The 288,358-nt window shown below is 43.7% G+C and overlaps 3 protein-coding genes and 1 long non-coding RNA gene across 25 annotated transcripts in view; 3 read left to right on the forward strand and 1 right to left on the reverse strand.

Annotated features, from left to right (window-relative positions):
- PTH (parathyroid hormone) overlaps window positions 1–1,783 on the forward strand; it is a 2,981-nt gene extending 1,198 nt beyond the window's left edge. Inside the window, exons 2-3 of one of the 2 annotated variants that reach the window (XM_019456391.2) lie at window positions 1,005–1,095; window positions 1,214–1,781. In XM_019456391.2, coding sequence (XP_019311936.1) covers window positions 1,010–1,095; window positions 1,214–1,475 — 348 coding nt within the window. In that variant the 5' untranslated portion in view covers window positions 1,005–1,009 and the 3' untranslated portion in view covers window positions 1,476–1,781. Of the gene's footprint in view, window positions 1–1,004; window positions 1,096–1,213 lie in introns of those variants that run through there. The other variant, XM_053899970.1, reaches the window with a different exon arrangement.
- Window positions 1,784–12,326: 10,543 nt separating this feature from the next.
- On the forward strand, window positions 12,327–98,292 carry BTBD10 (BTB domain containing 10). 4 transcript variants are annotated; one of them, XM_019456388.2, is made up of 9 exons: window positions 12,740–12,922; window positions 38,466–38,621; window positions 73,653–73,849; window positions 76,196–76,481; window positions 79,792–79,894; window positions 81,522–81,642; window positions 91,503–91,700; window positions 94,111–94,221; window positions 97,188–98,292. In XM_019456388.2, exons 2-9 carry the CDS (start codon window positions 38,521–38,523, stop codon window positions 97,496–97,498), a joined length of 1,428 nt encoding a protein of 475 aa, XP_019311933.1. In that variant the 5' UTR covers window positions 12,740–12,922; window positions 38,466–38,520; the 3' UTR covers window positions 97,499–98,292. The 4 variants fall into 4 exon arrangements, with proteins under 4 accessions (XP_019311935.1, XP_019311933.1, XP_019311934.1 ...); XM_019456390.2 differs by lacking the exons at window positions 12,740–12,922; window positions 38,466–38,621 and adding an exon at window positions 12,327–12,347; XM_019456389.2 differs by lacking the exon at window positions 38,466–38,621.
- A 707-nt stretch (window positions 98,293–98,999) lies between these two features.
- Window positions 99,000–205,931, reverse strand: BMAL1 (basic helix-loop-helix ARNT like 1). 18 transcript variants are annotated; one of them, XM_053899966.1, is made up of 24 exons: window positions 205,821–205,931; window positions 199,092–199,302; window positions 168,584–168,656; window positions 149,602–149,709; window positions 148,461–148,532; window positions 133,340–133,468; window positions 130,320–130,441; window positions 129,499–129,651; window positions 128,917–128,937; window positions 127,200–127,238; window positions 126,838–126,879; window positions 125,149–125,306; window positions 123,460–123,539; window positions 119,008–119,100; window positions 117,749–117,866; window positions 115,376–115,525; window positions 112,505–112,751; window positions 110,889–110,995; window positions 109,413–109,563; window positions 108,460–108,548; window positions 106,826–106,949; window positions 104,091–104,184; window positions 100,365–100,467; window positions 99,000–99,670 (listed from the first exon to the last, which is right to left on the reverse strand). In XM_053899966.1, exons 8-24 carry the CDS (start codon window positions 129,636–129,638, stop codon window positions 99,510–99,512), a joined length of 1,917 nt encoding a protein of 638 aa, XP_053755941.1. In that variant the 5' UTR covers window positions 129,639–129,651; window positions 130,320–130,441; window positions 133,340–133,468; window positions 148,461–148,532; window positions 149,602–149,709; window positions 168,584–168,656; window positions 199,092–199,302; window positions 205,821–205,931; the 3' UTR covers window positions 99,000–99,509. The 18 variants fall into 18 exon arrangements, with proteins under 18 accessions (XP_053755941.1, XP_019311914.1, XP_053755939.1 ...); XM_019456369.2 differs by lacking the exons at window positions 199,092–199,302; window positions 205,821–205,931 and adding an exon at window positions 198,295–198,396; XM_053899964.1 differs by lacking the exons at window positions 148,461–148,532; window positions 149,602–149,709.
- Window positions 149,671–167,102, forward strand: LOC109271164 (uncharacterized). Its single transcript, XR_002081849.2, has 3 exons — window positions 149,671–149,763; window positions 158,349–158,484; window positions 166,860–167,102. It is a non-coding gene; the product is annotated as an uncharacterized LOC109271164 (long non-coding RNA).
- Window positions 205,932–288,358: the final 82,427 nt, after the last annotated feature.

The following is a 288,358-nucleotide window of genomic DNA, read 5'->3' on the forward strand; positions in this document are numbered from 1 at the left end:
GCCGTAGCTACAGTGCCTGTTTCTAACATAAACCAACACTGAAGAATATTCATTTGTTGCTCCATCAGTAGTCTTATATTGCAGAGTAAAAATAAATGTGGATTATAATCTTTCTTATGCTACTTCTAAATGATGCCGTTTCCCTTTAAAAATATGAGCACATAGCCATTCTGTGTATGTTAAAATGGAGAACATTAAGCGTTAAGAAAAAGCACTTCTGTAATAATAGGCTTTGCAATTATTGAAATGCAGATTAAGGTAAGACTGTTCTATTTTGAGATGAAAAGCTTTATGGGCAAAAGAGGAAAGTGCTAAAAATTATACTCAAACAAGAGTGTTAATAAAATAAGTCAAATAAGATAGACAAGCATTCCATATGGAGCCAAGGCTCTAACTCCATAAATAATTAATGATTAGATGAATGATTAGATGATTTTAAAATACTTTGGCACATTCTTTTTAATGATAGAAGTGTGCATTAATTCATTAAAAATCTCTCAATCAGAGCCTATTCGTTTGATATTTATGACTATTATTGTAGTGCCTGAAATGAAGTTGACTTATGAGAAAAGAAACTTGCTTAGTAAATAGTGTTAGCAAGTTACCTAATTAAGAGAATTAGCCATTTTCAAGCAAATTATAAGCACTTAATCATAAGCAACATAAAACGTGGGAGGAAATTCTAAAAAGTAAGCCTTTTCAGTTCTCATGTGGCTTAAATTAATATATTAAAAATTGTACAAAACTCTTAAAAGATACTTAAGAAAGGAGAACTAATCTGACTAATTTCAGAGTCAAATTTTGTGTGTATACAATATGTACTAACGTATCTATAAAATAAAAGAGGCTGATTGTCAAAGTCTTTCATGAAAACCAATTCAATTACTTGGGATTGCTGTAACACTTTGTGCACTTGTATGGCTGTAAAGGCAACTACTACAAATTTGTACAGTTTGACACATTAAAAATATTTTTAAACGCTTCCATTTTCCTTTTCCTTTTAGTGAAGATGATGTCTGCAAAAGACATGGTTAAGGTCATGGTTGTCATGTTTGCAATTTGCTTTCTTGCAAAATCGGATGGGAAACCTGTTAAGTAAGTATTGTAAGCTGTTCTGCGTGGTGAGGGCATGGGAGCTGGATTTTTAACGTTGGCTTTATGATTGGGAAGGGGGAGCTAATGGAGTGGTCCTTCCCATTGCTGTTCCCTTCAGGAAGAGGTCTGTGAGTGAAATACAGTTTATGCATAACCTGGGCAAGCATCTGAGCTCCGTGGAGAGGGTAGAATGGCTGCGGAGGAAACTACAGGATGTACACAACTTTGTTGCCCTCGGAGCTCCAATAGCTCACAGAGATGGTGGTTCCCAGAGGCCCCGAAAAAAGGAAGACAATGTCCCGGCTGAGAACCACCAAAAAAGTCTTGGAGAAGCAGACAAAGCTGATGTGGATGTGTTAATCAAAGCTAAATCCCAGTGAAGACAGAGCAGAGCACTGCTATATACAGGATAGGGCAACAAAATTACATGCTGCTAACATTCTCAAGCTTTGAAGATCACCAAATGCCAATATTTACGTCTAATCCATGGCTAGCCACGATAGCTGAAATTCTAATTGATTGTTTTGATTCTACTTTTATTCATGTAAGACCTCTTTTAATTATTCCATTTCTGTTGTTTATTCTTTTTAAAGTATGTTATTGCATAATTTATAAAAGAATAAAATTGCACTTTGTAACCTCTCTCCCATCGTACACTGCAAAATAAAAATTTAATGATCATAATTTTAAATAAATGAAGTTAAATAGTTCTCATTTGTTATAAGAACGTTTTCAGGGCACCTGAAAGCTCAGTCGGTTAAACGTCTGACCATGGCTCAGGTCATGATCTCACAGTTCGTGGGTTCAAGCTCCGCGTTGGGCTCTGTGCTGACAGCTTAGAGCCTGGAGCCTGCTTTGGATTTGTGTGTCTCTCTCTGTCTCTCCTCTGCTCACGCTATCTGTCTCTTTCTCTCAAAATAAATAAATAAACATTAAAAAAATTTTAAGAACACTTTCTGGGGTTATGACTAATACCAAAGTGTTTAAATTGGTCATGAGTAGGAAGAATAATGCAAAATGTTTTTTTAATTATGTGTCTTACAGTCCCATATTTTGGACATCATCTTTTTAATATTACCAAAATACTAGGTCCTGGAATCCTTACTAGCTAGATACTATTGCTCTCTTCATTTCAGGAAATTAAATGCCTTGCAAGGAAAGGCAAAAAAGTGGTCTGAAACTTGAGAAAACATTTGTCTACACACAAACCCACTGATCATATTTCTAGACTGGACCCCAAATTGTAAAGAACAGAACTTTTGGGGGTACCTGACTGGCTCAATCAGTTAAGTGTCTGACTTTGGCTCAGGTCATGATCTCATGGTTTGTTGGTTCAAGCCCCACATCAGGCTCTGTGCTGACAGCCCAGAGCCTAGAGCCTGCTTCGATTCTGTGTCTCCCTCTCTCTCTGCCCCTACCCCACTCGTGCTCTGTCTCTCTGTGTCTCTCAAAAATAAATAATAAACATTAAAAAAATTTAAAAATAACGAATAGAATGTATTTATTAGGACATGATTTCATTCATTTGTCATTTAACAAATATCAATTTAGTATCCTTTATTTGTCATGTACTAGATTAGACACTGGGCATAAACTGGCAAACAAAATGGACACAGTTTCTATCTTAATGAGGCCTACAATTTAGTATGCAAGACAGATATTAATTCACTATTAATTTTGATAAACACTATGAAAGAAAAATACAAGACACTCCAGAAGTGTAAAATACAGACCCTGGTTCTACTTAGATCAATGCTGTGCAACGGAACTTTCTGTGATGATGGAAATGTTCTATATTCTGTCTTGTCCAATACAGTGTCTACATGTGCACTTAAAATGTGCCTTGTGGGGGTGCCTGGCTGGCTCAGTCAATAGAACACACTACTCTTGATCTTGGGGTTGTGAGTTCAAGCCCGATGCTAGGTGTAGATATTACTAATAAAAATAAATAAATAATTAAAAAATAAAATATGCTTTATATCCCTGAGGACTAAGGTCCCATACTGGCCTCAAACAGTTTGTGTTCTAAAGAAAACAGAGATGTAAGCAAGTAATTATAGTGTTATAGGTGAAATGCAAAACACAATGATACACAGAGAAGGGAACAGATCTTCTTGATGTAGGGAAAAATTGAGATGGCTGAAATGGCAAGTAAATTTTGCAAGATGTACAAGAATATTAACAAATGTCTGGCATCCTGGTGGAATCAATCAGGCTTTGGTTGAAATGCAGAGAAGAGAAGCTACTTCCGTTAGTTTATAGAAAGGGATTCATTACAAAATCATTGAGAATGCTGATGAAAACAGACTCTATGTTAAACTTGGAGGAAAAACTCACAAAGTCACCAAGAGAGTTGTTCTGTCTTCTCATCTCAGCAACTGACTGATATTATCCTGAGACTGCCCTGATCAGGAGGCAGCTCTGCTTCCTATTGCTGTTCCAGAAACAAACTGTACCTGCCATGACCAACCACAGCAAAAAAAGATGGCAAGCCCTTTGCTTCTTGACATCTATTGTGCCTTGTTGCTAGAATCTGGTAATACTAACACAATAAAATCAACCCCTTCCACAACAGGGCTTGCCAGCAGAAAGGGAAAAGTGACGGAATCACCTTACTTATGCCTGCCCCTTCTCCCAGGAGTGCATATGATTGGCTGAACCTAAACCTCTTCTAGAACCTTAGCAGCAGAGGTGTCTGGAGAATGCAGTTTTTCAATTTCCAGTTTACTATCTAATACAAGAATAAGCAGTAGAAGGTGGTGTGGATGGTGCCTCCAGCTCCCTGGTAGCGTCCAGCCTCAACGAGTATTCTTAAATATGTCTCCTGATGGAACTGTGTGAGAATTTCCCTGGATGTTTACTCAGGGGTAGAATCCTGATACATAAACAAACTTTGCAAGACCCTGAATCACATGTACAGTTTCTATTCCCACCAGGAGAACTAGGCATTTCTGTCTATTTCCACCTACAATTGGAAATATGCACATTTATGAGAAGTTGTGTCACATTGATGGTAAGTGGTAGCCCATTGTTTTAATTCACCTATCTCTGAATACTAGTGAGATTGAACTTCTCTCTACGAACTGACCACTTGGTCTTCCGAGTCCATGAGCTGTTTTTTTTTTTTTTTTCCTTAATATCCTTTGCCAGTTTTTAATTGATTTTCTGGCCCTGTTAATTCTGAGTTCTTTGCATATTCTAATATGAATTCCTTATTGGTTTTATTTTTGTTTTTTATTTTTTAGATGGGGGAGGGGCAGAGGGAGAGGGAGAGAGAATCCCAAAGCGGGCTTCCACGCTGAGCATGGAACCCGACGTGGGGCTCAATCTCATGACTGTGAGATCATGACCTGAGCCTAAATCAAGAGTCAGATGCTTAACCTACTGAACCACCCAGGTGCTTCTGTGTTTGGAGAGTCTTACTGAAGAAGTCTTTCCCCAACCCTAGGTCACAAATTATCTCTTATAACTACTTTAGTGTTTTACCTTTCACTTTTAAGTATTTCTTGTTTTGGAGTCTAATTTTGTGTAGGACAAAATATTATATTGGAACTTTATTATTTTTTATATGGACAGTTAGTGTTCTAAATACCATCTATCAGTGTGCCTGCGTGGCTCAGTCAGTTGAACATCCAACTCTTGATTTCGACTCACGTCATGATCCCAGGGTCGTGGGATTCTTTCTCTCCCTCTGCCCCTCTTCCCCACTCATGCTCTCTCTCTCTCTCTCTCTCTCTCTCTCTGTAAAAACAAACAAGCAAACAAACAAAACAAACAACAAACACCATCTATTAAACAATTATTTTCCCATAGCTTTGTAGATAATTTTAAAAATCACATTTTAAGTTCTCATGTAAGCATAGGTTTATTTATTTATTTATTTATTTATTTATTTATTTATTATTTCTGAGTAGTGAAAAAATGTTTTATCGCGTTCTTTGAATCAACTTTCAGTCCCTGAAAGGTCAGTATCAGATGGGGTCCCACAAGTCCCTCTCCTCTGACTTCCTCTCACTGCTTAACTTAATCCTTGGATAATGTGTGTCTCTAAATATCTTTACCCCTATCATTCTCCTCTCCATATGGCCCATACACCACAAACCTTCCTTCCCAAGTCTTCAGGGATTGGGCCTGTAAATATCCAACCTAGTCTGTGCAGAACTGGATAGAAACAAGTTCTTGGTTCCATTTGGAACCCATGGACCCAGGGAAGTGGAAGTGGACCCAGGACGTGTTGGAGAAGAAACAACCTGCCCCTAAACAGTGGATCTGTTTTGTCTAGTTCAACTTCATCCCAAGCAAAGCCCAGCATTTAGAATAGTCAGGTTTTAAAATCAGTGATTTACTTTTGCAGTTCTTATCCTAAAGCTTCCTTTTCAGCAAAACAAACATATAAACTCCTGGTACTATTAGAAAAGCTCAGGAGCATATGATCTAACAGTTTCTGTCTGTTCTTCTTTTTGGACAGAGATCACATCTCCTTGAGAGGACGATGGCCAAATTGCAACGTCTGTAGCTCCTTGGCACAGATCTTCATGGGTTCTATGTTCTCACCCTCTCTTAGGATCCCAGGACAGAAAAGTGGATAAAGAGGTTCTGAGGTAGATATATTTATGGAGGTGCATGCATGGAAACCATGGATGGCATTGAAAAATGAAATGGCTTTCAGGTTACAAGCAGGAAAATTCCCACCTCTGCAAGTTTGGGTTCATGTGGATCCAAAGAATTAATTGAGGTATCCGATCCATAGGATTAAAGTCCTTTTCCCCCCTTTTTACAGCTTTATTGAGGTATAACTTACATAAAATTCACCTTCTGAAAGCAGTGTTATTTAGTATTTATAGAATCGTGCAACTATCATCCATATACCGTTTTAGAAGATTACCATCACTCCAGTAAATTTCCTTGAGCCCACTTGCAGTCAATCCTTGCTCCCACTCGAAACTCCCACAACCATGGATCAGCTTTGTGTCTTTCTAAGTTTGCCTTTTCTGGACATTTCATCTAAATGACTTACACAATTTGTAGTCTTTTGCATCTGACTTCTTTTCACTCGGCCTACAGGTTTCGAGATTTATCTATGTTGTAGTACATATCAGTAAGCCGTTCCTTTTTATTGCCGAAGAGCGCTCCATTGTATGAATGTACCACATTTATCTATTCACCAGTTGATTATTTTTAGTTTTTGGCTACTGAGGATAATGTTGCTATGAGCAGCACACGTAGGTTTTTGTGTGGATATATATTTTTTTGTTTCTTTTGGGTAGATTCCTGGTGATGAGGGAGCGTGAGGCAGGCTGAGGGCAAAACACAAGCTAGCACTCTCCCCCCAGGTGGGACATGTGTGATATTCCTTGGACACTCCCGGCTACCCCAAAACAAGAAAGGGCAAAAAACAAATGGTTAAACTGATAGGAGTCTCCACCAGTTTAGCAGAAAAAGGCAATCCCGTCAACAGCCTAAAGTCCAGGAACACCCTACTGTTTCAATGTTAATGCTTTGCTAATGGGAAAACAATCTTAGCTTGACAATAGTCGGCCTCCAGTAAGTCTTTAGCATGTGAAAGTCTTTTTGGAAACTCCCTCTTGACTTTATCTCCCCTGACTCCATAAAACGGTCACCCCTCACACAGCACAGCAATTCCTGCCCATGGATCCTGTTCCCATGCATTAATAAAGTCATCTTTTTGCACCAAAGATATCTTCAAGAACTTTTTCTTGGCTGTCAGCTCTGGACCCCACGAACCTCCCATCACCCCGAAACTTCATCACTAGGAGTTGCTGGATAGTATGGTAAATTTATATCTAACTTTAAAAAGCTACTGTTGGGGCGCCTGGGTGGCTCAGTTGGTTAAGCGGCCGACTTCGGCTCAGGTCATGATCTCGCGGTCTGTGAGTTCAAGCCCCGCGTCTGGCTCTGTGCTGACAGCTCAGAGCCTAGAGGCTGTTTCGGATTCTGTGTCTCCCTCTTGCTGACCCTCCCCTGTTCGTGCTCTGTCTCTCTCTGTCTCAAAAATAAATAAAAATGTTAAATAAATAAATAAATAAAATTAAAAAAAAAATAAAAAGCTACTGTTTTCCAAAATGATTGTGATTTATGCTCACATCAGCAATCTATGATGGTTCAAGTTTATCCCTATCTTCACACACTGTCATTGTCTGATTTTTCATTATAGCCATTCGAGTGAGTGTGCAGTTGTAATTTATCTCATTGTAGTTTTAATTTACATTTACTAAATGACTAATGGCACTGAGCATCTTTTCCTGTGTGTATTAACTATTTGTATATCATCATAGACAGGTCTGTGTAAGTCCTTCGCTATTTTTTAATTGGATTGTCTTATTAAGTTATAAGAGTTCTTTATGTACTATGGATACACCTCCTTATTATGATTTCAAACATTTCCTTTCAGTCTGTGGTTTGTCTTTTCACTCTTTTAATGGTGTCTTTTGAAGCTCAATAATTTTCAATTTTATTGATTAAACTTATTACTTTAAACGTAATAATTAAATTTGTCAATTTTTTTTAAATGACTTGTCTTTTGCTATCATGTCTAGGACTCCTTTGTCTAACCCAACACCATGCAGATTTTCTCCTTTGATTTCTTTTATCAAATTTATAGTTTTTAAAAAAGTTTATTTATTTATTTTGAGAGAGAGTGAGAGAGAAAGCATGTGAGCATGGGGGGCGGGGGGTGGTCAGAGAAAGAGGGAGGGAGAGAGAATCCCAAGCAGGCTCCAAACCACCAGCGCAGAGCCCTATGTAGGGCTTGAACTCATGAACCATGAGATCATGACTGAGATGAAATCAAGAGTCAGATGCTCTGCTGACTGAGTCACCCAGGTGCCCCTATCAAATTTAGTTTTAGTTTTTATATTTAGGCCTATGATCCATTTAAGATTAATATTTTTGTGTATGATGTGAGGTAAGGACCTAAGGGTCTTTTGTTTGCTTGTTTGTTTTTTTGAAAAGACTATCCTTTCCACATTGAATTATCTTGGTGCATTTGCTAGAAATCAACTGACCATAAATGTAAAGGCTTATTTCTGGATTCACAACTTATTCCATTAAGCAATGTGCTTAGCTCTGTGCCAACACCACACCATCTTGATTCCTGTAGTATTGTAATAAGTTTTGAAATCTTGACGTGTAAGTTCTCCCACTTTGTTCTCTCTCTCTCTCTCTCTTTTTTTATGTTTATTCATTTTTGAGAGACAGAGCATGAGCAGGGGAGGGACAGAAGGAGAGGGAGACACAGAACTCTAAGTAGGCTCCAGGCTCCTCTCGGTCAGCACAGAGTCTGACTTGGGACTCGAACTCATGAACTGTGTGAAATTATGACCTGAGCCGAAGTTGGACACTAATCGACTGCGCAACCCAGGCGCCCCTGTTCTCTTTTTTTTTTTTAATTCGTGTTCTAGGACTTTTGCATTTCTATGTAAATTTTTAGATTACTATGTCAATCTTTACAAAACAAAGCCTAATAGGAATTGTCAAAAGCTGTGAAAGGTCTGAGATTTTACCCTTATTGCAAGCTAACAAGTTACAGAAAGTTTGCAGACCTCTACTTTAACCCAACATTCCAGGCCATTATCATGTCTCCATTCCATTTTACTTTTCTCACATTGCGTCCTATTCATTTCTTAAATGGGTCATTATTGCCCCTAAAGGATACATAGCTTAGCCATTAATATGCCTTTGTTGATCTCTCCATAAGAATGTCCTTTCCTGGGACACCTGGCTGGCTCAGTTGGTAGAGCATGTGATCCGATCACTGGGTTGTGAGTTCAAGCCCCATGTTGGGCATAGAGTTTATGTAAAACAAAAACAAAAACAAAACAAAAAAAAAACAGCTGTTTTTTCCTATTATCTTTTCATGCATGGATCCTATCTATTCTTCAAGGCCCCAAATCAAACATCCATCTTGCCCCTTTCCTGCACTTTCTTCATCTCTTCAATCAGAAGTAATCTTTCCTATCTCTGATTTCTTACAGCACATTATCTCCTTACCACCCGGCTTGCTTTCCTTTTATTTGTTACTTACACATCTCATTTAAGTCAGTAGAAATGTTTTGCGAGGTTTTTTTTTTTTTTTTTTTTTAACCTCAATACCTGGGATTCATTGTCTCGCTGCATTGAAGGATGAAGACGTGGACACAAAATAAAATGAGCAGCAGGCAAAAGTTTATTAGAGCATAAGATCAGAAAGAAAGAATTGTATGAATGCTCTCTTCATTCAAAAGTGAATGCCATGTATGGAAACCAATTTGACAATAAATTTCATATATTAAAAAAAAAAAAAGTGAATGCCAGAAACTGTAGGCAAACTTATAAAACTCTGTTCTATAAGGTTTTGATCAGCCCCTCTCCTTCCCCCTTGTCCCTTCTCAGGTTTCACCCTTATTGGCTAGATAACTCTAAATGCCTAGTCATTCCTTTTTGATTGGCTCGTTTCCGTTGTATGGGGGTGTTCTACGGCCAAACTGTTCCTTTTGGGTCATATCTTTTATGGTCTACTACTTATTTTTAGTTAGGTCTTTTGTCAAATTCCTGAGGGAAACCTGAGGGGGGCGGGTAGGTGGTGTTTGTTACATTCTTAAGAGGAACGTTGCGCCCTCAGGCGTTTGCTAGTGGTCAGACGCTCCCCAGCATTGTTTTAAAATATGTGTTTTCCCCACCCAGGACCTTCAAGCCTTAGCCTCTCCCTTTCTGCTTACTGAATCTTATCTTTTCCCATCCTAGAACCTGTATATTCACAAGGCCTGTACTTCCCCTAGTATTCTTATACAGGGTCTTAATCTATAAATATGTTTGCTGAATAGAGTTCTTTTGGTGTTAGTGTGATTTTCCTGTTCCTGCTGTTAGGTGACAGTGCTCAAACCTTCTAGTAACAAGAAATCCCAGGCTTTAAAGTTAAACAGGATTCTGGTTCTGTGGCTTATTAATTTGCTGAGCAAGTATTTAACTAGAAGTCTTTTTTTTTTTTTTTTTTTAAGTTTACTTATTGGAGACTGTGCGAATGGAGGAGGGGCAGAGTGACCCTGGGAAAGAAAGACTCCCAAGCAGGCTCCATGCTGATGGGGGGGGGGGGGGGAGGTGGGGGGGTTGGGGGGGCTAGAACTCACTAACCACGAATCATGACGTGAGCTGAAATCAAGAGTTAGATGCTTAACCGACTGAGCCCTCCAGGCGCTAACTATCTTATCCTCTGCTGTGAAACAATCTTGTCTTACCATATTAGGAGGTGCAACAATACAACCAAAGGAACTTATTCGTTGCTTCTGTATAAAACTCTTTATTTGTATTGATCTTTTTGGTGCGTATTGTGATTGATATTGTAGAAGATTTACATTAGGGGTTAGCTAGCATTTACAAATGATGGTGTAGGCCGTTTGTGATGATTTGAATCAATGGCGTTACCTACTAGACATATAGATGCTACCAATGCTCCCCAAATTAATATTTGATAGGTTAATTTTTTTAAGCAAATGATGGTGATAGTTTTATTAGATTTTCAGACTTCCTTGCTTCTCCCTCCCTCCCTCCTTCCTTCCTTGGAATAACAGAATAAGATGGACTATAGGTCCCTCAAAGTAAGGTAAAATGTTTTGGCCTGATTCCAGTATGGAACAAAGTTTCCATATTTTATCTAAAATCTTTGCTGACATAATTCCTCCAATGTTTCCTGGAGAATTTCTAGAACTTGGACTAGAACTTGTGAATTATGCCAAGGAGGACACCTGATCGGCCCACAGCAGGGTTAGAACTACTTTTTGTTTGTTTTCCTATTAAGTATTGGGCTTATTTGTAGGGAGGATAGAGTGAGCCAAATGACACTATTGTATATATAAATATATATATTAAAAATGAAGATGTTTTTTGAAGGAAGATTGGTGGAAACTCTATAGAATATCAGAGACTTTCTGTAGGAAATTATAGCTTCTATTTTGATACAGGGAAAGGATTCCTGTTTGACAGACCTCTCTAAACCTAACATGGACTACAGAATCACCTCCCTTGATCTTAACTTACAGCAGAACATTTAAAAACAATTTTTTTTTTTTTTTTTTTTACCATTTATTCATTTTTGAAAGGCAGAGACAGAGCGTGGACGGGGGAGGGGTAGAGAGAGAGACACACACAGAAACAGAAGCAGGCTCCAGGCTCTGAGCCATCAGCACAGAGCCCCAAGCGGGGCTCGAACTCACGGACCGCGAGATCACGACCTGAGCCGGTCGGCCGCTTAACCGTCTGAGCCACCCAGGCGCCCCCGAACATTTTGATAAATCAAGATTGGTGAGGTTTTTGTTGTGTTGTTGCCTGAGGATGTTTCTGAAGTTTCTCCATGAGATTCCCTGTATTGCAACATTTGTTAAATCGCTCTACTTAGCAGTCCTCAAAGAGTACTGGGAATTTCCAATTTAACAGAATGTTGGCAGTAACAATTGGGCACACTAGGACAATAACCTGTTTCCCTTTAGGTCTCTGATGTGTGAGTGTACCTAGATGAGGAAGAGGATATTCACTTTCCGGTACTGTGCAGCACAATTCATCTCCTTAGCATAAACCTTGGTTTGGACAACACTTTGGTTATCACGCATGGGGGCTGGGAGTTTTTTCTCTTCCGAACTAAACAATGATTACAAGTTTTTCAACAAAGTTCTTTCCGCAAGATCCGTTTTCATTCCAAATTACACAAACCAGGTCCTCTTCCTCTTTGCTTTCTCTGCTTGCAACGCCCCTCCCACTCTTCTCAAAACCGGGGAAGAACTCGTACTCATCCTTCAAGATTCAGCTCAAATGTCTCTCCCTGGTGGAGGCTTCCTCAACATGCCAGGCAGAGCCGGTTACTGTCTGCTGCTCCCGTAGCTCATTGCGAGCAACCCGGCTTTTAACACAGCACAGTGGGTTTCCATTTATCGGGCGGGTCTTGCCCCCGCGGTCTGAGCTTCCAGCGCCGAGACCGCGTCTTTTAGTCACTCCTCCCCCCAACCCCCGTGAGGATCGTCCACCGTTTGGCACATGGTAGGCTCAGAGAAGTTGGATGACTGAAACTCTTATTAACTGGCGACCTTCTGGCCACAGGAGCAACAAGCGACCCAGGTTCCTCCCGACGTGTGATAGGCGGCTCAAGTGAAGGAGGAGTTTCAGCTGGCACCCGGTTCCCGCCAAGCCAGCTTTTAAAAACAAACAGCTGCAGATACCGAGGCATAGAGGGTGGGCCTCACGACGACCGCCTTTCGTGAACCCAGGTGGGTGAATAGCCGCCAGGTGAGCTCGCTAAGGCCATTTCGGAGTTTGCTCAATTAAGGGAAACGTCTTAGAGCACTCGGGGTCCCAGAGCTATTTCTCTAACTCTGGGCAGGAGACGCTGTCCGTTTTTTTCTAACGGTAACAGGAAGTCGAAGGAAAAACGTGGGATTCAGAGGTTTGGGCCTCTCAGACACGAGGATCGCCGAGGATCCGGGTCTGACGTCTGTGAGGGCCGGTGCCCAGCACTCCGCCACCCCAGCCCCTAGGCAGAACGCCCACCGCAAGCGGCCGCTCCCTCTTTCACCCTCACCCTCGGCGCCCCGCCCACTCCCGGGCGCTGAGCCGCCATCCTCGCGAGAACACCGCTAGCCTCGCCTCTTCGGACTCCAGGCTCTCGCGAGAAGAGGCTTAGGAGCCGGCCTGTAACCTGCCCCGGCGGCTCTGCTGGCCGCAGCCGCCTGAGTGGCCGCTGCCACAGACACCTCCAGAGGGACCCAGTTGAGGAGGAAGCGGAGGTGTCGCTGGCCCCCCGCCTTCGCCTAGGTCCTCCCTGGACACTCAAGAGGGACTGCAGGTTCGAGGGTGACTGGACTCACCTGGGGAACTCGGTGGGGGCGGCGCCGGAGGCTGGGCTGGGCTGGGCGAAAGAGGAAGGGGGCGGAGGGCGAATCTGGGCTTGAGCGCCGGGCTGCCGTGGCGGTGGTCTGGGTGTCTCAGACCCTGCTGGGAGACCGTGGGTGGGGTTCTGGGCTCCGGCAGCTGGCCCCTGATTCGGAGAGGCAAGGAAGGGATTTGGATTTTCGGCGGTGCTGTTTTTGGGTTGGGAGTCCCGAGGCCTTCCCCAAGGGATGAAGGCGATACCCTCATCCCTCCTTCCCTGGGCAGAGTAACCCCGTGCCCCGCCCCTTTTTCTGTCACCACTGGGCTAACGCAGCGACATCCTTAGGAGGGCGCATCACAATAGAGGATAGAGTGGCAAGGCAGTCTCCCTTTGGGTGAAGAGGAGTGAGACTCCAAAAATGTGCTGCGTGGTTTTCTGCTGTAACAGTATCACGTATGGTGAAGCTTTGTTTTCCCAAAACCTAAAGAAAAAGCTGCCTATTTTTTCCTTCTTCAGATGCAAGTCCCGTAACACCCTTTCTCCTCCTTAATGGGGTGCTGGGGCACGAGACATAATTTGGTAATTTGTTAGTGTGGGGGTAGTGTGACCATCCCTAGAGCCCGTGGATTTGGTACAGTAGTTGTCAGTACTTAGAGTCCATGTTAAAAAGTCGCTAGTCCACACTTGCTAAAGATAGAGCGTCACTTGCTTGGCTCTTTGTGCACTTAGCATATAAAGATTATTTAACTTTTTTTGGTCTTTTAGAGTCGTCATGCTTTTAATTTAAATGAATCTCAATGAAACAGCGCAGTATATTGGTTTTATTTGGTTAGACACCCCCACCCCCACTCCCCCCGCACACAAGGCTTTGATCAAGGCCTTTTAGAGAGGGAATTAGGGATAAATTTTGAATGAAATAGACCATAGAGATTGGAATAAGAAGTCTAATGAGGAATGCAACCATAAGGGCCAAAAAAAGTTTCTGTGCTAGAGAGCCCATCCAGGACTGAAGTCCAAGCCTTGAAAATGAGGACTGCAGTTGTCATTTGAATGTAAATTGAAAAGCGGTAGAAAATACTTGGGAAAGGACTTGATGGTTGTTAAGACTGTTTAAAAGAGTGTGAGAATTACTTTTGAAGGTGTAAAGTGTTTTATAAATTTCCCTAACATTTCTCAGAGTTTATGATCTATTTGCTATTGTTATACATAAAGAGGAAGTAAGGGGGATTCTGAAGCATGGAGTGTGGTAATAAACCATGGAATTAACACAGTGTTCAATCAGGAAAGCTTTCAGTAACTCAACAATGTTTTTGAGCTCTTTCACCTTTTTTCTCCCAAAAAAGCTTTCAGATGGGCTTTTTACTTCTATGTCACCCTTCCACCAGTCAGAATATTTTCTTTCTTACACTTTTTTTAAAGCCTAATGAAAAAATATTTTAAAATATTTTTTTAAATGTTTATTTTTGAGAGGAGAGAGAGAGAGCTCGAGTGAGAGCAGGGGAGGGGCAGAGGGAGAGGGAGACACAGAATCTGAAGCAGTCTCCAGGCTCTGAGCTGTCAGCACAGAGCCCGACGCGGGGCTCGAACTCACAAACTGTGCGATCGTGACCTGAGCCAAAATTTTTTTTGTTATTAACTATTAAATTGCAAGCCAGCAAGATCTGCTTTGTGTTTTTTTTTTACATTTAGGTGACTTGGTAAAGTGTGAGAGTGATCTGGAAAATATGCACCTTTCATAGGAGTACATTATGAATAGCAAACTCCTACGCCTTCAGGTACCAGGCAGATGAAAGTAACTGCACTAGAGGGTTTATGCTTCATCTTAGAGGGAATCTAGTTCTCAGGTCCACTTGTTTGGTGCCATACATGAATATGGGCCCAGTTTTCAGCCTTCTTAATAGAACACAGTATCTTTTGATTTTTGCTTGAACCCAAACCTGTCAGTAGTTGTAGCCTGCTTTCCAGTTTGGGACCTCTGTTATAGGTCAGAATGAGTAAATTTTACAACTGAAAAATAAAAAAGATTTAAAGCAAGTATCCCAATTAGTTTGGAATTTCAGACCTACGAAGATTTGGGGAAAATGTCAGGTCTAATTGAAAACAGGTAAGTTTAATAGCCAAACTTAATAACTTTTAAGTACAGTAGGGCAAATGGAACTGGTACTTATTAACATTTTAACTATGGAAACAACTGAAGAAGAAACTTCTCAGTATTTATGGTTTAATGACTCAGGGTTCTTTTTTCTTTTTAAATATAATTTATTGTCCAGTTAGCTCACATACAGTGTATACAGTGTGCTGTTGGCTTGGGGAGTAGATTCCCGTGATTCATCGCTTACATACAACACCCTGTGCTCGTCCCAACAAGTGCCTTCCTCAATGCCCATCACCCATTTTCCCCCCTCCCCCCCATCAACCCTCCGTTTTTTCTCTGTATTTAAAACTCTCTTAGGCTTTGCCTCCCTTTCTATTTGAAACTATTTTTTTCACCTTCTCTTCCCCCATGGTCTTCTGTTAAGTTTCCCCAATTCTACATATGAGTGAAAACATACGATATCTGTCTTCTCTGACTGACTTATTTCACTTAGCATTAATACCCTCCAGTTCCATCCACGTTGTTGCAAATGGCAAGATTTCATTCTTTCTCATTGCCAGCTAGTATTCCATTGTATATATAAACCACATCTTCTTTATTCATCAGTTGATGGACATTTGGGCTCTTTCCGTAATTCAGCTGTTGTCAGCACTACTATAAACATTGGAGTACATGTGCCCATGTGAATCAGCACTCCTGTATCCTTTGGATAAATTCCTAGTAGTGCTACTTCTGGGTCGTAGGGGAATTCTATCTTTAATTTTTTGAGGAACCTCCACACTTTTTCAGAGCAGCTGCACCAGTTTGCATTCCCACCAGTAGTGCAAGAGGGTTCCCGTTTCTCTGCATCCTCGCCAACATCTGTAGTTTCCTGAATTGTTATTTAACCACTCTGGCCGGCGTGAGGTGGTATCTCAGTGTGGTTTTGATATGTATGTCCCTGATGATGAGTGATGGTGAGCATCTTTTCCTGTTTCTGTTAGCCATCTGGATGTCTTCTTTGGAAAAATGTCTATTCATGTTTTCTGCCCATTTCTATACTGGATTGTTTTTCAGGTGTTGACTTTGTTAAGTTTTTTATACTTTGGATACTAACCCTTTATTTGATATGTCATTGGCAAATATCTTCTCCCATTCTGTCAGTTGCCTTTTAGTTTTGTTGATTGTTTCCTTTGCTCTGCAGAAGTTTTTTATCTTGGCGAGGTCCCAATAGTTCATTTTTGCTTTTATTTCCCTTGCCTTCAGAGATGTGTCGAGTAAAAAGTTGCTGTGGTTAAGGTCAAAGAGGTTGTTGCCTGTTTTCTCCTCTAGGGTTTTGATGGTTTCTTGTCTCACATTTAGGTCTTTCATCCATTTTGAGTTTATTTTTGTATATGGTGTAAGAGAGTGGTCCAGTTTCATTCTTCTGTATGAGAGAGACTGTCTTTTTTCCATTTGGATATTTTTTCCTTCTTTGTCAGAGATTAGTTGGCCATACATTTGTGGGTCCAGTTCTGGGTTCTGTATTCTATTCATTGTTTTATATGTCTGTTTTTGTGCCAGTACCATAGTGTCTTGATGATTACAGCTTGGTAGTACAGGCTAAAGTCTGGGATGGTGATGCCTCCTGCTTTGGTTTTCTTTTTCAACATTACTTTGGCTATTCGGGGTCTTCTGTGGTTCCATACAAATTTTAGGATTGTTTGTTCTAGCTCTGAGAAGAATGCTGGTGCAATTTTGATTGGGATTGCATTGAATGTGTAGATTGCTTTGGGTAGTGTTGACATTTTAACAGTATTTGTTCTTCCAGTCCATGAGCATGGAATGTTTTTCCTTTTCTTTGTGTCTTTCATAAGTTTTCTATAGTTTTCATAAGTGTCTTTCATAAGTTTTCTATAGTTTTCAGCATACAGATCTTTTTACATCTTTGATTAGGTTTATTCCTAGGTATTTTATGGTTCTTGGTGCAATTGTAAATGGGGCCGATTTCTTGATTTCTCTTTTTGTCGCTTCATTATTGGTGTATAGAAATGCAACCAATTTTATACATTGATATAATCCTGTACGTTGATTTCATATCCTGTGACTTTGCTGAATTCATGTATCAGTTCTAGCTGCTTTTTGGTGGAGTCTTTCGGGTTTTCCATGTAAAGTATCATGTAATGACTCACACTCTGAGCAAAGCTGATTTATAGGTATCTTGTAAGGAAATTGGTTTATTGAGAGGCCCTTTATTGTACTTGTAATTAATATGTGAAGTTAAATTCAGAGGACCCTCTGTAACTCATCTATGGTTTTGAATGTTTATTGGTTGCTCTGCCATCTCACATTGTCTTCTCAGTCATTGACTTTTACTGGAAGCAGTATTGGTTCCTTGGATTCTGTTCCTGGCAGATGGGGTGAGGAGAAGGTGCATAGTGATAGAAATGGGATGGGGAGAGTGTGATGTGAAGCAGGCATTCATGTTCCTCTTCTTTACGTTGTACATTAAAAAACTGATTTAACTAGTTTTTCTTGTAAGAATAGGTACTTTGACAAAACACAGTGCATTATACATTGTAGAGCTTGGTGATATTTGTAGGATTGAACCCCGTGGATTAAAGCACATTTACCCATTAGTATGAAATACTTTAATCACATAATCTGATTCATATTTAGTTGGGCTGAAGGGAATGGAAGTTTAGAGGTCAGACCAAGAAGAAAAGTGGACCTTAGGCACATTGAAGGCAAGGTGGAGGGTCTTTGATGGCTGTAAGGGTGAGAGAGGAGGCTAGGTAAGGGAGAGAATTTTGAAAAGGAAGATAAAATGGTGAAGTACCCTTTTGTCTACTGTGTAGTTTTACAAAGTTTTACTAAATTTACCATAACGCCTACAAAGACTACAGAGAATATTGTTTTTTTTATGAGAACTACTTTGGTAGTTTGAAGACTTGATTTTCTACCTTTTAGCTCAGTCTTCTCAAATCAGACTAGTCTACTATCTCTTCATCAGTCCCTCCTCCTCTCTCTAGTATAGGAAGTGAAACAGGCACTGTGTAATTATGTTTGTTTGTGAGGTGTTGCTGTTTGAGAGTTTTAAAAACATTCTGAAGTGGGGCGCCTGGGTGGCGCAGTCGGTTAAGCGTCCGACTTCAGCCAGGTCACGATCTCACGGTCCGAGTTCGAGCCCCGCGTCAGGCTCTGGGCTGATGGCTCGGAGCCTGGAGCCTGTTTCCGATTCTGTGTCTCCCTCTCTCTCTGCCCCTCCCCCATTCATGCTCCGTCTCTCTCTGTCCCAAAAATAAATAAAAAAATAAAAAAAAAACGTTGAAAAAAAATAAAAACATTCTGAAGAATCTGTTGTGTATTTGTGGAGATTATGTTTGAAGGGGGAAACATTTTCTGCTTCCTGTGTTTCTGCCATGACTTGTAAAGTAGGAAGTTCTCTTTTGGAAGTAGCTTTCCTCCTTTTTTCTATCTCCTGAGCTGTCTTCCCAAGAAAGCATTAGGTGAAGCTAGAAGGGATTGAGTATGTTTTTGCTCAGTGCCTTTTGGTTCTGTTTTTGGAGCTCCCAATTCTTAGGATGTACATTTTCTGCTTGTGTGTATGGTAGATTTATCTGAGCAGGCTGGGGCCTGAGGAGGGAAAAAGAACTGGAAAGCTACAGATCTAAGTAAGTTTAATTTATGTTTGAAGTAATAGGAAGCTTTTTTGGCAACTGGTTTTAGCTGTATTTTTATCTTTGACTCCTGTATTTTGTTTCTTTGTTGGTTATGAACCCACAGTAAGGGGGGAAGAGGTAGTTATTGGTGTTCATTAAGGGAGGAAGAACTGTTTAATAATTTTTTATCCTTTTGGATAGAGTGTTTATTAGGGTTCAAGTTAACATTGCATTTCTTCTACTATGGCTTGCTCTGGTTTACTTTGGCATCCTTGAAACACACTTCCTTGCTAAGCAGGTAGCAATCTAAAGCACAGAGATGGAAGACAAGCAATCAGAATTCAGAGATCCTCCCTGAGAGAGGATCAAGAGGTTAGTAAATGTTAGTGGTAGATGATGGGAATACAGTGAACTCTGAGTACTTGAAACAGCCCAAACTTGAACATAAACGAATAAAGATTTTATGTAGAATATGTGATCTTATGTCACAGTAGATTGCTGAAGATCAGTAAGATGTTAAGAGATATCTTTGCCATTCAAAGCATCTTTCATTGCCCTTAATTAATAGTTTATATTTTTCTGATTGAAAATGTAAAATATCTGGGACTTGGTGCTTACTTTTATCTTTAATTAGTTGAAATGAGTTATCTATTAATATTTTTGGTCACAAATTGAAATTAACATTTAGTATTTGGCTGAGGATGACAGTCTCATAGTGAATCACTGATTGAAGTACTTTATTAGAAACTATGCATAGGGGCGCCTGGGTGGCTTGGTCGGTTAAGCGTCCGACTTCAGCTCAGGTCATGATCTCACGGTCCGTGAGTTCAAGCCCCGCGTCGGGCTCTGTGCTGACAGCTCAGAGCCTGGAGCCTGTTTCAGATTCTGTGTCTCCCTCTCTCTCTGCCCCTCCCCTGTTCATGCTCTCTTTCTCTGTCTCAAAAATAAATAAACGTTAAAATTTAAAAAAAAAAAAAAAAAAAAGAAACTATGCATAACACTTTTCTGAGGCCATTTTAATTATAATCCTACTTTTCTGCTTGTACTACCCTACTTGGGATCATTTAGATCTGAGTTTAAACAGAGATGTTAGCTCTGTGAGGTTACTTAACCTCTATGAGCCTTTGTTTCCTCACATGAAAAGTGGAACTAGAACACAATTGTCATGAGTTTAAGAATGAAATAAAAAAAACTTATGTAAAAGTGCCACGTAAATAGTAAAGTGACTATCACTTGTTAGTACGTTTTTCTGTGCTTATGCTTCAAAAATAGCACACATCCATCAGGGTAAATTTACATCTAGCTATCTCTCTTGGATAGAAACAAGTTCAAATGGCTGTTTACAGCTTCGCTATATGGCTCTTCCACTAGAAATTATAAAGGTGTTTTTTTTGTTGTTTTTTATTCTAGTCAGCACTGAACAATAGGAAGTTCTTTTTCTTGCTTTTCATGTAGGCATCCATTGACTGATGTCTGGAATTCTATGTAATTTGAATGCCAGATGGAATAGTAGCATATAGTAGAGTGAGATGGTTTGGCAATTTAAAAATCATTTATTTGGAATGTCTGGGTGGCTTAGTCAGTCAAGCATCTGTCTCTTGATTTCGGCTCAGGTCATGATCTCAGGGTCAAGAGATCTAGCCCCACATCTGGCTCCGTGCTGGGTGTGGAGTCTGCTTAAGTTTCTCTCCCTCTGTCTCTCGGCCCGTGTCCCATTTGTGCTCTTTCACTCTCTCAAAAAAAAAAAAAAAATTAAAAAAATAATCTGTTAGGATACTGTTATCTACTTCTAAAAAAATAAAATCATTTTTACCAATTTGGATTGTTTCCCTTTTGTTTCTTTGATGGTCACTGCTATAGCAGGTAAGTAGAAAATTATTCTACATTTTCTATTTGTAGACTACATTAAGTTTCACCTTAAAAATAAGTTTTAGGGGCGCCTGGGTGGCTCAGTCGGTTAAGCGTCCGACTTCAGCTCGGGTCATGATCTCACGGTCCGTGAGTTCGAGCCCCGCGTTCGGCTCTGGGCTGATGGCTCAGAGCCTGGAGCCTGCTTCCCATTCTGTGTCTCCCTCTCTCTCTGCCTGTCTCCTGTTCGTGCTCTCTCTCTCTCTCAAAAATAAATAAACATTTAAAAAAATTAAAAAAAATAAGTTTTAAAGCTCAGAAACCTCAGAATCTCAATCTGAGATCTCAGATACAAAATTGTACAAGAAAGTATTTTGATAATTTTCTTATTCTTGAATGATCATACAAATAGTGAATTATTTTAAAGCTAATTATTTCATTCAGGGCAGCGTGCTTTATACAATGCAGGATTGAATTTGATTTTTCTCACATTTGAAGAGCAAACAACACACTCTGCTCAGCCCTTTTGGTTCCTCATTTGTTAATTGAGACTTTTCTTCAAGACGTTCCTGTAAGATGGTAATTGTGGGGCACTGTTGTTTCCTTCTTATTGAGTAGTCCACATTGTCTGAGTTTCTCTTTTAAAAGTTAATGCTGAGTTATTAGTGGTGGAATTATAAAACCATAATGCTGAAAATACTTGAAATCATTAATACTCTGATTTTTGGAAGAATAAATTGAAGTGCAGAATAAATCCTCTTACTTGATTTTGATAAAAGTTATTGGCTGGTAGTGGGAAAGCTGAGACTAGAATACAGATCTGCAAGTCTCCTGTTTCTGAGTGATTTATTTCAGTTATCTCCCTAGTGGGTTGCATGTACTTCTGGAAGTGTATGAAAAACTTGTTTGTTGTGCCATTTGAAAGAAAAAATAGAACTTCCATTTATATATACTTTACTCAGTCCCTTTTTTTTATTTCCATTTTGTGTTTATGTAGTGTATTTATAATACTAGAAAGCAGTATATATGCATTATTTATATACATGTATGCATATGTTGTTGTTAAATTAGTTGAACTCAACATTAAGAAAGGGGTAAAAGTGTCATTTTAGAAGAAAAGTGGTGTGACATCTTTCATTGCTTTCATTTGTCATTCATTAGTGACTGATAAATTTAACAGTAGTCTTGAACACTTGTTGGTTTTGAAATTGTTTTACAATGAGCACTTTGAAAAATTACTTATAAAAGTATATTTTTGGAAGTAATTTCTTTTCGACCAAAAAAGTATAATGCAGTGCATGCAATTTGGGACATTTAGCAAAGAGCAAGGAAGAAAATAGCACTGAAATCCCATGACCCAAAGATTATGGCTTCCAGAATCTGTCGGTCAGTCTGTCTGCCTCTGTCTTTTTACACACACACACACACACACACACATTTATTCTCTATGTAACGACTTAAAAATTTTAAGAAATTAAAAGAAAATTTGAATAATATAACAGATATGTAATTAGATTTAAAAATTAACATTTCTTCCCTCCTCTTTCCTTTCCCCTTCCTCTTATCATAAATGCTTTGATAAACAATATTTGTAGGATAAAATTTTAAAAGGGTTCTTGTGTCAAAGTGTATGATATCCTACAAGTTTTACAATTTATATTCCCACAAGCTTGAGTAGCCATCTTCTCTCTACTTAAGCCATCACTGTTTGTCATTAAACCAACCAGCAAACCTTTGGCGATTTGATGGGTTAAACATCTCAGATTTAACTTGGGTTTCTTATATTACTAGTGAGGTCGAATAGTTCTTCTTTTCCCCTTTTTGGCCACTCATATTCTTTTTGTAAATTGCTAGTTCGTGAACTTTGCCCATTTTTCCATCATAGTATTCAGGTACTTTAATATGGATATATAAATATTCTCTATATATTTAAGATTTTAATTTTTTATTTTGTATGTAAAATCTTTTATAGTTTTCTTTGAGTTTTATGTAGTCTAACCAATCCTTCTTGAAGCCTGTGTGCCATCCTAAATCTGATCCCTGATGAAGTTTTTACTAGTTTTTGTTGAGAATATTAGCTTAAATTGGCTGGCAGCACATTCCTGTTTCTCATACTAGCAGTCTTTGGCTTGATGGTTTTGTTTTGTTTTTTTTCTGAGACTTGGAAAGGCTTAGATACCCCTTCTTTATTCTGAGTCAGATAATTATTCACTTATATTTTCTCCTTGATTTTGTTGTGATTTTATGTTGTACTTTGAAATTTTTAATGTGAAATTTGGAAAGGATCTTCTGCTCAAATAGGTAAGCAGTTAATTTTTTTTAGAACCTGTATCTAACCTTGAATCTGTCTGTAATCCAGCTATCTAACTCTTACTGATTTGAAATGCTACCACTAGCACTTTTTATTTTCTGGGAATAGCATTTTAATTGGTTGTGTATTAAGTTTGAGAGACAGTGTATATATATAGTATGTTGGAAAAAACACTGAATTTGACTATAGCGGTATGTATCTGTGTCCTAGCTTATTTATTAGCTATATGACATTAGGCAAATAACATAATCCCTTTAAGCCTAAGCCAGTTTCTCAATTTTTTAGAAAGGCATCAGTAGAAGACCTCTCTTGTGTCTTATAGGATTGATATGTGGATTAGCATAGATAATATATGTGAAAATCCAACCTGTTATCCAAGGTTTCCTGAATTAGATGCATCTAGCCCCTGTACCTCCGTCCTACTTGAAAAATCTCAGTAAATATTTTGCTGTAGTTCACTTAATGCTGAAACATATTTAACCTACCACTAGTCTGGTAAACTTCCCAAATGAGGATAGCTTCACCTTTTTCTTCAAGAACCCATTTTGATAATGTCTTGGTCATTGCTTACTATTCTAGATGGAGGTATTTAATAGGACTGGAATGCATTTGAGTGACATGGCAGTCCTTTTCATTGCTACTAAATCTGCACTTACATTTATAATGTGCATCTACTGTTTATTTAAACAAAACCAAAGAAACTGAGTGTTGCAGTTTAGAACATGCTAATAGTAGGCCTTTTATTTACTTAGAGTATATAAATTAACACAGTGTTCAAATATCAAAACTATATTAAAAGAATACTCAAAAACCTTCCTTACATCTGTATTGCTTTCACCCCATTTCCATCTGTCCCTGTAGGTAACCATTTCTATTAGTGTCTTGTTTATCTTTCTAGAGTTCTTTTTGCAAAAATAAATAGATGTATATTTGTGTTTATGTATAGATATATGTATATAATTTGTTCAGAAAAAAAAACAAACCGTATCCTACTTGTTCTTCACTTGCCCCCCCCATCTAATAATATATCTTGGATATGATCGATAATTGTACATGGGGATCTCCCTTATTCTTTTTTATAGATGCATAGTAGTTCATTCTGTCGATGTACCAGTTTATTCATTTAGCCTCTTTTGACGCACATTCAGATTGCTTTCAGTTTCGTGCCATTACAAATAATGCCACAGTGAATATATTTTGAATATTTTGTTTAGTATTTGTGGATTTGTATCTTCAGGCTAGATTTTTGCAAGTGGGACTGGTAAACATTTGTATAATTTAGATATTATAAAATTTTTCTCCATGGGGGTTATATTGTTTGTTTTTCATTAGCAGTGTATGAGAATGTAGAGAATATCTGTTTCTCCTCAGTCTTACCAACACAGTTTATGGTCAGAATTGGAGATATTATTTTGCATTTCTCTTATGAGTTAGGTTGAACATACTTTAATAGATTGAAGGCCATTTACCTTTATTTTTCTGATAATTTCCCATGTCTTTTGAACATTCTCTATTTCTTGTGGGGGAGAGCTGTGGGGTTTTTTCTCTTTTTAAAGAGCTTTTTATATAGTGAAAAGTATTTTTTAAGTTTTGTTATTTCTGCTGCTTTTTGTAGTACAATGGTGTTTATTTTTATGTAGACAAATAAGAAAGGCTTTACCTTCTTCCAGATTATAAAGGAAATCACCTATTTTTTTTCTAGTATATGTATGATTTCAGTTTTTATAATAGCTGATCCATTCGGAGTTTATCCTAGTATTTGTGAGGTACGTGTTCAATTTTAAGTTTTCCCAAATGTTATTTATCCATTTGTCCCAATACCACTTATTAGTGTCTGTCTTTTCCTCAAGTGATTTGAGAAACCACTTCTTTATCATATATAAAATTTCATCATGTTTTAGGGATCTATTTCTGGACCTTTTATTCTGTTCTGTTGTTTTGTCTGTCTATTCATATACCAGTGTCACAGACTTTTAGTTTTTGTAATAAGGCTCAATGATCTCTGAATATAAGTAATTTTATTATTTGTTAAATTTTTTTTTAACGTTTATTTTTGAGAGAGGAAGAGAGAGCTCAAGCCAGGGAGGGGCAGGGGGGGCGGGGACTGAGGATCGGAAGCAGTCTCTGCTGTCAGCTCGGAGCCTAACATGGGGCTTGAACTCACAAACAGCAAGATCATAACCCAAAGTCAGATATTTAACCGACTGAGCCACCCAGGCGCCCCGAAAATAATTTTTATTTTATTTATAAGTGGAACATTACCTGTAATATTAAGATACAAAGATATGTATAGTGTGTGTGTGCAAGTAATTTGTCTCAAGGCAAATTTTAGATTCCTTAAAATGAAACATTTAGAGGACAAAACTATTTTGGTGGGGGAGGCTCTGATATTCTGCCTCTAATTGTGCTGGCATATATGATAGTTACTAGCCACATATCGCTTTTTAAATTTAGATTAATTAAAATGGAAAATTAAAAATTTCCTCAGTTGTACATTCTAAGTGCTTAATAGCCACATATGGCTAGTTGCTACTTTTTGTACAGTGTAGACATAAGCCATTTTCATTAAAACACGAAGTTTTGTTGGGTAGCACAACAGTCCAGAACTTGAATATACTTATGGCCTTTTCTGGCCTGTTGAGTTGATGGCAGATAAACAAGCAAAAATCTGAAAGGAATAGAGGGTAGCAGGGATAATGAACAGGGCAAAGTGGAACAGTATAATAAAGGTTATATGAAGGAAATATATAACTTATTTAAAAAGTCTCAGAAGAAAAAAAATATTTTTTAAAGGGTCATGGAGGAAAAAAGAAAACAATTAAGAGTCTTTGTTTAAAGGGTGCTTGTTCTTAGGAGTTGAATGTAATCTCCTTTGATTTAGGCACTTCATCAGCTTATTGGAGATTTGCCTATATTAAATTTTATGTCAAGGTGATTTGTTCAATTAAGATGTTTCCAGTTTTGAATGCAATACTATTTGGTCATACAAGAAAAGAAAAAATAGGGACATATGAACAGAAAACAAAACTTAAAATTTTTTTAGAATATTAAAAAAATCATAGGTCTTTTGTGAGTTTTAAGAATTTAGCACTATAAACAGCATCTAGTTCTTTACAAATGCTATCCATGTAATGCAGGTACTTAGAAAATGCTTAAGATGTGGAAAGATTTTCAAACATTCATTGATCTGTTTAAGATGGGATAAAACAAACATTTCTTGAAGTGTTAGTGCCTTGACTAAGAAGTCAGCAAAATTTGAATAGAAATTCTATGGGGCGCCTGGGTGGCTCAGTTGGTTGAGCGTCCGGCTTCGGCTCGGGTTTTTTGGTTTTTTGGTTTTTCAGGTTTTCGGCTCACAGTTTTTGAGTTCAAGCCCCGCATTGGGCTCTGTGCTGACATCTCAGAGCCTGGAGCCTGTTTCAGATTCTGTCTGTCTGTCTGTCTGTCTGTCTCTCTCTCTCTCTCTCTCTCTGCTCCTCCCCTGCTCACATTCTATCTCTCTCTCTCTCAAAAATAAATATTAAAAAAAAGAAATTCTCCATTTTTAAGAGTCTCTTATGCTTTGATGGGGGGTGGGAGGGAGGGGAGGGTGGGTGATGGGTATTGAGGAGGGCACCTTTTGGGATGAGCACTGGGTGTTGTATGGAAACAAATTTGACAATAAATTTCATATATTGAAAAAAAAATTCTATAGAAGTTGTAAAATCAATTACCTCAAAGATTTTATCTCCAAGTAGCCTCTGGAAGATCAGGGGCTGAATGTGAGTTGGCATTGGAAGTTTTACATTTTGGTGGATTAAATAAGGAGGCCTTTTAAATAGCCAAAGAACTTTACTTTTAATGGAAATTCCATGCAATTTTATTAAATCTGTGACTATCTCTAGCGGTTAGCAAAACATCTGAAGAAATGTTAAGTACCTAATGAATACATTTTGAACGAAAGCATAAATCATTTAAATTTGATATCATGGAACTAGTTACACAAAATTTAGTCAGACATAATCTAGTATAAAAATAACCTGAATAAACTTCTTAACTTTATTCACTTGCCTTACTTTAACTGTATCCAATCAGAGAAGGACAAGCCTTGACAATTGAAAGGGCTTCCTTCTGTGAAATTGACCCACAGCTTTAAGGAATATTTTGGGGAAACTTAAGGGTTATTTGATAATATTATTTAAAATGTTTTCAGGGCTATTTCCTATACTTTCCCTCCTTTAACCCCACTTTCTTAGTGTATATCTCCTGAGAGCAAGTATTGACAATAAAAATTGAATTGTTATAATTTTTGCTCATTTGAGGGTAGGATTCACATGATTGGTGCTCTTTACCATAACTAAAACATGGGTATAATTATATGGTACTATTCTTTTTTAATACAAGCAACTAAGTTTAAGACTGTCCAAAAATCTTCATAATTTATATTTCCCCTTTACTAATAGATTGTGTTAAATGAAATTTCTTTCATCTTAATGTTAAAACATTTTGTAAAAGCTTATATATCAGTTGTACTAAACTGTGGGGACACATTTGAATCATACTTTCTTCTTGTCCTTAAGGATCTTACAGTTTAATATAAGACACGTGGCAGAAACATTCTACCAGTGCATAATGATGGGGCTTAGCACATGCTACCCCAAAATGTGGTACCTTGGCATATCGATTACTTTAAGCTGAGGGAATGTGAGAAATGGCATGTGTAGGATGGACTTTCTGACCTGTCCCTAAAGCAAGTCAAAAAACCCTCATGAGAGGTATCTTCCTTTATCCAGAGGAAAGGATTATTCTCTCTGAAGATGAAGAGATACAGAGAAGAATCTGAGGAACAGGCAGTTTGCTACACTTAGCTCATACTCTGTCCTGTTACATCTTTCCACAACTTTCCACTCTTCATCACATAAGAACTAAATAAGAACCCTCAGATTAATGATTTCTTCAGGTTTTAATTTCTTTATGAACGCTCCAGTGTCATGTAAAATTTATATTAAACAAATCTGTATGCTTTTCTTCTGTTAATCTGTCTTTTGTTACAGGGGTTTCAGTTGAGAACTTCCAAGGGTAGAGGAAAAAGATATTTTCCTCTTCTATAATATGTATTGACATATTGTAGAAGCAGTCAGAAACAAACAAACAAAAACTACACTTAAGCAAGTAAAATTAAACAGGGAAGATAATTTCTGTAACAGAGCCACCTCCAAGTACTTTATTGTAGATAATGCTGTATTATGCAAACAGCATGTGTTATACTCAAATACTATAAGGAATATAGTGAAAAGTCTCATTCCAGCCTTTCGGCAGAGGCAACTTTGTCATAAGTTTTATGTGATATTTATAATGATTTTAAAAACATATGCATGCACGGGTATATATATTTTATTTATTTTTAAAGTAAGCCCTATGCCCAACAAGGGCCTTGAACTCACAACCCGAAGATCAAGAGTCACATGCGCTGCTGACTGAGCCAGCTAGGCACATCGTGTTTGGTTTGCATATGTATTTTTATTTTTAAATTTAATTAAATTTTTTATTTTTTTAAGTTTATTTTTATTTATTTTGAAAGAGAGAGAGCAAGTGGGGGAGGGCAGAGAGAAGGAGAATCCCAAGCCCCATTGTGGGGCTCAAACTCACAAACTGTGAGATCATGACTTGAGCTGAAGTCAAGAGGCAGATGCTTAACCAACTGAGCCACTCAGGTACCCCTGCATATGAATTTTTAAAACATACTGAGGTACATAATGCACATCTGTACCTTGCTTTTTAATGTAGCAATGTATCTTGGAATATTTTCCTTATTAGTATACATATTATCTATCTCATTTTTACTGATTGCATGATATTATGCAGAGTTTTAACCAGTTTGTTTTTGATGAACATTTAGATTGGTTTCAGGTTTTTGCTGTGACAAATGTGTGAAGTCAAGGAGAGAAAATAGATGTATGCTTTTTGTGTGTATGTGTATGTTAGTATAGTGGTATGTATAATTAGAACAAGGGCTGAGCAGAATCTTAAGCTTTTAGTGTAATACATAGATAGAATATATTGGATAATATGGCAGACAGACTCTGAGGTAGTTCTCTGATCCCTGCTTGCTGGTGTTCATGCCCTTTAGTGTGAGCAGAATATGTGATTTCCTTTTAGCCAGAAGAATATGCTAAGGGTAATGAGATGTTCCCTAATTATAAAACTCCATTTTGCCAGCATGTTTGCTATCTCTCCATCATTAGTTTTGAATCCTACTACTATGAGGAAATGAACTGTTACAATCACAGTAAGCTTGGAAGTGGATCCTTCTCTAGTTGAGCCTCCAAATAAGGATCTGGTCATGGTTGACACCTTCATTGTGGCCTTGCAGAGGACCCAGCTAAACTCCGCCAGATTCCTGACCAGCAGAAACTGAGAAAATAATATGTGTGCTGTAAACCATTGGGTGGGTTTATGGTAATTTGTTATGTCGCAGGGGACTTTTATCTCCAAAAGAGAGAATTTTAAAATTTTAAGCTTCTGGGATATAGCAGGAATGCTATGATAAAAATAACTGAAGGAGTTTTTGCTGAGGTTAGAAACGAGGATGGTTGGTTTGTTCTTCCATGCATTAAAATTTATGGGTAAGCTAACAGTGAAATAATTGTTTTCATCTAAGTATTATAGGAATGACATAAGGTTTTGATTTAGATGCTAAAAGTGTTATCAGCAGTTTTGTCTAAAGTGCGTGGTTTTTTGATGACCCTGAAAAGTCTAAGGTATTTTTGATGTTAAGTAGAACAGGGAGGGTCAGTTCCCTGGAGAAATAAAGATAATTGAAAGTGAGTAGAAATCCTATCCCTCCCTAATCATTCATCCCCTGCTCCTGTGTTGTGATTATTTTAGCGTTTTTTTTTGTGTGTTTTTTTTTGAACCGGGACATGGATGATACCCGTTTCATCTTTTTATTCCAACCATCTAGCACATTATAGGTGCTCATTAATTGTTGAGCAACTTCCTAGGAATTCTCATTTTCTGTGATCTCAAAAGGCAACTAGAAAGTCACGAATGAGCTAATGAGATATACAAAATTCGCATTCAGTAGTCTATTAGAGAAAGTCAGCAATGTGCCCAGCACTGTGTTACTATCTAAGGTTTCCTGACTCATATTTTTTTAAAGCTTATCTATTTATTTTGAGAGAGAGAGCAAGCGCATGTGCTTGAGCAGGGGATGGGCAGAGAGGGAGAGAGAATGCCAAGCAGGCTCCTTGCTGTCAGCGCAGAGCCTGACTCAGGGCTCAGACTCATGAACTGTGAGATCATGACCTGAGGCAAAATCAGGAGTCAGAGGCTTAGCTGACTGAGCCACCCAGGTGCTCCCTGACTCATCTATTTTTTATAACAATTTGATTGGAAGTTATAGGTAATAGAGAAAATAATGGTAATGAGAATTATGTTATTTTTTCACATTTAAGGAAATTGAGGACTTGGAGGTTAAGAAGCTTCTACAAAGTCATACGACTAGTTTTTCTGATTCCAAAATCTTTTTGTCTTAGTCACTTAGTATTGTGGCAGAAGTAGAAAGGTTCCCACCAGTTTTCATTATCAAAAGTTATGTGTGTCATTATGGCAGTGAGCAGTGGGAAGATAGCTAGAAGTATCCTTGATGGTAATGGGGACAATATGATTTAGGTTTTTTGATTAAAACTTGATTTAAATATGTCATGCTAATATGTTTGATAATTATAAGTATTAAACATCTCTGCTAATTTTTTCACTTTCTTTTTGAATTTCTTTGTAAATTTACATCCAATAAAATTCTCTTTCTGGTGTACAGGTCTTATGAATTTTGACAAAGGCATACAGTTGCATAACTACCACCACCGCAATCCAGATATAGAATAGTTCCATCACCCCCCCCCCCCCCCCAAAATTAACTTGTGCTGTCCCCGTGTAGTTCCCCAAGCCCTAGGCCCTGGCTGTTCTGTTCTATATCCCTGTCTTCTCAAGAATGTTATAGAAATGGAATCGTCTGGTATGGAACCTTTGAGTCTGGTTTCTTTAGCTTACCATAACACTTTTGAGATTCCATTTTGTTGAGTGTATCAGTAGTAACTCTAATTACTTACATGTTGTATTGTTAGATGCTTTCCCACCTGTGTTTACAGATAACATCCAGTCTTTGTTTCTCTGTAGTCTATGGATTGGGTAATTTCTACTGATCTGTTTTCAAGTTCCCTTATTTTTTTCCTCATCTTGTGTGCTGTTTTGCCCATCTAATGAAATTTTCGTTTTAGTTATTCTTTCTAGCTACAGCTGAAGTTTTCATTTTTTGATAATTTTCATTTATTGAGAATCCCTTTCTGCCATTCATCAAGACCACCTTCTTATTGTAGTTCTTTGAATATATTCCTTTAATTGTTTAAATATGTGGTTTGAAGTCATTCACTAAATCCTATATCTGGGCCTACCTGGAGTCACTTTCTATTGATTGCTGTTTTACTTTCTTATTTCTTTGCATCGCATAATTTTTGGCAGAAACCAGGGTATTGATTATAATGTTCTTATGAGTATTGTTGTTTTGTTCTAGTGGACCATTAAGTTGCCTGGACTCAATCGCAAACATTGTTTCCCAAGCAGTGTATACCATCTGATATCTGTGCTTAGTTCTTACTTCTTCCAGCTACTTGGTTTTTAGTATGGTCTCCTGGGAGTGAGTGGAGGAAAGTGCTCCCGCCACCTGTGTAATTTGGTGATCAGCCAAAAATTTGGGCCTAGATTACATTCACATTTTGGAGCTCACCCTCCCTGTACTTCCTCTACTTTTGGATATTCCCTTTTAATTTCTAGCTTCTCTGGCTCTGGTGGTTTCTGTCCTCTGACACTCTTAAGCCAATAAAGGTTTCAGCTTTCTTCTGCTTGGGCTGTGTATGGTTGGGCCTGCACTCGGTTTAAAAAGCATCAAACTCCTAGATCTTATGCCATGCAGCTTTCAAGGGTAAATTCCTCTGTAGTCTACCACAGAGGGCCTGGAGTCTCTCCTCCATGCATGTGTAATTTAGCCTAGTAGAATTTATGTTTAGATTTTGGGCCATACCTCTGTGTGGTTCTTTCACTTCCACTATGTCTGACTTAAATTTCCAGCTGCACTTCTAGTTCTGAATTGTTTTCTCTACTACTTTGAGCTGTATGGCTGGCTGGTTTCCTTCACCATATTTCTAGGGGATTGGGAAGGGCACTCAGCATAAGAACTTCATCTGAACACAAAATTCTGTTACCTTTCAGAATATGCTCTTCTTTCACTACTTTATGCTTTGGGATATTTGCCAGTGCTTTTAAACAGTAGTTTTAAAAATATTTTATCCAGGTTTACAGGGGGCCTGGGTGGCTCAATTGGTTAGGTGTCTGAATTCGGCTCATGTCACCATCTCACGGTTTGTGGGTTTGAGCCCCACGTCGGGCTCTGTGCTGACAGCTCAGAGCCTGGAGCCTGCTTCGGATTCTGTGTCTCCCTTTCTCTCTGCCCCTTCCCTGCTTGAACTCTCTCTCTCTCTCTCTCTCTCAAAAATAAACATTAAAAAAGTATTTTCTCAAGGCTTAAATCATTGTTATCTGTAGGAGGCTCACATGCTTGCTTAACTTGGCTGCCTGTACAGGTTTCTTTTCACCCCTCTGGTTTACTTTTCTTTTAAAAGTTGCTTCTAGGGGCATCTGGATGGCTCAGTCAGTTAAGTGTTGACTCTTGATCTCAGCTCAGGTCATGATCTCAGGGTTCCTGAGATTGAGCCCCATGTTGGGCTCTGTGCTGACAACGCAGAGCCGGCTTGGGATTCTCTCTCTCCCTCTCTTTGCCCCTCCCCGCCTCTCAAAATAAATAAACTTTTAAAAAGTTGCTCTCACCTTTGTTTTTATTATTTTTTAAGTTTATTTATTTTGAGAAAGAGCAGAAGGGACAGGGAGAGGGAGAGAGAGAATCCCATCAGGCTCCACACTGTCAGTGCTGAGCCCGACAGGGGGCTCAAACTCACAAAATGTGAGACCATGACCTGAGCTGAAATCAAGAGTCTGAGGCTTAACGGACTGAGCCAGCCAGGCAACCCCCTCCTCCCAGCCTGTTCTTTTTCTTTCACAATTATCTGTAGCAGTATTCATTCTCTCCAGCCTTTCCAATTATTGATGTAGTTAAAATATCCTCTGGATACTTGCCTTTCTTTGCAGCCAAAGGCAGTCTTGTCTTGGCTCTTCAGGCTGGTATCACTGTGTGATTTTATTCTTTTCATTGTTTTTCCACTTACTTATCAGGTCTTTCTCTCCAGTAACCACCACACTTGAATTACTTTGTTTGCAAAGTTTGAGAGATAAAAACAATTTCCCGTTAATAGAAAAGTTCTCATATAATGACACTATTCAGAATGAGATCCCAGTAGGATGAACAAAGCCACAAGATGGCTGAAGTTTAAAAAAAGACATCTGCTGGCTGTAGGGAACAAATGTTATGAATTTCTGTATACCTAGCTTAGTATGTTAGAAAGAACATGGGCTTGGGACACCTGAGTAGCCCAGTTGATTACGCATGGACTCTTGATTTTGACTCAGGTCATGATCTGGTTGGTGAGTTTGAGCCCGCGTTGGGCTCTGCACTGACAGAAGCCTGCTTGAGATGCTCTCTCCCTCTCTCTCTGCCCCTGCCCTTCTTGTGCATGTGCCCGCCCTCCATCTCTCTCTCTCTCAAAAAAAAATAAATTAAAATAAACGAAAAAAAAGAACATGGGCTTTCTGTTAGACTGGGATTCTAATGTTAGCTCTAAGATCTTTTCATCTATAAAACATGATTATAATACTAGCTTGTTTTGAGCTTTAAATAGGAGAAAATTAAACTTCCTAGCCCACTGATACATAACATAGGACAGAATAAAGTCTCCATGTACTATCCTTTTTTCAAAAAAAAAAAACAACAAAACTTTTCTATGAATCATTGCCATTAATTAATACTACCTGGAAATAGTATCCTAAAGACCACTTATTTATGTTATTATAGTCTTGAAGATTCTGTTCCCCCACACCCCCTTTTTAATAGTAATATCCAAGAGAAGAGAAGTAATTGAATTGCCTTTTTCCTAGTTGACTTTTGACAGTCTCCTGAATGCATGTCTCTAGCCAATTGGCCTAGTTGTTCCTCCCTCTGCACAGATTATATCTAAATTATTTAGAATTTAGATTATTTCTTGTCATAGGCTCTGGGTCTGGAGTTTTCTCTTGTCCAGCAAGAGAGTGGACGCAAAATTGAAATGCAAGAGAGGCTAATGTCTGGGAGGAGACAGGAGCCCCTAGTAAGGGTCCTTGCTCTGACCCTTGCTCCATTTTGATTAGGATCAGAATGGGCGTGCACAAGGATACAGTGAAACCGTGGACATTAACTCATGGGCGTGGGAAAAAGAGGTTTTGAAGATATGCAGTGTTAGGGGTTTGGGTCAGTACAAAACAAAATTCTGGTGCTTGCTGGGAGGTTGTATACAGCAGACAGGAGGCGCCACCTCTGTTTACCTAAACTGGCCAAGAGGACAAGAAAGACGAAACATGCTACCTCAGGGTCAACAAGGCACCTTTCTTTTGCTAATTAGTTCCACTCAGGGCAACTTCTGCTGGCTGTTTTCCATAGTCCTGTTTACCTGTTTACCTATTTTGGTCCTTCCTTCCTGTGAAAGCAGCTTTCTGCTATTTTACTAAGTTGGGTGGCATTTCAGCCCTGAACACCTAATCTTGTTTACCTCATTTTTGATGCTTTCATCCTTAGGCTTTTCTATTCCTATATCTTTGTCCTGTACTGGGAGCCTATGCCCTGTTTACCTAATCTTGTTTACCCAAACTTGGGTGTGTTCATCCTGTGGCTTTCTAATTCTTTATGCCTTGTTAACCCATCAGTGCAGTCTCAGGCAATTCCTAAGTTTATTCCCCACAATTTCTGTCATGCCTAAAAAAGCAATGAACTGTGACGTGTTTTCTAAGAACTTTGTTTCTAGTAGTCCAGTAATTATGTTTTTGATGATTACAAGATCCATACAATAATAAACTTTAGTTTGCCTTGTATGAAGTATACACTGAGGAGCCAAAAGTCCTCTATTTTAAAGGATCTTTTTATGGTAAGGAGTTTAGATCAGGACATGGAGAGTCATTAAAAGTTCTTAGATAATTTTGATTACAGTGCAGCTAGTATAGACTGAATGGTGATAAAGAGGTCAACCAAAATCCTTACTGATACATGTTAAGGATTCAGTTGAAGGCAGCAGCCTTACGAATGAAAAGGGAGAGGAGTCAAAATTTTGAAGTAGACTCGATGTTGGGAAATGAGAAGTCAAGGATGACTTCGGAGTTCTTGAGTTAGTGAATAGAGATGACATTAGCTGATGTGGGAGGCCAAGATAGAGCCTGGCATTGTTGAATTTGGGGTGCTTATTGAAGAATTCAGAGATAATGAAAACAGTGTATGTAGTATGTAAAACCTGGTGTTCTCAAGGGTTTGATCCTCATGGTTTTTTTGTCCGCTGTCTCCCTGGACCCAGCAAATGAAGATGGAATCCTAAAGAACACCCAAGTTTTAATGGAGATGAAGAATTGGGTAATGGTGTAAGAACTATGCAGGTAGGAGAGAGACACAGGAGTAAGTGGTATGTGGAGTCATCAACTGAGGCTTTTTTCCTTTACTAGGGTGAGATTTGGAGCACAGGAACAATGCCCAACTTGATTTAGCATCTTATAAATAGCTTGGCGTATCATATTTGGTGTTCAGTAAGTCCTTGAATGAATGAATGAATGAATGAATGAATGAAATGAAATAAAATATAATGTCACTATGATGCAGAGATTGATTAAAATAGAAGAAATTATTACACATTTCAAACTAGTATATGTGTGTCATTTACCTTTTATCTATTTGTAGTCTTGTTTATAGCTTATTGATAACATTTGAAAGTATGCCAGCACATGTAGGCAAATACAGGCATATTTTTTCCAGATACCGCAGTTTGAATTTCCCTTGTTTTTAGCCTGTTCGTAGTCTTGACTATTGGGAGTAAGGATTGGGAAGAAATCTTTCACATGGTGATACCCAAGTTTTATTGACAAATGTAAATATGATTTTTCAGTTGACCTTTTTGATAACTTTCATCTGAAATTCTTTACTTTCTTGTGTCTGGCTGTAAAATACATGCTTATTAATTTTCATAGATTGATTAGTAAGACCTACTGGTATTTCCCATCTGCTACCTACATGCTACCCACTGTAAAACGTTGGAAAATGTAGATCTGAATTTGCCTTATATATTCTTTGAGGTTCTGTTTTTTAGTCACTTTCTCTATCATTCTTCCCCCAGTGGACATCTTTGGGTATCCAGAGGGGTGTGTCTTATAGTTAAATGTCAGGAGGAGATAAAACGCTCTTGTAAAGAAATGTTAATGCCTGAAATAGCTTATTGGAAGACCTCCAAAGTAAGGAAAAAATTCTAAATCTCATTCTACACAACCTACTAAGCCTCTCTACGTCTTTATTTTTCCTTTTTATTTTTCTCGATACTTGTTACCACCTTTTTCTGACTTTTTCCTTTGTCTGATTTGTTCTTTCTTACCCTTCTCTTCTGCCTCATCTCTCCTGTACAGATAAGTAGATACAATATTAAATTGAAGTTTAAAGAGTTTCTTTTTTAGTAAATACATTTTTATAATTAAAAACTGAAGTGAGATTGCAATTTTTTTTTCAAAATAATTTTATAGTTTTTATGTTCCTCTGATATCTGATTGATTTTTAATTATTCACTGATCCTTAAAGAAACAGGTTTCCTTTTCCAGGAGCATTCAGCATATAAACTGTGTGGCATTTACTTAGCAATTTGAATTAGCCATTGTACAATTCTCTGACTTTGCGTTTTCTATTATTTTTTTAAGTTTATTTAAGTAATCTCTACACCCAGTGTGGGGCTTGAACTCACAACCCTGAGATCAAGAGTTCTGACTGAGCCAGCCAGGTGCCCTCCTTTTCTGTTATTTTAATTTCACTCCTTGATCTACCTACTTGTTTACATATTTATTATATTAAAGTGTCCACTTATTGTAAGATTTCAATTGTTTTTGAAAAGAAAGTATTAATTAACTATGAAGAAAAAATTATCAAATAGCGAAAGCAATTTCTGTAAAGTGGAAATCTATATTTTTTAACCTTTTATTTTTTATGGAAGTAATTCTTTTTTATGAGCTCTGAGGTAGATTCAAAATTTGAATGAATTTACCTTCAGCATTTTTTATGAGACTGTACTGGAATTTTTAAAAAATTTTTTTCTTTTTTAATCTTTATTTTTGAGAGAGAGAGAGGGAGGGAGGGGTGGACAGAGAGAGACACACACACAGAATCTGAAGCAGGCTCCAGGCTCTGAGCTGTCAGCACAGAGCCTGATGCGGGGCTTGAACTCACAAACTGCGAGATCATGACCTGAGCTGAAGTCGGACGCTTAACCGACTGAGTCAACCAAGCCACCCCTATTGTATTGGAATTTTTTATAAAAGTAAGGTATAGTATTTTTCCAAATCTGGATTCCTTTTGATGTTTATGTACAATTCCCCTCACTTCCCTCTATCAAATCCATCTTGGAAAAGTGCATAGGAAGCATGTAGGAGTGGGTGTCAGGAAACCTCTGTTCTGGTCCAAATTCTATAACTTTGTTCTGGATTGTCTAACCTCATTTAGTTGTGTGTGTGTGGTTTGTTTGTTTGTTTGTTTTTGATGTTTGGAGACTCTGAAAGTCAAATTTGATTATATCCAAACAAAATACTCCTGCTTGAACATTTATCAAGATCAAGACTTCATTCCATATAATAAATTCTCATTATTCTGTATAATCCTGCCATTTACCGACATTGTGATCTTGGCAAAGTTACTAAACTACTGAGACCATTTTGTATTCTGTTTATGATAATAATGCCCACCTTGTAAGGTAAAGGTTAAATTGGATAGTGAATATACTTTAAAGTACTTAGCTCAGGTGTTCTGTAAAGCTATTGTTAATTTTCTTATAATTTAATGACTTTAGTAGAAAAAACAGTCACAAGTCTCGCATGTGAAAAGGCATGAAATGTATGAATCACATCAATACTGTATTTTTGTGGTAATTACAATGTAAGGAAACATCACGGTGTTTACATACTTTTATTTTAGAGCCCACACTAAATTTCTACAGGGGCTCTTAAAGAAATAACAGCTTTGTTATTTGGTTTTACTAGATGCTTTGTTAAGCATCTTAAAACTTTTAGTAATTAAGAAATGTATTCCAGGTGAAATTTTGTCCAAAAGAATCATTTTGTGGAATTGCTTTGCTTTTTTTGGTTCTATATTAATGTTTGGAAACTTGAGGTACCCAGAGGGCAGTTAAGTGTATTTGCTAAGTATAAATAACACACTGTTAAACTGTTGCATAGGGGTAAGCAGATTTGATAGACGAATCAGATGAAAAGTACCTAAAAAGACTTATGGTGTTTGTTTTAATCCCATTTGTGGCAGTTTGTATGTCTGATATTTTATAATCCTGTTCATCACTTTAAAAATCTGTCACAATAGTGTCAGAAAGCATGTAAAATTGTTGACTATTTTATTCTGCGTGGACCAGATTTAAAGGTCAACACTACTCTTTCACGTAGGTTATGGGTGCTACATATGCTTTCAGAGCAGTAGTGTGAGGAAGCTTGAAGTGGGATGGCAGGACGGCCTCATCCTTATGACAGTAACTCCAGTGATCCAGAGAATTGGGATCGGAAATTGCATAGTAGACCTCGTAAACTTTATAAACATTCAAGGTAGGTAGAAAATATGTATTTCACATATCAAAGCTCTGATAAAATTGACCTTTATAAAGAACCAAACTGCATTTGGTTGTGGCAAGTCCTGCAGGGGTTGGGGGCTGGTTTACAAAGAATTATGTTTGTATTCCTCCTTTAAAAACTTGTACAGAAGCATTTCTTTCCTTTTAATTTTCTTATATTTGTATTTATAATTTTCTTATATTTGTATTTATTTGAATTTTTGTTTCTAAGTAATGTTAAAATCTCCTTAGTGATCCTGTGAATAAATGCTATAATTAATTTAACTGTGAACCCTGGCAAGACAGGTTAGCTCTTTGTATTTAAAACTCTCTAGTTGAAATTTATTTTGTGTTCTAAGTATATTGTCTGTGTAGATTATATATAATAATTTACAGGCTATGTCATATTTTGTTGTCATCTCGATACTAATGGGAAAATCAGTCTTTCTGCAATGACTCTACAGGTTCATTTAAAGTTTGATGCATTGAATGAAATTCATTTCAAAAATTTCAGCCCATTTATATATTATATGTAAGGCTTTTTGTGCTGTGCAGCTTAATGAGGAATACTTCATTTAGAACACTTCATTATCTGATAATTTACTGTGTTAATTGGCAGCTCATAAACCTCACATATTGCAGGTATGTAAGCATGTTTTCCTATAGAGTATTGTGCTTTGTGAATATTTACTTAGGGAATATTAACAGGCATTTAACTTACTTGAATGTAAAGTTCTAATCTGATAACTGTTAGTAGTTTTCGTGAAAATGCCATGATATTGAAATCCTGTTTGTAATTTTTTTTTTGAAATCCGTTTTGTAATTTTAAAGAAATAATCCAGGTACTTTTAAACCATATGCTGTAGCTAGAAAATATGAGAAATTGGTACTTTTTAAAAAAGTCTCCTGACGAGATGTCTGTCTTTATTGTGGACTTTTAATGTGGTGAGGTCTTGAGTGAAAAAGTTAAGTTGACTTATTAATTTATAAGTGCACAACAATGGTATGAGTGTTTTTTGGTTTGTTTTTTTGGGTGTGTGTGTGTTTGGGTGCGTGTGTGTATGTGTGTGTGCTTCAACCAGTGCTCTAGTACTTTTTCTTTATCCTGCTTATATGGATAATTATTTTGTCTTTGAGATTAAAGAGAAATTAGTTTTATCTCATTAAGTGTGGGCTATTTATATCTGCTATGTTGTATACATTTTCCAGGTGAATTCTATGTTATCCTTTCTAGTTCTTAATATTTTTTTGCTAACGTACAGTACTACATTATATGTAAAATGGTGACTTCATATATAGGTAAAAATAAGCTATTGTTTATTTTATAAAAGGTGCATGCATACAATGAGGAAAATTTATAAAAACTAACAGTATTTTTTTTTCATTCCTGTATTTCAGTGATAAATATCATAGCTCTTCTTGATAGCTATAGCATCAGTAACTTTTTGATGCTTTTTTTCACGTAGACTGCATCAATATTGGTTGTTTCAGTGAAAAATATTAAAGAGAAATAGAAAAAAAATACCAATACATTATTTGTTTTAAATGAAAAGACCGTGAACTCCTTTGGGCTTATTTTAACCACATTTATGGAAATTCTGCCCAAGGGAAAATAGCTTACTTTTAGAGACCTCTTGATCTTATACACTTAGGAACATATGACTTAGGATACTTTAAAAATGTATACAATTTGACTTTTTAAAAATGGCATTTTTTTGGAATCGATATTAAATTAATTGGGAGATTTTACAAACTAACAATCAGCAAATATTGTTAAGAACTTGTACTCATTGCAGGAGAGATTCAGAAGTTTGTCAGGGTTCAGCTTGCCTGGGTGGCTCAGTTGGTTAAGCAACTGACTTGATTTCTGCTCAGGTCCTGAGTTCGCGGTTTGTGAGATCAAACCCCGTGTTGGGCTCTGTGCTGATAGCACAGAGCCTGTTTGGGATTCTCTTTCTCCCTCTCTCTGCCCCTCCTCCACATGCATGTGTGTGCATGCACTCTCTCTCAAAATAAATAAAATGAACTTAAAAAAAAAAACTTTGTCAGGGTACCAGCATGGAATGCTTTAATATCCACACGTGGAACAATTAGAGGACAACAGGGCACCGAACTGTGGTAGTGAGTTGTAGTAAAATAAGAGTTCAGAGAAGGATTCAGTATCAACTTGAGTGGGTAAAAATGAGACTTGAACTAATCTTTGGATGATTAGGTAGATGGAGGACATTCCTGCCAGGGACTTTCTGTAGGTAACTGTGACTAGATTGGAAGGTGGAGCTCTATGAATAGGAAGTATTACCGTCCCCATTTGACAGATGAAAAAAAAAATGATGTTGATAAACTTGCCCAAGACCATCCAAATTCTAAATTGCAAAGTTAAAATTTATAACCAAATTTCTCATTCTTTTTATTTTTAAAAATGTTTATAACTTATTATGGTACATTTTAAATATATGCAAAGTAGAGAAAACGGGTATAATAAACTCCTCTGTACATATTTCTCAACTTCAGGTTATATCAACTCATGACCAGTTGGGTTTCATTTATGCTTCTACCTACTCTCATCCTTTTTTTTTTTTTTTTTTTTTTTTTTAATGTTTTGTATTTTATTTAGGGATATTTAAGTGAAAGAAAGCCAGACTAAACACGGTTAAAGTTAGAGGTTTGTTTTTCTTTTATGTAAGTTCACAAGTAGGCAATACTTGATGTGGATTTAGTGGCTTAAGTATATTAGGATCAAAAATCTCTGATATTCTTTGTTTTTTCTCATGATTGCAAGATGGCTCCAGCCATCATGTCTACCTTCCAGACAAGAATGAGGGAGAAGGGGGCAATGGGAAAGGGGTTTCATTTGTATTAGGAAATTAAAATTTTCAGAAATTTCTAGCAGGCAGGCATCTACTTATAAATTGTTGGCTAGAACTATGTCATATGGTCATCTCTGGATCATAGAGGCTAAGAAATATAGATGGTCATGTTGCCACCTGAAACTGAGTTGGGGATTTAAATTTATAAAAAGTAAATGTCTTAGTCTGTTCATGCTGCTATAAGAGAATATTGTAGATCAAGTGACTTATAAACAACAAATTTATTTCATATGGTTCTGCAGGCTAGGAAGTCCAAGATTAGGGTGCTGGCACATTTGATATCTAATAAGGGCTCCCTTCCTGGTTCAGACAACTCTCTTTTTGCTGTGTCCTCACATGGTAGAAGGGGCTAGGAATCCTCTGGGGTCTTTTTTATAAAGTACGAATCCAATTCATGAGGGCTTTGTCCTCAACCTAATTACCTCCTTACCTCCAAATACTATCACATTGGGGGAATACATTTCAATACATGAATTCGGCGGGGGGGACACAAACCTTCAGTCTTTAGCAGCAAAGAAATGAGCATTCCTTATTTCTTAGTGATTCAGTTTTTACACATAATTTAAAAAGTTGTCTTGTTTAAACTTATATTTTGTTCTGTTCCCATTTTGGAATTGCATGCATTTTTCAGTCTTTTTTTCTCCCCCACCTTTACTGGCAAGTGTAAAAATAAATTTCTTGAATTCTAAAAGTAATAACAATAGTTACTATATAGGTATGCTTACCAGTGAGGTTTGAGGGTTTAGTGGGCATTGCCTTGTGGTTTCATTTCCATCTAATAAACTTTAAGGTACTTTCTTCTCTGAATTTTCTTTTGAATGTAGATTTGGTATGTATAGCATTGTGATATAAAAGACAAGACAAGGAAGCTAATCTCAACACGGATGTACTTCAGGGTGTCTCTTCCCTCTGGCTTAAGCAAGTGCATACAAATAAATGGGTTAATAAATTACTGAACTTTGTTTCTTTTTGAATAGTTGTGTAGTTAATACTTGTGTAGAGGCCCTTGTAGCTTGCTGAAAGATCCATTTCAGCTGAAGTGTATTTGGCCTGAATTGCAGCAGCTTTCTTTATAAATTACAATAGTTTTTGTATTTAAAAAGGAAAAAGAACACCTTTTCTGTACAACTAGCATTAAAATGGCTAGATTGACAATATGCTTATTAAAAGCTCTTGAATATTTGAATTGGGTTAAATACAACTATTTAAAACTCAGAGCTGCAGTCTGCTCAGGTTACTAAAGATAAACGTATCATACACATTCAATATCAGACTTTGCTGCAAGGTTTCATTCCCACATACAAGTACGCATGCTCATTTCTTCTGAGACTGCGTGAAGATTGAGCTTTACAGTTTCCTTTTTAAGCCACTTTGTAGTCTCAGTTTAGAAATAGAAAAGTTTGGTTACTTTAAAGAATAGTTCTTGAGTGGATTCTTAAAGTACACAGAATATTTTTCCTTTGTTTTTTAAAGAGAAGCTTTACTGCCCAGAATGAGTACACAATAAGATATTGAAAGGAAAAGAAGAAAGTTAGCTGCATCCTAGTTTTCTAAAACCTGGCAAGCTGGCAGAGCTAGAATTAGCATTACAGATGGCATTTGGCAACATAGCTACATATCACTAAGCCCTCATCTCCTGAGTTTTCTTCAGCCTGTCTATCAATTACAATATCCAATCACTGCACAGAGATGGAGAAATGGGATGATCACAGCTCACACGATGCTGTTTGGTTAGAAACGTCAGTGCTGCACAACCCACGGCTGAGTCAGTGTCTGTGAGAAAATGAACTGAATTAATATGTAGAGGGGGTTGTAGCTCTGAACATTTGCAGCCTAAATAACCGCAATAGCATTATTACATAGTAGAGGGAGGAAAGCTAGAGGAAGTCTGTGGACAGGTGAGGTAGGGGGAGACTGCATATTTTCTGATGTTCAGAAGAATCTTGAAGATGATGGAAATATCAGATGTGCTAAAGTTTCCTAGTAATGCCCAAGGATGCTGACCTGGCTTTCAGTGCTGCATTGTTTGAAAAAGCAGAGTCCCTTTATACTCTGATTTCAGAATTTTTTTCTTGTTTTTGTGTGTCTACCTTGGCATATACTAAAGTAAGGTGTGTATTCATTTATTACATGATATCACTGGGTTATAATTCTATACATCTATGAATATGAGAGAGATTGAGAAAGATGTTTGGCCTTTATTTCATTATGATCATTTACTTTTCTGGATGAAAAGATCATATGTCTTGATTGTCAGCTTAATGGCAAGTTATTTAAAATAAATGGAGTGTGTTTTTACTGTTTTCATGGGTTTGATGTTTTGTTTTTTATTTCGTTTAAAGTGTTAGTAGAATCTTCATGTAACTTGAGAATGCATTATGTTTGGTATTGTTTTTTATGACTATCATAAAAAATTTAAGGAAAGGCTAATTTAAAATAGTATTTTTAATATGTTTGAAAATGAAATTCAAGATATACAAATAAAATCGTTGAAATAATTTCCTAAAGAAGGGGGTAAATGCATTTTTACTTTTGGATGAATTAATCATTAGTTGAACCACTTACATGTAGTAGTATTTTACAAAACTGAATACATTTGAATGATGACTTTTAATTGGTTAAAATGACTTTTTTTCTAGTCTTTTAGAACGTAGACTCTGAATAAGATGCTGCCATTGAAATAGAGAGTAAATCAGATAAGTTTTTGGATTATTGCAAATTTATTTTCAACCACACAGAATTTATAAGTAAAGATAATTGTTCTTGTTATGAGATTTTCAATCTTAACAGGTGACATTGCTTACTTTATTTATATTTGGAAATTTTAGCTCAGTATTAAACAATTTGACTAATTTTTTTTCTTTTGTCTTCATTATCCCTAGCCTACTGACCCTTCATTTTGTGGGGGTTGGGGTGGGGGGGAGAATATACATTTTAACATTTTTTTTTTTGTTTTTAATGGTTTTAAATGGTTCATAACAGACTTTCCTTGAAATGACGGGAAATGCTTGTGATTTCCCCCCATTTAATTTTTAAAAGTTTGAATGGTCATCTTAATGGTTGTCACGACTTATTTATATATTTAGGCTAACTGGTATCTTGTGTTGGCTTTTTTTGTGGTTTGGTGACCAGAAATGTTTTTCTAAGCTTGTTTTAGAAATAGAGTTATAAAAGCAGAAATCTCAAGCTAGACCTTTTTGTCTAATACTTTATAGAATATTTTCTTTGGTTTTGTTGGTTCTCTTAAAATAATAATGCCTGTGTTATTGTAAAAGTGATACATATTCATTACATGAATTTATAAATATAGAAAGCACATAGAAGAAAACAAAAATGTTATGCTGTGATCAAAAGAAATATACTTTAAATATTTTTGCATCTAACCTTTTATTGTGTATATAAAAATATAAAATCACACATATCTTTAAAAGTGGTTTTGAATTATTACTACTGTATATACTGTTATATAACCCTTTTTTTAAACAATCATGAACATCCCCTTTGTCACGAAATAGTCTTTTATAGCATAATTCTTAAGAACTGCATAGTGTTTTGTGTGTATATATTTTTTAACTTGCCAATTTGAGTTTTCCCAACTTTTGATTAGAGAAAAGATATCATGATTCTATAGGATAAATTTCTCTTAAAAAGGAATAATGTCTTAGGGAGTTAAGTACAAATGTAATTTTGATATTTTTTGGACAGAAAAAGATCCTTAGTGTGATTACACAATAAACTCTTTAAAGATATGCACTACTTTTAAAACAGAGCAAATAGCTAAGGTTGCCATAATAAAGTTTATAAAAAATAAATCTTTATGAAAATTAGGAAAGCAGGAGCTCAAATGAGCTAAGATGTTTAAAAAATGCAAAGACCAACCAAAGGGTTTCTTATAATACATTTAAAAAGGTAATCAAGGAAAGTGTAATAATAATGCCTAGCAATGAAGGAAGAGAAAAAATCCCTTAGCTCTTAGGAAGCTTCTCTTTTAAAGAGGAAGAACAAACCACCACTACCACCAATAATACATAATAACAAAGCAAACATTGCTATGAAGGACATAAAAGACAACATGGGGATAGAGATAAAGAATACATCTAGTTAAATGGATTACCTTCTCAGCTAGTTGAAACATCTTAACCTTTACAAAAGGAAATGCCTATAAAATTTTAAGGTTATTGGTATTTGTGGTTTCTAAAGGTTTTAGAATACAAGAAGTACTAAAAGATAGGGGAATCTAGGTCTGATTTTGAGAAGTAGAAGATTTTAGAACAAAAAATGAAAGGGTAGTTTTATGACTAACTTGAAGAGAAATAGGTTAAAAATGATCCAGAATGGGTTTGCTAAAAACAGATGGTCAGAGCAACTTTGATTTTTTTTTCTGATGCAGTTGTTTGACTAGTAGCAATATAATGTATTTGGACTTAAGCTTAGTTTTTGGTAAAGTCTTTTTTTATATCCTTGGGTGTATGGTGAAGGAAAAATGAGTTAGCTACAAGTTGATTATGTTAACATGATTTCAATTTTGAATGACCCTACCCAAGATTAATGATCTTGGAAGGTGGCTTTGTTCTTTGCTTTGTCTCGTTGTACATCTGGAAAAGGCAAATTAACAAATTTATAGGTGACCATGAACAAAGAAGGACAGTGCATGATCAATTAAATGATCCAGTATGATCTCTGAGTTGGTATTGTTGGACTAAATTAAAATGAATTTTTTTTTGGAAATCTACGTAAGACCTGAAAAACACTAACATACATTAAGTTAGCATGGCTTTAAAACACTGCACATGGAAAAGACCTGGGGGTGGTTTTTGGCAGTAAACTTGATACAAAAGTACAATATAACTGCCATCATCCCATTTTCTCCCCCACCCTCCCCACTAAAAAACCATCATAATTAATGGAAAAGAAGGCTAGAGCCACTCTGCTGTACACCAAAGTATTGTCTTTAGTTCTATGTATATTCAGAGGAAGGATGTGAAGAAGTTAGAAACCTTCTAAGTTTAAGGAACTGATTAGAGGTCTTGGGGGCAACCCTGATTGATATTAAGGAATCTCGTTATAAGAGGCATCTTCAGATATGTGAAGATTTGCCCTTTGGAAATGACATTAGACTTGGTTTGAGTCAGACTTGTTTGAGATTGAAGGCATGAGCTCTAAAATTGAACTGCTTCGTTCCCATCTCAGACCTGCCACTTAATTTGCTATCTAATTTTAGGTGAATTCCTTAGCTTCTAAAGCTTCCATTTTCTTGGGGAGCCTGGGTGGCTCAGTTGGTTGGGCATCTGACTTCGGCTCAGGTCATGATCTCACTGTTTGTGGGTTCGAGCCCCGTGTTGGGCTCTGTGCTGACAGCTCGGAGCCTGGAGCCTGCTTGGGATTCTGGGTCTTCCTCTCTCTCTGCCTCTCCCCCACTCATGCTCGGTCTCTCTCTGTCTCTCAAAAATAAAGCTTCCATTTTCTCAACTGGGGATGGTTTTGAGGATTAAATGAAAATATATGTAAGGTGCTCAGAATTGTGCTTGGCATGTATTAACTGCTTAGATCTTAGTGTTGTTGTTACTGTTATTCGGTCCTAGTAGATAGGGCTAGGACAGTGGTTTTCAACTAGAGGCATGATTTTGCTCCTCATTTGGCTGTGGCAATGTCTGAAAGACATTTTTGGTTGTTAACAACTGGGAAGAGGGAGTGCTACTCATACCTAGTGGGTGGAGGCCAGGGTTGCTACTAAACATCCTACAAGGCACAGGACAGTTCCCCCACAACAAAGAATTAACTGGCCCAAAGCCCTGAACTAGGGTCGGATGACAAGGTTTAATTAAGCTTTAATGTTAAGAAAAACCATCTAAGTCAGCTTTCCAAAGGTGGAACAAAACTGTTTAAAAAAAAAACAAGTTACCCTTCCCTGTCATTAACAGCAATAGGTCAGCCAATTCATGAGAACTTGGTAGATGAGATTCAGAAACGAGATAGGTGTTTAGATTACATTTCTAAAAGGGTTTTCCTGAACTCAGATTCTGTGTTTCTCTAGTTATTTCTCATGATAATACTTAGGCATATTGAATGCCCGGTGTCAAAAGGCCTCTGATGTAAATTCTCTCATTCTTTAATTTTATCAATCTAGTTTAGTTTAGCAGGGTAGTTTAGATTTTTAATTTAATTTAATTTTTATTTATTTTTTTAAGGTGGTTTTATTGAAGCATGGAGACAGGACCCATGGGCAGAAAGAGCTGCCTAGATTTTTAATTTTAATTCTTTTACTGCTTAAAATTTTAGCATGAGGCATAGAGAAGGGAATTTAATGGAATAAGTCTGTTTTCAAAAGGACATTTGGAAATATGAGTGATTGTGGAGTTGCTATAATTTCTCTCTAGAAAGGTGTTTTGTGAAACTAATTAGTTAAAATATTCACAATTTGATATATATTTCTAAAATGAAATCTTGTATTTGTATTTCATACCTTTCTTCCCACTGTTTTATTTCCCCCCTTTAGTAATAAGTAGGATAGGTGCTCCAAAAGGTTTTTAAAAATAGTAATTTTTGAAGCACCTTTAACAGTATGTGATTATGTATGCATTATAATATTACTCTCAGTCATGAATAGCCTGGCATAAAGTACTCAGTATATATTTGTTGAATGAATGACTAATCAATAGATACAAAATATATCTGACCATTAATTTAGATCTGTGGAGTTTTTAATAGTGGTTAGCTATATTTTAAAGCTACTTTATAATTTTCTATGGTAGGGAGCTGCTTGAGAATGTCAAGTATTTGGAGATTCCAATTCTTAAATTTTTATCTCTAACCCAGACCTCTCCCCGGAACTTTAGACTTATGTGTCTAACTCGTTATTTGATGTCTGCATTGGATGTTGAATAAACATCTCATTCTTTAACATGTCTAAGATATATGTATCCTTTTCAAACCTAAGCTTCCCATTGTCATTCTCATCCAGGAAATGGAACTTCCATTCTTTCAGCTGCTCAGACCAAAATCATAAAGTCCTCCTTGACTCCTCTGTCTCATATCCTACATTTGATTTCTGAAATTTCAAAGTCTTTTTTTAAATGTTATTTTTGAGAGAGAGAGAGAGAGCATGAGCAGGGGAGGGGCAAAGATGGGGGCGGGGGAAACCGAGGATCCAAAGTGTCAGTGCATAGCCCAGTTCAGGGCTCGATCCCACGAACTGTGAGATCATGACCCTAGCCGAAGTTGGACACTTAACCGACTGAGCCACCTAGGCACCACTGAAATTTCAGAGTCTTATTCTTCAAAATATCTAGGCTAGTCCACTCTGCCATGTTTGCTGCTACAACTCTGGTCCCAGTCGCTTTTAGCTCTCACCTGGATTATTTGCAGTAGCCTCTGAATTGGTCACTTGATTCTACCTTTGCATCCTTTCTTGCATTGTCCACTTGATCTGACATAAGTTAGATTATGTAATTTAAAGTTAACTGGTATCAACAGCAAAAGCCCTTTATTTATTTATTTATTTATTTATTTATTTATTTATTCATTCATTCATTCATTCATTCATTCAAATTCAAGTTAGTTAACATACAGTGTAGTATTGGTTTGAGTAGAACCCAGTGATTCATCACTTATATATAACACCCAGTGCTCATGCCAACAATTGCCCTCCTTAATGCCCATCGACCATTTAACACACCCCCCGACTCACCTTCCCTTTAGTAACCCCCAAGTTTGTTCTCCATATTTAAGAGTCTCTTATGGTTTGCCTCCCTCTCTGTTTTCATCTTATTTTTCCTTCCCTTCCTCTATGTTCATCTGTTGTGTTTCTTAAATTTCACATATGAGTGAAATCATATATTTGATTTCCTCTGACTTATTTCACTTAGCATAATACACTTTAGTTCCATCCACATTGTGACAAATGGCAAGATTTCATTCTTTTTGATGGCTGAGTAACAGTCCCTTGAATGTATGTATGTAGGTATACACCATGGATATATACCACATCTTCTTTATCCATCAGTGAACACTTGGGTTGATTCCCTATCTTGGCTATTGTAAATAACCAGTAAACTTGGGGTGCATATATCTTTGTGAATTAGTGTTTTCATTTTCTTTGGATAAATACACAGCAGTGGAATTGTTGGATTCCACCTTGTTGGATCGATCATAGAATAATTGTGTTTTTAATTTTTGGAGGAATCTTCATACCTTCATTTTTTGTGGAACCCTTTCCACTATGGCTGCACCAATTTACATTCCCACCAACAGTGTACAAGGGTACTTTTTTCTGTTGAACTTTCTTGCTGCTTGTTGTTCCCTGGAGCTGCCTTACTAGACTTGTTGACAATCTAACAATGGGATTTTTTAGGAAGAGAAAGATGTTAGGATTTAGGACTCATATTAAAACTACTCTTGGGCTGTATTTCTTGCTAAAGTTGTTTTTAGTGGGGAAATCTGGGATTTAAGTAACATTTAAAATATTTCTATGGGAAAAATGGATTAAACAACAGACTTACAGATGACCTTTGAGACCATAGCTCAGTCCCCAGTTGAGAGCTTCCCTTTTCAGTAATTAGCCTTTGTTCCTTGGGAAACTGACAATATACTAAGCAGAAAAAAAGCTTATAGAAAGGCTAATTGACAAAAGGGGGTGGGGCGGAAGATGAGAGAAATTTGCATTAAATTTGTTGAAAATAGACTTAGAAATTTGATAGCATTTCTTATATCATCACAGTTACTGACACTCAATGTAGAAATGGGAAACATTTTCTGTAAAGGGGTGAATAGTAAATATTTTTGACTCTGTGGACTACACAGTATCCATTATAAATCACTCAGTTTTGCCATTATAGAGTGAAAACAGTCATAAAAATGTATAAACGAATGGGCATAGTTGTGTTTTAATAAAACTTTATTTACAAAATCAAGTAATGGGTTGCAAGTGGTCCATGAGTCATGGTTTTGAATCTCTTAACACCTTAAAAACTATAAACAGCTTACACAGATTAAGTGCTTAAAAATATATTAATATGAAATCATTTAAAAGGCTTAGTTAAAAAAACTAAAACATAAAATATACTTGTTATAGTAATAAAAACTTAGTTTTCCCCAAAATAAAAATAGGCTTTAAAATACTGCTTTTTTAAGGACAGGCTAATGGATAGGAACATCTAATGCAAAATTTACAAGGATGCTAACCTCACTTTTAAGAAACGGTATATGTTAAAAGCTTGATTAAGTGTTTAAAACACCTTATAAACTGTAAAGCTTTGTATCCCTGTACACACACACACACACACACACACACAGAGCAAAGAATAAGCAACCAGTGAAGGGAAATGCTTAGATATTATATGTACCCTGAAACTTCAGCTAAGTTCAACAAACATTAATAAGATGCACCAGGTTATGATGTTAGTTGCTGCAAGTGTTTAAATATAGGCAATATAATTGCTCAAACTAGGAAAGTGCTTTCACATAAGGTTGTAATATGTGTGTACTATATAAGGGTGCCACACAGAAATGAGTATCATTCACTTTATAGATATTTTACTTTTTGTGTATTTATTACAACTAGTTTCTCTTGGATACCAGCAGCAGTGCTTAGTAATATCAGTTACTTCCACTGCTTAGTAATATCAGTTACTTCTGAAGATTTTTTATGTATCATTTCCCTCCATTTTCTCTCTTCTCTCTGAACATATATTATTTGAATGTTGACCTCATTGATTAATTCTCTAATTTTCTCATCCTTTCTCTCTTTATTTTCTATATTTGTCTTTCATTCCCAATATTATCTTTCAGTTCTTCTAGTAATCCTTTAAAGCTTCTGCTGTTGTGTTTTGAATTTCTAAGACTGCTCATTCTCTATTTTTTTTAAAAACAATATCCCTCTCCTTGTTTTATGGTTATAATATTTTTTTCAAATCAGAGTTTATTAATTATTGTTTTGCTCTTTTTCTCTCTACATTGTCTGTTTTCTTTTTGTTATGTTTACTAAACTTTTTATTATGAAACAGTTTTAGATTTATAAGAAATCACAAAAATTGTGTAGAGTTCCTGGGTACTCTTCACCCAGCTTTCTTTAATGATAACATCTTACATAAGTGTAGTATATTAGCAAACCAGGAAATGAACATTGGTACAATACTATTAACTGTAGGCAGCAGTTTTTAGATAAACTTTTTTTTCTAGTATATATCCTGTGATATTTTATCAAATACATAGATTCATGTAACTATATCCACAATTAGGAAACAGAACTGTTGCATCACCACAAGCAAACTCCTCCCTCCTGCTATCTCGTTAGCATCTGGCAACCCCTGATGTGTTCTCCATCATCATAATTTTGAGAATATTATATAAATGGAATCAGAGAGTATGTAAACTTTTGGGTTTGGGGTTTTTCATTGAGTATAATGCCTTTGGGTCCATTCACATTGTACATATCAGTAGTTCTTTTTTTTATTTCTGAGTACTACTCCATTGTATGGATATACCACAGTTTATCCCTTCAGAGATTGCAATACTGTTGGATTTTTCAAACTCTATACATACTACTTTACTATTTTCCCCCCCTGTAAGAGTTTTTTTAGTTTTACTGAACAAAATAAAAAAGACCCTTAAATTGCTCTTCAGTCCTTAGGAACTTCCCTGCCATTGGAATCTGTTGCCGAAATTGGAATTTTGAAACAAATTAGGTGGCAAGGTCATAAGCAGAGGTTCATACAAAATGAACATTCTGAAGCTTGATATAAATAGATACTTCCTTCTGAGAGTGACCATCTTAGTAAGATTTAATTTTGGCAGGAGGAGACTTACTGCCTGTTGATTTATCTTTTGCTTCAAAGCATGATTTTGAAGTTAAGTGAATAGTTGGTATAAAATAAGTCGGAAGCATAATTAGCTTATAAAGTTGCAAGATTTAAAAATGGAAGTATTTTCTTTTGGCAATAGGATTTGTGTTTAAGGTTGGTTTATTAGCGAGGTGCTGTGAGTGATATTATTGATGAAAATTGTGATCTTAGGGAATTCATGATTATGAATTCTGATTTGGGTTTCTTGTAGTAATTGTTGGGTAATAAATGCTGATCTGTGAGGTTTTCAAGCGGTGATCAGTTGGAGATGGTAATTGTTTTTAATCTTATTGTCTAAATGTTTATGGTTTCATGAGAACAAGAACCATGTTATGAGAGGAAATCCAAGAATCTATGTTGGTTAGTAAAAGAGAGTTTAGAATTTATTAGGAGAAAGGCATGACTTTTATTACTTAAGTGTAATTGAAATGACAAGTAGAAACTTCTGGGAGGATAGCCTTAAGCAAGCCATGTTTTAGCCAAGAGGCCAATTCTGGTGTAGAGTTTGATAAGTTTTGATATAGGTATGTACTTATGAAACATCACTGCAACCAATAAATGAACATATCCATCACACCCAAAAGTTTCCTTGAGGTCTTTTTTTTTTTTTTTTAAATATTGAAGTATAATTAACATACAATGCTGTATTAATTTCAGGCATGTAACATTGATTCAACAGTTCTTTACATTTCTCAGTGCTCACCACGATAAGTGTAGTCACCATCTGTTACCATACAACATTATTACTGCAATATTATTATTACTTTTTAAATTTTATTTATTTTGAAAGTGAGAGAAAGAAAGAAAGGATGAGCAGGGGAGGGGCAGAGGGAAAGGGAAAGAGAATCCCAAGCAGGCTCCATGCTCCACGCTGAGCCTGATGGAGGGCTTGCTCTCTGAATGACAAAATCACGACCTGAGCCAACTTAGTCACCCAGGTGCTCCTTCAATGTTGTTGACTATATTCTTTATGACGCACTTTCCATCTCTGTGATTTACAATTGTAAGTTTGGACCTTATGGGGTGCCTGGGTGGCACAGTCAGTTGGGCCTCCGACTTTGGCTCAGGTCATGATCTTGCGGTATGGTCTGTGAGTTTGAGCCCTGTGTTGGGCTCTGTGCTGATAGCTTAGAGTCTGGGGCCTGCCTTAGATTCTGTGTCTCCCTCTCTCTGCCCCTCCTCCATTTGCTCTCTTGTGTTCTCTCTCTCTCTAAAAAATAAGTCAAAACATAAAAACGTTTTTTAAAAATTAAAAAGATTGTAAGCTAGTACCTCTTGATCCCCATTATCTATTTCTCTCATTCCCTCTACCTACCTCCCTTCTGGCAACCACCAGTTCTCTGTGTTTCAGAATCTGCCTTTTGGTTTTTGTTTTTGTTTTTTAGATTCTACATATAAGTGGAATCATAAAATATTTGTCTTTCTCTTTCTGACTTACTTCACTTAGCACTATACCCTCTAGGTTCATTCATGTTGTTTCAAATGGCAAGATCTCATTCTTTTTATAGCCGAGTAGTATTCCATTATAGTATATACACTGCATTTTCTTTACCCATTCATCTATTGATGGATACTTGGGTCGCTTCCATGTCTTGGCTGTTGTAAGTAATGCTGTGATAAACATAGGGATGCGTGTGTCTTTTCTTCTTCCCTCCCTTCCTTCCTTCCTTCCTTCCTTCCTTCCCCTCCCTCCCTCTTTCTTTCTGATTTTATTATTTTATTTTATTTTATTTTATTTAATGTTTATTTATTTTTTTTTTTAATTTTTTTTTTTTCAACGTTTTTTATTTATTTTTGGGACAGAGAGAGACAGAGCATGAACGGGGGAGGGGCAGAGAGAGAGGGAGACACAGAATCAGAAACAGGCTCCAGGCTCCGAGCCATCAGCCCAGAGCCTGACGCGGGGCTCGAACTCACAGACCGCGAGATCGTGACCTGGCTGAAGTCGGACACTTAACCGACTGCGCCACCCAGGCGCCCCTTTTTTCAACGTTTTTTTTTTTTTTTTTTATTTATTTTTGGGACAGAGAGAGACAGAGCATGAACGGGGGAGGGGCAGAGAGAGAGGGAGACACAGAATCGGAAACAGGCTCCAGGCTCCGAGCCATCAGCCCAGAGCCTGACGCGGGGCTCGAACTCACGGACCGCGAGATCGTGACCTGGCTGGAGTCGGACGCTTAACCGACTGCGCCACCCAGGCGCCCCAATGTTTATTTATTTTTGAGAGAGACAGAGACAGAGTGTGAGTGGGGCAGGGGCAAAGAGAAAGAGAGACAGAATCTGGAGCAGGCTCCAGGCTCTCAGCAAGCTGTCAGCACAGAGCCTGACGCGGGCCTCGAACCCACAAATCGTGAGATCGTGACCTGAGCCGAAGTCGGACGCTTAACCAACTGAGCCACCCAGGTGCCCCATCTTTCTGATTATATTTTTAACTAATCTCTACAGCAGTGTGGGGCTCAGACTTACAACCCTGAAATCAAGAGCTGCATCTACTGACTGAGCCAGCCAGGAGTCCCACAGATGGATATATCTTTTCAGTTCTGTTATTGTTTTCTTTGGGTAGTGGAATTGCTGGATCATATAGTATTTCTATTTTTAATTTTTGAGGAACTTCCACCACTGGTGTCCACAGTGCCTGTACCAACTTACATTCTCATCAACAGTCCATGAGGGTTCTTTTCTCTCCACATTTGTTAATTCTTTCTGGTTTTAGCCATTCTGATTGGTGTAAGGCGATACCTCATTGTGGTTTTAACTTGCATTTCCCTGATGATTAGCAATGCTGAACATCTTTTCATGTGCCTGTTGCCCATCTGTATGTATTCTTTGGAAAAATGTCTATTCAAGTCCTCTGCCTGTTTTTTAATCTGGTTATTTGTTGTGTTTTTTTTTTTGTTTTTTTTGTTTTGTTTTGTTTTGTTTTTTTTTTGGGGGGGGGTGTTGTAGAACTTCTTCATATGTTTTAGATATTAATCTCTTATTGGATATATCATTTGCCAGTATCTTTTCTTATTCAGTAGGTTATCTTTTGTTTTGTTGATGGTTTCCTTTGCTGTATGAAAGCTCTTCATTTTGGTACAGTTCCAATAGTTTAATTCTGTTTTTGTTTCCCTTACCTGGAGAGACATATCCATAAATGTGTTTGCTAAGGTTGATGTCCAAGAGATTACTGCCTGTGATTTCTTTTAGGAGTTTTGTCCACCTCACATTTAGGTCTTTAATCCATTTTGAGGTTATTTTTGTGTATGGGGTAAGAAAGTGGTTCAGTTTTATTCATTCGCATGTAGCTGTCCCGTTTTCCTAGCACCATGTATTGAAGAGACTTGTCTTTTCCCCATTGTATACTCTTGCCTCCTTTGTTGTAGATTAATTGAATATATAAGCATGGGTTTATTTCGGGGCTCTCAGTTCTGTTTCATTGGTCTGTGTGTCTTTGTGCTAGTACTATATACTGTTTTGATTACTGCAGCTGTGTAATGTATCTTGGAATCTGGGATTATGATACCTCCAGCTTTGTTGTTATTTTTCAAGATTGCTTTGGCTATTCAGGGTCTTTTGTGGTCCCATACAAATTTTAGTATTATTTGTTCTGGTTTTATGAAAAATGCTGTTGGTATTTTGATAGGGATTGCATTGAGTCTGTAGATTGTTTTTGGCAGTATGGACATTTTAATGATATTAATTCTTCCAACCTGTGAGCATGGAATAGATTTCTATTTGTGTTTGTCACTTTCACTTTCTCATTAGTGTTTTATAGTTTTCAAAGTACAGGTCTTTCACCTCCTTGGTTAAGTTTATTCTAGGTATTTTATTCTTTTTGGTAAAGTTGTAAATGGGATTGTTTTAATTTCTCTTTCTGCTACTTTGTAGAAATGGAACAGATTTCTGTATATTGATTGTGTGTCTTGCAACTTTACTGTTAATATATCAGTTCTAATAGTTTTTTGGTGGAGTCTAGGGTTTTCTATATATAGTATCATGTCATCTACAAATAATGAGTTACTCTTCTTTACCAGTGGATGCCTTTTGTATCATTTTCTTGTCTGATTGCTGCAGCTAGGACTTGTACTATGTTGAATAAAAGTGCTAGGGTGGATATCTTCGTCTTGTTCCTAATCTGAAGACAGGCTCTCAGTTTTTTACCATTGAATATGATGTTAGCTGTGGGTTTTCCACATAAAGCTTTTATTATGTTGAAATACGTTCCACCTAAACCTGCTTTGTTGAGAATTTGTATCATGAACGGGTGTTGTATTTTGTCAAATGCTTTTTCTGAGATGATCATATGGTTTTTATCCTTTCTTTTGTTAATGTGATGTCACATTGATTTGCGAATATTGAACCACCCTTCCATACCTAAACTTTACTTGATTGTGGTGAATTGCTTTTTTAATGTTTTGTTGAATTCAGTTTGTTAATATTTTGTTGAGGATTTTTGCATCCATCTTTGTCAGAGATCATGGCCTGTAGTTGTCTTTTTCTGCAGTGTCTTTGCCTGGTTTTGGTATCAGGGTAATAATGCTGGCCTTGTAGAATGAATTTAAAAGTTTTTCTTTCTCTGCTATTTTTTTGGAATAGCTTGAGATGAATAAGTATTAGCTCTTCATGTTTGCTAGAACTTGCCTTTGAAAGTGTCTAGTCTTGTACTGTTGTTTGTTGGGAGTCTTTTGATTACTGATTCACTTTCTTTACTAGTAATTGGTCTGTTCAGGTTTTCTATTTCTTCCTGATTTTGGAAGATAATATGTTTCTAAGAATTTATCAATTTCTCCTAGATTGTCCAATTTATTGGCATGCTTCTTTGTATTTCTGTGGTGTAAGTTGTTATTTCTCCTTTATTTCTGAAATATTTATTTGAGCCTTTATCTTTTTTTCTTGATGAGTCTGGCTAAAGGCTTATCAATGTTTATCTTTTCAAGGAATCAGCTCCTGGTTTCATTGATCTTTTACTTTTTAATCCTCTATTTCTGCTTTAATCTTTTCTCTTTTTTCTGTTTTAATCTTTACTGTTTCCTTCCTTCTGCTAGCTTAGGGCTTTGGTTGTTCTTTTTTCTAGCTCCTAATTTTAGTTGTAAGGTTGAATTCTTTGTAAGGTTGAATTGTTTTGAGATTTTTCTTATTTCTTGATGTAGACCTGTGTTGCTGTAAATTTCTCCCTTAGAATTGCTTTACCTGTGTCCCAAAGGTTGTGGACCACTGTGTTTTCATTTTCATTTGTCTTTGTGTATTTTTTTATTTCTTCTTTGGTTTCTTGGTTGACCCATTCATTGCTTAGTAGCATGTTGTTTAGCCTCCATGTATGTGTGTTCTTTCCAGATTCCTTCTTGTGATTGCTTAAAAAAAATTTTTTTTAATGTTTGTTTATTTTTGAGAGAGAGAGAGCACAAGCCAGGTAGGGGCAGAGAGAGAGGGAGACACAGAATCCAAAGCAGACTGCAGACTCTAAGCTGTCAGCACAGAGCCCGACCCGGGGCTTGAACTCTCAAACCACGAGGTCATGACCTGAGCCAATGTTGGTCACTTAACCAACTGAGCCACCCAGGTGCTCCCCTAGAAAAATTGTTTTTAATGTGTATTTATTTTTGAGAGAGAGAGAGAGAGAGAGAGAGAAAAAAAACAAAACACAAGTGGGGGAGGGGCAGAAAGAGACACATACAGAATGTGAAGCAGTCTCCAGATTCTGAGCTGTCAGCACAGAGTCCAACACAGGGTTTGAACTCACGAACTGTGAGATCATAACCTGAGCTGAGGTCAGATGCTTAGCCAACTGAACCACCTAGGCACCCTTTGTGATTGATTTCTAGTTTCATGCTGTTGTGGTTGGACAAGATGCTTAATATGATATCAGTCTTCTTAAATTTATTGACTTGTTTTATAGCCTAACATGATCTGTCTTGTAGAATGTTCCATGTGGACTTGAAAAGAATGTATATGTTGCTGGTTTTGGTTGGAATGTCCGTAAATATCTGTTATGTCCATCTTGCCTAATATGTCTTTCAATCACTGTTTCCTTGATTCTCTGTCTGGCTGATCTATATATTGATGTAAGTGGGGTGCCAAAGTTCCCTACTATTACTGTATTACTGTCAGTTTCTCTTTTTATGTCTTTTGATAATTGCTTTATGCATTTAGGTGCTACTCTGTTGGGTGTATAGATATTTACAATTGTTATATCCTCTTGTATTGTTCTCTTTATCATTACGTAGTGCCCTTCTTTTTCTCTTGCTACAGTCTGTTTTATTTTTTATTTTATTTCTATTTTTTGATATAGTCTGTTTTGAAGTCTCTTTTGTTTGTTATAAGGCACCTGGGCTTTTTTTTTTTTTTTTTTTTCACTCCCATTTGCATGGTATATGTTTTTCCAGCCCTTCTTCACTTTCAGTCTGTACATGGGTTTAGGTCTGAAGTGAGTCTCTTGTAGGCAGCATATAATGGGTATTGTTTTTCTTATCCATTCAGTCATATAGTGTCTTTTGATTGGAATTTTTTTTTCCATTTATATTTAAAGTAATTATTGATAGGTATGTACTTATTTGCTTTCCGGTTGTTTTTACAGTTTTTCTCTGTTCCTTGCTTTTTCTCTTGTTCTATTCCTTCCTGGTATGATGGTTTTCTTTAGTGTTATGCTTGGATTCCATTCTCTTTATTTTTTTGTGTATCTATTATAGGTTTGGGTTTGTGGTTACCATTATGTTCATATATAACATCTTACACATATAGCAGTTTATATTGAGTTAATGGTCACTTAAATTCAAACACATTCTAAAAGCATTAAATTTTTATTCCTCCTTCCACTTTTTAGGTATGTGATGTCATATTTACATCTTTTATTTTGTGTATGCCTTGACTGATTTTTGTGGATGTAATTTGTGGATGTAATTGTGTTTCAACCTCTGTGCTGCTTTTATAAATGATTAATCTACTACCTTTGTTACATGTTTGCTTTATCTATGGAATTTTCTCCTTTCATAATTTTCTTCTGGTTGTTGCCTTTTCTTTCTAATCAAAGAGTTCTGCTTGGGATCCCTTGTAACTCTTCCTTCTGCCTCTTTCAACACCCATATTCCATGCCCGTACAAGTACCACTTTATTTTCTGACACTGTACTTTAGTTTGTGTTTCCTAGAGTTTGATATAAATGTTCCCTTTTTTTGGATGGTGTAGTGATCTAGCTTCCTTCGCTCAGTATAATTTTGAACTTGACCCATGTTGTAATTTGTATTAATAATTTGTTTCTCCTTTTTGTTGAGTAGTATTCCATTGTATGCATACACCAAAATTGTTTATCCAGTTACCTGTTTATAGGCATTTAGGTTGTTTCCAATTTGGGGCTGTTACAAGTAAAGCAACTAACAATGTTTGTATCTTTTTATTGACATATACTTTTATTTCTTTTGGGTAAATAGGTAAGATGGAATGGCTGGGAGAATATATTTAACTTCTTAAGAAACTTTCATACTGTTTTCCAAAAACGGTTTTCAAAGTGGTGGTACCATTCTACATTATCATCAGGAATATGTGAGAGTTTGATTTTTACACAAATTCATCGACACTTGATATGGCCATTCCTTTTATTTAGCCATTCAAATAGATGTGAAATGGTGTTACATTGTGGTTTTAATTTGCATTTCTTTAAGAGTGATGATGTTCAGCATCTTTTCATGTCCTTAATTTTTTTTTCATCTGTATATCTCAAGTTTTTTTTTGCACATTACTTTGGGAGTTCTTCATATTCTAAATATGTGTTCTTTATCAGATACGTGATTTCATTCTCTTTTTTTGGGGGGGGTTATCATCATTAGATTTATTTTTTTTTTCTTTATTTTTTAATTTACATCCAAGCTAGTTAGCATATAGTGCAACAATGACTTCAGGAGTAGATTCTAATGCCCCTTACCCGTTTAGCCCATCTCCCCTCCCACAGCCCCTCCAGTAACCCTCTGTTTGTTCTCCCTGTTTAAGAGTCTCTTATGTTTTGTCCCCCTCCCTGTTTTTATATTATTTTTGCTTCCCTTCCCTTATGTTCATCTGCTCTGTATCTTAAAGTCCTCATATGAGTGAAGTTATATATTTGTCTTTCTCTGACTAATTTCGTTTAGCATAATACCCTCTAATTCCATCCACATAGTTGCAAATGGCAAGATTTCATTCTTTTTGATTGCCGAGTAATACTCCATCGTGTATATATATGACATCTTCTTTGTCCATTCATCCATCGATGGACATTTGGGCTCTTTCCATACTTTGGCTGTTGTTGATAGTGCTGCTGTAAACATTGTGGTATGTATGCCCCTTTGAAACAGCATACCTGTACCCCTTGGATAAATACCTAATAGTGCAATTGTTGGGTTGTAGGGTAGTTCTATTTTTAATTTTTTGAGGAACCTCCATACTGTTTTCCAGGGTGGCTGCACCAGTTTGCATTTCCACCAGCAGTGCAAATGAAATCCTTTCTTCCACATCCTTGCCAACATCTGTTGTTGCCTGAGTTAGTGTTAGCTATTCTGACAGGTGTGAGGTATCTCATTGTGGTTTTGATTTGTATTTCCCTGATGATGAGTATATTGAGCATTTTTTCATGTGTTTTTTGGCCATCGGGATGTTTTCTTTGGAGAAGTGTCTATTAATGTCTTTTGCCGATGTCTTCACTGGATTATTTGTTTTTTGGGTGTTGGGTTTGATAAGTTCTTTATAGATTTTGGATACTAACCCTTTATCTGATAGGTCATTTGCAAATGTCTTCTCCCATTTTGTCAGTTGCCTGTTAGTTTTGCTGATTGTTTCCTTCCGCTGTGCAGAAGCTTTTTATTTTGATGAGGTCCCAATAGTTCATTTTTGCTTTTGTTTCCCTTGCCTCCGGAGACGTGTTGAGTAAGAAGTTGCTGCGGCCAAGTTATAGAGGTTTTTGCCGGCTTTCTCCTCGAGGATTTTGATGGCTTCCTGTCTTAGGTTTAGGTCTTTCATCCATTTTGAGTTTATTTTTGTGTATGGTGTAAGAAAGTGGTTTAGGTTCATTTTTCTGCATGTTGCTGTCCAGTTTTCCCAGCACCACTTGATGAAGAGATTGTCTTTATTCCATTGGATATTCTTTCCTGCTTTGTCAAAGATTAGTTGGCCACAGGTCGGTGGGTCCATTTCTGGGTTCTCTATTCTGTTCCATTGATTTGAGTGTTTTTGTGCCAATACCATACTGTCTTGATGATTACAGCCTTGTAATACAGCTTGAAGTCCGGGATTGTGATGCCTCCTGCTTTGGTTTTCTTTTTCAAGATTGCTTTGGCTATTCGGAGTCTTTTCTGGTTCCATACAAATTTTAGGATTGTTTCTTCTAGCTCTCTGAAGAATGCTGGTGTTATTTTGATAGGGATTGCATTGAATATGTAGATTGCTTTGGGTGGTATTGACATTTTAACAATATTTGTTTTTCCTATCCAGGAGCATGGAATATTTTTCCATTTTTTTTTGTGTGTCTTTTTCAACTTCTTTCATAAGCTTTCTATAGTTTTCGGTGTATAGATTTTTCACCTCTTTGGTTAGAGTTATTCCTGGGTATTCTGTGGTTTTTGGTGCAATTGTAAATGGGATCAATGCCTTGATTTCTCTTTCCGTTGCCACATTATTGGTGTATAGGAATGCAACTGATTTCTGTGCATTGATTTTATATCCTGCAACATTGCTGAATTCATGGATTAGTTCTAGCAGTTTTTGGGTGGAATCTTTTAGGTTTTCCATATAGAATATCATGTCATCTGCGAAGAGTGAAAATTTGACCTCCTCCTGGCTGATTTGGATGCCTTTCATTTCTTTGTGTTGTCTGATTGCTGAGGCTAGGACTTCCAATACTATGTTGAAAAACAGTGGTGAGACTGGACATCCCTGTCTTGTTCATGACCTTAGGGGGAAAGCTCTCAGTTTTTCCCCATTGAGGATGATATTAGCATTGGCTCGTTCATATATGGCTTATATAATCTCAAGGTATGATCCTTCTATCCCTACTTTCTTGAGGGTTTTTTATCTAGAAAGGATACTGTATTTTGTCAGATGCTTTCTCTGCATCTATTGAGAGGATCATGTGGTTCTTGTCTTTTCTTTTATTGATATGATGTATCACATTGATTGTTTTGCGGATATTGAACCAGCCCTGCATCTTAGGTATAAATCCCACTTAGTCGTGGTGAATAATTTTTTTAAATGTATTGTTGGATCTGGTTGGCTAGTATCTTGTTGAGGATTTTTGCATCATCAAGGAAATTGGTCTATAGTTCTCCTTTTTAGTGGGGTCTTTGGTTTTGGAATCAAGGTAATGCTGGCTTCATAGAATGAGTTTGGAAGTTTTCCTTCCATTTTTATTTTTTGGAACAATGGAATTCCTCTGGAAAGCCATCTGGCCCTGGACTCTTGTTTTTTAGGAGATTTTTCATTACTAATTCTATATCTTTACTGGTTATGGGTCTGTTCAAATTTTCTCTTTCTTCTTGTTTCAATTTTGGTAGTTTATATGTTTCTAGAAATTTGTCCATTTCTTCCAGATTTCCCATTTTATTGGTGTAAAATTGCTTGTAATATTCTTATTATTGGTATTTCTGCTGTGTTGGTTGTGATCTTTCCTCTTTCATTCTTGATTTTATTTGGGTCCTTTCCTTTATCTTTTTGATCAGACTGGCTGGGGTTTTATCAGTTTTGTTAATTCTTTCAAAAAACCAGCTTCTGGTTTCATTCTGGTTTTTTTTGTTTGTTTTTTTTGTTTTTTTTTTTGGTTTTGATAGCATTGATTTCTGCTCTGATCTTTATTATTTCCTGTGTTCTGGTTTTGGGTTTTATTTGCTGTTACTTTTCCAGCTCTTTAAGGTCGTGATTTCATTCTCTTAAGTGAGAATGAAATTTTGCTCTTTGGAAGAGTGAAAGTTTTTAATTTTGATGTAATCCCAGTCCATCAATTTATTAATGAACTGTGCTTTTTTTCCCCCATCAGAGTTTTATAATTTTAGGTTTTGGATTTAGGGTTGTGATCCATTTTGACTTCACATTTTGTATATGATGCAAACTTTAGATCAGAGTTCTCCCTTTCCTGCAACTCCCCCCCCCACCCCCCTTTCTAGGTGCTGGCAGTGGAATATACATTTATATTCATTCGTTTCAGCACTATGTGATCAAAAGACTCTTGAATTAACTTTGAACCCTTATTGAAAATGTGTTGTCTATGTATGTATGTGGGCCCTTGCCTGATTTATTGATCTAGTTATCTGTCATCATGCCAGTAGCATCCTGTGTTCATTCCTATAGCTTTATAATAAGCCTTGAAATTAGGTTGTGTTATTGTTCCATATCTGTTCTTTTAAAAAGTTACATAGACTATTGTAGTTCCTTTGTTTGTCTGTATGAATTTTTAAAATCAATTTGTCACTTTCGAGTAAGAAACCTCAGTTTTTTATTAGAATCACAGTGTATCTGGAAGCTTGAAATCAACCACAGGAAAAAGTCTGGAAAACCTCCAAAAGCATGGAGGTTAAAGAACACCCTACTAAAGAATGAATGGGTCAGCCAGGCAATTAGAGAAGAAATGAAAAAATACATGGAAACAAATGAAAATGAAAATACAACAATCCAAACGCTTTGGGATGCAGCGAAGGCAGTCCTGAGAGGAAAATACATTGCAATCCAGGCCTATCTCAAGAAACAAGAAAAATCCCAAATACAAAATCTAACAGCACACCTAAAGGAAATAGAAGCAGAACAGGAAAGACAGCCTAAATCCAGCAGAAGAAGAGAAATAATAAAGATCAGAGCAGAAATAAACAATATAGAATCTAAAAAAACTGTAGAGCAGATCAATGAAACCAAGAGTTGGTTTTTTGAAAAAATAAACAAAATTGATAAACCTCTAGCCAGGCTTCTCAAAAAGAAAAGGGAGATGACCCAAATAGATAAAATCATGAATGAACATGGAATTATTACAACCAATCCCTCAGAGATACAAGCAATTATCAGGGAATCCTATGAAAAATTATATGCCAACAAACTGGACAACCTGGAAGAAATGGACAAATTCCTAAGCACCCACAAACTTCCAAAACTCAATCAGGAGGAAATAGGAAGCTTGAACAGACCCATAGCCAGTGAAGAAATTGAATCAGTCATCAAAAATCTCCCAACAAATAAGAGTCCAGGACCAGATGGCTTCCCAGGGGAATTCTACCAGACATTTAAAGCAGAGATAATACCTGTCCTTCTCAAGCTTTCCAAAAAATAGAAAGGGAAGGAAAACTTCTAGACTCATTCTATGAAGCCAGCATTACTTTGATTCCTAAACCAGACAGAGACCCAGTAAAAAAAGAGAACTATAGGCCAATATCCCTGAAGAATATGGATGCAGAAATTCTCAATAAGATACTAACAAATCAAATTCAACAGCATATAAAAAGAATTATTCACCATGATCAAGTGGGATTCATTCCTGGGCTGCAGGGCTGGTTCAGCATTCGCAAATCAATCAATGTGATACATCACATTAATAAAAGAAAAGATAAGAACCATATGATCCTGTCAATCGATGCAGAAAAGGCCTTTGACAAAATTCAGCAACCTTTCTTAATAAAAACCCTCGAGAAAGTCGGGATAGAAGGAACATATTTAAGATCATAAAAGCCATTTATGAAAATCCCACAGCTAACATCATCCTCAATGGGGAAAAACTGAGAGCTTTTCCCCTGAGATCAGGAACATGACAGGGATGTCCACTCTCACCGCTGTTGTTTAACATAGTGTTGGAAGTGCTAGCATCAGCAATCAGACAACAAAAGGAAATCAAAGGCATCAAAATTGGCAAAGATGAAGTTAAGCTTTCACTTTTTGCAGATGACATGGTATTTTACATGGAAAATCCGACAGACTCCACCAGAAGTCTGCTAGAACTGATACATGAATTTAGCAAAGTTGCAGGATACAAAATCAATGTCCAGAAATCAGTTTCATTCTTATACACTAATAATGAAGCAACAGAAAGAAAGAAAATAAAGAAAACAGAAAGAAAAATAAAGAAACTGATTCCATTCACAATTGCATCAAGAAGCATAAAATACCTAGGAATAAATCTAACCAAAGATGTAAAAGATCTGTATGCTGAAAACTATAGAAAGCTTATGAAGGAAATTGAAGAAGATATAAAGAAATGGAAAAACATTCCGTGCTCATGGATTGGAAGAATAAATATTGTCAAAATGTCAATACTACCCAAAGCTATCTATACATTCAATGCAATCCCAATCAAAATTGCACCAGCATTCTTCTCGAAGCTAGAACAAGCAATCCTAAAATTTGTATGGAACCACAAAAGACCCCGAATAGCCAAAGTAATTTTGAAGAAGAAGACCAAAGCAGGAGGCATCACAATCCCAGACTTTAGCCTCTACTACAAAGCTGTAATCATCAAGACAGCATGGTATTGGCACAAAAACAGACACATAGATCAATGGAATAGAATAGAAACCTCAGAATTAGACCCACAAAAGTATGGCCAACTAATCTTTGACAAATAGATCTTGGAAAGATCTTTGACAAATATTCTTGGAAAGAATGGAAAAAAGACAGTCTCTTTAACAAATGGTGCTGGGAGAACTGGACAGCAACATGCAGAAGGATGAAACTAGACCACTTTCTTACACCATTCACAAAAATGAACTCAAAATGGATAAAGGACCTGAATGTGAGACAGGAAACCATCAAAACCCTAGAGGAGAAAGCAGGAAAAGACCTCTCTCACCTCAGCCGTAGCAATTTCTTACTTGACACATCCCCAAAGGCAAGGGAATTAAAAGCAAAAATGAACTACTGGGACCTTATGAAGATAAAAAGCTTCTGCACAGCAAACAACCAACAAAACTAAAAGGCAACCAACGGAATGGGAAAAGATATTTGCAAATGACATATCAGACAAAGGGCTAGTATCCAAAATCTATAAAGAGCTCACCAAACTCCATACCCGAAAAACAAATAACCCAGTGAAGAAATGGGCAGAAAACACGAATAGACACTTCTCTAAAGAAGACATCCAGATGGCCAACAGGCACATGAAAAGATGCTCAACATCGCTCCTCATCAGGGAAATACAAATCAAAACCACACTCAGATATCACCTCACGCCAGTCAGAGTGGCCAAAATGAACAAATCAGGAGACTATAGATGCTGGAGAGGATGTGGAGAAACGGGAACCCTCTTGCACTGTTGGTGGGAATGCAAATTGGTGCAGCCACTCTGGAAAGCAGTGTGGAGGTTCCTCAGAAAATTAAAAATAGACCTACCCTATGACCCAGCAATAGCACTGCTAGGAATTTACCCAAGGGATACAGGAGTACTGATGCATAGGGGCACTTGTACCCCAATGTTTATAGCAGCACTCTCAACAGTAGCCAAATTATGGAAAGAGCCTAAATGTCCATCAACTGATGAATGGATAAAGAAATTGTGGTTTATATACACAATGGAGTACTACGTGGCAATGTGAAAGAATGAAATATGGCCCTTTGTAGCAACATGGATGGAACTGGAGAGTGTTATGCTAAGTGAAATAAGCCATACAGAGAAAGACAGATACCATATGGTTTCATTCTTATGTGGATCCTGAGAAACTTAACAGAAACCCATGGGGGAGGGGCAGGAAAAAAAAAAAAAAAAAGAGGTTTGAGTGGGAGAGAGCCAAAGCATAAGAGACTCTTAAAAACTGAGAACAAACTGAGGGTTGATGGGGGGTGGGAGGGAGGGGAGGGTGGGTGAGGGGTATTGAGGAGGGCACCTTATGGGATGAGCACTGGGTGTTGTATGGAAACCAATTTGACAATAAACTTCATATATTGAAAAAAAAAAGATCTGTAGATCAACTTGTGGGGAGAATTGCTATCTTAACAATATTGAATTATTTGACTTGTGACCATGGTAAATTTTTCCATTTATTTAGGTCTTTTTAAATTACTCCCAGCAATGTTTTTGTAGTTTTTGGCATCTTTGGTCAGATTTATCCTTATATATTTCAAGTTTTTAATTCTATTGTAAATAGTGTTGTTTTAAAATTTCAATTTCTGGTTATTTTGTTGCTAGTATAGAGACCGTTGAACAACATGGATCTAAACTGTGTGGGACTACTTACACGTGGATTTTTGTTTTTCTCAATAAGTATACATACAGTGCTGTAAATGTATTTCCTGTTCCTTATGATTTTCTTAACGTTTTCTTTAGCTTACTTTATTATAATATACATATAACATACAAAATATGTTTTAATCAACTGTTTATAGGTAAGGCTTTTGGTGAACAGTAGGCTATTAAATTTTGGGGGAGTCAGAAGTTGTACGCAGATTTTCATTTGTGCATGGGTTGGTTCCCTGTGTAACCTTGTTAATAAACTCATTAGTTCTAGTAACTTTTTGTACTAGACTCTACAATCGATGATTATATTGTCTGCATATAAGGTTGGCTTTACTTCTTTTCCAATCTGTGTGCCTTCAATGTCTTTTTCTTGGCATATTTCTCTGGCTAGACTCTTTCGTACATTGGTGAATAAAAGTGGTGAGAGTGGACATCTTTGTATAAGTATGATGTTGGTTGTAGGTTTTCCATAAATATCTTTTGTCCAGTTCATGAAATTCTGTTGTATTCCTACTTTTGCTGAGAGGTGGGTTTTTCTTTTTCTTTCCCTAATCAGGAATGGGTTTTGTATTTTGCCAAATGTATTTTGTATGTTTAGTGAGATACAGATTTTTCTTCATTAATTTGTTAATATGGTGAATTATATTGATTGAGGAAAGAGTCTTTTATTGAAGTATAATTGACATAGTAATTGATTTTGAGTATTCAAACAATCATGCATTTTTAGGATGAATCTCATTAGATCATGATGTGACATTTGTATATATTGCTCTATTTGGCTTATTAAAATTTTGTTGAAAATATGCATATTCTGAGGGATGTCAGTTTTTAGTTTTCTTGTAAGGCTTTGTCTGGTTTTGGTACCTAGGTAATGCTGACCTCATAGAATGAATTAGGACATAATGTTTTCTTCAGTTTTCTGGAGGAGTTTATGTAGGTATTAGTGTTATATCTCTCAAGTGCTTGGCGAAGTTCGTCAGTGAAGCCATCTGGGCCTGGAGTTTTCTTAGAGGGAAAGTTCTTAACTGCAAATTCAATTTCTGTAATAGAAATAGAGCTATGCACCTTATCTGTTTCTTCTGGAGTGAGTTTTGGTAGTTTGGAATTTGAGCAGTTTTTCAAAGTTGATGAATTTATTTGCATAAAGTTATTTATAATATTCTTCTATTACTCTTTAAATATAGATGACCTTTGTAGAATGTCAATTTTCTCATTTCTGATACTCGAAATTTGTATCTTATTTTTTTCCCAGTCTGGCTAAAGGTTTATAAATTTGTTCCCCCCCAAAGAAATTAGGTTTTGTTTTCATTGATTTTACCTATTCTTTTTCTGTGTTCTATTAATTCTGCTTTGTACTCTGAGCTTTATTACTGATTTTTATACTTTGGGTTTGATTTAGTCTTTGTTTAGTTTCTTTTTCTTGTTTTAAATGTTTGTTTATTTACTATTTTTGAGGGGTAGGGGTGGAGCACAAACAGAGGTGGGTCAGAGAGAGAGAGGGAGACACAGAATCTGAAGCAGGTCCAGGTCTGGGCTGTCAGCACAGAGCCTGACAGGGGGTTCGAAACCACAGACCATGAAATCATGACCTGAGCCGTAACTGGATGCTTAACCAACTGAGCCACCCAGGCACCCCTAGTTTTGTTGAGTTTCTTAAGGTGAAACTGAGGTGGGTTTTTTTTTTTTTTTAGAACTTTCTTTTTTTTTTTCTAATGTAGACGTGTAATGCTATAATTTGCTCCCTAACCACTGCTATAATGTCGTGCCATTCTACAAATTTTGATTATGTTGGGGTTTTTTTACTTGAACATTTTCCATTTTCCCTTTTGCTTCTTTGCCCCATGGGTTATTTAAAAGATGTTATGTAATTTCCAAATATTTGGGAAATTTCCATATATCGTTCTGTTACTAAATTTTAATCTAATTCCATTGTAATCAGAGGACATATTGTATGTGTTTAAATTCTTTTAAATTTATCGAGACTTGTTTTGGTGCCCAGAATATAGTCTGTCTTGGTAAATGTTTTGTGTGGATGTGAAACACATGAAGTTTTTGCTCTTACTGGGTTAAATGTTCTATAAATGTCAATTAGGTCAAGGCAGTTATTAGTGTTCAAATTGTATTCATCTTTCTGATTTTCTGCCTACTTGCTCCATTAAGTATTAGAAGGAGAGTATTGAAATCTCTGGTCATAATTGTGGAGTTCTTGTAATTTTATATTTGTAGTTTTTGCTTCATGTATCTTGAAGCTCTGTTATGAGGCAGAAGGACTTTTGGGACATGCTTTTATTTGTTTTATTTTTTATTTAATTTTTTGAGAGAGCATGAGTGGGGGAGAGGGGCAGAGGGAAAGAGAGAATCCCAAGCAGCCTGTATGACCAGCATGGAGTCCAATGCAGAGGAGCTTGATCCCATAGACCTGGGATCATGACCTGAGCTGAAATCAAGATTTGGAAGCTCAACTAACTGAGCCACTCAGGCACCCCTGGGATGTGCTTTTAATGAATATGTTCCTTTATTCTTATGAAATGCCTTGGTCATGTTCTTTGTTCTGTGGTCTGCTTTGTCTGATATTAACATAGCTACTTTTGCTTACTCTTGATTAGTGTTTACAATGTTTTATCTTTCATTATCCATTAATATTGTACCTCTTTGTAGCTTTATATTTAAAGTGTGTTTCATGTAGGCAGCATATAGATGGGTCTGACTTATGTATCCAGTGTAATGATAATCTTTTGTGGGTTGGGCCACTTACATTTAATGTAATGATAGATATGATTTAGGTTAAGTCTGTCATCTTGCTGTTTATTTTCTATTTGTCCCATTTGTTCTTGTGTCCCCATCCTCCCCCTTTTTCCTTTGCCCTGTTTTAGATTAATTGTATTTTTTTTTTTTTTTACAGTTTTGTTTCCTCTTTTGTTGGCTTATTAGCTGTAATTCTTTATTTCTCTACTTTAGTGGTTGCTTTAGGGCTTATAATACACATCTTTATTAGCCTATCTTCAAATGATATTACAGAACACAAGAAATGGTTTAAGAGCCACAGTAGTGTACTTCTGTGTCTCTCCTCCCAAACTATGCTATTATAGTTATATGTGTATGCTATAAACCACATGCTGTATTACAATTATTGTTTAATCCTTTAAAGAGATTTAAACAATTAAAAAAGCCTATATCTTCCCAGGCAGTTATTATTTCCAGTGTTCTTCATTCCTTTGTGTAGATTCATATTTTCATCTAGCATTACTTTTTCTTCTAACAGGCTTCCTATAACTCTTCTTAATAATGCAGGTCTGCTCATGATGAATTCATTCATCTTTGTGTGTTTGCCTGAAAATTCATTCCCCCCCTTTATTTTTTATTCATTTATTTACTTATTAAAGTGTATTTATTTTGAGAGAAACAGAGACTGTGTTAACAGGGAAGGGGCAGAGAGAGGCAGGGAGAATCCCAAGCAGTCTCTGTACTGTCAGAGTGAGCCCAATGTGGGGCTCGATTTCATGAACCTTGAGGTCATGCCTTGAGCCGAAATCAAGAGTCAGATGCTTAACCAACTGAGCCACCCAGGTGCCCCTGGAAACTCGAAGACCGTAATTTGGAGCAGTTATCTCCTTTGTTTTTGATCTTTCAGGGATCACTCTTTCTTTGCTGATATGCTGTGTCTTGCGAACCATTGTTTTATATATTTTATCCATTTCGGTTATTTTTCCAGATAGGAAAGTAAATGCAGTCCTTGTTATTTTGTCTTGACTGGAAATAGATGTCAGTCACATATCTCCAACTCTTTTAAATGCAGCATGAAGCAGACTTATCCCCTCTGAACTTGCTTGTCCTCATTTTCTTTTACACATGTTAATTATTTTTGCCCTTGGAGTGCTTTTCTGATCTAAAATTATTTAATTAAATAAAGTAGGCCATCATTAGTCTTCCATGACATCTGGTTTTGAAGATCTGATTCAGAGTACATTCCGCTTGGGAATGAAAAGAAAGAATGGAAGTGTATTATGACAACTTTTGTATTTATTTAAAATCTATACAGTTTAGAAGCAAAGCCAGTATTTTAGCAGAATGCTTAGTAGTATTTAATGTTTCAGTTACAGGGATGTCTGGTGGAAACGTTTTTTCAATTAATCAGTCTGCTTGGCCCTTGCTCAAACTGAAATTTGTCCTGCATTTGCCTTAGTTGTAGTTGTTGTATATACCATATCCATTAGATTATCAGTTAGATTCATATTTTGAAAATGTGCTTCTTGACACATTTAAAACTTAACTGCTAGAATAATTTGAGGAGTTAATTTTTTCAATATATAATCCTTCCGTTATTGTAGATTGCTTTCTTTTTCCTACTTTAGGACATAAACCAGAAAGTCCATTGTTTCTACTCTAAGGTTTTTACCATGAATGCAGTAGAATATTTTCTATTCGAAGAAAAAATACGTTTCAAAGATGCAATCCTACTCTGATCTCTTTCACTGAAAGAAGGTGGTAGTACAATTTTTTATTTTTTCTATAGGTTTATGAAAGACAACTGACAAAGGGTGATAGGTTGTCTTTATTTTCCTACAAGTAACTCTTAGGGTAAATGCAAAAATTGGCCTTATCTTTTATCTTTGTAGTCTGTTACAATGAGGTGATGACTGATTTTTATAATGAAAGAAACCACTAAAATAACAAAGAATTATAGGTAATAGGCCAACAGAGGAGATGACCCTGAAGCACTATGGAATTTAAAATGAAATCAAGAAGATTAAATTTTAATTAGTGTGGTTTCAGTGATGGAGTGCAGGGTAATATTATGGAGGGGGCCCTGGAATGAATCAAAAGGCTTGAGTTACAGTGTTACTAGCATATCTACTAAATATCTCGTGACTGAGCAGTCTCATAAGTGAACTTTAATATCTTCATCGGTCCTAACTAAACTAGTATTTAATGTGTGATTCTTTTGTGCAGGTACATTGCTGGTAGCTTGCTTATACTTCTTTTAATCCTTATGTTAAGCCTACAGAGTAAATCGAACCTGTATTTTACACATGAGGAAGCTAAGGTTTCAAAATGTTAAGTAATATTCAACAACGTTGAGCAATTAAGTATTCAAGTACAAATCGATTCTAAGTCTGTATTTCTCTAAAGCTGTGAAGTTTCTTCTATTTTTGTTTATAACAAACTGTAGTATTTTTAAACCATGAACCATGATATATGCTAAGATGGTAAATTTCCAGTATATTAATTAGGTCTGGCTCTGTTCTGTCAGTTTTCCTACCTGCAATGTATTTTGATTATTAAAATTTTATTTGCCAGCACCTTGGTTCACCAGTGTTTAACTTTATAGTGATGTCTTATTCTTCTGAGATCTTAAAGCATTTATTATCTGTAACTTGTTTATTAAATATTTGAGATATATTTAGCCATTTTACATGTGAAATTTGAGATAACTCTTGTTTAAATTTCTACATGTTCATGTATAACTGCTACACTTAAATCATAAGTTCCTTGAGGGTGCTTCTTTATAGCATTGTGCACATAGTACATACAAGTTTATAAATAATTTTGTTACTGAATTCTGTCAACCACATTAATCATCATTCTCAGTTATTCACTTCTCATGAGCAGATTTACCTAAGATGTTTTAAAATTTTCAATTCTGTGACTTTACACAGCATAGTAAAGTTTTTAGAGAAATGATTTTGAAAAATTATGAAGAGTTAGTCAAAATCAAAATTAGCTGATTAAAGTTAGCATGTAGACGTATTTTATTTGGCTAGGAAACCAATTACTTTGTCCCATACCTCATTTTTTTAAGAGTTCCAGAAGCTGGTGTTCTTGCTCCACCTCCCCATCCCCCAAATCAAAGAGAGCAAAGTATTTGAACAATATTTAGGAGATGTCGGTGGTGTCGACTACTATTACTACTATACTAACTCAAAAGTTAATGAACATTTCTGGGGCTTTAGTTTTGTCATTCTTAAAAAAACTGAATTGGATTATATGATCTTTAAAGATACAATGTTTCAGAATTTATAAAACCTACAAGTTTAAGGTAAATTGCATTTCAGAATTGTAAAGTAGCATTTGATTCTTACACTTCAAAATAGTAGTAGTTTTATGTTAATTGCTTTTTTCTTTAAAAGCATTTGTAATCTTACGTTCTACTTTTATGGTTAATTTTGTTTTCTGACTTATTAGTACTCCCGCACGTGTTGCTAAAGGAGTTGTTGACCACACCAAAATGAGTCTACATGGTGCTAGTGGGGGACATGAACGATCAAGAGATAGAAGAAGGTCAAGTGACAGATCGCGAGATTCATCTCATGAAAGAACGGAATCTCAGCTCACTCCTTGCATTAGAAATGTTACTTCTCCAACACGACAGCACCATGTTGGTATGTAAAATTCACTAACCTTCCTGACGTTTTTATAAGCATGCAGTTACCTTGTTAAAGCAGTAATGACAGTGAATTGTGCGTAGTACTTCAAGGTAAAATTAACTTCTATTCAGTTGCTTCTATTTAAACTTAGCTTCTTGCTATGAAAAGATCAGTTTATTAAATGAGACTTAAAAATGAATTTTTTTTAAAGAATCTAGGACAGTCTTCTAAAAGAAGTGATTTTAAAAAGGCTTTAAAACTGTGATAAGTAGATTTTTTAAATCTTTCAAATTGATTTTTATCTTATGAGATACATGGCAGTGGTTTATTTTTTAAAATTGTAGTAAACTATTGATAGTAATTCTTGGTTAATCATGCTAGAAAAGGAAGTAAAAGCTAGAATAACCATCATGTAATTTATTTTGAATTTTGACAGAATTTTTAATTCAAAAAACAAGATGAAAAAGAAGGTGTGAAGTGTTTTGTTTTCTTGACAAGTAGCTCAGGTCTTTTTCTTCCTACTTATTACTATAAATGAACATTATTATACTTGAGGTAAATACATTGTGTGACTATAATGCATGCCCCAGTCTGAAGCAGAGGTGCGTAAGCAGTCTGAGCATGCTGATTTTCTTATTTTTTTTTTATTTAAAAAATTTTTTTTTTCTTAAGTTTATTTATTTTTGAGACAGAGAGAGACAGAGCATGAACGGGGGAGGGTCAGAGAGAGCGGGAGACACAGAATCGGAAGCAGGCTGCAGGCTCTGAGCCATCAGCCCAGAGCCCGACGCGGGGCTCGAACCCACGGACCGCGAGATGGTGACCTGAGCCGAAGTCGGACGCTTAACCGACTGAGCCACCCAGGCGCCCCAAGCATGCTGATTTTCATTTGCCTCTGGGGAAGGGGCACATTTAATACCTTGACTTAATATTTGAGGTTGTTTTTGATTGTTCCAAAATTTTTTTTTAATGCTTATTCATTTTTGAGAGAGACAGTGCGAGCAGGGGAGTGGCAAAGAGAGAGGGAGAGACAGAATCCAAATCAGGCTCTAGGCTCTAGGCTCTGAGCTGTCAGCGGGGCCCTGAACTCACTAATTGTGAGATAATGACCTGAGCTGAAGTCAGATGCTTAACCAACTGAGCCAACCACCCCTGTTTTTGATTGTTATAAATCAAAATCGTTCATCTTAGGGCCTAATTATACAGAGAAGTTATCATATCAATATCAAAGTAGGTCCTTAAAGTCAAACTAGCACTGATAAGCCAGAAATCAACACAAGTATAAATAAGTTGTTGTATGCTAAGTTCATTACCTGGGAAGAGAATAGGAGGGTGTAATAAATGATTTTATTCAGCAAATTTTGCTTTTGGGATGCTACCAGCATTCTGGAAACAGGCAATAAAATGGAGGTGTCAGAATATCTCTGGAGATATAGCCAACCTAATTATATAATCAGTAAAGCTGTACAGAGTGTTCTAAGTAGCCTGAGTCATGGAGGAATTTGGCAGAAGCTGATGAATCTGATGAGATGGAGGTACATTTTTAGGTCACCTTTAAAGTTTAGTTATCTAGCCTCTAAAGGGAATTTACCACAGAATCTAATCTTAGTTTTAATTTTCCCTTTGTAGAATATTAGAACAGCTAAAGAGTATCTTCTGAATTTTAACACTATTTCCTACCTAATTAAAATTATAGATAGTAATCATATGGTCCTATAAAATTTGTGGCAGTACTTTTATTCAAGCAAAAGTTATAGCATCAGCTGTTGAAGCCATTTTATTTGGGAGACATTAAAAGTCATTTGAAAAATACAAATACTTTCTGTGTCCTTAGTGACTTTTTTTCTTCCTTTGGGACCTTGCTTTTGTGAGATAAATTACTAGTTTGGTAATGCTCTCATTAACATAGTGAGAGTCCTAAGTTTGTACTTTGTGTTCTCAGAATAGTACTAATACTTTTAGAATTTAGGACAGTTAAAATTGGTATTTTTATTAATCATTTACTAGCTTTCATTGCTTAGTTATTTGAGTTGGAAGACTATTCTGTTCTTGGGTTTCTGTATATTTACAATAATATCATAAAATTTCCCTTAATTTTGATTGGTCTGGGTCAGCATTAGCCATCAGTACATCTTTAAAAAAAATCTACAACAATTAACTTAGAAAACATTTTGATGTTTTAGGTTTTATTTCTGGGAAATAATATTTATGGTGTTCTGTGGAAATATTACTTGAAATCAAAAAGGAGAAATAGTGTGATTTAAAACAACTTTTCTACATCAGGATTTTTAGAAGCTATATGTGGATTTTGAATTTTTTAGAGGACAATTTGCATAGCTTTTTTAAACATCTTTCTTTCAGAACGAGAAAAAGACCACAGTTCCTCTCGTCCAAGCAGTCCTCGTCCTCAGAAGGCATCTCCAAATGGTTCTAGTAGCAGTGCCGGGAACAGCAGCAGAAACAGTAGTCAGTCAAGTTCAGATGGTAGCTGTAAGACATCTGGGGAGATGGTGTTTGTATATGAAAATGCAAAAGAAGGAGCTCGGAATGTAAGAACGTCGGAACGAGTAACACTGATAGTGGATAACACTAGATTTGTTGTAGACCCATCCATTTTTACTGCACAGCCAAATACAATGTTGGGCAGGTTTGTATTATTGCCGTTCTTTGTAGTATTATAAAGCAGTTTCACATTATTTTATTTACTTATGTTTTATAGTAATTCTTTCTTGGAATGTAACATTGCTGTTGGTACAGATGAACTGAGCTTTGGAGGTTAAATAAAGTGTTCAAGTTAATACAACTAGAAAGTGGTAGAGCCAGATCTTAAACTTAAGTTTTTTTTTTTTAGTTCATTTTTATTTTTTATTTATTTTGAGAGGGAGTGTGAGTGGGGAGGGGCAGAGAGAGAATCCCAAACAGGCAGAAGCGAAGCCCGACGCGGGGCTTGATCCCACAAATGATGAGATCATGACCTGAGCTGAAACCAAGAGTCAGATGCTTAACCGACTGAGCCACCCAGGCACCTCTTGAGCTTAGTTTTATTTCTAACCATCTTTGCTGTATCAGCAGGAAAAACAAATGCATATATTAGTTAATGAAGATAGGGTCCCAAACGATCTGCACAGCCGAAAACCTTAAAGTGTATGTGACAAGGTAAATTTAACAGAAATAATGTGCTTTCTTCACCTGGGGGCTCCCAAATTCAACCACCAAATATAGCAGGCATCAGCATTGTTTAAAGAAAAAAACCCACCAGGTTGGTTATCTGAAAAGTCAGCATAAATTGTCAGTTTGATGTAGATACTTAAAAAAAAGAAACATTATTAACAAGTAGTTAGTAGAATGAAGGAGAGGTACTAGCCATCCTCAAATCTTTGCTGGTTCAGAGTAAAGATTAACGTAGTTTGTAGTTGTGGGAACTGCAGTCTTAAGAATGATACAGTCAATATACACTTGATTTTTCAACGTGTCCTAAACTAGGATCAAATACCTTTTCATTGTAAAATTAGTATCTTTTTCTATTCACTCAAGTATAAAAAGAAAGAGGATATAAATGGAATAGAAGTTAACATGTAGAAAAAACTTGTTTTTTTTTTCTAGGTCGCATATGAGGAACCAACTATTTAGAATGTGTCTGTGTGTATGTGTATGTGTGATTTCTTAGTATCTCTGCGTATAGAATAAAAGCTAACGTATGACACTACATTTTCAAATAAATGCTCCTTTTAACATTGGCAATTAGACTTTATATCTCTCAGGAAAAAAATAATTATGGCTTTTATGTATTTTTAGCAGCACAAAGGGGTATTATTTTTTTTTTTTAAACTTTTTTTTTTAATGTTTTATTTATTTTTGAGACAGGGAGAGACAGAGCATGAACAGGGGAGGGTCAGAGAGAGGGAGACACAGAATCTAAAACAGGCGCCAGGGGTGCCTGGGTGGCTCAGTCGGTTGGGTGGCCGACTTCGGCTCAGGTCATGATCTCGCGGTCCGTGAGTTCGAGCCCCGCGTCGGGCACTGTGCTGACAGCTCAGAGCCTGGAGCCTGTTTCGGATTCTGTGTCTCCCTCTCTCTGACCCTCCCCCGTTCATGCTCTGTCTCTCTCTGTCTTAAAAATAAATAAACATTAAAAAAAAAAAAATTTAAAACAGCCGCCAGGCTCTGAGCTGTCAGCACAGAGCCCGACGCGGGGCTCAAACTCACGGACCGTGAGATCATGACCTGAGCCGAAGTTGGCCGCTTAACCGACTGAGCCACCCAGGCACCCCACAAAGGGATATTATTGATGGGAGGTGTCAAGAGGATGACTTGACACTATTAATACTTTTTATTTTTACCTAAACTTTAAAGAAACACACTTAAAAAGTAGATATTTGAAATTTTGCTTCATTTGTTATGCTACATTTTTTAAAAAAAGAAAAAACAAAGCCCAACAACATATGTGTGTGTGTGCATATGTGTGTGTGTGTGTATCCAGATTGATCTGTGTTCTGCTTTTGTAAAAAAAATTCAAGTATTTAAGGGACACCTGGCTGGCTTAGGCTATAGAGCATGGGATCTCGGTGTTATAAGTTCAAGCCCCACATTGGGTGTAGAGATTACTTAAAAATTAAGTTTATTTTTATTTCAAGTCTTTGAGAAAATTACATGACATTTGATTCCTGAAAGACTGTTGTCTTTTTTTTTTTTTTTTTAGATCAGTGAAGTCATCTTTTCCAATGTCAGTTGAGTAATTAATGAAAATTAATATTCATGGGAACTATAAAAAGCAGTTGGCATTCTTTTGGAAACTTTGAAATGAAAAAGCTTTGTTTTTCATAGATTTCTGTGTTATAATAAAAGAGGAAACCATTTAAATTGGGAAATTGTTGAGTGGAATACTCAGCCATGTTTACTTTAGGAACAATGGTATCATGGAATTCTGAGGTTCAACTTCCTTTAATCACAATTTTTAAATTGGGAAAATTTCAAAGAACATATTCTGCAAGTTGCCTCTTGTCAAAATAGTTACTGTTAAAGGGCCAAGAGTATTACTTGAAAAAATAGAAATTGGTATTTTCTTATGTAAAAATTAATATTAAGAGCTTTTTACTCATTTGTTTAAACTTTTCATTCATCTCTTAACTTCTTCCTTCCTCTCTACCTGAGCATTTGATTGCTGTTTTTTTCAGTTCTAAGATGCAAGTGTAAGAATTCCGAGTGATATTTCTTAGATTTATAGTGAAAATTATGAAAAGTGAAACAGCCTCATCTTCCTTTTTCCTGTATGTGCTGCACTACAGCATTAACTTTGCAGTGAAGAAGGCAGCAGTCTTAAGGAGAAGGCATAGATAACATGGTTTCCTTTTTCTTTTTCTTTCTGGTAAGATTATTATAAAAATCATCTTTCCCCCTAGACTGATTGATTGATTGATGGATTTTTTTTTTCCCCCTGAGAAGCAGGAGCTGGAAACTTCTTTAGCTTCAGAATTTTATCATTTGATTTTGTTTGCTTATAGGGAATCTATACTCTTGTTCCCTCCCATCAGAAAGGAAGTACTTTTACTATTTCTTCATTTGTTACATTTGCCAGAATAAATTGCTGATAAGAATTTTTGAGGTAGGGGCACCTCTACCTCAATGGCTCAGTTGGTTAAGTGTCCGACTCTTTGTTTCAGCTCAGGTCATGATCTTACAGTTTGTGGGATCAAGCCCCGCATCAGGGCTCTGTGTTGACAGCATGGAGTCTGCTTGGGATTCTCTTTCTCTCTCTCTCTCTCTCTCTCTCTCTCTCTCTCTCTGCCCCTTCCCTGCTTGTGTGCATGCTTTCTCTTTCTCTGTCAAAAATAAAAATAAAGAATGTTTTGAACTAATCTGATAAATTTTAATTCCTTTTTACTTATGTACATGAAATAAATTTTCCCTCTGAAGGAAGTATCGTGTTTGTTACATTTCTCAATTATTTATCATCATAGGATGTTTGGATCTGGCAGAGAACATAATTTTACACGTCCCAATGAGAAGGGAGAGTATGAAGTGGCAGAGGGAATTGGCTCCACTGTGTTTCGAGCTATTCTGGTGAGTGCTTGTTTCTTACGTGTATTTGCTAAATCACATAACCTCTTTTTGGTAGGTACTTGGACTGGAAGCAGAGTTCGATTTGTATATCTGTATGCAGAATATTGTTTTAAAAAAATACCATTTCATTTATTTTTATTTTAGTACATAAAGGTAATACGACACAAATAAATGAATTTTATGACTTTTGCACAGATAGGACAGGGGATGATTTACCTCTTAGGTATAAATAGGCAGTTCTTTCAAGGGTTTAGTGATAATACTTCTGGAGTCATATTACTCCTCCCTTCCTAATTCTCTTAAATACAGTAAGTTGATCATTTTTTGCTACCTGAGAATGAATGAGACTATATGAATTTTAATATTTTATTGCACATAGCTGGCACTGTGGACAGTTATGAACATGTAAAAGTCATCTCCAAAATGTAGTTGTTAGCATCTTCATTTTAAACCTTGTTTTGATATTTTCACCTTTTATTTTGATGAATATTTGAATTAGTATTAGAGTCCCTTCTTATAATTTCAAATTAGTGATAAAGATTTGATTTATAGTGTGTGACAGTTTATGCCACAGTCTGAAAATACGGTTTCCTGAAATAATTTTAGGGAAAGTAGGCAGGGGGATCCTGAGGTACAAGATAGGAAAAGAAATTGATCTTGATTGGGTTGTTAGTACTTGGACAAGTACCAGAAGACATCTTGCTTCCACTGGTGTAGCAGCTTTATTAAGTGCGTTATTGTGGCTCAGAACCCCAAGGAAGCTTGATGGAGGGGGGGGGAAGATCTTGATTTGGGGGATAAGTGCTTACAATTCCACTTGACCCTCCAAGTAGAGGTGACAAGAAGTTTGGGGGCTAACCCTTAACAACTTTTCAAGTAGATTTTAGAAATGAGGGCTAGTGATTGTTCATCATAAAATTGGACACACCAAAGAATAGTATTTGGAAGAATATCTAACTGTGCATTCTGTTTATATATTTTAATATTTGGATATGACTTTTAAGTTCTTTATTAACCGTAAATTTTGCTCAATTTTCTAGGTAATATTGAAGGTAACTTAAAATCTGTCACTTAACTTTTTTTTTTTTTCAGTTTATTTATTTTGGGAAAGAGGGAGAGGGGAGGGAGACAGAGAGAGAATCTGCACTGATAGTGCAGAGTCTGATGCAGAGCTTGAACTCACAAACCAAGAGATCATCACCTGAGCTGAAGTCAGATACTTAACCAACTGAGCCACCCAGGTGCCCCTTACCTTTCTTTTTTAAAAAAAGTTTAAAAATTTGATGATAGTTACATAGAAAAATAACTTGCAGAGGGGAAAATACATGTGAATTGGCATGATACAGTAGAGAGAAGAAATGCATCATTAATGGGGAGACCTGGGTTCTAATCTTTCCTTTGCTATTAAATAATCGTATGACTGGGTGAGTCAGTGAACCCAAGTTTTCATATTGGTAAAATGAAGAAGTGGTTAGATGAACTGAGGTCCCATCTAACTTTAAAATTCCACAGTTCAGAAATCTCAGAGATCCACTGTTTTTGAAAATGCTGCCAGCTTAATTTTAATAAAAAGGTTTTGGACACCTTGTGCTCTAGATGTTTTATGCATTCTTTACTTTTTTTGTAGGATTACTACAAAACAGGAATAATCCGTTGTCCTGATGGCATATCTATTCCTGAACTGAGAGAAGCATGCGACTATCTTTGTATTTCTTTTGAATATAGTACTATTAAATGTAGAGATCTCAGTAAGTATGATGTTTTTTGTGTAAGTGGTTTGCAGAGTTACAGTATTGGAATGAAAAGCCTGAAATAGTGCTATTTACCTAGGCATCAAATATTTAATTGGATTATAAAGCATTCTAATACCATCAAGATGATTTGTGGAAGTCTACAGAGATCTTTACAAGATCTTGTGCAATTTTCCAAAACTTTTTAGAAATTTTATGTATATATTTATGTATGCATGTATTTATTATTTGATAGACTCTCCCAGATTTCCTCCTTGATCCCTGTCTCTGTCTTTTGTTGCAACTCTTTATCTTCCAGCTTGGGAACCCTGGCTTTGGTCAAGTACGGTATTTGGCTTCACTCTTCAGATCACATCAACCAAAAATTTAATTATATTTGTACTTTGCATGTGAAATAATATCTTAAGCCCCTGTGGAAGATAAAAATAATTCTCAAAAACAGTATTTGTCATTACATATCTTAAACTGGATACTTAACCCTCAGTTCATACAAAGGGCTAAGTCACTTTGAGAACATCAAACAGCCTCAGAGCAGTCTAGAACTTTGGAAATCCTAACTTTTTGATTGATATTTTCCCCTCACTACCTCCACAACATCCCTCCCTCTCATTGTTATGCCATGCCTGGGGTGGGGTGAGGAAGGGTGATAATACACAGAAAGGTTAAAATAGAATAGGAGAATTTTCAGATGTTGACTTGGATGTTAAGTGGTTGAAGAAGTTCAGGAGAGGTTATTGTGGGCTAGAAGGATTGAGAAAGAGTTCAGAAGAAGCAGGTAGTAAAGAATAAATAGGAATAACTTAGAAAGAGTAGAGTAGGGAGGTGACTCTAATGTTGAAATTTTTGGAATAAAGATGCAAAAGATATATTTTGAAAACAACTAGTTGGAGCAGAGACTTTGTATCAGTACCAGAAGGAGATGGGAATAAATAAATGGACCACATTATGGAAAGTCTTTAAATCCAAACTCATGTTCTTATATTTTTATCCTATATACGGTGGAAAGCCATTTAAAAAGTTTCCTATGCATGGTTATAACCTTGTTAATCTCAGCCTTATGGTTATCTTTACCTGATTAACCTAAACTCAACACTAGCTTGGCATACCTTCTCAAAAGTTTAGTGTGTTAGAAACTGGGAATGGAAATATTATTTAGAAATTTAAGGCACCTACTGTATGCTTTAATATAGCTATTTTTTTTTTCATACTTAGTTAAGCTCTCATTGAAAATATGTGGCCTTATTAAGTTTTTCCCTAAGTACCACTTTATTATTGCCAAAAATTCTATAAAAAGTCTCCATAAAAATATCAGTAGCTTGAGACAAAGTGGCTGGTCCACGTCTGAGTCCATTTCTCTATAAATGATATTTAAAAGTTTAAAGTCAGATAGTTGGACAGGTAGAGCATACACGTGTAAACACAACCAAAGTTTGTTTTTTCACATCTTGAAAAATGTTTTTACTAAACCATGAGCATTATTTTTTTTTTTTTTTTTTTTTTTTAATTTTTTTTTCAACGTTTTTTATTTATTTTTGGGACAGAGAGAGACAGAGCATGAACGGGGGAGGGGCAGAGAGAGAGGGAGACACAGAATCGGAAACAGGCTCCAGGCTCCGAGCCATCAGCCCAGAGCCTGACGCGGGGCTCGAACTCACAGACCGCGAGATCGTGACCTGGCTGAAGTCGGACTCTTAACCGACTGCGCCACCCAGGCGCCCCACCATGAGCATTATTATAATTACAGATTTTTTAGTTCACGTCCTGTGGTTTTTATTCATGGGAACATTTTTAATTTCATTTCATATAATTAGATGTTGAATTTTGGTGACTGTCAGATAAAAAATTGATGTGGATTTGGTTTTGTAATCCTTTGGACATAGACCTTGTCATCACTGTTAAGTCTCATTTATTTGTTATGGAATTAAAGGTAAGAGTCTTTATGTAAAATACATGCCAAATGGTTTTTCTAGACTTTTGGCTTTTAAATAATTATTTGTAACTGTTTCTAGAGTATTTGTAATACACGTTTTTTAAAATGTAGAGATTCTCTTAGACTTTATTAAAACTATACAGAATTTGAAGAGACAAAATGGCCTTTTAAAAACATAAAAGGATAGTGTAGGTGTAGGCTTGAGTCGAAACTGCATTTTTTCCTGCTAAGATGTGTCTTAACTGTATACTGGAATGGCACTTTACACTAAGATGTCTGTCTCTCTTAACTTAAAACCATACAAGTACTAAATGTTTATTGAATAGAGAGTCCTGGGTTTTTTGGACAAATTATTTAAAACTTTGTTTCTTAGTTCCCTCATCTTTAAAATGGAGACAATAATATTACTTATTTCACAGGGTTGTTGTGAAGATGAAATGAATAGTGCTTGACACATAGTATTATAAAGGTTTCCTTTTAAAAAAGATAGCAAAATTAGGAAATAAAAGTAAATTTAAAAAATATTGTATCATATTGTACATGCTATTTTGTAGTATTTTTACATGGAAGTATATTGTGAATAATTATATTAGCAAATATGTTTTAATAACAACTTATTTAATGGCTTATCAGTCATTTTCTGCATTTTTATTGAACACATAGTTTATACCAAATATTAGGTATATGAAAGGCAACAAAAAAAAGACAGAGTCCCTGCTTTCATGATGCTTGTAGTATTGTGGGGAAGACAGAGAAGTAAATTATATTATGGTGTTAGAGAAATAATAGAGTACTAAATGAGAATATAGGAGCCGTACCTAACTCAGGAGTGGAGGCTTAAGGAAACTTTCTGGAGGAAGGGGAAAAGAAAGTATGTTCCAGACAGAAGGAATTGTATGTTCAGATTAGTACAGGAAGGAACTGACTTCTTAATCTTCTGTCATAGAACTTACCATATAGTGAAGGAACTCTATGGCAAATAGTAGCTCCCCAACTATGCTGTAAATTTCTTCAGTGTCCATCTTCTCAGGCAAACACTGTAATCCACATAAGGGTTTGAAAACCACAGCTGAACTCAGGAATGAAAGCCCAGGGCTAAAAGAAATGAAAATATAGTATCCGTGGGTAAAAGTGGTATGGAAAATGAAATTTAAAGTTTGAATAAAGCACCAGTTCGGAGGGCCCAAGAAGAAAGACACTGTAGGTAGGACACAATGGGACTGCAACCAAAGGCTAAAAAACTAAAGTTATATCAAAGCTATTGAGAAAGGGAGATCAGAGGTAGAGCCTAGTTATGGAGTCATGGAAACAGAGAGACACCTAAATGACAAGAGTGACTGTGTTCTTTCTCTCTCTCTGTCTTGCTCTATTTTTTTTAGTTTGTAGCATTAAACCAGTTTGAACTTGAGGGTGGGGACTGTACCTTTCCAGCTTGTGTCCATAATGCCTAACACATGGTAAGGAAGGACTCAATAAACATTTGCCAAATAAGTAAATTATTTTATCCCTCATGCATTTTTTAGGACCCTATTCCAATTCTTGTCATCTTCTCTAGTACCATTAGTCTTTTCCTCTCTATGTAATCTTCAGCCTCAGACTCAAATCTGACCTATGTCTGTTGTAGATATTAAAAAACAATTATTTAAAATATTTTAAGTGAAGGGGCGCCTGGGTGGCTCAGTCATTTAAGCGTCCAACTTCGGCTCAGGTCACCATCTTGCAGCATCAGGCTCTGTGCTGACAGCTCAGAGCCTGGAGCCTGCTTCGGATTCTGTGTTCCCCCTTCTGTCTTTGCCCCTCCTCTGCTTGCACTCTGTCTCAAAAATAAACATTAAAAACAATCAAAAAATAAAATATTTTAAGTTTTTCATTGGAATTATTTGAAGTTAATGTTTTAGAAGATAACATATTTACTGTACCGTCTCCTCCAACTGCTATTTACTAAGTTTTATTTTTATTTCTTTAAAAAAATTTTTTTTTACATTTTACTTAATTTTGAGAGACAGCGAGCTCACGCGTGAGTACAAGCGGGGGAGGGGCAGAGAGGGAAACACAGAATCCGAAGCAGGCTCCAGGCTGTGAGCTGTCAGCACAGAGCCTGACCCAGGCTTGAACCCACAAACCGCGAGATCATGACCTGAGCTGAAGTCAGACACTTAACTGACTGAGCCACCCAGGGGCCTCAAGTTTTATTTTTATTTCTGCTCTTTATTTTTTGATATTTTGTATTTTTGTTGTGTGTAAAATATGTTTAAATTTTCTAACTGCTAACATATGAGAAAACTACTGAATTTTGTACATTTGTATTTAGCCGTCTAACAGGATTCTCTTTATTTCTAATAGTTTTTCAGTTGGTTCTTATATATTCTTGGTGGATAATTGACTCTGTTGTAAATAACACTTTATTTTTTTTTTTATTCTTGTTTAAATATGTATTTATTTTGAGAAAGAATGAGTGTCAGGGAGGGGCAGAGAGAGGTAGTGCAGAGCTCAATGTGGGGCTCAAGCTCACAAACCATGAGATCATGACCTGAGTCAAAATCAAGAGTTGGATGCTTAACCAACTGAGTCACCTAAGTACCCCTAAATAACACTCATTCTTTCTCCCTCCCTCCCTCCCTCCCTCTCTAGATAGATAGATATCTTATTTAATTGTCTAGAATATTTTGAACGTTGTTTCAAAATGTAGTGATAATTCTGGCTGGTATCCCTGTCTTTAAAGGCATTTCCTTTAGGTTTCACTGTTAAGTCACTCCTTTCTTCTAGACTCTTTCTTCCTTTGGCTCTTTGACATCCTTCTTTCAAGTCTTCTGTTTATTATTCTCTCACTTGCTCCCTGTTCCTATATCTCTTGAATGTAGTAATTCTCAAGCATTCTGTCTTAAGCTACCTTCTTTCTCACAGAATCTGTACATTTATTCTAAGTGATGCCATTCATCATTATGACTTCAGACATTTCCTATGCAGTGTGGATTTCCAATTCTTTAATTCTTTTTTTAAAAAGTTTTTTTTTAACGTTTACTTGTTTTTGAGACAGAGAGAGACAGAGCATGAACAGGGGAGGGGCAGAGAGAGAGGTAGACACAGAATCTGAAACAGGCTTCAGGCTCTGAGCTGTCAGTACAGAGCCCGACGCGGGGCTCGAACTCACGGACCGTGAGATCATGACCTGAGCCGAAGTCGGACGCTTAACCGATCGAGCCACCCAGGCGCCCCTCCAATTCTTTAATTCTTAAGTATCAGCTATGCGTTTCTAGTTTACTGCTTAACTTATAATCCCCTCCCTTCTTAATCAAGCTTTCTAGGAGTTCCATGTATGTAGTATGAGTGAGAATAAATATGAATGAGTATAAATATAAATACGAAGTGATGGATAAGACATTGTCCCTGCCTTTATGGCATTTACAGTCTAGTGGGGAAGACAGGCATTCGACAAGTAATAAAAAGCTGTGAAAAATGCAGTGAAGAAATGAGATGCTATGAGAAGTGTGTGGTAAAGGGACTATGGCAGATCATCTCCTTGACATTAAAGCTAACACCTAAAGGGGTGGTGAAGAGGATAAGATGCTGACTGTTGCAGGCAGCAGAAAAGGTGTTTGCAGGGGCTGTCAGGTTGGAAGGAATATGACACACCTAACGAACTGAAAGAAGGGAAGTGTGGCGAGAGTGGAGGGATGGAGTGTGAGAGGTGAGAAATAAGGCCAGAGGAGTAGGGAGAAAACAAAATTTATTAACTGGACAACTATCTGATGACTGTTCATTCTGTACCATTCTCTTCTGAGTTCTGGGGATACAGCATGAACAAACCAGGCAAAACTTCCTGTTCTAATGGAACTTAATACTTTTTGGGGGAAGATACACAATAAACCAGGTAAACAAGTAACATATGGTATGTTAGTGATAGGTGCTGAGGAGGGGGAAGAAGTAAGGAAGGGACATAGAAAAGCCAGAGAAGCCTTACTTGGAAAGGAAAATTTAATTTCAGGCAGAGGTTAACAATGAGTGCAACCGTTGAGGCAGCTTGCCTGGCATATTTGAGAGCAGCAAAGAGTTGGAGTAAAGGAAGTTAGAGTGTTCGTAGTAGGAGATGAGGTTAGGTGGGGACCTAGGTCATGTAGGGCCTTTATCTTTTGGCTTTTATTCTGAGTGAGATGGGAAGCCATTGGAGGGTTTTGAACAGAGGAGTGATATGATCTGTGAGGTTGCCGTGTTGTACCTTTTCACGGGGCACTGGTCACACAGAATTTCATGTAGAGTTGTGTGGTGCTGTAGTCCTGATCTGACTGTGGCTTAAAAGGATTACTCTTTGCTGGTGTGTTGGAAATGGACTGCAAGGAGAAATAAGGTAAAAGCAAAGAGATAATTAGGACGCTGTTGCCATAATTCAAGTAAGAGATAGTGGTGGCTTAAATCAGGGTGGAAGCAGTGGGAGGTGATCTAATTCTGGACATGTTAGATGGTAGAGTTGTGGGATTTGCTAGCTAACGGAATATGGGATGGGGAATAGAGAAGAGAACTTTTTTTTCTTTTTTTGAGAGAGAGACAGAGGATGTGAGCAGGGGAGGGGCAGGGAGAGAGTAGGGGGGAAAGGAGAGAGAGAGAATCCAAGCAGGCTCCATACTGCCAGCACAGAGCCTGATGTGGGGCTTGAATTCACGAACCATGAGATCATGACCGGAGTCAAAGTCAAGAGCCAGACGCTTAACCAACTGAGCCACCCAGGCGCCCCAGAAGAGAACTTTAACTTGAAATGTGGAGTTGCCATTAAGTGAGATGGGGGAGACGTCATAGGGAGCAGAAATTTAGAAGCTTGATTTGGGACATGTTAAATTTGAAACCCTTACTAGACATCCAAGTGGAAATGCTTAGTGGGGCATTGGGTATACATGTTTACAGTTCAGGAGAGAAATACGGGCTAGACTAAATTTATATGTAGGGGTTTATATATATATATATATATATATATATATATATATATATGATGTATATATACATATGTAAGACTTATGTGGGCTATATGTAGTGTTTAAAGAAAATATTTTTTTAAAGGACAGTACACATTGATGTGTGATCTCCTTTTTCATGTAACAGACCTTTATGGACCAAGTTGGGGATCTGGGACTTTTATTTTAAGGATAGTATAAGCCGTGACAGATTCAAACTAGAGGAGATGCATAATTTGGCTGCTGAGGGGAAGATGAATTACACAGGGGCCGAAGCAAACGTTGGGGGAATGTGATTAGGTTTTATAGTAGTTTGGTGAGAGTTAAGGATGACTTGGACTTGGGGGTGGGCATTGGGGATGGAGTGTGTTCGGGTTAATTATTGTTCTGCAACAGACCATTCCAGACATAGCATAAAGTACAATCATTTTTATTCTGTGGGTCAAGAACTCAGACCAAGTAGAGGTGGCTTTTGTCTGCTTCACGATGTCTGAGTCCTCATCTTATGAATAATTGAAGGGCTGAGGTGACGTAGAAGGCTGCAGGCTTCTTCACTCACATGTCTGCTGCCTGCACTCGGATGACTCAAAGACTGAGTTCAGCTAGGACTGTCAAACAGGGTACCTACACGTGGCCTCTTCATGCATCTTGGACTTCTCCAAACCTGCACACTAGGTTAGGTTGGGAAGTATTTGGAAAGTGAGCATTCCCCAAGACCGAAGCAAAACCACAAGTCCTACACTGTCACCTCTGCAATGCTCCCCTGGTTAAAGCAAGTCAGTATAACCAGCCTACATTAAAGGGGAGGGTTAGACTCCACCTCCTGGGAAGAGATGTCAAGGTCCCACTGCAAAAAAGCATGAGGCATAAGAGATGTTGCACTTATCTTTAGTTAGCGTATTCCAGAGAAGGAAATGACACCATTCAAGGTGTATTTAAGAGGTAGACTTGATAAGCCTTGGGGAATAATTGAGTTAGGATATGAAAGAGGAATCAGGGATTCACTTATTTATTCTACAAATATTTAAGTTCCTATTATATGCCCGGCACTCTTCTGAGATGATTCTGAGAAATGAATGGGATGATGTGGCCAGTTTAAGAAAACAGTGCAGGGAGAAGCAGATATGATTAAATTCGCTTTTGAATATATTGAGTTTGAGGTACTTGTGAGGTGGCATCCCAGTAAAGATTTTCAGAAGGCAGTTGAATATAATGCATCTAGAATATAGAAGATGAGAATTAGTAGAATAAATTTGGGAATTATCAGCATAAGGTAGGAGAAGAAAAGACAGTTGTCCTGAGAAACATCAGTATTTAATGAACAGCTAGAGGAGAAAGAGCTGGTAAAGATGATCGAAGAACATCCAGAGGAGAAAGAAAAACAGGGATAGTGGCTTCGGAGAGTCTTAGGAAAGAGAGTGTTTTAAGAAGAAGAGGGTGATGGTCCTCATAAGAGATTCAACTGAGAATTCAAATAAAAACATGATCTAAAGATGTTCATTATTTTTACCAATCTACAGGTCATTTGGAATCTATATTGAGAGCAGTTTTGAGGAGTACTGAGTGTAGAAGCCAGATTGGAATTGGTTCAGAAGTTAAAGGAAAATCAATATGTTGATATATCTAGGAGTTTGACGATAAAGGGAATTAAAAAGAAATGATAATGGGAAGTAGCCTTCCTATATATCTAGCAGTTTGGTGATAGAATTCAAAAAAAAAAAAAAAAATCATAATGGGAAGTAGCCAGCCTAGAGAGAGGCATGGCTAAATAATAACATTTTATTTAATCATTTGTTATATCATTATATGTTATTAATAACTATTACATAATTAGCAACATGGTTTAGGGGGGAAAAAGCCCTCCCTCCGGAGACTATAGATTAGATTGAGTTCTAATTCCTTCTCTAAGCCTCTCAGTAGTTCTGAATTAGTAGTGCCTTAAATAGGAGATAGGACATTGTCATTGACATAGAAAAACAAAAAAGATTAGGTCAATGCAGGTGAGTTTGTGGCTGTGTATTTGGGAAATTGAAGTTACTCGTTACGTCTGTACTTAGCCTTTTGCTTTCCTTATCCCAAAATCAATTCACTTCTTTGCCTACACTGAAATATTAATGTTTGTGAATAATTTTCTGAGAAAGAAAACATGGGAGATGGAATGTGGGAGCTATTTTAGTTCATATGGACAATCTGAAAAGATCCTTAAGATATACCCTAAGATACAATTGGATATATTGATAGAAGACAACATGATATAGTAAAAACTACCCTGGGCTAGGGAGGGGTTGGGGGATTTAATTCTGATTTTGCAAATTAGTTTTATAACCTTGGGCAGATCACTTATGAAGTATAAAATGGAGCTTGTGTTAGATACTTTTAATTGGCCCTTCTTGCTGTAAGATCCTACAGTTAGTTCCATAACATCTCTTCCTAGGATTTTTTTTTTTTAATATTTATTTTTGAGAGAAAGACAGAGTGTGACTAGGGGAGGGGCAGAGAGAGAGGGGGGACACAGAATCCGAAGCTGTCAGCACAGAGCCCAATGTGGAGCTCAAACTCACGAACTGTGAGATCATAACCTGAGCCCAAGTCGGACGCTTAACCGACTGAGCCACTCAAGCGCCCCCCAAGTTTTTTTTTAATGTTTGTTTATTTTTGAGAGCGAGAGAGAGGCAGAGCACAAGCAGGGGAGGGGCAGAGAGAGAGGGACACACTGAATCCAAAGCAGGCTGCAGTCCCTGAGCTATCAGCACAGAGCCCGGTGCAGGGCTTTAACCCACAAACTGTGAGATCCTGACCTGAGCTGAAGTCGGATACTTAACCAAATGAGCCACCCAGAGGGCCCCTAGGAAAAGTTTTGACAAAATAATAACCACTATTATTTTGTCTGTAGGGTTGGATGTTGTGTGTGTGTATTCCTCCTGCTCTTCTTTTACTCGTCAGTCATCAAAAAAATCAAGGTATTTTTGTGGGTTTCGTTTCAGGTGCCCTAATGCATGAGTTATCAAATGATGGTGCTCGTAGACAGTTTGAATTTTATCTGGAAGAAATGATCCTGCCTCTCATGGTAGCTAGTGCCCAGAGTGGGGAGCGAGAATGCCACATAGTAGTGCTTACAGATGATGATGTGGTTGATTGGGATGAAGAGTATCCACCACAGATGGGAGAAGAGTATTCACAAAGTAAGTGTTGTGGCATGTTTTCTCTCTCTTGAGTCATCATAGATTCTCTCTGTATCTTATAATACTGACCAAAGGACAGTTTTTATAAAGAAAGTACATTGAATTCTTACCTACACCAGGTCATCAAACCATGGGCTGTGGGCCAAAATCCAGCCTATTGCCTGTTTTTATGAATAGTTTTATGTATTGTCTTTTGCTGCTTTTGCGCTACAGTGGCAGAGTTGAGTAGTTGCAACAGAGACGGCATGGCTCACAAAGCCCAAAGTATTTACTCTGTGGCCCTTTAGAAAATGCCTGTCATGCACAGAAATGGTTTGCTCTTTATTGAGTATCTGGATCTTGATGGATTTTTTTTCTTTGCATTTAGAAAGAAGCCTTCTACAGAAGTAGATCTTGGAGTTAGTAGATTATAAAAAAATCAGCTGATTTTTTTAGATTAATTTTTATTCATATATAAAATGAGAAGCTTCAACTCATTGATTTCTAGGGTGATTTTAAGTTCTAAGATATTCCCTTTTTAGTATCATATATGTGTTCTGGAGGATATAATGATCCTTCAGAAAGCTTTGTGGAACTATAGTTAGGTATTTCTGACCAAAACAGCTTATCTTGAGCATTAACAATGACTTTTTCCTTAATAGACTTTTAAACTTTCTCTGATATGAGCCTTTTGATTTTTTTGTTGTTAGAAAATTTATATTACTTTTCTTGATGAACCCAATATAATATTTTTGAGCAGTTTTATAGGTTTGAGAAGATAGAGCTAAAAGAATGATTTGAGGAACTAGATACAAGAACCCAGCACCTTGTTCTGTACTCCAGTCTATGTTGACTTGGTAAAGATTAGGGTTTAAGTGAAAATACAGGAATATAGAAACTTACAGAATGCCTTAGTCTCTGATTTTTTCGTTTTACTTATCCTTGTCTAAAAACAAAACAGTCCCCAAGTGGTATTCTTTTTGAAGATATTCAAAAGATTATTTTAACATAAGTTATAGAAGCTCTTTTCAGAGTTTACATTGAGATGCTCCCTTTGTATGATACACTTAGTGTTGTGATTCTTCTCTGGACAGTTGTAGTAACAGCAATTTCTGTTGTGTTTCCTCATTCCTAGCTTGTTTTCTGACAGTTTTCTGTAATGTGGAATAACAAGTTGAGCAAAACACAGGAAAAATGAAAGGCTAACAAAGATTAAAAGAGATATACTAGAAAGTATAGAGCCAGCTATAGAACATAGAAATGACATGATAGTGATAGAAGAACTATGGTTGACCTGGCTTTTCCCTCTGAGTTGTTGAACTTTCCATGTCCGTGTTCTTTGGTTTGTTTTCATGTTTTTCATCTTCAGCTTGGAAACTTAAAGAGGACTGAAAACATTTTTACTTAATTTGCTTAAATACATTTCATTTTGTGCTAAGATGTTCCAAACTAAAGAAGATTGATTTGAGGAAACACAGCCTCTTCAGCGTGATTTTCCTAAATGTGACATACACCATTCATTCTGAGATGTCAGCAAATTTTTGTTTTAAAATGCCAGTAATCTTAAGGATGTAAATCACAAATTTACCCCATGAGTAGCATCTATATACGTATTTTCCTTTTATTGGCTCTTAAACCAGCATGTTTGGTTTGTGAGTGTGTTTTTCTTTTTTTGAAAAAACCTTTGCAGTTCACCTTTTAAGGGAGATAACTCCACCTGAAAGAGAGAAGGCGAGGAAGGTCCATCACTCTAACTCCCTGAAGTTCCCAGCACATTTGGAAGACTCAACATGTTGTCAGTGGAATGTCTGTCCTTTGCAAAGCCAGTTTGCTCTAAACAGACTAACCTAGGCAGAACATGCTCGAATCTGCCATTTTTTAACATCAGTAGTAAATGGGGCTGTTCGCCTGAATTGGAAACAGTTTGTGGGGAGGGTCTTTGCCTTTTTGGGGAATTATTAATAGTTGCTCAATCCGTGAAATATAAGATGTATCCATTTTATAGTTTCTGACGAGGCAGTTTTTCCCCTTCCAGACAAGGCCTTATAGGCATTACAGCAAAGTCCTTGAGTTGGGCTGCTTGATAATGATGTGATATTGCTATCTTTTGGTTCTCTTATTTGAAGAAATTGGGGCAGATCCCATTCTAGTAAGTTTGTATATGATAAATCTTTCAGAAGGAGATTCTTCCTATGGATTGGGTTACCTGATTGGTTATTAAAGCTTTTCTGGTTTCAACTTAAGTAGACATTTGCTTATTCATTAACTGTACTGAATTGTCCTGTCATGTTGGCTAGTCACCCTTCCGCATCACTGCATCCATGATTTGGGCTTATAGGGTTGTCAGGCCCCTTTGAAGATGGAGATAATTTTATCTCCAAGTACTTTGATTTTTATTAAGAAAATATTTCGGTGTTTTTTGTGTTTTCAGTTATTTATAGCACAAAATTATATAGATTTTTCAAGTACATTGAAAACAGAGATGTGGCCAAATCAGTTTTGAAGGAAAGAGGTCTTAAGAAGATTAGATTGGGAATAGAAGGTAAGACATTTTCATTATTTTCTATTAATTTTCTTTAAAAAAAAAAAAAGGGCTAAAAATTGAATCCCATTTGGAGTATAGTTTGAGAAATACATACTTTGAGAAGAACTCAAGTGATTACTAGATGAATGCTCATGCAGTAGACCTATAAATAACAAATGTTAGCTTCCTTTATCTGAGAAGATAGAAAGCCATTAGAAATTATTTATTCCGTAAGATCCCCTAACAATATAGAGAGATGAATTTATCTTTTCTGCCATAGGTCACCTTGATGATTTTTGAGCCCATATAGTATGTTTGGGCACACATGTACATGTTCCCATAAGATTGGCAGAGCTCTTTGCCCAGTCGTGATCATTGGAGCTCCTCAAAGCCGAACAGAACTAAAAACCACTTTCTGAAAATGGATGTAAAAGCATATTAGTAACTTACTGGTTCTTAAGGTATAATAATAGTTAACTTATTTTCACATTAAATACAAATTTCAAACTTATTTCATCTTCTTAAATGCGTACATTTTTAGATGCTTTTACTTTGTGATTTAAATAGATTTTTCCAGATGTCACGTCAGATACTTTTAAGTGCCCTTACTAAGAACAAAGTATTTCCCTTGGCATAATATGGCAAAGTGTAAAGATTAAAGGTTCTAGAGCCACACTGCTTGTGTGTTTAAATCCTATGACTTAATAGTTGTATGACCTTGGCCAGGGTGCTTAACTTCTCTTTGCCTCAGCTTCTTCATCTAAAATGAGAGCATTAATGAGTACTTTATAGGGCTATTATGAGGATAGAGTGAACCAATACAGGAAAACCACTTAAAACAGGGCCTTGCACATAGTACTCTCTCAGTATATTTGTGATGCTGATAGTGGTGTTGATCAGTGACCAGTTGAGCTGTTGGAGATGACAGTAATGGGCTGCTGAGACATATGGGAAAGAACAACCAAAAATAGGGTGTTTGCAGGAAGGGGAGGAGACTTTGGGCTTAAAAACAGTGGAATTGCTCACACATTTGCTTCACCAGTGTGTGTTGTTCTCTGTCATTTTGTAAATAGTGGAATTTAGCTGTTTGATTTCAAAGCTAGAAAGAAGGCACCTGGAAGCTACTGTAGATTAGGAGGTTGAGGAAGGCCTCCCTAAGGCAGACATACTTGAGCTGAAGCCTGATGACAAGTAGTTGTAAAAAAGCCTTACATACTATGCTAAGGACTATGGACTTTCCCTTGAAGCATGAGGAAACCATTGGTAGGGTTATTTTAACATTTATTTATTTTTGAGAGAGCATGAGTGGGGGAGAGGCATAGAGAGAGCGAGACACAGAATCCGAAGCAGGCTGCAGGCTCTGAGCAAGCTGTCAGCACAGAGCCTGATGCGGGGCTCGAACCCATGAACCGTGAGATCATGACCTGAGCCGAAGTTGGATGCTCAACTGACTGAGCCACCCAGGCGCCCCAACCATTGGTAGTTTTTAAGCAAGGCTGTAATATTACACTTGTGTCAGTGTGGTGACTGTGTGGAGGACAGATTGAAATATGGTGAGATAGGAATTTAAAAGACTTTCTAATAGTCCAAGAGGAATCAAGGACAAAGGAATAGATCTGGAGACCTTTCTGAACTCTAGAGCTGCCCTTCAAATGGTAATTGATTGGGAGTGTGAAACGACATCCTGCAGAAGGTCTTGAAAACGTTTTTAGCCCTGCTTGCCCCTGAGCTACATACGTGCACATTCCATACATGGCTAAATATACTAGCTACCAATGATGCCTACATACATCCTTTATGCAATAATTATAGAGACCCTACTGTATGAGGTTTTTCTAGTTTTTTCTGATGTAAAAAATTATTTATTTAGCTAAAGAGAGAGCGAGCATGAGCAGGGGAAGGGCAGAGAGAGAGAGGGAGACGAGAATCACAAGCAGGTCCCGCACTATCAGCACGGACCCCGATTGGGGCTCAAACTCTTGAACCATGAGGTCATGACCTGGGCTGAAGTCAAGAGTTGGATGCTTAATCGACTGAGCTACCCAGGTTCTCCCTAGTTTTTCCTGATTCTGATATGGTCTGTGGCCCATGAGCTTAATCTTGCCCATTGCCTGTTGTTTTTCCTTCCATTGTCTGTTCTTTATAAAGTTTTTTATTGGAACATAGGCATGCTCATTCGTTTACATATTTCTGTGGCTGATTTCACTTTATAGTGGCATAGATGAGTAGTTGAAATCCAAGCTAAAATGAGCCTGAAATATTTACTGTCCGGCCCTTTACAGAAAATGTTTGCCAGTCCCTGGTCTAAACTAGCAATTCTTGCTAGTAGGAGAGAAGGAGGAGACTTATAATAGCTTCTAAGAAGTGTTATGTTTTTGGAAAAATTACCTTCCTGGTAAATGACTGAAACTTTTCCCAAACTAGAAGTGTCTTTGCTGACCTATGTGCAGAAGTGTACTTAGAACCAGTGAAGCTGGAGAGCTCTATGGCTCTTTATCTTTTAACAACAACATCAACAACAAAAAACTCAAAGCAATATAAAGAGGAGATTTAGGTTTAAGGAAATTAGAAGGCTAATGTGGCAATAAATTGGAGGCCTTGAGGCAAGATAATCCTGTGAAGGGAAAGGTTCAGCAATGTTAAGGACACACAGGTAGAGCCCAAAATGCCCTCCATTACATGCCATTGTATTTGGGACCTATCCCCTCCATGCTTTTACTTTATGAATGTTTTTCTGGTGGTTGGTGTATTGAGTGGAGAGGATGGGAGAAACCTGTATGAATTGTATCTGTAGGGTTTCAGTTTCTGGCTGTTGAACTGATGACTAAGGAGATAGAATATTGGTTTCCCTTCTTTAATTTCTGTTTGTTCAGGAACTACGGCAGAAAAGCCCTCTGTAGGCTAACTTTCGCGAGAAGTGTACAGGGGTGTGTGTGTGTGTGTGTGTGTGTATCCTCAGTTTTTAAAATTGTTGTCTCCTCCAGGTTATCCTACCTACAAAGAAAAAGTAAAGAAAAGGCCTGGGGGCCGCCCAGAAGTGATTTACAACTATGTCCAAAGACCCTTTATTCGAATGTCTTGGGAGAAGGAAGAAGGAAAGAGTCGGCATGTAGACTTTCAGTGTGTAAAGAGCAAATCTATCACCAACCTTGCAGCAGCTGCCGCAGACATTCCCCAGGACCAGCTGGTAGTCATGCACCCGACTCCACAAGTAGACGAGCTGGATATTCTCCCGATGCACCCTCCTTCTGGCAACAATGACCTCGATCCTGATGCACAGAATCCAATGCTGTGATGCTGATGTTCCTTGAAACCATCGCATGCTACCCTTCACGGTGACGTCGCGCTCTCCTCATTCTGCACTACAAGGCCACGCTCTTCATCGTGAGATGCACATAACAATGTTTAGGATATTGCAGTGGAGGCTTTTTTAAAGACCAAAGGTAGCTGAATGGTTTTTTAAATGAGTACAACTCTAGCATCCTGAGGTTCCAGTTACATAAATGTATTTGTTTACCAGTAGGTTTGTGAAATTGGTTCTTTGTATGGGGGACTGTCCTTTTTCACACATCTAGATATTTTCAGAAGTGGTGAAAATTGGCAGCTGGGGTCTTTTCAGCTTAGATTGATACTCATCACACCCCAGGTAAAATGTAGAATATTACATAGTTGCACTTTATAAATGGTGGTTAAATGGAACTGTTCAAGCCATTTTTATAGTTGTGATGCACAATATAACTGAAATAAGTGCTTCTATCAAAGTATTCCTTCAGTAAAATGTGTATAGTTTGCTGCCCATGATGAGCAAAAAAAAAAATGAGTATTTATCATTGGGCTTATTTGAATGATTAGGATGAGATTCAATGCCCCTATCTATCTTCTCTCCAGTGCTGTTCTTGCCCTTTTACAGTGAGTCACATGCAGGAAGTGTGAACATCCAGTCTGCCTTACCCTTTATCTGTTCAGATATTTATTTACTAATTTTTTTTTCTTAAGAGTTATGGGATAGGAAAATGAAGTGTTTGCTCTTCATTTACTAAATGATTGTAAACTCGAGTTTTTCATCAAAATAAAATTCCATTGTTTTAATGTTTCTCAAGTTTATAACCATCTTGACCAGATCCCTTAGTCTCATAGATTTCCTGTCTTAGTGGTAGCTCATGGACCTCCAGTTTGGTTGATGTGCGATGAAGCACTTAGATTCCCTATTAAATCCGAAGCAGTGTTTGAGCTAAAAAAAAAAAAAAAAGAACATTTTCTAGTCAAATCTAACATCAAGAGTGATGGCTTTACTCAAGAGTGATGGCTTTACTAGGTTATAGAACCTTAGGTTTCGGAGACAATTTCTGACACTGGTTTGGTGCTTTGTCCGTTATACTGTGCTGTTCCTCTTAGCAAACTATTTGTGCAAATTCTTTTGAAAAAAATACTCTGTGGCCCAATTCACGAAGGAAGCAAAAATGCTTTGGGTCAGGGGTTACTTACTGTGTGAAGCTATACAACCATGAGCAGAGAGGAGTTGTAGGAAATAAGCCCATTTGCTACACCTACTCTTGAATCTGTAATTTCATAGGATTTGAAATATGTGTTTAAGCAGTAACATTGTACTCACATAAAACTGCCAACTATTTGGGGAGGAATTATTTTAACAGTATAGCTAAGCTATTAACACAGGGAAATTCTGTAAGTCCTACGTTTGTTACGAAGGCCAGAAAGGCACTGTAAATGTTATGGGTGTGGCTTGTCCTTAAACACCCACTGTAGAAAGTTGATCCAGCCCTGTAGCACAAACAGTATTTATAGAACAAGGGAAACATTTATTAAAAATATTTAACTGTCTAATACATTATACTTTAACCCATATTTATAGTAAAGGATTCTTACAAGGAAGAATAAACGGCTTTATGATACAATTAGTATAAGAAATATCCACATGGGGGACTTCTTTGTAGTGTAAAAACACCATACATCTGAAATGACCATTTGCATATAAAAGCTACCAATGATGCTTCTGTGCACGATGATTAAAAAATTCAACACAAACAGAATCCAAAATATACAATTAATGCAAGCTATCCACAGCTAGCCCAATAATCAATGATGAGAAAACACTGGAGCAGGCTTAGTTCCACTTTGTCTGAAGTTACACATAGTAAGATTGACTTGTATCAATGGCTCTGAGGTGGCTTTTATGAGGACAGTACATAAAAGCTGTTCTCTCCTTATCCAGTAAGCTTCACAGACTGTAAAACTCCACCAGTAATGCACTTTGATACTGTAGCTGTTGCCAAAGCAACATGTAGTGTTTACAGCGGCCATGGCAAGTCACTGAAGTCAACAGGACCTCCCAGCCCAGCATCTGCTTCCAAGAGACTCATTATGACGGCCATTGCTGCTTCATCATTGCTGGGACTGCTTGAGCCTTGGTCGTTTTCTATCATGTCTATGCCTATGTGAGGGTTCTCACCTGTGGGAGAAGAGGAAGACTGGTCAGTCATAATCCCAAAGCATGTTTAATATTAGTAGTACATAACAGTAAGGGGAGAATGGTGAGAAAGACTGCGTTGGGGCTGCATTGCCTTTTTTTTTTTTTTTTTTTTTTTAAACTTTGCTGTGTCTCAGAATAACCAACTTTTTAGAAACAAAGTGCTGAAAATGCAATAAAGATAAAAAGCATTGGAGTTGACCTCATTTTAATATTCTGACATAACCAGTTACAAGGAGGGAGATACAGAAGGAAAGACAAATAGGAAGGTAGGGATTTAGGAAAAAAAAGATATGGAAAGACAAATGGAGAAAAAGATGGGTGAGATGGGAGAAACAAACTCTTTATCACTTCATGACTTTTAATACCCTCTGAAATGCTTATTGATCATCCTTCCAGGCTTTATCTCTGAACCTTCAGCAGCTCTCCCACTGAAGATTTCTGGCCCACATGGGAAAATGGCTGTCTCTAGGCTGCTGGAGTCTCCTTTTGACTTCCAGGGACAAACCTGGAATCTCCACCTGAACTCAACCACTAAACTGAACTTTGAAGTAAAGATTTAAACAAATTTTAAACTAGTTTAGAACTAGTGTGTTTTATTCATTTCTTAAAATTGACTTCATGCCAGATGTTGTGCAAGCTTCTGACAGTGGAAACGAGTAATAATGCTACTTACCAAGAATAGAAGAACTATCAGAATATGGATAACCTGGGTTTTCCTGAGCCTGCCCTGGTAGTAGGCCACTGGAAGGAATGTCTGGAGTCCCTCCATTTAAAATCTACGAACAAAAAGTGAAGTTTTTGTATCACTAACAGTTTTAATCAGTACTGGACTCAAGATCATCAAGAAAACGAAGCATGTTGAAAAGAGAAAGGTAGGGGGGGAAATGTTCAGTTTCCTATTCGAGGATTTCAAACAGGAAGGTATTAGGAATGGTCACAGTAAGATAAACCTCTCCCCCAAATTATTTTCTCTGGATGATTCAGCCCACACAGGCAATTTAAAGACCGAGTAAAATCCCTAGAGCATTTGTTTACCTTGGATCACACTATTCACATGATTCTTGAAGGCCAAGGACTAAAACCTCAGCAGCTGATTAGATTTCCAAGGAGGCAGTGATTGCGAGTCTTGCCAGTAGGTGGCATTACAAATTGAAAACTCCAAAGACCATATGTTTATGTATGCTGTATTTATCAATATTTCCTATATGCGAAGTTACAACTAAAAATTTTTAAAATTAATAAACCTATTATATGTTAACCTGAATAGCATTTTAATGAAAAATAGCTTTTTTAAAACAACAAAAGTTCAGAAATGTCCTTTTTTTTTTTTTAAATCAAATGTCTGGCTTAACTGGATTTAACTGGATTCTCATTTTCTTCTCCTGTTTAGATGTTGTTTGGTGGAAAAGGGAGGTATATTTGAATAGTCTTTTCAAATAACTTTGGTATTCTGATGATTCTATATCAAGACTCAAGTGGAAGTTTCTTAAAGATTAGGTACAACGTGGAATCTGAAACCTTATCGGTGAAATTCTTGTAGTCTAGTATATAAAAATGCATCGGTGTACCTTTGGATAATTTTGCGTTGGTCATTTGGAAAATACTGGCTGAGTCAGGCAGATCTAAATATTGACACATTTCACCATACATCAAAACATCACCATCCTTAATATTACCTCTATCAGCAGAAATACCTTTTAAATTCCGGGAAACTGGTGAGCTCAAAGTAGCAGATACAAGTTTTCCAAAAACTCTAATCTTTGCTTGAAAGCTAAAATTTTCTCACTGGCAACAAACACTGTCAGTTGTTTTCCTTGCACTCACGTACATTTTCAAGAAAATGTCTCTAAATACTCAAGTCTGAATAACCGCAGTTTGCAGTAGTAAAAATGGCATATGCTATGACAAAAACAATTTGTTTAGCTCATAACTTGGTCATGCAAGTGCTTTCCTTTGAGGCAACCAGGGCAGTACATAGTTCATGCACATTCCCCAGTTGTATCAGTATGAAAACATTGACTCAAGGATTTTATGCGGTATTTTTACTGCTTATTAAGAACATTCTAAAACCGGCTTGAAAATTTATTTTTTTGTGAGTTGATGGTGGTGAAGAATACAATGACTACTAGTACAGTTTGGTGCCACTGCCGTGATTTTTGCAAAAGCACCAGTTTTACCCGACACTGCTTTTGCGCTGTCAGTTCCTGTATTAACAGTGGGAGAAAAAAAAGTTTTACATTATGAAAATAGTTTTGGCCTTGGGAGACCCCTGAAAAGGTCCTTCCCCCCTCAACACCCCTCCCCTGCCCTCCAAAAAAAAAAAAAAAAAAGACTGCAGATGATATTTAGGGGAGCTGTCACTTTATCTGAACCTACCTTATGCCTCTGGATGTCCAGACTCTCCCTGGACCTAGGAGGTTCACTTAGAGCCTCACTTTTTAAGCTTGACTCTGAATGAACTAGTTGTCAAACTGAATGGCTCATTTTTGGACCTGCCCAATTTGAAAGTGGGAAGGGCTGGAAGCCTGGGGCCACCTTTCCTCTCATGGCTTTGGCACAATGCTGCTGTCATTTCTAACTCCATCTTGTTTAAGCTGCTCTTATAAGTCCTGTTCCTGAGGACTCCTATTCAGAATTTCTTCCCATTTTTATAAGCCCCCTCCCGCCCCCCCGCCCCCCCGCCCCCCAAAAAAATTCCGTAAATGCCTCAAAAATACTTGGGGCATTGTGATGTAGAGTACACTTCTGGATCTCTGCAGTTGTTGGTGTGAAAAGAATCAACAGTCGAGACCTGAATTTAAGTTTTGGCCTATACTTGTTAAATGATTAGCCCAGCATTTAATATTTGGGAACTTAGATTTTGTCACCTGTACGGTTGTTAGACTAAGATGAGAAAATGTGTAAGTTCCCTGAGTAATATGTAAGCACTCTACTGGAGTGATAACCTTTCAAAACAGAGTAGCGGGATTCTTGGTAATACCAGGAAGTCAAAGGCCTAAAAGTTGAAGTGAGAAGCAGAGAAGGGGAGCCCACCCTAAGGAGATGCTGGACCCAATATGGATGGAGGATCTTGGGATAGAACAGACCTAAGAGCAAAACCTGCAAGCAGGGATTGAGGATGTGCCAAGCCTAGGCTTTATCCACTGGTGCTATTTTCTGAGTCTAACAAAGGCCAGGAATTTTCACATATATTACCTTATAACAGGGCTTAATGTGCAAAGATGCCGGCTGTCCTGACCTATAGTAGCCTCGTTATAAAACAATAAAAAACAAGAACTAGGACTAAATAATTATACAAGGGCACATAGCTAGCACATGGCAAAGCCAGGCTTCAAACTCAGGTTTTTCATTGACCACTCTTACCCACTGACTGACTTTCAAACCTTTATCGGGTTTGGAAACTTATTTTCAAATAGAAGTTTTTACAGAAGATTCATGTATAAAATAAAGCTGCCCTGGTAGAAGCAAGAGTCCCGACCTTACCCTTACCCTCTCCATTCCCCCAACTGCCCTTGCCCCATCCCACCTGCCAGCACCACAGCTCCTGGTAACCTGAGCCTCTGAGGAATGCAGTTTTGAAAACCCATGTCCTGCGCTTGACACAATTTGTGTTCTAGGAGTCCTGTCTGTGTAAATTACTAATATTCTTTCTCTCTGTATGTTTTGGGAGATAGGAGAAGGATGATCTATGTCCAAAGATGCTGGCCCTTGGATTATCCTAATCTATGTTGACATCAGGCACTGTAAATGCATGTATGATTTACAGTTAAGATGGCCCCTACACTTGTAAATTATCTGGCAAAGATGGAAACAAAAGAGTGGTTTCTAAGCCTATTTATAGTGCAGTCTTCTAGCCAACTCTTCATGAGGGCTGGTGACATAAAATTCTTGTGCTGTCACATCACAGGAAACCCAGGTAGCAGATCCCCCAGGTATTCTGCAGCTGCAAAGGCATGGTTTGGCTTCCACAGCACCAAAGTTGCTTCTGGTAGTATTCCTATTTCCAGTGCCTGCACTGGACACTGAGGATATTTTTCTCCCTTGACAGTTCTTGGTAAAGAACTAGATAGTTTTCGGTGCAAGGCACTCACTGATGCTTTCTTCATGGGAGCTCTTGAAATACTCCCTCAGTGTGGTGGCCTCCCCATTCCTTAGAACATCCTTTCTGCCTTCCTGCATTCACATGAAATAAATCCTCTAAGGATGTCAGCAAGCCTCCCTAACTCCACCGGTATGCATTCTACCTCAACTCCTATAGATGCATTTACTTAAAAGGAAAAGAGCGTCCACGTTGTTTCAGCAACCATCACTAATTATTTACTCCCACCCCCAGTATTTCAACTTGGGAAGAGGCTCTCCAGATCAAGAAGGGCCTTAGTCTGAGAGTCATCAGCCTTACCTTTTTGCCTCCTGGAGAAGAGGCATCAGGGGGAGGTGTACTTGTGATATTTAATGGGCTGGAGCCACAACTGGAAGGCGATGACCCTCTTATTCTGTCAGAGAAAAGAGGAGTTAGTTATTTCGTCTTTCATTTTCTTCAGTGGTGTGTGAGGGGTGGGGGTAAGGAGAAGGATGAAGACCCAGAATAGGGATTGGCAAACTTTTCCTATAAAGGATCAAACTAACTATTCTAGGCTCTGTAGGACATATGGTCTTGGTCACAATTATCCACTTCTGCCATTGTAGCTTGAAAGCAACCATAGACCATATGGAAATGAGTGAGTGTAGCTGTGTTCCAATAAAATTCTATTTAGGGCGCCTGGGTGGCTCAGTCGGTTAAGCGTCTGGCTCTTGATTTCGACTCAGGTCATGATCTCATGGTTGTGAGCTGGAGCCCCACGTGCCAACAGTGTGCAGCCTGCTTAGGATTCTCTCTCTCATTCTCTCTCTGCTCCTCCCCCACTTGTGGGCGCACCCACAAGCTCTCTCTCGCAAAGAAGCAAACATGTAAAACATGATATATACAAAAACAGGCGAGAAGCTGCATTTATCCCACAGGCCCTGATCTAGAATGCAGACCCTGGAGCCTAGCATCTCCCTGACAAAGCCCTCGGATTAGAGTTTGCATTTCAGGTGGTTGAGTTTCAGGTGAGTGGCCAGTTTCATTTCTTACAGTATCCAGATCTCAGAGTTGGAGGGGGCCTTAGAAGTTCCCCCTGTAGCTTTTTGCATACCATGGACTAGAACCCACAGCAAGTGACTTATCCTCTTCCCTACAAACACTTTTTATCTAGTGAATATTCTAAGGAAATGGAATGTGCCAGGGTGGTTCAGCCACACCTAGAAAGTAGCCTTGCAGTAGTGGTAGCGGCAGCAGCAGCTGTCCCCACCGCCTTCTAAAGCAACAGGTGATGAAAAAGGGGTCCGAGTCCTCTCAGCTAGTATGTTTCTCAGTATAGTAGATTAACAGAGAGAAGAAGTCTTAGAACTGTAAATCCACATATATGCTTGCCAGGCTCAAGGACCTCAGGAAAGGAAGCCATGGCCTAGCGGTGAAGCTCAAGTATGGTGGCTGCTGTGTGACCACCAGGCCTTTAGCTTCTACGTGAATGAATGCAACTTGCGGGTTACCCAAGTACCCCTCCCTCCACTGCCTAGTAGCCTTCTGGCCATTGGCCTGTATTGCCCCGTTCTGTAGAGCTGGGAGTGAATAAGCTTTCTCTCTCCTGGATCATAAGCTCCTCAAAGGTAGGTTACAGCTATATACCATGCACCCTTAAAACACACAGATGGGTACTAATTGCTTACTGAAAACTTAGTAAGCTTACCAAACTTACTAATGCTCACCTTCGTCTCTTCCTATTCCAGTCTAACTTTCCATAATAATTAGCACAACACTTTGGACATCTGCTCAGCCTCCTACAATGAATGGGCTCTTACAATTTTTTTTTTTCCCTGTCTAAACTTCTTAGCATTATTTATTAGGATTCTTAGCAATCTCCCTTCCCTGCTTCAGCTCATGCACTCTCCCTTTTTTGTGTGATCATAAAGAAAACAGACTTCTCAAAGATTATAAGATCCTTGACGTCAAGGACTGTTTTCTACTGTTCTTGGGTGGTTTCAAGCATCATTATCAGTGGTTGGTAAGATTCTGATTATCACTGCACACTGCCCCACATCTTGAAGTAGACTCAAGGGGCCATACCCATCATTCACAGAGGGTTGGAACAGAACTATTCTACCCACTGGGATAAGAGCCTCCTCTATGGCTAATGAGAAAGCAAGACCAGCTTTCAGTTCTCCTGAGAGAAAATCCATGGCAGGAGAGAATAATTTTTCCCTTCTCCTACTATGTTCCATTAAGTGTGCATTCCTAAGGACCTGGTTACTACCCTCTTGATTCCCCAAATTCAGATGAATTTATAACTGCTTCCCTCTCAATCACTACTCTTAAAGACTTAGATGTAATTAACAGTGTTTGAGCACACACTATTGTCAGTTTCTGTTGTAGGAACTTCCCGGAGATCTCTCACACTCCTAGGGCAATCCTTGAGAGATACAGTTATTGCCCCCTTTTATGGTTTAGCTCAACAGACACCAAAAAGTTAAGTGAATCTCTTAAGCACAGCTAAGTAGAGGCCCAGAACTCAAACCCAGGTAAATTGCTTCTGCTGTCTTTCATATGGAAAAGAAGCCCCCTCAAGAGAGCTTCTATTACTAACTGAAATGCTTGGTCTCTATTACTAAAGCCAGGCAGCTTTTTGACTAGAAGCAGCGAATGTCTTGTTAAGGCCCAGGTCACCGGCTGTCATCGCTCTCCTGTAGTCCTGTAATGTCCATGTTCATCTGTCCTTGTTAGCTCCTTAGTAGTAAGAAAATTTCCTTTAACTCTGGCCTGTTTGGGTTTTGCTTCTTTAAGGCAAGATTTTTCGTTCTCGACACTACTGACATTTTGGACGGAAAATTCTTCGTTGGGGGTGGGGGGAGTTTGGGGGGGAGGCAGTCCCATGTCCTGCAGGATGTTGAGCAAGCTGCATCCCTGGTGTCTATCCATTGCATGTTTAGCAGCAACATTACCCAGTTATGGCAACCAAAAGTGTCTCCAGCCATTACAAAACATCCCTTGAGGGGGAGGCAAAAGGCCCTGGATTGAGAACCACTGGTTTAAGGGAGCGACTAGAAGATATTACTTGCCTGTGGATCTCCATGATTTCTTCAGCAATCATTCGACCTATTTTGCCTGCCCCAGCCCTGGTTCCCCCTGGAATCCCTGGAACAGTGGGGTGGGTCCTCTTTGGGCCACCTACAACAAAGGAATCTGAGAGTGGGAAAGGGGAACCGAGGAAGAAATGCTATTATCAGTTAAAACCAGTTCATCTCGTGATCCACTTGAAGTTCAACCTTAGGGTTATGCCCTAGAGGACAGCAGGGCCATAGCTTGTCAGGAAAAGGCATTCCAGCAGAAAGCTCAAGTTTGCTTCCAGGATCAGAAGCCAAGGCAAAGCATTTAATTCCCCTCAGGCACTCAACATCTGTTTCCTGAACACCACTGTACTGCCGGCCAGCCTCACAAGTCAGCATCTCTGCCCTCAAGGAGCTCACTGTCTAACAGGGAGACAGACAAGAACAATGGCTGAAACAAGGTGTGGTAAGTTTGGCAGGGAAGCGCAAGGCACCCCCACTCATCCAGGGCCAAGTGCAGCTTCCTGGAAAAGTTGAACTCTGAGCTGAGTCTTGAGAGAGGAGTATAAATTAGCTTGGCAGAGAGGTAAGGAGGGGAAGGCATTCCACGCACAGCAACTGATCTATGCAAGACCACTGAAGCAGGACAAAACTGGGGAGATGACTTCAAGAAACTCATCATGAAGATGATAAAGGAGTGATAGATGAGACTGAAGACAGGTACCAATCAGATCAGGAAAGGCCTGGGATGCCATGTAGCATTTGGACAGTATCCACGGACGATAAGGAGTGCCAAAGGACTTGACACAGAAAGGGCGCTCAGATTGGGTTATTGGAAAGTCCACTGCATGGAGAATGATCTATAGTGGAAGAAGGGGATTGGTGGCGGGCGGGTAGTGAGACTAGGGTTAGAAAGTTATCTGCAATAATCCAGATGACAGATGGGAGGGCAATGGAAGTCTAAGTCCCTAAGTAGAAGGGACAGGATTTCGTGTTCAGATACAATGGGCGAGAAGGAGTTGTCAAGGTTTCTGGCTTAACCAACCAGATGAGGGAGTGCAGAGAATCGGTTTGGAGATGCCGAATTTCAGGTGCCTTTGAGACTCCTGGTGGCTCTGTCCAGGAGGCAGTTGGAGAGACAGACCTAGAGCTCCGGAGACAGACCGGATGTAGGAGTCACTGATGGAGAGGTAGGGGATGAAGACAGCCAAGCAAGCAGAGGTGGTCCCGTGAAAGGATAAGTCAAGCGCAGAACCCAGGGGCTGGAGCCAAGCCAGGGAAGGAGCCCCACTGGGTGTGGCACATACCCCAGTGCTGACACCACCCTCCTCCCACCCCAGGAGCCAGTCACAGTCAACAAAAAGCACTTCACGCAACACAGAGGAAAAGCGCAAGAGGAGAAAGGACTTTGCTGTTTCAAGGGCTTCCAGAGTGCAGGCAGCCTCAAGAAAGGCAAAATAAGCTCCGGATTTTCCAGGCTCAGCAGAGAAGATGAGATGACCACGTCATTAGCGCTCATCCCCTTGAGGCCTCCCTCGTTCCATAAAATATGGTAGCTGGGGACACCAAATACTTGGGGGGATGGTATGCTGGCCACAAGCAGCTACTCATGGGCAAGCCCAGATGCCCCTGCGGGACATAGTTACCTTCTCCAGAGGGCAGCATGCTGTCCATGCTGTGGGGGGACGCTGTGAGCTGTGGGAAGGTTGGGTCCCCGCCTTCCAGGACGTTGGCTCTGTGAACATCCCAGCAATAAGGAAACATGAGTCAGGCCTGCTCACGACCGTGCAGCTCGCACCTCGGCCAAGGTGTCCAGGGTCCACTGTGGACCTGGACGGGCCAGAAAACGAAGGGTCTGAGTGGCTCAGCAGGTCTCCTGTCTCAGCAGTGGCTCAGCTGTCTGAGAACACAAGGGACATCATCCCGGCCTTTGGCCTCACTGCCTGCCTGGGCCTTCCTAGTTTGTGTGGGACACGGTCCAGCAGAGATGGTGACTGTGGCAGCCCGCCGCCATAGCTACAAGGCCTCCTCTCCTGCCAGTCTGCAAGGCACCCCGCCCCAGCCCCTCACTCAGCTCTAGCCACAGGGGGGGCTTTGGACACCACGGGGAAAGAGAGGTGTGGTGCAGTCCTTGCCAAGGAAGAGGTCCTTCCCTTCTCACCTAGCAGGCCTTTGAGGCAACGCTCCAGCTGCCAGTGCTCAGGCTACTGGCCTGGTGGGCAGGGATACCCGCCCATCCTCAGCCAAGGCTACTGTGAGCTGGCACCTGTTTGTCACCCCTTCTCCGCATGGCAGTACCCGTGGATGTCCTGTGTGCAGGGCCTTCAGAATTCAAAAGCTAACTGCTTTATTGGGAAGGAAATGTTGCTGTTTCTTGGAGCAATTCCACAAGCCAGGGGCCTGCATGCTATGCGTACTGAAGCATGTCGTTAACAGAGAAATTTTGGCTTCTGCCCATCCTGAGGCTTCACGGGATATGAACAAGGTAGCAGTAAAGGATGTGATGCCGGCTGTCGCCTGTACCCCCCTTGCCCAGGTAAGGAGCCCAACGCATTGATCTCTGAAGCAAGGGAGCCTCTGATAGAGGAAAAACACTTACAAAACAACAGTGTTGGTTGAGACGATGTATTCTACTTCCTTGGTCCAAGGGTTCATGAAACTGAACCATCGACTCCGCAGCGTGATGAAAGAACCATCTTTGATTTTAAACTTATAGCAATTAGTCGTAATCTTTTCTCTTGTCTGTAAAACTGAAAATGAAAAAATTAAGAAACCATGAATGTTGTTTCCTCAGACCCATGTATTAAAGTAACCAAATCCTAAGCGCACTCAGGCTCCATGGCATCACTCTTTAATAAGCCAAGGGAGCTGGCACTCGGAGAACAGGCTGTTTCTGAGGGTTTGATTCAGAGCCTCTCGACGGCATTTATGAATTTCTTGCTAGTTTTCAGTGTACAAAATGGAGGCTCTGGGGAATAACTGACTGCATTATAGACCTCTGACCGGAATCGGCTACGAAGTGAACCACTAATGAGAAAAAGCCCTGTCCAAAGGGCCCGTGTTCTTTCCCCATCATCAAGCCAGAGGGCAGTACAGCATTTTTAGGACAGCAGAATCCAGGGAGGTCACTCACCTATTCACATTTTACTCTTTTATGTAACTAACAAGCATCTTTCGTGTGCCAGGCACCGGAGATAGAAGAGGAGACGGGATGGGACCCCCACCCTCAGGACAGGAATGAGACGCAGCTATGCAGAAGAAGAGGTCAGAGCCTCGAGGGAGGAAGAATCCAGCAGTGCCTGAGGAGTGGCAGGGAATGAGGAGATGTCTGTCTGCAGGCAGGGGTGAGGCGTGAAGCTGAGGAGGTGGGGCAGGGCCAGGAGGGGGAGGGTCTTGAGTGCCTGTCAAGGGTATTTGGCCTTGAGTCTAAAGGCAGGAGGTTTAAGCAAGGATGTGACGGTATGGAGCTCAATCGACTGGGGCATAAATGGGCTAACTATGAAAGATGGAAGGTGACTGGGGGCAGAAGGGAACACAGAGGCCTGCTGGATGTCTATCACAGTGGTCAGCTGGGCACAAGGGCTGAGCTCGGGCTGTGGCAGTGGAGGTGCAAAATGGGGCCTCTTTGGAAATGCATGTCTGAGGTGAATGGACAGGATCTGGTGGACAGTGAAGGAACGGGTCAATACTGGTTCCTCTCTCAGGAGGCTAACATGGGCAGTGCCCTAAGTCAAGAGGAAAATACAGGAGGCATTGCAGGATTTTATGGAAAAGAGAATCAGATCTGTTGGAGCCATACTAAATCTTTACAGGGTCCGTGTAAATTCTCTGGGCAAGAGATGCTTTCTAGAAATTGAACTGTCCTATGTACACAAAAGTGCTAGGCTGTCAGTGGGTTCTCTGTAAGGAGACAAACAGGGCCTGGGAACATCGGCTTCTCCTCTTCGGAGATGTTCTGGCCTGGAGATTCCTAGGCTGGCTGACATCACTGGGGGCAGATTTCTCTGGAACACTTATGTGGACTAGTGTCGAAGAAGAGGGACGCCTTAAACTTAAGGCCTTTTGTACAGCTTACCTTGCCTATGACATTCTGCGAGATGTCCTATGTCATCTTGGTGAAAATATTCATAACATGATGTGCCTAGAAGTTCTTGCGGTAAATATGCCAAAATAGCTGTTGCCCTAGAATTTTTTTTTAGAGAAAAAGTTAATTCAGACAATTAGCCTCTCTGCAGTGGATGAACCCCACTACCACCAGTGAGAACAAGGGTCAAAGCTGGCTGGATTTTCAGAAGGCTTACTACATGGGTGTATTTTTGTTGGTGCACCCGAATCTAACCAACGCTATACAAACAGAGGGAAAGAAAGTAGCCTTTCAAAGGGGTCATCATCCCAAGAAAGGAGGCTTAGAAATGATAACTAGTCAGATAAAAATGTGGTAGGCAATCTAAACCCCAGTGCAAATTTCCATTTTACTACCCCCCTCTTTTTTTTTTTTTTTTTAAATCAGGATGACCAAACATTGGAAGTTATGGCGGCAGGGGCCATAAGGACCTTGAAAAGTGGTGGTGTCCTTTTCCAACACACAGTGACTATTTCTGATAGCCAGAAAAATGATCTGCCTGTGAATATTCTCAAGGAGGCAGCAGAGAGCAGTGGAAAACACGTCTGGGTTCTTAGCTCAGGTCCATTACCACTAAGCTGTGAATTGGAGGTAGCCAGTCTTCAGGCTGGGCTCCAGTTCCTCAGCCGTAAAAAATAAGATTGGACCAGATCAGTGCGGCCAACAGAGCTTTCTGCGATGGAAATGTTCTAGATCTGTGCCATTAGCCTCATGTAGCTATTGAATACCTGAAATATGGCTACTGAGCCTGAGGAATTTTTCTTTACTCTTTTTTTTTTTTTTTGTAACTTAAATGCAAGTTCGTTAACATACAGGGTAATATTAGTTTCTGGAGTAGAATTCAGTGATTTATCACTTACCTATAACCCCTAGCACCCATCCCAAAAGTGCCCTCCCTAATGCCCATCACCCATTTAGCCCATCCCCCCACCCAACACCCCTTCGGCACCCCTCAGTTTGTTCTCTGTATTTAAGAGTCTCTTATGGTTTGCCTCCCTCTCTGCTTTTATCTTCTTTTTTTCCTTCCCTTCCCCTATGCTCATCTGTCTTGTTTCTTAAATTTCACATGAGTGAAATCATAGGTATCTGTCTTTCCCTGACCTATTTCGTTTAGCATAACACACTCTAGTGCCATCAAGCCTGAGGAATTTTTAACTTCATTTTGATGAAATTAAACCTTGAACAGCCATATGAGATCACCACAGCCAAGGACTACTCCATCAGACAGCTCAGGACTAGATCATCTTCTCCAAGCCCTACATTCCAGAATTCCAGTCACTGTAGTGGCCCAGGAACAGTCCATACATTCAGATAGCATATATCATGGCTACTATTTCTCTTCTGGCCATGGACAAACCACTCTACTTCACCATCTCTGCATACCAAGGACATTAAAGGGAAACATCTCTGTATTTATGATGATATTCCGAGAGGTCTCAGTTTTTAGCAGAGATCCCCATCACTTCCTTCTCTCTTAGAAAGCCAGCTGATGGCCCAGTCTTCTCTGCTTCACTCAGAGCTGAAAATCTTGTACCATTCTTGTTCAAGGGTAATACACAGACTCTTACCTCTGGTCTACAAAAACAAACTTCCCGTCTATCGCGTGCCGAGACACATATTCCATAGACTTCACCCTGATTTCCCCGTTCACCGGCTGTGGAACCACGTGAGAATGTAGTCGTCCGATTGCGACAAGGCAGCTGAGATTACAGCCCTCGTTGTCTGGTTCACTGTCTTCATCCAGCCCCATCTTTGTGGGCGGCCAGCTCTTCAGATACCCTGTGCTGTGGATGGTGCAGAAGCTCTTTCGATCTGCTAGAAAGCAAAATCCGTGGTCAGTGTCAGCACAGCGCTGTGTGCGCGGACACGGGCAGCCTTGGGCGGGCTGGGATGCCAGAAGGGAGTCAGAAAAATAAACAGAGCTTTACTCTCCGGAAGTGAGACTCTAGTGAGAGAGGATGACACAGAAATAGACAACTATCATCTGGTGTCATATATGCCGAGCAGGGCCGGTTATGCCAAGGCCGTCCCATATACTAAGGAAGAGGTATCTAAGTCTACCTGGAGAGAGGAGGCTGCCCAGGAAAACAACATAGGAGGTGGATGGATCAAGAAGGATGAGCACTGGCCAAGGGACTAGAATGTGCGGAGGCTGAGAATGTTCAAGGCACAGAGGTGCGCCCTGTACAAGAGACAACAGAGAGCTCTGGGTGGTTCAAAGGGAAAGGGCAAAGCTGAAGCCTGTCTCCAGCTGAAGACACAACACAGACTGAGGGGCAAATTGGGGCAGATTACTAGGGTCTTAGACTATTTGCTAACAAATGTGTTTATGAGATGGGCAGTGGAGAGCTTCTAAAAGTATGCAAGTGGGGAAACAGCAAAAGCAAATCGTGCTTTGGACACCCGAGAAGCAGAACGATAGGTAAACTGGAAGAGACTAAGAACCAGGAGGAAGACAAGCATGCACCAACCAAGAGGTGATGACCACTGGACTCTGGTTCCACAGTGAGGATGAGGCAGGGAAGGATGTGGGAGAAGTTTCTGAGAACTGCTGAGATTTGGTATGAATATCAAAACACTTGGTATGAAAGAGAATGAAGAGAACGCCAACAGTTTTGGATTGAATTAGCTGCTGGTGCTATTCGCGGAGACAGGGAAGAGAGAATACACAGTATGCTTTAGAGAAGAGGGAGAAAGGTTTCACTTTGGGACACACGGAAGACGGGACACCTGTGAATTTCATCAACAAATCCTTATGGAGTGTTTCCCAAGCATCAGGTCTGTAATAGTTACTGGGAAACTGGGAAACCAATCAGACGTGCCATCATGGAGTTTCTAGTCCAGTGGGGGAGACAGATTTCAAATAAACAACTATACCAATAAGGGCACAAGTGCAACTGCAAGAACATGCTAGAAAGAAAATCTGTAGGGTGTGACAGGAAGACGTAAGGCGGCCTGAGGGAATGAGTGGCAGACACTGATGCACATCCCTAAAGGACCAGCTGAGCTATTGGGCTGAAAGAAAGCTGGGGGGGGGGGGGGGTGGCATTCCAATCAGAGGGGTCAGTGCGGAGAGACCCTGGATAGAAAAGGGGGGTTGGCATCGAAAGGGAGTCGGCAGAGCTGAACACAGGAGTGCTGGTAGGAGTGGAAGGTGTATGGTTGTGTTCAGGACTCTCAAATTTTCTTCAAGAGCAGCAGGCAACCCTGCACAGTTTGGAGCAGGAAACTGATGGAAAGACTCGCTTTACAAAGATCATTTTGGGGGCGCCTGAGTGGCTCAGTCGGTTGAGCATCTGACTCTGGCTCAGGTCATGATCTCACGATTCGGGAGTTCAAGCCCTGCTCCAGACTCTGTGCTGACAGCTCAGGGCCTAGAGCCTGCTTTGGATCCTCTGTCTCCCTGCCCCTTCCTTGCTCACGCTCTCTCAAAAATAAAAACTTAAAATAAAAAAAAAAAAAAGGTCATTTGGGGTACTGTGTGGAGAGATGGAAAGTGTAAGGAGCCTACTTCGCTGGACGTGGGGAGAGCAGAGAGTGGCCCGGGTCTGAGTGGCACGGTAAACAGGGAGGTAGATAAACATACTTCAGAGAACTTCTGCAGAAGGAATTCATTGTGGCAGGATTTTGTAACTGACCGGATGAAGGGAGGGAGTAAACCCAGCTGAGGGTGCCTCCCCAGCTTCCACTACGTGATGGTGAGGCCATTTACGTCAGGGGAAGCTCACACGGTCACTTTTACACAGATCAGGTTTGACATGCCCTTGAGCTATCGGAGCAGGTAGATTTCAGAAGTTAATTTGTGGGTCTGGAGCTCAAACTAAAAACCTGGGCTAGAAATACAAACTTGGAGGTCACTGGCATCTAAGTGGCGCTGTGGGCTAAAGCATTAGAGGACATTACCTATGGATCAAGTGCAGATACAAGGGTGGCTCAGGACAGAAGAGGAGCCAGTGCAGGACCTAGGAGGAGGGCCTAGAATGGCAGAGGATGGGGGAGACGGGAAGAAAGGGTTCGTGGAATCCTAGGGAAGACGACACTTCAAGATGGAAGAAGAATGAAGCATCCATTGTGTTTCGCAACATGAAGGTCGCTGGCGAATTTAGCCAGAGTGTTATGGTGGATTGGGAGGATGCTCATAAAGCGGCTGGGATTGTGGCTCAGAGAGTTTTTTCTCAACCACATTAGAACAAACAGAGTTTAAACCAAGGAAGCTCTCCCACGAACCTCTGTCATCGTGACACCCACCAGGGCTTTCCAATCTCCTCTGCTCCCCAACGGCCCTACACCCACAGTGGGGGGGGCGGGGGGGGGGGATTGTGGCACGCTGGCCGCCGTCCTGGGATCTGCAAGGCACTGAACCAACGCCCCGCTGAGCACTCTAGAGCAGAAAGCCAGCCTGAGCTGTATTGGGATTTTAAAGCGGTGGAATTGGTTACCTTTTTTCTTTGAGCAGGTAGAGGGGAAATCCTTGTCTTCAACCTTTACCGAAGGCCTGTTACACTTCATCCTACAGAAGAAAGAACGTCGTGCTCCAGAACATAATCGAGACGGCCCAGGGGTTATATCTGTCTTAACTGGAAGTCCAGCTGCAAATCAATACACAAAATGTGATAAACCGAGAGTAGTATTGTCTGTCAGGAGGGGGAGTGTGACCTGGAAGAAAGCCTCTTCTTTCCTGCCTGTTTTAGGTGACGGGAGAGTAACATTCCTCAGGACAGTTCAGGCCTTACGAGACGCGTGGGTAAGTGCGGGTCAACTGAAGTGTTTCCAGATCCCCCAGAATGCAGCCACTGGACAAGTGGAGTTGCGCTGGGGACGAAAAGAAATCTAGCATGGGGCTCCCGTCTGGCAGGAGCTTCCAACTGAGAAGGGAAATGCAAGTTCCCCACGGAAAGAGGAATCATGCCAGGTGATGTAGGATTAGTGCCAAATCAATGGCAGAGACGGTATGTGTTTTCCAGAGAGGGAGCTTGGGCTGGCACTGGAAGGATGGGGAAGATGTGGACACTGGAGTGGGAAAGAGGACGCAGAAGGGCCTCAAATTCTCAAGCCTGGCTATATGCCAGAGGCCCCTGGGGGGTTAATCAACATAGGTTCCGGGACCCCGGTCTAGATCTGGCTACTGAACACGCGCAATGTGGCTATTCTTTAAGTGTGAATATACACAGGCGTTCAAAGACTATACAAAATAAAGCCTCATTTTGAGTTACTGGGTTAAATTTTAAATCACACGTGTGGCTTATACGTGTGGTTTGCTCATGTCTCCACTGGCCTATGCTGTTGTGCACCAACTGAACTGGTCTCTGGAAGGGGGAACAGGACTACGATCCTGCCATGACCGCCGGCTACTTGTCCCCAGAACGCATCTGGGGAAAACGAGCAACCGCTAGAAGAGGGGCCGCCAGGGCTCCCCCTGGGTCTGCCCCCTCCCCCCGCACCTCCCACAGGGCCGCCCTGCCCTGCGATCTCCACCCGAACGCACACAGCCTGGCCCGCCCCCGCCCCTGCTCGTTTCGCTCCACAGCGGGAGCTACACCTCTGTATCCATCCAGAAACGTTTGCCCTGCTCTGTTCCTCTCTTCACCTGGCACACAGTAATTCATCCTTTCAAACCCACCTCAGTCGTCACCTACTCGGGGCTGCCTGTCCTCACGCCCACACGGGAATGAATCATCTGTTCTCCAGGCCTGCTACTCCTTCCACGGCGGTACCTGTGCTGCAGGCTGCCGTCTACCTTCTCCTCTCCCTGACTCTATGGTAGGAGCCTTAAAGGCAAGGATCAAACATCATCATCTTTTTCTCCTCACGTCACTAAAAAAATTTGCCAGGCCAGACAGGTAGCAGGGGCTGCGCCGAACTCTTAGGAAGACGACCGCCTTAGTGTCAAGGATGGTTTAAAGATTCCTCTGGAGGTGTCACCCTCCGGGAACGGAAGTGGAGAGTGTGGAAGCAGGAAAGTAGTCGGGCCTGACTGTGCCGACCCACGACATCGCAACACTGACACTGGGCCTGCTACCTGCCAGGAACTGCCCCACAGGCTTTACGCACGTTCGTGTATTTAATCCTCACAACATCCCGACGAAACAGGTACTATTTTGTAGATCAGGACGCTGAGGCACAGAGAGGTGAAGTAACTTGCTCATGGTCACACAGCTTGGGAAATGGTGGAGCCAGGAAGTGAGCCTAGCACTGTGATTCCAGACTCCATCCTCTTAACTGCTAGAGTCTGCGGCCTCCCACGAGACTGAGACTGACGGGAGGAGAGCTACCGGGCAGGCCTCACACCGGAGGCCCAGGAGGGCTGCGGGAGGGGGAAGCTAGGGTTGGATCGGAGCGGTGGTTCCACTGCTGCAAGAAGGAAGCCGGGGCGGGGCAGGCAACTGATGAGGAACAACCACTTTGGTCAAAGAATCTTCGATTTAAATGTCAAATTTTATCTTAAGAGGCTGCAGATGCGTAACTCAGGTAAACAGAGGCGATGTTTCCAAGGGGAACAAATCGCACTGGTGTGAGCCCTTTAAACTCAGAAGCATGCAGTTGCGAACTTCTAGATTCTTGGGGGGGAAAACGACTGAAAATCAGAAAGAATCAAAGTAGCTGTTGTTCCTCTCGGTGAATTTGGACGCTGAGTTGTTTCTCTTTTATGTACGTGCAACAAGACCAAAACAAACACGAAGGAATGTAGATAAGTGCATTTAGCCAGAGACCCAGATAAAGGGCAGAGGAGGGGGGCCAGAGGCCGAGACCATGGGGCACATGCTGCGGTCTGAGTGGCCCCAGGAAGCAGCCTCAGCCTCTCCTGTACTCACTTTTTGCATCTATGAGCCGCTCCCGGGGCGCCGTGTCCGAGGAGGAGAGCTGCTCCTTCACTTTGGCGATATCTTTAGGGTGCAGGTAGTCAAACAAACTCTGGCCAATCAGATCGTTCTGCGGGGAGGAAGCATTAAACCGGCAAGTCAACAGCACGTGGTGTAGAACTTCCCCAACCAGTGCCGTGCCTTTATTTTGTATTTCTAAGCGTGAGAGTTTCAAGCATTGCAAATGTGAGCACGTACACGTGTCCAATCGCTTTGCCTAGATATAGACACAGGGAATGAGGCACCGGGAGTTTGGTTGTGATAACGCAGGAGCAGAGAAGGGCTTACTTATATTTGTAATTATATAAATAGCTCATGCTCCTCCAAGGCAGGAATCTTTCAGCGGAACGCGTTCCCCGTGATTTATTTCTGATGCCCACGAATGCCCGTGCAGGAACACAGGGCGTGGGTGCTAATTCTAAGCCTTTCCGTTCTGAAACAAGCTGTGTCAGACTATGTGCCGCGACAGCCTCATTCTTTGCGGAGAGGATAAAAACTTCCTTCGTCACTATTCTCTGAGACCAAAAAGAGCAAGACACTCTGGGGGACCTGAAACATTAATTTCTAATTTATGTGTTATTTTGATTCTTCAGTTACCAGCTTTCCACGCAAACACCAGCATGTGAATGAGTGAGTGGGTGAACAGACGAATGGGTGGGGGAATAAGAACTCCAGGGACAGAAGAGGTGAAAAGCGCTGCTCTAGAAACTTTCATAAATGTTTATCTTATCTGATCCGAAGAACAAATCATAAAAGGTAGGGGTTATTACAATCATTTTCTCTTAGGGGAAGCCAGGGTTAAGCAGAACTAAAAAAGGGACACCTCATCACACACACAGTGTGGGTGGATTCCCATTTTTTTTATCCTCTGCTATTAGATTATCTGCCTTTCCTTGCTGGGCAGCCCCTCCCCCACTCCCTGCCCCCTTTAGTTGCGGGATATTCATTTCATCGCAATAAAGCATAAAGCTGCTGGGGAGATCAGCGTCAAACCCGTCAGTGAGGGAAGCACGGAAGTCCTAAAAGCTTTTTCTACATTTAAATTCATTCCTCTTTGAAGAAATTAAGAACTTTCTGGAAGAAGCCTTGGGCATGGGGGTTACAATACAAGCATTTTACATGACTTGTATATTCTAATTATTCTGGAAAGGGAAGGTGACCTCTCTGGCGGCTGTGAGGCTGCCCGCCACCTATAGACCCCGGAGCAGTACCTGGCTGTAGTTGAGGATCTTGAAGACAGACTCTGAGACAAAGAGTATCTTCCCTCGGTCACATCCTACGACAAACAAAAATCCATCTGCTGCCTAATCAGGAGAAATGGATAATCAATTTATCACACTTTAGGAAACACGATCTGTAATCACTCTGATCGCAAATAAGGATTTCTTTGGTACGTATCCAAAGCACGGAACTGCGCTCATCAACCGTAAAATTCTCTCCACGGCAGACATATCTCATCTAATGACTACAAGGGGACAGTCCAGCTGAAGTCATTTCTTCAACGAATTCACTTTAAGAATTCTCCTTGGAGAATATGAAGGTTCGGCAAAGTCCTATTTTATTGCTTTAATTGTAACGGTCTATGCAGAATCACAGACTCTAGGATTGGAAGGAAACTTTAAGATCAAAATCCCCTCTCCAACATCCTGACCACCATCTGTCCTCAACTTGGACACTTCCACTTACAGAGCGCTGTCTCAACATTTGGGGCGGTGTGTGGTTTGTTTGTGGTTTTTATGCTGCGGGTCTGGGGAGGCGCTGGGTAACTAGCATTGTTTTTACCCCCACCCCCAAAGGATTCCAACGTACACAGGGTTGAGAACTGCTGCTCTCAAATATCATTCCTCCATCCAGGGCCGGGCTGCTTATATCCCGAGAGAGACAAAAAAGCAAAGCCAAAACTTCTCCCCTACATTCTTTTTACCTCTTCTTTACTTTAAATACAGGTAAAAATCTGAAGTCCCAGTGAAGGCAGGTATGGAGACAAGATGCTGTTTATTGGACTGAAGTGGATAAATACCAAAGTGTCCGAGAGCTCAGGCTCCATGGTGTACACGTGTGTGAATCCTACCCACGAGTCTGCAGCTGGACAACTACCCAGCTCCCACAGGGCTCCCCCCCACCCCCCGGGCTGGGGAGGTCACATACCCGCTCCTGTGCCCGCCCCTACAGTTCTGATTCAACATCTTGCTTCGTTCACTAGTCCTTGGTCTGTTCTTTGGCCAACCCTAGAGAAAGTCCCTGTTCCACAGAAGGGCCTTTGGGGATGTAACTGAGTTCAAAGAACTCAGAAATGAATTCATGTGCCAGAGGCCCAATAATGGCGCATGCACCTGAGCGGAGACGCAAGCAGGAGGGGCTGAATCGCTGCGGCTGAGAATGAGGGAGGCCGCTCAGCCGGACGGGAGCTGCGGGTGGGCTTTTCCCGAGCTGGCCCTCGGTGCTGGCAGGGGACAACATCGGGGCAAGGGACGACAGTGGAGAGGAAGAGCCTGTCCCAGCCCCATCTGCTGGAAGCCCCATTCTGTCAGAAAATAAGGTATTAATAACTTTGCCTTCCCTGGCAGCCCATCTCACACCTAGCAAGAGGAGTGCTTTGGGGCTTTTTGTTGATGAAGTGAGGTGCCACAAAAGGGGCCTGTGACATCCTGGAGGGAATGCTGGGCCTGAAGCCCTGACCTGAGCAAAGTGGGTTCCAGCACCTCCAGGGAGAGAGTGGGCTGCGGAGGCCAGCGTAGGGGAGGCTCAAAACGTTCAGGCTTTCACTTCGCCACCAGGGGAAGGAGCCAGGGCCCAGGGAACAGCAGACGAGCAGAGACTAGGAGGAGGCCACCACCAGGGCCGGGCCACAGGAGGACGAGGGCCGGCTCACTCTCGGGGGAGGACAGGGTCAGTTATAGGTGACACAGAAGTCCTGGGGGGTCTGCCTCGTTTTCAAAACATGGGGGGGGGGAAGGGTGGAAGATCGGACGTTACAAACTAATCCGGCTGACCACTCCCTGACGCTCTCTTCGCTGAAGACATCCTGAAAGTTCTTAATAAAGAAAGCAGTCGGCCGGATGTGCACTGGTAAGCAAGAGCAGAAGTCCACCTTCTGCCGCCAAATGTTTCAAACCCCATCTGAGCGGACCCTGCCTTCTGCTGAAGCAAATTCCTGGGACCTGGGCAGGAATTCCTGGAAGGGGCAGGCGTTCTGTGGTACGTCATAGCCATGGACACGTGCCAGGGAGGGGAGCAAGGTTCCAGCGGGGAAGACAGATCAACGCTGATGCCTTTGGGCACAGAGGCACAGGAAAGGCAAGGCCAACACGGAGCATTTAGCTTAAGCAGCACTGAAATCCTTGTCTCACACCCTGATGACACGGGCATCGGATACGAAATTTAGAGAAGTTATTAAGCATTCATCATTACAAAAGGAGCCAATTCATATATATTATATACATAAATACGGAAAAATATATAGATGTGTTATATAGAATATGAACTTCACGTGTTTTATATATAGGTGTTCAAAACAAAACACATTTGTACATGTACCTGTACATGTAATTTTTTTTCCTTAAAAACAGCAAATTAGGAGTATGGCAATCAGGGCCAGCCACGTTAATTCGTGGGGCCCAGTACAGACTGGAAACGCAAGGGCGCTTGTTCAAAAACGAGGGCCTTCCAGATGCCAACAGCAGAGCGCTAAGCCAAGCCCCAGGCCACATGCGGCCGCGTAGGTTATGCACCCGTGAAGCCAGCCCCGGTGGTCTCTCCAGAGATGCTGCAGACATGGTTTACATCTTCATTCAGCAAGGCTCCCCTGAGAACAAGGACATCTTCATGAAGAAGGATGGACAGAGGCGGGCAGATCTGTGTCTGAGTAACCGTGCCCTGAGGGTGGTGGCCAAAGGGCCACTCCGAACTTGTGGGGACGCCCTGGCCCCCGTCTAAGGTGTTTACTGTTGACTTGGATTTACCTGGAATGGTGCCATGCACATAAAGCAAAGCTTCAACAGGATCTGTTGTGTTAGTGCATGAAAGACACAGAAGGCAGGCCTAGCAGATCTATTAAGTCACAAGAGGCTCCAAAGGATCACGGACAATAAACTGCAATGTAGGACCATCCGATAAATAGATTTTGACAGAAATAAAAGAGAAGTTCAAAAGAACTCAGTGCACCTATACGGGATGGAGAACACCTGGCCGAACAAGAATCTACACACGAGACGGGGAGGGACAGTAGTACAGCTTCCCAGAGCGTGGCACTCATATGATGGCTCTTTGGCAAAGAACGCACCAGAACCATTCCACCCCAGGCCAACCAGGCCACAGCTGAAGTTCTGTGCCACCTCTATATGAAAATCTAGCCAACGGATGTGGCTCTGCAAAGTGTGTGTGGCAAATGCTGACGGCGGGCCAATTCCTAACCCCCTTCTCTCTTGCTGGCCTCTGCCACGGAGACTGGACAAATCTAAATCCTTGGCCTGAAGCTAGGGGTGATCAGGTAACATCTCCTGGAGAAGCTGACATCTACTATGAAGCTTTCAGGAAGGCGTATCCTTTCTCGATAGGAGGGACAGCTGGCCTGGACCCTCCCATGCCCCTGGTTTCTGGCTAGCAGCCGTGCTGAGGAAACAAGCTGTACGCTGGGTCAGCAGGGCTGTCCGAGAAGACAGAAAGAGCCTGATCCGTCTGCCCTCGTTGAGCCACTGCGCAAACTCCTTGTGGCCCCACCGCGGGACCAGCTACGTTTGAGAAACGCAACCCTGTTTGTTCATTAGGTCATCTGTTCCTTGCAGCGGAAAGCTTTCCGATTCAGACAACCTATCAGGAGGGGACGGATAGAGAACGCTGGAGTGAACACACAGACCAGATGCACAGAGGACCGGAAGGCAAAGTAGAGCCGGAAATGATGGTGACGACGGAGTAGCCTGTATCCTAAGGCTTGGCAAACGCCTGCTCAAAGAAACGGGCCCAGATGCCGTCAGGCCTTAGCAAGCAAGGCCCACCCTGGCTGTGGGGGGTTGGAGGCTGCTATCGCTCCCAGTGAGATTTTTCTAGTTTCCTTTTTACAGTTTGCAAGAGGACGTGTTTCTGAATCCATTTGTTTCTCTTTAGTTTCCAAGTGGATCTCACTCTCGCCAGAGGCAGACCTAATGCTGCACAGCGCCACCTCAATGGCCTCTCTGCAGAGACGAGCAAGATGAAGCAAGTGCTTCAGTCAAGAGGGGAAAGCCTCACCTCCCCCATTTCTTCTTCTCCTCGGGCAGAGGAGTCTCTGGAAGCCCTGTTGCTTTGATGGGATGCTGGTGTAAAGATGTACGCGGAGGCTTTGTGCGAGCGGTTAAGTGAGGAGAAGGGAAATTCTCCATTGTTATCAGTCTCCGCCCCTTTCTAAAACCTTCACTCAGGAATGGGATGCTTAACCACCCATTTTTAACAAAACCCTGCCTCCTCTGAGGCACAGGTAGCCCGGGCCTTCAAGCTTTGTCTAAGCAACGGTGGAAGGGGAGGAGAAAGACCCCAGGGAAGGAATGTGAAGACCGTCCAGACAGACAGACGGAGGCGGAGACGAAGTGGGCCTCAAAAGGTGTTCAGACATCAAATTCCCACACGTGGGCACCTCACTCAGAAATGTGTCAAAGCGTGGACAAAACCATCACCTGATTGCAACATACCCTGAGAATGAGGTGTTTCAATTCATCATCTGACAGAAAAGTTGGTTTGTAGTTCGCTTCTGTGTATGGATTGGTGGCACCTGAGGGAGGGAAAAAAAAAAAAAGAAAGAAAGAGTTGGTACCCTTTCTACTCAGGTAATGTCTCGTTCCACGTCACTGCCTCCAACCTTCCGGATGTGGCCAAGTCCCTACCACCCGGGACTGCAATCTTATCTTCTTTCTCCTCAACAGACACAGGGGGCTAGAGGGGGCTTCAGACAGAACCCACCGTTGCCCACGGGGGACCTGACGAGTTTGCTCTGGTCACTGTACGGGAGCCAAGAGGTAACAGACCGAAGTAAAAATCTGTTTCCACGAGAGAAGGCAGCTCTGGAAACCAACCCACAGAGGCTCCCGGAAGGGTCCCCTCCTCCCAGGATCTACATTAAATGGGTTGTCTAGCAGTCCCTCAAATCCACGCTCCCAGCCTGCCTGGGAAATCATCCAGTCTGCCAGGCCCTGAGTAAGTGAATACATTGTAGAAGGCATCTAGTGGGAGTTCTTCATCAGGGTGAGGCAACAGAGCTTGGCACTCCTTCCGTGAGCCACGCTGGCTCCTCTAGCACGGAAAGGGGACATTTAAAAGGCCGTCAGTCTGGCATCTTACAGAACAAGGCCAGCAGCGAAGGACCTGGAATCTGCAGAATGGTTAGAACAGCGAAGCAATAAAATGGAAAAGATCCGTAACCATTCCAAGTACCGTAGTGAAGGAGGGAGACAGGATGGGTCTGGGATTTTCAGATCAACCAACAAGGCACATACGGAGCCGCATCCCTGTTCTTTACGGTAACTCGACGTTTGTCACTCGTTTCCTTCCACTTTAATAAGACTTAGCTTCTAGTAATCGAATCTCTATCATCTTCACTAATAGGAAGCTTTAGATGCTATTCTCACAGCACAGGACATAACATGGCCATGTCTGAATAACACTCAGAAGTCAGACAAAACCGACCACTTCTTATTTCTGGTGGCTTTGTGGAAACATAAAGACTCAAGTCTTTTACCGCGCAGGTCACAGGTCTGACTAAGCACCCGCTTTCAAATTTCCTCGGACGGTCCAAGACTGGCTATGGAAAATGCCAGGAACAGCATTCGCTGAAGTTGCCCGATACACCGCAGATTCCTCCTGTGGTTTGGGTAAGTCACTTCCACATTTCTGCCTGTTTTCTCACCCACCCCACATTCAGAGAAGAAGGAAAATTCTGCCTCCCTCACAAAGAGTCTATCTGGCTTGGGAAAATTCCAGGAACATGAAAATATCATCAGTGTTCATCCCTGACAGTAAAACGCAGCAAGAACCATCAACCAGTGACTCACTCTTTAGAGGAGCCATGAATTCTCCTCTTCAAAACGGAAACAGACTTTTCTGTGTCACACTGTATGGGTGGGGTCCAGGCACACACATATGCCAAATGGACATCAGCAGTGTCCTCTTTGGCGTGCGTGTAGCCTGATTATCATGTACACATGCAGACACGTGCACAGAGCACAGCCTCTACCCGTCACGTCTATTGCTGGAAATTACACGCCTGTTACTCAAGGCTACACATTGGCCAACGACTGACAGTGCCTTGGGGACTCGGGAACATCCTAGGCCAGGGTGCTAAAGTTTCTGGGCAAAGGCATGAAGAATAAAGCCCCAGGTCTCACCTCGTAATGTTTTCATGTGCTGAACAGCCATCCTTAGCACAGTGAGCTTATCTAATTTCCTGGACATGGCATTGCACGTAGGTACCAAAGACGCCAATTCGTCAATAAAACTGTTCATTTTGTCCCGACGCCTCTTTTCAATCTGGCTGTGAGCTTCCCTGAACAACAACAGGAAAAATGATTTCTATAAAACGAAAACGAGCCTCATGGAAGCGATGACAAAAATAAGTTAGAACTGCTTTCGACATTCGCCGGACTGGAGCATCTTTAGAATTTGTACAGTGTTTTGAACTAGACTTTTCTACTGAAGTCACCAGAAAAGTGGCTTCACTGCCAGGTCAGTATTACTATTTTTTATGCTTAGCTCATATTCAGAGACATAAAGAAATGTCTTCTCAGAGTTAACTCTACTGCTCATTTCTCATTTCTTTTCCTCTTAGCCTCTGTCAAGTTGGATTTTAAGACGGGTGTAGAAGGAAAGCGAAGGGAGGTGGGGGGTGCAAAGAGCAAAGCCTCCAGCACAGCCACTGGGGGGATCCTGTGGTCCCTCGGTGATCTCTGGGGTCTGTGAAGACCCCACTGTGTGGCCTGTCAAAGACTCACTGACCGAGTCACCAGGTAACAGACGCTGCCATCTTTGGACTGACGATGACCCCACCAAGATACAGCAGATGCCACATCTGTCCCAGGAGCTTCCTCTGAAGGCTGTCACACTCCCACCTCCTGGGAGTTGCTGCCTGCCGAGGCAGGAGGGCGCATTCACGGGCACACACGCTTTCCCTGACTGGCTTACCCCTGCCGTTTGGGACTGTCCCCCGTGGCGGCACGTCAGCAGTGGAAGTGGAGTTCGCTGCCAGAGCAACAGGGCCACCAAGCAGGACCTCCCACCAAGGCTGGGCTGAGAGGGGAAAGCTACCAGTCTCGAGTGAGTGCAATTCCGCAGCTCCGATTCTGTGTCATGACACAGCCTCGGATGGCCCCGGGGCTACTGCAGGAGAGCGGAGGGCCCACATGGATGGGGTCAGCGAGCATGGCTAATGGCACAAAGGACAGAATTAGAGAACCTCCTCGAGGGAGCAGGCAGCCCCCACGCCTGGCCTTGCGGCGCAACACGGGCTGCTTCGCGGGGCAAGGCCCAAGAGCAGAGTCACTGGGCCCGGTCTCTTTGGGAGGGCCCTCCGGTCAGCAAGGGGCAACCCGCTGAAGACGGTGGAGGAAAAGTTTCAGCCTTAATGGACTTCCTGCTACTTCCCAAGTCCCCTTCACGTGAAACGCGCTTCGAGAGCCACGAGTGAAGTATGGAGAGGGCGAGGGGCAGGCAGTCACATCAAGCCAAGGCCCCCACCCACTTCCGCATCTCCTAAAGGATGCTTAGATGGACAGGGACCAGACAGAGCCGCCTCAGCGGTCCTCAGAGGGCCCAGAACCAGGACAGTTTACAGGGAGAAAGAGGGTCCATGCTTACCTTGTTTTGGGTTTTGTTTTTAAATACTTTTTGGTTTTTAAGTTTATTTTTATTGATTTTGAGAGAGAGATAGCAAGCAGGGGAGGGGCAGAGAGAGGAGGAGACAAAATCCCAAGGAGGCTCTGCACTGATATGGGGCTTGAACCCACAAACCAGGAGATCGTGACCTGAGCTGAAATCAGGAGCCAGATGCTTAACCGACTGAACCACCCAGGTGCCCCTACCTTGCATTTTTGATCCTTCCTTGGTGCTCTGTATATTCTAACCTGGAGGGGGGCGGGGGGAAGAAAAAACAAAAGATAAAACACAATCCCTGGGAGACTAATGGCAAAGTTATACAGCTCTGTTTTCTTCCCAGTTGAATTCATTTCCCTGCTTAATCCTGCTCATCTCTCTCAACACACGAGGGCTCTTGGCTGTTAGCCACTCTGGGGGCTGGGGAGACCATCTTGAGCTCCCAGGCTCAGAGGCTCCTAGCTTATCCCCAATCGAGGACATGGGTGAAACCCACACCAACTAACACAACATGTAATTATATAAAGAAAATGGCTATAAAGGATGAAGTTCATGACTAGGTTCATGGTACCTTCCGTGAGGGTCATCTTTGTCCGTGTCCATGCTTTCTCTGAAAAAATGAGAGAACATAACTATTTGTTAACAAAGACATACAAAACTGTTTCTTACAATATAGAAGGCTCTCATTTATCCAGAAACTAAGTAATCAGAAAGCTTAAATAGCCAGTGTTGACTATCGACTTAGAGTCCAACAAAGACAACTTGAACCTCCTACACAAGGACCGCTTCTCCAGAGTATCAAGCAAAAGCTAGGTGTCGTCTCCGAAGAGTTTGCACGTTAACATCTTTTACAACATATTTTGAACATCGGGAATACACAGCATTATGGAAATTCTTAATCAGAGTATCCAAATAACTATACTACCTCATTCCCCTCATTGTTCTGGATAAATGAGATCCATTCATTTGCAAAACATACCAAGCCTCAAATATACGTGTGCATACATATATATTTGGGGGTGGTGGTGAGGTGAAGAGGGGGAAACCAAAGTACCCACAAAGAAGCACTGAGCAGAGCCCTCAGGCAGCTTTTCAAAGGCACTGCTACCCAATGTTCTGGTTCTCAGCAAGGTAGGGAACCCCCAGGTCCGAGGAGCTGGGATATAGGGCAGGAGAGGGGCTGAGGGTCCTGGGTCACCAGCAGGGATCTACCTCCCTTTCAGAGACTCCAGAGATCCAAGTTTCAGGGCACCTTGTGGTTCGGTAGAAAACAGATGGAAATCCTCCAAGGAAGGAGTTCCAAATCCTCCTGGGGTGAGCTCACACCCTTCTCCAGCCCCTAAGTTTACCAGGAGGGCACTGACGAACACCTGAGCTTCTCTTTTTCTTGTATCCTATTAAGAACAGAGGGATGTGGCCCTTCAAACAATGTAGTCTCAAGGGCAAAAACAACTTTCCCAGGGGCACTGAATCACACTGTGGGCATTCTAGAACAGTGGTCCAACCAGGAGCCCTTGATTTCCTCATGGGCAGGGAGTTTCTGTAGCTAGTCCTAAAGCTCAGAAGCAATCATTCAGGCCACGGAGGAAAACGAAAACTCCCCCTCCCTTTTTGTCTAGACTCATGTGTGGTCATGGAGGCCCAGATGATCATCCCAGGTGAAGAGAGCTCCGCCTGACCGATCAGACTTTAGCACATTCAAATTACAGGGAAAGGGATCATGGGTGCCTAATGGGGTCTCCATGAATCACAGAAGATTTGCAAACAGGGTGCATGAGGGAAACCTGGAGGTCTCGGGTGGGGACAAGGTTGGAAACCACAGGTTGAGAGAGCAGAAGTCTTAGAAGGCACCAGTGACTCTATCAGCACTTGCCTAAGACAAGTGGTCCCTGGAGAGCGTCTCCTGGCCTCCCTGCTGGGAGTGACTACACCCTCTCCGTACTCACACCCACTCTCCATCCCCTGGGCGGTTGCTTGCTCAATCATCTGGGGTCACTTACATATTAATCATAGCACCTCCTAGTGGGCATCTGACCTTCAGCCACTGTGCTCCCCAAATTCGACCTGTGAACTTCAGCAGAAAGGACATCTGCTGTAGGGGAGACACCTCCTTGGAGATTTTCCCTCATTAAACAAAAGAAAACCTCTTAAGTGGACATTTGGATGAGATTCCACGCAGTTGCCTCAACAAAACAAAACGTGCCTTTGAGTGTTCTACGCAGCACCCTACTGCCTGGGGGTTTGTACAGATACAGAAGAGTTGACTGGAAGTGTGCAAATTTACTTACTCAAAAGAAAAGTCATCAAGTCTAAAAAGAAACAAAAGTACTATTTAATATAACAGGTACATACTAATTTAAATAATGTTTCAGGACAGTATCAGTGTTCCTACAGTGTTTTGGGAGAGGACCTGTACTTATTTCTTCTACAAACACAATGAAGCGGCTGAGGTCTTCCTCCAAGAGAGGCCCTCCGGCAAAGTTCTCTTTGAAATCGCCGAGATTACATCCATAGGCTTAGCCAGCTTGCTCAAAGGAGCCAAGGATGACGAAGGAAGGGGTGAAAGACCTAACTCGGCTTTAAGGTTCTTCCTTTTTCCTTGACGTGGAACAGTGTGGGGACAGAAGGGGGTTCGTAAGTGCCTCAGCAGTGCTGGAGGCTGCCTCCTGCTGACAATCCACGGGGAAGAGAAAGAAAGAAGAAAAAAAAAAAAAAAGCCAATCGTGTGGCCACCTAGACTTGGATCTTTCATTTCCATCCCTTTGCACCAAGAGGACCCCTTCTTCCGGGAGGAATGGTAGATGGCCCCTCGATGTTCCGGGAACGGACACCAGGTTTGGCCAGAGGAACATGAACCCTGAAGGGCTTACTGGTAGTCGGTGGAGCTGCCTTTCCGCTTGCGGTTGCAATCCGTGCCGCCGGGGCCCAGGGGGCTGGAGAGGAGGTCGGTGGTGCCCGGGGACATGAAGTCACTGATTGTTGAAGAAATGTCCATTCTCTGGTCGGCCATTGGAGGTCGGGACCTAGCACAAGGAGGCACAAAGGCGCATTTGTTGCCACGTGCTCTTCTCACATGGTGGCGGGCCAGGGTGGTCTGGTGGAGGGCTGGGTACTTGTGTATTGCACTAACACTGCTCCCACCCAGCCAGCTGGAACAGGGACGTGGCAGAAAGGAAAGAGCGTCGTTCAGACTTCACGAGTTATGGCCGAGCATTTAGGTTCACCTGCTCACTGTTCTGGTGAAGACACAAAGCTCAGAGAAACCGGGTGGCTTCTCCCGTGCTACGGCAGAACCCAACACGCTAGGAGTTCTCGCCCAGAGCTCCTACCTCGGAGGGGACCTGCTATTCCCTGACGGTTCGATTTTCTTCCAATCCATAAAGCAAACAGGATTCCCTAGTTATCTTTGTATTTTTGTTACAACTTTTGAAAAAGTGAGGGGAAAGCAGAAAATATCCTTTCTCAGACTTGAAGTCTCTCTTGGGAGCCAGGAAAATATGGTCCCTCCCTATCACCGGGCCAGGCAAAAATCTGTCCCATCTTTCCCGGCTGTCCGTGGTACCCCACATCCCCTGCAAGGAAAAGCTGCATGAGGATATAGAGACCTTGTAGAAAACTTTGCAAAACACCTTGAGAATTCACATTTCAAAAGCGTGGAGTCAGCCGGCCCAAAAGAGAGGCTGACAAGTACCTTGCAAGGGACTGCAAATCCAAGCCGAGTTGAGAGGGCCGCGCACTGCCCGAGGACGGGCCGAGCTCCACACCACGTGACCCGGGCGCTCACTCCCTCTCCCTGGGCTCAGGTTGCTTCATCTGCAAAGCAAGAGGGGAGACTGTGAGGCCGTTTCCAAGACGATGGTCACGGCCACAGATTAGTGCACCAGGGTTAGGAGTGGGCCGTCTTTTCACTTGCGGAGCCACTGCTGGAGGGAACATCTTTGTGCTCTATCCCCAGGCAGCTGAGCTATGATTTCTTAGGACAAATCTAAAAGCATGACAGAAGGGACCGCACATAGTATGTCTGGGTACATTCTGGAACACCGTGCTTCAGCAGAGCTCCAATAATTTATATCCCCAACAAGAGTGCCTGTCAATCTGAAGAAAAAAAACAAATCCCCATTGGTTTTTACTTGCATTTTTAAATGATTACGGATGGTGTCCCTATGTTTATAGGCATTTCTCTGGTTTCCTTTGTGCCCACTCATGTCCTGCTTTTCTACCGTATTTTCTTCAGTACGGACGGGCCTCCTAACTCATGTTCACCTGGACACCTGAACCTGCTGGAAGGAAAGCACACAATGAACTAACTGCCCTCACTTTCAATCCACGACCTCTCACCACTGATGCCAGTGCTGCCGGTGGCCCTGGAATCCCCTTCTCCGCTCCTGGGAACATCACACCTGCTCTTTTGTCCCCATCCGTACTCTCAGCTGATACTTTCTGCTCTACTTCACTGAGAAAAGTGAGCACATCTACGGCCCACCTATAAGCTGCTGCTTAGGACCCTCTGCCCCCGAGGGGTGGGGACTCTATCCTCTCCCACTACTGAAGACCAGCACTCCCGAAGTCTCCCCCTGCCTCCGACCCTGCACCATCCACTTTCCCCCCTCTACTGGATCACTCTCCTTTGGATAAAAACACACAACAACTCTCCTCTTGAGGAAAAAACAAACGCTTTGTTGAACTCCACGCCCTTCTAGTCCCTACCTCATTTCTCAGTTTCCAATTCCTTTCCTTTTACTTGCTATAAACCAACTCAAATTGGGCTTTTGTACCCATCATTCCAATAAGACAGCCCCCGTTAGGTTCCCCAGTGACCTCCTCGTTGCTAAATCCAGTGGCTGGTCCTACATTCCCTCCCTAAGTGCCCCATCCCAACACCTGCTGGAGCTGATCTGTCCCTCCTCATTGGCTCTCGGCTTTGGGGAGGCCACCTTCTCATTGTCCTCTTCCGCTTCACTGGGGCACCTGTCCCCTGATGGGGTCTTTTGTTGGTCCGTCCTCCTCTCTCACCCCTACATTGGGGTCCTGCGAATGTCATCACACTTCCTGTGTTTATACCCACTTCCTAAGAGGTCTGTGTACTTTCATTGCTTTAAATATGATCCACGCTAGGAGAACTCCCAAATATATACCTCCAAGCCTGGACATCTCCTCAATTCCAAAGTTATGACTGTTTCCCGGATGTCTCCCTTTGAATAGACAACAGAGACCTCAAACTCAAGTATCCAAACCAAACCCCTGGTCCTCCCCAAGCCAGGCCCCCTCGTGATGCTCACATCAATGGTACTTCCATCCTTCTCAATGCTCAGGCCCCAAACCTAGAAATCATCCCAACTCCTTGCTTCCTTTCACAGCCTGCACCAGATCCATTAGACAATCCCATCAGCTAACCTTTTTAAAAAAAATCCAAATTCAACCACTTTTCCCCCATTCTCTTTTCTATTTCTGCTCAAATGTCACTTTGGCAGCGAAGCTTCCCTGAATGTCCACAGCAGCACCAATCCCCTCTAACCGCCCCACCCTGCTTCATCTTTACCCACAATCCTTATCAATAATCTATTTACTAGCTTCCTTTCCATTAGACTAGAAGCATCAGAAGGGCAGGGATTTGGTTTAATTCACAGCTTACACCCTAGTAGCCTAGAACACTCTCTAGCATAAAACTCAATAAATAGGGGCGCCTGGGTGGCTCAGTCGGTTAAGCGTCCGACTTCAGCTCGGGTCATGATCTCATGGTTGGTGGGTTTGAGCCCGGAGTCAGGCTCCGTGCTGACAGCTCGGGGCCTGGAGCCTGCTTCCGATTCTGTGTCTCCCTCTATCTCTCTCTGTCCCACCCCCAATTGAGCTCTCTCTCTCTCAAAAATAAACAAAATTTAAAAAAAATTAAAAAAAACAATAGATGTTGAATGAATAAGTTTGTATGTTAGGAATATTCATTCTTGTATGTCATAGATGTCATAAATATCAGCCCCCTTTTGGCCTTCTAATTTTGCTTACAGTATTTGTAGGCACAGTTAAAAGTAACATTAAAAAAAAGCCTTTTCTCAGCCCCAAAATACAAATGCCCTCTTTACTAATATTTTTGTAACTTTATTTAGCTCTTTATCCATTTGGAAATTATTTTTGATACACTACTTACGGTTGGAAACTTATTTCCGTCCAATGGATAGATAACTGTGCCAACACCATTTACCAGACCTTCTGTTACCCGTCATTTGAAAGGCCACCTTTATTGGTTTATTGTCCTATTCCGTTCCTTTGACCTAGTTACTTCCAGTCCAGTCCTATGCTATTGTGGCTTTATAATACATTTTAATATTGGGTAGAACAAAATCTTCTCCCTCTTACTACTTTTCATCTTCAGAATTCCCCGGTTATTCCAATGTATTCCTTGAGAAGCAGGTTATAATCGTTTAATCAGATCAACGGTGGCTGCCATGATAATCCTCATTATTACTGACAGTAGGAGAAGGAGACCAAGGAGGAGTAGAGTCCTACCCTCGGGGTCTCGGCGACCCTCTGGGCTGCGGGTCAGTTGCAGGGTGCCACGTATAGCCCCCACTGTCTCTTTGTGAACAGCCAGACGACAGCCTGAGGTGGACTATTCCAAGTTCCAGGGCTCCCGGGAGAAAGCACCCTTCCCAAAAAGAACTCCCATGGGAACTGCCAATGACAGCAGGTGGGGGGGTTGGGGAGGTGATTTATTACCTGAAGTCAGAGTTCTTAAAGCTCAGATCCACTGCGAGAGAAGCAAGGGGCCACGGGGCTTATCGGTCACCTCAAAGCGATTTTCATGTTTTGTAGTTTCCTTTCGGGCAGTCAACTTCTTCCAGAAACCTACAGTGGGGCCCACAAGAAAAGAACACCCAGCCAGGTCACTTGGGGGAAGATAAACTGAACGATCTCCTGTTGGCTAAGGGACACGGGGGAGCTAGCTCCCGACTCCTGGTCAGAGGCTCACAATCCCAGCCTCCAGCTGCCTATTAAACCCAACTGCGGACACATGAAGGAAGCTGGCAGGCGAGATTTTTCTACAAAAAACAATCCTTTTTAAGTGATTAAACATGGATTCCTGGACGTGCCTTTAAGAGAAAGAAGATTAGCTGTACTTTTCATTTCTCCTACTGGCTCTGTGTTGGGCACTGTTCTCACCGCATCACGTAGATTAATTTATTTACACCCCAAAACAACCACGAGGTAGACGCTACTATTTTCTTCACTGTACCGATGAGAAGGCTGAGGCAGAGAGAGACGTGAAGACACTAGCCCAGGTCACACAGCCGCGGGGCCCCATCGCCGCTGAGGACAGCCTCCGCTCTCTCCCAGGTGAAGAGCCGTCCGAGCGCAGACAACAAGGAACAACGGAAAACAGGCCTTCAGGAAACACTAAGCCAAAGCACGTGCGCACAGGGCCAATATCTGAGACTGCTAGAGGCAAGGTAAGAGGTTTATAGGAAATGCCCGTGAAGCTCATGTACAGAGTCTGGGCACCTAGAGCTAAGGGGAAAGGCAATTCGGAGAAGGTGCTTGTGTTATCAAATGGCCTGCCGCCCTGCCCTTCTCCTACTGGCGGGAGACGGGTCTCCTCTCGGGCCTGTGGTCCCCGCGTCTAGAAGGAACTGGCTCTAAAGGAAGAGGGCCACACCTGCCCTCCCATTCCCTTTCTGGAGACGTCAACATCAGGTCTTGAGTGGGCCTTTCCTGACCTTTCTGAAGCAAAAATTCTGGAGTTTCACAGTCTGCTGGCTACTTCTTGCAGCCTTTGGAATACCTTGGTCTTGAACGTCCAGAAATAGGGCTGCTTTTGTCCTCTTGACTTAAGCTTCTGTGCGGTCTGATTCAGACACCCTCACTGACCAGGGTAGCCACAGTCTGGACACGTGCAAACAACAGGACAGGATTTTGGGGTTCTAGTCCCTAAGCCTCAGCTGAACAGCCCATGGACACCAAGTCCCCAGGGCAGTGCTGCCCAAGCACTTACCCTCCAAGAGTGTCTTCACCACGCGTGACTCGGAGGGCGGCACCAGGGCTCATCCGGAGCCCCCCCACCTTTGCAAGGACCCCTCTCACAGTTACCTGTTGTCTCTTGGAGCTCCCTCCCTGGGTTCGGTCTGATTCCCCACATGGGTCCCACGCTCTCCTCCAGCCCCCAGATGAGGACCCACCCTGGGCACCCCCTCCTTCCCTCACCCCACTTGCCCTCTGACAGATGGGCCACTGCCTCCCTCCATGCCGTTCTCCTCCCCAACCTGGGCCCTCCATACTGTGGTCACAGATAGGATCCCCCCCTTATTTAAAACACTTCAGTAGCTCCTCCGCTGCTCTGCCCCAAGCCTTCCAGAAACTCCCTACCAGGAAACATCAAACCTCCACAACAGGTTGGTTGGTTGGTTGGTTGGTTGGTTGGTTGCTTGCTTGTTTGCTTGTTTGCTTGCTTGCTTGCTTGCATTTCCTGCCCCGCCCAGCCCTCCCCATCTGATGCCTAAAAGCTCTAGGCACTTAAGTTCTCTAGAGCACGTGACCTCCACTGGCCCACGCTGCTTTGCCCTTTACTAATTGGTCACCTGGTGAACGGCTCTCCTTTCAAGTGCCTTCAGGTTGAAGGCATTTCTGGCTCCCCCGAGAGGCCTTCTGGCTCTGCCCATGCTGTTCTGACCCTTCTCTTCACACCTGTGGCCCCTCCACTCTCTGCCCCGCCTCCGTGATCTCACTATTTGGGAGTCCCCTGGTACCGCACCTCACTCTCTTTCCCTCACTTCTCCAAAACTTAGATGAAGGCTCTCAGTACCAAAGCCCATATGAAATTTCTTATCTGGATCAGTTGTTCCAATACTCAAATTTCCTTTATAGAAATAATGAATGCTCCCACAAATGCTGGCACTATATTTTGCAAAACAAAAATCAGAAAGGCCTTTCCCGTATGCTTGGACAAAGTAAGGAAGCTTGAATCAGCTGTGACAAGTATTTCTGGAAAGCTGTCTTCTCTCCAAGAAGGTGTTCTTAGATGTAAGACAATGAATGAAACAACAAAAGAAAACCCCTCTTTCTGTGATTTCTTCCGATAGAGAACTGAGCCCAGGGAGGGAGCTCCAAGAGACAACAGGTAACTGTGAGAGGGGTCCTTGCTAAGGGGAGCTCCGGGCCAGTCCTGGTGCTGCCATCGAAGTCACACATGGCAAAGACACTCTTGGGGGAGCCTGGCCTGGAATCGGGGACCCCATGTGTGTCCACTTCTGAGCTGGAGACTTCCAAAGGAGGGGGAGGCTCACCGGATGTCAGAGGAAGCAAGGCACAAAGAGACTTGTGCAGTGTGCTTGGGGAGAGCTTGATGGTACCCTCAGTAACCCCTCAATCCCCTCGTGCTCTTTGGAGCTCAGGAAGAAGAATCTCAGGGGCTCCATACAAAGGAGCACGGGGCTGGAAGGGGAGTCCCAGCCTCGGCTAGCCTCTGCAGAGCACCTTGGCAGCTGAGAAGGGTGAGGGTGAGCCGAAAGCTGGAGAAACCCACAGGGGTCATCGACGAGAGGATGAGAAACCCACCCATGTCATCTACAGGAGGATGACCACATTGAAGACCACCGATGGCAGACCAGGCGTCTCTCTCTGCTTTCCCTCCTCCTTGACCCAGTACCCCAACATGCTACAAGAAGGGGAGGGGGCGTGTAGTTTGCATTATGGTTCCAACTGTTAGCCTCCCCTCCCTGCGAGGACAGTGTGCAGGACGCCCCAGTGTTGGCCCTGCCACGTGATTCTCCTTGATGGATGAATGCCAGCGGAAGGGACGGCCTCAGCTTTCTAAAAGAATCTTTACCACGTGTTCCTTTGTGCCGAGAGCGGGAATTTCCCGGAGTGAGGCTCCTCCTTTCGCGGAGGTCCCGGATGGATAGAGGCACGAGGAAGAAATAAAGCTTTGCTACTGGGAGCCACTGAGAGGCTGAGGCTGGGTGTCACTAGGGAGACCAACTCTTCTGTTTGCCTCAGACCTTCGCACTTTAGCACCGCAAGTCCTGCCTCCCAGAAAACCCGTGTCCCCCACAAACCAGGACAGTCGGTCACCTAGTTCCTACCGCTGCATCTCTCACCCATCCGAAGCAGACCGACACAGGCAGGACGAAGGAAGCACAGACGGGATCCTGGAGCCACTGACGGATCCCCTGATCTGGGAGGAGGGAAGGGACAGGGATGTTCACACTGGCCTAGTTTCATCTTCACAATAACCCATCCGTTAATTGTGGTCATTATCCCCATTTTCCAGGTGAGGATGGAGGAGGCAAAGCTAACTTGCTTAAGATAACGCAGCTGGCAGGTGGGGACGGAAGCCCAAGTGTGCCCGGCTCCATGCTGGGTCTTCTGACTACCACACCACTGCCAGTCCCATCCCCAAAACCACCCCCAGCCCCAATCCAAGCATTCCTGGAGCAGGCATGAGGGGAAGTAAGAAAAGGCAATCCTAGTTCAAGACAGCTACAGAACCTGAACCAATAGGTTTGTCTCTGGGCTTCCTGGCAGCCAGGGCAGAGAAGGAAACATCCAGCCCTCACACTGGCTGGGAAGTGTATCCTCCGGACAGACCGACCAGGGAGGGGTATCTGTCAGGGAGGTTTATGGGACCTGAGCAATGCCGGGCCTACGGGCTCTGAGGCAACAAGCTTTGTGAAAGAAGAGAGTGCTTCCCCCTTTTAAAATGGGACCTCAGTGAACACCTGCCCCGGCCTGCCCCTACCCTCAGGTGTGACAGCTGATGGTGCTCTGTTAAGCCACGTTGTGAAGCCCCAGTATGTCACTAGGGTGGCAGTGTTTGATGGCGTGGCTTAATAAGAGGGCGTGGCTTAGGAAAATATGGACGCTAGGGAATCGGCATCCTCGATTACCCTACTAGCTGTATGCTTACTGATTTGCTTCCTCAAAACCCCAAGCCTTCCAGTAAGGGCCCCTGCATGGCCATCTCTGTATCCCACAACCTTCAGGGGCCTGCCCTGGGCACAGAGGTGTTCCAGAAGTACTTTCCCTCCCTGCCTACCTCGCCCCCCCCCCCCGCCCCCGACCAACCCCAGAGGGCCATGGCAGGTGGCCCTTGGTCCCATCCTCCACGTTCTCCACGATGTGGTGCTGGGGCCTGGCTCCAAGTTTACTGAGGGAATGAATGAGGAGCTGCTCTAGTCCGTTCAGGTGGTGGTGGTCTCTGAGCAGAGGCAAGAGGCTGGAGGGGCTCTGTCTCCTCTGCAAGTCCCTGGGCCCTCCATGGTCTCTATGACAGCCTGTGGGGAGTTCAGTTGCCTTGCTTTGCAACAGATGCATTTAGAGAATGTTCGCCCAGTAAGGCCAGGTGCTTTAAGCCTAAGGTAACAGGTGTTTGCATCGGGGTCATTCAGCGAGGATTTGTCTAGCCCCTAGGGCACTGGGGACACAGGGAGGAATCAGCAGTCCTAATGTTCAAGAACCCCTCAATCGAGTTGGAGAGACAGGATCTAAATAAAGACATGACCGCATGCTCGCTGCAAGGGGCGGAGCCAGGCTTACACTTGCACAAACAGCACAAGTCCGGGATGTGCCTCTGCCGTGGTAAGTGGCAGAGATCTGCGGAGCCGTTATGACAAACTTCCAGCAGGTGGCAGTCAAGTGTCTTGAGGAAGGAGGGCCTTTCTTCCCTAGCTGTGAGGCAAACGTAAGGGACAGGAGCAGAATGGAGGAGGAAAGACTTAGCTTAGGGGCTGGTGTGTGTGTGTGTGGTGTCGGTGAGGGAAGGAGAAGGAACCAGGGTGGCGGTGAGACTTGAATTAGGGGCTGCAGATGCTTGCCTGGTGGACTGGGCTGTTGGAAGTCTGTTCTGAGCTGGGGAAAAAAGCACTGACCGTGGCTGTCAGGGGCCAGGGGATCCCTGTCTGTGGCACCTGTGGACAATCCTGCTGGTAGCTCTAGATGCTTGGGAATCCCGGAATCAAGCACAAATCAAGGAGGCAGCGTTTGGAAGCACAGGGCTTGGAGGGCCAGTTGAGAGGGTCTCACGGGGGCAGGATTTGTAAGTCCTGGGGAATTCTGTGAATGAACACAAGGCTGGTTCTTGTGGAAGAAGTCTTCAACACGATCAATGGAACAGGACCTACAACCCCAGTCTCCAGGGGCTACTGGGGGCCCTTAGTGGGATTCAGAGATCTCATGAAGAGTCACGAGACAGAGCACGCACCTCGCCCAGCACAAGCGCTTAGTAAATGTTTGCTGAATGAATGATAAAAGAGATGCCTTCTTAGACCTTTGCCAAGTCTATTACTGAAGTCTAGGAAGAAGAACCTTTCTTCTTCTTTTTTTTTACTGTATAGAATAAGAGAGCCTGGCCCTAAAGACTCAGAGGGAAGAACACTATTTCCACCAGAAAACTTACTGCCTGAAGTTGAAGAAAGTTCTGGAAAACTTCCGCATCTTGTTCTAAAGGAAACCAAAGGATGCAGTGCTGTTATCTCGTGGTAGAATCAAGACACTGGTGTGAGGGAGAGCAGACGGGGAGGCCTGGGAGGCGCTCTGAGTTCCAGGTCAGGGCTGTGGATGGAGGCAGGCTGGCCCAGCCAGCAGGGGTGGACCCAAGGAGGGTTGAGACTCTGAGGAGAAAAGAGATATGCCTTCTCTGAGGATGTGGGCAAGGTGAGAGAAAAGGGGAAGAATACTGAGAAGGTGTTTCTCCAGAGCCGGTGGATCAGGCATGTGACGTCCTTGGCACTTTCACAAGCAGGGGCTGGGGAAGAGCTGAGACTCTCCCCCTGGCAAGGGGCAGGTGGGGCGAGATCATGGGCACATGAGGAGGGAGGGCAGGGCAGCGGTCAGTGCAGGGCCTCTGGAGCCAGACGGCTGGGTTCAAATCCCAGCTCTGCCACCTACGAGGTGTGCGTCCTGGGCCAGTTCCGTGACCTCTGGGAGCTGTACTTTCTCCCCCGTAAAATGAGAAGGATGCAGTCACAGACTGAATGAGCTCAGAATCGGAAAAGCACTTAGAACGCTCATCAGATTAACTGTGCTTATTGAAATGGAGGGCCTTACGCTGCTGAGGAAAGGAGGGGTAGGAGGCTGTGGAAAGGTAAGCTGTGATGTCAAAGAAATCAAACTCAGACGGGACACTCTGGAATGAAGGAGCTCAGAAATGGTAAGAGCAGAGTGTGTGTGCCTGCCAGTGGACATAAAGAACTTAACAGGGGGCTCTGGGGACCACGAGGGAGTCAGTGAGGGGGGCTGGGGAATGGGTAGAGGAACCTGGGCATGGGGTGGGGGCCGGAGGAGAGGGCAGTATTTTGTAGCAGGGAGGACTCATGACAACTGGAAAGCTGAGTGGTATTTCGGGAGTCCAGCCCCTTCATTTTACTTCAATGAAACCAACATACAGGGAAAGAGCTCCTCCTACAGAAAGCTGGGAACAGGATCATGAGAAACTTAAGTCAATGGCTGATAGTAACAGAACTGCCTGGGAAGGTGAGGTGGAGAAAGCAGGGACAGTGATTTCCCTACAGAGACGGGCACCACAGCGGACAGCTGGCTGCCCAGGGCTGGGGGACTCCCAGCTGAGGGGTGTTGGGGGACAGGAAGTAGATGTCCCTGTTATGGCTCACCTACCATAGGTTTTGGCTGACAGGTAAGGAGGCCTCAGATGGTTACCAGGCGCCCAAGGCCCTCAAGCAATCCCCTCAACGCACTCTACTGAGCACCCATATCCACCAGGTAATTTGTACGGTGAAAAGAGTCAGGGAGTTGAATAAGTTTCCACCACAAACTGCATGTGGCAGTCAAATTTCAATCGAGGACAATGTCATAATCATGAAGACACCGTTAGCGTGCGGGTCCACAGTCACTCATTCGTTCATCTTTCAGCAAATATTTGCTGAGGGCATCCACGTGCCAGGCACCGTTCTCCACAGCAGGACTGCGGGTGAAGACACAAACATCCTTGTCCTCACCTGGTACGCATTCTGGGGAGGAGGGCAAGCAGAGACGAGTAAGTAAGTGATGCTGGCAGGTGGGGAGCGCTGGGGCGAGAACTCAGAGTTGGGGCGGGAGGAGCTCTGGAGACGTGGCAGCGGGGAGGTGAGGAGGTGAGACGTGGAGGGAGGAGCACTCCAGGCCGGGAGGAGCCTGCACAAAGGCAGAGAGGGAGCCGAGGCTGTCAGGGGACCAGCCCTGGAGCAGGGTGGGCACAGACCACGTGGTGCCTGGCGGGCCCCCGTGAGGGCCTTGGTTTTGCCTCTGAGTGAAGTGGGGGGATGATGGGCCCCCACCTGGGGCTAAGCCTGGCTGCAGGGTTGAGAAGAGATGATGGGGAGGGGGGACCTGTGTGTGCAGGTGCATGTGGCGGTAGCGGGACTGGGTGGGTGGGTGCACCTGCTTGTGCGTGAGCGTGCCTGTGCCTGCGTGTGTGCGCACGGGTGAGCGTGATGCATGTGCGTGTGTGGGAGTGAGTGTGCACATGCTTGCATGAGTGCGTTGGGGAGGCCCGCGAGGAGAGGGCTACGATGGCCTGGGGAAGGTGACACAGCTCGGTCCCCGCCCAAGAGTGCGGGCAGTGAGGAGGGCATGACAGGGCTCGGGGCTGTGTGGCCAGGTGAGGTGATGAGTTGCGGTCACTTCCTGGTATACTCTGGAAGAACAGCTGACCGGACTTTCTGATTTTTTTCTGGCATGAGGGGTGACAGCCACTCTGTGAACTGCACAAAGGCCCCCAGGTATGGGGGTGCCTGGGGGTGAAAGTCGCAACGTGAGCTCTACTTGCCAGGCTGCATGCCCTGTGTGACGGCTGGAGGAAGAGGGATCTCTTGTCATCCAGCCAGAGGCCAGCAGCCATTGGTCGGGGAACTGTTAAGTGAGAGGCACGACGAGACATCGAAGTTGCAGGACGGAGTGCACAGCTGCGCACTGCACTCCTGCTGCCCCTCCCCTCCCATCTGGAGCAGAGACTGCCTCCTGGTTACTGAGCATCACCCCTGCTGGGGACGGTGCTGACCCAGATGTGGCTCATTTGGTGGGCATAACAACCTTTTGGGAAAGGCATCATCATCAACATAGTGTAGAAGATGGCAATGAGGCTCAGAGAGGTATGGCCACTTGTCTGAGATCACACAGCCAGCAGGGGGAACGGACACCCAGCCCCGATGTGCCCAACTGGAGAGCTGGGCCCCACATGGTTTGTGTCTTCAGTGACTCAGCAGAGAAAAGCGAAAGTAGGAGATGTAGGGCAGGGCCAGCTGAAGCCCATCCCACCTCCTTCCTATGAGGCAAGGATGTCAGAACACAGTAAGGACGTGCCCCGACCAGGGTATTGGGGGGGTGGCCGGTGTGTGTCTAACAGATGGTCCTCTCCGTTTTCACTCGCAACAACTGGAAACCTTTCTGAAATGTTCTTGTCCACCTGCCCGTCCCGTGAGCACAACTTGAGGAAGACAATTTGATCTTGGGATGGATCTCAAGGCCTTCCCCCAGTGCCCCAGCTCCCAGATGTTGCTGTGAGTGTTCCGGACCCCAGAAACATCCCTGCAAGTTCCTCTTTTAGCTAAAACGGAATCTGCTTGTTTGCTTTCATTCCTACGCAAGGAATAAAGCCATTATTTCAGTGATTTTGGTTTCCTTTTTCCAAGCTTTGGTTACAGCAAGTGACCGTCACATGCTCAAGGGTCTGGAAAAACACGAGTTCGTAAGGTGCTTTTCCTGGGAAAATATTCAGTGCAGGGACCACAACAAAAATAACAATGCAAAAACCGTGGCAGCAGAGACCACACGCTGGGCTTTTATGTTGTGCCAGTCAGTGTTGTTTCACTGAGTTTCCAAAGAAGTAACTAATTCTCAGAGATGTGAAGTAAATTGCCTGAAATTCTTAGCTCATGAACAAGAAAGTCATGATTCAAACTCAGGTCAGTTTGACTCCAAAGCTCTGTGACAGGTGAAGGACTCTCGTCCTTTCTTAATTAGACAAAACAAAAATAAAACCTCCTATAAATCGACAAAAAGGCAAATACCTCCCTGGGAAACCAAAGGTTACCAAGAGGTAAATTCACAACATTCACACAATTAATTCATGTAGGCAGAGGACATAACACAACATGGTTAAGAACAGGGGCCTGGCCGGTTCTCCTTTCTGTAAAAATCTACACATGGATGTTCAAAAAAAAAAAAAAAATGTATGTACAGGTGGGAGAGGTGAAAAAAAAACAGAGATGGCAAAGATGAAAAAAGGTGATAAAAATTCCTTTTCAGACTCTTTATGTATTTGCTAAAAGGGACAGGGGAAAACATCAAAACACCTTCTTTGTCTGACAAAGGATGCCATTAAAAATTCTGACGTCGGTTACATATCCTTAATGTAAAAGGACATTTTTTAAAAATTTTTTTTAACGTTTATTTTATTTTTGAGACAGAGAGAGACAGAGCATGAACGGGGGAGGGGCAGAGAGAGAGGGAGACACAGAATCTGAAACAGGCTCCAGGCTCTGAGCTGTCAGCACAGAGCCCGACGCGGGGCTCGAACTCACAGACCGTGAGATCATGACCTGAGCCGAAGTCGGACGCTTAACCGACCAAGCCACCCAGGCGCCCCTAAAAGGACATTTTTAAGAGAAATCAAGCAATTTTTAAATTAAATTTTTATTGTTTATTCGTTATTCTTTTATGCTTTTTTAGGACCTAGTGTAGAGACTCCTTAAGTTCTAAAAGGCTCCTGGAAGAATTATCTGTCCCTAGGTTCTCCTGCCCATTTTCAGAAGCAACCAGTTACAGAAAGTACCTTTGTGTTTCTGAACAACCGCGGATGGTACTGCTCATCGACACCCCAGTTTTAACCGGGATCTGTTCACTTCTCGCCACAGAAAAGGGAAATTCACCTCTCTTCTATTACCTCTGTCATTATAGGCATGCATAAGAACCTAACCTCCCATTCAGCCAACAAAGTTGCATAATTATTTCGGGCAGATGAATATTCAGCTTTCATATTTACTATGAGCATGTAAATCCTAGGCGCGGTGGGGGCTATGTGGGGTATTCTGACCCCATTCCTTTGCTGCATACCTTTCTGTTTCCCTTTAATTGTAACCTGTTCTTTTTAAAGTTAAAAAAGATACGTCTAGGTATGTATATTTAACCCATTCTTCTACATTTGACTACGTCTCCCTTCAACTTATTCAAAAAAACCATTTCTTTTCACTTCAGGTTTATCCTAAGGTTCCTCCAGCTAATTTATAAGCTAATATGCACGCGCGCGCGCACACACACACACACACACACACACACACTCCCTGTCTCATACTTGCAAAGGTTAAACAAATATTTTAAGATTCTTTTCACTTTCCTGCAATTTGTGAATAATATAACACACCAACACTTATAATTTCAAACACAATCTGCATAATACCCTGACTATAACACACAAAAAATAAGTTGGTTAAAATAAGATACTACGTACAGAGTCAATATGCAAATGTTGGGCACAGCTACTCCAGAAGACATGATGAAAGATCTAATGAGGTGCTTGGACCTATTTATAACGCATAGTAAACCTCATATACTTGGTGGTTGTGTTCCTGGAAAATTCTGTATATATTAAAAGCATGCAAAAATTATGTGTGTTTAGGTGTAAAGTAGAGTCATATTCCAGGCTCGGTCAACAGGGTTCCACCTCCATGAGTGCCCACTGAACTTCAGGAGGTTGTGTAGGATGCTGGACAATCCTTTGGTCTCCATGGGTGACATCCAGCAAATCCGCTTCCTGGAAGACAGCCCTGACCATGACCATCCCTGCCACAGCCAAATCGCCCTGCACATCCCAAAGACGTCCTACAGGGGGCGCTACGTGCCCATTCAGAACCAGCAGTTGGTTCAACTCTAGGTTTTCTACAAAGGGGCAAAGAGACACTAAGATCTTTATCCAAAGTCATATAGGAAAACAAACAGCAGTCAGGAGCTGATAAGGAGAAGGGGTTAACAGTAGAGGAAAAGGAAATTCTATTTGTGGTTATTAATTGTCAGACATAACAGAAGTGCCAGGCACCTTTTGTTATGCTCACACGGGATCTCATCTAATCCTCCTCCTATCAACCTAAGGGGTTAGTTCTATCAGCACCTCTAATTTTCAGATACAGACACCACCTTTCAGGGAGGTTAGGTCCTTGCTCAGGACCCCAAATTAGATTTTGTCCAATCCTTTCTCTTTTGCTTCCAGCTGCTTTCACTCCAGGTCCCTGGGCCCGCACCTCAGGGATCAGGTCCCTCACTTTGCTACTTAAATCTTTAGGAACGAATAACTGGGGTGCACGCTGTCTGAAAAGCAATGAACAAAAAGAAAGATGGTTCAATCCCAGCCTCTCGGCCCTCCTGGTTCAGCCACCGTGTGGCCTGTGCCCAGAGGTTTGTAAGTACGGGAAGCAGACTCCGGATGAAGCCAAAGACTCCTGAAGGAGCCCAGCCTGACCTGCCAGAGGTCAGGCCAGGACAGCCAATGTGACCGTGGGGACTTTTCCTGCCCTGGAAGGCCCATGCCTCCACAGTCCGTTCCACACTCCACAAGGTGGCAGGCAGCCCAGGGGCTGCAGCCCACACCACCGATGCAGGAAGGGCCAGACACCGAGTGAGGGCTTGGTCACCAAACCTTGAAGTGTCAGGTGTGGGGAACACTCTAGAACAGTCACTGCAGCTTCATGGCATGTCCGCCTCTGCTTATTTAACCTTCAAATCATCCCTATAAGAAGATAGTGCTATTTCCACCTTACGGAAGAGGGAACCAAGACCACAAAGGCCTGGCATCTAGATACAGAGCTGGCGAGGGGCAGCGCCAAGGCTCAAGCCCAGGTCAGACCGGCCCCAAGCCCTCCCTCTCCTGCCCTGCCTGGTTTATGCACTTCAGAAAAAAACAAACAAACAAACAAACAAAAAAAAACGTGTATTTGACACCCTACACCCAGCTTTGGAGGGCAGGTGGCCATCACATCCCCCTACCCCCTAACCTCGGGCTGTTCTGTGAGACTGAGCATTGGAGCAAGTACCTGAAAAGGGGGTCCACGCTTATAATCCTCAGGTACCTTTCTCCCTCAGCTTTCTGGCCACAAAACCATGAATAAGCACTTTAAACAAGGAACCCGTTGCATCAGACTTCATGTTCAGGAAAAGAAAATACAAATAGCCCATATTTGTCATCCTGATCAAAACCCACCCCACGGGGCCTGGTGGAACTCGGACGAACCCATCTGTTTGTTGATGACCGTGCACAGGCCTCTGCCCCATAGCCCACTGTGTGGAAACAAACCCTGAGGATATTTCATAGAAAAGGGTTCGACTCAGGCTCCGGTCAAGAGATTTCTTGGAACGTAAGTCAAAGCAGGGCCAGGCCCCAGTCTAGCAGGCCACGAGCTTACATTGGGCACCCGGCCTGTGACATGTTATAGCCTCACAGCTAAGAGCACAAGCGTTGGAGCCAGACTGCCGGGGTCCACATGTCTGCTCTGCTGCTTGCTTGTGTAACTCTGGACAAGATTTGACCTCTGCTCCTCGGTTTCCCCATTGGTAATATGAGAATAGAGACAGTACCCGCCTCACAGAGTGGTTGGAGGCGGTAATAAACGCAACTCACGTAGAGAGCCTACAACAGTGCCTGGCACATGGTGAGCACTCAGGGTGCCTGTCGTTGATGGGACTACTGATTGCCATGTCACAGAAAGAACGGTTGATGGCCCTGGAGAACACAAACCCTAGTGAAGGAAAGGGGGTCAATGAGGAGACAGGGCCAAGAGGCAGAATTGGGTCAGAAAGAAGAAGGATTTTCTAACAAGCACACGTGTCCAAAAGATGGAGCAGGATGCCTGGGGTGTGGGCGCCTGAGGAGGCCCAGGGGCCCGCCTGCCTGTCAGGAACAGTACAGATGAGGTTTTCCTGCACAGGACGGTGGCCAGAGGAAGTGACCCCTGATGCCCCTTCCCACTGGCCCACGCTAGGACTCTGATAACGAGCAAGTAAGTGCCGATAGGCAGGGTGCGGCCGAGCCGCCTGAAGAAAGCGGGGAGAGACTTTGGACCGTCTTCACGTACACAACCTTCGGGACTTTCACTTCATTTTCTCAGAACACCATCTGGGGGGTGGGGGTGGTGGCGGCAGTGGACGCCATGACCAGCAATGGCTCGGTGAAACTCAGAAGTGTTTCTTGAACACCTGCGGGGTGCCTCGCAAAGCAATTCAGAAAGCGTGAGATGTCAGAGCCGTGGCAACAAACTATCAACATTTTCTTACTCCGGAGAATCGAACGACAGCACCATTTACTGAAGCTACTGTTACTGGGGACACGGACTGTGCAGTCATCAGGTGGGCCCGCTCCACAGGCAGCGCCTGGGGCAGGAGGACCGGGGGGTCGTTCCGGCTCACAGGCAGCCTCCCAACCATCGCTCTGGCAAGGTTTTGGTGTTCTTTACCACCGAAACTTCCCCTGACCTGGTGTGCTTGGTCCTCTGGGCACAGGCAAAGACGCTGGGACACAGGGAAATGGCCAGGAGCAGGGGAGAGGGAAGGGAATACTCTGCTCCTTGAAAACGGATTCAGGAAGCATCCTCCACCATCATTTCAGTATCACCTTTGTCAACTATAAAAATGGAAAACATCCTTCAGAAGCAGAAACCATTTTATCAATGAAAAATTATCAGACAGTATAAAAACCACGATACCAATCCAAGAAAAATGATCAAATTCTGACACGAAAGCTCACCCAGCTATTTTCCAAGGATTTCGTGTATAATCGGGACTGCTAATTTATATGCTCTCAACTCTGAGAACTCAAAAGTGGGTAAGCGGCGTATCAAACCGATTAAGAAAAAAAAAAATTTTATGGAGAGGACGCTGGAGACATTCTTTGTGCCGATTTCAGTTCTTTGCCTCCTGGAAACGCCCGCCAACATTGGTGAGAACTACCGTCTGGAGTGGTTGGGGACTTACTGGGCAGGAAGACAGACCATCTCTTCTGCCTGGTAGGTTCCCGTCCCAGGCCATCGCGGTCCTTCCCCCTCGGGTGGCCTGGCTCTCTGCAGCTAACCCCTACTGCTGCTTCCTCCTGTATCTCCTCCCCACTTGCTCCTCTCTGTGCTGACTGCTACGGCCTTAATTTAGGCCCCAGGCACGCCCCTCCTGGCCTACTCACATCCTCCCAAATCACTGGCCTCCAGCATCGCCAAGACGTGACTTTTCCAGAAGCTCCCACAGTCCATCCTTCCTCATCCTTTCTCCCCCCCCGCCCCGCCTCCTCCCAGCCTCAACAAGAGAACTAACACCAAGGCGCACTTCTGCAGGCACCGTGCAGGGCATCAGCCCAGGGAAGACAGAGACAGGTGCCAGCTCACAGGCCAGCTCCCATCCAGGGATACTGGCAGCCGAGTGCTGCACGAAGAAGGGTCCTGAAGGGTGGAAAGAAGCCACCATGAGCAGCACCTGGGAGCCCGAGGACGGGAACCGCCGGGCTCAGCCCCCGCCCCACTCGCCATCCCAGCTTAGGGCAGGGCGCCGCGCACGCTCTGGACCGCCTGTCCCTGGCCTGTGCTCCAGTCCCGCACTCCCTTTGGTGTTCCCGTAAGTCTCCTCAATGATGCGCTTTGAGGGCCCCTCCAAAACCGCTGTCTCTACTTTCCCAGGCACCACTGTGGCACCATACTCTCCTCCCCCAGTACTCGGCAATCGTGCGGCACCCTCCTCCTTTGGCAACCTCCCAGCATCCACGAGGCTTTTCCAAGTGGGTCGGAGAGCAGCTGCTTTTACCTTTGCCTCAGTGTCCCAATACACAGATTCCCAAGTCCCCCTCACCATTCCCCCCACTCAACTCGCCGGCTGTTGTACTCACACAGCCCTGTCTACTTGAGCACGTGGCGGCCACTGGCCCGTCTTGATGTCTGCCTGCCCGAGGCTGGGAACGCTGAAGGACAGAAATCACATCTGTTTAGCTCGCTGGCTCCGGGCCTGGCACAGGAGGGCCCCGTTAGAGCCCTGCTCCACCATGACTCGCTGAGGAGCCCTGGGAAAGCCGCCCTCCTCCCTGGGCCTCAGCTTCCCCACCTAGACTAAGATGTACTCGGAGCTAGAGGGTCCCTGACGCCTTGCCCAGCTCCGACACACCACGAGAACACAGGCCACGAAGGACCAGCTGCGTGTCTTTCCTGACTGTGCGGGTAATAATCACTCAGTGATATCACCCTACAGCTCCTCTGGGTGGCACGGATCTGCCATTGCGAGGAGCGAAAACCCGGGAGCAGATACCCAGTGCTGGGGGGTGGGGGGGGGGGGGTGTGCGCTTGTACCGCTAAGTATAATGGACAGCGAGGAGTGATTTTCTCTCCCTTTGAGAACATAAGTACACTCTTCTATATTTATACACCCCATCTCCTAATTTAGGCAGTGTAGAACTTTTTCTGATCAGCACTCACTTGCCAATAATCTCGCTCTACATCTAAATGAAGACTAGGAGTCATATAAGTTCACAGATTGAATGGATGGCTGATTTACAAAGCCCTTAAAATGTGGCTGCAGGCCGACGCTGGCAACCCCATAATTAGATATGGCATGCTCTGCGATGATGTATTTTTTACTGTTTTTTAATAACTCAGTTCTCCTTCTGGGATGAGGGGAAAAATGGAATTTGTTAAAAATAAATCGAGATTTAGTGGCTTTTCAGCCTTCTGCTGCTTGTTGCTCACAATATTCTATAAATAAAAGCAGCCCGGCCCTATAGTGCACTGTAAACACCCACAGACACTCAGAGCCAAATTCTTCCAATTATGACCCTGTGCCAGTTGCCAAGCTACTGCAAGGACCCACTTGAAAGGCGGCCATCTAGGCCATCTTCTGATTAAGCCACCCTGTGACAAGGAGGAGGGCCTGCCGCTTTGGCACTGTGTCTAGTCTGAGATAATTGTTCCGTTTTCTTGAAATTAAGCCCTTTCCTCGTGATCGAATTACAATTCAGAGGTAGATGAGAAGCTAACCACCTGTCCATCCGTCCATCTGCCTGGGTCACGCGTGTGCCTGAGATCCTGGGCTGTCACACGCCGGACTTCCAACAGGCGGCAAAAGTGCCTTCACGACAGCGTCTTTAACTGCACTGAGCAAATCAAGGTCAAATAAAAGTGGGTCAGCAAAGAACATGACAGGTGAGTCACAGGCGGCCTGCCCTTCTACTCAGCAGCTTTCCTCACTGATCAGTTTGGGTCCCTCTTGTCCAATGCGGCAGACTGAGACGGTCATTTAAAAATCCGTATTAGACCCCGCGAGGGACGACGTGGTCAGGTCGACTGCTCTGGGGCTCAAAAGCCATTGCACAAGCTGGGGCTGCCCCGGCTGCCCAGCTTTCGTGTGGCCCCGACCAGCTCTTGAAACACTGCATGCAGGGAATCAGGGGATTGCCGCGTGCCACGGTCTCACTGAAAGAGAAATTACTTCCAGTTCCTTAGGAACCGGAATGCTCAGGGCAGCACTGAAGCACAATGGGCTCCGGCTAGAAACCAATCACCCCCCCCTCCTCCCTTCAGTGGCAGTTCTCCTGCGGGAGTGCTCCGAGGGGAGCACAAACCCCAGCAGGCCCAGGAGGCCTGCAAAAGGCCCCAGGCCACAGATCCAGCTGCAGAGGCTCAAACACTGAATGGGGAACCAATCGGTGAGTTCTCCCAAAAGAGAACTGATAGGTGCTCTGTGGCCAGATTTTCCAAACTCAAAACTGGGACCTACACTGAAAGGGGTAGAACTGTTTACAGCTGGAAAGTTTGGGACCTGGGGGTCACAAAACACGGAGCCTCATTAGAGAGGTCTCCCGTGGGTGTCCCATCTAAAGTGGCCCTTCCTTGGGGCGCCTGGGTGGCTCAGTTGGTTAAGCGCCCGACTTCGGTGCAGGTCATTTCACGGTTTGTGAGTTTGAGCCCCGCATCGGGCTCTGTGCTGACAGCTCAGAGCCTGGAGCCTGCTTCGGATTCTGTGTCTCCCTCTCTCTGCTCCTCCCCTGAACACACTCTCTCTCTCTCTCTCTCTCTCTCTCTCTCAAAAATAAATAAATGTTAAAAAAAAAAAAAGATTTTTAAAGTGGCCCTTCCTATAACTCACTTACCATCTGGGGGTCCTCATTTCTTAATTTCTGAAATGGTCTCTTTTCTTTGGGCCCCCCTCTGATTAGAAGGTGAGCCTCATGAGAGCAGAGACCCCCTCTGTCCTGTTCTTGAGTATTTCCAGGACAACTAGAATGGTGGCTGGCTCATGGTAGGTGCTCGATAAATATTCAATGAGTAAACGAATCCATGCCAGACCTCTGGAAGACCATTCTGCGTACCAGCGTCTCTCGATGTTCATGGCCATGGTATGAGGGGAAATCATTACCTCTTCTGTAACAATGAGAAAAGCAAGGCTCAGAGAGGGTGCATGTTTTTCCCAGGGCTGCACATCTAATGCGTTCATGGAGCTGGGATTCCAAGCCAGGCGTGAAAAGTTCTAATCCTGGCTTTGAAGTGAGCATCTGTTGCTTTTATAATTTAGAAAAAGCAAAGGAGAAAAACTTTAGAGGAAAAAGTACGCATCAGAAAAAGCTTTACATCAAATGATCTAACATATGACAGATTCGGTTCCTGTGCCCTAAAACCCCAGCTGCAGAGGGCATCGGCACCACAGGCCCGTAGCCAGAGCTGGAGGAAGGGCTCTGGGGCCCCCATTATGGAAGGTCCATTCCTGTCTTTCCGTGGGGCTCCAAAGGCCAGGCAGGAAAGGGAGAAGCCATCAGCAGTGACACCCATGACTCCTATCGCTGTTAGAAACAGCAAGCTTATTCCAGAATTTGCTGGAAAGTTTCCAAGGAGAGGCCTGCAAGCAAATTAGAAGACTGCGGAGTGTTTGGAATCTGACTTCCCTTTATACCCATACCTTGAAAATTGGAATGAATTAAAAAAAAAAAAAAAAAGGAAAGGAAGCATACTTTTTAAGACTGAAATTTCAAAAATCTTAAAATTGAAAAGCAGAGATTTACATGTATCTCAATTTAGAACACTGAACCCTGCTGACGTTAAGCTTCTGAACCTTTATAATCTGTATATCACAATAAAATTCCTATTAGTCTGATGATATTTTGGGCCACAACTCCTCCCCAGCCTGTCTGCTAGATGCAGGCAGTGGTTTGAACTGATGTGTAAATCAGCAGGTCGGTCCATCAAAATGACTGGCCAACTCTAGTGCGTGGACACATTTCTGAAATATGGGAAAGTAATGAAAATGGCAGCTTATATCGATAAAACAGGTTTTTCCAAATGCTACCAGGACAACCTGTGAATACAAACACCCTACAGAAAGAAAAGCCCCTCCTGATTGTGAATGAGGGGTGGCAGAACTAAAGAGAACCACATAAGCTAACCTTTCAGAACAGAATTTCTTAGCTACAATTAATTTCTGGGTGGGCTTCGGGGCAGGTGTCTCATTAACAATATTCGTCTTGAGAGTATTTACCACGTGCATTTTTTGGAGAGAGGCTCCGTAAAATTCACTAGATTCACAAACTGATCTGTGACCCCAAAAGACAGGGACCCCCACCAGCCGTCTCTGCTGCCTCTCCTGTTTTCTTTGGACAATCCTGTAACATAAACAACAAGATGGCTTTCAGAGTAGACAAGATGACATTGACAGTCAGGGAAAGTCGCCCAAGCTCTTGCCTGAACAGCCCGGCCACTGGGACTGCTCACATCAATGAGTGAAAAGAGGTCATTGGCTGGAAGGGACTGGGGGGCTACTGAGCTTTACCTTGAGCCCAGTGCCCAGAAGAGACCAAGAGAGCAAACTTAGTGACCAGTGTGTCTTAGGCAAGATGAACTTGGGAGCAACATTGTGAGACAGGAGAAAGAACAAGGGCTTGACAGCCAGGCAGGGCTACCTTCAACCCTGGCCACGTAGCTGTGAGACAAGGATGATGACCATGACAATGGCGACGATGATGCCAAAGACAATATCTACCAAGAGCTTTTACCGACGGCACAAAGTCTAGCGTAAGGTAAGCAAATACTTATATACTTGTGAAATAACATATGCTGTTAAATTTTCGCAGCAACACATGAACCTTCTCTATGTTATCTCCATTTCCTATATCTGGAAAAAGAAGGTGAGGAAGATTAAGTGGCATGCCCAAGGTGCACTGTGAGGTTGGGATTCCAACCTGGGTCTGTGCGACTCTAAGCCCACGCTCTCAACGACTAAGGTCCACCGCACTGCCAGGCCTTGGCTTCCTCATCTGTGAAAAGGTTAATAATACTCACCCTGGCAGGGTGGTAAGGGTTGGACAGAATGCACGGGAAGTGTTTAACACAGTACCTGGCACACAGGAACTCCACAGGGTAGCTATTAATGCAATGTAATGCGATGGCATCTGGACCTTTGGAAGAGAGAAGAAGGATGGTGGGAGGTGGGCATCTGGCTATACAGATGGTGCAGTATTTCACTTCACGGGGTTCGACAAACAGGATTAGGAACTTTGGACCAAGGCTTAAGAGCCTGGGATGGCATATTCTCGGGAACAGAGAAGGGACACCGCAGCAGGATGGGTAGGAATGTGTTTACTCTGAGATGAAAGGCTTTTCTTTGAAAGTTGGAGAGGACTGGGGACTTTTTGGAAGGAGGAATAAGTCAAGCCTCAAAAGAAAGTTTTCAAGAGGCAGCGCCAAACAGCACGGCTATTCCTGGGCTACAAATACATGCCCACCGACCACCCGACTCTCTGACACCCGAGGGAGAAGAGTCCCTGTGCGTGTTTGCAGCAAGGGAGATGCCGAATCCCCAGGTTATTGGTAAACCCTGTCCGGAACGTGGGCAGAGCAGAGGATCTGTTGTTACAGCAAGTCTCCTTTGGAAGTCAATATGAAGAAAAGTACCCATTGCAAGCGAGAACCAAAGATTTAGTGTGGCTTGTGGTGTGTAAGAGCAAAGGGTCTGTCTGTGGGAAAAAGTATCAGCCTCACCGACATTGCCATCTTGACTACCCTCTTATTGAAAGACTGAACGGGGGAGTCTGGAGAGCCGCAGAGTCGCTCCTCAGAGAGCCAACGGCACTGCAGAGAATGTGCATCCCAGGGCTGACGTCTGCCGGGGGAGAAGAACATCACGGAGTATCGCCAGGCTCTCCCCAGACCAGCTTCGCCCCTGTGTTTCTTAGAAAGGAATTGCTCTACCAAGTTACCCCAACAGGCACCAAAGACGATCAAAGGTCCCCACACCCTGTCACGGGTCCCCTCTCCTCCGTTCCCACAGCCCGACGCAGGACGCAGCATCAATTTCCTGGACCAAATTAACTGCCTCTAACTAGTTCTGCTGCCCCCTCCTACAGTCCAGCCCCCACACTGCCACCAGCTGGCTTTCTAAAATAAAAGTGCTGACCACGTCACTCACCTCCTGAAAGATGTCTACTAGATTTGCACTGCCTACGGAATAAACACCAAAGTCTTCACTTGCATTAATTCATTCATTTTTTTTCTCCCCCTCACCAATCTAATGTGTGATGATCACCTCCTGCGCGCCAGGCTCTGTTTTATGTCCTGGAGATAGAGTGGTGAATGAGATAGGTAAGGCAGGCACCCGTCCTCGTGGATTTATATTCTAGGGCAGTAAGACAAACACTAACGAAGACAAACAGATACAGAAGTCAGGTAACAACGGATGCTAATAAAGAGAAATGAGGCAAGCTAAGAGGATCGAGGGATGGGTTAAAGGGTGGGGTAGGACAGCGCATTTTAGTCCTTGAACACGGTGACTAGAAGTCTGTTCCTCTCCGGCCCTCATTTGAACGGAGAACAGAGTGCAGCGAAGGTGAGCCAGGCAGTGATGTCGGGGAAGACAGATTCGGGGGGAGAAGAGCAAGGGCAAATGCCCCGAGGCAAGAAAGAGGAACAGCAAGAAAGGCACAGTGGCTGGAATGGAGTGAGCAAAACAGAGAGGTCTAAAAGGAGAGATCAGAGAAGCAAGAGGGGCTGGCAGGCCATGGCAAGCAGTTCTATTCCAAGGATGCCGGGAAGCCGTTGGAGAATTTGGGCAGGGAAATGATACCATCTGATTTTACCTTTTAAAAGGTCATTCTGCCTGATTGTGTGTAGCAGTGGGGCCCGAGCGGAAGCAGGGAGACCTGCTGCGAGATGGGGGGCATCTGGAGGAGGGGAGGGAGGGGCGGTGCTTTCAGGGTTCACTCTGATGGGAAACCTGTCAAGAACTGTCCGCAGACAGCGTGAAGTGCAAGGTTTGGAGCAGGATCCAAGGTGATGCCGATACGTTGGGCCTGCGTAACCAGGGAAATGGTCCTGCCACATAAAACGGGGAAGCTGGGGGAGGGGCAGGGTTATGATTTTGCCTTTTTTCCTTCTGTTAAGAAGAAAAATACCAAGACTTGTATTTAGTGGCGTTGGGTCCGGGATACCCATTAAACATCAACGCGTGGATGCTGAGTGGGCAGCGGGTATGCGGGTTGGGGCTCCGGAGAAAGGTCCGAGGGCGTCGTCGTCCCGACCACCACCAGGTCCTCCAGCTGTTGGCCCCAGCTCCAGACACGCGGCCAGGCATCACTTCCTCCAGGCTCTGGCCTCCTCCTGTCTGGAATGTTCTGCCTGCATACTTCTGCAGTGTAGACTCTTACCAGTCCCTTAAGACTTGCTCAAAAGTCACCTCTTGTCTATGAGGCCCCTCCTGACTGCCCAGGGGAGAGCGCCTAAGCCCCTCCTTCTCCCACAGCGCCCTGTCACATGCCCCGATGGCCTTGTGTCACCCCTATTTTTGCCCTTCCTCACTGTGAGCTTCCCAAGGGCAGTGAGTGCAAGACTATTCCTCTGTGCACCCTGCCTCCTAACATAAGGCCTGGGCACGGCAAACATTTGCCAAATGAATGGAGTTCTCCTCTCTGTGAAGAGACGCAAAGGAGCCACCTGCATGCAGGCTGGTGGACACTGCCACTGCTGTCCTCAAGGGGACAGGGGGGGAAGTCAGGCGTCACCACAGCACTGCCATGGCTCAATGTGGTAGAACGGTATCTGCCCTCGAGCAGTTTCTCAACAGCACGCGGGAGCTTCGAGAAATCCATGAGCTTCGAGAAATCCACCACGGATGTGGTGAGGTGTCGTGAGCACCGCACCTGAGAAACGTGTCGGGTCTCACTGCAGGAACACCCAGCGAGTCCAAAACCAAAGCACTCAGGAGTCAGAGACGGAGGGAAGGAAATAGCCCTCGTGTACATGGACTCCTGTCCTCCTGACGGTGAGCCCAGAAGCAGGTCCTACTTGCCTTCTTTCGTAGACACAGGCAACGAGCATCCGAGAGGTTAGGTGATTTGCCCAGGGTCACAGAGCCGGGAAGTACGGGAACCAGGATTCACACTCAGGTCTTGGCCAATCCAGCGCCTGCGTTCCTTCCGGCAGATCGTACCGTAGGCAGGATCCTTAGGGACCCTCTCAGCCCCGCAGTGTGCCAAGGATATGTAATTCTGGGGAGGGGATGTGATCTACCCACTGTGACTTAGGAGTCACTAAGCCCCTGACTCCTGGACCGGGCTCCTAGAGCACTGCACGTGCACGGTGCCAGGCATTTCTTACAGGGCACAGGCAAAGCCGAGCACAAAGTTTTAACAGTCCAACCTATCTGCTTTCAAGTGCCCTAGAAATAAAAGCGAGGGACGGGGCGCCTGGGTGGCTCAGTCGGTTAAGCGTCTGACTTCGCCTCAGGCCATGACCTCGTGATTGTGGGATCGAGCCCTGAGTTGGGCTCTGCACTGACTGCGCGGAGCCTGCATGGGATTCTCTCTCTCTCTCTCTCTCTCTCTCTCTCTCTCTCTCTCTCTGTCTCTCTGCCCCCTCCCCACTTGTGCTCAATGTCTCAAAATAAACTAAAACAAAACAAAACAAAACAAAAAAAGCGAGGGGAATGGGAAACTGTATTTTGTACCAACTATTCCTGTGATCCTGGGACCCCATCAACAGGTGGGAAGCCAAGTGAGAATGCCGTGAGCGCACGGAGAGGGTCACAGAACCAGCCCTGTGAACCGAGCGGACTAGCGTGTGGCAGCCTTCTCATTCCTCTGGGCAAGTGTTTGCTGCCCACCTACTGTGTGCGAGACACTGAACAAAGCAGCACAGGACAGGGAGAAGCCCGGCGTTGAACCGTGGTTCCCTGATGTGTGTTACAACCAGCACATCGACCTCTCTAAGCCTACTTTCTTCATCTGTAAAGAAGAGCCCTGTTTCACAAAGCTGTTCTGGCTACTGAGTGGGGTGACCCATGCCCCGGGCATACGGCAGTGACCCAGTCAGCACCAAATGGCCAGGGGTTTGTTCATTGCTGAGAAAGCAGAAGAGCTTTACTCATGCTGGAGAGAAAAGGAGTGGACGAAAGGTAGCCACACCAAAGCTCTTGTAAAAACTTAGCAGGACTGAAGTAGCATCAATCCTCTGAGGATTTACCAAAGCATAAAGAAGTCCTTTAAGAAACTGTGAGGCACTGAAATATCTTAAGGCAGGGTGGGGAGAAGGAGAGGCAGAGTGAAAGGAAAAAGGAAAAGAGAGAGAGGAAGGATTTGAATAGATCAGTGCATTGGTAAGGGTCAATGAAGTTAACATACATATATATATATATATATATATATACATATATATATATACATATATATATATATATATACATACATACAAAGTAATGTCATTTGATCGCTGATGGGTAGAGTTGCCTATTCATTATGTATATTCTTCTCCGTCAAGCTCCTATTCAATCTTCAATACCCTACTTGCTTGATAATTTCTTCCACCACCACCACCACCCCATTCACCTGGAGGTTAATTAATCTTCGCTCTGTTAGTTGATTCTTACAATGTACACGTTACATGGTCTCTGCTCATTGGGTTCCCCTACCTAACAGTGAATTCCTGAGAGCACATGTTCTATATGATTCATCTTGGTGGCCTTCCTCTGTCCCTAGGATCCCCAGCCAGCAGCCAGCAGGTTGGAGCATCCCCAGAGGAGAACCTTCTCTCTACAGCAGGAAAAGGAGCCAGGACTCATATTTATAAGTATCCATTCTATGCTGAACATTTGAGAAGCACATTCCAAGTCTTAATTCATATATTCTTCAAAATGCCCCATGAGGGAATTATTATCCCTATTTTGTAGAAAGGAGACACTGAGGCTCAGGGAGGTGAGGTCAACAGCCAAAGTTTCATACTGCTAGTAAAAGTGATGAGGCCAGGATTTGATTCTCGGTCCGTCAGACTCCAGATCCCCTTGTTTTCAGTAGACCAGCCCACCTGCATGAGTCTAGTGAAGCTGAAGACATCCAGAAAGGATGAGTGGTCTGGACATCAAATCTCCCTGCAGGCTCATAATGAGGTTAGTGCTAAGGAGCTTTGACCAACACAGGGTAACCTGTTAGCAAAAGCCAGGCACCAGGTCAGAGGGACAGAGAGGAGGCCTTGGGAGAAGACAGAATTCTAAATTTCAGATACAGTTAGCAAATGGCAAATTGACCATCTCCCCAGACTCATCCTGTCTAAGGAGAAGAAGACACATTCTGGGTCAGCAGTTCGCAACCACGTGTGATCAGTTAAGTCCCCTGGTCCAGAATTCACAGATCCTTTCTAAACACTGGGGAAACATTCAAGAACACGATCCTAAGTGTTAGCACTCCTGGGAGAAAGCTGTGGACAGAAGTGACCACAGGACATCTGGGAATGTCACTTCCTTGTCCTTTCTCCAGCCCCAGCCCAGTAAAGGAAACTTCCATGGTGCACTGTAGGCCCAAAGCTACATCTCAGCCTCACAGGGGTCTGACTCCACTGCATTTGGAGGACCTGCGTCCAAGAGACTGTTCCTTACCAGCTGTGCAACACTCAGTAAGTCAGATCTTCTTTGGGCCTAAGTGTCCCCAGATATAAACAGGGGGAGGAGGAGAATGCCTGCTTCAAAGGGAGGTCGTAGGGACGCTATGAGAAAACACATGTGGGAAGAAACTGTCCATGTCAAACGGCGTTCAGATGTAAAGAAGGGGTGCTGGGAATCGTGGGCTACCTCACCACATCACCTGCTGCCCCCCTCCCCAAGTGTCCTGGGCTTAAGGCCCGGCACTCCCGGGTGCAGCTCCTTCAGTGCCGAGCTGGCCTCTGTACCGATGGTTCAAGGGAGAACACAGGAGCGCTGGGAGAGCTGTGGAACAGGAAGCTGTGATTTGGCCCTCCTCTTCCAAAGGCTACCGGGCACAACAACAGCCCTTAAATAAGTAGTTAACAATTGGCTACAACAGTTGAGGAACATTTTTGTCATCATGCAGGATGATAACCATCACCAAAATCAAAATATGAAAATCATTTAATTAAACCTATAGACTAAGACAAATGTATCATTTTGATGGCATATTTGTGAGTTTTTAAAGTTTTAAGTGTTTAAGCAAAAAAAAAAAAAAAAAAAAAAGAAAGAAAAGAAAAGAAAGAAAGAAAGCTAGATAATTAAAGTTATAATTGGATACTCTTGGGAGAAGCATGAATTGGTACAGCCTTTTGGGAGACAATTAAGCAATATTGATTCAAATTATATTTAAAAAAAATTTTTAATGTTTATTTTTGAGAGAGAGAGACAGAGCATGAGCAAGGGAAGGGTAGAGAGACAGGGACACACAGAATCTGAAGCAGGCTCCGGGCTCTGAGCTATCAGCACAGAGCCCGATGCAGGGCTCAAACTCATGGACCGCAAGATCATGACCTGAGCTGAAGTCGGATGCTTAACCGACTGAGCCACCCAGGCGCCCCTGTATTGTTTCAAATTTTAAATTCAAACTATTTAAGTTGGAAGTCCCACTTCTTGGTGCCTATGCCACAGAAAATCTCATGTAAAAGTTCACAAGCGTGTACAACAATTCCCACATCAGCAGCCGTGGCGATGGCAAAAGAGCAGAACCTGGGTGTCCACCAGCACGGGAATGATTAAACAAACTTGAAATGTATCCATACCATGGAGTACGGCTGCCAAACATAAGGCACGTCTACCTGTACGTAGCGACTTGTAAAGATGACCATAAGCACTGACAGTCGGCCACTGAAAGGAGAGCTACAGGATGGTACAAATAGAGAAATTCCATTTTTACAAAACAAAAGTGAAAGTGCGTATGTTGGAGATAAGGGCAAAGGAGGTAGAAGGAACACAAGCGAATGAAAAAGTCCAGGACTATACCCAACAAAGTCTCAACTGCCCATCGGTGGAGAAGGCTGGAGGTGGAGAAGTCACGAAGACTTCCTTCTTTCATGCGAGTGCACTTCAGTGTTGTCTGAATCTGCTACAAGTGTAGACTCCTTTGTGATGACAAAAACAAACAAAAATAGACCTAAAAGGTCACAGAACGATGATAATTTTTAAAATTCCAGTGCTTGCAAGCACTCCCCTAAAGTAAGCACCCCGGGACGTAGCACAGCCTCTCCATCTCTGCCGGTGGCCACCGGCCCTGTGCACACCCCTGGGCTTGCCCAGGAAAAGACTACAGGTGGGGATCGTCTCCAGGACAGAGAATCTCAAATCCCTCAGCTATTTCAATAAGAATTCTACCAAATTACAACTATTTCAACAAGCTGGCTAATAAAAAGGACTAAGTGTCTTAGTCAAATTTTATAACATCATAAATTACTGAATTCAAGTTCACTTGTTGGCAGCCTCTCTTAAATAGGGGCCATCAAAATTGATATCCTGCATTACCCAACATTGTATGTTGACTGATTGAGTCTCCACTGAAGAGTTCTTAAAAACTGCTTAATGAGGAAATCCCACGGGGAGGAGAGACGGTGACTCCCCCAAATCCAAAACGGGCCTATGTAAAACACTATAGTCACTTGGGTTCTCATAAAATCCCAGCTTATGGGGTGAAGTAACCTTCCTATCTATGGCCAAAGTTGCTGATGAAACAAAATAATCCTAAATCAATTCAGTGTCTACGAGGTGTTGGGTTACGTTTAGGAGAGACCGCCCAGTCCGTGACCTGCAGGCCAGGTGAGCAGCTGGGCAGGGCTGGGCAAAGGTGGGTAAGGGTGAGCAGCTGGGCAGGGCTGGGCAAGCCAGAGAAGCCACTGGAGGAGGGACCGCCACTCTTCCCCAATGCCATCAGACCTCCGATTTTTCACGCAGGTTAGAAATCCAGATTTCTAGACAATATCTACCATGTGTCAAGTGTTGGCCACATATTCCAAAGTTTTACAATGTCGTGAGCACTGACAAAATACATCTGCCAGCCAGATGCAGCCAATGAATCAAGTTCTCAACCTCGGCCTGAAACTATCTACATTTTCTTAATGGGTCATCTTTGTGCAATTTAATTTTTAGAAGGATGGGAGGAGGCAGGCAAATAATATGGAACGAGAGTCAAGTGTTTGATAAGTAAGAAAATATTTCTAACGTACTTGAGGAAACAATGGTAGTTGTCTGGGTCAAATTCTGAAGAAATTGTTAAAATTTGTTGGCTATACCAGGCATGAAGCACTTGAGAGGGAGAACTTCCCAGGTCCAGAGCAAATTTCCACAATTTACTGTCAATGAATCTCCAAGAACTTACTCGACTATGTTTATCGTAGGACATTGAAAATAACAACATCAAGTACAGATGCCAGGTGTCACTCAGGCATTCGGCATCCGGGAGCACCAGTGTGGGTCACGCAGCCTCTGGGCAAGATTCCAAGAGAGGCCTGACGAATCTCCCTCCAGAACCAAAACCAAACTCAACCAAGACTTTAGAGTCAACATCAGAAAACTGTGCTCATTTTTCCCAAAGCCAAAAAAGTCACAGCTATATTTGTGCTAATAACAATATCTGCACATAAGCTGCAACTCACAAAGCACTTTTCTGAAGCACTAGCTCACTCCTCGGAGCCTTTAACTGCATCGTAGACTTTGTATCTCGTCCAAAGTCGTCTTACAGTTACTGCTAATGACACTACTTTTCAAAAGCGACAATGATAACAGATTATTTGGCATTTGCTACATCCCAGGGCTAAGCACATTTTCATTTCCCCTTCACACGAGCCTCACAGAGGTGATCACGAGGATCACCATCCCGTGTGGCAGGGGAGGAAACCGAGGCCTACAGAACTTGGGTGGGCAGTCTGAGTTACACGATCAGCAGGCACAGAGCTGAAATACTGAAGCAGGTCTGCTGGGGCCCGTGCTCTAAGCCAATCTCAATTTGCTGCTGGCAAGTGTACCCAAGGCGTGGCCAGGGTCCTTCTGCTGCTCCTCCCCCACACCCACTTTCCCCACTTGGTCAGAAGCCATTCTTTTTATTTTTATTTTTCCCACTCAAAACTGGTATGAATCACTCCAGGCTCAGCCAGCCTGGCCCTACAGGGCCCCAGAGGCCTGGTGAGGTGCCCCTGAGGGACCGGCTTCCTCGCTGCCAGCTTAAGGAGGGTAGCCAGGCCTGCTGGGGTCTAGCTGGGGCTTTCACGTCACCGCTGTCTGAATAGGGTCTGGGAAGCGGGTGCTGACAAGTCACAACAACCCTGTGAAACGGTCACTGAGGTACCAAAGAGGCGGGTGGAGGAGAGGGGAGGCGCCTGCAGCTTGGGAAAGGAGAAAATATTTATTTAGCCAACGGCTATGAAATATCTATTATTCGAGGCCCCATACCAGACCCGTGAAAGAGGGAGACACTGTCTCCAATGTGCACAAGGATAAATTATGCAAACAAAAACACGGAGCAAGGAACACACACACAGCCCCGTTCATACACATATACTCACCAACACAGGCACACGCACATGCAAACTGCATCGTCCAGCAGCTGCCCTTAAGGCGGTAACCTCTGTGCTCCCTTCCCCAATTCCACAGACCCCTCGGCCCTGACTATGCCAGGTACTGCCCTGCCACAGACACCACACCACGGCTGGTCCCCAGGGGTGCCAGAAGGACAAGGAGGGCAGGCACACAGATCACGATGGCCCTCGGTGGTCAGAGCCATCCCCCAGAGTGTGTGCAGGGCCACAGGAAGGTGCTGGCTCTATCCTAAGGGGAGAACAGGGTCCACTTCCTTACAAAAGGAGGAGGAGGTGGAGAAAAAGACAGAAGGAGTGGTCCCGGGGGTCTGAGACAAAGGCATCCCGGCGAGGCACAGACCCTTCCTCAGCACAGCGACTCTGACATGGAAACAGGTAAGGGGTACAGGCTAAAGCGTGCGGGGGCCCTGGGGGGCCCCTCTGGCCCATCTCGCCAGATGCCCGTGGTGCAGGGGGCAGGGAGAAAAAGCGGGACATCAGGCAGGCTGTGGGGCAAGTCCATGTGGCACACCTACCTACAGGGCAGACCCCCACAGTCCTGGGCTCACCGGGCTGCCCAGTGGAGGGGCAAACGTTCACTGATCTACAACCACACAAGTAAACGAAAACCGGCCTCTGTGGCGAGCACTGCAAATGAGTGGGAGTGCGGGCTGCGGGCACGCGTGGCAGAGGGACCGCGGTGCAGGAGGGAATGGGAAGGGCGCCAACCTGGTCGGCACACGCGGCAAACCCCCACTCGCATGTCCCGTGTTGACCTGGGCCTCAGTCCCCTCAGAGGGGGCGTGTGGGATCATAATGATGACACTTGCCGCAGCCAACACCTGCCGAGGCCCTGCCACCACGTGCCTGCCCGCCAAGCACTCTGCCTGGGCTTGCCAAACAGCCAGCGAGCCGTAAGTGGTATGTGACGAGAACGGTGATGGTGACGATCAGACCCAGGTTTCTTATCGGGGAGGTCAGCGGACGCTTCCTAGGAGGCAGCATATCAGCGGAGGTCTGAAGGCACAGAGTGGGCATGGACCAGATAAACCAAAAGGAAAATGCATCCATGCGGCGGGTAGCTTTTAAAAAGTGCCTGAGGACACCTCCGGATGAGGACAGCAGCTCCAAGTGCCAGCTGGAGCACTCTGGTCAGCAGGACGCCTCCGTGGTAAGAACGGCTACTTCCTCTAGGAAGCCCTCCCAGCTTGCCGTGAGCCCCCACGCAAAAGCTGCACGTTCAGTACAATTCCCCAGGTCTGTGGCAAAACTAGGAAGTGGAGAGGACGCAACGAGCGTTGAGCCGATGGCCCCGCGTGAAAACATGAGCACGTACTGACTAGCGCCCGGGTGCGCTGTGCCCGCTCCCATGGGGAGTACAGACGCTGACCTGGCATCTGCGGGGTCTGAGCCTCTTCCTGCGCCACTCGTCGGTGTTCACCGAGGACTTTACAGGGCTCCAAGGGCAGATGAAGAAGCCCCCAGGCGTGTCCACAAAGGACCGCTAGCTTGTCCTCACCCCCTAGCCAGACAAGTATTCTCAGCTAGATGATGGGGGAGAAAAGCTGTCAGCGGTTAGCAAGAATCGTCATTTTGGCTAATTTAGGAAATCTGGGATTCACCCGGGCTGAAGCTGGGCAGACCTCACTCCTGATGGGCATTCCTTGATGGGTTATTTTTCATTTTGAATTGCTGTTACTGTTCCATCGACAAGGGAGTTTTCTGAAAGTCAGGGGCAACGAATGTAAGGAAGTTACATTCCTGAGGTCCCAGCATGCCGGGAGACACAGCAGGCGGCCACACACCCACACCCAGAGCAATGCCTCCTGCACTGAAAGCTGAGGGGACAGGCGGGTGGCTCTGCCCAATGCCATGGCCTATGAACCTCCAATTTCAAGTACATTTGATCACGTTCTAAGTCTGCGCAAACAGACTTTACTATCCTTACTTCAACACACACTTCCTGAGCCGGATGTACTATGCTGGTACTGAGAACCAAGTGTGTGTGTGTGTGTGTGTGTGTGTGTGTGTGTGTGTGTGTGTACACGCGCACACGCATGTGGGGTCCCCACCCTTAAGGAGCTCAGTTTACTGAGCATAACAAGTAGTAAATCAACAGTGTGCTGATAAGCACTTTGGAAGAGAGAAATGCAGGGTGTTGTGGGAGCCAGGAGGAAGGTCGTCCCCAGGTCACAGCGAGGAGCAACGGGGGAAGGAAGGTGTCCGGAAGACTGGAAACCTGAACTGAGCTACTGAAATGGGGAGCAGGGCGCAGGTCATTCCCTAGAGGGCCCAGAGGTGATGGCTGGTGGGAGGCTGGGCCGAGGTTAGAAATCCATGAGGAATGTGCCCACAGGCCAGACCATGAAAGCCTGCAGGCCTACCAAGGAGCTTAGGTTTTATCCTGCAAGCAATAAGGAGCCCTTGGAGAGCTTTAAGCAGAAGAAAGCCATGATCAGATGTGTGAGTTATAAACATCATGCTGATAAGGAGTGTGGGGGTGGGATGAGGGAGGACAAAAATGGCCACAGGAAGAGCAATTAAGAGGCTTTTGAAAGAAATCCAAATGATGAGTCCTAAGGGAAGGAGTAGGGAGGGAAGAGAAGGGAGTGGACAAGTGAGAAGGCACCCTCTTTACTAGGATGGTCACCCACAGAACAGGACAGAGGAGGGAAAGGACAAAGCCAGGGATGACTCGTGAAGGAGACGCAACTTGGGGCTGCAGTCCCAGGCAAGGCAGGTGACACAGGGAGACAGACGCACCTGGCCGCAGGGCAGGGATGGGCCCGAGGTGCCCGCGGGCAGTGGACAGCAGCCAGCAGCGCAGCCTAGGAGGAGGTTCTGTGCTGGATATGTAGTTCTGGATGACTGCAGGGTAGAAAGGAGCACTGCACGGGCTCCGCCGGGGAGAATCCTCACGGTGATGAGAAAGGGACCAAGCAAAACCCTACCAAGCTAAGGACAAAAGAAAGAACACTAGCAAAGCAGGCTGTGGAGGCAAGGGCTTTGGGGCTGGAGGAGAACCTGGAGAGGCAGGCGAGGTGAGGTGAGGTGAGGCGAGGCGAGGCGAGGCGAGGGAGCACCTACCGAGGAGGGGAAGAGACAGTTCAGAGGCCACAGACGAGGGGCCGGAAAAGGGAGTCCTCACTGATGGAAGCAGTTAGGTGTTAGCAGCCACGGCCCAGCAAAAGAATTAAGGAGTGTTGACAGTTCAGCTGACGTCTGTAGAAGTCTCAAACAGAATTATGACTTTTCCCCCAACAGCCTCACTGTCTTGCTTCATTTCTTGGTGGGGCCTTCCGATGACCCTAACTAAACTGTTGGCCACCCTCTCCCTTTACTTTACTTCAGGGCGTGATCACGCCTGCCTGACCTTACACACCACGTCTCATACCTTTATTCTGTCTGTCTCCCCTACTAGAAACATCTTCTCAGGAGTAGCCTCATGAGGACAAGAGGCCATGTCACCTCTACAGCCACGGTGCCAAGAGTCAGTGCCTGGCACACAGAGGTTAAGCACCTTGTCCCAAGCCTCTTGGCTCATTACAAACAACAAATATTCACTGAGCACATAGGACATGCCCAAGCCATGATAGATGCTGGCGGTGTGGGGGGAAACACCCAGCCCTCAAAGCTTAAAGTTGAAGGTGAGCAGAGACAAATACCAAATATTTAAACAAAAAGTTGATTATAATTGCCGCAGAGCTAGGGCTGAAATCTGGCTGTCATGCCTTCCAGTGATATTTCCTTTCCAAGCCCACGACTGTTAACCTTCTCCAAGTTCCTCCAACCCAGGAAAATTTTACCTGGGGAAACAGTTAAAGCGATTAAGGTTTGGTCTTGATTTCTTGCAGAGATCCCACACTTCCTCCACCCTTTCACCAGACTCCTAGGAAGTGGAAACACCCACACTAGGCTCTGAATATTTAACCCGCATAGCTCAGTCCGTCCCCAGTCCTTCTACATAAGTGGGAGGATTAATTCCAGACTTAGGTGAGAGAAAACAGGAAGCAGAGTCACCCGGGGGTCAGATCTGGGTTCAAATCTCCTGTAACCTTGGACAGGTTACTCAGCCTCTTTATGATCTGATTTCCTCACTACTGACGTGAGAAAACGAACTCCCCGTGTTGGAGGCTGTTGCAGAGAGGACCTAAAGCGACACCTGTAGAGCACCAGCACCATGCTGGGGACCTACTGAGGGCTCCATAAATGGTGGCTCTGAACCACTTACACCTGCTGCCTTTGTTCCCAGATCTCAAACTGCTACATTCACACAAACCAAGCCAAATGTGACTTAGAATCCAAACCAAAGAACGTACACTCAAAATGCTCAGAGCACAAATTGACAACCTGGCCGGATGACCTGAGGAAGTATCTCAAACTCCCATACATGGGCCGACCCTCCAGTAAGAGGTCTCATTTCAGTCTCCTGGTCTACCCTCTCTTCCCCTCCATTGTGGCAAATGCAACTCTTTCGCTGACAGATCGCATCTTGTCTTCTGGCAGGAGTCCAGACATGGGCTGGGTTCCGTGTGCAAGCTGCGGCACAGCCGTGAGCACCACGCCTCCAAGGGCGAATAAGAACACAGTCACCAGCCCAGGGTGCACACAAACCCCCAAGCACCGCTTGGCTCCAGAGAAGGAAAAGAGCACCGGTCGCAGCATGTTGTGCCTGCCTCAGAGCTAAAGAAAAGGTAACTGCGACATGCAAATGTGTACTCCCTTCTTTTAAGGCCCACACTCTCTACGGGTGGTCTATTTTCCTAGTGTCTTCGATTCTTTATCCCTCATTTATGTCCAACCCTGTGCAGCCTGGAGCCCTCATCCCCCATTCTCCTCCTGTGGCATCATGTTCCTCAAGGCCACCTGTAACCAACTTGTCACCAAGTCAGCAGCCTTCCTTCAACTTCCTTCTCCATGGTCCCTGCTGCCCCCTTCTCTTCCCTTCCTGGGACTCTCTCCTCCTTGGCCTTTGGTTCTCTTCTACCTTTTTCTTCCATCTGGAATTATGCACATTCCCCAAGGCTCAGCTCTCTGCTCATCATGGGGAGAACTTATTTAATCCTACGGCCTCCCTTCCACATCTCCAGACCAAACCCTCTCAGTCCCAGCTTCATCCCTGCATTTCCAATTGTCTACGGGACATTTCCTGTGGATGAACCACTGTGATCCTGAACTCAGTGTATCTAAAACCAGATGCACCAACTACCCCCCTCAGTCTCCAATGTCTACATGTGCCAATGATGCCCCTGTGAACCACCAAGTTTAAACTTCCATTTTCTTTGGCTCCTGTTCTTAAAGTCTAAGAAGACTGTAAATTCTATGGTTCTCCCTTTGCGATAGCTCTTCTATTGGTCCTTTGCCCCCATTTTCACCACTGTTAACCACATGCCATCATGCGCAGATTGCTGCTGTTCCTTTGAACAAGCCCCATGCCTCCTGTCCAGCTATGAGAAGAACGGTCCTAGCATGTCGCTTCTGCCATTTCACTTCTTTTCCCAAAATAACCTCAATGGCTTCCCACTGCCTCCAGGACAAAGTCCAAGTGCCTTAGCCTGACATTCAGGGTCCAGAGAAGGAGTCTGCAAACAACAGCCCACAGGCCAAATCCTACCTACCGCCTGTTTTTGTAAATAAAGCTTTACTGGGACCCAGCGGTGCCCATTCATTCATAGCTGCTTTCATGATACAACAGCAGAGCGGAGTAGCTGTGATAGAGACCGCATGGCCTATGAAGTCAAAAATATTTACCGTCTGACCTTTTACAGAAGAAGTTTGCTGACCCTGGTCTAGAACAATCATCTCTTGCCAAAGGTCTGGCCCATGACTCCTCTGAAGCTCTTGCTCCTGTGGGTCTGTTGCTGAGCCCACTGCCTTTGTGTCTTACGCCCACTTTCTCAAACCCGAAAACCTTATTTCACTCTTCTCCGGATTTTTCCTTCAAAACCCAGCCAAAGCCCACCCTGCCATGAGCCTGGGTGCGTCCACCCCCTACACCTCCTGGATGCCCCTCCAGAGCATCTACTTCATAAACCTACAGTGAAATTTCACTTCTCCTGTGGATCCCTTCTGCCTGTACTACCGGCTTCTCTAGAGTCTAGGCTTGGTAACCTCCACAGAGCTGTGCCAATGATAACTTTCTTGCCCTTTATTCCAAATACCGATCCTCAACAGCATAATTTGGTAAGAAGGCATCAAACAAACTTACCAGTGAAGGCCTAGGATTCCACATTTGAAAAGTTAAGCTTGGGTCCAAATGCGTGCACTCTAGTCAGCACCACCTAAAGCCAACGAAATAAGAGTTCAGCTTAAGAGAGGCTATTTATACACTGTCTTTCAATTTACAGCCCCCAGTAAGTTTTGATTTACCATCCTCTCAGGATGCCCATTTCTGTTACTTTGCCCAGAAAATTGTGCTCATTTTTCAAATCCACTGGACAGTCTTTCCCTAAGAAGCCTCCCCAGTGTCCCCAGCAAGCCGGGCACCTCCCCCTCTCAGTTCCCATGGAACTCTCTCATGGCGAGACATTTATGGCAACACGTGACACGTGGGAGCATAATTTCTTATTTAGGAATGGGGGTCCCTAGAGTCTAGGCTTTTCAAGAGAAGAGGCCTGTTAAATTTACCCCTACTCTTACCCCACTGCCTAGAACGCTGTGGGCATTTAGGTAGTCTTCAATAAATATTTGTAAAATGTGAGGAAAAACAACCCACTTAATTCATTACCACATGCCTGGGTATTGAAAATTCTGCTTGATCACAATTTTCCCTATAGAAAGGCATGCCTCAATCCCACTGCTTTTAATAAGCAATGGCTTAACAGGAAGGGTTCATGAGATTAATGGTCTAAATGCACACCTTTGGAATGACACTCCCCTGGGCAGAGAGCCTTCAGAGGCTTCCAGAATCTAAGAAGGCAAGCCCAACTCCGTAAGCAGGCTGCCAGGCCTGCACGAACTGGCCCAGCCTGAGTCCACAGCCTCAGCTCGAGTGGCCTCCCCCACTGACCCCACAATCCAGACAAACAGGCCTGATAGCGGGCCTTCTCTGTATTCCCTCCAGCTGGAGGTCCTTCTTCCCTTCCCTCCAAATTATCTCCTATTGAAATGCCATCCATTTCAAACACTATGTCCCAGACCCAGTTCATGATGGGGCCAATAAGTTGTTTTGTTTTTTTTTTTGTCTCTCTCTCTCTCGTGTGTGTGTGTGTGTGTGTGTGTGTGTGTGTGTGTGTGTGTGTGTTAAAACATACATAGCAGAAAATTTATGATCTTAACCATTTTCAGGTATATGGCTCAGTGGTATTAACACGTTTGTGTTACTGTGTAACCATTACCACCATCCGTCTCCAGAACTCTTTTCCACAAAACTGAAACTCTATACCCATTAAATGATGACTACATGGTCTCCCTTTCCCCCCACCCTTACCCCCAGTCTCTGAAACCCAGTATATTTCTGTGGAATGAATAAATGCTGGATAAAGACACGAATGAATCTGACCTCAACCCTCCTCACAAAAGCCAGAAGGGCTGTCCCATAGCACTAGACGCCCATGGCACTGTCTTCATCATTCTTGGATTTCTTTCAATCAATCTACAGCAATCCTGTTTTGCACAACTGTATTCTTCTTCAGTGGGTAAACTGTGGCTTCTTTTGAGAGGTTAAGCTCTGGTCCAGAACATGCACTTGGCCTGTCCTCCATGTTGCCAGACCCAACGGGCAAGACTTAGTCTTTGTCTTATAGCTCTTGATATCAGTAAACCATTCCCTCTTGCTTGATGACTCCTTTCACTTGGCTTCTAGGACAGCACTCTTGTTTTCTGCCCGCTGTTTCTCACTGGCTGTTCTTTCCTTTTGCTGGTTTTTCCTTCTCTCCTTGCCTCTCAATGTCAGAGTGTCCCGGGGCTCAGGCCTCATTCTCATCTCTTCTCTGTATGCCTTTAGTCACCCCTCGGTGATTTCGCCTAATGTCACGGATTCAGATACCATTTGTATGCTGAGGATGCCCAGATTTTTCTCCAAGCCCGGACCTCTCCTTTAACTCCTGGCTGGTAGGATATATCCAACTGCCCGCTTCAAGTAAGATGTCAAATAGGAGCTCTGTGTAAGTCATGTTCAATGTCCCAAACTTAACATGTCCAGTGCCGACCCCTGGCCTTCCCCCAGACCTGCTCCTCCAAGTGTTCCCCATATCAGGCTAAAGACAACGTTCGTCAAGTTGTCCAGGCCAAAACGTTTATAGAGTCATTCTTGTCTCCTCTCTCTTGCTCCATATCCAATCCTCACCAAAATTGGTTTGTACTTCAAAATATATTCAGAACATGACCATTTCTCACCCCCTCCACCATTACCAATATAGCTGATTACAACAGCCCCTGCACAGGTGTGCCTGCCCCCCACCCCTCCCTTGCACTTTGGCTCTTGGTAACACTCCTCCCTCCATCCACAGTCTATTCCCAGTACAGGAGGGAACTGGTCACAACGTAAGTCAGAACAGGTCATTTCTTTGCTTAAAATCCTGAAAAGCCTTCCTAGCAAGGCCAATGCCAAGGAGATGAATGTTTATAAAGTAGACCTGCAGGCCCAGGGGCAGGCATGGGGGGGGAGGAAAGGTCTTCGGGCCAGGGCCCAGCTCCCATCCATCTGTCAAATGGCAGTCCTGGCTGTGGCTCCTATTATCTGATTGCAAAAAGAAAGGAAACTTTAAAGGGAGACAAATACAATCAGTCAGCTTCCTTTTCCAGTTGAGGCACCACAAAAAGCCAACAGCACTCACATTTCTCAAGAAGTACATAAGATATGTCAAGTCTGCTACCACTTAATAACTGGTTTCCAAAGATAAATCTAGCCTTCTGGAGAATAGTTATTACCCCCCTTGGTGGTGGTGGGGGGGATCCTCCTTAAGCCCCTCTTTTTCTTGCCTCCTCCAACTGGTCACCAAGCCCTGGTTGCCTCATTGTCTCTAGACTTTCTCCCACTCCTCTTTACCGGTGGGGTGGCTGGAGGTGAAGTCCAAATGACACAACTAAGGGCTTTAATTGGCTCAGGTCTCTTCGGCTCTCCTTACAGCTACAGTGGCAACCTCCTAACCTCTACTCACTTATTTATTTCCAACCACAAACCCAGACACAGTGTCTGTAATGACTTTTAATAAAACCTAAATATGATCAAGTCCTCTGTTTAAAACTCCCCAAAGAGTTCCTACCTTGTTGTACCATAAATTCTTCAAAACACAGAAACCATGCTAAATACTCTTTTTTTATTTTCCATACATGCTTTTCTTCTGCCTTCTTAAAAAAGACCATGAAGGCCCCAACAAGGGTGGGCAAATGGTCCAGCCCGATTAGACTACTCCACTCCCTGGCTGCAATGACAGGCACAACATCCAACCTAAGCCAGGCAGAGACTTGCTCTAGAACTGACATATAGATGCAGAGAAAGGAGTTGTCCCTTCACTGCAATTGCTGGACTGGGTCTGTCAGCAGTGGTGCCCCCACGAGGAGCACGGTCCATCTGCAGTAGAAAAGACTGATGCCAACATACAAAGAATAGCAGACAGGGAGCCAGACGGACCACTGGCAGCGTCAACTCCCATTCTGGAACCCCTTCCTTTTGTGAACTCCTGTAGCATCCTGCCCGACTACGGAACCAGTAACTCCCCGCTTATGCCTCCACTAGCAGGAGTCCCAACTGGCACATCATATAAATTTCCCATTATCTGTGTTTTTCCCATATCTGTTTTTTCTCTTTGCCTGGAATGTGTGCTCCTTGGATTTTTACACAGCAGCCATACCTTTAGCGCTATGGAGGCTTCCCTGAAGGACAGCACAGTTAGTCCAGTCTTCCAGATGTGCTCTAAAATGCCTGGAAGGCACCCGTTCTGCTGCACCATAGACTCCTCCTGGTCTTCCCAGCCTTAGCTGGTTGCCCAAGCTAGAACCCTCATTCTCAACCTGGTCTCCTCACACTTCCTCATTGCCATGTGGACTTTCCTTTTCTTGCTTTCTGTCCTACCACCCCCCTCCTTGTCTTCTCCTCACTGCATTCCAGCCACCCTGGCCATCTTTACCCTGCTGTTCCTATACCCTAATGCTCTTTCCCCAGTTAAACATACAACTCACTTCTTCACTTCATTCGCTACAGTATACACTATGGTACAAGTTCACAAAAGCCCATTTCTTTTTTCTTGGGGGCACATGGCTAGACTCTATTTCCCAAAAGCCTCCCTTGTAGTTAGAAGTAAACATGTGACTGAGTTCTCACCAATGGGTGGGAGAGATGAGTGCTCCTTCCAGACTGGCCCATAAAAAGTTCCCCACAAGGGGCATATTGGTGCCTTAGTCAATTAAGCACCGGACTCTTGATTTCGGCTCAGGTCATGACCTTACGGTTCGTGAGGTTGAGCCCCACATTGGGCTCTACACTTATCGTGCAGAGCCTGCTTGGGATTCTCTCTCTCTCTCTCTCTCTCTCTCTCAAAATAAATAAACATTTAAAAAAATTTAATAAAAATACAAAAACTTCCCCACAAGACCATCTCTCTTCGTATTCATCCTCCAGCTGAATGGAAAGCAATCTGAGGGCCTTAAAGAGGGCAGAGCCATAAGATATAAGGAATGTGGGTCCCTCGGTAACCACAAAGAAGGAGCAGCCAAACTGGAATTTTTCTGTACAAGAAATAATGTTTTCTTGGGTCGATAACACTGAGATTCAGGGGTTTGTTTGCTACTTAACCTAACAGCTTGGTCTCCTTCTCAACGAGACCTTCTCTGACTACTCTAAAATTCTCCTAACACTTCTTAGCCAACCTCCTTGCTTTATTTTTCACCATAATCTTATTACCATATTGGATAATGTGTATTTTATTATTTTGTTTTCTATCCCCCCAAATCTGAATGTGAACTAAAGGCAGGAAATTTTTGCTTTTTATTTTTTCCTTTGCTGTATCCCCTGGGTCTAGAACAGTGCTGGCCATGTTATGAACAATCACTTATTGTTGAATGACTGACTGACTGAATGAATGAATGAAGTACATGGGCTCCAAGGTCAGGAGGGCCTGGGTTGAGGCCCAGCTCTGCCATTTATTAGCTGTGCAACCTGGGGCAAGATACTCTACCTCTTTAATACTCATTTTCTTCATCTGTAAAATGGCGGAAGTAACAGCACTTTCTTTATCGAGACCGGGAATAATTAAGATCGTGAACATAAATCCCTACATAAATCCCTCAGTACAGTGCCTAATAACAGCTCAGTTTCCATAAATGCTAATTGCTATTGTTATCAACTCAAGGCCAGAGGACAAGACTGGGTGTTAGGCCCTAGCAAGGTCATCGGGAGAGCCATACTTTGCAGCAGAAGTTGAATGGATATTTAAATGCACAAACTCTTCTGGAAGAAATCGTGACAAACACCTAGGTAGTGAGATTTAAGAACTGCCTAAAAGATCCCAGTAAATTGCCAACGATCAGAAAAACATGACAACTGGTGTCAGGGGTGATGAAAAGTGTGCGCACAGTCTGCAGAAAAGTGCTACTATGGAAAGAACGCCACCCAAATGATGAGAGATCACTTTGTACCTTTTAAGAAACAATTTTCACAGCAAAGCTCCAGTAAAGAGAGGCCCCTTGCATCATGGGGACAAGGTAATAAGGTTATAAAAATGGAACTCAAATAAACCACACGCAGGGCCCACATGGGCCCAATTTCCCAGGAAAAATAGCAATTGCTACAGCATTCAGATAAGGGAGTCACGCTTGGGCCTCGGCATAGAAAACAGCTTTCAGACATCATTAGGCTGCAGAAGAGCCACCGGGTTTACCAAATTAGCAATGCCAGCTCTCACCTGCCCCTCTCCGTCATGTTCATCTCTTTCTACCCACATGAGGACACGGCTAATGATACCCAAAGCCTGTGCCTGCTTTGCCATCTTCAAAATAGAGAACCCTCCAGAATGAACAGCACGGTGCAATCTCCAGAGGCCCGCCCGTGGAGACCTTGGATCAGACCTGCTCTTAGATCTCACCTCATGGAACTCTGCAGTGCTGGGCCTTGTAGACAAAGCATCACCCACCCCACCCCCACCGCCCCAAGAAGCTCTTTCTACCTGTGGCCCCTCGGCTCTCAGCAAACTCCCCCATCCCCACCCTAGAATCCCTTTCATCTCCACTCTGACCCCTCTCCCACCTCGGTACCCCTAATCACTGGCACTCCAAGCCTCTGGTTCTAGTGTCTGTTCTCCCCCTATATCAGAGGCGTGGCAGCTCTGGGGTTAGGAACAGAGATTCTGGAGCCAAACCAACTGGGTCTGATCTTGGCTCTACAGCAGGACAATCTTGGGCAGTTGATGAGTTACTTTATGTCTATTTCTTCATCTGTAAGATGGAGGCAATGGTAGCGCCCCCCTTGGGTCACTGTAGGGATTAGATGAGTTAATATATAGGAAGTGCTTAGACCCAAGCCTGGCATCTGATACATGCCCTAAAGCAACACTGCTTCGGCCAAACCCCAAACATATCCCCATGTCCTTCCACCTCCATTTCCTCTGTCAGCCTTTTTGTTTTGCTGGGACTGTCCAGTCCCATCTCAGCCAGTCCTTTCTAGTGCTGTCAACAGCAACTTCCCCCCCCCCCCCATAACACCTTTCTTGACATCCCCCGTCCCCGCCCTAGCCTCCCGAGGAGATGGAATCCCTCTCTCTTCTCTAACAGAGTAGAGCTGACTGCCCCAGGACTCTCTTCTTAGTCCCCAGTGAAGGACCACCAATTTTAGACTTGTTTTGTCCTTCCCACTCCCAGTTCGTGGGCTCCTCAGAAACAAGGGGGGACTGGGTGTTTTCTTCCCCAGTTTTTATTCCCGGCAACTCAGCTGACATTTGCCGGTTAAAATGGTCCACGTAATCATCAACCAGAGACTGAAACAGCAACGACAGATCATCTGGGCAGAGGAAGCCTTCCCCGTCACCCCAAAGCCACATGGATTCCAGGCTAAAAAGAACACTCAGAACCAAGTCATTGACACTGGTTTGTTGGTTTCATTCTGGTTATTTCCTTATGACCAACAAAAAAACCAAACTGTTTCAGCAAGTTTGCAACCTGCTTCCACTTGGCTCCACAGCAGGATGGTCTTGGACGATCTTAGCTTCCACTGCTAGGAGCACTTCCTGACAGGCTCGTTCTGGTTTAAGGAGACATTGGAGTTTTTTTCCCCCCTCGAAAATCCCATTTACTTTTTCTTGCTTTAGGGATGGTTCATGGGCTTGCTTTTTCCATTTCTTTTTCCTTTTTTTCTTTTTTTTATATCATTTATTGTCAAATTGGCTTCCCTACAACACCCAGTGCTCATCCCAACAGGTGTAGGGGATTTCTTAAAAACATCGTGAACAAGTGATCACTGTTTATTTTACTGTTTTAATCAAAGCATCAAAAATATAGGGATACAGAATTCCTCAATTTGAGCAGAGAAATTACTCCTTAAGAGAGTGTACTGGCTCACCTCTACACTTAGGAACAAACAACAAGTCATGTATTACTTGTAAATACACAGCCTTTCACTTATATCTCATTTCACATTACTGTTACCCTGCTTCTTCATTCGTGGAAAATACAACAAAAACATTCCTAGCATTTAAAGTAAATTTTAAATATATCTTCACGACATTTTTCTTGAAAAAAGAAATTCTGATTCTCTGTGTGATCTTGGGCCATTGCCATTAGCTAGATAAATGCCAACGTAATAAAATCATTCTGCAATACACAAAGATGGCCAATGTAGCATTAGCTGAAAGAACAAAAATTAAAAGCAAGTGAAATGCCCCATAACAAACTCATGGCTTATTGAAGGCACTCCCTCGATAGAGTATTATGCGGCCATCTTAAATGAGCATGATCAAAACTAGGGAGCCACATGGAATGGGCTGAGGATATAATCTTAGGAGTAAAGGGAAGGCAGATATGTGAGCATATGTGCTGGAACCATCAGGGTTGCCCTGGTTGGGCAGATCAGGCCCGGTGTTTGAAATCAGATGCAAAGGGGGTGCCTGGGTGGTTCAGTCGGTTAAGCGTTCGACTTCAGCTCAGGTCACAATCTCGCGGTCCATGAGTTTGAGCCCCGCGTCGGGCTCTGGGCTGATGGCTCAGAGCCTGGAGCCTGCTTCCGATTCTGTGTCTCCCTCTCTCTCTGCCCCTCCCCTGTTCATGCTCTGTCTCTCTCTGTCTCAAAAATAAATAAACGTTAAAAAAAAAAAAAAAGAAATCAGATGCAAAGGAAAGGAGGAGAAAGCTAAGAGGAGATCTCATGCAACAAGGCCAGAGGGAATGATGGTAGCTGTGTGAGAATGAGGCCCCTAGGCACAGGGCAGGGGCCATGTTTAGGAGAGCAGAATCGGAAAACAGGACTGCTTCCCGAAGCCAAGGTCATTTCAGCAATTCCATCCCAAAGCAGGCAAGGGGGATGGGAAGAGAACCCTCGCTAGTTTTGCAGAATGAATCAATCCCTGGGTGAGTGAACAATTTTCAAACGCCACTCAGTGTCAAGGCTAGTCCTCTCCACAGTGTGGCCATGAGGCCTCCCACCTGAAGGTTCAGTCCCACCCAAGCCTGCAGGGTTAATCCTGACCCAGGGCAGGAGGGATATAAGAGGCTCTGGCCTAGAACCCAGGGGGTTAGCGTTCTGCTAACCTGGCAAATAAAGAAAGTGAACCACCCCAAGAGAATGAGCATCTTGACCAAGGCCTCACAGGGAGTTATGGGCCATGCTGACTCTTAAATCTGAGTTTGCCAGTCCCTGGGTTTAAAGCTTTTCTGAAGAGCACCCTGGTACAAAACTGACTGATGATTCGAGCTGACTGGCCCAGTATAGAGTGTAGAAAACCAGCTCATTCCAGAGAAACAGTGGCTTATGAATTGGTGAGCCCAACCAGACCAGGGCAGGACAATCTCTGTGACCCTGGGACACCAACAGTACCCTTCAAGGAGAAAAAGTCCACTCCTACACCCAGTCTGTGCTAAACTCCCATTTTTTTTTTCTTTTTTACGTTTATTTATTTTTGAGAGAAAGACGGAGACAGAATCTGAAGCAGGTTCCAGGCTCTGAACTGTCAGCACAGAGCCTGACGTGGGGCTCAAGCCCATGAACCATGAGATCATGACCTGAGCCAAAGTCGGATGCTTAACTGGCTGGGCCACCCAGGTGCCCCTAAGCCCCCACTTCTAACTCCTCAGTCCCCTGCACTCTGTTGGTTCAGCTGAAGCTCTGCTGTCCTGTGGGTGCCAATGTCCGTCCCTAATGGCATGGCCTCTGGCACTGGTATGCCACCTGCAGGTCTCACAAGACAGTCTATCTCTGGACAGGTGACAATGACTCCAGAGCTCCTCTCCACCTCCCCTGACCCTTTTGATTCTTATACCTATCCATCAGAATCCCTAAACCGGACCCTTCCCGCCAAATACAAGGGGCCAAACTCATTGCCCTGGCATTTAAGGTCTCCCCTCATATGGCCCACACCACCTGCCAAATCATGCCTCCCAAGGCACCCACCCCTGCTCCCCGGACCAGGCAGGGGCTGCTCTCCTCTTCCTTATACCATCCCCAGAAGCCATGCTCTCCCCGCCAACCCCAAGTCCCCCAAGAACCAGCCCAAGCTTTCTCTGCTTCTTCCCTCCAAATACACTGGTGTTACTCACACGGTCTCCACTGAATGAGCGTAAGTTGAATCATACTGTCTCCTTGGGTCCTGCGCAGCCAAAGGGCCAGACTCTCACTTGTGGAATGAGCAAGCCACCCAGATGCCGTCATTCAAAGGACTATGCACAGGAGGCACTCTGCTCCCCCAAATTTGTTCTAAACATACTGCTAGAGATTTTGTCACTTCAGTGGTTGTCAGACTCTCTCATGACACCCCTTGGGAGTGGGGCTGCAAACATTAGACAGCAATGCTGGAGCCAGGACCACTGGTGAGGAATTGGAGAGCTCTTTCCACCTGTCATGGCTGCCAGTGGACACTTCCTGAGCTCCTACTATGTGCTACCCCACGGGCGCAGGTCCTTAGGGTACAATCTGAACAAGTCCGTATTTGCCCCACAGGACTTTGGGCTCATACAGGGAAAAGAGTGAGACGTGTTCCACTGGTGCGGTGTGATCAATGCCACGGAGGGAGAGGACACAGAAGGAAGGGCAGCAGGGAGCAAAGGTGGCCACGATGCAGTTCAACCCAAGAAGGGGCTGGGGAAGGGCTCAGAGAAGGCCGTGCGGAGCTGGTCCCAGAGGGATAATCGATACCAATGATGAAGACGACGGCAGCAAACGCTTATTGCGCACTCACTTATGCTAAGCACGGGACAAAACACTCCACTTGCTTTATTGCAAACTCATTTACTCCTTTATTAGTGAGCCCCTGCTATCTTCCCGCCACCATTTCACGCACTGGGGACACAGCAGTGAACAAAATAAACACTGGTCTCTGCCCTCGCAGCTTACCTTCTATTGAGAAGAGAGACGATAAGCCAAGTAAGAAAGTAAACTGCAGAATATGTTAGATGACGTTAAGACCTAAGAGGAAAAAGAAAACAAAAGGGAAACAGGGAAACATCTGGGGGGCAGTGGGCTGAATGGTACGACTTTACACAGGGTGGCATGTGAGAAAAGACCTGAAGAAGGTGAGTAACCACACCATACAAATATCTGGGGGAAGAGCATTCAAGGCAGAGGGAGCAGTCAGAGGAAAGAGCCCGAGCCCGAAGCCAGCTTGGCGTGTTTGCGGAACAGCAAGGACTCTCTCTGATGTGGCTGAAGTGGGGCAAGAGGTGGGCAGGTGGGATCAGTGCATTCGGCCACATGAGTCGTGCACTGCGTAACTCGGGGTCGGGGGGGACACCACCCACATGCACCAGTGAGCTACGCATGACCCGGCCTGCTTGGTTACCCACCAGGCCCTGGGCTGGGAGATGGGGTCAGAGAAGCACCAGGCAGCCCTGGGGGCCCTGCTGAGGATTTGGTTTTTCCTTTGAGTGAGACAGGAAGCTACTGTCGAGAGGGTTCTGAGCCAGAGGCACGACTTGATTGGACCCCGGCTCACTGGGTCACTGGGCAGAGCGCATACAGAGCAGGGTAAGGGTGGAAATAAAAGACCACTGCAGAGGCTACGGCAACGATCACACTCAAGTACATATAGTGTTCCCCTCCCAATCCCATGAGGGAGTTCTGTGCTCACTCTTTCATAGATGAAGACATTGAGGCTCAGGAGAGATCTGGTAACTTGCCCAAGGTCACTGGGTTAGGCAGTAGCAGAACCACCGGGATTGGGAAGCGGGGGAAGAGAACGTTCTAGGTGGAGTGAACAGCACCAGCCGTGGAGCAGGAGTTTGGCAGGGCCTGCCACACTTAGGGAAGGGGAGGCTCATGGTCCAGGGGATCCAGAGCCCGAGGGAAAACGACAATGGCAGCCAGCGAAGGCCTGTCTGTTCCCTGTCTGCTCACACAGATGCCTACCAGTGGCATCCAAGCCAGTCTGGCTCCTTGGACTAGAACAAGCACCTCCTAACCCAGCTCCCTGCTCCATGCTTATCCCTCCCACTTCAGTCCATGGGCAGCCAGAAGAACCTTTAGAAAATATGAATCACTTATTGTCTTCGTGCTCTCAATGCTCCAGTGGCTTCCCATCATACCAGGCACACGGGGGACCCTCAGATGACATTGAATGAATAGATGACTCCCTCATCCCTGCCGCCTCACTCAGGCACGTCCTGTTTCAAGCCAGTGGAAAGGATGACTTCTTCCTTCCCTCCTTAGCAGAGGGAGGCAAACTCATGCTGAGGAGTGCAGGGGTGCCGGTCAGCCAGAAGTCCAGGCAGACGTCCTTGGTCTGCCTGGACCAAGCCAGGCCACCATATTAACCAGCTGAAACCCATGAGGAGGGAGGGGAGCCATTCAGACCACCTAAGACTTTTGGATCCGACTTGTTTTAAACAAAACTGCTTATTCCAAAGCAGACTGGACACTCTCCACCATGCTACGGCCAAGTAAAGGAGGCCTACACACGGCCCGGGCCATGATGACTGTAAGAGGCACACTCCACCCAGCAGCCCTGGCCCTGAGGCCGGCCATGAAAGGCTTTCCTCACTGAGTCGGTGTATTTAAGGGGTGGACCCAATGACTGAAGTCCTCCCTGAACACAGGGAACCCCAAAGTTGTCTCAGAAACTGGGGGAAAACTATGAAACTAAGGTTGGGACAAAACTTGACAAATTTCAGTCAGTCGATATTTGGGACCAAGGGGTAGATTTCCCAAAGGATGACGACCACTCCCGGGGTGTAAATCCAGGCCCTCTCAGGGCCACACTCATTCCAAAGCCCTTTGTTCTCCATAGAAAAAGATACACACACATCCTTACACGTGCATATATGCAGATATATTTTTAAAGAATTGGTAACAACACAGAACGGATGAGACTAGTAAACAAGACCCCCCTCCCACAAGAAAATTAACTGAGTAACAAAGGGCCTTCCTGTAGGCCCTGATAGGAGAGTTAAATGATCACCGTGGGCATGACTTATCCTCTGGGTGGCAGAGAAGTGAGGGGGGGCTCTGGAAGCCAAGTGAGTCCCAGACTCCTTCAGGAGGCAGGTAACTTGGTTTCCCATACTGCATCAAGCCAGTGTGAGGCAAGTTCAAAGGCCTTGTTCTCTGAACAGGAAGATGGGAGAAGAAGGGTCAGAAAACACAGACATTAACAAGGGCTGTAGAAGGAAGGGTGCGGAGTATTCATGGGAGGCAGGGTCCTGTCTGTCCTGGTTTTTCAGAAAGATGGGGCACAAAGAACAGGACCAATGGCTGAGCCCTCCATCTGACAGAGAAGTGTAATAGAAAAGAAGACTCGACAGGGAAGCTCACATCTCCCCAACTTCCAGCTTTTCTGGGCAGCCAAAAGCCAAGCCGACAGTGATGCTCAAAGATCCTGTAAGTGCCAGTGATCAAGAGTTTCAGGACGCGCAATGGCACAGTAAACTACCCTGAACACATTCAAGACCAGCCCTGGAGAACAGGCTGTCAGGGAGGGGGTTACTATAACTAAAACGGCAACAACAAAATAGAAGACCCTGTCCCTGAAAGGATCAGTCCAATATCCTGCTAGAAGGACACAGAGAGGCTGGGCCTCGTTACAAGTTGTAAATAAGAGAGAAAACACAAGCTTGGCCATGGAAAAAGCTGCAGCGGGCACTGATTGGGACTTCTTTGTGCAAACTGGCTCTTTGCTCTTCAGAAAAGAAGGATGTGCCCCCGGGGTATGCCTTGGCTTTTGCTCTCTCCACCTGTACGCCAGGCCTGGCCCAGGCGGACTGAATGGGAGAAGCAGCTCAGCTTTACTGAGATATCCGCACCCCCCCACCGCCCCGAATCTCCTCCCTCCCCACTAGAAAGCACAGGGGGCGAAATAGAAGGAGCCAGGCCTTTGAATCATCCTAACCCCGGCCCTCCTGCTCCACTACAAAAGGGCGCATGTAACCATCTCTGGGGCCGCTCTTACAGTCTGTAATGAGCTTCGTTTATTTCCCTGTGAACCGTTTCTCTCTCCCACGAGAATGAAAGCTCCATGACAGCAGACAGCAGGTCTGCCTTGCTCATCACTATGCCCCCTGACGGCATCTGGAACACTGACTGCCACATTGCAGGAATTCAACAGATCAGTGCATGGCTTCAAACACCAAGCAGTCATCTGTAGGAGCTGTGTCAGAGCGCGTCCTGCCGGGTACGGGCCAAGTGCTAGGTGGATGGCCCAGGGACTTCCCCAAGGTCCTGCAGTCAGCTCAGTACCCCCACCCTTTCCCTACAGTCCCTGACCCCTCCTCTTCATTCTGTCCCCAGAGCACGGCTCAGGTCACTCACCTGAGCAATGACAAGGGCAAGGGACAACTGTGACAGAAAAGAGCAACAATTAGTTCTCTTCAGTCTGTAAACATGGCGGTGGGAAGAAGCCACCACCAAATCTACAGTCACAAACAGAGGGAGGGAAACATGCACAGAGGACATTGGTAATGGAAGAGTCTGAGAGAACAAAGGGCAGGGTCACCTGATCCCAGGATGATGGAGCCAGGGGTCCCCGAGGAACACAGGAGTATAAGATAAAGGAGAACAGTCACACGGTGAATGGGAAACCTGCAAGGTTCATTTCCTTAAGTGACGGTAAAACAGGCTAGTCAAATTCCAGGAGCAGAGTTCCCCCAGACATCTTTCCTGACATGTCACAGAACGATTGCTTTCTGTGTTGATTTCCACAAAGGAAAACATCCTCTTTCTAACAAATTCCTTACCTTGTCAGAAAATCACCTCGATAGGCCTGAGTTAACATGAGAGCCTATAGCCCAGGCCAGGTTGCCAAAAATCAAAATTCTTCATTTGGCTGGAGGGTATTAATTTATAAGACTCATTTTTAACTAGCCGATTATGATTATAACAGCAACACGCGCTCACTGTTGAAAAATAGAAAACCACAGGGAAGGAGATGAGAATAGAAATCACCTCAAATTCTACGAGATGAGAACCATTGTTAACACTTAGGTGCTTTTCCCTCCTTCTATGCCTGAGCCTTTAACAGAGTCAAGAGCATACTGTGAATGTAAGTTCAATTCCTGCTTTTTTTTTTTTTTTTTTTCAGTAAAGTCCAGTTAAAAATACTCCACTGTGTTCCAGGAAAGAAGATCATCTTTAGTGAATAAACACATTAAATAAAAAAATGAATCAAAGTTAAAATTTTTTTTTTTTTTTTGATTATCCACTGAGACCCCATTTCTCCAGCAAAAGAAAAAAAAAAATCACTCTGGCCAGGATAGAAACAGTCCACGGGATAGAAACCATAAGCTTGTTTTTGTATTCTCTTATCTAGATCATATTTTCAGTAAACATTTATTGTTTTGAACAAGCCACATATTTTTTTTTTCCAAATCAACAGAGGAATTTTATAACTACATCTTACTATTTTGAAGCAAGAGGTCATGTTCTAACAGCTTTGGGAAGGTTTCATCTTCTAATCTGCAGGAAGACCAGACCAGTTAAAAATGATCATTTCATATTCGGGGACCATAACATCCAAATGGAAGTCCTAGCTCCCCTTTTGTTGTATTCTGTCACCTCGTCAGTGGAGTAAGCAAGTGGCTCTGCCAAAGACATATTATATGTCCTATGCTACCTGGTTGGGAGCTGCCCTGATGTCTGCCCACACCCTGGTGGGGTATGTGGCTCTACCTTGGCCAATGAAGACCTTGGCCAATGACGAACAGAAGAACAACTCTGCCTAGCAGAGAACACTGTCCAGGACCAAGATCTCCACACAATGCAAGTTTTCCCCACCACTGCACCAGGTGCTGGGGACATACAGGTGAATAACACAGACGCTATGCCAGTTTCCATGGAGCTCAGTTTGCAGGGCACTTCCCCTTCCATTACTCACCCTAAGCCTGGGAGACAGGAAAGGCCATCACCATTATTCCCACATTGTAGATGATAAAGCAAATGTTCATCAAAGCCTTCTGCCCCAGGTTATGAAGCAGAAGTGGATGGACTCAAACCCAGGTCTTCTGACTCCTAGCTCAGTGCTCTTTCTACTGTACCACTTACATTGATGAATTTCCTCTGACAACTGAAGTCTTCTAGATTATTCATATTCCCTCCAGCACCTCGGCACCTCTGGAACCTTGGTTCTACCTGGCAGCCTCGTCTCTGAGCAATGAGTTGCCCTGACTTCTAGATGGCTACATACGCCAAGATTTCTGTGTGCCTGCCTAGATCCTGACCCTGGACTCAGGCATCTTCCCAGCTCTCCTGGCACCAGCTTCAAACTCTATTTAATCCTTCCCACTGGTACCACAATGCAGCATGCTGCAAATTTCCCCTCATGTTCTATATCCTCTCCACTTTTAAATACAGTTTTTGCTGGACTCATGACCTCCCACCTCAAGATGCTTCTCAGCCTCCTTCGTAGTTAGATGTAGCCGTACCTCTAGTTAGTACAACTAACTAACTAATTCTGGCCCCTAGAATAAAAGAATGTGCTACTACCAGGTCTTGCCCTTAAAATGACTGCAGGTGTTCCCCCCTTAGCTTTTCCCTCAGGAGATGGTAAAAATGGAAGCTTCTGCCTTCAACCATCAAGTGGAAGCCACATGTTGAAGATAGAAGGCTTGGACCACTGGCTGCTAAGGACTAGTTTCAGCCATGGTCCATGGATCTCTTTAATACAGGAACTTGCTTGGTGTCCCAACTGAAAAGGCTTGAGCGAGACCAGTTTTACATTCTCCTAGTAAAGCCCCTTGCCACCAAATAAATACTTTTTTAAAAAATAATTTTCTTAAATGTTTATTTATTTTTGAGAGCCCTGTGGGGGAGGGACAGAGAGAGGTGGAGACACAGAATCCGAAGCAGGCTTCAGGCTCCAAATTGTCAGCACAGAGCCTGACGCAGGGCTTGAACCTATGAACCATGAGATCATGGTTCATAGATCTCAGAGAACCATGAGATCATGAACTGAACCAAGTCAGACGCTCAACCAACTGAGCCACCCAGGTGCCCCACCAATTAAATACTTTAAAGGGGAGGTTCAAACCTATATAGGAAAACGTTCCATTCAGGTTTGTTTCATGGAAAGCTTCTAAAAAATGAAATTAGCAGTACCTCACAGATGATTTATGTTCAGATCACAGGAAAAATTGAGAGGGCCCAGAGAAGTAAATCAGCCCCCTGCACTTATAGGAGGGGAGAGAGCTCTAGGTGACAAGAATGACCAGCTCTCTCTCCTAAAGCAGTTCACTCCATTCCTGGAAAAGGCACCAAGAGCTGAAATGATGTGAGCCAAGGCTAATTTCTCCATGAAAACAATGTGATAACAGGAGCTTGTGTTCCTAACCAAGAACTTGATGGTCAACTTTTAAAGGACATTACATAAATTCCATGTTTTATCATCTATTAAAGCCTTTGGACTTTTTTTAAAAATTTGTTTTAATGTTTATTTTTGAGAGCGAGAGAGAGAAGGAGACAGAGCACAAGTGGGGGAAGGGCAGAGAGAGAGGGAGACACAGAATCCGAAGCAGGCTCCAGACTCTGAGCCCAGAGCCAGACATGGGGCTCGAACTCATGAACCGTGAGATCACGATCTGAGCTGAAGTTGGACGCTTAACGGACTGAGCCACCCAGGTGCCCCAAAGCCTTTGGACTTTTAAAGCTAAGAGGGCTGTTGGTCCAACAATATACTGCAAAGCTATATGTATGTCCTATGCCATACAAAGTAGGTGCAAACCAATTGCCCAACACAACAACCATACATGACTTTTTATTTATTCTGATTCTCTAACAGTGTGTAGCACAAAATACTTCACCTTAATAATCCCTGCTGACTTCTCAATACAGTAAATCAGATCACTTAACATTTTCAACAGACAAAGCGAAAAGAAACTGGGGAACAGAGTAAGAGTTAAAGTCAGAAAAGCAGTGTGTAAGCCCTGGCGGTGCTACTGACTTAGCTTTGGGACCCCAGGCAGTCGCTTAAACTCCCCAAGTATTTCACAGCCAGCAAAACAAGTCTTTCTAAACACCTCTCCTCATGGCGCTGTGGTGAAGACTAAACAAGACAATGCATGCAAAAGTTACTTTGTAAATCACACATGGAGGTAAATAGTATCATCAGGATCTTGACATTTGCAAAGGCTCTTGTGGGGAGATTTTGACAAGCATGGTAATGAACACTGAGCAGAGTATAAGCTACACTTTTTGAAAAACTGACCCAGAGCAATCCCTTTCACTGTCTTATTTTTCTTTCCTTAAAATTCCCACATGCATTAGCCAGCAAGAGTTAGTCAATCTGCTACATTCAGTGTTGGCATCATTTTGCTCATGAGCTTTAAGCAGCCAGTGAGAGCTGCTCGATGTCAGCCACGGGCTACCAAGAAAAGCGAGCCACAGTGAGCTGAGGCCACTGGGTGACATGTCATTTATCAACCAAAAATGCCTTCCGGAGATCCACCGTGCTGTCAGAAACCTCAAAACCAGGGGCAGGAAGCATGTGGGGTGCCAGGAAAAGGAAGAAAGAAGGTAACAGTTGAGATTTCAGGCTCTGGAGACTGTCCTGGGTCTGAATCATGGCTTTCCCACCCACTGTGTGTTATCTGAAGCATCTCTGGGTCTCGGTCTCCCTAATTAGAAAGTGAGATTGCCAGTGTCCACCCCACAGGGCTACTGTATTAAGTGGGAAAAGGCATATAAGCACTTTGCACAGTTCTTGGCATATGGCAAATACTCAAAGGTTAGATATTGCTATGAATCATCATCATCATCATCATCATCATCATCATCATCATCCATGCAAAACTAAGAAAAATTAAGATGTGGCACATCTCCAGTCAAGACTTTGCTACGGGCTTTGTAATCAGGTTTTACCTGGACAGCATGCTGGCTCACCCATTAGCTCCTAGGCTAATCAAGGTTCTTCTGGATTTCTGCCTCATGCCCCAGGATAGGTGAAACATCCAAGCATACCCAACTGGCCAGTTAGCTAGATCCTGGCACTTTGTTTTCTGGCTCACACCTGCTCATCATTATCCTGAGAGGTGTGTCCAGAGAAGAGATTAACGTGAATATCTGTGCCTAACCTTCCAGTCATGCCCAGGCTGTGGCTCCCCATTTCTAGGGTGAAATACATTGTCACCTTTAAAATATGGTCATACCCAGCAAAGTGAGGCCCGTCAGCACCCATCTGGTGGACAGCGCCTCATCCCCAAACAAGCCCTGGGGGCGGAAACTTCCTTCAGCTCCTCCAGACTATCCCTGCAAGGCCAGTACACCTTCACTATTAAAACTACGATGGCTGCCCCCCTTCAACCAGGGAGCAACGTTGCAGCTTTCAAACCCCTTATTCTTTCCTTATCTCACTCCAGCATCAGAACCACACTGTAAGGGGCTGGATGAGAATTGTTACACCTGTGCCACTGATAAGGAATCAGCCACAGTTTGAGACATTTAGGTAATTTGACTTAGGCTATCTGGTGCTTAAGTAGCAGAAGCAGCCTAGAATGCAAGTTATCTTGTTCCTAATCTGGTGCTCTTTCCAGAAAATGTGGGTATTTGTTTTTTAAACATTCAACTTCCATAATGGTGCTTTGCTTCTGGAGAATTCATTAAGCAAGGCATTTCGGTCACAGTACAGTGCAGATTCACATACTTGAAAGGCACTCACAGGCAGATGTTGCCTGCACTCTAAAGATCTAAAGGGTGACAGAAAACAGCCATGCCGATTAACATAATTGACAATTCCCAGCTCTGGCTCCCTCCAACTCCTGTCTGGATTCAGCTAGCAGCCTCCTATCAGGTCTCTGCTGCAGCTAGTCCTTCTTTGTTTTCTTCAGTCCAACAGAAACGCTCACACTGGACTAATGCTCTAGGGATAATCATTTCACATCACTGAAATGGTAATCATAATCACAGTGGAAACAACTTCAGTGATTCTCCTTCCACTGCTTAGCAGTCTCTACCTCACCAGGTAAACTTTAACTTGTCACTTAACCTGCAGTTTCTTCATCTACAATATGAAGGAGTGGGCTAAATAGAGCCTTGTTCACTTTCAGCTCATGACTCTAACACCCCAACTAAATCCAAATCCTGCAGGTGGAGGACATTGGGAGACAGCAGAGTCCAATGGTCAAGAGCTTCCATGACTTGGTTTTTAAGCTTGGACCCTCTACCTTAGGGAGGTCTCTGGATCACTCTGTGCTTCAAGTTCGTCCTCTCTACAGTGATGCTAACGATAGTTCCACTACGTGGGGTTTTGTGGGCATTAAATCCGATAATACACGTGAGGTGCTAAGGACATCATAAGAACTCTGTATATATTACCAATTGGTATCATCTGAAATGGCATGCATCATGTTTAGGCACTGACTAATTTTCCAAACTTAAATTCCCACCACTATTTGAGAACTCTCCATTCTAGGCAAGTCTCTATGCAGGTTGGTCATTCCTACCTCTGCGCTTTTAATGGTGCTATGTCCCCCCACTCCATCCACTCCCTGGTCTGTGAATCTAAATCCTACCCATCCTTAAAGGTCTGGATTAAACCTGCTCATTTCTAAGAGGCCTCCTCCCTACCATAACAACTCACAAAAATCCCTCTGGTCTCTGAATTCCTGTAGTACTTATTGGTAGTCTAGACTACTTTATTGGCATTATACATGGCCTTGGATTATTTTTTACCAACAGATTAAACTGAAGGCTCCTTGGGTACAACAACTTTCTTCTCTTTTGTTTTTTTTGTTTTTTTTTGTTTTTTTAAGATTTTATTTTTTAAGTAATCTCTATACCCAACATGGGGCTCCAACCTACAACCCCGAGATCAAGAGTTGCCTGCTCTACCAACTGAGCCAGCCAGGTATCCCTACAACAACTCTTTCTGCTCTTCCTCTAGGTGTAGCCTGGGTGCCGGGTATAATGGCCCTTCAGACATATGTTGACTGAATAAATAAACGTGTAGTACTATGCCCAAAGAAATACACAGTACATTTTCTTTTAGTTGATATGGTTCGGCTATTGATTTGTTGTACTTTGAGGCCAATTAAAGATAACACAAAGATGAACATCAGCCAGGCAGGGACAACCATGGCCAGTTAAGTCCTGATCATCAATAAAAGATACTGATATCTGGCCAACCTGAAGAACAAGAAAAACACAGATGTCAAAAGGAAATGGTAATCTACATTCCAAAGTACCTTGCAAGACCAAGCTCATGAGCCTACACAGTTAGAGAGGAAAAGAAAGTTGAGGTTTTCTCAGGCTGAATTCATTCATTCAGTATTTATTGAGTGACTACTCTGTGCAGACACTGTCTTAGCTGCTGGGGTTACAGCAGAGAACAAAACAGACAAAAATTCCTACTCATATTCTAGCATGTGAGGAGGAACACAAGGTATAATGCCACCTTCCAACTCCAAAGTGAAATCCAGCAACAACTTCTTGCCCCAACTCCTTGCTGTGCCATCAAGTAAGGAAAAGAGAAAAAACAATCAAGCATCATTCACAGCTGATCAAACAGAGGCCTTGCTAGAAGTGCTGTTTCTGTCCTGATGAGGCTTCCCTCACTTGAATCCGGTGGGGAACTCTGCGACAAAGCACTCTGCACCCTAAGCCATCTGAATGCTAACTCCCTAACACCCTATGTCCCAATTGAGCTCTGCAACTAGCAAAGCTAGTCGTTTACACAGCAAACTTCTCAAATGGCAAATGTGGTTCATGATGCCAAAAAGAAACTCAGAGAGGGGGAAAGGAGGAAGGGAAGGGTGGTCGTCAGTTAAAGGATCAGGTAGCTTTCTCTACTGCAAAACCCTGAGGCTCTTTTCTCCTTTGGAGCAGAAACCTCTTCCATCGTCTAAAGCCTTAAAAAAAAATTTTTTTTTTTCCTCCAGCAGGATACTGAAAATAGCTTTGCATTTAACATTTAAAATTGTTTTTGATCCCACACTCTTTCAGCTCTGCTCTCTCCTGCAAATTCGTTCCATTCCCTAAGGGCACTTATAAGTATAATTCATAAGAAACAAACCATAGTCACCATTTTTATCCCTAAGAGTTAAAAAGAAAAACCAGTTTACATAATTATATGGAAGATAAGTTGGCCAAGAACACAGAAATCTTATCTGGACCAAAAGTTCTAGGACAAAATTTCTTTCCACTCATTAAGAAAGACAGCAGATCAAAATCAAGGTTCAGACGGAACGTCTAACTGCGGAGCACCATACACAGAACTCCTTGAGCTCCTCGTGTCATTTGAGTACATCTACTTCAAGAAGAAACTAGAGGTAGTCATTTGAGGTAGGTTTGAACGATGAAATACATGTATGTTTTCCCACTGTGGTGAGAAAACAGAGTTTTATATCCAAGAAGGACCTGAGACATCAAAGTTCAGCGAGGGCGGTTCGCTCAAAGTTACTCAGCAAGTCAGGGACTGGGCTAAGACTGGGCCCCGGGCTCTCCCAGCCCCCCCAGTGCAGGGCATTCCCTACTCTGCCCGCCACTGTCTCCTTTATAACACAAGGAGCTAAATCTTAAAGGCACAAAGGCAAGAATTCCTTTTATAAAACTTTTTGGCAGACAGGAAAAATAGGAGGTGTGACCGAGGTAAATGAGTCCCATTAAGGCTCATAGTAACTGACCTATAACGCCATCTAGATGCGGGGGTCTGGCTGCAGAAGGCTCCATTAATGCTGATGATACTTCAGCACTAAACAGTATGGTTTCAGCTACAGTCAGCATGAAATGACTTTTGCGGGCTCGCCGGGGAACGAAACCACCATTTAGTTCATCTTTTTCTCTACAGAAAAACTTATCCCATGTTTCAACTGCCTTACAAATGAACTGTGGAACAGAGCTGGTTTTAAGATAGCTGTGCATGTAAAACAGAATTCTGAGGTCTGAAGTTCTGCACTAAACACAATTAAAACTTCCATAGTTGGTGATACATGCTAGGTGTACATTGATGAGAAAACCCTTCAAGCTGTGAACTTGCTTGTGTGCCATATAAAGTTTTATTAAAAGCCTACTGTGCAGAGTAGAGTCAACTGCTATTTATACAATTTACAAATGCTCCAATTCTGTATGCAAGTATTTACAGGGACTTTCTGGCACTGGGTGAAGGTTACAAGGAGGATAAAACATCTGTACACAAGTGTAACTCATAATCCGGTTACAATGGCCTTTACTTTCCTCAAAAACAAGATACTTCCAACCTCAGGGCCTTGTTTCCGCATCCTGGGACACCTTTCCCCAGAGCTTCCTGCAACCAAGCTCAAATGTCACCTCTCCAGAAAGGCCACCCCAGAGGACCTGGCTAAAGCAACCTCCTTCCCATCATCGCTATTGTTTTACTCTATGTGATTGCTTTCCTGGCATCTATCACGACCAGGAGCTAACGTCTTCAATTGTTTATCTGTCTCTTGCTGGGACTCTGTTTTGTTCACTGCTGTATCCCCGGTGCCTGTAACACTGCTGTGCACACGGTAGGCCTCCAACACACGACACTGAAGGAGTAAATGAGTACAGTTGGAGAATGGGAAGTGAGGACAAGATATTTATTCATGGAACAATTAAAAAATGAGAGAACTGGCCATCCTGATTAGATACAATGTGATAATTTGCTAATTATGAAGTACCACTGCTTCTGAATGAATGGCTGGCAATCAAAAGTAAAAAAGAGAGAGCGCGTGTGTGTGTGTGTGTGTGTGTGTGTGTGTGTGTGTGTAAAGGGGGCAAATGTCACCAGAGGAGGCTTCACAAAGAAGTGAGATTCAAGGCAGGCTAAGAGGTCAGGCCACCGAGGTCAAGGGGGAGACATGAGCAAGACAGACAGCAGGGAAGAGTATGGCATGGAGTAGCCCAGGTAGGGCAGAGACAAGCAGAACTGAACCTCGGGCACCCGGCCCATTCTGGGAATGGGGCTTGGGGTGGAGGAGCTGGGCTGGCGAGGGGGACCAGGGCCGGACCTTGGGGAGCCTGGAGCCCTGGACACGCGGGTGTCAACCACGTGCCACTGCAAACAGGGCTGTTTTGGAAGGCAAAGATGACCACACTGTGTGGGAAGAATTGAAGGAAGTAGAGGCTAGAACAGGAAACCGGTTAGAAGATGGCCTCGGTGGTCCGAGCGTCAGGGGCAAAAAGAGCTTCTTCCCTCTGCTTAGATGTAAGAAAAACACAAGTGAGCAAGATGTCAAGGAATTCTGTCCCCCTGGAAAAGACGATTGCCAGAGTATTTCACGGTAGCATTCCATGGCAGATTCAGGTCAACTTCCCATACATCCTACACTTGGAGCACTCGAGGAGGATAACGGAGGTTCAAAACAATAGCTCTGAGGGCAGAGCATGTCTTTCCAGGCCTTCCAGCTCCAAGATTAATGACATTCAGTAAAGCCTGTGTTTATTATCTTTTTATTCTTTGGGGAAAAAAGTGGTATCTAATTCCACTGTGCAGTATATATATTTGAACATTATATAACACATTTTTATGTAACAGGTTCTTGACATAAGACAATGTTTCCCTTACTATCTAAATGTATTCGGGAAACAACTGACATTAAAAATATATATATACACCAAGGCTGTGGGTGCCTGTCTTTGGGTTAAGAAGCTGGGGAGAGGAGGAAGAAGGTGAGAGACTCTTGAAAAGGGCTCCTTTGCATTTCCTCTGCAGATGGCTACCGGGGGAGGCAGGGGTACTGGGCTCTGTTCAGAGGTCCATCTCACACCTGGAACCATCCCGGAGGGGCTGGCTGAGCCACACGGGGCCCATGTCAGAGCAGTGCCGCAGAAAGGCACGAGGAAGCAAGAGACAGAAATGCACAACAGGATGTGAAGAGAATGCTCACAAGCCCTTGTAACTGCTGCCAGGGTGAGACCCAACCGTGCGTGGCATCCCCCGCAGAGGACTTCAGTCCTGCTGGAGAGCAGGTGCACAACCACATCTGTCGGCTGTAACACGGGTTGCCAACCACTACGGGCCTCCTGGCCTGCTGGCACGGTGCGGGGCACTGCGTACACAGGATTCAATGTGGGGGCTCCCCCCCGCAGGCCCCGACTCCAGGGGCTAGAGGGCCGACTCCGGAGTCCTCTGGGCACGAGTCCTGTCCCGCCCCATACCAGCCGAGTGACCCTGGGCAGTTTCCAAAACCACTGCACTTGTAAAATAAGGATAATCACTGGACCTACCTCATGGGGTTGTAAGGAAGATTAAACAAGTTCATAAACATAAGGTGACTAACATCTTTGCTGGCACATAGTGTTCAATAAATGCTAGCCGCTATTACCATCATTATTACTATTTCTGTTTTGCAAATGAGGTAAGTCAGCCTCAAAGAAGCTAACTAATTTGCCCAGGCCACACATTTCAAATGGTAGTTGAAGGCATAAATACATGTAAATGTTTTACTCAGTATACGTACAAAATCCAATGGGTAGAGTATTAACCAGAATATGAAATCAAGACCTCCATTCCCCCTTCTTTAACCAGACTGGATGAACATGAGTTTATACTATTTAAAAGGACAGCATGTGCTAATGTAAAAATCATTTCTCATCATATGCCAGCACTCAACGTTCCCCTAAAGCAAAGATGACTAAAGCGTATCCAATCTTATCTTCCCTACCACGAAAGTCCCCACCTCAAACCCCCCTTCCCTGTAAACCCGCCTACTCATGGCCATGACCACTGGTGCCCCTGGTGCATCCCATCCCCTTTCCTCCTCCTCAAGATCATCAATTGAGATCGGGCAAACACATCCTGAAGGCTCCCTGTGCCTGTGATTTTGGGAAACCAAGATGAACTCCCCCAAACTGCTTAGCCTGAGCAAGCAAGACACATATTCCCAGAGACGGCCCAACACAACACAGATGCGGCAGTACCTAAGAATCCGAGCTAGATCAAGAGCTGGAGGGTACTGCTACCAGGTGTGGGGAGGAAGAAAAACAAAATGAATAGCTCCATAGCTCCTATAGGACCAAGCAATTGAGCCGGGTCTTAGAGAAGAGTAAGATTTGGACATCAGTTGGAGCACGGGAAGAGCCAAGGGCCGGTCCAGGGAAAGGACAGCCCTTCAGTTTGACCAGACAGTCCTGTGCACACAGACAGGCAGGCTGGATATGGAAAGGCGAGAGGGACCAGAAGCACCAAGAGCTAACATTCACTGAATGCTTACTATGCGCCATGAATAGCTTCACGTATTTTTCATAGTTTTAACTCATTCAATGTACACCACAACTCCTTGAGGTAAGGACTCTGGAGATCCTGGTCTTATCACTGAGGACATCAAGACACAGTGAGCACAGCAACTTGACCAGATCATAAAGCTGGTAAGGAACAGTTAGGATATGACACTCCAAAGTCTGCACCTTTAACCGCTCAAACAAACTGCCCCTCAGGACAGCTTGGCTGTGAAGGGGTATAGGCAACAGTGTGTCAGGAGGATGAAAGGAGACAGTGCTTGCAAGCAGTTTGCAACCTCTAACTCCAAGGTCACAGATGCCGGCTCCAGGCTACTGTTAATGTGTACAGTGAACTTGCTAGCCACCGAAGCAGAAGAGACAGATCAGGACTGAAAGTGGGACCCTGGGTGAGTGGAACAGTGTGAAGCGCAGGGCCAAGACAAAAACGTACCTTTAGGGTATGCAGCAAGAGAACCAAGAAAGCATCATGGCAAGGCAGAAGAAGGAGGGGATTTCAAGAAGGGAGGAAAAGACAGGGTTACAGCTGCAAAGGGGCCCAGAACGACCATTCTGCACTAAGAACGGGTCCCTGGAATTCAAGACTTAAAGACTTTGGAGATCTTTGAGAAGAACTATAGAGAAGGCTGAAAGGAGCCAGAGGGTGGGAGCTAAGGGCAGAGCAGATGAGAGAGAATGAGGTGAATGTGCACAGCCCCTGTGAGAGGTTGCTGGGCAGGGAGGGGAGAGATAGACACACAGGTTCAGGGGTACCATGTACAGACCAGTGAAAGCCGCCTGCTGCACAGCAGGCCCGCAGAAGGGCTGTTTCTTCTCCTTCTATCCTTCCTCTCCTAAACTGAGAGGAAGGCTTTTCTGGGGTTGATGAGGAGGCTGAGGACAAACAGCATGAAAAGCTATTCAGCGGGCAGGACCCTGGCAGCGGTGGGAGGGAGTGGCAGCAGGCACTGAGGGAGGGCTTCCTGTGTGCCAGGCATTTTACACGCATCATCTCCCTTGATCCTCACACGGACTCCATGAAGCTGGCACTGTCACTACACCGCAGAGGAGGAGCCTGTGGTCAGAGGGGTCAAGCACTCATCTGATCCAAACCCCAGTCCCAGGTCCTGCCGCCAGAGTCAAGGCTCCCACCCAAAATGAAGGTCTGAGAAAAAGAAAGAGGGGAGATCCACTTACTTTTTCTGATCTGGAAAGAGAAGAGAAGCCACGGAGGAAAGAGACAGGATGCTTTGAACAGGAAGGAAGAGATGCTGAGGGGGCTCAAGTCAGAGCAGGTCTTGTTTCCAGAGAGAAAGAAGGGAAAAGCCAGGGTGGGTGTTTGGGGTTAAGTCTGGGTGTTGGGACAAAGTAGCAACGAGGAGAGAAAAGACCCGAGAAGGGCAGCATGTGGGTGTTTCTGGACTCCTCACCACCCTCAAGGTCTAGAAAGAATTTTTTTTTTTACCTCCCTGCAAGTATCTACCATGATGCTGACTAAAATCACTCCATAACTATAACATCGTAAGGGGCAGAAACTGTTTCCTTAATACTGACTTTCTCCCACCACCCTCAGAGCTGATGTTGCAATCACAAACAGAAGAAATCTCATGGAAGGAAGGCAACTCTTCCACCAAAGAGACATATTAAATATTTAGTTTTCACAGATTCTCAGGCAGTTTTGTTAACACAGCCAAGTCTTTCTACAGTGCTTGTTCATTGTTTAGTATATAAATTGCACAGAGATTGTCGGTATTGAGGGCTAAATCTGAAAACACGACCACTTCCTTTTCTTCTCTGTGGCATGCAGAACCTCTTCTGCGAGAGGCAGACAAACTCCTGAGTAATCATCATTTTATAAATCATTCTAAATGGATTCGTTCAAACCCCATCTGTTGTTCTGTTGAAGTTTCCTATGAAAATAGGACTTCAGCTCAGATGTTCTGGAGGCTTGAGCAGGTAAATACCAACCTGAACTCAAATGTATTAAAACTTTAGATGCAGAGAACTGTAGCGCAGAAGGAACCTTTGAGATCACGTACTTCAACAGCCTGACTTTCCATCTGAGACAAACAGAACCCAGAGAGGTTCAATGACTTGCCTGAAGCGGCACAGCCATGAAAACCCAAGTCTGGGCAAGGACCAGCATGTTCTAACTCTCAGCTAGTGCTTTTTACCCCACCTGTTCCTTTCTCTCGCCCTCTTTTTAAACTGTAGGGGTTAAAATAAGGCACAAATTTAACTACAGTTTTAAATAATAATAATAATAATAATTATTATTATTATTATTATTATTATTCACTGGCTACAACAACCATCGAAACCAAAAAAACCTCCACAGATCCGGGTTCAGATGACACAGGCAATTTCAAAGCCTTTTCTAAACAGCATTCAACGAACTGTTTTCAAGTGAACTCAGTAACAGATCATGGACCGAAAGATTCAATTTTGTGTTTTAAAAAATATTTTGGAGTTTCATTGATATGGAAATTTAATTTGACAGCAGTGATTTTTTTTTTTTACTTGCAAGCTCGAAGAGCATGAGATTATTCAAAACTGCTCAAGAGCAGCAATGATTATTTTAAGCTCATGATTCAACCAGTACATTAATTAAAAACTCCACCAACCCAAATTGACAGATCCTGATATCAATGGGACCAGAAGAATTAAAATAATAGTTGTCATATAAAAATAGATGAAGGGGAGAACAGCAGCAGATGTCAGAAGGACAAGCAAGCCTTGTGTGAAATGAGATGCATCTAATGGGCAGCTTTTGTGGATTTTTTTTTTTTTTAACGGAGATCCTGGAAATACAGGTACAGCCAGGAAATGCTTCTGCACAAATACCGAATCTTATTTCTGGAAGCTGGGTGAGAAAACTTGGCTAATAATTGCATGCTGAGGAGTAGCTTCGTAAGCAGGGAGAAGAGACTAGCAAGCGCCAAAGTGCCCAAACAACGCTTTGGACCGGGAAGGGGCCAAGGGGCCGAAGCGGAGGAGGGAAAGGGGGCTAGGGAATGTGGGGTGAGGGGTGTCAGCCTGCTCCCTCATCGGCCAGCACTGCCAGGGACAACCGACGCCGATGTTCAGGACAACCCTTCCTTCCCCTGCGCCTGCCCTCCGACACCCGCCTGCCGTCCGGAGCAGGCTTTTGTGACCCCTCGGGGTCACCGACTGAAGCCCGACAAGGTCGGCGTTAATTTCTACTCTTCCACTTCTACCTCAGAGCCAACGAGAGCTCTCGTGGCTGTCAACGCTCAGCAATCGCGAATGGGAACCTTTCTTCCCTGACATCTGTCAAACTCGGTGCAAGAGCCAGCCTCGCAGCGCTCTCCGCGGGGCTCCCGGGCTTCCAGGGCGGGTGGCGGGCCCACACCTGGACGCCGCGGGACGTCCCCGTGCCGTCGGGCACCTGCTCAGAGACCACGGGGGATCCTCCCAGGGCCGCCGAGGACCCAGACGGCGCAGGCCGGACGAAAGTTCGCAAGCTGGGGTCTGCCCCATCTTGGGGCCCGGATTCCCGGGTGCAGCGCCAGGCCCCGCGACTGGGCCGAAGGGGCGAGCAGGCTCGGACTCCCCAAGCCCGACGGAGACGCCCTCCCCACCCCCTCCCAGCTCCGCTGGCTCCCGAAAGGGAAGTGGAGGAGATGGGGAGGAAGGGCAGAAGAGGCACTGCTTGCCCAACGCCCTTGGGGTGCAGCCGTCAAGAATGGTCCTCTCGAGGGCTCCCACCCCTCCCCCCCAGCTCCCAGGGATACATTCTAGGACTCGCCCAGAGCCGGATCATTGCTCCCAAAGGGCGGAGCTGTCCCTTTAAGAGGCAGCTGGCTGCTTCCTCCCTCCTCTCCCCACCCCTCAGGTAGCGATGCCCCCTGAGAGGAGGTAGGTACTCCCGCGGACACTTTCCCGGTCCCTTTAAGGGCGCCTGCGGCACCTCTGCCCGCCCAACCCTGCAGTGCCAGCCCCCGCGAGAGAGGATGGGGGCGGCCGGGCGCGGCGCCTTTAAGGGGCGCAGCCTCCCCGCGGCTGGGGTGGGGGCAGGGAGCGGGCACGGGCCCTTTAAGGCCGGCAGCGGGCACGTCGGGCAGGGTTCCCCGGCGGCCGGGCTGCGCCCGGGGCGGCGGCGGGGGCGCCGCGCCTGCCAGGGTGCTAACGGCCCCCGACGGGGTGCTCGGGGCCGCGCCGCCGGCCGCGGCCGGCCCGACACTCACCGTGGCTCGCGGGAGCGCCCGCGTCCGCGCCCCCACTCGGATCCCGCGGCGGCGGCGGCGGTGAGTCCGGCGCGGGTAAACAGGCACCTCCGTCCCTGACCTACTTTCTGCCTTCCCTAAATGTCGCACCACTAACCTACTTTCCGACCAATCCGCTCCCCGCCGGCCCAGGCCCGGCCCCCCGCCCACCAATCGCTGTGCCCAACCCCCCTTCCCCGCCCACCAATGGAGGAGCCGCGGAGCCCGGATACCTGCCTCTTTCCACCAGCCAATCCGAGCGCCCGAAGGGAGCCGGTCTCGGCGGTCGCGCCCGACCAATCCGCGCGCCGCTCGGCGGCCCGCTGGCCAGTTGTGTGGCGGCTAGAGAGGCCTCTGACCAATGGCGGGGCGGTGGGGGCTGGTTTACCTGCTACTTTCCCGCCACCAATCGCTTGGCGCACAGAAGCACACGCCCCGAGGAGCAGACCAATCCGCGCGCTTTCCCTGGATTTCCTCGCCCCTGCCCTTTCCCTTCCCTTTAGGTCTCCTGCTCGCGGTGGCCACTGCGGGTGCAGACGCCGCACTGCTTGCGGTCGCCTGGGCTGTCCCTCTTCTGTAGGACCCTGGCTTGCTTCTGGCTCAGCGGTTTCACCCCTCCTCCTTCTCTTCTTCCCTCGGACACCCGGACGAAATGCAGCGTTTCCTCACTCGCCTCCCTGCGACTCCATCTAGGAAACCAATTTTAGGAACGCAGAGTGCCAGACCCTTCCTAAAACACCCTGGCTTGCCAAAGTCCAAACGGGAGAACGAATACTTACTATTTCTAGGAGGCTTTCCCATCCAAGCTTCTTAGGTTCCTTTCGTTCGTCCTGACCTCCAAGTGTCCCGTTGGAGCTGTCATTCTCGTTGTTCAAAAGAGAAAACTCAAGCCCGCGGCGGTTCCATTGCATTTCCTTCCCGCTGCCGGGTTTTGACCACCTACTGTGTGGCAGACACCGTCCCGGCGGCCGCCGTCTCCACCGCGAAAAGCTGTCGAGGGAGTGGGACAGAAGGAAACAAATCAATATTTCATAATAAAACACAACTTAGGTACTGAGATGACAGCGAATCTGTCTTACTTTTGCATCTCAAGCACTCAGCAGAGGGCCTTTAAGCACAAAGATCTCTCAACCCTTCTGCTTGTTAAACTCCCCGAATGCAAGGGTGGTGTTTTGTTTTTTTTTCTTATACTCACCCGCCTCCTTTGAGCACCTAATGGGAGTGAGGTAGAGGGATGGGGGCAGGGGCCTGACATCTAGCAAGTGATTGACAAATGTTGTTAACTGGATACACGAACAAATGGGATTAAATCACTTCAGCCAGTTCTATGACCCAGACTAGCCCCTACGACTCTAGAATTGTAGCCTCTTTCCTTGAACACAAACATTGCATTTTAATCATCGTAAAATCCTTGCTGTCTCCAGCTCATTGCCAGGCACAGAGTGGTTGTCCAATATGCACTTATGGCCTGAATATCAACTGTTCTCAAGGTCAACTAACTTCATTGGTAGCTTACTATTTTTTTCTAAATTTATATGCAGGTGGAATCTTACTGCTGTTTACTTTGTCCCTGCCCTGATTTCATAAGGAAACCACTTTATGTAAGTGGCGTTTTAGTAATGCACTTCCCAAGATATTGTGGACAAGATAAAGAAATATAGGCCTGGATTCTAGTGTAATTAATTGGGTGAATAACTGGCTTAAGCAACCATAACCTAAAGATGCTGATAAATGAATTTGTGTCAACCTGAAAAAAGAATAGAGTGGATCAATATTTGTGCAGCATCAATCATGTGATAAATGCATTCCCTGCATCTTCTCCCTTAGTCCTCACAACCCCATTTTACAGATGAGGAGACTGAAACTCCAAGTTTAACCGGCTAGTCCAATGTCATGCAGTAGATGGCAGATTCCCAATTCAAACCAGGTTTATTTGACTTCAGAACCTTCACACCATACCAGTTGCCATCAGAATGGCAGAAGGCTCTCTCCAGGGCCCAGACTTCAAAACTTCCATCAGTGCTTTGAATGAAAACCCAGAGGATTTGCATCACATTTCTGAATGATACCAAACCAGGAGGGGAAGAGATGCCATTACATACATAAGCTGAATGCAGTGTTGGAGCAGTGGGCTAGCTCTTACAGGGATAAATGTGGGGGTCTCACCCTGGGAAACTAACTGCTGAAAGGCAAAGGTATCTTGACGGATGCATGTACAAGCAAGCCTAAATGGGCTTAGGTGACAGACAACTCAAATATGAGTCCTTAGTGAAATATGGCTGCCAAAATAAATGAATGCTGTCTTAGGCAGCATTGATAAAAGTCTGACGTGTAAAGCAAGTTGGGTGTTACAGTGCTGCCCAGTGTTGCTCATTACACAATGTCTCCAATTAGGGCTTGGCAAGAAAAGTATCTACATGCACAAGGAGAGGGACCAGGATATAAAAAGGCTGGGAATTATGTCACATGAGGAAAGATGAAAGGAAGCAGAAGGTTTTGCCCCCAGGGGTACAAGGTAACTATCTTCATGTATTTGAAGGGCTGTCAAAGAGAAGAGTATTAGACTCATTCTTCAGAGCCCTAAGGGGTGGAAGGAGGACCTGTGGGTAGAACCTCTCAAATGAACCAATATGAAGAGTTTTCTAACAACTAGAACCTCTTCTTCCTTGATAAGTTGAATTTCCTGTCACAGAAATTTCTAAATAAGAATTGGATGGCCAGGGGTAGGAGCGGTCCCAGGACAGGTCGTCCTTTTAGGACTCTGCCTCTCTAAGATGAAGTGCTTCTACCCTCATACCTTGGTTCTCCTCTTTAAAAGTTTGTCACCTTGACTTTTCCTACGCTCAGTGGCCAAGCTACTGTTTCTCCTCACATGAGCCTGTTCTTCCATAGGTAATTACACATTGTGTTTCTGTCTGTTGGCCATCCCAACCAACCTCCATCTTTCACTGGTACCTACTTCCCTTTTGTTTTGTCCCTCCTAGAATACTGGTTTTTAATTCTCTGGGCACTGTTAAGGTCAAAGTGTTGTCCTCATCTAAAATTCACTGGGCATGAACAGAATCACAGAGATACAAGGAAGGGGAAAGAGAGCTTTACTGAGCACCTACGGTGTATCAGATGCTTTAAATACATGATCTAATATGCTATTCTTTTTAACCTTGCCGATTGATATGCTCACTCTCCACACTTGCAAGGTGAATGCTTTTATCAAGCAGTGTAACCTCCTTTTACCCCAGTTTCCTCATCTGTAATATGGGGATAATCTAATATCGACTTCACAAGATCGCTGTGGAAGTTAAATGAGACAGTAGGAAGAAGGCCCTTAGCACAGTTCCTGGCACACAGTAAAGCTACAATACATACTAGGTTAGCAATTCTATGCAATAGGTATTTACTGCACCCACTTTACAGAGAAAGTCAGTGAGGATAAAAGAGTATAATCCACAGTAGTTCCCCAAACTCTGACCCGTGGTCAGGTCCATTGGAATTAACTGAAGAGTTGTGTTTAGTCTGTTCGTTTGGGTTTTTTGTTTGTTTGTTTTTTAAATATAGAGTCTCAAGTCCTAATTTGGAAGGATTCCGATTCAAAATCTTTGGTATCTGACAGGTAGTCCAATTTGGGAACTGCTAGTCTAATGGAATAAGTCCAGGCCCCAAAGTCAAACAGACCTGAAGTCAAATTTCAAGACTGCTGGACTGAATGGAGGAGCCAGTGACAGGACCGGGCAGTTGTATTCTCTTTGCAAGGAAGCTGGGAAGCTGGAAAGCAGAAAGTCAAGTAGCAATGTGTTCCTATAAATAATAGTAATTACAATAATATTTATTGCAGGTTTACAACGTGTCAAGCACTATTTCTAAGAGCTTTATATGCATCAACTCATTCAATTCTCACAACCCCCTACAAGGTAGATACTTTTAGTATTCCCATTTTACAGGTGGGAAAATAGAAGCACAGAGAAAGGTCTTAAGATCTCATGCGAATTAGGCAATCTGAACCCAGAACTCACACTCTTAACTACTTCAGGAAACCCCCTCTTCCTTTGGACAATTCCTTTGGAAAACAAAGAAACTTCATACTTTAGAGACACAGATTCAGGAGTCATCAACTTAAGGGTAATGAGTTGTTTGCGGTTTCAGGTAGAGAAAAGGAAATTACCCAGGACTATGTCTTAGGGCTAAGGGTGTCACCTCACATTTAGGGGATGCAAGAAATAGAAGCCTCTTCACCTAACTTAAGCCCAAAGGGGGAGGTTTATTGGGAGCAGACAAGAATATCTCATAGGAAGAAGTACAGCTAGCCACGCCCCCACCCCCACCCCCCACAAAGGACCAGAGCTGCGGCACCATTGGCACAGAGCACTTCCCATCTCCTCCTCTCTCTGAGGTCACATGTCCCCTGGACTTGCCTTCCCTCTGCTTATGTGCCTTATGATTCTCTTTCTCTGTAGCTCATCACCCTCCGCCCCATTTGTACCTGGCCCTTCATGAACGCTTTCAGCCACGGGGAGAGAAAGAGAACAGGAGAGGCTCAGACAGGTCGTTCTCAAAGCTGGGGGTATGGACTGAGCAAGATCCCCCAAAGGTGCTACTGAAGTGAAAGAAGAATGAGAACAGGAGAAAATACAGAGTAGGAACAACAAAAGAAGTGAGCAGTGAATAGCTGCGTTTGGGAGACTTCAGAAGAAAGTCTCAGCAGACAGGTTGAGAAGGTCACAGAAACTTACACGTGAGGCAAAGGTTTTGGTTGGAACACCAAAGAGACTGTTTCACTAACACTGCGTCTACAGCCACATCTGCCATAGGAAATTAGGGAAATCACAGACAGAAATGCGTGAAGGTGACATGGTGCCCAAGAGTACAGACAATTTTGTAAAGACGTTGGTTATTTAAGGGGAAATTAGAAAAAGAGTTGTGGCCATCTCTCAGCAGCCAACCCAACTGAAAGTGGTCTATGTTTATATGTGTGGGTACAATTTTATTTTTTTAACCAACATTGACTGTCTGGACACACAAAAATGGAACCTCTAAACATCGGGCATTAGTGGGCTTACCAGGATTTATACCTCTCTCAGCTGTTTTTGAAAAGACCTTCCTTGGCTCTTTTTTAAATGGGATGGTCATACCAGCCCAGAGCGGGAGAGTGTGTGCCCTAGACCGTGTAATTAGGCTTTAGGCTACATCTTGCTTGCAGACATGGCCAATATTCCAGAGACCTTGGCGTTCAAATGTCGAAGGGGCTTTTCCATTTGGCTGAGGGGTGTTTGCTAGAGGGAGCTAAAACACCAGTGACCACATCACTTCTCAACAGAACCCTGAAGAACAAATAGACACTGTCTTCAAAAAACTGGCATACTTTTTGCCCTGTTTTACTAGACTGAACAGCACTAAAATTCAATCTCTGGATAATATATACACATGTATGTTACATACATATTATTATATATTATATATGTGTGCATATATATATGTGTGTATGTGTGTGTATCTCCATTCAGGCTAGTAAAGCGAAGTGTTAAGTCATTTAAGAAACTCATTAACTAAAAAAAATTACAATATGCTTTTGAAAAAGAAAACAGGGGACTGATTGGGGGATGTGACCTAACATTAGCAAAGCATGCTATAAGAGTGTGGTAATTAAAATAGTCTAGTATTGGTTTAGAAACAGATCAAGAGATTAATGAAAAGGCATAGCATCTAGAAACAGACCAAAAAGACACAAAAATTGAGTATAATATAAAGGTGACTTTTAAATTATTGAGGAAAAACATGTGGAGTTTCCCACAAATGGTATTAAAACAACTAGCTAGCCATATGGAAACACATAAAGTTTGCTCTCTCCCTAAAATGTAACCCATCACTATTTAGGATTTAAATGTAAAGAGTGAAATCTATAAAAACATGGGAAGTAGGGCACCTGGGTGGCTCAGACGGGTATGCATCCAGCTCTTGATTTCAGCTCAAATGATGATCTCATGGTTCGTGGGTTTGAGCCCCAGCCTCTGTGCTGACAGAGTGGAGCCGACTTGGGATTCTCTTTCTCCCTCTCTCTCTGCCCCTCCCCTGCTTGAGTGTGTGCACATGCTCTCTCTCACAAAATAAATAAAAATTTTTAAAAAACCAGGGGAAGAAACTATGAATAAAATTTTTACAAACTTTAAAGATCTTTCTAAACATAACACAAAATCCAGGGACCATAAAAACAAAGGTGGATTACATAAACACACACACACACAGACACACACACACACACACACACACACACACACACACGCACACACACCATGAACAAAAGAACAACCAGCAAACAGGCCCACAACATATTATTAAGAATGCACCATACACATTCTAGTTAAAAGGTCAAAAGTTGGGTATGAGATGTAGGCAATGCTTCTAGGGACATTATTTAAACTTGTCATTCGTAACAGAAGAATTCCTCTATGAAGCATTACTCCTTGTAAAGTTGTCTGATTTCCTTGGCTCTCTCTCTTGGGTGTTTCTGGGTTTTTTGTTTTGTTTTTTGTTTGTTTGTTTGTTTGTTTTAATAAAAGCCAATAATCCCCAAGCACTACCCCAAGCAACAAAGCCTGTTTGATTCTCTTCAGCAATTCTGGGCCCTTTACTTCACTTGTGTAAAAACTACTGATTCAAAACCTACCTGAGGGAGACTTCCTACCTGAGGAAGACTCCCATCTTGTACAAGAATGTGTGTCCATCATAAGAAGGTTGCTGCTCAAATCCCTGCATTCTCATTGCAATAAAAAATAAAAAGACCCAAATATCCATGGTTTTTTTTTACAGGTTATAAAAACTAGTACATGTTTGTGACTTAAAAAATTTGGAAAACACATGAAGAAAGACACATGAAGAAGAAACTAAACATAATCTATCGTCTCATTAAGCGGATATAACTCCTATTAAAATATTGATGTGTTTTCTTGGCGAAGTTTTCTTTGTAATTATATTATATTGTGACCTTTTATCACACTGACTTTGTTTTTTATCATCCTGCTTTTTAAAACTGATCCGTCATGGGGCGCCTGGGTAGCTCAGTCGGTTGAGCATCCGACTTTGGCTCAGGTCATGATCTCGCAGTCTGTGAGTTCGAACCCCGGATCGGGCTCTGTGCTGACGGCTCGGAGCCTGGAGCCTGCTTTGGATTCTGTGTCTCCCTCTCTCTCTGTTCCTCCTCTACTCACACTCTGTCTCTCTCTCTTTCAAAAATAAAGATTTAAAAAATTAAAAAAAAAAAACTGATCCAGCATGAACATTCCTCCAGGCCATTCAGCTTTCTCCTATAACATGATGTCCTAATGGCGATGGCATATACCATTGCGTGGAGGAATCATACACCATTAGGCAAAACTCTTATTCCTAATTGTCCTTCATTATAAACAGTTTTGAGTATGGTATACGCTTATTAAATGGGCCCACAGCTTTCCTACCCTACATCATTATCATACCGGGTTTCAAGAAATCAATCAGCGTAGACGAGGAATAAAACTTACATATTTTTCCTTGACAGTTTTCGTGTTGTCTCCTCCCGCAACTGCTTCTTTCTCTCTCTGTATCATAAATCTTACGTTAGAGACACAAGAAAATTTATATGCCGTCCAATTAAAAACAAAACTGGAAATGACTATGGCTTGATAAGTGGTCTTTGGAAAATTTATTACCCCAATTCTGTGTTTCAAAGGGCACTCCAGCTATCTAAAGGATTGATTTGCAATAAAACTTACTGTAAATAAAGATATCCAAATCTTGAGCACAAATGGAGTCATTGAGTTTTGATTGTATTATTATTTTTGTCCCTTGTGCCATGTCATGTCTTTTATTCTCTACTGCTAAATAAATTCTTTGTGCATTTGTGCATCTGCCAGAGAGAAGCAAGGAAGTATAATCAACTGCTGTTTCTTCTTAGCCATTGGAACACTGGATAGGTGGCAAAGTTGAAAGTCATCAGCAAAACAAAGTTGTACAGTGACCCCTGTGCTTGTAAATCTCCCTCACTCTCAATGCCTTTGTCCACATTACACTGGCTCATACCTGCTTCTCTGCTTAAAGGTCACTTCCTCAGGGAAGCCTTCCCGGACCTCCCAGCCATAAAAGTACCCTGTATTTCCTCTCTCAAAGCACTATCGCACTTGTAATTTCTTGTCTTTCTATAGACTCTGGGAGGCAGATACCATCCTTTATGGTTCACTCAGCTCTCCTGTAGCTATCAAAGTGGCAGCACATTCACAAAAACAGATACTGTTTGGATAAGTGAATAAACAACAGTGAAGAGATGTAAAAGTGAGGTGTACATTTTCCAGGCATACACACATCTTCTTTCGTAGACAAATATAGGAATCACCCCCTCCAATCACCAGCCCACATCAAAGAAAACTTCCCAGACCACGCTTTCTAAAATAGCAGCCTCCTTCCAGTTATGGAAGGAAGAAGTCACAGGGAGGAAAGGTACAGCATAGGGAACATAGCCAACGATATTGTCATAGCGCTGTATGGTGACACATGGGTAGCCATGCTTGTGGTGAGCACAGCATAAGGTATAAACTTGTGAAATTACTACCTTGTACACCTGAAACTAACGTAACAAGGTATGTCAATGATACTTCCGTACAAAAATACATGAAAAATAGCAGACACCCTGGGGCCCTGGGTGGCTCAGTCGGTTAAGCATCCGACTTCGGCTCAGGTCATGATCTCGTGGTCTGTGGGTTCGAGCCCCACATTGGGTTCTGTGCTGACAGCTCGGAGCCTGAAGCCTGCTTCGGATTCTGTGTCTCCCTCTCTCTCTGCCCCTCCCTTCTTGTGCTCTCTCTCAAAAATAAGTAAACGTTAAAAAATTTTAAGAAAAATAGCAGCCTCTCCATTTTACCCCATTCCTGTCCTTCTCTCCCCCTTCACCCTTCTTTATCTTCTTCTTTTTTTAATGTTTATTTTTTTTGAAGGAGAGAGACACAGAGTGTGAGTGGGGGACAGGCAGAGTGAGAGAGAGAGATAGACAGAATCTAAAGCAGGCTCCAGGTTCCAAGCTGTCAGCACAGAGTGGGACGCGGGGCTGGAACTGACAAACCGCGAGATCATGACCTGAGCCGAATCCAGAGGCTTAACGACTGAGCCACCCAGGTGCCCCTATCTTCTTTATTTATTTTTTATTTTTTTTTTAACGTTTATTTATTTTTGAGACAGAGAGAGACAGAGCATGAATGGGGGGAGGGTCAGAGAGAGGGAGACACAGAATCTGAAACAGGCTCCAGGATCTGAGCTGTCAGCACAGAGCCCGACACAGGCTTGAACTCACAGACCGCAAGATCATGACCTGAGCCGAAGTCGGACGCTTAACCGACTGAGCCACCCAGGCGCGCCCCCCATCTTCTTTTTTAATAACACTTACCATTAGGTGACATTTTGTTACGTATTTATTTATTGTATGTTCTCTGCAATGAGGTCTATAGGGAAGGGGTATTTTTACTGCTCTATCTCCCACACCTAGAAGAGTCTCCATCGTATGTATGGTCAATGTATAAATGTTGGCGGAATGATTGAATGAATAAATGAGCAGGTAAGATTCCACAATGTAGCACTGTCGCACCATTTTGAGTGGCCATGTCAGACTTCAGGAAAGCCCCTCACATGATAATACAGGGACAACAGAATAAACACTTTTTCCCCCCAATTTTTCCTTTAATTAGTTGCAGTGTTCTTGCCACGTATTAGCCATTTTTACAGTTGCTGCTACCAAAATCTTTGTTTTGTCACCTAATAGTTAATTGACAATACATTCAAATAAAGTATTTCATGGAGTATAAAAAGAAACAACAACAAACTCTCCTGCAAGTTATAAGGGGAATGCTCTCTCTCAGTTTGTATTGTGTCGTTTTATTTTTTTGTCAAAGAGTCCAGCAAGAAGGGGTAGGACGTTGATTCACCTTCGAGAAAATAAGTTGTTTTATCAACTGGATAAGATATTGTGCCCTCCTTTAAAATGTCAACTATAAAGTTAGAACATAAACACACAGAAAAAGTCAAAGAAAATAATGTGCTAAATAATGCTGCACGAAAAGTAAGACCCCCATCACATACAGAGTAACTAAAACTTTGTTACGTAAGATACAGACATAGGGAAAAATTTGCAAGACTTCTAGAGATACGTCAATAATTTTATTGAAGAGTTTATGGGATAGACTTTCTGCAAAGTCGTTTATAATAATAAAAATGATTTTTAAAGGAAATCAGGAGAGCCGAGTGTTCCAGAACACTTCATGTGTTCTCTGGCACCACTTCATGTTATTCTGGTTTTCTCTCCTTAGAGTCACCAGTTATCCAAATTGTACAGCCTTTGAGATAACTTGTCCCGGTTGAGCTGGGATCCCTGGAAAATTCCAGCGTGATCTGCTTTTAGGTCTTGGATCGTACTTTTTTGTCTCAATAAACTGGGAAATACCAAGAGTCACATTTTGTATGTCCAGTTCCAACATGAAATTGAAAATAACTGACAGCATACTAGTAATGCTTAGCATTATTTTTATTTGCAGATATTCTCCAGCATGAAGCCCTGCCTCTGGGGAATATACTCTGCTGTCTAGGGATCTGGCGGAGAGCTAAGAGACCACCACACTATAAGCCCACAACCCCACAGCCCACACAAAGTCAATGTCTTAATCAAGAGTCCCAGTTGGGGCCCAAAAGAGGAAGTTATATTTTTCCCAGAGGCCATGGTCAGAGACTTCATGTTTCCTAGGGACAGCAGGTTTCAGAAAATGCAGGTGATTAGCTGTACCCATGCAATTCCTATCTCATTTATTCCTCCACTGTCTTCCCCTATCATGGGTGCCATACTGGCATCTTGGAGGGTTGGTGGTGACTCCTGGTTCATTACAATATTTAGGAGTTAACCTTTCCACGTAGGTGAAACTAAAAGAGTTGGCAGCCTTCCTGGTAAAATCATATTTCCTCCCCACCCCTGCCTAATCCTAGGGCTTAAAGATAGATCTGATAAACAACAATTTCATTGTAACCAGGGGGAAAGACTACATTAAGTTTCTCAGTCTATTTAATACTTCATCCCAGGTTTTCAGCATCCAGCTGTGTTCGTTTGTAAGACATTCGATATTCTCTTATTCCACAAATGGAATTCTTTTTGACAATGATGAATGAATGAAGTACAATGCAACTATTTTTAGTATGGTAATTGTAATTAAAAGGCAATGGTATGATACTCTTGCCCGAGCATGTCTGAGATCTCCCTTCCATTTTCTCAGAACAATACTTAATATGCCTGGTTGCAGAGACTTGTTGCTTGTTTCCCTTCTGGTGAAGAATAGGTAACACTTGACATTCTTCTAAAACAAAGTGAATGGTGTGTCTGAAATTGTGGTTTTGGCCAGACACAATCCTCTCTTTCTCCATTTCTTCATTTGCACATTCCGGGGAATGAAATTTCTTCTCCACATATAATGGTAAATTACCATGAACCTAATCAATTTCTTAGGAAAGTAATTCTACTATATACCTAAACATTTTTTTTAAGTGTAGGATAGTTTGTTGTTTTGTTGTTTAAAAATAGACAAGGCAGGGCACCTGGGTGGCTCAGTCAGTTAAGCGTCCAACTTCAGCTCATGTCATAATCTCACAGTTTGTGAGTTCAAGTCCCACATCGGGGCTCTGTGCTGACAGCTATGTCTCCCTCTCTCTCTGCCCCTCCCCCGCTCGCACTCTATCTCTCTCAAAAATAAACATTTAAAAAATTTTTTAAAAAGAATAGACAGAAGGCATACCTAATAGTAACTGCCACTTTCTCAGGGCTTTCTAAATAGTCTCTCTATATTGACTTAAGCCAACCCAGTGGACATAACAACTCTAGAGGTAAGTTTCTATTTTATCCTCATTTTATATAGATGAGGAAATTGATGCATAGCAAGTTTAAGTAACCTGTTCAAGGATATTAGCAAGCAAATAGCAGAACCCCAATTCAAAACTGGGCATTCGGCTCCAGTCTCTGACCTCAATCTACATGCTGTCCTCACAGCAGCTCCCTTGGCATCTGAGCATTACTCCCATTTGGTGGATGAGGCCACTGAGGCTTGGAGAGGTAAAGTTACTTGCCCAGCATTGCAAAACTGGTAAGCAGCTAACCTAGATTTCAACCCAGGCTTTAGGTCTCTTTGGTTCTAACATCTGTGTTCTTTCCATCCCTGAAATAATGCTGCCTCAGTGCTTTTATTCCTATGGTCCTTTCAGAAAGTATATTGTGCCCTAACTAGATTTGTGTGTGCTAGTGTGAAAATCCAGCCATTGCAAAGAACTTTTTTTTCCATAAGAAATGTTTTCAAACTTCCAAAGTATCGTCTTAAAAATGACTATTTGCCATTCACATCTGAAAGTTAACAATCAATCAAGATTAGAAAATAGGGTCCAACTCTACAATGTTAGGTGCCACGGTCTTTTGAAAGGTAAAAAAAGATTCCATTTTGTTTCTTATTCTGCAAAGGGGCTATCAGGATGGTTGAACTAGCAACATACATTGTCTCTAAAATAAAACAAAGACTATAAAAACTGAAAACATACATAATGCTTTAATTTTTTTTTCTGATCAGTTACTAACCATGCTTCTAAACTGTGCTTATCCTCTGCAAAGCAAGCAGTAAGAGGCCATTAACTGCAATGCAGAAAGCTTTTTTTTTTTTTTTTAAAGCTTCCCTCTCCAAGTTTTTGTTTGCAGGCAAGTCCTTGGTGCGCACTTGAACACGCTAGGGAGACTGCACCAGCCGGGCTGCCTTGGAATGATTCTAAAGATAAAAACTCCTTGAAAAACAAGCAGTCAAACCTGATTATCATAGAACCCCACAGAATAACACATCACTGATATTTTTTGTACACACGAAGACCCAAAAGGCCTCGTATATGTTTTTTTATTTCTGTTTCAGCAAATTTTAAGCTGAAGTGTGACTTCCATGTTCAGCATTAATGAGCCTTTTGCTGTGCTTTGAAATTTGCTGTCGTCCATTTCCTGTGCATTTACTGTTTTTGAGACCAGTTCAGCCAACTAGAGAGTCCTGCTCACTCTATCCTTCCTGGGTCATCAGAATCTGATTTATTGAACAGTGGTCTTCCTCCTACAAGGTGCTCCCCCTTAAAAATATCTATCCTTTAAAATAGCTGTAAGGGTGCCTGGGTGGCTCAGTCAGTTAAGAATCAGACTCATCATGGCAGCTCAGGTCTTGATCTCAGGGTTGTGAGTTCAGGCCCTGTGTTGGGCTCCACACTGGGGGTAGAGCCTACTTAAAAAACAAAACAAAACAAAACAAAACAAAACAAAACCAAAAAAAACCAAAAAAAAACCATATAAAAACAAAAAACAGAACACAAAACCAGCTACAAACCTTAAAAGAGAAACATTTTAAGTGCTGCTTAAAAGAGTATGCTTGGGAATCCATTGGTAGAGGAACCACTCTTGCAATAAAACATTAAATGAGCTGTATGTGTATGTGAACAGTTACTTCATAGAATATAGAGAAAAAAAAATGTTGAGCTTCAGATTTAAAAATGTCTGGAACTTGGGGCACCTGGGTGGCTCAGTGGGTTAAGTGTCCAACTTCGGCTCAGGTCCTGATCTCACGGTTTGTGAGTTCGAGCCTTGCATAGGGCTCTGTGCTAACGGCTCAGAGCCTGGAGCCTGCTTCGGATTCTGTGTCTCCTTCTCTCTCTGCCCCTCCCCTAACTTGTGCTCTGTCTCTGTCTCTCAAAAATAAATAAACGTAAAAGAAATTTTTTTTTAAATGCCTGGTACTTTGTGTTAAGTGTGTGTGCATCCCCACACTGATGTCAACGGAAACATTTATTTTCTGTAGATACATTGCTCAACAAAAATTGCTATTCTCTCTCTCTCTCTCTCTCTCTCTCTCTCTCTCTCCCTCATTATTGTTGACACACATCTCAAAAGAGGTTGTCTATATTTGTGGCCTCCTGTTACTCACTTCAAAATCCTTCCTTATCTCCCTATATACCCATTTTTCTGAACGACATCCTAAAGTCAAATGGCTTTTCCTTAGTCTTCAGTCTCCTTAATTTGAGAACAACACAAATGAACAAAATTTAAAGCTGGAAAAATAATTACCAAAGTTGATTTGACATCTCTTAAGTGATAGGAAACGGTATTTTGCTGCTTAGTAATTAGACATAAATATTAACTAAACATTGTAAATAGCTTTAGTTGACAGTGTTGCTTTTACCCATTCCAATCAATTTTTATTTTTCAGCGGTTGCTTTGCTTTATTTGACCAGCTATTGAATTTTATTTCATTTAGTATTGTCTATGCACCAAGCACCATGCTAAACATTTGGTACATATTATTTCATTTATTCCTTACATACGTGCTAAGATTATCGTCCTTATTTTACCAGAGATGAAATGGAGACCCAGAATAATTAATGCATCCAAGATTATGGCTAACAGTGGAACAAAGATCTGAATCAATCTTTTTTAGACAAGAAAGTACTTGCTCTCAGTTCTCCATATCTACACACACTATCAGTTGTGATCATTTTTTTTCTGGCACCACATACATTTTAATACCCAAGGCACGTATGCATTATCCCATCAGTCGGCCTGGCACTCAGTAAACATTTAAGTATTAAGTAAGATTCCACAATAAAGAAGACACAGTCCCATCTACCAAGACATTCATGGTGTAGTGGGGAATAGAGGGCAATAAATGTGGCACAGAGCAATGAGAGAGTCATCCCAATAGAGAGATGTATCCAGTGCCATGAGGGTGGGGAATGGCCAAAATCTGCCTGGGGAAGTGAGGAAAGTTGTCAGAAAATGGCTTTGATTTGAAGAGAGATGTGAAGGGCACAGAGAAGTTTGCAGGCAGAGAAGAGACAGACGAGGCTTCAAGGCAGCTGGGCTCCAGCATCTGGGAGGGGACATTCCTGTGCCTTCAGGCTCCTCTGTCCCTCCAAAATCTCTGGACTTACTACACTTAACTGGAATAGCTGTCAGCTTGTCCTCATCAAGAAGAACAACTTATTGTAGAGGTAAGAGGTGTCAGATTCTTCTGATGTAATACTCTTTTCATGCCCTATCCCCATTCCTCCTTACTACTCTATTCCAGTGGTTCTCAGAGCGTGGGTCCTGGGCCAGCAGCAGCACCTGGGAACGTGTCTGAAATACAAATTCCTAAGAAACAAAACAAATGAGCAAAGGGACAAAAAAAGGAGAGAGAAGCAAACCAAGAACCAGAGTCTTAACTAGATACAACAAACTGATGGTCACCAGAGGGGAGGATGGTGGGCAGGTGGGTGAAATGGGTGATGGGGATCAAGGAGGGCGCTTATTGTGATGAGCACCGGGTATTGTACAGAAGCATTGAATCACCATATTGTATTCCTGAAAGTAACATTACACTGTATGTTAATGGATCGGAATTTAAATACAAATTTTAAAAGAATGCAAATTCCTAGGCCCCGCTCCAGATCTACTGGATCAGAAATTCTGTGAGTGAGCCCAGCAATCTGGTTTAACAAGTCCTCCAGGTGATTCTGATATATGCTGGGGTTTGGGAACCACGACTGTGCACTTACTGTCCTCAGTATACTTGAGAACAGTAGAGCTAGGTTCCCTACTGAGCTGGGAAGCGTGATCCATCTCTTTTGGTCACTCTTGTATGCCCTGTACTTAGGCCAGCACGGGACACATAGTAGGTGTTCCATAAAACGTTCGTGGAAAGAAAGAATGAATAATTACAAAATGAATTCCACAAGTATATGGAAAGCTTCAAGTGCTAACACCCTTAGAAGAGCTCATGTAATGCCGCTGAATTGTAGACGGCTGGTAAGGGGCACCTGGGTGGCTCAGTCAGTTAAGCGTCCGACTCTTGATTTCGGCTCAGGTCATGATCTCACGCTTCCTGAAATCGACCTCCACGTCAGGCTCTGCGCTAACAGCACGGAGCCTGCTTGGGATTCTCTCTCTCCGTCTCTCTCTGCCCCTCCCTCTCCTCTCAAAATATATAAACATACATACAAATCAATCAATCAATAAGTAAGTAAATAAATAAAACAAACAAATAGATAAAGGTCTGGTCAGAATGGGAGGGCGCAGAATGTTGGGAGGTGCTGGGAAGGAAAGAGAATTAACATTTGCTCAGCACTTGTCTACATGCTGGGGACTTTTCAAAGGCTTTCTAATAACTCCCAGCAACCCCAGGAAGAAGCTGTTCTCATCCTCACCTGAAAGACTATAAACTGACGTTCAGAGAGGAAATGTGCCCGGAGGCACAGAGCTGGCGGTGGGTGGCACAAACCCAGTGCCCTTACTCTTTCCTCCTCTCCATGTTCCCACTATAGACCACCACCGGCAGCCAAGGAGAGGAAAAACGGAAGCGGGAAGCCCTGGTGGGAAAGACAAACTCCATGGACCACTTTGCCTGGCATCATCACCGTCACCTCCACTCCACTCGTTTGTTCAGGATGCTGAGTTAAGCAGAGGCTTTAAGCTATTAGTGATGCGTTCGTAGGCATTTTGTTCCATTCTTCATCGCCTTCACAACCCTCCCGGCCTCGACTGGCCTCAACATCATACCTTCTCTCATCTTCTCCTGTCTGCGTGTGCCTTTTCGTCCACCTTCACTCACCCTGAATGGAGACGTCAGCTCGCTGAGCCTGCCCGTCTGGGCTGGAGGAGGCCTCCCTTGCTGGGTCACATTCAGCTGCGGGCTGCGCTTCTGACGTTGCCCTACGTGAATCCGTTCAGCTTCAGCTTTGCAATCATCTTCCCCCCAGAACCCAAAGATTTTGGTTCCCACAAATGTTTACAGATTTCTTCCTTCTGGAGAGCTTCAACGGCACGTTCATCACTCTCCAACTACCAGCTCCAGCCCTGGGCTGGTCCCGAGCTTCACTACTACATCTGTCTATCTGCTGGGTGTTTCAGCTGGGTGGCCTGTCTTCTTCACCTCCAGTGCAATGTGCTTGAACTGAACTCATCAATCTATTCTCTTAACTTTATGCTTCCTCCCAAACTATTATTCTTTCTACCACATTCTACTACTTATTTGGCTTTAAACTGACCCACTTAAGTACTGGGCCTCTCCCTTCCTTTGTAGTTTCTCTCTTCCTCCTTTCCTCCCTCCTTTCCTTCCTTCCCTTTCTCTCCTCTTCCTCTTTCCACAAGTAATTACTGAGCACTTACTATGTGCCAGCCCAGGCACTTTCTCTGCCTTCCTGTAGCCTACATGCTAGAAGAGAGAGAAAGCCGACAAGCAAGCAAGCAAATAAACGAGTGGTAGCTTGTGGTAAGTACAGCGAAATAAATAAATAGGGCATTATGCGGAGAATGAGGAAGAGGGAGGCCAGGAAAGGCCTCTTGGGAAGGCGACATTTAAGTCAAGACCTGTGGGGAGCAGTGGTGGGGGAGGGTGGGGTGAGGCGGCTCTTCATACAAGGCTTGTCGGGACCAGAGCTCAGTGAACTGGTGGAGAGTGGAGCATCCAGGAGTGGGCAGGGACAGACCACGTGGGGCCAGAAGGACAAGCAAGGGATTCACTCAAAGTGCTGTGGAAGCCTTTAGGAAGATTCTTGTGGGGAGGGGTCTAGACCACTGTACCCTGAGAGGAAGTATGAAGCGGACGGTGACCTTTCCAGCTGCTCTCTGGAGAAAGGATTGGAGAAGTGGGGAAGCCTGTGGATTTACTTTCATCTTGCAGCATCTTCCTGATAGAACATCTTTCCAACTAGGCCTGATTCTCTTCCTTCCATCCAAACTGTGAGAATTACATTCTGCACCATTCAATCGCCGTTCCAGAGAGAGGGGGTCTTGGGCCTCGGTAACGAGCAACATCATCATCAACAATAATAATAGTAGAGCTTGTTGGCTATTGCTATGTGCACTCAGTATGAATGCGTACATACGTTATATGTTTTAATGCTCAACAGCACTACGAGGGGTCTGCAATTATCTTCAATTCACAGGTAAGGACAGAGAGGTTAATTAACTTGCCCAAAGTCACACAACTGCTAAGACAAAAAAGAACTGAGACCATTTGTGAGTAAACATGGTAAGGCTTTGATGGTTTTCTCCTTTCTGTTTTCCAGACTCAGTGTGGAAAATTCAAATTGTACAAATTGATGCAAAGTAGAAAGCGAAAGCTCCCCATAATCCTGCCCCTAAGGTGTGACTTGGAACTTCCACTGTGGTTTTGCCCCAGAGGTGCTGAAATACATCATATTGGCAGTGCTGAAAAGCTCTCAAATACCAAGTCCTACGAAGGGGCGAGTCCTCTCTGAAGCTGGTGTAGAAACAAAGGGATATGGAGTCACTTTCTTACCATCTCTGCTGCAGGAAGTGGACGCCAAACTGTTCTCGCGCCAAAAGGAGCCACACCCGTTGGGGGTGAAAGAACTTTTAGCCAGTTTATATCACTGCTTAGAAGGACAGGCCAAAAACAGCAGGAAGAGGACAATGAGAGGTTACCTACACCCACGGCCGAGCAAGAAAAAGTCAGAGGCCAAATCTGGTTGTTCGTTTCTAATTGTCATGTCTCATTAAGAGAGACCATCTGGGTTTCCCCTGTAAGAGCAACTACACCTTCATCAGGAAAACTAATCACAACAGAATGATATTCTGGTGTCATTTCATAATTCTGATTAAAAGCCGGAGGTGCTCACATTTCTAAACCCCGCTGTACGACAGGCTGTTTTCCAAACAGGGCTAGGCCATGCTAACTGTTGAGTAGGAAAACTCATTAGCATCCTGTGTGAATTATCTTGTCTTTTTTTTAGGACCGGAAATCAAATGGGAAGGGTTCCCTCCTGTTCCAAGTGAGTTCCAGAAGAATTACTCATGCTCCTTAACCTATGAGTCAGACAGGAGTCTAGGAGAGTGTTTCCAAAACAGGCCGACAATAAGATAAACAAAGCAATTGATATGTGACAGTCTGGACAGGCAGGGCTGCAATTGGCCAAAGTGATGGGGTCAAGAGTAAGAGGACGGGAGGCCTGGAATGGCCGAGCTGCCAGGAGAAGCCCTGGAGAATCTGAGCTCTGCACACCAGCTCAGAGCGCTTCCTGAAAGTGAATGTCCACCCGGAGATTTGCCTTCAGATCCTTTATTCAATTCCATTGACTTAGTGTATGGAATTCCTGCATCCTCCCCTCAAATGACTCTGGGGGCCGACTGCTATCACACTGCACCTCCTGGCTCTCTAAAAGCTTTGGCCAGCCATGCGTTCTGACATTTCACAACACAGGATATTAATCATTTGGGGACTCTGGGCCCGTTCCCAGTGTCCATGTTTGCCATTGTTGATCTGCAGCCAGCAAAATAGCTCCTAAATGAACAGAGGCTTCCCCGAATTGAGATATAAATTAATCAAGAAGGCTCAGCTTAGGAAATAACCCAGCACCAAGCTGGATTCTCTCCTGGGCACGGAAAAAAATAAGCCTCCTCCCTTTCCCTCTGGGAGGGAGGGTGGGTTTGAAGCCAGGTCTCAGCCCTGTCTGAGCCTGCGAAGGGCCTACAGGCATCTCCTCGGCAGAGGTGTTGTGGTGTGCATGGGGCCTGAGGACCCTGCCCCTCCAACCGATTCCCATCATCTGTAGAGAAAAGGGCAGGGTGGGTGTGCAGCGGAAGAGAAAGGACTGACAGGTGTTTTTGTTCTTCGCCCGCGAAACCCACCGAGGCCAGGCTGGGGCGTGCGGGGGAGGGGCGGTGCCCATCGTCCGCAAGGAGTCCGTGATCTTCCCAAATACTGCTCCCATCACCTTCCCGCCCCTAGAAACCTCTGAGAGAGCCCTCCCCACACACAGTTACGGGAGAAATTCCACAGTGCTTCATAGGCCATTCAAAGCCCTTCACTCTCGGTCTCCCAGCCTAACTCGGCTTCATTGGCGGGCCCTCCCTGGCCCTTTCATCACGCCTGCCTAGTAGTTCTTTGCTGACCACACTGCGTGCTGTCAGCTCTGCTTTCTTTAGTCGCCCTGTTCCTTGCACCTGAAATGCCAGCCTCCTGCTGACTGCTTCCTGCCCAGGCTTCCCCTCTGCTTGCAGGAGGGCCCCCACCCCCACCCCCACCCCCACCCCTCCTGATCTGTGTTTCTGTCACACTGCGTCCAGGCACGCTCGCTCTTCAGATGGGTGTTGGCGGGTTTGGGATGACACCGTGTGCCAGTCTTCCCTGTGTGTCTGATCCATCTCTGGCTCTTGAATAATCAACAACGTCTAATCAAACCAAGAGGAGTTTTATGTATCAGTTATTATGCACTTTGCTTTCTCAGATGATGGTCGGAGTTTGAAAGAAGCTACACCCAACAATGGACGGCCTCCATGCTTTTCTTCTCCCAGCTTTCTGCGATTTCAATTTGACTTTCAGTAACGCTGGGCTTGCGCCACCAGACTTAACAGTGTTCAGTTTCAGAGGGTAATGATTTCAGGGTGCACAGAGTTCTGTGTTTAATTGTTTAGCATACGGACAGAGGGCGAACCTGGGTTATTCTCCAAGTCCCCCTCTCCGTCTCCCCCTTTCACACACACATACACAGCCCACAGAGACAGAGATTCCTAACTGTGCGAATGAGATTGATGGTACAAAATTTAGCGTGTAATAAAAACCCTAAGTGCCGCTTGTTTCCAAAAGCTGATTAGTTGACAGGAGGGCACGGCAGGGCCTCAGCAGGGGTAGGTCCCTCAAAGGGATACCAAAGAAGGCGCGTGCATGGTGGTGTTTTGGAAAACAGTCTCACTGACTTGCCTTCCATTCTGAGACAAGCTTTTCCTCTCCTCAACGTTTGTACACGCTGTTCTCTCTGCCTAGAAAGGCTTTGCCCTTCACCCTGACCCCTGCATTACGGAAATGCCTTCATCCTTCAGCGTCAACTTAAACATAACGGCCTCAGAGGGGCCTACACTCAACGGCCTCACACTCTCCCTTTCAGCCTCGTTAGTATTTCCTTCAAAGCCCTGCCAATTATCATTATTGTTGTTATTACGAATTATTATTATTATTATTATTATTATTATTATATTAGTCTGCCTCTCCCGTTAGATGGAAAGCAACAACTTGAAAGGAAAAAGGTTCATGTGGTTTTATTGATTAAGGTATCCACAACACAGAGTAGCGGTTTAATAAAGACTTTTGGGTGAACGAAGGTAGTCTAAACCTACGTTCCACTTGGAGTTACAGGGTGCATTTCCCTGCCCACTCAGCTCCCTGGCCCTGCTTCCCCCAACTTGCTTCCCAGGAACATACCTCCCTTACGCTGGGGGTGTCTTCTCTCACCTTCTCCACTCAACACATTTTCTGCTCGCTTCCCAATGCCTTTTCCTAGGTCCCCTCCATTGTGACACTCTCCCCAGGCTGTTAGTTACTCCCGTTTCTGGGCTCCCCCAAACACTTTGACTTTCTTCCGCATTTCCCCATAATTGTGTCTTTTATTACAAGATCTTGAAGGTATTTTTAGAAAACCTTGGGCAAACATTACAGAGGTGTGTAACGTTAAAAGTGACACGCTCCCTTCCCTTTTCACGTTTCTGGTTGACCTTTGGTACCACTGAGTACTGTTCTCTGCCTTTACAAGCATACATTAAGTCTTTTCTTTCAAGTAAATTTTTAAAAAGGGACCATCATATCCTTTCAGGAAGTAAGAAACAGATCATACAATAATACTGTGTAGTGACATTTTTCAGCGACCATGTCTTCTTTTCCTTTCCACATTGGAATAGAGAGAGCAACCTTGATTTCTTTATAAGTTTGTTTATTTTGAGAGAGTGAGAGAGCAGGGGGAAGGGCAGAGAGAGGAAGACACAGAATCACAGGCAGCCTCCGGGACGATCTTGAGCCACGATCAAGAGTTGGATGCTTAACCGACTGAGCCACCCAGGCACCCCAACCTTGATTTTTCAATGATGGATTATTGGCCCATGTATACTTGCACTATGGTTTAAAAGAATCAGCTCCTGGGTGTGTGAGTGGCTCAGTTGGTTAAACATCTGACCTCGGCTCAGGTTGGAATCTTGTGGTTACGAGTTCGAGCCCGACGTCGGGCTCTGCACTGACCATGTGGAGCCTGCTTCAGATTCTCTCTCTCTTCCTCTCTCTCTCTGCTCCTCCCCCACTTGTGCTCTCTCCTCTCTCTCTCTCAAAATAAATAAACTTAAAAAAAAAAAGCTTTAAAAAAATCAGTTCCTTCATAACTATTTGGGTGGCTCCTACTTTTTTTTTATATACAAGCAGTACCGAGATAAATCCCCTTATACATCTGAGTGGCTATTTCTCTGGGATATATTCCTAAAAGTGGAGCTGTTGCCTCAAATGGCCTCCCATTTTGTATTTTGAGAGCTATAGCCTGATTGCTAAAGCAGCAGTGCCCATGCGTGGTGTGTAAAAATGTCTGCATCTTCACAGACATGACTGGGTATCGTCACTATGCTTTCTCTCTCTTATCTTATTGGTCAAAAAATTTTTCTGTCTTCGACTGTTGCAGTTGAATAGATTTTAATCACCACTGTGTCATTCACCTGTAAACTATTATTGCTACCCATTGCTCATTTTCTTATTAGAGGCTTCAATTTCATTTTTTTTTTTACTCCTAATTTTCAATGTTTATTTATTTCTGAGAGAGAGAATGAGAATGAGACCGAGAACGAGCGGGGGAGGGGCAGAGAGAGAGAGAGAGAAAGACACAGAATAGGAAGCAGGCTCCAGGCTCGGAGCTGTCAGCACAGAGCCCGACGTGGGGCTCGAACCCACGAACCGCGAGATGGTGACTTGAGTCGAAGTCAGACCCTTAACCGCCTGAGCCACGCAGGCGCCCTGTCATTTTTGTCCTCATTTCTAATGGCTTTTTTAAAAAATTAGAGTCAAACACACACAGCATAAAATTTGCCATCTTCACCATTTGTAAGAGCGCGTTCACTCTGTTGTGCAGGCATCTCTCTCATCCACCTCCAGGGCTCTTTGCACCTTGCAAGACAGAATTCTCCTTCTCCCCCCATTCCCCTCTCATTTCCCCCTTCCCCCAGCCCCAGGCAACCCCCCTTCTCTTTTCTGTCTCTATGAATTTAATGACGACTTGGCTTTAAAATAGTATGCACGTAAACTCTTATTTGTTATAGAGGTTAAACGTATTTTTCCCCACAATTTTTAGCTTGCCTTTTAACTGTAATGTCTCTTGTCGTGTGGAAGGTGCGCATCTTTTTAGGCTTCACGTTTTTATGTCAGTAATTATGACTATCGCTTGCTTTATGGCTTTGAAGTCTTGTGTTTTGTTTCGCGGAACTCCTCAGCCCAAAACAATCAAGTATTTTCCTGATTTCTTCTAGTCATAAAATTACTGTGGTCACTGCCTCCTTCACCCTTTACTGTTAGGTGTCACCACCTCTTGTCCCTCCCTTATCGCCATATTTAAATTGAGTTCCTAAAGCCGTGATAATCTAGGCCCCTGAGTCTTGGCTTTCCTTGGTCCCAGCCTGCCATGCTCAGCTGCAGCACTGGACAGAGCCAATGCTCTGCTTCTGTTTGAAAACACCACCTTGACCTCACGCCACTCTGTTTTTGCTTTTCTCCCTATATCTTTGGCTACTCTCTCAGCTTCTTCATTCAACATGTTTTTATTGAGTATCTGCAATGTACCATAGCTATGCTAGGTGCTGGGGATACAGTGGTGAACAACACAGGCAAAGTTATGGCCCACTGCCTCCTTCAGCGTATGGTTTAAGAGATGAGACATGAGACGGTCATATATATTCTCTGTATCGGCTACCCGGTGTGTGTGTGTGTGCGTGTGTGCGCGCGTGTGTGTGTGTGTGCATGTGTGCGCACGCGTGGGCGTGCATTTACATATTTACAGTGTCACAAAAGCATATAACAGGGAGGAGGCGTAGGGGAGAGGGGAAGTCAAGAAAGGACAACGTGAGGAAGCCATATTTAAGCTGAGCTCTGCAGGATGAAAAAGTGTTAGCTGGGTGAGGAGTGGACAGTTGGGAGGCGTAGCTTCCAGGAAAAGGAAGGAACACGGTGCAGACACTGAGGTTAGGAGGATCTTGGCAAACTCAAGAAATTAAAAGAAGGCCAGGGCAGCGGGAGTGCAGGCAACAAGGTGGGAGATGAGGTCGAAATCATGAACAAGGAGCCAGGTCATGCAGGGTCTTGAGATTTACTCCCAAGAGCAATGGGCAGTTATCGACAGCCTCTCTTCCCCTGCTTGTTTCCCTACTTTGGATGCGCCTTGTAGATGGGTCTTTGGTGCTCTGCCTTCTCTTGGCTCATTCAGGCTTATGGCTAAGTAATCATCTCTCAATGGTTTATTCCTAAAGCCTAATATCCTCCTGAATTCTAGTCCTTTTCCCAGCTACCCCCTACGGTTATTACTAGAGCATCTTGCTGGTACCACAAACGTAAATGTCGGAAAGTGTTGGACCTCATTTTCCTTTTCAAAATCCTTCCTTCTCCTGTATTTCCCATCTTGGTCAACGGTAGCTCCCCTGCCCCACCCCCACCCCCATTTTCCCTTTTGGAAACATTGGTGTCTCCTTGAATACCCCTTCCCTTATTTACTCATTCCTTTATTCTGAGGCTACAGGAGGGACCGCTGGTGAAACTTGCATTTTATGGAGACGACCAACAGTAAACCCATCAATGTATATTATAACGCCAGTGAGTAAATGGCACGTGCTATCATAAAAGTAAAGCACGTAGCAAGTGATGGGTGGGAATGCTGCCTATCTTCATCAGAGCAGGTCTCTTTGAGGAGGCAGCTTTGAGGAGACGGAATAGCAAATGCAAAGGCCCAGAGGTGGGAGAGTACTTGAGATTCAGCAAAGCCCTAAATTAACTCCCCGTCTCTCGTACCTGAATTAGTAGTGTTGTCTCACTACTGATCATTCAGCATGCTTCTGGATTTACCTTCTGGTTGCACAAATTTGAGCAAGCCAGTCCTTTGCTGACGCCTTCAGTTACCCCCACCCCACAGAAATGAAGCACAACTTCTTTAGCCTTACATTCAAGGCCCCTCCTGCCGTCCCATCTTATCTCCCACTGCTACCTTTCACATACCCCAAACTCAAGTCACACTGTACTCTCTGGTTCTCCATATAAGCTTCTTGCCTTCCCACCTCCAAGCTTTCGTACAACTGGCTTCATCTTCCCATAAAGCATTCTCTCATCATCTTCCATCTTTCTAAGACCTAGACTTCCTGAATCTTTCTTCATCAACCAGGCAAAGGGGATCCTTCTTGCCTTTGGACTTTTACACTTTTCCAATGATGCTAATCACTCTATCCATGGTTATAACTCTTTATTAGACACATCTTATCTTTCTCACTAAATTATAAGTTCCCAGGGGTCAGGGTCCAAGGGCACTTTCCATCTACACTGCCCAGTCCAATGCACTCGGTGAGACACTCCCAGCATCTGTCAAACGAGTGAACTGTTGGCTCCAGAGTATTTAAGCTATCTATTTGGAGAGACAACCAAGTCCTAAGTTCATCCAAATGAATAACATAAGAGAGTATATCATGGAGGAATACCTCAGGTAACATGGTGTATGGACTATAGGGCTTCAGAGGGGAGATCTGTAGAAGGTGGGTTGGTCAGGCAAGAGCTGATGACTGTTCATGTTTCTGGGGGTGCTTGCCATGTGCTGGGCTCTAAGCTGAACACTTTATTGCATAATATCACCCCTCTCTACTGCCCTATGCTACTGACAGACCCAGGCACTGATATAATACCCACCCTACAGACAAGGAAACTGAGCCTCACTGTTATAGGATCTACAGATGTGGGATCAACACCCATGCCGATCTGGTCAGTTAGCCTATGTCAATCATTCTAGTATTCGGCCTTGGGAAAGACTGTGCTGTGGAAACAGGGTTTGTGCGTTATTTCCCGTTTCATTCCAAAATGGATTTGAAGCCGTAAAATACGAGCTGAGCTATGCCAGAGAGGAGGGCGAGGATTTGGAGAGGAGGTAGGTGGTTCAGGTTAGGGACGCAGCTATTTGTGGGCTATCAGGCAGACTCGTTCCTGGACAGAAGTGGAGTGTGTTCACTAAATTGGAGGATGTATCTGGAGTCTCACTGGAGACTATTGTGTGGAAGGTGTTGAATGCCAAGGAGGACTGTTGAATGTTAATGTCCTAGGATCCAAGGAGACGTTGAGGGTTTAGGAGCAGGCCAGGCTAGACCTCTATTCGAAAAACATTCATTGGGATCGATTTTACACTAAGCTGGTGAATGGAAAAGTAAGATTCAGTGAGTCAGCCCTTGCTTGCTCTCCAAGAGCTGACCATCGTTGGGGAGAAACGGGCCATAGGGCGCAACGCACAGTGGAGACAGATCTGGGAGAGGGGGGTTTTAATGAAGGATGGCAAGAACTTCCTAAGGTTGTAGCATTTGAGCTAGGCCATGCAGATAAGTGACGATGGAGAACAGAAGATGGTGGCTGCTTCTGGGCCAGGGGAAGGTGGTTTTCAGGGAGGGCTCCCTGGTAATTATATACAGGCTGGGTCATAATACGTGTCTCTAATACATTTTGGGGTGGAGGGGCGGAGATGCACTTAAGGCCAAAAAGCCATCGGCCCAGGCAGCAGCACCCATGAAAAAAGACTTTGGGGTCTTGGCAGTGAGCAAGTTCAGTGAGAAAATGGGGCTGCCTCTGTCAAAAGAACTAAAGTAATCTGCGGCTGCCTTAAAAAATGATCAGTGCTGCCCAACCAGCTCCCGGGCTGTAGCCTGAGAATCTTCTCAGTTCTGGGGGCCACGTGCTAGACCAGCAATTCACAACCAGGGGTGAGTTTGGCCTTCAGGGGACATCTGGCAACGTCAGAGACGTTGTTGTTACACTGGGAGGGGTGGCTACTGACATCTAGTGGGTAGAATCCAGGGATTCTGCTAACTATCCTACACTACACAGAACGGCCCCCCATTTTTGCAGCGAAGAATTACCCAGACCAGATGTCAATAGTGCCCAGCCTGAGAAATCCTGCTCAACGGACAAAGCATGTCAAGCGTGGCTTGTGGTTTATTTACAATAGTGTCATTAGGAGCAATTGAAGTAGCTGGGAATGTTTACCCTGGAGGAGATTTAGGGACCTGATAAGTGTCTTAGCAAAGCAGGCTGTCCAGAGCAACTGCCCAAATTTCCACCATCACTCAGCTTGACTATTATGATCAGAGTCCAACCAGACCCAGTGTTTGGAAGATTAAGAAAGTCATTGTAATAGCAAGTGCTCAACAAGCACCCACTGTATTTCAGGCACTAAAGTAAGAGCTGTACATTTGCCAACACATTTAATTGTTCCAACAAACCCACCACAGCCAGTTTTCAAGTGAGGAGACGGAGACACAGAGAAGACAGTAAGTAACTTGCCTACGATCACAAATCTTAGTGAGCAGCAGAGCCAGACTTCGAATCCAGGCAGCTGTGCTCTTTTTTAAAAATTTTTTTTTAACGTTTTTATTTATTTATTTTTTGAGACAGGGAGAGACAGAGCATGAACAGGGGAGGGTCAGAAAGAGGGAGACACAGAATCTGAAGCAGGCTCCAGGCTCTGAGCTGTCAGCACAGAGCCCGACGCGGGGCTCGAACCCACGGGGCGTGAGATCATGACCTGAGCTGAAGTCAGCCGCTTAACCGACTGAGCCACCCAGGCGCCCCCAGGCAGCTGTGCTCTTAACCACCGTGCAGGATTGCGATGATGCACTGAGAGAGCTGTGTTTGAGAGACACAGGTCAGGGGCACCTGGGTGGCTCAGTCGGTTCAGCGTCCGACTTTGGCTCAGCTCACGATCTCATGGTCCGTGGGGTTCCAGCCCCACACGGGGCTCTGTGCTGACAGCTCAGAGCCTGGAGCCTGCTTCGGATTCTGTGTCTCCCTCCCTCTCTGCCTCTCCCCAGCTCACACTCCGTCTAGCTCGCTCTCTCTCTCAAAAATAAATAAACGTTAAACAGAAAGAGACACAGAGCAGAGCTCAAATCCGAGCTCTACTACTTACTAGCTGCGTAACCACAGGCAGTTTCCAACCCTGCAGAATAGGGATAGTAGGATGATATGTGATTGCTAGCCCTTCCCTACTACTCGTTCTCACAACAACTCAAGGAGGTACAGGTTTACTAGCCTCATTTTACCTATACGAGGATTACTTACGTGGCTTAGAGAGGTTGAATAACTTGCCTGGGGTCCCACATCTAAGTGGAGAGCTGGGATTTAAACCCACGTCCGTGCGGTTCCAGAACCTGGTTTTAACCACAAAGCCGTACATTCGCAAGCACACAGCGAGGGTAGCAGGACAAAGCGTACGAAAATTTCCTGGAACGTAGTAAGCAGTTAACAATAGCTATTTGTTATCATCATAGTAATCATAGTTATGATCTTCGTGACCGGCTCAGTCAAGTGTGCCGATGGCAAGACAAGGTTCTGGCCGAAGGAGCAAGAGCAGCAGAACATCAGTGATGCCGTGGTTTGTGTGCAGATCACAAGCCTGCAGCCAGTGATTCCAAAATCCTGAGCTTCAGGCTCCTCGGTAAGGTGGTGACACTTTCGCTCCATTTGTCCTGTGCTCTCTGCACAGTCTACTATTCATAGAACAGGAGTGGGAGGAGCAGGGACAGTGTGAGGCTAATTTAATGTCAAGGTTCCATAGCCCATACATTTCATAGATTCCACTTAGTCGTAATAAGAAGAAGAAAGGAGACGAATGTAGTGCCTTGTGCAAAACCGGAAGAGCCACCACACATTCACACGCTTTGCTGTGGATAGAACCACAGCTCACCTGACGGTTAGTTCCACCCAGGAAGGATTTCATTTTCAAACAATTGCCTGGTTTCATTGTAGGGAATGCTGCGGGAGCATTTGCCACAGGGAGAGGGCGGCATCTGCCTAGCTGGAGGGCTGGCAGCACACAGAAGCTGCCTGCAGGGGATTCTTACGTTAGGAATCCCGGCCAAAGGGATGCCAGACAGGAAGAGACTGGAGAACTTCTTGAGTGGCAGAGGTGGACCCAGAGGGCAACGGGAGCCCTGGGCAGAGGACCACACACACCCAGCCTAGCTGGGGGAGAGTGACCAGAGAAACTTACACAGGGAGGGGAGATTTGAGCCAGACCTTGAAGGATGAATAGGGGTTTGCCAGGTGGAGAAAGGCGAAGGTGTGGAGACAAAAGAGGCCAAGAGCACTGCGCAAGTTCTGTGGCCTGGGAGAACGTGGCCACGCCTGAAATGCTTTGTGGCTGGTTGCAGCAGGACCTCAAGGAGAGAGGGGCAAGGAGGGCAGGGGATAGGGCTGGAAATGCGGGCTGGAGTCAGCTCATAAAGCGCCCGTAGCTGTACAAAGAGATACACAGCACGGTGCAACGGAAGAGATTTCTGGCTATACAGTGTGACGAGAAACAACCTGTGGGTGTGTCAAAACCTGGTTTTGAATCTGAGTTCCATCACCTATTGGCTATGTGAGCGAGATCAAATTACCTTAACTCTGAGTCTCAGCGTCTGTATTTATAAGATGGGGACACGCCCACCTCACGGGGTGTGGGGTGTTTGGATGAAACAAGGTGAAGTGCAAACTCCTGGCACAGGCACAGCACACTGCAGCCTCTCAGTGAGTGTTAGTTTCCCCTTTGCTGGATAGGTGAGGGGGTGCTCTTTCCAGCAGGGCAGAGGTTCAACCAGACCTCCCTTTTAGAATGGCAACTCCAATGGATCGTCCTAAGGGGAAGCTGGAGGCAGAGAAGACTCAACACTGAAGATGGGTTGCTTTCCTAGTATCAGCCTGTAAATGTCAGATTTTAACAGCTTCCGTTTCAGGGGTTTACATTCTCATTATCAGGTACCAGATTCTGGGACTATAGCCTGTGGTTCCAATATCTGAACCTCCCTTTAAGAAGACTGGATATGTTCACTCATGTGGAATTTCAGATACAAAACAGATGAACAGAAGGGAAGGGAAGCAAAAACAATATAAAAACAGGGAGGGGGACAAAACGTTGGGGACTTTTAAATACAGAGAACAAACTGAGGGTTGCTGGAGGGGTTGTGGGGGCGGGGCGCTAAATGGGTAAGGGGCATTAAGGAAGACACTTGTTGGGATGAGCACTGACTGTTATACACAGGGGATGAATCACTGAAATCTACTCCTGAAATCATTATTGCATGATATGCTAACTAACTTGGATGTAAATTTAAAAATTTTAAAATTTTTAAAAAGAAGACTAGACAATGGACTGGTTAGCTGCCTTATTTTCCCAAAAGTGGAGAGACCAGTTTGAAGAGACACAATTCAAGCAAGCTCAAGTTTATTTGGCCATGTACAAGCTGTCTCACTTCTGTTCTTAACTTCATTTATTCATCTATTAAGGATTCATTGAGCGGCCACCAATAAGTGGGTGCATGGGTGTTTAGGATACAATGCCCACCCTCCCGTCTGTGTGGTTATATACCATCAGAACTCGAAGAAAGAGCCATCCCCTCCCAATGCCCGCATCTTGCCAGGGCTTCCCACTGGTCAGCTAGATGCATCCTTGGCCTTTATGGAGGGTATTTAGCTGGTCAGGGAACATGGTCCGGCAAAGACAGTCCTGCTGGAAAATTACCGCACTGTGTGCCACACTTTATCAAGCTCCATTTTCTAAGATCTCAGCACAGAATCGTGAATCTGAGATCAGAGCTCCTGAACTCTGTCTTTCTGAGAAAGAGGTCAGGAAAAGATAGATGATGAGAGACGGCTGATGGGCGATACTCGCTTCTTACTTCCCCTTGGACTTGAGGTAATATACTCAGAGAGGGGAGCGGATTCCTGAGTTTGATAAATCGGGGAGTCTTGACTCAAGTCAAGAGAACTGAGACAATTAACTAAGAAAATGTCTATCAGTAAGGTTAAAGAAGAATGCTATCACTGAAACAAAAAAAGAGTGGAATCCGTGCTGCCCAAACTTCCACATCTCATTAAGACACCCTCAAATCCCTGCCTTTCCCTCCTCAATTTAGACCATTGTCTCTTCCTTTTATGGATCATTCTAAAAGCGTCCTAGAGGGTCTGCCAGCTATGGGTCTGCTGAGCCATCCATTCTCCATCGTGCCCTCAGATTACTGTCTCCAGAAGGAAAGAAGGACCCTGGCCCCTCTTCGCTCAGGTCCTTCTCTGACTCCTCGATTCCCTCGGGGAGTTGGCTAGGAATCAAGGCTGCTCCTAGCTAACCCCTCCTGAGTTTCACCTTCTGGCAGGTCTCTTTGTTTCACTCAATCTATATTATTCATCAGGACAGGACTGGGGACCAATGGTGTTGAAATGATGTCCTACAGGGTTAATGAGGTTGGAACCAGCAGAACATTTAAAGCTTATATTTCAGAGAACTGTTTCCCCCTAATCAGCTATTGTGTCTTTTGGGACCCCACTAACAAACCCACTGACTATCTCTGTAGAAGCCTGGACTCAAGGTCAACTGATAAGGTTTCAGCCTAGAAGCAATCAAGGCTCTACACTCTTTACCTCAGATAACGAGCCCAAGACCCCATCCAGTTTATACCGGCTCTCGGAGCACGCCCATGGCCCCTTTCCCTTGTCCTAAGATAACCTCCTGTCATCAGGGGCTGAATTTTGCTTTGTCCTGATGTTGTCTCCACCCCAAAGTGAACGTGGGATATATGTCACATGATGTTTGCTCAATGCACACGCTCCACCTTTCCTCACGAACAGTCATAAGTTTCCCTGTCCTTTTCATCAATATGTACATCATCTCCTACCCTGAATTTCCCCTTTAAAGGCCCCTTAACCCGGAATCTCAGAGATGGTCTTTGCACATCCGTCTGCCCTCTCCCCAGGTTACTGGGCTCCTGAATAAAGCAACCTTCCTTTCCAGCCAACACTTGTCTGTCAAGTATTGGCTTTCAAGCAGCAAGCAGTCAAACTTGGGTTTCCATAACACTGTCGCTTTATAGCTTCGAGTTATTTTCTTTTCCATCCCTATTTCCTTCACAATCCAGCCCAGTTATCATTCCTCCCAGGTACTGTTTCTCGCCTCTCCCTCCAGGGTATTAACTATTCCCTTGACTACAGCATCACCTCTGTATTCCAATGCCCCTCCACGCATTATCAGCGCTGTGTTTACCTTCATTGGACTCCGTGTCTTTCTTGCCTGCAGTGATCTTTACGCTCAAGGCCATGGACCCTGCCAGGCACAGTGCCTATCACAGGACACACGATTCCATATGTGATTTCCTTGAGTTAAATCAGGTGATGAAATGGAAGGCAGGAGAAGAAGTATTCCAAAATAGAAAGAAAGGAAAGAAGGCCAACCAAATCTGGTTCCTCAGCAAACAGTCAACACCACTTCATGGGAGGAGTTCCCTTGTAAAAGGGACTGGGGACTGGGCGCTGGGCACTGTCCAGGCTTTTCCCTCATGGAATATTGCTTACGAATGTGGGCCTCGGGGCCAACCCACCTGAGTTCGGAAGCCGGGCCTGCCACTTGCCGTGTGACCTCAGACAAGTGACTTACGCTTACTATCCCTTGGGTGTTCACCTGTAAGACCAGGGTGACGATGGACACTAATCATACAATTTTGTCACGACAACAAATGAAAAAACTCTTTGTCTAGCACTTAGAGCAGTGTCCGGCATAGTGAGCATGGGATAAATGTCAGCTCTTATTAAAGAGCTTGCAGTCAAGCCAGCCTGGAATAGCATGAAGATCAAGCAAGTTGTCACTGAGAGCACACGATTTCCTTAACAGAATCCATATGCACGCCTGCAGAAGGGCCCAAGGTCTGTTGGGTAGTTTCTTTGATGAAATGGTCAAGGATGGGGCTTTGATGCTAGAGGCGCGACTGGGGGAGAACAGATGTGATGGTTGAAATGACTTTGAGCTGGCTCTCAAGTTTTCGTGGGACATTCAAGGCAATGCCTTGCTGGGAGCACCGAAAAGGAGCTGGGGGTCTGTGAAGAGAAGATCAGGCTGTTAGCACCTGGGGGAAGAGCTGTGCAAGGAAAATGAGTTTTCAAAGCCGAGCTTTGGATCTACTTTTCTCTGGGGTGTGAGGTAACCCTGTACTTGGCCTTCCCGCGAGGTCCTCAGTGGAGTCCCCTACATGCTCACTGCCACTGCAGCTGGCTTCCCTTCTCCCCCCACCCCCCCCCCACCCCCCCCCCCCAGAATGTGAAGTCTGGGCTCAAGGTAGTCGGTGAGAGCAGTGGTGCTCCCAGAAGGCCAGCTACATCATCTGTACAGATAACTGCAGCCCAATGTGAGAAGTTCAATGAGAATGGCACTTGGGGTACCTTGAGGCAAAAGAAGCAAAAGCGGCCTTGGGAGCAGCTGGAGAGGACCAGCGTGTTGCAATTGCTAAATGTATAGTTAAAAGGCAAGGTGGAGTCAAGTTGAAGTGTCTTGCAGCCGCCCCTGAGGAGTGCCTGCCCTAGATAAACTAACTAGATAAACACTCTGTCTCTGGGGCATTACCATCACCTCTGATGTTATAGCCAATCATGCTCTTTCCAGCCAGGACAAGTAAAGAACACGGCACCTACCCACAAAGTTGACATGGATGTCTCCATGTGTCTGACATGCCAATGAGGGCCAAAACCACAGCACTGGAAAACCTCCAGAAGCCTCCGTGATATTTATCTACGAGTTCAAGCATTTGGACGCCCTGATTCCAACTTGAGTTCAGACCTCTAAACCCCAACTCCTTTGAGGCATTGTTTTTCGGCTGACCAGCTCTGAGCACTCACCACCTGCCAGTCTCCACGCTACGTGCTTTACTGACCCCATCCCTTTTCACCCTCCCTGAGACCTGCTAAGTCCAGTGGCATTATCAGCTCCACACTACAGATGAGAAAAATTGAGGTTGAGAGAGGTGAATTGACCAGTGCAAGGTCACACGGCTTGCAAGTGGTAGAGTTGGGATTTGGGCCCAGCCAGGTCTCTTGGAATCCAGAACCTGAGATCCTAAAAACTGTGTTAGTTAGTATGGAAGGGACCACAGAGCATCCAGTTCGATCAGTTGTGCACCTAGAGGGTGCAACTTGCATGGGGAGCGCAGGGGACCTGGAAACTACCGTTGCTTTGTCAGAAGCATCACTGCTGTGTTATACCTGGCAAGTCAGTAAACCCTCCTGGGCCCCAGTTTTCTTTTCCCGGAGAAGAAAAAGGAAGGGAAGGGAAAGGAGGGGCAGGGAGGGGTGGAGGGGAGAGGAGGGAGGAGTAAACCGCTCTATCTTCCGCATAGGTTTGTTTTAAGGAGCAGCTGCAAGAGAAAGCCTCATATAAGGAGTGGAACAGAAGGAGAGCCACTGCTTTGTCGTCCTAAACAGACAGCAGGCATATCCTAGTCATCTTTTATGGGGTAGCTAATTTCTGGTACATGTAGCCAAATGTGATTAACAAGGAAAAGTTTAATATAGAACCACTCCCTTTTCTGACTCACTAAAAAAATGAGATAATCTTGAATATTGCATTAAAATAAAGAATTTAAAACTTGAGTTTGATTTTTGGCTGCTCTATGCTAAGCATTTTCATATGCATTTAATCTCCAGTAATACAGAATGAGGCTCCCAGATGGTTCAGCGATTCGCCTCCAAACACAGAGCTAGTAAGTAGTGAGGATTTGAACCCAGGGCCGACCGGTTTTACCTGCAGGCACTTTTCACGCAGCAAGGGCCCCGGGGCAGATCCATTTGAATATAGAAGCGAACAATTCTGTCTTCATAAGACCCCCGCTCTTTCAAATGAAGTCACCATAACATCTCAGGGATGCTCCTAATGTCTCCATGCATCCAAAATGGAAGAGTTTCCTCTGCCATATCAAAGTCTAAAACCTTAGTAAAATCCAACCTGAGCTGAACAAATTAACCAATCTCAAAATGTATAAAGAGCCAACAGAAGATAAGGATATATAAGGTATACCACTTGCTGAGGATAACTTTCAGTCTTGAAGTAAAGGAGGAATTTTTTAAAATGAAGGACTACATTGAATGTGAAGCTTATTTAAAACAGTGGCATGAAATTAAAAGGTAAACGACAAACTGAAAAACATTTGTACCTGGGCGCCTGGGTGGCTCAGTCATCGGTTAAGCCCCAGACATCAGCTCAGGTCATGATCTCACGGCTTGTGAGTTTGAGCCCCGAGTCAGGCTCTGTGCTGACAGCTCAGAGCCTGGAGCCTGCTTCGGATTCTGTGTCTCCCTCTCTCTCTGCCCCTCCCCTGCTTGCGCTCTCTCTCTCTTGCTCTCAAAAATAAATAAACATTAAAAAAAATTTGTACCAAAGACGATTAAATAGTCAAGTGCATGATATATGTATATGAAGAAGTAATTCAGATTTTAAAAGAAAAAGACCAAGACCTCAATAGATCAGTAACCTACGGACACAAAGAAAAACTTTACATAAACAAAAAACAAATATTAAACCCTTATCCTGATAAACATTCTTCCTGAGCAGTAATCAAAGAATTACAGAATTAAAATAATTAAAGAATTAAATTCTAAAAGATTCTAAAATTCTAAAATTAAAATAATCTTTATCATCATAATAACACATAACAGTTTGATAGTCCCTAATATTTGCTAAGTACATAACATATATATATTCACTTAACCCTGAAAACCACCTTAGGAGATAGTGTGGGTTCCATGTCATAGGTGAGGAAACTGAGGCCCCTAGAGGTTTAATAACTTGCTCAGCTCAGAACAAACTTGACTTTTGTTTAATAAGCTCACTCACTGACATGCAGATTGGGGAAAGAATTCAACAGAAGCAGAAATCTCTCTGTGGGCAGTTGTGCACTGAATTGTTATCCTGCCCAGCCCTGTCCAATATAAATATAATACAAACCACACATGTAATTTAAAATTTTCTAGGAACCATACTAAAAGCTTTTTTTAATGTGAAATTAATTTTAATGATTTACTTTCTTTAACCCAATATATCAAAATATTTAATTCCAGCATCAGTAATCAATATAAACATTCACATTACACTTTTTACCCTAAGTCTTAGAAATCTGGTGCATATTTTATGCTCAAATTACATCTCAGCCCAGACTAGACACATTTCAAGTGCTTAATAGTCACATGTGGCCAGTGGTTACATGTCAGATGGCACAGATCTAGAGGAGCAGAAAATGGAAAATGGACCATAATATCCAATGGTGAGGAGAATGATTTAGAAAAGTATAGTGTATCAGTCTCTGGAATTGTATAAAGTCATTGCCAGTAGTAATAATAAAAGCCACATAGGAATATATTAAATGTTTATGCTTTGTTAAGTACAAAAAATCAAAGAATACTAAATATTAGGTTAGTAGACACATTTAAAATGTGTCTACATGCAGAACGTGGATGAAAGAGAATGTGTAAACATTAAAATAGCTGTGTTAGCAGGGGCACCTGGGTGGCTCAGACGGTTAAGCGTCTGACTTCAGCTCAGGTCATGATCTTGCAGTTGGTGGGTTCACGTCCCGTGTCGGGCTCTGTGCTGACAGCTCGGAGTTTGGATACTGCTTTGGATTCTATGTCTCCCTCTCTCTGCCCCTCCCCACCTGCACTTTCTCTCTCTCTCAAAAATAAACATTTAAAAAAATAGTTGTGTTAGCATGCTGGGATTTAAGGCTGGTTTCTTTGTCAAATTCTCTTTTCATTTAAATAGGCATTCAACATTTATTTCTAGTAAGAAACTTTTCTAAACAGAAAAAAGACAGAGAAGGAATCTTTTATATAATAATACAAAAGTTTTAATATTTTTTGATATTTTTATAAGCCATATATCCCTAATAAATTCCACATACTACTTATCACGTGGGTTTATTCTTGATATACCCCAGTAATTTTTTATGTAGATTCTGGATTTTGAGATTGCTGGTCTCTTTTTTTGTTTGTTTGTTTATGTTAATGTTCATAAAAGAGTTGGGTCACTAAAAAAAGGTCATTCACAAACATTTGAATAATACGTTATCTGGATAATGTGGTGCTAGGACCTTTGTTCACATCGAGCATACATTTTTTAAAAAATGTTTGTTTGTTTGTTTGTTTGTTTTGAGAGAGAGAGAGAGGAAGAGAGAATCTCAAGTACACTGTCAGTACAGTGCCCTATTCAGGGCTTGATCCCACAAACCGTGAGATCATGACCTAAGGAGAAATCAAGAGTCCGATGCTTAACTGACTGAGCCACTTATGTTCCCCTGAATGTACACTTTTTATAATGCGTTCTTTTCTTTGTCCTATGAGCTGTCCTGAAAGTTAACCCAAAAGTTAACTCATGCCATTTTTCTGTGGATTTCTAGAGTTAGAAACCAATACATAAAATCGTGGCTGCTTCAGAAAAATACAGAAATTTTGATTTCAGTTTTCATTAACATGCCTAGCTCAGAAGCAGAGTTCGGAGAGAAATGGGTAAATGAGATGGAGAAAGACGCCTGGAATCACAAAAATGATTCCAGGATGGAATCCAGATTTATCCCGAATTCACAAGGATTCCAGAAATGGATGGATTGGATAAAGAAGGATGGCTAGAATCACAGATGGCCATGTCCTGGACTTAGAGAAGCAGCCTCTTCAGGGGACAGGGCATGAGTTTGGGGGCAGAGAAAACAGTTCTGGTTCTGCCCCCTACATCCTTGGGGAAACTGCATGTTCACTTCCAAGTCTGTAAAATCAGAGGTCGTAATTTCAACCCTACAACCCTACAGGGAGAGGGTTAAATAAGAGAACCCACTTCCCTAAAGATCTGTCATTTTCAGAGATCATTAGCTGCAACCGCTGATTTTACCAGCATGCTGTCAACAGGCTTGGAACCCAACCAGTTTGCCTTGCTTGAATCAGGGCTCTTTGAACACAAAGGCCTACAGTCAGGCTCTGAAGTCAGAGCACTGAGTTACAGTGTCAGTTCCACCAGCTTCTGACACTATGACCTTGAGCAAGTCATTTACACTCTCTGTCTCAGTCATCACACTTGTAAAGTAGGGACAATCTTTGTGTCTAGTTCAAGATTGGTGGTAGTGATTAAAAAAAGTCAAACCAGGGGCGCCTGGGTGGCTCGGTCGGTTCAGCGTCCGGCTTCAGCTCAGGCCATGATCTCACTGTCCGTGAGTTCGAGCCCCGCGTCAGGCTCTGTGCTGACAGCTCAGAGCCTGGAGCCTGCTTCGGATTCTGTGTCTCCCTCTCTCTCTGCCCCTCCCCTGCTCATGCTCTGCCTCTCTCTCTGTCTCAAAAATAAATAAAAACATTAAAAAAAAAAAAAGTCAAACTAAGCAAGGTGTCTGTCACATTGCAAGTTCCCAGTAAATGTTACCTGTCACAAGTAATAGTCCCCGAAACTTTCTTTGAATGCTTTCAGTGTTTCCAAACCAGTTCTTATGATCAGCCTTATTTTATAATCGGCATGTATATTTTACTCCTCCATCGGTGGAATCTTTTGTCTAGAGTGTAAATTCTAAGGAATTAAATTTTGGTATTTCTAGACAAATAAACTCGAGTTGGGGAAGAGCGGGGGGGCATAGGACCACACCACTAGAGGGAGTATTGGCAAAATTTTATCTCTGACATTGGGGGGCAGGCAGTTTCTGCAGTGGGAGAGACACTGATGGAAGGAAGAGAAGGAGGAGGTCAGGGGTTCAGATGGTCATGGAGGTATGGTCCTGATGAAGGAGAGCTTGCAAAAAATGAGCAGGGAGGCAGTGCTGCACCTTGGTAATAACCATCATTTATTGAGCACTTACTGTATGCTAAGCCCGGTGCCCTTTATTATCAGTTTCTGTTTCTGGAAAATGGGAATATTAATAGTACCTCCTTTATAAGAGTTGTCAGCACTTTAAGAAATACTACGTATCAAACATTTGAACACGGAGTGCTTGACATGGAATATAAAGTTAGTTGTTACTAATTAAAACCGTCATGTTCCAGGTGAGGAAGGCTAAGTGTATGGCCCAAATCACAGAGCTACTAAGTGGCGGATATCACCTGGAGTCTGATTCTGATGCTCTCAACTCTGTACAGATCCCAAGTCAAGTGGAGGTTTCCATTCTCCTCCTGCCTGGTCGAGCCCCACCCCTCAATCTTCCAATGGTATCTGGACGGTCTCTGCCATCGCGTGGACCAGGACTACAGCCCTCATCCTGCCTCCCCCTGGCTGTGTGACCTGAGCAATTCACTTCGCCCCTCTACAACTCAATTATCTGTCTCATCTGTCAAGTAGAAGGCCTTTTATCTTATAGGGATTTTATGGGGGATTCAATAAGGTCTTCTAAGTAGAGTGCTTAGCCCCAGTGCCTGGCCCGTAAAAGGTACTCAGTGGCTATTAAACTATTATTGTAAAGTGGGCTCTTGGGTTCCTCACAACCAGAGTTCCATGCCGCTGATATTTCCACACTTAACTTTATTCCGGAACAGCCTGCGACAAAAGAGAATACTAGAAACTTAGGCTTTGACAGCTCTCTCCCTCTTTGTAATATGCCACGTTCTTAATTCAGCCCCGTATGAATCAACGTGGCCATCTCTTCTGGCCTCTAAATTCATTGATGGTGTCATTTGGCGATGAAATGCCAGGGCACTTGGATCCAACCGTCCCACTGACGTTCTCTGGCTTTCCCTGGGTGAACGGTAACATTTTCAAATGGATAAAAATCTCCAGCCAACGCCGCTCTCCTCCTCCAGAGCAGATTTATTACAGAGTGGTTGGCATTTCCACATGCTCCGCATTTGTCAGTGTCAGATTCATATGCATTCTTAGGTGTCTGTACATATATAGGAATAATTTAAATCTCCAGTGAACAAAGGCTATTTTTCTAACTTGGAGGCATTCCAAAAGATCTTTGCATTTCATCTATTTTTAAGTGTTTGTGTGATTTAAAAGTATGGCGATATCAAATGATAGAGAGGAAGGCTGGATATTCAGCTTCCAGCAGCCGAATATCCACATTTGCCACGTATCAGGCACTTTTGTACACAATATTTACTTAACCGTGGGATGGGGAGGCATTATTCTCAGTCTACAGGGGAAGAAACTGAGGCCGAACACGACGAGCCCTTTGCTCAAAGTGGCATATACTCCGGTCCCGCCAGCCGAGAATGGTGGAGGTGGGGCGCCAACCATTCTTGCTCCATATTCCACATTCCTGCCATCTTATCACAGCTGCCTCTGACAAATAACACCCACTCATCCATCTAACAAGTATTCACTGAGCACCTACTGAGAGGCACTTTGCGAGGCTCTGGTGATACAGCAGTGCAAAAAATAAGCAAAAACTCTTGCCTTCAGGGAGCTTACGTTCTAGTGGACAAATAACATGGATCAGTTCTGTGACTGGGTTGCATTTCATTGGATGCCATGGGGGTGGAACAACAAGGCAGAATGCCGTGATGGCTGAGAGGTGGTTTCTGTTCCTCTCCAGATCACACCAGCATGGGATGTATACAGGGCAGATTTTTAGAGGAGGTCTGAGAAGAGTGATGGGGCGTCAAGCTGGGCCCGTTCCTCCCAGGCCTCTGTTTTCTCCCCTGCAATATTTAGGCTGCTCTTTTTTGGGACTTGGGGCTTTGACAGCCCACAGTGCTGCTCTAGGGCAAGTAGAGATAATGCGGGCTTCTGAGCAGCAGGCCACAGGGCAAGGCGTTGTCGGTGGGGATAGAGGAGAATTTCCAGAATGCCGAGAGCAGGTGCTCAAAAAAGAATGGTGGGCACACCGAGAGCACAAACACTCCTTTACTCAAAATTCCCTAGTGGAATCAATGGGAAAATAATGACTTATCTTCCTGTTGATCTTATTTTCAAAAGCACTATTGTCAGCAGCCATTCATTCAACAATTCCTCTGTGTCAGGTACTGGACTACGTTCTTCGTGTGTGTTGTCAAACTTAATTCCGGAAAGAAAAAGAAGAAGAAGAAGAAGGAGGAGGAGGAGGAGGAGGAGGAGGAGGAGAAGGAGAGGAAGGAGAAGAAGAAAAAGAAGGAGAAGAAGGAGAAGAAGGAGAAGAAGGAGAAGAAGAAGAAGAAGAAGAAGAAGAAGAAGAAGAAGAAGAAGAAGAAGAAGAAGAAGAAAAAGAAACTGAGATTCAGAGAAGCCAGTGAATGGAGAAAGTGAGATTTGAAACTGAATTTGTCCAGCTCTAAAGCTCCTGTCCTTTTCCTCAACACCAAGCCGCCTCTGTGGTTCTCCACAAGCCTTCAAGGAGAATGCGGGATTAACCAGTGATTTGCTCTGTGTCTTTAATATCCCTGCGACTCAAAGCGGGTCTGTGGACCAGCACCATTGGCACCACCTGGGAGCCTGTTAGTAATGCAGAATCTCGGGCCCCCACCCAGACCTCCTGAGTCTGGATCTGCTTTTCAGGGAGGCTCCCGGGCACATTAGAGTCTAAGCAGTGCTCCTTGAGACCTCTTGCCAAAAGCGACGACATAGGCACTCTGAAAGGTGGTGGAGTGCTACTTCTCTCTGGCTTCCAAAGTCATCATTTCTAGAATTGAATTGATGGCTGTTGCTCAAACTAATCAAGAAGTGACAGTTTTAAAACTTGTTTGGGTGCCTCTTCACGAACGTCGGGATGGAAGAACCACTGAGTGAGCTATGAAGTGAGCTTTAGGAGGACAGGTGTCAAGGATGTTTCCGTAGCCTTTCTAGGAAAGGGGTGCTCATCGTGAATGACTTTTTTACCCCCAGTGGGAATCTCAGATCATACAGACAGCAGTTTGGAGGACGAACAGTATGTGGGCGTGATGCCCACCAATCTGGATACAGGACAAGGTGTGGCGGGGCTGAGCTTTTATTTCACACTGTGGTCTTAGGCAAATCTTCAAAATCTATTTAGCTAGTGGTCTTGGCCTGGGAGCATTCAAAGGAATATCTGGGTGTTCTCCGCGCCATTACAATGATGATTAGGGAAACTTGTTTTTAAGGCAGGAACATTAAGTGGGGTTAATATTCTGGAACCTCGAAAATGCATAGGAGTTTACTAAATTGTTAGTGCCTTCCATCAACCAATAACCCAATCGACCATTAAAAAGAATTTACTGGGAAGTTACCATATGTCTAGGAGTACAAAGGGGATAATGCTCCAGGGGCAGAAAATAGAAATTATGAATCGCTTCCCACCTGCTCTCTGTTCCACAAAAACCAAGCACAGTGATGAGTGTGAGAAGCCCAGATGACAGGCCCCCGGGCACGGGGGGGGGGGGGGGTGCTTGGTGGGTGGCAGGGAGAGGACTGTGTTTCGCTTTCCATTTTCCTATTCGCTCTTAGCCTGACCCCCTTGCCTGGCATCCAGGGCAGAATTTCCAAAGGTCACCTCAGCTCAGCCTTTCCCTCTTCCACATCCAGTCCCAGAGTCCTAACCACTACCTTGGGAATATCTCCTCTGCCTGCCCTCCACATCCCATTCATTAGCCCAAGCCCTCTGTGTTTAGGCTTCCTGTCATCCAGGATAAATCAGGTCCCCTGCTTCCTCAGCAACCTTGAATGGCTCTCATGGGCTTCAGGAGAAAGTCTCCCCTCCTCAGGCTGGCATCCGTGACCCTCTGTGATGTGGCCCCACACCGTCTTTCTAGAACGTTGTTTCCCTTCGTTCATCTCTCGCCACCTTCAGCTATAAGGCTGCAGGCACCACGCCGACCCCACAGGAGCCTGCACCCAACCCCACACCTTAGCCCCATTCTATTCAGACTGTTCCTTCAGGCCCGCTCTCCAACTCTCGAAAATCATCCCTCTCCCTCAAGTAGGTTAACGCTTGAAGTCCTTGAGGACTTTCTTAGTTTCTGCTTATTACTTGTTGGAGTCTGTCCAGCATTACAGCTTATCAAAATGTTTTCCTCCTTTGTTGGATTGTGGGTTCCCTAAGGACAGCGGTCACATTGTAATCATCTTTGTGTCCCCAGAGGCTAATCCAGTCCATGTTTCTTAAGTGAAGGAGATTGGTGTGCGAGGGCCACCACCCACGGATGCCTCAGGGATACACTTAGCATGAAGAGGCGCTGGAGGGTCTCTTCCTCCTAAGGCAGAATGGCTCCATCACTTACTAGCTGTGTGATATGCGGAAAATGAATTAACCTCTCTGTGCCTGTGTTCTCCTTGATAAAACAGAGCTGACAATTCTGTCTACTTCACAGGGCTGTTGCATGGATGTAAATGAATGTGAGTTCAAGAGCATGCAGTTGCCGCTGTCTGAACATTTGCACTTCTGTGACCTTTGCCCTTCCTCCCTCCCATGCCCTTCCCTGTCACCTGACTTCTCCCACCAATTCCTCAGATTCTGACTTTGATGTCACTTCTTCCTGTAAGTGGTCCCCAGCATCCCCATGTCTGCAGCAAGTGCCCCTGGCATGTCTTCCTGCAAAACCTTGGCCTTCCTCTGTCACGCACTTGTGTCACCCTGGTGTAATCCCTTTTTGCTACGGCAATAACTACAGCGAGAACAGTAACATGTATTGAGCTACTATTATATGCCTGGGGCTATGTGAGGTTGTCTCTCAGGCACTATCTTATTCAATCCCCACAGTGACTGTATGAGGTAGGTTTTATTATGCCCATTTTACAGATGAGGAAACAGGACAGAATAAATTCAGTAAGTTGTCTGAGATCACCCAGCTGGTGAGTTACAGGACTGGGATGCAAACTGGGCTCTAACTTTGGGCCCATGCTCTTTTTATTTATTTTTTCTTATTTTAGAGAGAGAGAGAGCACGAGGGGGGGAGAGGCACAGAGGGAGGGAGGGAGACAGAGACAGAGAGAGAGGGAGAATCCCAAGCAGGCTCCATGCGGAGCCTGGAGCTCCGTGCAGGACTTGATCCCACGACACTGGCATCACACCTGAGTCAAAATCAAGAGTCGGACACTCAACCGACTGAGCCACCCAGGCACCCCCGGGACCATGTTCTTAATAATATACTAAATGCCCTCGGCACCAATGCCTGTCATGTTCTAGAATACAGAAAAACAAACAAACAAAACTGAAAAAGCAAACACCTAAAGCCCGTTTAAAACAAATACTTGCAAACTGATAAGCATTGTAAGACTCCTCCACCGTTACTCCTTTCCTTCTCTGGCGGCGGAGGCGGGGGACCTGGGGGGACACAAAAGATCATCATTCCCTGGTTTACGGGGTGGTGGGGATTGTGAAACTCTGCTGTAGTTAACTGAGCTCATTAGAAACCCACGGAAATGAATTAAAGAAACATGACTTGTACCAGCCTACCTAGCCACATTTTAGGTTCCTGGGGCATATGGGCACAAGCTCATTTAAAAAGCATTTTTAACAAAAGCACACAACAGAAATGTTCAGCATATGTTAGAGTAGGTAGAGATTCATGGAATCCTAAATCAACTTGCTTTTTATAGCCATTGGGAGAGGGGCAAATTGGTGTGAGGCTTCTCTTCCATCCGTGCACACCGGGGAGAGGCCGGGCTGAGGAGCAGAGTGGCCAGAGGGAGTCTGCGGACTGGAGGGTCCCAAGCCTCCAGCCCCCACCCTATGGCAACCCCCCTCCCCCTCCCTCCCACATCACTTGAAATATGTTCTTTCATGGTCCTTGTCTCCAAGGCAGTGCCAGCTCTAAGAAACTCTCCCCAAATGTTTTTTTTTTTTTTTTTAAGATGACATAAATAATACATCTTAATTACAAAATAGGCTTAGGGGGGAAAATTATCCTTACTCCCACTTTCCTAAAGAAAACATTTTGGTGTCTATCCTTCCAGGCTTTTTCTTTTCTTTTCTTTTTTTTTTGGCTGTTGATGATACATATATATACACACATAAATTGTACGTGTATATACACATTTACGCACATGTACATATAGGTCTTTACATCTATGCACGTATTTAATTCCTATACCATATTGTGATTATATTAAAGGTTTTGCAACCTGCCCCCCTCCCCGTGGCAGGCCACCGTTTGAAATCAATAGTGCACATCGACATCGTCATTTCTAGTAGTTCTATGGTATTCTGTCGTAAGGCTTATCATCATTTATTTAACAAGCCAGTGTTGTTGGATGTTTATGTTGCCTAACCAGCTGCTGTTGTCAACAACACCTCCAGGAACATCCTCATACGTACCACTCTGAGCACCTGTCCTATTATTCCTTAAAACAAATTCCGTAGGCACTATATCTTAAAAATTACTAACTACCACTGGGTGTTGTAATCACTCCTTAATTGCTTGGTGTGAATTCATTCAAAGGCGCCTTTCTTTATAACACTTACGAGCCCTGGCAAAAAAAAAAAAAAAAAAAAAAAAAGGTTTGCTGGAGGGGAGGGTGGGTGGGTGTCAGGGAGGAGACCGGAGAAGGGATGTCTTGGGGATGTGAGACATCACCGGAGGAAAGTAGGACTTGGTGCCACGGGGACTCATAGAGAATTGGAAGCTCAGACTGAGGATGCTGGATTAAAAACAAAATAAAACGAACCACAGGCCAGAGGGCCGAGATGGAAAGCCTTCAATGTTTGCCTCTCTGATCTGCACTTTCACCAACACTGGATCCTGGGCATGAAATCTTGGAATGGCCATATTTGCTGGCCTTTTGGAAAATATTTCACCAGTCAAGAGCCACAAAAATATTCATACTATTTCACCCAGTAATAGGACTTCTAAAAACACTTCCTGAGGAACTAGCAGCCGTGTGTGTGAAGATGTTCCTTACGGAGTTACTTAAAGTAACAGGGACTTTTACTCAATGAAAATACTCCAGTTTTGGGGGGGTTCTTTTTTTTTGAGGACTATTTTATTTTATTTTTCAAATTTTGTATTTAAATTCTAGTTGGCTGACATACAGTGCAACATTGGTTTCAGGAGTAGAATTCAGTGATTCATCCCTTATATACAATACCTAGTGCAAAAACAGTCAACAGCTAACCAAATTATGGTAGAGCTGCCTGATAGAGTAGCATACAGCCATCTGATGCTCGCTGTGTGACCTCAGGCCAATTGTTTAACCTCTCTTCTCTATTAAATGGGGGTACTAATATTTGTCATTACAGGCTTGTTGTCAAGATTAAACCAGATAAATTTCAAAAGCTCCTATAATGGTACCTGAGGCATGAGAAGCATTGAATAAATAGCAACTAAGTATATAAAGAATATGTTGCACTTTTGGAAATGAATGTGAAATAAACAAAAAGCTGCCCACAAAAGCATCCACACACACAACACCTGCTTGTCCTGGGGGGAACCCGGGCATCTGGGGCTGTGTATCTTTTGTCTCAGTGTGCGCTTGGTGGTTCTTCAGTCTCAAGACCTGGAGACTCAGTCTTGTCAAAGCCCAGGGGTGTCAGGCCCTGAGAAGCTGTCCTTACTCTAAATTAACCAAAGCCTGAGGTGCCAATGTCCCCATTTACTAAGAGAAATATAAATATGTGGAACAGAGATATCTGCCCCACCACTGTGATGCTTTCTCTTCCTAGAGCAAGGAGCCGAGTGAGCCAAAGCAGAAGCAGAAGCCGTGATACAGGCTTAAATCACAGGGGGCGTTAAGCCCCAAAGAGACACACAACCCAAATGCCCATCGATGGATGAACGAACACACAAGATGTGGTATAGACATGCAGTGGAGTACTGTCCCGCCTTAAAAAGGAATGGAATTCTGATTCATGCTACAGCAGGGATGAACCTTGAAAACATTATGCAAAGTGAAACAAAGCAGACAAAAGGATAAACAAACACTGTAGTATTCCACTTCGATGAGGTACTTAGAATAGGCAAATTCACGGAAACACAGAGCAGAATAGAGGATACCAGGGGCTGCGGGGGAGAGAACAGGGAGTTACTGTTTCACAGGTACACAGTTTCCATTTGGGATGATGGGAGAGTTCTGGAGATAGATGGTGGAGACAGTTGCATAACAGTGTGAATGAATTTAATGCCACTGAATTGTACACGGAAAAGGGTTAAGATGGTAAATTTTGTGTACATTTAATCACTAAAAACAAACGAAGAAAACCCCCAAATCTAACGAGGGAGGTAATATATATATATAGCATAGTGGTTAAGAGCGTGGGCTCTGAAGCTTGGCTGTCTGGGCCCACATTCTGCCTCTGCCTCCTTACTCGCCATGTGTCATTGGGCAAATTACTTACACTCTCTCTTACCCATCTGCAAAATGGGTTATACCTACTCCCTAGAGTTGACATGAAGATTATTAATATGAGTAGGTCTAGATAAACTTCTTAGTCTTGGAACAATGCTGTGCACACAGTGAGTCCTTTGTAATTGCTAGCCAAAAAACAACAACAAAAAAATGGACTTTCTTGGTTTCTTTTGAGAACTTGTTACCATGAAGATCAGAAATACACTCAAGTCAGTGGGATCGGAACATTATCTTTGTGTGGCTGATCTACAGGGAATCAGTCCTAAGGTTGCTTCAGAAACATGGAACCAGAAGAAAAAAGTCAGAGAAATTATGTATCGAATAGTATCCAGCTAAGATATCCTGTCTTTATCCTAGAGATTGTTTCACCAGCAGAACTGGGAACACGCAAAACCCATTAACTAAAGCGCGGCTGAGGCTTGCTTTTGCTATTGTCCTCGGTTGGCACTTCCCAGGCTGACCAGCTCCTCCCCAGAGCAGGCGGACACCTTGTGTCCTTTGGGTGACCTGCCTCTCTCTGCCCTTCGTGTGACATGTATCATCTTTATGCCGTAAAGAGAGATGTCTACTGTTCTGGAAGGAAACGTGGAAAAATGACAGCAGCCTGGTTGCAGAATTGTGGGTGAAATCCTTCAGTTCTGTAACTGGAGCTATAATGGCTGTAAAATCTTAAAAACAATTTTAAATAAGTCCTTGTTGCCCAGTATTTTCCCATTTGTAAGTGATTTTCAGTTGGATGTGTCTGCTTGCCCAGAGCACTGCGTGCAGCGTGAATAATGCATGTGAAAGGGATGCCGGTTTACGCCACTGGGTCCCATATTCATTCCAGCCCGTTACCCATCTCTGGGTTGTCCTCAAACACTAAGTGAGCATAATGAGGGTCTTGATGTGGTGTCTGCATGTATGATGAGCCCCATTCATTTGCTTTTACACTCCGGTAAACAGCTGCTGAACTTCTCCAAGTGGTCTATTCTTCGTCTTCTATGGCTTGAAATAACTTAAAAGCCGGCAATGCTGTGCACGCGTGTGTGACTGTATGTCTGCCCCCTGCCCCCTGCCCCCAACCCCGGGCCAGGAGCTCCCACAGCTGCTCCTAGGGTGTGATTCCCACATGTGGCTCCATCCGAATGAATGGTGCCATTAAATCTTACCTCACCCGGAACAGAGGCTGGATCCCCTGGGCTGTGCCGGAGTCTAAGACCATCTCTACTTCTTGTGCTTGGCTGGTAAGGAGAGGAAGGCATCGGCCGAGGCTGGGCTCCCTTAAAGCTTGGAGTAGCAGACATGGTCAGTCTGCGATTTATATCTACATCCCTCCAAACTGTCTGAGCCACGGTGTGCTGGCCAACCTATCTGTGCCTGTAAATCTCAAGGCTTTTTTTCCAGAAGAGCAGCCGGGTGGAATTAACACTCCTGGAAGCAGCTGTCAAGCAAGGATTCTTGGTAACTGGGGCATAAATATCCCAGCTCCCTCACCCCTTTGGTGGGATAACTATGAGGCCTGTATTTTCTATTGTTTCTCAGATTTTTTCCTGTGGCATTAAGCTCCAGTTGCCCGAGGTGGTCACTGGCTCCAAATGCACTCCCTATGGGCTGCCCTTGTCCCTGCCACTTTCTCACTCCCCCACTACTGGCCCCCAAACTTCCCCAATACACCCACTGTACTCGAATCCCTGTCTGAACGTCCACTTGGGGAGAGCCCACAGTAAGATACACGAGATTGAAAAAAGAGCACGAGATTTAAAAGTAGAAGCCCTGGGCTTTGCCCTGGCTCTGTCCCATGTCCCCTGTCATGTCACTTTAGGGAACTGACTTCAATATCTCTCAGTTATAGTTTCCTTAACTATAAAAACTGGAGCATGATAACGCCTACTTCATTCACTGGGCCATTTGTAAAGCCTAAGTGAGAATATATAAGGGGAGGAGTTGAATAGGATAAAGTTCTTTAAAGATGTTCATCCTATTGTTTTATGTGGCTTCTCTACTTCCCCCACTGTCTGCAGAGTGCCCCCCCCCCAAATATTTCTCTACACTCTTCTTATCCGTATTCTTGGTAATAACTTGTGCAAAAATCAAGATGAATCAGTGTTGTTGTAAGATTCCAGCTTTTTAGTATTTTTGCAGCTCATTATTTATGATTCTTTTTACCCCTATTTCTTTTTTTTTTAAAGTTTATTTGTGTATTTTAAGAGAGAGAGAGAATGCACACACGTGGGGGAGCGGCAGAGAGATGGTGGGTGGGGGGGGTGCGGGGTAGAGAATCTCAAGCAGGCTCCGTGCCGTCAGCACAGAGTCTGATGCGGGACTCGATCTCATGAACCATGAGATTATGACCTGAGCGGAAATCAAGAGTCAGACACTCAACCAACTGAGCCACCTGAGCGTCCCACCCCTATTTCTTATTATGAAAATTTTCAAACATAAAGAAAAGTTGAAAGAATAGACCGATAAACCTAGACTTGGATTCAAGAACTGTAAACATTATGCCATATTTGCATCATCTGTTGTTTTGTCTGCTTGTTTATCTACCTGTATCTGTAACCTATCGCCTATCTATCTATCTTGCTGTAGTTTTTGAAATTAATTTCTAGATTCCATGACACTTTAGCTCTGAGTACTTCAGTCTACATTTCCCAATAAGGCCAATTTCCCACAATACCCTTCGTGCACGTAAGCAGGTTAGCCTTAAATTTTTAATATCATCTAACATCTTACCTATATTCAAATGTTCCAATGGTCAATTGTACCAGGAATGCTTTTTATAGGATCTTTGGGGTTTTTAAAAATTTTTTATATGTTTATTTTTGAGAGAGAGAGAGAGAGAGACACACACACACACAGTGTGAATGGGGGAGGCACAGAGAGGGAGATGCAGAATCTGAAGCAGGCTCCAGGCTCTGAACTGTCAGCATAGAGCCGGATGCGGGGCTTGAACCCACAAATAGTGAGATCATGACCTGAGCCACCCTGGCGCCCTTGGGTTTTGTTGTTTTTTTTTTTAAGCCAGCTAGGTTCATTGCAGAATGTCTGTGCTTGGAAAAACCCATGCTGGCTCTGATTGTGTGTGAGCGTGTGTGCATGGGCATGTGTGGGTGCATACCTGAAGTGTGCATATGGTTGTCCCTGAGCATCCTTTGTCAATGAAGCCAGATCAGCACTGTGGCTCTCTGGGCCCTGGGGGACAATGGGACACACCTGACTCTTGTCTGGACGTTTGATTTTGCCTGGCCTGGTGGCCTGGGCCAGCAATAGAGGGTTCCAAGCAGGTAGTACCTGCCCAGGGGGCCTGGTGGTTCATGTCAGGGCTGTGTTAACCACTTGCTGTGGCCACCTTGGGTGGTCACCTGCTAGCCACTCCCACAGAACCACTGCCAGTGACATCGGCTGTCAGTTGAGGAAGAAGGCATCCTGCCCAATGATTTAATGAGAGATTTTTTTTTTCCTTTGTGGGGGGAAAATCACAATTATTTGGCAGGTAGAAGGCCGGTTGAGACAAGTCAGTGTATACATGCTCTTATTCCAAATTGCCAGTGTTCTTCTGTCCTTTCCTGTCCTCAAGGAGATGTTGAAATAATGGAGACGAACGATGATGGAATTTCGAGAGCAAGCAAGAATACGGACCAGAACACCGGGAGAAAGTAGAAAGTCCTCGATAAATATTTATCAAATGAAAAATGAATGAGTAACAGAAGCAAGCATTTGTGGAAGGCTTCCTCTGTGCTATCCCCTTGCTTAGGCTTCATGTCTTAGCGACATGCTGAGATAAGCGTTACCATTTCTATTTTACCAGCGAGGAACCTGGGATTGCCAGCTGGCTCACAACCATACAGCCAGGAAGTAGCAGATCCATGATTTGAACCTGTATCCATCAGACTGCATCATCTGCGTTCTTTCAGCAGAAAGTACTGTGCTCAGCCTGTCTGTTAAGCACCTCCCGTCACAGATGTCACAGCTGGCACAGTCCCTAGCACGCTGCAGGTGTGCGGGTGACGTTTGTCGAATGAATGTCTAACCCAAGACACACATACAAAAGGTGAGTATCAGCTAGATTCTCAGGGCCCCCATTAATTTCAGTGACTCATAAGCCTCCCCATTCCTTTTGGTTTGCCCTCCGTGTCATTGTCTCAATGTACCCTCCTACTTCCCCCGATTCTTCCCCAACTATCCTCCCCAGCCCAAAGCAGCATCTGCTTTGTTGCTATTTTCTACTAAAGATGTAATGAGCACCCAAATGCACTAAGGTACTGGCGTCTTTAGGTCCCCTGTGCCTCTTTTCTCAACAAACCTTTCTTAGTGAAATGTTTCCCTGTGGATATTAGAGAGAGATGTTCTCTGTAGGGTTCAGGAACTGTTCTTGATTTTCTATTTGCCCAGTAGGCACCCTTAGAGACCCACCTGGGAAGAATGAAATGGAAGATGCTGTCATCTCAGATCTGGAAAGGCCACCTTAGGAAACAAATCTCTCCCAAGGACTGAATCAGCACCCAAACTCTGCTTTACACTTTAGATCCTATGAATTCTGCTCTACCAGTGAGTAGAAGATTAACCCAATTTATGCAAATAACATCTGAGAGCCCTAACAGCTGCCCCTCCACTCCCATTCCCCTTGGGAGGTGGAGAGGTACCTCTGAGCGTCAGCCCTCTTCCATTGGGTGACTCAGAGGCCATTTGGGACCCTCTCCCACCTCCCCATCCTCATTTTCTTCCACCTTAACCCAGGCTGAGGCATGAGGGACAAAGGATGCCTAGTGGGGAGGCAGGCAGATGGGGACACGCCTGCAGCTACATATGGGGACGTGGCCCTAGGCTTCAAGGTTGGGCTTAGCACTTGCTTAGGAATGTGAGGAAGAAACCACAGGTATGGAGAGGTGACTACTCTGTTAACCAGAAGCATGAGATGCAGGGCCTCTACCTTCATAGGCTTACCAGCTATTAGAGGCTATTGGAGGAGACAGACAGAGCACCAGGCAACCGCAACGCCACGGGTTGGAGCAGTGCTAAGATGCGAAAGTCAGGAGTGCCATAGGAGGGCATCAGGGAAGGCTTCCCAGAGGAAGCAACATCTAAGTTGGCACTTGAGAGATGAATAAGTGTTAACCAGGCAGAGCTGGACGAATGGAGAAAGAATGTTCCAGAATGTTCGGGGTGGGGGGTGGGGGAGATGTAATAACATGATGGAGAGGGACTGGAACATAAAGTGAGAGGCAGTAAAGAACACATGAAGAAGCTAGAGAGGAGAGAAGGATCCCAAACAGGAGTGGCCTGCGGGCCAGAGGCTGGAGGCTTGGAGGACTGTTGGGAGGGTGACAAGTGTGTGCTCTTGGGCCTCACATTGGAGGACAACAGAGATAAGGAAGGAGATGCAGGGCAGTGGAGTTCGTTATGTGTGCAGGAGGTATTTAGCTCTCTGTACTGCCTTCCACCAGGCTGATGGTCTCCATCTAGACCACCACCCCCATCATAGCCACTGGGTCAAATCTAACTGAAATCTTGCCTGCCAAAGCCTTCTCCTTCCATCCTTTCTATTTCAATTCACAACAGCATCACAGAGTCACTCACACCAGAAATCTGACATAAGGAATGACAGCAAACAGATTTACACTTGACTACCAACTCCAAACATTTTGTAATGGCCTCTTGGTCCACTGTGTTGAGGAGAATTCTGAGGCCAAGTCGTGTCCTTCCTCCTTAGGTAAATATTCCAGGTACACCGAGCTACCGAAAGTTTCCAACAGGCCATGCTTTTCCAGTGTCCCCCAGGCTTTAGTTCACAGAATGGCCCCTGCCAGATAGGCCCTTCTCCTCAGCTGTGGTGGCAGGGTCTCATCCTGTCACATGCTGGTATTGTGTATCGACTTCTCTGGAAGCTTTTCTCACCTGGCCAGTTTCTCTCCTTCACCTTCCCAAATCGGATTTAGTGGCTGCTTCTTTCATGTGTTTCTGTAGCCTTCTGTAGATGAAGCCACTATTACTCACTTCACTGAATCTGCACTTTGCACAGTTCATGCATTTATTCATTCAGCCAACGTTTAATGCGCTTCTCTACACGGGGCACTGTGCTGGGGGCCGGAGATAGAGTGATGAACCTACCAAGGTCTGTCAAGGAGCTCACATTCTGTTCTGTGTGTGTGTGTGTGTGTGTGTGCCTGCGCACGGGCCCAATATACAAATAATCACATTATTTAATGTCAGAGGAAAGAGAAAATAAAGGTTGAGACAAAGCGGGGTCCTGTTTGAGCTACGCTGGTCATGAAAGACATTTTTGATCAAGTGACCTTTGAGCAGAGATTTGAATGAAGGGGAGGAGTAAGCCAGGCTGACATCTGGGGGAGGAGTGTTGTAGGCAGAGGACATGGTATGCAAATGCCCTGTGGCATTTATGAGGGATATATGGGGAACAGCAGGAAGTGAACGAGGCTGACGAGGAGTGAATGTGAAAAGGAATATGTCAGAGTCAAGGTCAGAGAAGGCGCAGAGATAGGGGCATAGCATGTTGGTTTTTCAGGAAGAGAGTAAGGTTTTTGGAGTTAATCTGCATGGTCAGGGAAGCGTCTGATGCATTTTGTGCAGAGGAGTGACATAATCTGCTTTGTTCTTTAAAAGCATCAGGCTGGCTTCCGTGTTAAGAATAGGCGGTAGGGACGAGGGGCAAAGCGATCCTGCAGGCAGACTTGATGTCAGGGACCAGGGTGTTAGCAATGGCAGTGGTAAGGAGAGGACAAATTTGTGACATAGTTTCAAGGTAGAGCCAGAAGGATTTCCCACCAGATTGGATGTAGGGAGAGAGAGAATCAGTCAAAGCTCTTCCTAAATTCTGGATACATTTGAGAATCTGGTAAGGCTATAGATTTGCCCCCTGAAAAATTTACCATGTGCATATACATAAACAATTTTGTCAATAATTTCAGACGGTCATGGACACTATGAATCCCCCTCCCCCCAATTCCCTGAATCCAGGGGTCTGAGTCCCTGCATTAACCTTTGAGCTCCTTAGAGCTGGCCCTGCCATATTCATCTTCCTTCCCTGAACAGAGTAACCTGAAGACGCATAGCTCGGGAAACGCGCCAGAACAAACGAGTGAAAAACAAGTTTCTTCTTTATTTGTCCTGGTAGCAAGGAAGCATGTCTCACTCACACCCCTTTTAGTAACTGGGACTATTATTGCACCATAATCATAACCAAACTCAACCAACCAACCAACCAACCAACAAAAAAGCTGGGGAGACGGGAGAAGGAAAAACAAGGCAAGGGAATTACAGCAGAAGAGCATTGTTTAAAATGTTCCTTTCAAAGAGCATTGGTGGAGAGACACAAGGGAAGAAAACATGTGAGTAAAAATGTAATCATTCTACTGGTAACATTGGGACGCTTCCCACCTCAGCTGCAGGCAGAGGGAGTGGCCTGGTTCAGAATTTCTGCACCGGAAGAGAGAGATTCTGGGGGTCCTAGTTGGAGCTGAGCTCCAGGCCAGGCACTGGGGGAAGGGGAGGGGAGGGGGGAGGGGAGGAGGATTTTTGGACCCTATCTGGGGTGGGGGTGAAGGGCCGACAGCGAAAGGCCCAAAGGGATCCTTTAACAAAGGAGTGAGAAACCATAAAAAGAGGGTGAAATAAACACAGCTCTGAATTGTGCAAATTGGGTTTGTTAATCCTGAATCTGCCCACTGAACGTAACTGATGATTCCAATTTAGCGGACCTGTGTGGAGCCTGGCTCTCTTCTGTGCTGGGATTCCTTTCATCCTGATAATGGCTGGTTAAATGGGCATTATTCCCCTTCCCCGTACAGGTGGAAGATGCGAAGCTTGGAGGCGTGAACACTACAAACTGCTAGAGCAAGAATCAAGACAAGTTCCAATTCTTCCCTTCGTGCACAAGGTGGCTTTTTGAGGCGCCTGCATGCTCATCCAGGAGAAAAACAATTAGCCTTCTTTTGTCCTGTGAGTCAGAGGGAGGCTGGAAAGGGCGGTCTGCTGCCCCTTCTTCCGGGCTGACACGTCTCACAGAAGAATGCCATGGGAGCCCCAGCCCTGGGGGAGAGCCTGGCTGGGGTGGGAGGTTCCAGCAGAATTTAGCTCTGGCTGCCTGGGCTCCGCCTGAGAGGTGATGGTCTCTGGGCACCCTGTTTGATAGCTCCTGCTTGGGAAGCCAGCCTAGAACACTGCTGCCCTTCGGGGAGAAAGAATGTTCTCGTCTTGCCCTTTTCTGGGATGAGGTGCCTGGCCCAGTGGAGACATAGCAATCTGAACAGATTAAATTCAGATCTTGTTCAGTTTATCACCTGTGTCCAGGGGCCAAGAATGGTTATAATTTTGGTCTTCATTTTCCAGACATTTTTGGTTTTTCCTCTAAGTGTAAAAAGGCAACATGGACTTTTTAAATGATGTGAGGCAAAGAGCCGGAGAAGGAGGAGAAGGGGAAGGAGAAGGGGAAGGAGAAGGGGAAGGAGAAGGGGAAGGAGAAGGGGAAGGAGAAGGGGAAGGAGAAGGGGAAGGAGAAGGGGAAGGAGAAGGGGAAGGAGAAGGGGAAGGAGAAGGGGAAGGAGAAGGGGAAGGAGAAGGGGAAGGAGGAGGAGGAGGAGGAGGAGGAGGAGGAGGAGGAGGAGGAGGAGGAGACGACGACACTCTGGAGAGAAAACTACCGAAGTCTCTAATGTGTCTCTTCTGAGCTTCTTACAGTAAAGAGAGCAGAGCTCCCAGACAGGGAAAAAAATCTTAAGAGGCTCTTGATAGGAAATATGCTGGCACTTGTCATTTACCCAATGGCTCCTAATCCTCTTTAATGAGCTGAAATCCCCTCGAATTGGATTATAAAATTCCTCTTGGTAGAAGGCACTTCACTTAAAAACGCCAAGCCCTTGATTGAGAAAGAAAGCAAACACTAATTTGAAATTTGTTTTGCCTTAGGAAATATGTGAGCAGAAGCATTGAAGGAGCCTGGCTCCCTCCCACCTTTTGACCTCTCGGTTGGGTTCCGGAGGGGTGATGAACCCCGCAGTCTCAGGACAGAAGGCGTCCCTCCCTCCGCCCTCTGCAACCCAGTGGGAGCTGCTACTCTGACTTGTTTAAAAAAAATTATTCAAAGCATTCAGCATTGGGAGAAGAAAACCTTGTTTCAAAGCCAAAGAGCCCTTTTTTGAATGACCCGTTAATTGGATCAAAGCGACCCTCAATGCAGGGATAATTGCTCGTAACTGGCTGAAGTCTGTGACCTGGGATCAGACTGAACAAATGTCAGATGGCAACTCCGGGAGGAGGCGAGATAAACCAACAACTGCAAACAGACTGGGGGCAGAGCAGAGTACTGTTGCCAGAGGAACATTTTCTCGCTGGTTGCAGCTCAGATCACTCTCTATGGACCTTATGATCTTTTCCTAGACCTGTGTCCCGCCTCTGACCTGTTTCTGTCCTCTCCATTTAACTCGATCCCGCACTCTCCTTTGCCTCTTGCTTGTAGACTTTGAACACTGCTCCAGGGTGAGAGATGAGCCTGGGGCTTTGCTGCGGCTGAAGGTGGGAAGCTGGGTCTGGGAAGAGCCAGGCCTCAGTTAGGAGCAGAAGGGGGTCCCTTACCTCCTATGCCAGGGTGCTGCCTGGGGGGGTGCCGGTAAGCATCCAGGCACTCTGCTCTCAGCATGGGGATGCACCAGTGTGTACTCCCTGTGAGCTTAGGATCATGCAGGTTTTATAAAGGGCTAGCAATACGTCCTTGCTTTAGTCAGTGTATTACAATCTGCAAAATTGTGGCTGCCTCTTGGGAGCCTTTTGATTACAAAGAAACAGAAACCGTAAATATCAAGGAGCAGATGGCTCAAAGGGTCTCATGCTCTGTTTCTTATGAAAATCCATGCCAACTACTCCCCAGTCTCACCCATGGCTTCCTACCCTCAGCTTGGACCCCAGACCTGACAGGGCTTCCTTGGTCAAGAGCGGGAATCACAAACTCATAGTGACACAGCTTTCTCTTGCCTCATCGGAACCGGGATGGAGAAGTGTCTTCCTATTTTTCAAAAACTTTAAAGTCAAGGGGCGCCTGGGTGGCTCAGTCGGTTAAGCGGCCGACTTCGGCTCAGGTCATGATTTCACGGTCCGTGAGTTCGAGCCCCGCGTCGGGCTCTGTGCTGACAGCTCAGAGCCTGAGGCCTGTTTCAGATTCTGTGTCTCCCTCTCTCTGACCCTCCCCCGTTCATGCTCTCTCTCTGTCTCAAAAATAAATAAACGTTAAAAAAAAAATAAAGTCAAGCAAATGGGAATTCTAAAGAAAGAGGGACTTGCAACAGAGGGTTTGCTGTCATTACTGGCTGTCTTCTTTCAAAACATATCTGTAGTTCTTCTCTGGGGAGAGCATGTAGACCCACTTGAGAAGGCTAAGAAGCCGCCTTGCTTGTGCCCTATAAGACGGAAAACATTATAGGGCAGAGCCAGGAGACTCTGGATCCCAGGTTAGGGGACTCCCAAGAGTTGCCAACTTAACGGGGACAAAAGGGATGAGGAATATAGGTTTAATTTCAATGTATTCATTTGTTTTAAAATTTCTTTCTTTCTTTCTTTTTTTTTTTTTAATGAATAGATCATCTGTGCTCATGGTGCAACCTTTGAGAGAGCTGAAGAGCAGACAGTGAAAATTAGAGCTTTCCCCCCTTTCCTGGGCCCCCATGAGTCTCTGTAGAGGCAAAAGTGTGCGGAAGAGATTGGGGAGTAGGAGCCAGGATTCAGGCACTCAGCTCAGAGGCCCATGGAAGAGCCTGGAAGGGTGTGAAGAGGGAGGGCTGGGCTTTAGGGAGGAACAGAGAAGCAGCCCATGTGATGTCACTGGGGAGGAGGAATGGGTGGGACCTGGGGATCGACAAACTGAGGAGCAGGACTGGGTGTAACGTGTCAGAAACGGGGATCCCATGAATAGTCAGTTGTGGAAGGCAGATAAGGAGCCTGGCGAAAAACACAGTGGAGGGATGGGGCAAAGCCAAGGTCGGGGTTCTGAAAAGTGCAAAGCAGGCAGAGGAAGAACACACCAATGTGGAGCTTGGTTTTCAACGCGCAGGTGGAGTTTCGCTGGGTTTTGAAAGTCAAGTAGGGTTTATACATAGGTGGACATGAGAGGGAGGGCATTCTAAAAATGGGAACTTCAGGGTCAAAGGTCAGAAAGTCAGATGGAGGGACGGGGGATGTTCAACTGTAAGGTGGGCTGACATATCAGAGTATGCAAAACAAGAGAGTTGGACCAGATTACAGACAACTTGGAAAACCGTCCAGAGATACTTGGACTTGAGATGAGACCAATGAATACATTTGAGAAGACGAGGAAAGGAAAGGAAGTGGTTCCTAAAGAGGTTGGACATGGGTCCTCTTAACTTCCGGTTGGGGCACCTCCTCAGTGAAGTTTCTTTATCCTGTCACCAAAAGTTACACCTCAGTCCCATGCTATGTACGAACTTCTGCTTTTTTCCCAACCCCGCCATGTTGTCGTTATTCATTTTTTTGCCTGGCTTTTCTGCCAGAGTGTTTTTCTTATTTCTCATTTTCATAGTTCTGGAAACACCAATAATAGTGGCAACAACAACATTAATTAACGTTATATTATTATATTATTGAGTACACTGTTTTATGTACCTTATAAATATGATCTCAAGAAATCTTTTCAGGGGTGCCTGGGTGGCTCAGTCAGTTAAGGGTCTGACTTTTGATTTCGGCTCAGGTCATGATTTCACGGCTGGTGAACTGAGCCTCTCATCAGGCTCTGCACTGGTAGCATGGATCCTGCTTGGGATTCTCTCGGTCTCCCTCTCTGTCTGTCCCACCCCAGCTTGTGCGCGCGCTCTCTCTCTCTCTCTCTCTCTCTCTCAAAATAAACATTAAAAAAGAAGTCTTTTCAAAGCCCTATGAAGCAGGCATATCTACTCTTAGCCTCATTTTAGAGATGAGGAGACTAAGGCACAGGGAAGTCACTTGCCCAGGGTCACGTCGCTGGAAGCTAGGGGCCGGGATTCGAGTCTGAGCAGTTGAACTACACAGTGTACATTCTGTATTATTTTACTAATAATGATAATATTTGGGGGACATTTGGGAAGAACCAGGCATGGGGCAAAGTGTGTTACACATAATAGGTCATATAATCCCTTAACAATGAGATAGGTCTCATTACTGTTACCCTTTGACTGACGAGGAAACTGAGTTTTAAGCCATGTCTAAGTCATGGAGGAAGAAAGCAAAGGGCCTAGACCCACGTCCCCAGACTCGGCGATACAGTTCCCTACTCCCTTCTAGCACATGGTGTGCACTCATTAGATATTTATGGAATAAATAAATGGCTGAAATAGAGGAAGGAGGGAGGGAGGGATGGAAGAAGAAAGGAGGAAAAAGCAAAGAAGGCGTGAAGGAAACAGAGGAAAATAAATCCAACAAGATATTGTAATCTGCTGTCTCTTAAGCTCGGCTGGTGCTGGTGAGGCAAACATGACATCATGTAAATATTTCGAAAGAGGACTCTGAGAGTAAAACCTTTAAATCAAAGGAAGCTTCACGAATGTGAAAACTCCAAAACAGCATGAGCTGATGGGGAAATCCTTGAGAGTGGAAAGGGCTTCCTGGAGCCCAGGTATATAAGCCACTGACGGCTTCACTCCCCAAAGTCCCGTCCATTTCCTTGGAGTCGCAAATTATCACGAGTGTGGGTTACTAACAATGATCCACACCCAAGAGGTACCTTCCTTTGAAATATTTCCTGGCGTTTGGTTGTCTGTAAGGGACACCATTAATCTCTATTATTCTATGACCCAAATTGCCCCAACAAGATGAACGAAAACTCAGAAGGACTTCTTTTTATTCAGAAGAATGGCATTTGGTTTTATAGGAAGTGTGTGCGTGCGTGCGTGTGTGTGTGCGTGTGTGCGCGTGTGTGTGCGTGTGTGTGTGTGTGTGTGTGTGTGTGTATGTGTTCTGGGTTTCTCTGGGGCCGTCTGCCTCAGGAAGGGGCAGAATTTCTGGAATTTCTGCAGGGTAGGCAGGCCTGTTGAAGGTACTTTTCTTAGGTTAATCATGCCACGCCTGGTGGATTTTTCTACCACAGACAGGAAGACCTCAGTTTAGCATACTGATAGTAACCATATTTTCCAACCCCCAAGTAGGGTCACGGTGTCTGACGGAGCACTGGGTTTTGCTTTATGAATGTAGTTACGTGAACTTTTCACCACAGCACAAAAATGACATCATCTGTCATTAGCCATTTTATGAACTGTCTTTACGGAAGGCAACATGGCAGGATGTCAGGACCACCCAGGGATTCAGGGACAAGTGGTCCTTGCCCCCCCCCCCCCCCATAGGGCCAGTGGTCTTTAGGGAGAGCAAGGTGCAGTCTCAGGGATGGGGCCTCCCTGCCCCACAGACACAGTGGGTCTTGGTGCCACGGGATTGCTCACGATTCCTGTGGTTGATGAGCTCACCCCTGGGCCGCCGGCCGGTCTGCTAGCTAGCTGGCAGGCCGGGGGCGTGAGTCAGCCGTGGGCTGTCACTCCATCCAGGATCCAGCGAGGCCACAGACCTGGGGAGCCTCCCCAGACCCAGTGCTGCAGGCGGCTCAGTCCAGGCTTCCCGTCCCTCGGTGCCTGGCGGGGAAGCAGCTCGCAGCGACTAGAATTCAGCGCGTTGTTAAGAAACCCCTGGTCGTACCCACAGCCGTTCCGCCCCTGCTTTGGAAGGGGACTCACTGCACACAGTGTTTCTTTGAAGCACTCCAGAGATTGTACTGAATTAATCTCCTTTGTCCTCCACATAATTCCAGGGGAATTAGTCAGCTTTAATGGGTGGATCTCATTCTGCTTCCCTTTCTGCCTAGAAGGACACCCACTGGCGTCTTCCTCCAAGCCCCTTTCAGCTCCTGGTTGGCAGCCGGTCTGCGGTGCCGTTAACCCTTGCACGGCCACACTGGATGAGGAGGGGGCGGGAAGGGATATGACTGAGGCTCTGTGGCAGAAGCCTTCTCATGTTTCATCCCACTGAAACTTCCCCATCGTCCTCCGCTTTCTAGAAGAAGAAACTGAGGGTCAAGCAAAGTTTTTGTAACAGGCTCAAAGTCACAAAGCTGGTGAGGGGCAGCGCACAGACTCAAAATGGAATCCATGGGATTCTATTCACCAGCAAAGCAAGAGGCTCATTTGGAGGAATCTCTATTCTTCACGTTGTTTTTGTTTCTTTTTCCCAAAGGAGAATAATACTAATTCCTCCCCCAAACCCCTCTCCTTAGGAAAGCTCATGGACCCCGTGACCCTGTTCTCAGTCGTGGGGTGATTTTGGCAATATGATGATACAGTGTTGCAAACTGCGGACAGGGTGTGGTCACCCGCTTGACCAGCCTGGGTGGCGCAGACACCCTACAGAAAGCTGAAGATCAGGCACGGGTCTCCCTTTCAATCCTCTGAGTGCAGAGAGTAGTCACCTGCCGGGTTTGTCTGGCTACCTGACCCTTCGCCCCTCGCTGCCCCATCCTCCCCAGCTGGCTCTGCTACCCCAGCCCCCAGCTGCTCCACTCTGTGCTCTTTCCTCCACAACCTTTCTACTGGAATTTTCTAAACCCAGGTGGACTCCTATAGCATCGTCTTCGGTTTAAAAACCGCCACGTGATCCCACAATCTCAGTCTGGCCATACATCCAAAGGATGTGAAATCAGTATCTTGAAGGGGTATCTTATTCACAACAGCCAGGACATGGAGACAACCCAAATGCCCATCAGTGGATGGATGGATGAAGGAGGTGTGGTGTGTCCATAAGAGGAATGCCATGAAGCCCTTGGGGAAAAAAGGGAATTCTGTCATTTGGCACAACGTGGGTGAACCTGGAGGGCACTGCGCTAAGCGAAATAAGCCAGACACAGAAAGACGAATACTGTATGATGTCACCTGTGGAATCTGAAATAATGGAACTCCCAGAGCAGAACGGTGGTTGCCAGGGGTTTGGCGGGAGAGGGGCAGGGAGCAAGGTGAGGCAGCATGGGGCAATGTTGGTCAAAGAGCACAAACTCTCAGTTACAAGATGAGCAAGTCCTGGAGATCTAATGTACACCACGGTGATGGCAGTTAAGAATTCTATATTGTGCACTTGACATTTCTTAAGAGTGTGGATCTTAAATAAGTATTCTCACCAGGGAAAGAAAAGGTATCTGTGTGAGGAGAGGGGTATGTTAACTAGCTTGATTGCGGGGATCGTTTCATAATGTGCATCAAAACATCACACTGTACAACTTAAATATATCCAATGTTTGTCAATTATATCTCATTAAGGCTGGTGGGGGGTGAGTGCTTTCTATGGCTCTCAAACCACCTCTAGATGTTTCCCTCCAGGCACCAGATTAAAGCCATTGCAGAATGTGCCCCAGTCCCTAACTGGGCAGCAAGTATTCAGGCCTCTAAGATTTTGTTGGTGTTACTCCTTCTACCTGGAATGGCTTTGCCTCCTGCTCTGAATGGCAACTTCCTTCAAGAGCCAGTTCAAACCTCACTTCCTCTGGGAAGACATGCGCTCTCCATAACCCACTGTGGGTGCTGACCACGCTCCCGTCTCTCTGAATTAGCGTCTGTCTTTCCCAGTAGGCCTGCGGGCCTTGACAACAGTGACAGGATCCCTGGCATGTTGCACTGGAACCTGAACTGTGCTGCAAGTAATTCTGCACTATTAATAGTAAAAGCACTCAAGTTTTCGAAGGAGCTGCTCTTGTTATGAATTGGGAGTGGATTCAAGGTTATTCTTATAACAATGTCAATTTCACTCATGCGCATGTTTTCCAGAGGAGGCGAGAAAGGGGTGGGGTTGCAGGTAGCTGGCTGATAATTGTTCCAAGCGTTAAAGAAAAAAGATTACAAAAGAGTCAACAGATCCCGAGGTACCTTAGTGGGCTGTGGCTAACCTGTGATGCACGCAGGGGTGCATGTCTGCATGTAGAATTTATTATTTATGTGTGTGTGTGTGGGGGGGGGGCATATGCATGTGTTGGGGGCAGGGTGCTTTACACATTCATGCTAAAAAAAAAAATACCCCTAGGTGAAGGCAACAATTATTTTCACCAGATCAAAGGTTAACTGTGATCAAATGGAACAGTGTAGAAAATATTTGATGTAATGTTCCAAGGAGAAAAACTGAAAGTCCAAAACTATGCACATTGGAGGAACACAAAAAGTCAATGCAAATCTGACAGAAAGGCAAGCTAAAGAAACTCACAAGCTCTGATTTGTGAGATGGTGAGGTTTTAGGGGAGTCTTTTTACAATGGTTTGAGCAGTATCTTTATCTTGTCGATCCACCTCCTGACCACAGCGCGTGGTCAGCAAGGCCGTGACTGTTATTAGCCCATCTAGCTTGATGTTCCTAGAGTTTCAGGGGATTGCAGACCACCCCATCTGCAGTCAGTAGACCTTGTGCCCACTCTCCTCAAAAAGGTTGTTGATACAAAATCTTCCGTGCTGGTCATACTCTCTTGTACTCAGTCAATAACCCAAGTATAAGTAATCAAGCCATCATTTGGCTAATGGTCCATTTCTCCCATCACATCCTGGACCTCCCTGCCTTTGACCTAGCTCCTGACCTCCCAAACTCTTACAACTGAGCCCTCTGGAATTGCTTGTTCCACGATCACCAAACCACTGGAGGTCTCCAACTTTTTCTCCAAGTGCTATTTCCCACTCCCTCAGAATGCAGGCTGGCTTCCCTGAGGACACCACACACCCTGTGCCCCTCTCCAGTCATGGTTTCTCATCCTCCACACCCAGTCCTTGGGCTGGAAGGTGTTGCTGTTCTTGTTCCCAAACAATAGTCCCACAATATGGTTTCTCTGCCATTCAGCAACACTGTTCTTGGGATTCCCCGCCATGTTGCCATCATCTTCCAGCCACCATCACTACCCCTCATCCACTGAACATGTGGGCACCTGCCTATCACCTTCCTTTACATTGTCATCCCTGCTTTCAACCTGACTGACTCCAGTATCTGTGGATGGCTCATCCAACACCATGGCCCCATCCATTTCTTTCTTTCCTTTCCAGTTAAGCTCCTCCAAAACGTTGTCTCTACGTACTGCCTCTGTTGTCCTTATTTCCCCCCGCCCTTTCCCCTATGCCATTCCACGTACAATGCTTGCCCTGCATGCCAGTTTGGGTCACCAGAGACCCCCATGTCCTGAAATCCAAGGGACATCTACCCAGTCTCATCTTACTTGCTCTCAAGAAGCAGCTGACCTTGTTGACCATTTGCACCTTCTGGAAACACCCTTCCCTTGGCTTTAAAGACAAAATATTCTCCTGGTTTCTTTGCTGGTTTCCCCATACGCTCTTCAGGTCTACCCTTCTCATTCTCACCATCAAGTTCTGATGTCCCTCCCCCCTCTCTCTACAATCTCTTCCTAGGTGATTACATCCTTACCCATAGCTTCAGCTCTCTGTGGAGAACATGGACATTTCTATCTCCACTCTCAACCTCTTCTCTGAATTCCTGGTCCTTAGAACCAACTCTTGACTTGATATTTCCATATAGAAATCTCAAAGACAACTTGAACTCAACAGGCCCCAAGCCAAATCCCCTCTCCCTGATAGCCCGGTCCTCTTGGTATTCTCTGTCTTAGAAAACAGCACCACTGATCACCTCCTTGCACAAGCCAGAAACCTAACGGTCATGCTTGTCAGCTCCTTATCTCACACATCCTATCTTCAATTAATCACCAAGGTCTTTCATTTCCCTTGTCAAAGTTTTTCAAATCTATCTACTGATCTTGATCTCCAACTCAATGCCCTAGTTCAAGTCAGCATGACCGCTGGCAAAGACTATTGCTATAGTTTGGGCTATCCCATATTTAATCTGAGTGTCTCCAATCATCTTCACAGAGCACCCACAGGCATCTTTGTGAAGTGGTCATCGACACTGCTTAAAACCCATGGTGACTTTTCTTTGTTTTAGGACAATGACAAAAATCATGAACAGGGCCTGCAGGTTTCCTTTCATTTTTCCCTTCATCTCATTCATTCTCTCCCTCTAGCCCCTCTAGCCTTCTTTCCCTTTCCTATTTCCCTTGTTCCCCTTTGCCCCAGGGCCTTTGCATAGCCCTCCCCTCTGCCTGGAATATTCTCCATACCCTTGGCTTAGTTAACTTCCATTTACGCTTCACATATCAGTGCAGGCATCACTTCCTTGGGGAAATCTTCCCTGACCTTCCAACGAGGGCAAATTTCCCTTTAATAAAGTTTCGTAACCCCATGTATATACTTCTTCATGGCACTAACAGCAGTAGACCATTATATGTGTCATTACTGGAGTAGTGGCTTTCTCTCCCACTGACATTAAAGTTTTGTGGGGGGGGTGGGGGGGGGGGAGGAATCATGTCTGATTTTGATCAACATTAAAGCTCTAGCCCATAATATAGAACATGAGCACCTAATTTGAAATAACAGCTTTAATCACTATTTTTATAGCCTTATTCTTTTTTTCTTTTTTTTTCAATATATGAAATTTATTGTCAAATTGGTTTCCATACAACACCCAGTTTTATAGCCTTATTCTTTTGCATAGCAGTTATAACCACTTGCCACATATGTATTTGTTTCTCATTTAAGCTCCACAAGGGCAGAGAGTGTGTTGCGTATCTTATTCCTAGCACCTGACACCGTGCCCGGCAGGTGGTAGTCACTCCACCGGTATTTTTGCATAAACACTAAGTGCTTAATAAATGTTCGTTGAAAGAATAAATACATTTTGCACAATAACAAAATAACCACCCTCCTCGGCAACAGTATGGCATTCAATTAGCCCATCTAGCTATTACGTTCTTCCATGCCAACATTTTTCCATCAATAAATCCATTACACAAAGTTATGACAATAACTGCCAAGCTTACCCAAATAACTACCTCATCCTAATTCAGATATAAATTAAGCATGGTATCAGTAACTTGTTCATTTCCTCATCTACCTTTAAAATAAGCGACTTGCCTCCAGAAGAGGAACTTCAAGCAATGATAAATATCCCAACCATGATTGCAGAGAATTCTTTTTAAGTAACTCTTGAGTTATTGCTTGTCTCCTCTAGGCTCAGGGTTCTCCTTTTCATAGGCACTGCCAAAGTGCCCTTCCTAAGGGTTTTACTAATATTCACAGCCACTGGTGAAAATGGAAATGCTCAACGTCCGCCAGCAAAGAATGGGTTTTCAAAGAACAAAATAGGGCCACAGTGAGGGTGGACGGAAGAGGGTTGAACACAGAGGTGGGAAAGCCAGACATCTAGGAGCGGAAATCCTAGAGGAGACCAATGATATCTGTCTTTATGTCTTGTGCCCCAGTCGGGCGGGGGAAAGAGAGGCTCAGGATTATACTCCCACCTTCCCAGACTTTCCAAAAGCTTTACCTTGCGGCCTCCTTCGGTGGTGGTTGAAGAAATCTTGGTCGCTTGCGCCACCTGCTGTCCGGATTGGGGAGGGGCTTCCCGACGTCAATGCCTCTGGATTTTTGTTTCAAGCAAATTCTACCCAGTTTTCTCCCTTCGCGCGACTTTTTTCTTTCCTCTGACAGCACACCTCCTAAGACATGGAGAGTCACAAAAGCATGGCTTGGGAGGTAGCCTTTGGGGAAACGGGGGCTCAGAGCTTCCGCCGTTGTTCTTCTTTCTGGCAATGTTTTTAGGTAATGGTTTCAATTCGGCATGCTGTCAGGCTCAGAGCAGGCCCTGCAGAAACAAAGATGAACGAGATGTGATTTTTCTCCCCAAGGATGTCACAGTCTGTGGGACTGTCAGACAGGAAAACAAATGCCAACGTCATGGTAGAGAAAATACAGACCAGAGGGAAACGTGAAGTGCCCCCGTGGAATCCGTGGATGACCTGCGCTCTGAGGGAGGGGCGGGGTCTCACAGGTGCGAAAGATGACTATTTCAGGCGGACGAAACTGGCAAATAGGAAAAGTAGGGAAGCCAAAGCATCTGCGGCCTCTTCGGGGAGCGGCAAGAAGTTGGTAACTACCGTTAACCGTTTGTTACAGCTCCTTCCAGGCTTCCCGAGAGGCATTTTGATGTGTGTATTTGTGGATGGATATCTGTGTGTGTCTATGATTTCCTTTCATTTCTATACACATTGTATTCTCGACCTCTCTCCATGTGGGTGAATCAAGACCTACCCCACCCTTTCACCCTCTGCACAGCGTTGCATTGTGTTGACGGATCATATCCCTCTTCAGTGAACGCAGTAGGCTGTTTGCTGGTTTTCACCTTGTAGGTCTATGTTTATGAACATATGCTGGGATTTCCCAGAAGGGAAGTTCCTGAGTCAAAGGGTAACTACACTTAGACTTTCATCTGATATTACTTAAGGACCTTTTAAAAAGTTTCTAGCAACTGATCCTCCTTTTAGAGTAGCTGAAATAAGTCACATAAGCTGGTGAGTCCTTCAAATTTGTCCCTGTCTGGCTTGATCCACGTGCTTGTTTTGCTGCCCAAAATAGTGCCCCTGACAATAATCCTCCAGGCATGGAGTGATCTGCTCTTCACCTAGCCATAGCCACAACCTTGTAACACTGCCCTGTCCACATTGCCGGGGGTAGTCAGAAGCAGAACTAGAACTCAGGCCTCCAGAATGCGGAAGCTCTTCCTACTACTCTGTTGCTAGGCAACGTTTCTCCCCGTGGATTCTTGTGCCAATGCTACTTGTTGCCATGGTACTGCCGGGACAAGGAGTGGTACATTGCAATTAAGCAGTGAGCTAGAATCCCAGCTCCCAGCAGAAAAGGGTCATTATGCACCCATGTATGGGTGGACACACGGGGTCAGTGGGATGGAACTGGCAGATTGTTCATGTGAGTTTCAAGAGGGGCAGCACCTCTGTCCACTTGAAACCACATATGCCCGGGGATGCATGGGCAGGAGGGCTGTGTTGTCACAAATCAGCATCCAAGTTCAGCGTGTGCCTTCTCTACTCATCCTAGAAGGAATGGGGGTGTCATTTGTCAGCAGCGCCATCGTGGAGTTGGACCTGAGTTCAAATCTTGTCTCTGCCACTTTCCTGTAAGTTACCTACATTTTCTGATTCTCAGTTTCCTCATCTGAATGGAGAGTCATGCCCACCTCATAAGGTTCTATACGTGGATTGAACGAGATAAGGGACACCAATCACTTAGACAAATGTCCAACATTCACTACCATTTATTAAGCGCTCAGTACTTGCAGCTAATGTTAGTATTGTTATTTTTATTATCCGCCCACCCATTCCTCTTTGGATGCTTTGCAGTAAGCAAAGGAGCTCCAAAACATCTCTAGTATTCTATCACTCAACCTTGAGGTGAAGGATTACGAAAGCTCATCATGTTCTTGTCTTTAAGAACACCAGTAAACAGGTTTTCAAAAGATTTGATGTAGTGAAATTCTGGGCCTCAGAAATGCGTTATCTGCCCCAGGAATGAGTCATCTGTAGTAGGAGGAAACGTGAAACTGTTTTTCAAAGACGACACAATGGAAATTGCACAATTCAAATTACTGCAATTGCCTTTTCAGCTGAATCCAAGGAAATTTTTTCTCTAATTCATTCACTTGACTTTTTGAACGCCTATTATGTCAGGCTCCATGCAAAGGGTGGAAAGATGAATAGAACATGGCCCTTGCCCCAGGGAGCTCGCGGATTAGCAGGGGAGACAGGCATTTAAAATAATTACAGCAATGTGATAGCTGCCGTAATGGGGTCTGTGGCTGGTGTTGTGGGGATACAGAGCAGGAAGTCCTTACTGGGCTGGGCTGGGCTGGGCTGGGCTGGGGGAGTTTCAGGAAACCCTTCGCAGAGCTGGAACTAGCTGAGCAGGCAGACAAGGGGCAAAGGCACTCTGTTGGGGGAAATGAAGGGGAAGAAGGAGAGGGAGTGGTGTATTCAGACGGGGGCACAGGGTGCATGCGGAGTGGGCTGGGGACAGATGAAACAGGCGAGTGTCTACACCCCATGCCTCCGCAACGGCCAGGCCTGGCCCTGCACCACAGGACTCATGCCCCCTACAAGCCCTCCCTGCCCACTCCCCTTCTTGCAGGGCTCACGGCTTCAGGCCTGAGCCTCCTGTTCCAACCCCTGCTGGTGCAAACCCTGGTAAGCACAGAACCTAATTCTGGTTTTGCCCCGGTCACAAAATGAATGTCACCCCGAAGCAGCCAGGAGGCTCGTTTGGGTCATGAATAGCACTGATTGCCTTTCTGAGGCTGTGCCTTGGGGACCCAGCTTAGCTCGCAGACCTTTGATGTAGGAAAGGCCTCACATTTTCAGGTGAGGCGGAGAGCAAATGCCTCTGCTGGCCTGTCATTGACCCGGGAGGAAGAGACACAGGCCATTCCACGGTGTCCCAGCTGTACCCGCGATTTTTTTGTTGTTATACCTCTGGTTAGGAGGTGAGTACCAAGCTTCCTTTCATTTCTCCTGGGACATTGAATCAGCAGGCTACCCCTCCACAGAGTTCTCCCTGCTGGCCCAGGGCTCTTCCTTGGAGTGGCACTGTCTTTTCTGTGGGTGTCGTTCCAGGGAGGATTATGGACACATCCACAAGGAACTGTCCCAGACAGCCGAGGAGCACCAAGTGCCCAGGTGTGGCTGCTGGTCTGGTTCGCCATCTGGACGCCTCACTGAATGAATCCACCCTGGCAGGGCCGGGCTGGGGACTACACGACTCACGGGGATGCCGTGCCCATGGACTAGGGTGTGCCTGTCACCTGCTGGAGTGGTGTGATATAGTCCCTCCAACCCAAGGTCTGGGCCACGCTCCCATTGAGGCCGAGGAGGGACACGTGTGTGCCTGTGGGCAGAGTGGGGAGGGGAGCATAGGAATATGGCAGGGCCACATACACCCTCCCGGTGGCACCTGTGAAGTCAGCGGAAGGCTTTGGGACACCAAAGACTGTGTTGAGCAGACTTCATGCTCTAACATCTGCATTTCCAGCCCACTAGGGATTGCTTTCGATTTCTGTTTGAGTCTGGATGGTCTCAGGGCATGATGTTTATCACAGTCATCTTTGTACTTACCCTCAGCTGGATGGAGGCTCGGGTCTTGTCTCCTTCCTGGAGCTCCTGGTCTAGAATAAGATAAAATGAACTTAGGAACCATCCCTCCCTCACGATGTACAGAAATGCATCTTCCGGCCAGTAACCTATTATTTTTTTCCTGAATGTTATTACCGGAAAGTGTGAGTGAACACGAATCTCCCATTGCCTTCTGCGTCGGAAAGCCCCCTGTCAGGCAAATGTACGTGGGGAAGTGAAAAGAGAATCAGAAGTCCTGTTGTACAAACTAGAAGGAGATCAGTGAAATGTCTGAAGCGGCTCTTCTGCTTGCCTGCTGTGGGGTCGTGGGCAAATTGTGAGTCTCCATTTTCTCAAATGGGTCTGATGGTAGTGCCTATCTTAAGGCTGTTTCCAAAATTAATGAGATGAAACACATGTAAAATACATAACACTTTATCTTGTATAAGTCAGCTCTCAGGAATATTAGCTATGATGTTATTGTTTTACTTCTATGGACCAAGCATCTGGGCATTTCTAAGAAGGGAATCAAAAATAAACCCAATCTTGGGCAGTGGCCATCATGGCTAAGCCCAATTGGGGCTATGCACCGACCAACCGGATATATCCCCATCCCCATCTCTGAGTTTTATTTTATTTTATTTAATTAATTATTTTTTAAAAATATATGAAATTTATTGTCAAATTGGTTTCCATACAACACCCAGTGCTCATCCCAAAAGATGCCCTCTTCAATACCCATCACCCACCCTCCCCTCCCTCCCAGCCCCCATCAGCCCTCAGTTTATTCTCAGTTTTAAAGAGTCTCTTATGCTTTGGCTCTCTCCCACTCTAACCTCTCTCTTTTTTTTTTTCTTCCCCTCCCCCATGGGTTCCTGTTAAGTTTCTCAGGATCTACATAAGAGTGAAACCATATGGTATCTGTGTTTCTCTGTATGGCTTATTTCACTTAGCATCACACTCTCCAGTTCCATCCACGTTGCTACAAAGGGCCATATTTCATTCTTTCTCATTGCCACGTAGTACTCCATTGTGCATGTAAACCACAATTTCTTTATCCATTCATCAGTTGATGGACATTTAGGCTCTTTCCATAATTTGGCTACTGTTGAGAGTGCTGCTATAAACATTGGGGTACAAGTGCCCCTATGGCCATCTCTGATTTTTAAAAGCACAGATTCACATGAATAACCAGTTGTTCAAATAAAGCCAGAATCATTGTGGTTGACCTCTCTCAACCGTCTGAGAGACAATGGGTCAGACCAAACCTTGCTCTTCCATTCAAGTCCTGAGCTGTTGTAAGTGACCCTGTGCTGTGGTGACTGACCAGCTGGGGTGGGTCCACAAAAGACATCTGTCTTTACTCCACTCTTTTCTGCAGGAGACAGCCCAACAGCTGTGGAAGCTCTGACCATAAGTTTACCACTGCCCTCATAGGAGGGAAGGAGGATGGGAAGGTACACACTATTTCCTGTGTGAGATCTAAGCAAAGGGCTTTTATTTTAAGACCTTGAAGGTCAAGAAAGTTTTCTTTGAACTACTCTTGGGTTGGAGGCGTTGGAGGTGGTTCCTCTTACTTCCAGGACAGTTATGCCAGATCGTCTATTGGCAGCTGACCGCCCTTCTCCATTTTAGCTACTCTACCCAGTACTGAGAGGGCTGGAAGTCTAGGTGCTAGAATATTCCAGAATCTCTTGCCAGGGTTCTGTGTCAGATTCCACTCATCAGGGGTACTTGTGCAAGATTTGGAATGTGGAAAGTCCGTGGAAGCCATTGTTCCTCTGGTAGTAACGCAGGCAGGCGTGGCTTTGCAGATGTGAGGCATTTCAGAGATCCAGGTTTTCCTCTGGGGATCGCTGACCCTGGGGCTGCAGCCAGCTGGATCATTGCTGGTTTCCTCTGACTGCTGTGATTTCCTGCTTCTGAGACCCAGAAGGAAGTCTCAGAGCTAGCCACGGCTTTCCCAGACTTTTGTTTCTTCAGCCTCTTTCAAGTGTTCAGCAAGCATCAAATTCTCTGGACTGAGAATCCCTTTGCTGAAAATATCTAGGAAGGTATTTCTATTTCCCGGACCAATAGAAAGTGGCTAGCTTGAGGGGCACCTGGGTGGCTCAGTCGGTTGAGCGTCCGACTTCGGCTCGGGTCATGATCTCACGGTTCGTGAGTTCGAGCCCCGCATCGGGCTCTGTGCTGACAGCTCGGAGCCTGGAGCCCGCTTCAGATTCTGCGTCTCCCTCTCTCTCTGCCCCTCCCCTGCTCGCGCTCTGTCTCTCTCTCAAAAGTAAATAACAAACATTAAAAAATATATATATTAGAAAGTGGCTAGCTTGAAAAGTCTTATTGGCTGGACTGAGAACTTAGAACTTTGTCTTTTTCCTGCATGATTGAGTGTTCGCTGAAATAGTTCAGGCAAATGAATGATCCTTGAGGTTTTTTTTCTGCCCCAATGACCTACAACTGGGCGTGATTTCCAGCAAGTAAAACAAGAGACAGTAGGTCTCTCTGCCCAAGGATCTATTCTCTTGCTTCCTATCAGTTCGAAACATCTTTTAAATATGTAAATACCTACGGGGAAACTAATGCTCCATGAGTTACTTTGATTTGATAATCACCTCAACCAACCCATCACTAATATCGTTTTGGGAGAGAGCTTAATTTAATTTTATGCGTAAATGCCATTATAAATGCATTAGCAGTTACAGAAATGAAAGAAAAAGCATACCCATATTTCAAGCATCCTGACAAATCAAGTTGTTTTGATTTTCTTGTTCGTGCTTGTCTTATCCACACGCGTATGTAGTTTTACGTATTACTATCGTGCTAACTATTGTGAAAACACAATTTATGATCTGCTTTTTTGCACTTAACAGTGCGTTAATAAAATTTCCATCCTGTTATACAGACTTCCTAATTGTCATGTTTAATTACTTCATAATCTTTAGCCGAGTGAAGTGATCATAATTTACTAACCTTTTCCCCCATGGCTGAATATTTAGGCAGGTTCTAATTAGTTTGTTAGCATGCTGACTGCTTCAGTGAACATCTTTTTGCTTCTGTTGATTAATCTTCTCAGGATAAATTCCCACGAGTAGAGTTTCTAGGCCAGGAAGCCTAATTTACACGTCTGGAATGGATTTCCACTCTCATGTCACCTCATCGCCCTAGTTTTTATGCCTGATTAGTTACCTGAGTGGGCTAGAAGGAAAACAGGATAAGGAGTCGGAGAGCCTGGAGTTCTAAAGGCAAGCTGAAACTTGGGGAGCGACTCCAGGATCGGGAGAGACACAGACGTCGTAACCGCAGTCTCTGAATTAGTCAGAAGCAGTGACAAATAGCCCCAAACTTTTTACATAAGGAATGGGTTTATTTGGCAGGGGGAGGCACCCCCAGAGTTACTCAGGCTGCTCATTCAGAAGGTGGCACCCGGCCAGGGTGGTCAGCGTCTTCTCTGGGCAGCCAGCAGACAGAGCAAGTGTGGCAGACAGACAGCAAGACAGAGTGAGTGGCAGGTAGGGAAGTGTTTAGGGGTCAGGCCTGTGAAGCGGTTCTCCTTTCTGCTCACCTTCCCTGGTGCAGGTCCCAAGGCCTCCCTTAACTGCAAGGCAGGCTGGGAAATGTAGTTTTGGTTGTATGCCCAGGAGGCAAAGGGGAATGTGGACACTAGTTACACAAACCGTCTCCGCGGGAGTCTTTTTCGAAGGTTAGCCAATCAAGCCTGAGGACAGGACACACTTTGCACACACTTTGCATGCAGAGTAATGCAAATAGAACGTCCTGTCCAGAGGCTGCCGGGTCCTTTTATGAATAAATTGCTTTTATCCTCATTCTTCTTAAATTGTATGTCATTATGTCTTTTAACTCCAGTATAGTTAACATACAGTTGTATTCGTTTCAGGTGTACAATACAGTGATTCGACACTTCCACACATCACCCGTGTTCATCACAAGTGCCCTCCTTAATCCCCATCACCTATCTCACCCATCCCCCCCCCCTCACCTCTCTTCTGTGACCACCGGTTTGTTCTCTATAGTTAAGAGTCTGTTTCTTGATTTGCTTCCCTCTCTCTTTTTTTCTATGCTTGTTTGTTTTGTTTCTTAAATTCTTCACATGAGTGAAATCATATCGTATTTGTCTTTCTCTGACTGACTTATTTCGCTTAATGTAACATACTCCAGCACCATCCACGTTGTTGCAAATGGCAAGATATCATCCTTTTTCATGGCCGAGTAATATTCCTGTGTGTGTGTGTGTGTGTGTGTGTGTGTTCCATTGTGTGTGTGTGTATGCGTGTGTGTGTATCACATCTTTATTCATTCAGCTATTGATAGGGGTTGCTTCCATATCTTGGCTCTTGTAAATAATGCTGTAATAAACACAGATGTGCATAATATATCCTGTGTTTTGTATCTTGTGGATAAAATTAGTGTTTTGTATTTTGTGGATAAATACCCAGTAATGCAGTTACTGGATCATAGGTTAGTTCCATTTTTTAAAATTTATTTATTTTTTTGTTTTTTAGTTTAGAGAGAAAGAGCAGGGAAAAGGGGCAGAGGGAGAAAGAGAGAAAATCCCAAGCAGGTTCCACGCTCAGCTCAGAGCCGGATGTGGGGCTCAATCCCATGACCCTGGGCTCATGACCTGAGCCAAAATCAAGAGTTAGATGCTCAACTGATTGAGCGACTCAGGCGCCCCTATTTTTAACTTTTTGAGGAGCCTCCATACTGTTCTCCACAGTGGCTGCACCAGTTTGCATTCCTACCAATAATGCACAAGGCTTCCTTTTTCTCCACATCCTCACCGACACTTGTTGTTTCTTGAGTTTTTTATTTTAGCCATTCTGACGGGTGATATCTCAGTGAAGTTTTGATTTGCATTTCCCTGATGATGAGTGATGTCGAGCATCTTTTCATGTGTCCGTGGTACATCGGGATCCCTTCTTTGGAGAAATGTCTGTTCATGGCTTTTGTCCATTTTTTAATTGGATTATTTGTTTTTTGGCCGTTGAGCTGCATAAGGTTTTTCATATATTTTGGATACTAGCCTTTTATTAGATATGTCATTTGCAAATTTCTCCTATTTGGTAGTTTGCCTTTTAGTTTTGTTGGTTGTTTCCTTTGCTGGGCAAAAGCTTTTTATTTTGATGTAGTCCCACTAGTTTATTTTTGCTTTTGTTTCCCTTGCCTCCGGAGACATATCCAGAAAAATGTTGCTTTAGCCGATGTCAGAGAAATTACCGCCTGAGCTCTTGTCTAGGATTTTTATGGTTTCAGGTCTCACACTGAGGTCTTCAAGCCATTTTGAATTTATTTCTGTGTCTGGCATAAGAAAGTGGTCCAGTTTCATTCTTTTGCGTAGCTGTCCAGTTTTCCCAGCACCATTTGTTGAGGACGTTGCCTTTTCCCCATTGCGTGTTCTTGTCTCCTTTGCCGACAGATGCTGGCTGCAGGATCACACAGTCTCTGGGATTCCCGCCCCCCCCCCCCCCGCCCCCGCCCGGAGTCAACACAGGAAGAGGAACAAAGGAGTCACTTTTTGCTCTTTCCTGGATTTCAGGGGAAGCAGACACTAATAATACTACTCGCTAAGTCCCACTTGGTTTTCTTTTCCTCTCTACAGCCTGGTTCCTTCAGTTCTTAAGCTTCATCAGCTCTTTCTGGCTCCAGGTCTTTGGTCCCATTTTTCCAGTGTCCTGATCTCAGATCTTCCTTCCTTATTTTTTCTTTTCTTTTTAAATTTTTTTTTAACGTTTATTTATTTTTGAGACAGAGAGAGACAGAGCATGAATGGGGGAGGGGCAGAGAGAGAGGGAGACACAGAATCTGAAGCAGGCTCCAGGCTCTGAGCAGTCAGCACAGAGCCCGACGCGGGGCTCGAACTCACATACTGTGAGATCGTGACCTGAGCCGAAGTTGGACGCTTAACCGACTGAGCCACCCAGGCGCCCCTCTTCCTTCCTTATTTATTGGATGTTTATTATGTGCTGGCCATTGTGTTAGTTTACAAATGTAATGGGAAGAAAAAAAATATTGGTGTAGTTTGAGTTTGTCAACCTAAAAAGAGGACAGAAACCCATGAAGGGGTGAACACTCTGTTAGGGACACACCCTAGTGGATTTGTTTGGCTATAAATGCAGAAGCTTCTCATAGCAGAATCAAACAGCAAGAGCTTTAACAACAAACAAAAAGTGGGAGAGGAAAGGGGAGGGGGAAGGAGAGAGAAAGAGAGAGAGGATTGCTCTGTGAAAAGAAAAGAGTTTTAGGAGAATTTGGAGCCGTCTTCTGGTAGGTCCTCAAGAAGATACTGGAGATAAATGTTTCAGTCCTGGCTGTGCTTTTTTTTTTTAAATGTGTATTTTTGAGAGAGACAGAGACAGAGATAGAGACAGAGCATGAGTGAGGTGGGTGCAGAGAGAGAGGGAGACACAGAATCCGAAGCAGGCTCCAGGCTCTGAGCTGTCAGTACAGAGCCCTATCTGGGCCTTGGACCCATGAGCTGTGAGATCATGACCTGTGCTGGAGTTGGATACCCCATGACTGAGCCACCCAGGTGTCCCTAGTCCTGGCTGTGGTTTAAAATTACATGGGGGACTGTGACTTTTAAGACTTTAAAAAATAAATTAAAAAACTCGAAACCTAGCACACTTACAGAAAACTATACAAATTATATATGTATACAGTTTGATGGATTTTCACAAAGTACACATACCTGTGTACTCCTCACTCAGATAAAGAAAGTAAATATTCCCAGTATCCAGAAGTCACCTTCATGTCCCTTCTGGAAAAACCCTACTTCTCCAAGGTGGCCACTAGCCCCATTTCCAACACCATAGTTTAGTTTTGCCTGCTTTTGAATTTTATAAAAGTGGAAAAATAAAGCGTACACTTTCTTGTTGGAGTTCTCTTTTTCAACATTATTTTTGTGCGATTCGGCCACGTTGACACAAGTGGCATTTTTATTCACGTAGAGCATGAATATAGCAGGCATGTATAGTATGGATTTTCTTCAATATTTTTGTCCATTATTGATGGACATTTGTGGTGTTTCCAGTGTTGGCTAGTTTTCGTATTGTCGTTTTGAGCATTCTTTTTTCAAATGTTTAATGGCGAAAATTAACAACACAAAAAACAGCAGGTGTTGGAGAGGATGTGGAGAAAGGGGAACCCTCTTGCGCTGTTGCTGGGAATGCAAACTGGTGCAGCCACTCTGGGAAACAGTGTGGAGGTTTCTCAAAAAAACAAAAATAGGGGCGCCTGGTGGCTCAGTTGAGCGTCCAACTTCAGCTCAGGTCATGATCTCACAGACCATGGGTTCGAGCCCCGCATCAGACTCTGTGCCGACGGCTCAGAGCCTGGAGCCTGCTTTGGATTCTGTGTCTTCCTCTCTCTCTGCTCCTCCCCCACTCATGCTCTGTCTCTCAAAAATAAACATTAGAAAAAAAAATAGAACTACCTTAGATCCAGCAATTGCACTATTAGGTATTTACCCAAAGGATACAAAATACAGATTTGAAAGGTTATGTGCACCCTGATGTTTATAGCAGTATTTTCAACAATAGCCAAAATAGAAGAGGTCCCAAATGTCCTTGACTGATGAATGGATAAAGAAGATGTGGTATATTTTTATGGTGTGATAATACCCAGGCATCAAAAAGAATGAAATATTGCCATTTGCAAAGACACGGATGGAGCTAGAATGTATTATGCTAAGCGAAATAAGTCAGTCAGGAAAAGACAAATACTATATGATTTCAGTCATATGTGGAATTGAAGAAACAAAAGAGATGAACATATGGGAAGGCGAGAAAAAAGAGAAGAGAGGGAAACAAACCACAAGAGACTCTTAATGACAGAGAACAAACTGGGGGTTGATAGAGGGAGGTGGGTGGGCAATGGGCTAGGTGGGTGATAGGTACTAAGGAGGGCACTTGTGACAAGCACTGGGTGTTGTATGTAAGTGATGAATCACTGAATTCTACTCTTGAAACCGGTATTGCACTGTACGTTAACAAAAATTTAAATTAAAAAAATGTTTAAACTGTGGAAAAAATATATATCACAAAAATTGCCATGGCAACCACTTTTAACTGTATAATTTAGTGGCATTAATTACATTCACTATCTACTGTCTACTTCCAGAACAATCTTTATAACAACTTTATTGAGATTAATTCACATACCATACAATGAACCTATTTAAATTGTAAAATTCAGTGGTTTTTTAGTATATCCACAGAGCATCCCTACAATCAATTTTAGAACATTTTCATCACCCCAAAAAGCAGTCACCCTCCATTTAGCCTATCACCCCCTCTCCCCACACACATATCAGCCCTAGGCAACCACTAACCTACTTTCCTTCTCTCTAGATATATAAATTTTCCTATTCTGGACATTTCATATAAATAGAATCATATATTATTAGGTCTTTTGTGACTGACTTCTTTCACTTGGCATAATATTCTTAGGGTTCATTCATTTTATAGCATATAACTTTTTATTGCTAAATCATATTCAGTTGTATGGATATAAACACTTTATTCATTCATCAGTTGATGGACATTTTACAGATGCAAATGATAAGATCCTGAAAGTCAATTTGTTTCATAACAATAGATTAAAAAAAGAATAATCCCAGGGCACGTGGGTGGCTCAGTCGGTTAAGCATCTGACTCACAGTTTGTGAGTTCAAGCCCCACGCTGGGCTCTCTGCTGTCAGCACAGAGCCTGCTTCAGATCCTCTGTCCCCCTCTCTTCTGCTCTTTCCCTGCTCGTGATCTCTCTCTCTCTCTCTCTCTCTCTCTCTCAATAAATAAATAAATAAATAAACATTTAAAAAATAAAAAGAATAATCCCTCCCCCAACGCAGTCATACCTATCCCCAGGGACCTGAAGAGGGAGAGCATATTTGGAAGAAGTAGGGTTTGGGGTGCTTTGAAGACTAGACTTGGAGCCATGCAAAGAGCTGTGGTTTCTTCAGTGAAAAATGGCCAATCCTGGATCTGTGGCCACCATCAGGGAGTTGGGTGGAAGCCCAGCCAGTGTCTCCAGGTGTCCCCCTTATCCTTTGCTATTGACATAAGCTTGTTCCATCAACCATGCTATGGAGCCTCAGCAAATATTCTCCATGCAAGCAAGGAGCTTCTTGAATGTCACCCAAGAAAGGATGTCTGCCCGTGAAACAACCCTGCTGACCACCATCCTAATGGTCCCACATGGACACAACCCTGGTGCCTGTAGGTCTTTTAAAATAGAGGATGGTTTTCTTCCTTCCTTCTTCCCTTCCCTCTGTTTCTTTCTTTCTTCCCTTTTCTTTCTTTCTTTTTCTTTCTTTCTTTCTTTCTTTCTTTCTTTCTTTCTTTCTTCTTTCCCTTTCTTTCTTTCTTTCTTTCTTCTTCCTTTCCCTTTCTTTCTTTCTTTCTTTTTCAGAGAAAGAGAGAGAGCACACACATAAGCAGGGCAAAGGGGCAGAGGGAGAGAGAGAATCTTAAGCAGGCTCTATGCTCAGCACAGAGCCCTGCTCGGGGCTTGAGCCCATGACCCTGGGATCATGACCTGAGTCAAAATCAAGAGTTGGATGCGCAACCAGTTGAGGCACCCAGGCACCCCTAGAGGATGGTTTTCTTAGCAGGCTGAAGGGCAGTTGTAGCTTTAAAAAAAAACAACACCAACAAAGCAGCACACATACCTAGGTGAGATGGGGTGGTAAGGAACCCCATTCCCATTATATAGAAAAAAAAACCTGAAGTTCGGAGTGGTTAAGTGATTGATTAGTTCAAAATCATAAGGATAGAAGGTGATGGAGCCAGCTTTTGGATCAGTCGCTTTGAGTACAAGCCCTGTGTCTTTAGGCAATCCACCATATCACCTGACCAGTTACTGCTACAGGTAGGGAAAGACCCCTATACTATACATTTTTCACAGAGCCAGGTACAGATCCACTCTAAGTGCATCTCCACACTGCTGTGTGTTCTTTGAGGCTGACTTTTGTGGATTGCATCAAAGGGCTCCTTTGCGTTCTGGCTTCTAGTTGGATTTGGCCAATGAGAGGCACAGGCCAGAGGTCAGAGGGCAGGAAGGGAGTGAGGTTAGGTTACTAATTCCCCTGAGTCTCCGGCTGGGCCATGGCTTGATTGTGTCTCTAGACTGACAGCTATAGCTCCAACCAGTGTCCCTTTCCTTCAGTTTTTCTCTCTGGGTTCTGGAACTTTCTCCCATCCCTTGTCCCTTCAGCCCACAGGTGGTAATGGCTCCCTTCTCTTCATACTCCAAGGTGCTTCACCGTGTTGGTGGTTTCCTGTAACTCTCCTAAATAATCCCTTCCCTAAACTCTCTGTATTTAAGCTGTCCGGTGGAGGGTAACATCAGCTCTTTCCTGGCACTCGAATGACCCAACCCGCAGCCTCCATGCTCACTGGATTTGGCCAGGCCCGGGGATTGGGCCAGACTGAAAACCAGAGGAAGATAAGAAAGGGAGGGACTAGATTTCCACCCAGGACACAAAATTCGCTCTACTGGGAGCAGCGCCGTCCCAAGGCCTGATCCGCAGCTCCTCAGTGTGTCTCCAGCTTCACCTCCCTGGTCCTCACTCGGCGCCCTCCTGCTCTCACACGGCTGCAGCCCCTGCCCGCCTCATTCTAGCGCTGGCCTAGAGCTGGGGAGACCCTACTGTTCCTGCCCAGCAGATATGGCAGGCGGACAGATGACACAGGAGAATCCAAGGTCTGGGGCTGGAATCCCGAAAGGGTTTTTTTTTCCAGAAACTTTTTGCATATACTTCGGTCACAACAGTGGGATATTTTAGATCCCTCCAATCAAGAGTCACATTCAATGGTGGGACTCCTGGGTGGCTAGTCAATTGAGGGTCCGACTCTTGATTTCGGCTCCGGTCATGACCTCACGGTTCGTGGGATCGAGCCCCGGACTGGGCTAAGTGCAGAGCATGGGACATGCTTGGAATTCTCTCTCCCTCTCTCTGCCCCTCCATCACTCATTCTCTCAAAAATAAATGGATAAACTTAAAAAAAAAAAAAAAAGAAAAGGATAGCATTCAATGGTAAATGATTTTACCATTTGTGGATGGCTAGGACCCAGCGTTGTTTCTAACGTGACATGTTTTGAATATATGCCAACCAAGTACCAAAGACAACGAAATGTCTTATTTAGCAGGCTAAGACGGGACACGTGCAATGACGCCCCCATCATTTACACCGACACAAAGCAGGATTCTCCAGTTTCCTCAATCACAAAAAAGCTGTCCCTGCCCTTCTCTCTCTCCCTTTTGAGAACTCCCAGCTGCTCTTTGACAACCATTTAGGGACCCCACTGGGTTTCCGGTGGCATGGGCGCCTCAGTCAGATGATGACCGGTGTGCGCTGGTGGCCGTCGGACTTGGCAGGTTATCCTCTGACCACCCAGCCGTGGCTGGAAGCACATTTCCGGAGGTGAGATCGCTTGGTTTCTGTCTTCCGTGGCTCCGCCCAACCCCTCCGGCCACACCAGCTCCCTCCACGCCCTGCCCGGCAGAGCTAGATGCGGCAGGGAAACGGCCCCAGCCCCGTAAGCAACTCACCGGGAGCACTTAGATGCTGTGGCCTGACCACCCGCTGGACCAGGGAGGATCATACAGGACTAGAAAGCACGTTTGCAAAGTCCCAACGCTTCCGAGTTAGCGTTTGAATGGTTGTCTTGTCTTTAGTATGCGTTGTGATCAATTTCGTGTTTGAATGTGTGTCTGCAATGGCTCTCTGAAACGATAACAGGTATTAAGACATATATGGATATATCTGCTTAATAAATTGTCAGACTGTAAGCAAGCTGGAGGCAATGTGACAGAGGAAAAGTCTGTTTTAGCATTGGACAACCAGAGGAAAAGTTAGTGCTAGCATTAGACAACCAGGGATACAATCTAGGAACTTTAACTTGTCCGCTGTGCGTCCTCGGCAAGGTTACTTAACCCCTCTGAGCATGTTTCCTCAAATGCGGAGTAGAAATAATAGCCCTTTCCTTACCTCATGAGGCTAGAGTAAGTATTGACCGGGTCCAGCATGTAAAACACCTACTCATTGCCTGGCGTATTTGAAGCTGCTTGTAAATGCTAGATAGAATAGGCTCTCATCTAAAACATAAAGTGGGGGCGCCTGGGTGGCTCAGTTGGTTAAGCACCCGACTTCAGCTCAGGTCACGATCTCGCTGTCCGTGAGTTCAAGCCCTGCGTCGGGCTCTGGGATAATGGCTCAGAGCCTGGAGCCTGCTTCCGATTCTGTGTCTCCCCCTCTCTCTGCCCCTCCCCCATTCATGCTCTGTCTCTCTCTCTGTCTCAAAAATAGATAAACGCTAAAAAAAAAAAAAAAATTTAAAACATAAAGTGAATCCACGGATGTTGGCTGCATTGCCTACGAAGAACAGTAGAGGGCAGACTTTACAAAATTATTCATGAAGTACTGTCTTTTAAATCCTCTTCCGAGAGGAAAGCCAGAATTCCAGAAATGACTTTCTTAAATGCTTTGGCTGAAAGATGCCTCTATCACCACTTTTAATTTCTTCACAGAAACTGGGGATTTCTTGTTTTGCAAGGATTCCAAAGGAGGATATTGGGCAATATTTAACCGACAACTTTCATCACCATGACGTGTATGCCGTGTCCCCAGATTATTATTTGACAGGTTTCTCTGACCACTTTTCTGCCTATCATAGATTTAATGATAAGTTGAGGAAATAAAAAATGCCAAACTCTCTTGACCTCATTTCAAATTGCATCATGTCAAAAGAGTATGGAGCTACGGGGTGCCTGAGTGGCTCAGTCGGTTGGGCATCTAACTTTGGCTCTGTCAGGTCATGATCTCGCAGGTTTGTGGGTTCAAGCCACGCATCGGGCTCTGCGCTGACAGCTCAGAGCCTGGAGCCTGTTTTGGATTCTGTGTCTCCCTCTCTCTCTGCCCCACCCCTGCTCGCGCTCTGTCTGTCTCTCCTTCAAAACTAAATAAACATTCCAAAAACTTTTTTTTTTTTTTAAATAGCATGGAGTTCGTGACTAGAAGCATTATGGGTTACAGCGAGCCAGTTTGCATCTGACTGGAGATCAGATTATATTTAGTCAATGACGGGGATTGCAGCAGGCGCGAATTCCATTTCATGACGAAAGAGTAAATAGGCACCTCGTAAATATTTGTGGAAATCTGAAGAGGTTCTGGAGTGTGAACGTATGTTCCAGTTGACATTGCTACCCTCAGTCTCTGGGGGAAGTAGCCTTACTCATTCTTCACAGCATGAAGTAATACCACTGTTTGACATTTTTAATAATGTGGAGATGAAAAAATGGCACCTCGAGTTGCTTACAGCTGGTATTTCTTTGGTTACCGAAGATGCACAGTTCCCCGCCCCCCCCCCCCCCCCCCCCCCCCCCGTGAACTTGAACATTTTTGAACGCTAACCACGTGCTATGTGTTATGCCAGGAAAATGACAGGCTGATAGAATTGGGTCACTTATGTTTTCCAAGGATGATGTCAATGATTTACAATCAACGCCTTGCAGAAGTTAAGGAAAAAAATAAATTGGTACTCAAATAGGAGACAGAGCCGCAGACATGATCAGGCCATTCAGAAAGGAAGAAATAAAAATAGTTCTGTTTTTGTTCTGTGATAACCACTGTTGTTATAAGGACAGAGAGAGGCCAAATTTAAGTATTTGTAAGTTCTATCCCCCCAAGTCATGTAATCCAATCTCCACACCCCAAATCTCTCTCCTTCCCTCTCCCGCCGCCCCCACCCCACTAGCAGCAGGTGCAGAGGAAGGCCTTTTCGCTTTGCTGAGCTGGGAGGAAGCAGAAGGCCTATGAACGTGAAGTTGACAGGGGTAGTTTACTAAGAAGGTGGCTGAAGTTGCCCTGAGGAAACAAATATCAGAGAAGTCGGCTGTGAGAGAAGAAAACAAGAGAGTGGTTGAGCTCTGGAAAGATAGAGAGAGAGAGGATTAGAGAGGATTTTAAGAGAGTTGTGAGTTCTAAACCAGGGTTACACATGCCAGTTGTGAGCTACGTGCTGTCTGGCTAATGGCAAAAATCGACAGCAAGCATTTAGAGACTTTGATGGACTAGCCAATGTCTTGCTGGACATTGTCTTTGATGGACTAGCCAATGGAAATTGGACTAGCCAATGTCTTGCTAAGCAGAGAGCGTGGCAAGTTGCACACGGGTCTTGTGCAAAAGAACCGCATTACAGCTTACGGTATTTGGAGGTTCTTTTACAGCTGTAACTCCAAAGTTTATAAAAACTGGGGAAAATGTAAGATTATAAAAATGAACTCTTTGTGTTTCTGCAATATTAGAAGCCATCTGGGCCAACTATTAAGAGATGTGAATTAGGCAACCAGACTTGCTTATTCGTCCGATATTTTGATAATTTTAATCGTCATAATACTCCCATGCAAGGAGGTAAGGCAGCAGATTTTTTTTCAACGGCAGATAAGATCTAAAGATCTAAAAAAAAGTTAGAAGCTTGCAAGAACCGAGTTTCTACAGACTGCTAGGGCATGTTCCATAATGTAATAACAATTATCCGCGAAGTGTTGATCTGTTACTGTGCATCTGTGAAAAGTTATCACTGAATACCTGTCAGACTCAAAAGTATATTTTGTTTTGTTTTGTTTTTGAGAGAGAGAGATGGAGAGACCATGCATGCACACAAGTAGGGGAGGGGCAGGGAGAGAGGGAGAGAGAATCCCAAGCAGGCTCTGCATTGTCAGTGCAGAGCTCAACTCGGGACTTGAATTCACAAACCATGAGATGGTGACCTGAGCCAAAATCGAGAGTCTGATGCTTAACCAACTGAGCCACTCAGCCACCCCACAAAAATATGTCTTCAAATGTTACTTTCTGTCTAGTGAAGATCTGTGCAAAGGCAATTCATAGATTTAACATCTACTTCTTTTATTAAAAGGTAATTTCAATTTAGCCTCAATTCTAAGGGCTATTTTATTGGAACTGGCAACTGTTGCAGGATTGAAGATGAAGTTTCCAGGTACATCTTGGCTTGCCTAATTTTGTGTGAAGTTAAAAACAAATATGTGCTCTCTGAAATTGCTTTAAATCTCTTCTACACTATCAACAGACCTCTGGCAGAATGATTTCTCTACTACAAGTGCTGGTAAAACAACATATAGAAAGAGTTTAGGTATACATTGTCCCCTGTGAGAAATGTGTTGTCAATCTAAGCTAGATTAAATAAATTAATAAAGAAAAAGCAAGCTCATTTGTTACATTAGAAATGCAAGTATTTACACTGTTATATTGTACTTTTTAAAAATTTTTTACACGTTTATTCATTTTTTACAGAGACAGAGCATGAGCAGGGGAGGGAGAGGGAGACACAGAATCTGAAGCAGGCTCCAGGCTCCGAGCTGTCAGCACAGAGCCCGACGCAGGGCTCGAACTAATGAACCATGAGATCGTGACCTGAGCCGAAGTTGGCTGCTTAACCAACTGAGCCACCCAGTTGGTTAAGTGTCCGGCTCTTGGTTTTGACTCAGGTCGTGATCTCACAGTTCTTCATGAGTTTGAGCCCCGAATCGGGGCTCCTTGTGATTCTCTCTCTCCCTCTCTCTCTCTGCCACTCCCCTACTTGCACTCTCTCTCTCTCTCTCTCTCAAAATAAATAAATAAACTTAAAAAAGTAATAAAGTGTGAGTATAGAAGTTTAATATGAGTAAAAAATATGGATAATATTGCTATTTTACTTATCACTGTTTGTTACAGTTGTGGAGAGACTAAACTTGCAAGTGTAATAATGGTTTTCTTTGCTAATCACATATACAAACAATTTCAATGTGTATACTTCTTCTGGTTTTTCCCTGTTTCCTGTGTCCAGTTCTGATGACATTTCTTGAAATTTAGCTTTGAGTTTGTCAAAGCTAATAATGAAAACTCGACTTGTATTATACAGATTTTTAAATTGCACTTTTCTAATGACTCGTTTTTATTGCATTTTATCAAAGTATCAGTCCATGACGTATTAGAGACCTCAAAATCCTAGGCTTTGGTACAAATGGTGTGGGAAATGCATGAAACCATTCCTCAGGATCCTCACAAAGAAAGCTTGGTAGAGAGTTTCAGGGAGAGCCTACGTTAGCAATCGAGGCTTCTGGAAGGCAGTTCTATTTTATTTCTTTGTAATTCCCTTGCCGAAGGAGGCAGAAAGAAGCAGGTCCAAGCTGAGTGGGATCACAAGTATTGCTCTTCTAAATAGAGTGCAGTTAGTATTTCCTTAGAGTGCATCCAAGGAGGGCAAGGCTAATACATTAATTTCAAAGCTGGAAATAATAGATTTTACAAAATTTGTGTGAAATATTGGAAGAAAGCGACATAGCCCTGAACCCAAGAAGAATCTGGCCCTGAAAGAGAGAAAGATCTGAAGTATGGTCTTAGCGCCGGTCTCACCTGGTCTGTAACCAGTGAGGACGAACAAACATCTCTCTCCCTCTTGCTTATTCTACAGGCCACCATCCTGATCCCATTCCAATTTTTTTTTTTTTTTCTAGAGAGAGAGTGCAAGAGAGCATGAGCAGCAGAAGGAGAGAGAGAGAATCTTAATCAGGATCCAGGCCAAGCACAATGCTGGGCTCAATCTCACGAATCTGGGATCATGATCTGAGCTGAAATCAAGAGTCGGACGCTCAACCAACTGAGCCACCTAGGTGCCCTACAGTTCCCCTTTTGACATGACAGCCAAATGTCTGGACATTTCCCCAGAATGACCTCCCACACTTACTGCCTGCCTTTCTGGTTCCCTTTGGGTCTCTGCTTGACCACTAGCTTCCCCCTCCCACTGTGTTGTCGGGCACCCAAGGCTTCTGCACAGACGGGCACCACTTGCTGTCTCTGTGGCCTTGGCATTACTGATTTCCTCTCTTGCCTTCCGTGACCTTCCTTTTGTTCTCCTCCCACTTCTGACTCATCTGTAATCTCCTTCCCTTTCTGCCTCTTTTCTCTCTAACTTCTCTGAAGGTATTTTCTCAGCCCTCTCCTTTCCCATCTCCTTGGGGATCTCATTCACGTCCCAGTACTCATCTCCCACATTTATGGAAGTCACATAGCTGCAGACACAAGTTTTCCATAATTCTAATTTTCATTTCACGACTCAAATTTTTAAAAAAAATTTTTTAACGTGTATTTATTTTGAGAGACAGACACAGAGTGCGAGAGGGAGAGAGGTGGAGAGAGAAGGAGACACAGAATGCAAAGCAGGCTCCAGGCTCCTAGCTGTCAGCACAGAGCCCGATGCGGGGCTCGAACTCACGAATCTCGAGATCATGACCTGAGCTAAAGTCGGCCATGTAACCGACTGAGCCACCCAGGTGCCCCTCACAGCTCCAATTTGGATAATGGTTTGTTTTTTTTTTTTTTACTAGTCGTTTGTCTTGAAACGATAGGCCTATTTCGTTCATGAATTTTCAAGATATCTGCCAAATACACAACTCCGAATGACGATAGTTGATCAATCCTTCAAGTGGTTTTCCATGAAACATGAGGCTAGTTTAGCTCTGATGTCAAGCCTTTGTGCATGTCCTCTTCCTCGTCCTACATGCTTTTACTGGCAGTGTCATGGTGGAACAATAATTTGCTTTCTCTTTACATTTAGCCTCAACGATTCCTAGTCTTTGGGCTTTAAACTACGATGACTTTATTTTCTCAATCTCAAATCAGAACACATGGCTGGAAAAAGGATTTTTATGCCAATCTGAGGTAAAAGAGGCAGACCAAAAGGTAGATATTTTTTATGACTTTGATAGTTTGTGTGACCGACCACAAAACACTTGAAATTGGAACTCTTAAAAATCCCTGACGTAAGCCGCCAATGACACTGGCCACTGCCACGTGCCTCCAGGAAGGTAATAGCAAATGATGGGACCATGTTGGTGTGCCACTTGGGAAGTGGTTATGCAAATCTTTGAATGTCAGATCTAGCATGGCCTAATTTAAGTTGACATTCCATAATGGGCCTTCTCAGAACTGCCTCATCAACTCTGTCAACAGGTATGGAAACACCAAGTAAAAAAAAAAACAAAAACAAAAAACCAGTCTGATAAAGACCACGCCTGCCCTACCCCCTTGCATACACAGGTGATGTACATTTACACTAGAAATGCTGGATGGACTATTTATCTGCCTTCTTCTGGAGGCAGAGCTGACATGGTCATGGGATCACAGGTACCACCTGCTGGGGGGACAAGGCTCATAATTAATCCATGATTGGCGGACAGGTGAAAAAATTGGGGCATTGTTGAGGGAGGGAACTGATTACAGTCTTTCTGCCTCGCCCATCTGGCTGTATTAAAACACATGCACACCCTGACATATGGTCACTAGCTGGAGAGAAGGGAGAGGATTACGAGATACCAATGATAAATGGACTCCACAGCTTCCCTTTGCAGCCAATGTGGGAGAAGCCTAATTTTTAAATTTTCTTAAAAATATTCATGAAGAGGGGCACCTGAGTGGCTCAGTCGGTTGAGCATCCGACTTCAGCTCAGGTCATGATCTCACGGTTCGTGAGTTCGAGCCCTGCGTTGGGCTCTGTGCTGATGGCTCAGAGCCTGGAGCCTGCTTCGGATTCTGTGTCTCCCTCTCTCTCTGCCCCTCCCCCACTTGTGCTCTGTCTCTCTGTCTCTCAAAAATAAATAAATGTAAAAAAAAAATTAAAAAAAATATTCACAAAGAAAAGGGCCTTTTGGACACCCAGGTGGCTCAGTCGGTTAAGCATCTGACTTTGGCTCGGGTTCTGATCTCGCAGTTTGTGGGTTCGAGCCCCGCATCAGGCTCTGTGCTGACAGCTCAGAGCCTGGAGCCTGCTTCGGATTCTGTGTCTCCCTCTCTTTCTCTCTGCCCCTCCCCTGCTTGTGCTCTCTCTCTCTCAAAAATAAATAAATATTAAAAAAAAAAAGAAAAGAAAAGAAAGAAAAGGGTCTTTTACTTTTAGTCCCAACAAATCATTGGGACATTTTGAGGCTCTAGCCAAACATGCCACTTCTCTATTCTCTCAAACAGCAATCATACATATTTCTACCCATTTGCCTCTTTTCTTTTTACTTTTAAGTCATCTCTATACCCAGCATTGGGCTTGAACTTACAATCCCAAGGTCAAGAGTCCAACTTCCACCAACTGAGCCAGCCAGGCGCCCTTGCCTTTTTCAATATATGTATATTAAGGGATACTTGATGATGGTTTGAAGATTTAAGATGATTTGAAGAAATATCATATACTTGGATGAGCTATTATGACTGTGTATTACCATATTATAATTTCTATTGTGTTACTTATTTGGTATAAGGGCAACATTCTAACATCAAGTCACACTAAGTGGGCTACTTAATGTGTTAGCCATTCTAAATGCACTGCACATGTTAACTCATTGAAGTCTTACAAAATCCTATAAAATAGGAACTATTACAGAGGAAAAACAAAAGCATAGAGTGATGAAGGGACCCATCCAAGGGCACAAAGTAATAAATGGGGTTGCTGAGTCCACCAGACTGTCTGAGTCCAAAGACTATGTTTTTCACCGTTTGGCTTTACTGTAGGTAAAATGGAAACACAAGACCCGTGTCTACAGCCAGCTCCATGGTGAACCAATGGATGACTTGGGACAAGGCATACAATTCTTTGGTTGTACGTTTTCTCATTTCTAAAACAGGAATGATATTAACTGCCCTGCTTAACTCATGTGGTTGGTGAGAATAAAAAGACCATGACCTCCTTGAGAAAAGGAATTGTAGGCTTTATAACTATAATTTGAGCCCAAGCACAATGCTTAATAGAGAATATTTTTAATGATTACATACCTACATGAATGAATGAATAAGCCAGGGATTGCATGAAATGATAGATGTGAAGGCACCTTGAAAAACTGTAGACCATATTATAAGGTTTGTTCTTAACTTGACTATGAATTCCCGAATGAAAATTTTTCATGAAATTTTTTGAACTTTTTATTTGG

This window comes from Panthera pardus, unplaced genomic scaffold (assembly GCF_024362965.1).
Source record: "Panthera pardus isolate Hobbes unplaced genomic scaffold, ASM2436296v1 HiC_scaffold_12, whole genome shotgun sequence".
NCBI lineage: Eukaryota > Metazoa > Chordata > Mammalia > Carnivora > Felidae > Panthera > Panthera pardus.

Coding starts and splice junctions, on each gene's coding strand:
- BTBD10 (XM_019456387.2), top strand. CDS start 43,480: ATGCCCAAGGATGCTGACCTGGCTTTCAGTGCTGCATTGTTTGAAAAA. Junction 81,643..91,502: donor TATTAAATGTAGAGATCTCA/GTAAGTATGATG, acceptor GTTTCGTTTCAG/GTGCCCTAATGCATGAGTTA. Junction 94,222..97,187: donor GATTAGATTGGGAATAGAAG/GTAAGACATTTT, acceptor TGTCTCCTCCAG/GTTATCCTACCTACAAAGAA.
- BMAL1 (XM_053899964.1), bottom strand. CDS start 129,638: ATGGCCGACCAGAGAATGGACATTTCTTCAACAATCAGTGACTTCATG. Junction 109,564..110,888: donor CGCAGAATGTCATAGGCAAG/GTAAGCTGTACA, acceptor TTTCATTTTCAG/TTTTACAGACAAGAGAAAAG. Junction 100,468..104,090: donor CTTCTCCAGGAGGCAAAAAG/GTAAGGCTGATG, acceptor TTTTGTTCGTAG/ATTTTAAATGGAGGGACTCC.